Here is a 227,511-nt window from a genome sequence, read left to right on the forward strand (position 1 = left end):
GGCACAGATACCTTTCAGAAGCAGCTACTGTGTGCCACACGGCCCTGTCCCAAGGTGAGTCAATCTCCAGAGAGAATGGAGGGCCGACTTGGCTTTGAGGTGAACAGACTTTACAGGGACCAAGGTGCTCAGTTCAGAAGCCACTAAGGGCTGGAGGATGGAAATAAAACTGTGAGTGTTCTCACGGTTCTCAAAGAGTCACAGCAGGGTCTCCGCACCTTCTGGCAAAGATAAATTTAACATCCTGACGACAAGCACATAGGTGAGCTGGCAGAATCTGCGATAGATGTAACACAGAGGCCCCATCCAGCTGCCTCCAGGTGGGCTTGGGCCGCCATCCCCTCAGCCCTTCACATCTGCCTCACAGGGCCTCTCTCAACCGTGGCCAGAGCCTGCTGGTGGTAAGGAGCTATCTATGGGGGGAGGGGCTGGGGCCCAGGCTGTTCAGGGCCGAGAAGACTGTCCTGGGACAGAGGCAGGCCTGTGACAAAGATCAGAGCCTGTGACAGGGCCTGAGGCAAGTGGACTTGAATGTTCACCTCACCTCCTTCATCTCATTGTCCCAGAAGGACGCTTGTTCAGGACACTCTCCCCTCAGCCTCTGGCAGGCGCTGGTTGCTGCCTGTGGGGGACAAGCAAGCAGGAAAACGGAAGAGGCAGAAAAGAAGCCCATGCAGAACCATCTGGAGGCTTCACCAGCCCGGCAGTCAGAGCTGACCCCACCCCAATAGCGCTAGACTGTGCAAGAACGAATGGGCAGGTGTCCCCAGCAAGGAAGGAGGAAGCTTGGCCTGAGTGAAACCATGGCAGAAAGTCAAGAGAAAAGGAGAGACGGAGATAAAGAGGGATGGGTGCAGGTGGGGATTCCAGAGAAAGTAAAACTCCAAAGCCTGGGGTAAGTGGCAGACTAGGTGCCGGGGAACCAGGTCAAGCTTGGTGACCAGTGGCCTGGATTGGAGGGAAAAGCGAGACGGTCAGGGAGGAGACACATCTCACGCAGACGAGGACTGGAGCTGTTTTTGAAGAATAAACCAAAACAATTCAAATGGAAGAGAAAATAACCGAAGACACCTGGGAATACTCTCCCTGGACTGAGAAAGGATCTGTTTACGCAGGTGGAATGATCCTGAGTGGCCCTAAAGTGTCAAAGCAGAGAAACCCAGATGTGTGTAGGGAATGAGGTTGAATTATGGCAGTTCTGAAAGCACCCTGTGCGTGTTTGATGGAAAAATAACAGCTAGAGCTGGACACCAAAGAGCAGGTCAACAAGATAAAGCCCTCCTGGCAGGCGCCGCCCTGTGTGTGGGCTATGTGTGGGTTCATGGTTGACCTCTGACCTCTGACATAGCCCCATGCTCTCTAGCAGACTTACTTGGTTTCCCTGGAAGCAAAGCTGCAGGGCTACCAGAGTGTCCAGCCTTGTACATCACAGAAAATTAGTGCCTTTCCCTTTCCAACTTCATAAAAGCGCCGGTCCGAGCACAGAGAGCCCTGGAATGTTGTTCCACCAGAGGGAGCTCTCACCTGCTGAGGTGAAGGCAGGGCCTGGAGAGAATCTATTCGCTTCTCAAGGTCGGATGGCACAGAGTTCATCTCACCAGAAACGAATTTGTCTGCGCAGCCTGGAAAACGGCGTTTCCAGAGTTAAGGGCACCCGCACACCCATCCTTCTCAAATTCAGGTGCAGGAGGAAATGTGTGCTTTCAGAGCGCAGCGCGTCTGGACATCTGCGCGTTCCTTTCGCAGAAACGTGGCAGGACTGGGAACCCCTGCGGGGTGGGGTGGGGGGGCCGGGGGCGGCGGGCTGTCCTCGGAGACCTGTGGGCCTAGTTTCTCAGCGGAGGTGGCAGCTGGAGCACAGGGCTTGGTCTCGCACCGAAGTCCATCCGCCTCCTGGGGACGCGCGCCAGTTCTAGCTTTGGCAGCCGAGCTCACCTGGCAACCGGAGCAGCAGAAGCCCATTTGACAAATTAAAGATGTGACGAAGGGAAAAAAAAAGTCTCTGGAAATTTCCACTCGAGTGCTGGGGACCGAAGCTGGTCATCCTCCATCAGGACAACTGGGACCTTCCTGCCAAGAAGCCCAGCAGGCTGTTCCCGCTCGGGGGCCAAGGGAACAGTGCTCTTACACGGACTCCTTTTTAAACATGAGGCATGGTCAGAGGCAGAAGTCAGAGGACAGGTTTGTCTTAAAATTTATGACCGACTCTCTCCAAGCTGTGTGCTGTGTAATGAGAGTGGATGAAATGTAATCTGGCCCAATGACACAGCTTTCTTTTCTTGGCGTGTGCCCGTTTAAATTATTTGTGTGGTGGATTAGGGCCTTTTCAAAGTACACTTCTGAACCACTTTAAAATCCAGACAGAACTCCACGACCCTTGGAGGTAAATGCAAGAGGCAGAGCTGTGGTCGCTGGCTCCCCACCCAGTCCCCTTGCCCGTAAGGCCAATCCAGATTTTACCAAAGCCTACAACTCCAGTTTCTTGGATTGCTGTGAGTTTTTTCCCTGCAGCTTTCTTGGGAACACGGATAAGGTGAGCGGTTGGTTTGCACACACGTGTGAAGCAGTCATTACAACTGTGATTCTGAACGTACTCACGCAAATTCCTTTCTGCTCCTTGCCTTCTTCGCCTGCCCCCGGGCCACTGCTGATCTGCCCCCTCCCCCCACTATCAACTGATCCGCTGCTCCCAGGATGCCATACAAATGGAGTCATAAGCATGTACACCTGTTAGCTGGGTGTCACACGTGACCACCCCAACGCTTCCGTGATGCCATGTAGGCAGCGGTTCCTTCCTTCCCCTGCTGCGCAGTCTCCCCAGCGTCCCCAGCGTCGATGCACAATGATGACACACCTGTAGTGACAGACACTGGGTTGGTGCTCCTTCTGGCAAGTACAAATGCTATGTTTCTCTTGGGTAAGTGCCAGGAGTGGTATGGCTGGGCCACGCGGAGGCTGCGTCTCTAACCACTTACGACAACGTTCACCTGCTCCCCAAAGTGGTCATGTTCCTTATCTCCCCGCCACAGTGGACGGCAGTGCCAGTCGCTCTACCTCCGTGCCAACACCACAAATGTCACTTTTCAGTTCTCGCTGTCCTGGTGGGTGTGCATGTCCATAACGAGTGACGACGCTTTTTCACATGCTTACTTGCCATGCGTAAAACCTTCACTGATTTTTCCTCCCTCAATGTAGTTTTTTTCTAAACAAACAAACAAACTGCCCTGGCTGGTGCGGCTCAGTGGATTGAGTGCCGGCCTGTGAACAAAAGGGACACTGGTTCAATTCCCAGTCGGGGCACATGCCTGGGTTTGGGGGCCTGGTCTCCAGCTGGGGGCCAGGCAACCCCACATCCATGTTTCTCTCTCTTTCTCCCTCCCTTCCCCTCTCTCTGAAAATAAAGAAATAAAGTCTAATAAATAAACATTCTTTTTATTACAGTTTTAGATTTATTGAGAAATTATAAAGATAATACAGAGCTTTTCCACATGGCACACTCCCAGGTCCCCACTTTATAAACTTCTTCCATTAGTGTGGTACATTTGTTACAGTTAATGAGCCAATATTGATATGTTAGTACCAACTAAAGTCCAGGCATTATTCAGACATAATTAGTTTTTATATAATGTCCTTTTTCTGCCCAGGATCCCATCCAGGACACCACATGATGTTTGGTCACCATGTCCCCTTAGAGCTCCTCTGGGCTGTGACAGTTTCTGACTTTCCCTGGTGACCTTGGCAGTTTTGAGGAGGGCTGGTCAGGCATTTCGCAGGATGGCCCTCCATCGGGATTAGCATGACGATTTCTCACGATGGACTGGGGACACGGAGTGTTGGGGGGAACCACAGAGGTGCAGTGCCCTGTTCATCACATCTCATCTAGATGCCTGCCGTCAACGTGACCTGTCACCACTGGTGCAGACCACAGTCCCCTGGCGGAGGTGTGTCTGTCAGGCTTCTCCTCTCCACGTTATTCTTTCTTCCCACACTGTCCTCTGTTGGGAGTCTGAGTTGCTAGTGCTGGCAGACACTGCTCTATGCTCTCCTCTCTGTCCTGGGCCACATTTACGGCCCCAGGAACCCTGGCAGGCCAGGGTCATGGAGGGCCACAGCCTGTCCCCAGGCTCCAGAGTCCCAACACTGATCCTGTAATCTCATGGCTCAAGATGGCCCATGTCACAGCCCTCATCGAGGTGCGGATTTGGGGACCACTGTGATGACGGCATGGGAGTTCATCACTCTTTAACCACGAAGACAGGGCTGGGAGCAAGGGTGTGGCAGCTATTTATAGAAATTGTTAGAATGGCTGTTATCGAAAAGACAAGAGAGACCGGGTCCTGGTCAGGGTGTGGAGGAAAGGGAACGCAAGGAACCCAAGGAAATGTAAATTGGTGCAGCCACTGTAGAAAGCAGTGTGGAGTTTCCTCAAAAATTAAAACCAGAACCATAAGGTGATCCAGCAGTTCCATTTCTGGGTATTTATGTGGAGAAGACAAACCACTCATTTGAAAAGCTACACGCACCCCTCAGTTTTTTGCAGCATTATTGACTATAGTCAATGTATGGAAGCAACCAAGTGTCCACTGATAGACAAGTAGATAAAGATGTCACACATATATATATATATACAGGGTGGGGCCAAACACAGTTTCCTCTTATATTAGTATTTATTAATTGTTGTATTATTTTCCATACAAGCAACTTTAAATCTCCTTTTGCCCACCCTGTACAATGGAATATTACTCAGCCATTAAAAAAGAGTGGAAACTTCCCATTTACAACAACATGGATGGACCTAGAGGTTATGACTCTAAGTGAATCAGCCAGACGGAGAAAGACAAACGCTGTGGGGTCTCATATGTGACATCTTAAAAAAAAATCAATAAACAAAACAGAAACAGACCCACAGATACAGAGAACAAGTTGATGGTTGCCAAAGGGGAGAGGGTATGGGGTGAGAACAAACTTTTAAAAAATTATGAAGGGTAGAGTGAAGCTTGAAAAAGAAAAATAATGAAACTTATAGTAAGAAAACAGTAAAAGATAAATACACAAATCACATATTGAGCCGCTTGACAGCCTAATTTTGAAAATATGACCCTTAAAGGATCCCCATGGAGGTGACCTTGGTTTTACCCTCTAAGGGAGAGAGCAAGTGTGGAAACAGCAACCTCTCCACTAAACACGGGAGACTCACCCTAACGCCCCCTCCTGGCCGAGCACTGTGAGTGCAGTCAGCACACACCCATTTTTCCTGGGCAGTTTCTGGTGGTGCTGACAGCGTCTGTGTCGTTAACTGAGCCACGTGCCCCTGTCCTGAGCTGTGATAAACTCTTCCCTCCTGTCACCCCGAGGATCCTCAAGTTCCCCCAGGAAAGGAGGGGGTCAGAGGCCAGTGAGAATGACTAACTCCTCCTGGGGTGGACAGTGCCATGCTGTGTCTGGTTGTTCACCCCATGCCAGCATGTCCCCTGACTTGCCCCAGGTGAGTCAAGATTTAAACACTAAAGGGAAAAGGCACTCTCTCAGCCCCACCCTGTCACCAGCCAGAGGTGCACGGAGGCACTAAGGGGCAGTGGCCCCTGGATGGCAGCTGTAGGCTTGGCATTAGAGCCTTCACAGAGGTCCTGGCCTTGGGGGGACGCTGTCCCAAAGAGCCTACAGTGTGCACAGGTGGCCAGGTGTAGGGACTGCCACACATCTGCAGGTCTCCCCCTGGTTCCCACCTGCCCACACGACTCCAAGATGACCTGATTCTGTACAAGACAACGGGTGGTATCCATTTAAACCTGCTGGTGAGGTCGAGAGGCATCAGTGCCTACTCTGAGCCCTTTCTCACTCTGTCCTGGGCGCTCAGGATGGTCCTGCCTCAGGCCCTCAGGTCCCCCACATGCCCGCCTGCCGCCTGCCAGCTCGCGTGGTATTGGGTGGTTTAGTCAGCATGATGTTTTGAAAAGAATTCAATTAGTTTTAATTAGTACAAATTTAATCAATTTTAATTAGTTTTAACTAATTTAACATTTTCAATTAGTTAAAAATCAGGCCTTTCAAATAAAAGTGTCAGATTTCAGATCTCCCTGGAGAAGTCAGTGGCACCAACACCTTGGGGGAGGGGGTGGTCAGCTGAGTGAGCAGCTTCAGGGAGCCTAGCTGCCAGTCGGCGTGGCCCTGGTTCCTGGCCCCATCCAGCCTCCTGCCTCCTTCCTGTCCCTATAACCCCTGTAGCCGGGGACCTTGCAGTCTTGAGTGGTGCCCAACAGTTCCACCTGGGCTGAGTCACCACCACAGAGAGAGGATTGTGATAGATGCCATCCAAGTGACAATTTGTGTGGTAGGAGGCACCTCTTTTGGGAGACACCTAGCAAACGCTCCCTCTCTTCAGGGGAGCTTGAGTGTGGCCTGAAGGCATACCGCAGGTGGCTGCCCAGGTCCCCAGGCTCCTTTGTCCCCCTCTCTGTGTCACCACCCCAGCTTCTTTGAGCTTCGAAGCTCTGACCTCTGACCTGGCTGACCTCTGACCTGGCTGCCCTTGGGCAGAGGCTCATGCCCACACAGAGTGGCAGTGCCATACGCAGTTCACCGATTCACTCTGCCATGCACACCCTTCCACCCCACAAAACAATCCAAACCCAGGACTGAGGGGCAGCCCCGCCTGGGGCCAGACAAGCAGCGAGGTGCTTCCCTTGGGGAAAGGGGCAGCTGGGCCAGCACTTGCAACTGTACTCCTGCCTGGCTTCCCCCTCATTCCTGCCTTTCTCCCTTGTCCCTGACACCTTGGACCTGGCCCTGGCCCTGCCAGTTCAAGGGACACAGTGACTGCTCAAACTCATCAAACTCAGGTGGAGCCCTGGCCACTCTTGGGGCCACCACTGCCCAGCCTGGCCCCTGCCAGCTCTGAGGGCACCAGGGCAGTGAAGGCCAGTAAAGGGGGTGAGGTCTGAGAAGGGCAGGTGAGGGTAGATGAGAGCAGATGAGAATAGGGAGGGCCGGTGAGGTCCAGTGAGGATAGGCAAGGGCTGTGTGGGACTCCTGGTCTCCTCCAATGCCATGTCTTCCTGCAGAACTTGCTTCCACTGCTGTGGCTGATACCTCCTCACAGACATATTTTTAAAACACTTGCCAGGTATGGCATCTCCACCACTGAGCACTGTTATTATCCACTGACCCCTCTGCTATAGGGTCTGGCCAGTGACCAGTAACACAGGGCTCCAGCCTGAAGGTCTGTGGCCTGTCCTCAGACACCCATGACCACCAGACCAGCCTGCAGGGACCTCTATGACAGCGCTGTGTTCCGGTGCAGCCCAGCTGTCAACTCTCCTTCCTGCATGCAAACCAGGTTCTTTGCTTAGCCCTTCAGGTCCTGGGGAAATCCTTGTACGTCACTTTGTGCCATGCTTCCTGGCCTTGAGCTGAGCCTACCATGAAATGTGGGTTTGTGGTTACGTGGCCCAAGCCCCCACACCCTGCCTGACATTGATGGGCGGTCTTTGAACCTGCCTGCATGGAGCCAGGCCTGGGTACATGTCCTGAGTGACCTCAGCCTGCAGCCCATGGGGCCCTGCCAACCCTCCTCCTCCTGTAGCCACACTCCTCCCACCCCAACCCCTCAGGCCACACCCGTACCTGCCCACGGCTAGGCATATCTGATGGTCGGGGTGAGCCTGCCTGGCACCTGCATCCAGCCAGACTCTTAGGCTCCAAAGTGCAGCTGCTGAGCCCCGTCATCCACAGAGCAGGAGCCAGGGCCAGACAATGCCAGGAGCCACCTGCCACCTGGTGGCCACATCTCTAGCCCCACATACAGTAAAAGGAGTAAAAGAAAGGAATTCCAGAGCCACAGTGCAGCATGATGTCACTTAAAACTTTTAAACTGGTCCAACAACAGAAAACATTTTGAAAACAGAACCGTAGAATAGCCCTGTGATCCCCAAATTCTTGGCATGTCCTCCTGGGGAGAAGAAGGATGAGTGAGAGCAAGGGGTGCTGGCTCCCTGGGTTTTTTATTTAGAAATGGAGACGAGGCAGAATGTTAGGGTTTGATCGATCTGGATGGTAGGTTAAAAGTGAAATAAAATTTATAGGACGAAAACACAGACACTACAAACAATTTTCTTATCAATTTGTTAACAGCAATGACACCAGCAAAAGCAGTTGCACAGCAGCCTGGTGCCCAATAACCATGTTGATCCTCGGATGGATGGATAAACACCATGTGGTCCATCTGTTCAATGGAATATTATTTTGCCCTAAAAGGAAGGAAGTTCTGATGCCTCCTATAACGTGGACGAGGCTGGAGGACATCGTGCTCAGTGAAATAGGCCAGTCACAAAAGGACAAATACTGCACAGTTCCACTTACATGTGGTCCCTGGAGTCGTCAGATTCCCAGAGGCAGAAAGTGGATGGTGGTGCCAGGGCCTGGGCCTGGGGGGTGGGGAGTGAGTTAAACACCCACAATAAAATGTGGGCGGGGTTTCAGTTTGGGAGGATGAAAAGTTCTGGAGATGGACAGCGGTGACGGGCGTGCAACAGTGTGACCGCGCTCAGTGCCCCTGATCTGTGCACTTAGACGTGGTTAAAATGGTGAGTTCTATATTACGTATGTTTACCACAATATTTTAAAATAATTATAGCGATGCCCATGGTTGGTGTTTCGATGGGGACCTGCCTTCAGGGGTGGGAGGGAGACGACAGGAGGTAGGTACGAGCACATCCTCAGGGCTGGCAGAGAGTTTTGCCTCAAATACCTTTATTATAACCTGATACGGTACCCTATCTCTTGTCCCCTTAGACAGCTGGATGAACAGTGGACACCCACAGAAGGAGGGACCGACTGACTCGCTGACCACAGGTGTGTGCCGCCCACCGCCCACTCCTTCGGTGGGAAACAGGGCCCCACTCCCCTTCAGCCCCATCCCATGCCGTTCCCAGTCCAGGGCTGGGTTCTGATCTGCCTGTCCTGGACCTGGTCGCCCAGCCAAGTGGACGCCGCCCCACCCCACAGGCTGGTCAGTATGTGTCCCCAGTGCTGTGCCTGTCCTGCCTCTGGGGCAAGGTGGGCTGTGGCAACACCCATACCCATCTTTCTAGTTGGAGAGAACCTGTCCACTTGGTTTTTCTGGAGGGAAAGATTTTTTTCTGTCCTACATCTTGTGTTAAAAATGAACAAGCAGCCCTGGCTGGTGTGGCTCAGTGGATTGAGTGCTGACTTGTAAACCAAAGGGTTGCTGGTTCCATTCCCAGTCAGGGCACATGCGTGGCTTGCAGCCCAGGTCCCCAGTAGAGGGCGTGTGAGAGGCAAGCACACGTTGGTGTTTCTCTCCCTCTCCTCCCCCTTCCCTTCCCCTCTCTCTAAAAATAAATAAATAAAATTTAAAAAATGAACAAGCCGTTGTACGTTGTGTGAGGCGTCCTCCTACCACTCAGATGCAGGGGCAGGGCGAGCAGCTAGCCAGAACGTCATGGCTGGACATGCTCAGCCCAGGCCTGCCTGCCGGGACAGCGGTGGGACCCAGGCAGAGCCTGTCTTGGGGGCTGAGGAGCAGTGCCCACTGCTCAGGCTCAGGCAGGCTCTGCCTCCAGGCACCCTGCTCTGGGCAAGGCACATGCTCCTATCCCGGGGATGATGGGGTTTAATTGTTCTTTCACCAGGACCCTAAGGAGGTCCTGGGCCCTGGGGCCAGGTCTCTGCACCCTTGGGAGCTGCCCAGCACTGATCCTGGGCCAGATACCGAGTGGGTGGCCTGTCCTCCCCAGCTGTGCTCCCTGAGCAGCCCTGACCAGCCTGGTTCCCAGTGCTCCCCTGAGAGCCCCGGGACCAGCAGCAGAGCCACACCTCCCCCAAGTGTTGGCCATTCACCCCCACACCTGAGGCTCTCGCCAACACGGGTTCATTCTGGTCCCTTGTTCACTGTACAGATTCGCAAACAGCAGAAGACCCATAACACAGGATCCAGAGTCACTTGTCATGAGAAGAGAGCATCCCCGCAGAGAGCCACTCACACAGTTGTGTGTCTTTCCACAATGCCGCGTTTATTAGAGGAGACCTCCCAGTAAGCCAGTAGAGTAACACGCAGGTCACACACACACACAGAGGGGAGCTCACGCAGTAGAAGTGAGCAGAGCAAGAGTCCAGTGTGAAGTTCCAGCCCCTGGTGACACCCATAACTGCTTTGCTCTCAAGCCAGGCAGCTGCAATGGTGGCACGTGTCCCCTGGAGTGGACGTCTGCTCCAAGTGTGACCCGTGGTACGGCCAAACCGGAGGGTTGGGTGGTCGGAGTTCTGAGCTCTTATGGCCCACCAGGCATGGAGGTCCTGCTCCTACAGGTACCCAGATGGCATCCTTATCCAAGTGTCCAACTTGTGGTTTGGGGCATTCCAGGCCCCTTCTAAGGGCATTCCTGTTGCACTTCATTGCTTCCGTCTTGACACAGCACCTGACATAATGGGCACAGCCAACAGTGACTCCATATTGGAGTGTCAAGCATCCAAAAAGTCCGTCCAGCCCTTGCTCTGTATGACACTCCACCTTTCACTCGTCACCTCGCCAGCACCTGCTCAGTTATTTGCATGCGTCCCTCTTTTGAGTCCAAGGACCTGGTGAGGGAGCAGTCCCTGCCCTTGTAGGGCTGCAGAGGGCTGGTAGGGGTCAACAGGGGACACAGAGGTCAGCCCGTGAGAGAAGCAGAGTCAGCACCTGGGAGGAGGGAGGGAGGGAGGGAAGGAGGGAGTGAGCACTGCCGACCTATGGGCTGGACCTTCAGCTCTCAAGCTCCCTTAATCGCTTTACACATGCACACACACACACTTGTGGGCACCTCACACACTCACATATGCGCACAGTGGGGCAGAAAAGTAATTTTCTACCCTTCTGAGTTCTTCTGGCTGGACTAATAATCACACTAACATTATGCAGATTAATGAGAGAAAAATGCCCAAGTTTATTCTGTAGAGACACATAGGGGTCCCAAAGAATGTGGGACCTCAGGACAAATAGGGACAATTGAGGCTTGTGTGCCACCTGCAGGAGAAGGAGTAGTGGGAGGCAATGATCAGGCAGACGGAAAAGCCAGCGTTTGGTGGGCACATGTTTGCTGGGCCACCTTTAACAATGGGACACAGAGGGGCTCTGCTCAAAGGGGCCTTGCTGGGTTCCTCCCTGTCTGTGACGCACCTCTTGTCCTTCAGTGGGCCTTTCGTCTGAATCCCTTCAGGCAGTTAGGGAGAAGGTCAGAGTTTCTTCCTAAGTCTTTTGTTTCTTAAAAATAACCAGTTTACCCCTGGCTGGTGTAGCTCAGTGGACTGAGCGCTGGCTTGCCAATCAAAGGGCCGAGGGTTTGATACCCAGTCAGGACACAGGCCTGGGTTGCAGGCCAGGTCCTCAGTTGGGGGCACGCAGGAGGCAACCAATTGATGTTTCTCTCCCTTCCCCTCTCTCTAAAATAAGTAAACAAATACAATCTTTTAAAAAATAACCAGCTTAAAATAATCAATACCCCAAATGGCACGTTTGGGGTGGCACACTCTGGCCCCCCTCAGCACACACACTCGCACACAGAAAGGACATCACAGAAGGGTATCCTGCAGCCCTACTGTGTGTCGTACACTCATTCTCGACCTTTCCAGACACAGACACATCAGGTCCTGCTCACCTGTTCTGGGCACAGTTCCAGAGCCTCTGGCATTTCCCTGTGCTGGGTGCCACCACCCAGGGAGTTGGGGACCCTCCTGAGCCACACCTGAGTGGCTGCCAGGCTTCCCTTTTAAACAGCACCATGCTTCTCTCCCAGCGAGAGACGCCTCTGTCCAGCTCGATGGGACGTGCATCACCCCAGTGGTCCAGTCTTTAATTTTTAACATGAGCAGACAATCAGGTTCCTGCCTGTTCACCCTATCAGCATTGAGACGTGTCTCTCTTTTGACCCTGATGCCCAGTCCCTGAGCTCTACAGAGGTGATGTCTGGGCCTCGCGCCCCAAAGCAGCCCTCTCTGTCCTGAGGGTTCAGATGCTTTGGAAATGGCAGAGAGAGCTGCCCGGCCCGGTCAGTGAAGACCCTGGCCTCCCAGCTCGTGTGAGCTGTCTGACAGGTGAGTGGGCAGCAGGGAGTCCCGTGAGTCCCAAAGGTCTGGAGGGAGGAGAAAGTCACATGGGTTGTTGAGGAAAGAATGTTCAGCCTGAGAAAAAGTCTTGTAAGAGTGCGTTTGAACCCAGCTGACACAAACACTGAGCAGCAAAACCTCAACAGGTTGAGGAAGTGCCCCACAGAACGGCAGTCTGTAGTTTATTTTATACATCGGAATCAAAGGAGGAGGGAAGGAGGGCGACATGAAATCTGCAGGCACGGCGGCAGGTCAGAGAGGCAGGAGAGAGCAAAGCAGGGAAACCTCCGGGATGGACAGAGAGTAAAATGGAGAGACATTTACGTCTTTCACAGTGGTGGGTGCAGAATCATAACAACTAACATTCACAGCACGGAGACAGGACTCAAGGGAACTGATAGCAAGGTGGGTGGGGTGTGGTGCTGTGGTTTCCTGCTCTGGTTGGGACTGTGCCCCAGGGGTCTGGGTGGGGTGATTATTCAATATTCCAAAGTGTGTTACTTTAGATGCTCAGAAACAATGGACAATTTCAAAGGTTTCCATGTAAGAAACGTCCAAACCTATAGATAAGTTGTATGAGTTTATTTGAGCCAAACTAACAATGGCCAAGAAGCAAAAATCTCAATGAATTGAGAAAATGCTCTGGAAAATGAAATATTTAACACCTATTTTATACATTGGAATCGAAGGGGAAGGTGTAAGGTGGGCCACACCAAGTTCACTGGTGATTAGGGATGTAGGAGAAAGCAAGCAGGGAAATCGCTAAGTTTGGATACAAAGTAAAGCAGATTGATGCATACTTCTTTTCCATTGGTGAGTATAGGTCAGTTAACAATGAACATACACAGCACATAGAGACCGTGTCTGGGAGATCATGCCATCAGGGGTCTGGAAAAAGGGGATCACTCTGACATTCCAAAGGTATGTTATTGTAGTGGCAAAAAGACAATAGACAGGCTTGGTTATGGTAAAGACTGACCTTTGTCAAGGACGATACCAGCCCAGGACATGACTCCTCGTCAGGATTCGCTTTTGGTTAGGAAGTGCTCATGTCAGACCACCCTGTCACCGGACCGGGCCCGGGCCCAGAGCGGGGTCTGCCTTGGGCTGGCCCATGCTGTGTAGGTTCTTGAGATCATGCAGCAAGTATATCACAGCATGAGGCCTGGTGATTTTGAGAGGGTGTCTGTTAAAGCTGGGGACAGTGAAACAGGAAAGGGCCTAGGACAGAAGAAGCGACAGGAGAAAGACTAGGTGGGGCTGCTTTGGCTCTAGAAACGCTGTGGCAAAGAAGTGAGCCATGGTGGGGTTACTGTCAGCTCACTGGAGAGCCAGAGAAAGGGGGGCTTTGGGTCAGGTTCAGGGCTTTAGCCCGGGATGAGTTGCCTCCACCCATTGCTACCTGGGGTCCCTTAGAGTTTTGGAGATGCTGGCCTGTGGGGGAAGAAAAGAGGGAGGGGAAAGGTGGGGACGTGCTCCCAGGACGGGGAGTGCGTGCTGGGTTCTTCATCTTGAGCATTTTCAAGCCTGGGGTTTTAAGGGAGTTCTTAGGGAAGGATTTCAATAGAATAGTCAATTAACTTTTCCAGGTGTGTCCTTTCAGGGTTGTGGTCTCCACTGATTGGTCAGTGCCCGGACAGGGGTCATTAGTCATTACAGCTGGTCCTGACTTTGCCTGGTTTCACTGCCTCTCTGGGGGTGGAACTGAAATACGGCTAGATGAGAACTAGATGTTATCTGCAGGGAGGAAAGATCAGAGGGGTCCAAACTGCATGACCAGCATCTGCCGGCGACGAAAGGCCACCCTGAGGGGGAGGTCTGGCGCCAGTCTTGCCTGTTGCTAGGCCCATGGGCCTTCTGCCCCGGTGACTTTCTGTATCTGGCTATACTACACTCAGCCAGTTTGTTCAGTTGCCTGTCTGTTTTCTCATTCCACTTGCCAAGGAATTTTCCCAGCTATTTACTATCCTGCCTCAATCCTATGTGGTAGCTTCAGGTCACTGCGTTTGCAAGGCTGCCATAGAGGCCTCCCCGAGCTTATCAGGTTTATATATATGGCCTCTTTCTCATCCACAAAGGCAAAGACCGACCTTTTTCAAGGAAGCCATGGGCCCGGGATGTGACTGCCCACCCTGTCTGGGACACTGTAAAGTTAGTCCCTCTCTCTGTCACCTGCTTCTTCCCTCTCATCAGAATTTTAGTTGTATAATTCTCCTCATTTTGGACTATGCCTTGTTAATCTCCTTGTCACCTCTAGAACGCAAAGACACCAGCTTGTCCAGCAGTGCCATCCTCTGGACGTCGTGCGGGCCACCTCCCAGGAACGGTGCCAGGCCGACCTGGACCTTGCGCCACCACTCTGTCTCGTGTGAAGACTCCCTCCTCTTTTGATGCCCTTCTTCCTTTGGCAGCAAGGATCTGGGGATGGGCAAGCCTGTACCTCTTGACAGCAGGAAGAAGCTACAGAAGATGAAACCTTCATCCATTTACCCTTAGAAGGGTAAGGGCCCAAGTCTCTTCAGGGGGAAAATGTTAGCACAGGCAGCTCGAGATGAGCAGAAGAGAAGAAAGCAAAACTGGCTAAGCTTAATTAGGTGGGAAGCCACAGCTTCGTACACTTCAGGGGATAGCAGCATTGCCCCATAAAGGGGACTGACACCCCTCCATCCCCTCCCACCACGCAGGGAGGCAGGATCTCCCCAGAAACCAGCCAGCTCTCCAGTACTGGGATTACTGGGTGGGAGGAGAGGGGGGAATTCCTCTGCTGGGAACACGCCCACAAGAAGCCAAGATAGCACAGAGGGAGGTCCTCCCACTTTGAGGCATGGGCAGTAGGAGCCATGATGGTGACCATAAAGGGGAGGTGTCTAACCTGGGAGAAGGATCGGATTGGATAAGGGACACAGAACCCCAGAAGATCTAGGAAATGATTGGTTAGAGGAAGGGCCTAGCACAAGCCTGAGAAGGATTGGGAGAGATTGTTGTTTGAAAGCCCAAGATAACAAGATCAAAGCTTAGCAAAGGCCTCTCAGTAACACGCATTCGTTTGCTTGTTTGTTGGTGTGCTCTTGTGCTCGCGTGCTCCCATGTTCTCTCTTCATACCAGCCATGCGGGCTGTGGGCTAAGTGGAGGCAGTCTGGCTTCCTCACCCAGGTGTCTGGGTAACTAAGGGAAGCAGTGTTCCCACAGCCTTGGAGGAGCCTGATAACCAGTGTTCTCATAGCCTTGAGACTGGGTCTAATAAACTGTTCCCATAACATGAGCAGAATTATGTTGTTATATAATTTCTGGCATCTTGCCAGCCTTGTTCCCCTCTAGTGCTTAAACAGGTAGGGACTCCCTGCTGGGGGTGATGATGATGAGAGACATGAAAGAGAACAGGTGCCACCATGGGTGCCACACTGGGGAGCAGGGGCCACGACATAAGACATGTGGATAGACACACAGCTTGCAGCGTGTGTGGCTTGCCCACGCATGAATAAAGGCACACCAGACATCCCAATGGCTCTGTGAATGTTTTCCCATCTGCACAAATACCATGAACCCGTCAGGCCTTGAAGGGTGGTAACACATGGGCCTAGCAGCCACATGGCCCCAAGCGTGGGCCCTAAGCACGGGCCTGGGTACAGCTGCACAGCGCCGGCTGGAGCACAGCCAGGAATGGAGACGAAGCTGGCCGCATGGGGATGGGCTGAACTGGACTGAACTTTGGCATGGACTGAGCCAATGGCACAGCATTTCCGCTGAGTCATTCTTTGGGGCTTGATGAAGATAAGGCCTGACTTCTTTCACAGCGGGGACAGATGAGATGAAACACCAGTCACCTGGGAGCAGTCTTTTATTTCTGGTCCAATAAATCTTACCACTACATCTCATCCTCCCATATGTGGGTCCTGAAAATGCTTTTCTTGCAACTTCGTGGAAGGTCCCCATTTCAACTGGCAACAACAGGCCCAGGGGAATCCTCAGGAGAAACCTGGGAGGTACAAGGGAAGTTCATGAGGTTGAACAAGTGTCCCATCAGCCTTCTCACCCCAACCTGAAGCTCCTGAGCCAGTCATTGATCCTCTCAGCAAGCGAGCCCATGAGCTCAGTGTCATCCTTGGCCCTCTCCCCCTGGCATATAAGCAGGACCTTCAGCTCAAGGCCCGACCTCCCACCTTGGCCTGTCCCCTGCCTCTGCTCCCTTCCCTGACCCAGAGCAGAGCCCTGACTACAGCATGCTTATAGTGTCTGTCCCCTGTCCCCTTCCCTCCTGGCAAACACCAGCCTCTATCAACACCCCTGTCCCAGCAGCAGCATGGACCTGGGTGGACCCTAGGCCCCTTCCCCAAGTCTCCCAAGAGGCCACAGTTACAAACCGATGGTTGAATAGCCCACCTAACGAGAGAAAAATGTCATTTAAATTTCTTTGGAATCACAATGAAGCTATTTAAAACAATAATACTACTACTACCGAATAACAATAGAAAAATGTTTAAAAGACGTTCAAATAACCAGCAGAAAAAGGCCCCTAGGAATGGAGTTTCTATTTGCCCATTTCTGAAGCCTGACCTGCCTGGTTTTCATTTCCAGAACAGAGAAATAAGAGCACTCCCCACCCTGCAGAAGTGTTGGCATCCTAGCCTTTGTCCCCACATGCAGTGACATTCTGGCTATGTGAAGTCCCTGGGGGCGAGAGAGGGTTTTTATCCAGCTCCCAAGTCACTGGCAGTGGATGCTGGCTACAAACAAACTATTTAAAAAGAAACATATACATAACATTACCCTTAGTGGCAAAAGACTAGAGGCATTGCCTCTTAGGTTGGGAATAGGGTAAGGATGTTGGCTTTGTGAGAGCCAATGCTATAAGGCAAGAAAAAGAAATAGAAGGCATAACAATAGGAAAGAAAGGAAGACATGAGTCTCTATCATAGATGGCATGACTGTTAGTGCAGGAAATACTAAAAATATCTATCAAAAATAACTGAATTAATAAGTGAATTTAGCAAGGTTACACTATACAAAGTTCATATACAGAAATCAACAGTGTTTCTTATTTATTTATTTATTTATTAAAGTTTTTTAAAAATATTTTATTTTATTTATTTTTTAGAGGGGAAAGGAAGGAGAGAGGGAGAGAAATATCAATGTATGGTTCCCCTGCCAGGAACTGGCCTGCAACCCAGGCATGTGCCCTGACTTGGAATCGAACTGCAATCCTCTGATTCGCAGGCCCGTGCTCAATCCACTGAGCTACACCAGCCAGGGCTCAACAGTGTTTCTAATAGTAGGAACAAGTAATTGGCAAATAAAAAGTTTAAAATACCATTTACAGTAACATTAAAATGATAAGATCTCTAAGAATTTAATGAAGGATGTGTGTGTTATTTACACTGAAAACCACAAAATATTGCTGAAAGAAATTAAAGGTCAGCTAAAGAAACAGGGAGATATGCCATGTTCATAGAGCAAAAGTCTCATTTTTAGGGTGAAAATTCTCCCCAAATTGACCTATATGTAGATTCAATGCAATCCAATCACAATCTCAACAGCCTTTTTATTTTGTAGAAACTGAGAAGCTGATTCAAAATTTATATGAAACCTTGGCTGGTGTGGCTCAGCTGCTTGACCATGAACCAACAGGTTGCTGCACCTAGGGTGGGCAAATATTTCTCGGGATACAGCAAGCAAGGAGAGGAAAAATGGATAGCCTGCACTTCATCAAAATCAAATCCTTCTGCTCTTCAAAGGATACCACTAAGCAAACAAGACAAGCCACAGCTAAGAGAAAATATTCATATTCCATGCATCTAATATAGGACTCATATCCAGAATACATAAATAACATTTACAAGTCACTACCCAGTATTTAAATTATGCAAAATGTTCAAACAGACTCACAATAAAGACATACAAATGACTAAGCACGTGAAAAAAAGCTCAGTATCGTAATCATTTGTCATCGAGGAGAGAGCACGTCACCCCCATTAGAAAGGCTAACACTTAAAAAGTTGACAGTACTAATTGTTGGTGACGATGTGGGATGTGGGATGTGCAATGGGACAATTGCCTTGGAAAACATTTGGGCAGCTTCTTCCAAAGTGAAACATGCATCTACAATGAGACCTCACAGTCCACTCCAGGCATCTACTCAAGAAGTGAGAACTTACGTTCACACAAAAACCTGTGCGTAGGTGTGCGTAGCATTCTCATTTGTAATCACTAAAACTGGCAACAGCCCAAATGTCCATCAAGGAATGGAGGGTAGATCACATAATGAAGACCACTCAGAACCACAAGGGAAGAACTGCTGGCCGCGTCCCAGAAACACTGCTGAGTCCCCCTGCTGGTAGAACTGTCCAGGAGGCAGCTCCGTGCCGGGGCTCGGGGTGGGTGGGTGGGAAGGGGCTGGGCTCTCGGAAGATGGAAGTGGTCTGTGTGCGGACACATGTAGAGGTGAAACGTATGTCCTCAGAAAGCATCAAACCGCATACTCACATGGGTGCAATTTATTGCATGTGAATTGCACCTCAGTAAATTGATGTGTTGTGAGCCTGCACTGCTTGCTATAAGTGGGTGAAGTCCTGGGACAGGCTGAGAGCATGGAGCTCCCCTCCCCATCTCCCTCCCTCATCTCCTGGGAGTCCAGCCTCAGCTTGTGAAAATGCTTGGAAGAAGGTAGTGAGCCAGGAAGTCCTAAAAGAACAAGAGGCTGGGGCCCAGGGAGAGGCCATGGGGCATGGGAAGAGGCTGCTGCCTGGGTCCCCCATGGCCCAGAAGGGGTAGAGTGGCGAAGTGGTGAAGTGACAAGGGTCCAGTCACATTTGACACAGTGTCCTGGAGCCTTGAGATGTGTGTGTGTGTGTGTGTGTGTGTGTGTGCTCTCAGGGAGAGTTAAGTGTGCTCTGGGCAGGGGCACACTAATGGCCACACAACTTGTCTTCTCCCACGAAGACCCCACCCTCTGGCCCAGGGGCCACCCTAAAAGGCCAAAGCCCCTTGCATCCCTGCTGCACTGTGGGATCTCTCTCCAACCCCAGGTTGATTCACTGAAACATTCCGGAAATGGCAACGAGTGGTCCGTGCATAACACAGGCCCTCCAGTCCCCACCTCCCTGTCCTCCTGGTTCTGGAGTTCCCCCACATTCTGTCAATGTTCTCAGAGGTCCCTGCCTGTCTGCCTGGCCAAGGGCAGTGTCTCCCCTTGGGTAGAATCCTTTCCCTGGTTTGGGGCTCCCCCTGGGGAAGCATGCCTCCCACTACCCTGAGACACTTTGTGCCCCACAGGGCAGGCAGGGCTGGCCTGGCTCTCTGGCCCCGGCAGTGACAGCCAGTGGTCCTCACTGGTTGTTCCTGCTAGTGCCTTGTGGAAGTGAGGCATGAAGGGTAGGTTCTTGTCGGAATGTTCTGGGCTACTTTACCTTACTCAGTTTGAGAATAAATTTGAATTTATTCGCCAAGTTTCAAAAAAAAAAAAAGACCCTCCTGGGCTCTGGAGTAGAGCTCATTGAGGAGGCAGATGGGACAGCCCTGACCTCTTACAACTGAGGTCTGAGCTTTCATAGCCCAGGGCTGAGCAGGAGGCTCTGAGGGTGAAGGGTGGGGGTGGAGCAGCCTGGAGCCCTGGGGCAGCCTCAGGCGGTCCTGGGCGCCTGTCTTCTGTCCTGGAGCCTGTCCTGTGTGCAGGTGCCAGGCACTACTAGTGCTTTTCTCAGCGTGGGCGGGGGGCGGGGTAGGGGGCTGTTGTTTCCTAGCTGATTCCACACGGCAGTCCTTCCTCTGTCCTGTGACATTCGTGTTACTGTAATTCTTGGTCTAGTTGCCCAGAGCATTCCCTATGCCATGTTCTTTTTTTTTTTTTACTTTATTCATATGTATTTCATGCTGAATTTGCTCCCAGGCCATGAGTTTTGTTTCTTTGGTTTCTTCTGGGATGTCTTTCTCTCCTGTGCAGCTTCCTCAGCTGGTTTAGGGATGACCTGCTCTTTTTCAGCAGGGTCATCTCAGTGTGGCGAGCAGAGCTCATGTGCAGGCAGACGCTCCCAGGAGCTCTGTAAGTTCTGTGCTGCATCTTGGGCGCTTTGCTCACCTGGATGTGCTCAATAGCCAGAGAACCTACATTTAAACCCTTAAGTTTAGCATTACTCTCTAGATTTTTAAGCATGTGCAGCAAAAATTCGGCACTCTTTTTGGGCCACCGACCCCGTGTCCAGCACCTCTGTTTGGCCTGGGCACACCTACCAACTCCACCATTGTATCGATGGAATGGGACATGCTGCTTCTTTAAAGTGACATCTTTCAGACACTTGGTGGCTTTACTTGTTGGCTTTTCGAATATGCATACCCTTGATGGCCTAAGCAGTTTCATGAGTGTTCTTAAAGTGAACACGTAGATTGGACTCTTGATTTGCATGATTTTGTGGGGTTTTCTGGGTCAAGTGAATAGCAAACCATCTTCAGAGGCCACCTCAGGACAGTGTAATAGTGTGCGGAAAGGAGGCCCCCAAATAGGGATTTGTAAGGGGGTCCAGAACTCAGGGTGTCCAGGCAATATTAAAAAAAGGGTGTCCTCACCCCCACAAGTCTGAACTGGGTGATGGGACACATGGAGCAGGGCCATTGAGAATTGTTTTGCATAGCAACAGTTTTGCAACTGACCTCAGGCATGGCCATTTAACATGGCTATAATTTTGAACTGGTTTTGTGGGTATGTTAAACAGCTGTAGCCATTTAACTGGGAGGCAACTCTCTGGTTACATTGGTTACATTGCCTCAGTGAGACCTTGGAGATGATTTGCTCCTCGCCACAGGCCCTCGCCTGCCCGGACTTATTACGGCAGCCCAGAAACGCTGGGAAAATACGGGAATGCTGGCCGGTGTAGCCGACTGCGGGAAGAATCAGAAATGGGGCTGCAGAGGAAGGTTGGTGCTGGGATTTAAACCCAGGCGCGGCAGCCACACTAGAGGGGACCACATGGTCTCAGAGTAAGGGGAGAACCATATGGCTTGGGGGCTCCCCTTGCCATGAAGCTTAGGAAGCCAGAAAGCAAGATGCAGCAGCCATGCAGAGCTCCCTCTCAGCAGTTTGGAAGAATGCAGGAGAGATGCTGTGGGAAGGAAAGGGGTGGGAGGACTCTTGCTGGTGGGCAGGAGAAGGTGCCCTGTTTGGATTAAGAACTGGAGATGCCCGTGATGCAGCTGATGGTGCTGGGAACCATGGGAGGCCTGCCAGCTGAGCACGGATGGCTGGGAACCGAGGGGCTGCCTGAGCCACGGACCTCTGTTTCCTTTCCTGAGATACAGTATCCCTGACTGGCCAGCGTGGGCAGAGTGGGGAAGGACTGTGTGTTTGTGGGTATTTTAAGGGACTTTGGGATTTTAATGAAGACATTAAGTCATTACTCTTAAGTCTGTATAACTTGAATAAATAATTCCTTTCCTTTTCACCAATCTCTGACATTGAGAGCTGGAATTCCCTGGCCATGGGCAAGGCTAACCTAGTACCAGGGGACCAAGGGAGAAGAGGGGGTTCATTTGGCAATAGTATCTTGTCTGCCCCCCAACCCCACACACACCGGTCCATTTTGTAACAACAGTTTTAGGAAGAGGAAGCTTTTATTTTTTTAAAGGAACTATCTTTTGGTTTAAAAAGATCAAGTTTATTTGCTTTCCACTTTCTGCTTTTCTTGTCATTTCATCCTTTTTTATTTTCTCTTATTGACTTTGATCTTTTTCTGTTCCAGTTTCTGAGTTAACTGCTATGTTTTTTTAATTTGAGAAATAAAACTAGGAAATAATATAAACATCACTGTGCAATGAATTCTCCTCCAAAACCAGGTCAGTTTCCACTTCCTCTTTGACTCAGGACTCATTTCCAAAAATAACTGAAAAATTTCAACAAGTTAAGCTTTACTGTATCTTTTTGTCTCGTTAATATTTTCTTTTATAAAGTTAAGTTCAGAAAATGTGGCCTAACCAAATTTTTATTTTTATTTTACTTTATTGTAGTTCAATTACAGTTGCCTGCATTTCCCCCTACCACTCTGCCCCAATTTTTAATTTTTCTGAAATTGAGCTTTGATTTGCAGCTTGGTTTGGGGGCTTTTAAACTTTTTCATGAGACTTTGGAAAAAAGTGTGTATTCTCTGTATGCGTACTGCATTTTATATGAAAAAATAAAGTCACCAATAGAATTTGGTTTTTACGCCCTCATGTTGCACTTCCTCTGAGATCTATGTGTGCCCCGGAGCCCAGGTTCTCGGTGGCTGGGTGCGGCTGCGCTCTCCCCTGGTCCCACAGACTTCACTCCCGCATCCCCATGCGTGTGGACGTGTTTCATCCGGGTAACGTGCACTCCGCACCCACTTCACTCTTTACCTTGAACGCCACTTTCTCTGGTGTTAACACCAGATCACGCCTTTTCCCGGGCTGCGCTTTTCAGCCTGTCACTTGCACACTTTTCTCTGTGGTCGCTGGTGTGTCCCTCACAGGTTTTGTGTCTCTGCATAAAGGTTGTCCACCCTGAGCTCCTGACCTTGGTCCCAGGTCACTCCATGAGGCAGGCCATGCTGGGCACTAGGGGATTTGGAAGGAGGAGCCTTAATGACCCTCAAGGGTAGGGCCACCATGAGTTGGAGGAGCCAGGCCCAAGATGAGAAGTCTGATCACTGTGTCAGCCCCACACAGCAGCACCTCCCAACTGCTGGCTAGAACCAGCACCCAGCCTGTGGCTGCTGGCCTGAGCCCGCCTTGTGGGGGGTGCCAGGCCAATGCTGAGGAGACCCAAGGGCCCTCCCGGAGGAAGGCCACCCAACCAGCTGACCTGCTAAAGGCAGGAACACGCCGTCAGAGAAGCCTGGTGGGCTGCACCGAAGGGCTGACCCACACCCATCGCTCAAGTTCAGAGGGGACTACTATAGGTTCATTTCCTTCTCAGCAGGTTTTCCCTTTCCCTTTAGATTCAAGGCTGATGACGTCCCAGCTGAGTACCTTTGCAAGAAGTCAATTTGGGAAAACTGGGCGAAGGGTACATGGTTTCCTCTGTGGCGTTTATTACAACTCCATATGGATCTACAATTATTTCCAAATTTAAAAAGTAATTAAAAGACCTATAAGGCTGATAGATTATATAATTTAAAAATAATAGCTACCCAGATGTAAAAGGTCCAACTGTGCAAAGCTGTTCGTTCCGCATTATTGCTGTACCCAGGGGAACGGCTCAGTGAAATTCTCAAAACTTTTATGGATTGGTTGGTCTCTACTTCTTCCCCACGACACAGCCGGCTGTTGTCACAACAACGCCGTGTCACAGACAGTCCAAACGCAGTAACTGTCAGAAGAAAGCATGCTTCCCCACCCATGGGCCAGTGGGTGGCTAGGGGATTGGCCTGTCCAGGTGGGGGCTCTGGGCTGCAGGGGTTCCCTCCTCTCAAGGTTCTCGTCCTCCTTGGATCAGCAGCCACCAGGTCACCTTTAGAGTCTCTCACTGGAGTGGACAAAGCAAGTTCCGCCTCAAGATACATTTCAGCTCCACACCCCCCTCATCTGCTCACATCCACTGGCCAAAGCCAAGCAGGGGGTGACTCTGCCACCCTGAGGTCATGGTGGGGGGTGGGCTTTAGCCCAGGACATAGTGGGGTGGGGAGGGCTGTGGGACTGGGTGCTCAGTGGGCTGCACCTCCCAAGTGGACCCTGCTCCCAATGGCTCTGGGTACCCCACCTTAGCTTACAAAGAAGGTATCCCTTCTTTGTTTCTGCCCTGATCCTGGCTGAGGGCTCCTGGGCCTTGGGGGAAGAAGCTAAGAGCTCTTGAAGTGAACTTGCCTTTGGGTATCAGTGGGCACTGAGGTCAGGGGCTTGGCTGAAGGGCAGCAAGAGCGGGGGCGTCCATCCCAACCCCAACCCCAACCAGGTGTGCACAGAGCAGCCTGAGCACAGTGAAACAGAAGGGTCCTGGGGGTGACACAGTCACCTGAGGGCTGAGGGCACGGGTCCTGCATATCCCCAGCCAAGCCCTCAAAGCCCAAAACGTGGCCTTCCCTGACCACGGATGATGGACAGAAGGGGGCACGGCTCTCAAACATGCCTTTCATCTTCGTGGAAGGAAAAAGCACCCTCCCTGAATTCCTGGCTCTGTCTGCCTTCAGCACTTAGTGGAACAGCGAGGCACAGGCTGCTGTGGGCCTCGCTGGGGGCACTTAGCCTCCGAAGGGCCAGATCCAGAGGTCCCTCTTCCTGGTGGCTGCCTGGACCCTTCAAACATCCTCACCAGCCTTCCAGGCACCAGAGAGGCCAGAATGCACTTCATGGTGAAGGGTGAACCAAGATGTGGGACGGAAGGACTGTCAGGTCCCCTCTACTCTGAGGACCATTGCCAAGGCGAGAGCTGGTGGCTGGATAGTTTTCTTGGGGGAGGCAGTTCCTGGGCCAGACACTGTGGGGTAGGTCCTTGGGTGCCTTGGTGGGAACCTTTTCCAGAGGTGCTTTTGGGGTGCCTGAAGTACTCATGTGTTAGCATTTGGTCTCAGCCCTGCTTCTGCAGCTGACAAATGTCAGCAGAATCCAAGACTGTGGGAAAGGCACAGTCCATCCCACCCACTTTCAGGCCAGAGGCTGCTTGGCTGTGTGACAGCCAGGGTATGTTAGGTCAGTGACCTTCTGTCCTTGCAGTGCTGAACACAGGCCCACATGTCCTGTCCCTCCCTTCTGTCTGCCTCTCCCTCTTTCTCTGTTTCCCTGCCTCCTTCTCTCTATCCCTAGCCTCTAAGTTCAGTATTACTCAGCAGAAGTCAGAGGTCAGCTAGACTCTTGCCCTCAGCAGGCCCCCACTGGGCATCTCATAAGAAGATAGTTGGCTCCTCAGCTTCCTGAGATAGTCACGTTCCTCTCTGGTCTCTCCTAAGTGCAGCTCAAGACCATCCCCCCACACTCCATCTCTTGGTTCCTCCTTCTGTGGGTTGGGGAGTAGGCTGTCTCCCTGGGTTAGAGGCCAGCACTCCTGGCAGCGTCTGAGGGGCCTGGGCAGCAGCTGGCTGCCAGGAGGGGGTGTCTACCTCTAACTGCCCTGGAGCCTGGGAGAACTGGGGGGTGGGTGACCTGCATGAGACTCCTGTGAGGCTGGGGAGCAAGGACAGCTGTGTTCAAATCGGGTAGTTTGTCTTCCCACATTTCTGGCTTTGAGAGGTGGACTGGGTTGGGGATGAGCAGGATCTCGTTGGGGACAAGCCCTCAGAAAACCATGGCCCACCCCCGGGACCCTTCTGTTTCACTGCTCAGGCTGCTCTGTGCACACAGATGAGGCCGAGCTGGATGCCCCCACTCTTGCTGCCCCACAGTCAAGCCTCGAACCTTGGTGTCTACTAACACTCAAGGACAAGGTCCTCTTGAAGTCCTGCCGGGAGGAGGGCCAAGAGAGCCCAGACTGGAGGGTTGGCCCCTCATTGTCTTGACCTGGACTATGAGTTGTCAGTCTCTACCTAGTGTTGGGGAAGGAAGGGGCATTGGGAGCATGGGGGACATTCTGGGAGGAGTGCTAGGAGGCAGTGAGCTGGGGGCATCTCTTCAGGGTGGGGGAAAGAAGGGCTGGGTGGTCCAGGGCTGGTCGGGCCGGGTGCTGCCCCACAGTACGACTCCAGAGTCTGTCTGAGCTCCTTCGGGACGGGATGGGGTTTCTGTGGGCCTGTAGACAGACCCTGGGCACCCTCTGAGCAGGCGTGATGAAGCCCACGGGTGGGGAAGCCAGGGATCAAGAATGCTGGGCCATTCCAACCATGGACGCCCCCTCAGGGACAAGCTCTTGCTCCCTCTGTGACCCTTGCAGCACCTACCCCCACCCTGAAGCCAGTCCTTACATGTCTGAAGGATGAATTATTAAGCACAGAGAAACACTTAAAGCTACAGTGACTAAAACACAGGGTCCATTCTTGAGAGTGACACCCGAAAACATTGGTTTTTGTACATCTCTCAGTTTGGTGATTACACTTTCCACCAGCTGCATCCGTGGAGCCTCTGAAGCCAATGCTCTGGCTCCTATGGCTGCTCCTGGCATCACAGCAAAAATTCTCGAAGCTCTTCACCCCCCAGGAGCTGCCCAAGGCCAGCCATTCTTCCCTCGGAGCACTGCTTGCAGGTTACATCTCCCATGGGGCACTGTCACTGAGGCCCTGCCACACCCTACAGCCCTGGCCGGCTCTTCTAGGAGCAGGGGTGATCGAGGCCCCTCCACCTGTGCCCCCCACGCCCACCCCCAGGCACACAGCTCCTGTAGGAACCCTGGGCTTTGTGTGGCCAGGAGACTTCTAGAAGCCCTGGCTGGCATGGCAGCTAGTCACCCAGGGGATCGGGGAAAGGTCCAACCAGCATTTCATCTGCCTCCACATATGCCAGAGAGATACCACCAGGGGAGGAACTGGAGAGAGGAAGCAATGGGTCCTCGGGTTGCTGGGGGGTGGGGAGAGGTGTGGACAGACTGCTCTCTGGGCATGTGCCTGCTCGTGCTTGCTGTGGGTGCCACCGCTTCTGTCCCCAAGCCAGATCGTAGAGCTCATCAACCTGCTCCCATGGACAGGGTTCTTCTCACTGAGCCCTCATGAGGGTCGGTGACTCGTGCTATCCCTTGTGCCAGCTGTCTCGCTTTCCACTCCTCTCTTTCTAGTAGCAGTGCCGTCCTGCTCTCGGAGGGGCTGCACTGCTGGTCTGCCCACCCCCGAGCCGGTCCCCACGTCCATAGGCAGGGCCCCTCGGGTGGGGCCCATACACAGGCATGGAGAGAGGAGGACAGATGCCCTTTTGCTTTACCCCTTCAGTTTGCTGAGTAAGGCCTGTGGGTGGTGGGACTCCCACACACCCATGGAGAAGGCCTGTGTGGAAGAGCCAGCATGGACGGAGGGGAACCTGCCAGGGAACGTGCTCCCTCTTTGCTCTCCTTACCTCCCAAGACCCACCCCAGGCCCCACTTAGAAGCCCTTTCGAAGGCCTCACATCAATCCAAGGCTGAGGCAGCAGGTGGCCACCCATTCACGTATTCGCAGGGGTGCCCAACCTTTTGGCATCTCTGCACCACACTGGAAGAATTGTCTTGGGCCACGTATTAAATACACTGTGACACATAATCTCACACACACACACACACACACACACACACACACAAACTCATTTTAAGTAAATTTACAACTTTCTGTTGGGCTGTATACGGTCCACGAGCCACAGGTTGGACACCCCTGAACAGGGTCCATGGCCAAGTTCTTGTGGGGTGTGGACAGGCACCCGCACCCTAGGAGACCCAGCAGCCCTCACATAGCCCTGGTGGGTCTGCTGAGCAGGCACTCCCACCATCATCCTGTGGCCAGAAGATGACCCAAACCCCAGTTCCTTGCTGTGGCCAGACCTTGGGCAGAAATGACTCTCTGGCACTGAGGGCCTGGGGGCCAAACCCTTTTGTGCCTGTACTTTGGGTGGCATGAGGGCATAGTGGATGCTTCTGAGGTTGTGAGGCCAGGCTCCTGATTCTTCCCTTCCCAGCAGAGAGAAGGGGAGAGTAGTGGGGGGCATTTGAGGGCTCCCCACGATGCCTAAAGCCGGAGTGTCAGTCACAGCCTGGGTAACCCCAGCCTCCCCAGTCATGCCCCAACCTGTAGGCAGCCTGGAGAGTGCAGCTCATTGTCAGTGACCCAGAGGCCAGTGCCAATCATGCATTAGGCCCTCACTGCACGGTGGACAGGCCCAGTGCAGAGAGGTGAGCCGGCATGGGCGTCCGGGCTGCTAGCTAGTCCTGGGTCACAACCCAACACGCCACCCTCACCCCTCCCCTCCCTCAGCCCAGGCATTGGGCACATGTGGAGTGTGTGTGTGTGTGTGGGGGGGGGCTTGCTGTCTGTGACCCCATGGTCAGGTATCTGTGCCTGGTTGTAGTCCTGGGGCAGCCACCAAGCCAAATGTGGGTCAGGGTGAACCGCACAGGCTGCGTTGGGGGAGGGAGAACTCCACCAAACCCCAACAGTCCTGCCTGGCACAGTGACCAGTGTCTGGCTGGAGCTTGTGGGTAAGCCAGGATTGGAACGTTTTAAAATGAGCCTAAAAGAAAAAGCACACGAACTTCTTGCTCAGGAAAGCAGGCGGGGCCGCGACAGGGGTCAGGGGGCCGGCACTCTTCCAAGGGGCGGTCACAGCTGGGGTGAGGGCGGGGAGGGCCTCCCTTCAGATCGGTAGGAGACGGCCTCTAGAACATCCTCGAGCTGTGACCTGGGCGCCGTGTAGGTAGGCGAGAGGGGGCTCCGGGAGGGCTGCGGCCTCCAGGGTCGAGCTGGGAGGTGGAGGTTTAGTGGAGGCTGCAGCCGGGTGAGGGGGCTTCTGAAGGGGGCTGTCTTAGGGCCTGTACAGTGGGCACTCGGGCGCTCTGGGAGGGGTGGTCCAGTGGGGGCTGCAGCCGCGGTCCAAAGGACATACGGGGGGTGGGCCGTGTACCCTATTTGGCGCCCAAGCATGCTCCACGAGGGAACCGCGTGACCCGGGGAAGTGACGTGGGTGGGTCAGGTAACTGCGATCCAAGATGCGAAATGCATGCGTGTGTAGTCCCAAGAGGTGACTCTCCGCTTGCACGAACGCTCGTGAGTGAGGCCTCCGACTGCGGGGCCGGAGATGTAGGGACGCGGGCAGGGGACTGGTCGGGGGCACGGGTTCTGGGCCTCAGAAGTGAATGTAGAGGGCGCCAGTTCTGGATCTTTGGGGTGAACGCAGAGGGATGCAGGCCGCGGACGCCGCGATCCTGGTAAGGCGCGGGTGGAGGGCTGTGGGTGCCTGGGGGTCCCTGAAGTGAGTGCGGCGGTGGGGTGGGGCACAGGCCAGAATCTCACAGATGAATGCCGGAGGTGCGGACCGGAGTCTGCGCGCAGGGCACCGTGAGCGCAGGGTTACACAAACCCATTCCGGGCGTGGGCAACCCATCTGGCGGCCGTGGGCAACCACACGCGGCCCCACCGCAGCCACTGCCCGCATGTATGGACCCCAAGTTAAGCCGCTGGAAGACGTCTGGCGCCGCGGCATTTCTGCCACGTGGTCGCGGCGCGCAGATTCGCGGCCGGGAGGGCTCACCTCCGGTCATCTCCCCAGCGGTCCGACTACTTGGTGCTGTGAATGCCGCCCCTACCCTCTTCTAGTCTGGCGGACCCTAGGCGCCCACCCGGGGGACCACAGCCGCTTGGACCGGAAACGTTGAGGCGGGAGCCCCGCCCTCCGTAGAGCGCGCAAATTCCGTGACCCGCCACCTTCCGGTCTCCGACTCCTGATGCCTCCTGAGCCTCTTGGCGCGCTAGGCACTGAGTGCGCTGGATGTTGCTTCAGAACCTGGGCAGTGTGTCCTTAGCCCATTCCTGAGTGGATCCGTCCTACACCTGAGCTAGCGGAAAACTGTTCCCCAGGGTCCTGGCTACTACCCTGTCTGAAACGATTGTCCTGGGTCCAGGTGCAAACTGTGTGGTCATATTACAGGGTGCGCATCTTGCTGGTCTCAGGATGCAGAGTAGAATCTGGGTGGGTTCAGCAATCAGAAGGCATCAGGGATGTCCACCCTGCCGCTTGTGGATCATGAATGTGGCCCAACAAAAAATCGTAGCTGTACTCGAAACATTGTGAGCTATTTGGGGGATTACATGTTACATGCATTTAACGTGTGGCCCAAAACAACTCTTCTTCCAGTATGGCCCAGAGATGCCAAAAGGTTGGACCCCCCTGATTAGAGGAAGCTGTTTACGTGGCTGCCCAAAGTGCAGAGGGGGTAAAGCCCTTGCAGCTGCGTGCTTCCTGCCCCTAAGGGAGACTGGAGGGCCCTCTGCAGACCAAACTGAATCTGCAGAACCAGGACCCTCTGGCGCAGCAGAATTGCATCCCTCTGTAGGTCTGGGAGCCCAGTACCCAGGCCCTGGATTTCCAGATGGTGCTGCCTCTGTTGGACTGCATCCCTTCATCTTCGTCCTCTTGTTGTCCCCTAACTAACCCCAAATATTAGTTATCTGTGCTGGGCAAAGATGACCAATACCTCCAGGGTGTTTTAAAGTTCTGAGTTGGGTGTCTGTAGCATGGGTGGCCAGGGGGGCTAATTTTACAACTGTATCATGTGATGTGGGGCAAGGGTGCAAAGATTTTTTTTTTATCAGCAGTTGTTTTTAAAATGTAAGAAACCTCCCTGGTAACGTGGGAGAGTAGTAGCTGGTTTGAAATATGACACGGGAGAGGTGGTGTTTGCTTGGGTCTCCTAGGTGCTGGGAGGACAGAGCCAGGGGAAACTGCTGGTGCTCTCCCCCAGTGCAGGTGCAGGAAGGGTCTGAGGGGGAACTGTAGGAGCCTTCTGAAGCAGATGAACAGATCTTGGGGGGAGGCCACCCCATGATTACCCAGCTAGCCCTAAAGAGGAGAGGCCTGAAGTTGCATGGGGCTGGGCTGGGGTCCGCACACATAGGGTCCAGGCCTGGCCCTGGCCTGCTGCCCACTGATCCCGAGCTCGGGCACCTCACTTGCCTTCTGTGCTGTGTCCCTCCCCCTCATCTTCCTAGAGCCCAAGATTGGGCCAGGGCAGTGTGGAAAAGAGAAGCCTGTGCCTTCCAGGCCAAGGACTTTGAGTCTTACCTGGGATGCTGGCTGCCTGCCACCATTGGTGATCACACGCTAACATGAGCTGAGTAAATGGACAGAATGAGACTTCAGGCAGGCAGACCCCACCCCGGATGGCAGGGCCCAGCCTTGGTAGCTGAGAGCCCTGGCTTCTGAGTCAGCTCTTTCTTTTGAACCTCAAGTGGCCTTCCCTCCTGGGTGTACTGAGTAATGGCCAAGCTGCCTGCTGGGCCCTGGACTGGGAATCTGCTTTGTAAACATGTTCAGGCCCAGCGGTGCTCCACATTTTTTCCGTCGCTAAGAATGGATTTCAGATAAGACCCTGGATTTTTGGCCTCTGCTCCTTCTCATGACCCCGTCCAGCCCAGCTCTCTTTGAAGTTGCCCAGTCATCCAGCCCTCATCTTTTTCATAAGTTTTTGACAGTGTGTGCACAGCAGTGCAGAGTATAGTGTGGGAAATGCACAGGAGAGAGGCACATTCCATAGGGGACACAAGCCTCAGTTCCTGGGCAGGCCTTTAGTTCAAAGAAATGTAATCACTAACTGCCCCACACACGGAGTCCCCGGGACATCCCTTTAGTTCGCCTTGCCTCAGCCTGGAGGCAAGGCAGCTTGCACTGCATAACAGTGCCGGCACCTGTTATGCACCTCAGGAGCAAGGTGAGGGACTGTGGCAGTTATGAGGCTCAGCAGGTTGAGCTCTGCCCTGGGCAGTGTGCCCAGATTGCAGGGGTGGAGCTGGGGGGAAGCCTGTGAGGCCAGGTTGCTTGGTGGGTCGGCCCTGAGACAGAGCCTGTGGGATGAGGAGGCAGCCTTGGGTGCCACCAGGAGAGGCCCATGTGAACCCTGTCTCCTGCCCTGGACTCCAGGTATCTGTAGACACTTTCCCACTCCATGACCTCCATCCATGTTGGGGGCTCCCTGGCCATCACCTGGCATGGTGCCTTGCATGTTCATCCTTCCGGGGAGTGCGGCTGGTTCACTTGTGTTGTGACCCTGGAGAACTGGGTGGTTGAGGATGGGTTTGCCCTGAAGCCTGGATACTGGATGCCCACGGGGTGAGCTTGTCTAGACCAGCCAGGAGTCCTGGCCCAGTGTCCCCTGGGCTTGCTCACTTCGTTGCCTGTGGGCATGCCCGTGGCACATGTTAAGGTGCAGAGTCCTGGGCCAGGCTTGGACTTCCAGATGGCCCCATGGGGTGGGACCCAGAGCTTGTTTTATGATGTGCTCTTCTGTGGTTTGAGAAGCACTGCCTGGTGGTTTCAGAAGCTGTAGGCATGCAGGAAATGAAACCACGAGCGCTGGGCACTGGTGTCTGAGACCACTGCCATTGCCCCAGGACCCGGGTACCCCAGGTAGCAAGGTTCCCGTTGCTTCTGGAAATGACAGGATGGCCATGTACAGGGCTCCTGAAGACCCTGGGGGATAGGAAAGGTGGGGACCCTGGGCTTACTTAATTTCTTGGCTGTTTGTCCTATGCCCGATGATTGGGTAGGTGAGTTGGTTGCTCTGGTTTCCAGGGAGCAGAGCACTAGGAGTGGGAAAGGGAACCGAGGGGTGTCCTTTAGCTGGAATGGGGTCCCTGGTGGTATGTGTACCCCAAGGTGGACAGCTCAGCCTGTGGTACACCTCCTGGTCTGGGGCTGCCCCGTCTGTTGAAGGGGCCAAGCACCGCCCCCCCCCCAGCTGTTTGTGTGCAAGCTCCAGGGGGGGTGGAAAAGCAGCCTGTATGGCCCGTGTGCTCTTTCCAGAAGTTGCAGGTGCCAAATCTGGGCTGACGGGGGAGGAGGCCAAATTCACTGTGCTCCCTCGCCTGGCTGATTGTTTCATTTGGCTCCTTGAAATGGTGGGGGGCCGTCCCAGGACCCTGTAACTCTCAGGCCACTGCTACCCCCATCGCCACCTCCCTTTGAAATTTTCTGGAATTCCCGAAGCTGCCCCTTTTCCCCGCCCTGCCTTACCTTGTGGCCCCCAAAATAAACCCACCAGGCCTGGCTTCTGGAGACATTTCATTACTGTCCCCTGAACTCATTTTCCTGAGACACAGAAATAAATATGGGGGCTGAGAAGGTGGAGGAATCGCATGCATCCAACCATGGTTCCCTTTGCAGAGGCCCTAGGCCTGTGCAGAATGATCAGAGGTCTGGCACGAGGTCTCTCTCTGCCCTTGGTGGCCCCTGGGGGGTCTCTGAGCTCATCTGGTTGTCCTGAGCCTCATCCAGGGAGGTGTGTGGGAACGTTTGCTTCTTGGATGGTCTCTGAGCAACAAGCTGGATTGAGTGCCCAGAAGCTGGTGGCTTTTCCAGAGCACCAGCTCCCACATCTTGGGAATTTTTAGTGTCTACTGCTTGGGAATCGGCAGGGATTTCTCCCCAAGTCCAGACCCTCTACAGTCACCGTCTGAGAGGCTGTGCAGTAAGGTGCACAGAGCTGTCCTGACATCTCAGCCCCGCCCCCCTCTCCGCCCAGTGTGTCCCCACCTGACATGGTTTTCAGGGCAGCTTGGTTTTTGAACCTCTCTTAAAAGTGAACTTTGTATCCATGCCTTCATGGAAAACCAATAACATGTAGCATATACAGAAGTAGTAATAAAAACAAACAGCAGATTACTTTGCATTCCGATAACTAGACATGATTATTTGTCCCTCTCTATTAGAAAGGGCAATTGGTGGGCATAGAAGTAGTACTGTCACCCCCACACTAAACAGAGGCACCACCCAAAGTGCCCCTGGCTGAGGCCACCTACCCTCAGCTCATGATGCAGTCTGGAGCCCTGTCTGTCCCCTTTTCCTAGTCACACCACTCTCTGGCTCCTGCATCTCCCTTGGCCTCCCCCTCCTGCTCTGGGTTCTTCCTACAAACCCCAGCTGCCCATCCCCCAGTTTTTGTGCACAGATTCCCCCCAGAGGCCAATGGGACAGCAAGGGTAGGCTGTCCCTGAGACCTCTCCTGGGAAGGATGTTTGCCCAGCCCACCTGTTATGAGTAGTTGAAATGGGTGGTGCACTTGGGAAACTGGATTTTAAATTGCATCTAGTTTTAGTTAACACCAAAGGAGCCCCACTAGGCTGGTGGTTACTGTACGGGACCAGGAAGCCCTGGATATTCCTTGGAGGTGGTGATAGCGCAGTCTGGGTGAATATGGTGTCTGCATTGTCACAAGCTGTGGGTGGGGCTGAGACCTGTGGGCTCCCCTCCCCAGCTCCATGTGAGTGTGGAGTCCTGACTGAGTGAGATACGGTTCAGCCGAGCTCTAGGGAGGATGGGAGGTATCCCTGGGCTGCCAATCTGCCCTGACTCTCTGTTCTTCCCTCCAGGGGCAGCATCACCTCCGGTCTCTCCCTCCAGGGCCACGTGGGGCCTGGGCAGCATGGCAACCTCCAGCCAGTCCGTGGAGAAGCCGGAGCCCCTGGAGCCCCAGCCAGAGCCCGGGCCGGAGCCTGGGCTGGGCCACAAGCTTCAGTCCTGGCAGTGCCTGGTGTCCTTCCTCTGCTTCTACGGCTTCATGGCGCAGATGCGGCCTGGGGAGAGCTTCATCACCCCCTACCTCCTGGGCCCTGACAAGAACTTCACACAGAAGCAGGCACGTGGGCTGGGTAGGGGTGGGATGGGCCTGGCCTGTAAACGAGGGGCACCCCGTGGGTGGGGAAGCAGCTGGGGCTGTTGAAGTTACTTGACCATGTGGTATCCCGGGTCCTGTCCCCAGTCCCTTATGGGGCACTGAGGGGCCGGCCTCTCACTTTTAACCAGACCATTTGAAGAGCGATACTAGCCCCAGGAGGTCCAGGGCTGCTGCCGGTCTCGCCAGGGGGTGAGTGGCCCACCTGCTTCCAGCAGGGACTCTGCAGCCATTTGCCTAAAGAGATTACTGAAGGAATTTTTCTTCACTCAGCAAGGAGGACAAAGGGTCTCCTTGAAACCTGACTAGGAATCTTATACCAGAGGGTGTCGCGGTGGTAGGGAATGAGGGGGGGACAGGCTCCAGCCCTAATGCTCTCCTCCCACTGTTGCTGTTTCCATCGCCGTAAAATAAAAGGAAGAAACTCAGGCTGTTGGTGGGGGAAGCGCACAGCCAGGGCCCCTGTCCAAGCTCTGGCCATCACCCCACTCATCCGCCTGAAGACCCCCAGCTGGTCCCAAGCTGCCCCCCTGCTCCCCCTAGCCTCTGCTGCCCTCCTGGTGTGGCCACCATCCTCCCTGCCCTCCTGGACTCTCCTGGGTCCCAGGGTGCCCTTCATTTCTTCAGGAAGCCCCTGCCTCTCCCTGGCCTGGAGCTCCACCTCTACCCCTTGCAGACCCTCAAATAGTTTAAGTCAAATATGGTGGCTGTGCAAATGTGGCCTCTCTCCTCCAAGAAGCCATCTTGGACAGATAGAAATGACCACATACTGGCCCACACAAACTGGGAGCCCTGCTTGTCTGTCACTGTGTCTGATCCCATGGCCAGTGCTCACTGCTGGAGCTGGTCACTTCCCCGGTGAGGCTGGGCAGAGAGGCTGGGTCTGGGGCCCGTGCCTCCCAGACCCTCAGTGCCCCGCTCATGGGTCAGCCGGAGGGCTCTCCTTCCTCAGAACACTGATCTGATCTTGGGGGGGCGGGTGGCATTGTCTGCTGTGGTGATTACAGGAACCATGTGTGTGAAGCTCTGTTAACAGGAAAAGTCTCTATAGCAAAAACGTTGTAAGTCCCATTCACCTGCTCTCTCAGGTTGCACATGAACTGAGTATATAGCAGCTTCCAGAAATGAAGCCATTCCACTGAGCTTGGGTGTCATCAGAGAGGCTTCTATCTGGGGGGGCACGCGTGAGCTGGGGCTGCCGGGCCCGTGTGGGTCAAAGACGGTCTTACCCAAGTCACACCCAAGGGGATTCAACCACAGAGTGACCTGGTGCCTCTGTGCTCAGTTTGTCATCCCTGAGGGACTGTGCTTTATTGTCCCCGACACTGACACCTGCCCCTTCTGTCTGTGGCTGCAGCTTTCAGTTTCCCTCTTGCCTCATTGACCCTCTGCCCATCTGATAGCTGCTGGACGTGTTCCTTCAGTTTCTGCCGAGGTGTGTTTCCTGGCCGTCTGCCTTTCCTCTGGGAACGCATCTGGGAAACTTAGCTCAGGCCGGTAGGAGGCTGATCTCTTGCGGGTGCTGGGTCTCTTGAGAGACACCAGCTGCCCCAGGGACTTTTTGGACTTCCGGGCACATGGCCCCTTGGTGGACACTATCACCTGCAGGAGGTGGGGAGTGGGGAGGCGACGAGAAAGACCAGCAGGTCCTCTTCTCTGACCCCACCTCGCCCCTGGGGCTAGGACAGCAAGCTGCTCCCCGGCCTGACCAAGTAAGTCATCTGCCACAGGTCTCATCGAGGAGAGACTGTTTGATGTTCCCAGGATTTTCCATAAACTTGGCCTGGATAGCTGTAACTGGGCTGTGGCTGTCAGTGACCAAACACCAGCTATTCAGCTTCCCTTAGGGACTGCCTTGCACCAGGAATGTCTAGAGGGGCCTTCATTTCTCAGTGTTTTAGGGACCACAGTCTTCAGGGTCAGCCTTGGCGTCCCATGGGCATGTGGGTTCAGGAGGCTGCCAGGCACGGAGCTTCAGTCAGGGTCTCCTGACAGCATCCCTCTGAGCCCCTGGAGGCTTGTCAGCATGCCTGTGCATTCCGGGGTCCTGAGCCCAGGCTCGGATGCGCTGCTCCTGCTGGCTCAGCAGCACGTCTGGGTGGGCAGACCCAGGGCTGTAGAAACTGGGTAAAGGAGCTGGAGGGGGTGGGTCCAACCAGCCTCCAGGAGAGCCCTGCTCTGGCTCTCCCTGCTCTGGAAACCGGGGCCCTACTCTGGCCCTTGGTTTCCATCTGTAAAAGGGCCAGAGTAGGGCCAACAGTGGGTCCTCGGAGCACACTAGCCTCGGGGCTGAGGGCCACCTGTGCTGGTGTTAGCAGACAGTCGTGCTCACACTGCGGTCCGGAGTGGGGAGGCGCTACCAAAGGGCCCGGTTGGCGGATGTAGTGCCGAGCCGCGTGGGGTCACGAGCCTGCCATCCTGCAGGTCACCAACGAGATCACACCGGTGCTGTCCTACTCCTACCTGGCAGTGCTGGTGCCCGTCTTCCTACTGACGGACTACCTGCGCTACAAGCCGGTGCTGCTCCTGCAGAGCCTGAGCTACATTTCTGTGTGGCTGCTGCTGCTGTTCGGCCGCTCCGTGCTGCACATGCAGTTCATGGAGTTCTTCTTCAGCCTCACCATGGCTGCCCGCATTGCCTACTCCTCCTACATCTTCTCACTCGTGCACCCTGCCCATTATCAGCGCATGGCCGGCTACTCGAGGGCTGCGGTGCTGCTGGGCGTCTTCGCCAGCTCCGTGCTGGGCCAGCTGCTTGTCACCGTGGGCAGAGTCTCCTTCACCAGGCTCAACTACCTCTCACTGGCCTTCCTCACCTTCACCCTGGTCCTCACGATCTTCCTGAAGCGTCCCAAACGCAGCCTGTTTTTCAACCACAGCGAGGCCACACACGGTGGGGCCTCACCCTCGGAGCTGGACCAGATGCACCCGGGCCTCGATGGGCCCGAGGGCAGAAAGCTGGGCAGAACGCCGCTAGAGGCCTGGTGGGACTGGACCCTCGTGCGCATGCTCCGGGAGCTGGGGAACAGCCTGCGGCTGCCACAGCTGCGCCTCTGGTCCCTCTGGTGGGTCTTTAACTCAGCTGGTTACTACCTAATTGTCTACTATGTGCACATCCTGTGGAATGTTATTGAGCCCACTACAGACAGCACCAAGGTCTACAACGGTGGGGTGGACGCCGCCTCTACTCTGCTAGGTATGTGCAGCTGGCCCTACCTGCCCCACCTGCCCCATCCACCCCAGGAGGATGACAATGGCTGTCCTGTCTCCCCAGGTGCCATCACCTCCTTTGCAGCAGGCTTTGTGAAGATCCGCTGGGCCCTGTGGGCAAAGCTGGTCATCGGAGTCGTGACGGCATTGCAGGCCGGGCTGGTCTTCCTCATGTACCGCACAAACAGCATCAGCCTGTGCTACGTGGCCTTCGTGCTCTTCCGAGGCTCCTACCAGTTCCTGGTGCCTATCGCCACGTGAGTTGGGCTGTGTGGGGTGGACGAGTGGCCATTGGCCCAGGCAGCCACTAAAGGCCCTGGGGGCCAGGTGGGCAGATGGCTGCTGGAGGGCCATGCACCATCTGCCTTCAGGGTGGGGACCCAGGGGCTGTCTGTGTGTATTGACAGGCCTCCCTTCCAGAATGATCTGTGAGGAGTAGAAGGGCTATGTGCCCAGCAGTGTGAAGCCAGTTTGATGGTAGGAGGAGTGGTGAACCCTGGACAGCTTTAGCCAGGGGCCCAATTGTCCCCAGCATGTCAGTTCCAGCTGCCTGCTATGACCCTGAAGCTCAGCAAGGAGCCTTCCTAAGTGACATATTCTCTGCTCCTCTCGCTGAGGCCACTTGAGGACAGGGACTGGTCCTTGTGAAGATTTTCCTCCCAGCCTCCCTGCCCTGTTTCCTGGGCCCTAAGTGCTGCTGTGGTCCCATCTTGTATAGCCCTGGGGCCTGTCCCATGCCCCTTTCCTCACTGTGGGGAATGGCAGCTCCTGGCCGGGAGTGAACGAGGGTCCAGCTCACCTTCTGCCCAGGGTTCCCCTGATGCTCCCCTGTTTCTTACACCCCTACAGACTTTCCTGCGCCTGCCCAGGGACATCCTGAGAACTGTTGCCCATCTTGCCTGTGCTTTCCAGAACCTTTCCCCACCTGTGTTCTGCTTGTGTCTAAGACCCTTGGTGCTCCTTTGAACTGACCTTTCGCAAAGTGGCACACGGGCTCACACCCGACAGGTACACAGGAGCCTACCTCCCTGCACCTCCTGCATCTGGCAGTTGTGTCTGTCACCATAGTCCCTCTCTCACCAGTCCCGCCCAACTCCCCATGTGGGGCACCTCCAGTCCTCTCCTCCTTCCAGTCACGCCCACGTTAGAACACCTGTCCTTACCCTCTCCTGAGCCAAGACAGTGGCCCCCAGCAGTGCTCCTCCCTGCCAGTGCTGTGGTGGCCTGACTGCCCTGGGCCATCACCCACACATTCAGCCTGCACCTGCCCTGGGCTCTGAGAGCCTGGACCAAACCCAGTGTCTTTCCTGCCCTGCTCCTCGAGGCCGAATGCTGACAGACACCCTGACCGCACTCTTACGAGAAGACAACTTTCTCGTTTAGCTGTCCAGAATGCAGGTATTTTTGTCTTCTTGGTGACAAGTGATGTCACATGGCTAGTCCCCAGCTGATGGGGATGCTGTCTCCAATACTTTGCTATGACAGCCAACACTGAGCTCAATATCCTCTCAACCTGCATTTTTCTTTCCAATTCTGATGATGGCGTCAGATGTTCTCAGAAAGAGCCTGGCTAGGTCAAAGGGCATGAGCGCTAACAAGGGGGTGTTGGTCGATACCGCAGATGCTGGGGGCAAGCACGCGGCCCCCTCCCTGGTGTTAGCGGCCACTTTCTGCTGGACTCTTTCTGCTGGGATTTCTCTTGTCCTTATTTACCCATAGTGCACTTGTATCTTCCAAATGATGGGAGCCTTTAATCACGTGTGTTATGCTTTGCCTTTAACCCTACTTACGGAGTTTACAGCGCACCATGTGAAACACTCGTGCGGGTGGCGTGGCATTAGCTGTGCTGGCGGGGCCTGACTCAGCTCCAGTTTGCCAGGAGTCAGGCTGTCCTCCAGATGTTTGACTGACATGGCCTCGTCTCCGTCTGTGTGTAGTCCTCATCATGCGGTTGCTCGTTCTGGTGTTTCGCACATTTCTTGCTCCCGGACCCCAGTACAGGGGAACGCCCTTGGCTTCGGGCGTTCTCTTTAAGGGCTTCTTGGGTATTTTTGTTTGTTATCTCTTCCAGAGTTTAGAATTGTTCTTATTTAGTCATTATTATTATTATTATTTTTATCCTCACCCGAAGGCATTTTTAAAAATTTATTTTAGAGACAGAGGAAGGGGGAGAGAGAGAAACATCTATCGGCTGCCTTCTCATATGTGCCCAGCTGGGGAGCGAACCCTGACCTTTTCGGTCTGTGGGGTCACACTCCAACCAACCGAGCCACGCTGGCCGGGGCTAGTCCTTGTTTTTAAAGGCACTTCGGGGTTTCTGACTGGAAGTGCGTTCACACGTTGACTTCTTTGCAAAGGGCCAGCAGCTCTGAGCACAGTACCTCCTCTGCTCCCCTTATTTGTCTACCTGTTCTTCCTGAATCATTTAATGACTTTAAAATCGCTGAAGACTTTAATTCCAGAATTTCCCTCACGACGCTCTGGCCATTCTCCCGAGGACGATTTTCTGAGCATGCCGTAGTGAACATGGCTCGCTCTGCATCAGGGTTACTAGGAGACCATGCCTTCCCATGTTGCATTTGGCACTGTGTCGCATTCACTCTGAGTCCCTGAGGGAGGATGTGGTGGGTGGCCTGGGTTCCGGGCTGGTCTCGCTGGTCTCCAGTGGGCAAGGCCAGTCAGCAGACCACACGGCTGTTTCTGGCAGCCCCTGGCAGCCCAGGGTTTCCTCTTTGTATTGCGGGCACTTCTTGTCCCTGCTCGCTGAGGCTGATCTGCGCCTGCTTTCCTGTTAAGTTTTCAGATCGCGTCTTCTCTTTCTAAGGAGCTCTGTGCCCTGGTCTTTGGAGTCAACACATTCTTCGCCACCATTCTCAAGACCATCATCACCTTCATCGTTTCTGACAAGCGGGGCCTGGGTTTCCCAGTCTGCTTACAGGTGAGCCCCCATTTGGGCTTGCTTCCTTGGGGAGTGGGGACTTTGAAGGGATGTCTGGACCAGGGCCTCCTGGTGCCCACCCAACCAGCAGCACTGTCCCCTCCATGGGACCCAGCCCAGAGATCCAAGCGCAGGGAGCGTGCACAGTGTGGGTTGGGCATTTCTAGCTGGACACTCTGGGCTTGCTGAGTTGTGTCAGGACCACGAAGCGAGGGGCCCAGATCAAGGAGGGAGGGGTCAGAGGCCCAGTGCCAGGGGGCCAGGATCTGGTACCTGCTGTGCTGGCATGCGCTGCTCCCTCAGGGAGCCCAGGTTGGGGCCGTCATGCCGCCCGTGTCTGGGTGGGGCACGGCCAGCTCCAGTTGGAACTGTGGGGCCTCTGATTTGGGCCTGGGTGCAGGTCATCCGTGGAGGTCTTCCAGGCCCTGGGCACCACCTACAATGGCCGATGGCCCAGCAAGGATGGAGGCACGCTGTGGGCCATTTCCCTATGTTGCCAGGGGTTACCACCCTCATTTCAGGTCTCGGCCTGTGATGTCAAGGCCTCTTAGACCCAGGCCCTCACCCACGTGACAGCTCTTTTGTCTTCTTTACAAAGGATGGATGGAAGTAGAGCAGGTGGGCGGCCACGGGAGCCTGCCAGCCCCTCTTCACTCTCCCTTCGTCCGACCCTAGGCCAGTTCTCGGTGCTTCTGGGAAGAGCTTAGGAATGCCTGTCCTCTGTGAGGTGGGGGACACTTGCACATGTGACTCTCACATCTGCTGTGAGGGGGAGAACACTCACACGTGACTCCTGGTGTCCTCAGCCAAGGCGGGGCCTCTCTGAGTGAGCTGGGATCAGCCGGAGGATGGGCCGGCGGGAGGGCTGAAACTGGGGTCTTCAGTAACTGGCCTGTGGGGACGCAGCCTCCTCCTGTGTGCAGCCAGGGCCTCACTGGTGGGGGGTCTGTTGGGCTTGGTGGGCTCCGTGAGATGTCTTGACACTGTGTGAGTGTGCTGGGTCATTATTGCCTCACAGGCTGCATAGCTGGCCAGGAAGGCGATGCAGGAGGGACAGACCCTCCTGTGGAAACGGGCTTTTTGGGTGGGGTTTGGAAGTGCCCTTTAGGTGAAGACCATCAGAGTTTCTCATGCTTCATGTCCACACAGGCAGTTCAGTCTCGACCCTGCTTCTGTAGGGCTTCCAGGCACACTGCCCACCTCCCAGTTCCCCCAGGCTGAACACTGTGCACTGTCCACCCTGAGCAGGCTTGGCAAAGCCCCCCATGACCCGGCAGGACTCTGGTCCACAGGTGCCTGTGCCCAGGGATGGGTGGGTCGAGAGCCTCCTTTGCTGATGCTGTCTCTCACCACCCAGGGGAAGCCTCCCCTGGTGAGGCTGTCTCTGCGGGGACAGCACCCTCGGTCCTGGGCCCTTTCATGGAGCCTTGCCTGGCAGCTGTCCAGCTGGCCTGTGGGGAGCCCCTCCCCGTCCCCGGAGCCCTCAGCTGTCCCTGCTCTGTAGTGCGGTCTCGGAGGGTCCTGAGACTGGATAGGAAGGGCCTGAAGAGTCTTCCCAAGGGTGGGGCCGTCCCCAGTGGTCCTTGTCCCAGCCCCTCCCACTTGGCTTCTCTCCATTGGGTCAAATCAAGAGTAATACATTGATTTAACTATTTCTGAATTAAAAAGTAACTCTAGAAGGGGGGCAGTTTGTTCATAATTGGAAATGCTGATGGGGTTCCTGAGGACAGTCCTTGCAGCTGACCCTTCTCTCCTGTGTGTTCACCGCTCTACCTCTCACTTCATCCTGAGCCGTGACAACAGGCAGATGTTCAGGCCCAGAAAAGACACAGCAACTCGGGCCAGTGGGGCCACCGGCCTGGAACTGGCCTGGGTGTGCTTGTTTATTGAAAGTAAACTTTCAACTTTCAGATAACTGTTCATTCACACGTGCAGTGTGCCAGGTAATGCTGAGACCCACGGACTTCGCTTCCTGTTTCCCCACTGGTCACATGCTGCGGTTCTCAAGAAACAGAAGGTTCCCTCAGGCTGCCCCTTCACGGCCCCGCCCCCTGACCTCTGCCCCTCCTCCCCTACACCTGACAACCACAATCAACACCCACAACACAATTTTGCTCACTGTGTTCTTTCTCCTTCCTGTTGTACAAGGGCCTGTCTTCTCCATTCCCGTCCAGTTAAGAAAACATCCTTTAGCCACTGTTTTAGGGCGGGTCTGCTCATGACAAATTCCTCACTTAGGTTTTTTTTTTCCCAATCTGAGAATGTCTTGATTTCCCTTTTATTCCTAAAGACAGATATTGCTGAAGACCAAGGCTTCTGGGCTGACACTTTTCTTTAACATGTGAAAAATGTGCTGCTTCCTTGTGGCCTTCCTCACTTTTTCCCCTAAGGTGTCGTTTTTTAAAATGGCTACATTCAAGGTTTTTTTGTTTTTGTCTTCAGCTTTCAGAGGTCTGAATATGGGGTGTGTTGTTCTTGCTACTGCTGGGTGGGGGGTGAAATTCCTGAGTCCACAGGGGTGGAGTCAAGGGTCATTACCACCTGGTAGGAGTAAAGGTCCACACTTTCCAGTTGGTTTGTGTGGGGTGAATGTTGCAGCCCCCCACTGGGCCTTGAGCAGTGCCACCCGTGGGGCAGGCCTGGGTAATGAGGGTGGGTCTAGCTGCGCAGGGCTGTTTCACCTGTCACTTCCTGTCTTGCTGGGCTGTCCCTGTCCTGGTCCTCTGGCAGAGAGAGCAACTTTCTGGGGACTCTTTCTACATATGTTGCCATTTCTGGATTGCAGGCTTCTTTGATTTCAAAACACCTGCAGCAAAAAGTAAACAAAGCCCATTGTATGTCACTGTGCTGGGCCTCAGGCCCTGGGGTCCCTACTGGGCTGTCCCTGGTCTTCCAGTCACTGTCTTATGTGTCCCAGGGTTGCAGCCACTGGGGAAGAATATGGGAAACACGCGACGCCATCCTCCCAGGAGCAAAGTCCTCCACAGTGTCCCTCCTGCTTTACTTCTGCAATGAGCAGGTTTCCTGCGAGGGCTGGGGTGCTGGGGCCATGAGGGGCTCCAGGAGGGGCTTGGGCCTGGTCTGGCCCCCATTCGCCTGGAGACCACCCATCTCCCTGGTGGTGGTGAGAACCAGGAGGGGCATCTTTGTGGGCTGCCTGTGCCTCCCTCTGTGTCACTGCCGTGCAGCTTTTCCTGTCACCAGGGCGGCCACTGGCTCACCTGGGGCTGCCCAGGGCTCAGGCTGCCTGTCCTGGGCCCCACTGCTGGCAGGGCTGTGTGCAAACCCTCCAGTGTGGGAACGCTCCCCGTGGGGCCAAGTGCACGTGTGTGGTCCCCTAAAATGAGCAAAGCACCTGGGAGTAGATCACAGAGGCAGCAAAAGTGCCGAGGTTCTGCAAAAAAGTGGTGGGAGCCACCCCCACTTTCTGGTGGGAGCCAGCCCCCACAGTGCTGTGCATGGCATGGTCAGGAGGACTTTCACACTGTGGGTCCTGCACCTGAATTGGCCTCTGCCCCCTGGGTGCCCATCCCACCCTAGCAGGGTTCCCGTGGCCTCTGAGCAGGAGGAGGGAGAGGGAGGACCCCTGACTGCCCCTCCGTCTCCCCTCTTTCTCTTCCCCTCACCAAAGCCCCCTCCCCTCCCAGGCTGCTCCTTACCTCCTTGCATGTCTCTCTGTTCCAGTTCCTCGTCTACTTTGTGTACTTCGTGCTGCTGTCCGTTGCCTACTTCTTGGCGGCTGCACTGGGGATCCTGTGGCACTTCCAGCGGGACCGCCACCAGCCCGTGCCCCTGGCCCAGGAGCTAAGTAGCCCCTTGAAGGAGAAGGACCTCCAGGCGTTGAACATGCAGGATGGGGCCCTCGGCAACCTGCAGCCCGAAGCCACTACCCTGGCCCAGGAGGACAGCACATGGGCCAAAGGGCCAGTCTCGAGGGAACTGCCTGACTCAAGGGCACTGCCTGAGGCCAAGGCCTGAGCTGGCCTGCTCTGTCTGCCCAGCCCAGTGAGAGGCTGGATTCCTGATACCAGAGGCCACCTGCTCTGCATCTTCCAACATTCTCACTGAGCCTGGAGCCTTGACATTTCAGAACTGTCACACCCCTGGCAGGCTGCCCATCCTCTTGGATCCAGGAAGAGTTTCTGACGTTTGAATTCCATTATTCAGACTATGCAACCAATGACTGATGGGGGCCCTGGGTGCTCTGCCTGTGACGCACACCTTGAGGGCTACCTGCCTCAGCCAGAGGCTCCTTCACTTGTCCTGCAGTGTCCCTGAGTCCTGTGCCCCTCGGGCTTCGCAGTCTGACTGTGCTGCATAGCCTGCTGAGGACTGGTCGTGCCCCTGCCTACACAGGGCTGCGGGTATGGTTCCATGTGCCCGCCAGGCCTCCCCACCTTCACCCCCTCGGAGGCAGGGTCCCATGAAGTGGTCCCAGGTGCCAGTCCAGGGGACATAAGCCCCTGTAGAATGTTGTGGGCCCTGTAGGATGAGGGTGGTAGCCCAGATTCTCAGAGCTCATGGCTAGGCTGTGACATTTCTAGATGTCCAGGTGATTGAATGGTAAACAATGCTGTGTTCTTTTTTTTTTAAACTGGCACAAAACAAGAAACCTCACTGGGCTTGTTTCTGTGGGCCAAGCTGGGTGTGGGGCAGGCAGGCATTTCCCTGTTAGAGGGAAGCGGGGGGTGCCGGCGCCTTTGGGAGCTAGCTCTTCCTTTGCCCCAGGCCCTTTGTCATCTTCTCCCTTCCTGAGGTGGGCGACAGAGGGCCACTGGGGCTGCTTGCACACCAGCCTGGAGGACACACCACCTGGGGCTCTGGTAACCAGCGGTGCTGCTGGAGGTGTGAGACCTGAAACACATTAAACAAACCACATGGCTTGAGTGTGAGGGGTTCCCAATTACAAGCTGGCCTGGGGGTGTGTGGTACTGATGTCCATTGGGAGACCAAGCAGGGCCCAGTCCCTGCCACCAGGCAGGAAGAGACCTACCCGGGGCCCACCGTGTCCTTGATGCTGCCCTTCCCATGTGCCTCTGCCCTCAGGCAAGGCAGGGCAGCTCAGCACGGAGAGTCCGGAACACACCGCTGGCTGAGTGGGGCACTTTGGGGGCCCTGAGCACTGAGGAGGAGGGTGCACACGGGTTGGCCCAAGCCACAGCTGACGGTGTGGATCAGGCTGGTAGATTGGTACCCAGGCATGTCCACACAGGCTGCCCCCCCACCCCAACCCTGCTGGGAAGGGACAGCATTGTTTCGCTTTTATGTTTGGAGATGGAGTGGGACTTTATGGGTTGGTTGGGGGTGTGACGTCTTACCTCTGGTCACTGACCCCATGATTCAGGCTCTGTGCCCTTGTTCTGGGATGCACTCCCTCTGCCTGCTGCCCACAAAACATCCTCAGCAGCTGGCCCAACTGCTCCCTCTGCAGCCTCCCCAGGTGCACTGCATGGCTCAGACCCCGCCTCCAAGCTCCCAGAACCACCTTTGCTGATCCTAAACCCCTTGGCCACCAGAGCAGGGTGGCATTTGCTCCTGGGGCACAAGTGAGGCCCTGCTCTGTGAAGTGTGTACAGCCCCCCGGAGTCAGACACCTCCTGGAACCTGGCCAGCTGCAGCAGCTGTGGAGAGAGTAGAGTGCCAGGGATGGGAGCCCAGGGAAGAGCTCCCCCGACCCCCACACAAGCCCGGGAAGGCTGCTGCCCCAGGGAGACCTGAGAGGAGAATGGTCATGTACACCCAGCACCTCTGTACACTTGGGGACTTCCATGCACACCCATGTGCAGCTGTGTGTACCTGCACACTGCACTCTCGGGCTCCCTCAGGGTCTGCCTGCTGGGTGTGTGGGGACGAAGGACCCTGAGAGCTGGTCTCAGGACAGTGAAGGCTGCCTGCAAACCAGTGTCCGTGCACGTGGTCGTTCTTATTTGGAGTTTGTTCAGAACCACACAGGACCAGTGGTTCTGACTAGTCATCAGGACCAGCTCGTTTTATGGCTGCGGTACACGGACAGCAGACCTCGAGGGTGCTCTGGCCTGCCACCCCTCCCAGGATGGCCACCAGAGGGCCACCCACCAGCTCCCCGAGACCCATGTGCACTCCAGAATACCCCCTGAAGCCCTCCCACAAGAACTGACATGAACTTGGAGATGCGTTGCTGCGAATAGTGGGGAGCAGGGCAAAGCATGTGGCCTCACACCACAGCTGGTTTGTGGACATGGTCCAGTCCTATCCTGCCCCAACCATGATCCCCTCCAGGCTCCATTCAGGGTTCAGCAGCCAGCAGTCTGGCCAGGGACGGGAAGCAGTGTCCTAGTACACACTCCCAGGCAGAGCGGGGCCTGTGTGGGTGTCAGGAATTCTCACTCCGGAAAGGGGGTGCTGGGTGTGGGACTGGGCTGGGCCAGGGGGTCTGTCATACCCTGGTTTGTGGAACCCTCAAAACGTCCAGCACAGCCATGGCTGGGTCAAGCTCTGTACTCTGTGACCTCACAGGTCACTTTGGAAGCCAGCATGGGACAGACACCCCAAGATGCAAGGCTGGCTCCAGTGAAAAAGGGATGCACAGACCACTGTACATACAACAGGAGCCAGGAGCCAGGACCCAGGGCCAGCAAGGGGACACAGAGTTTGGAAACTGCTCCAGTGGAAGTGGGGTATTGCTGCAAGAGGCCAAGGGGAGATGGTCACCCCTGGCAGCCGAGGCCCGAGTTGTCCCGTTGGCCAGCTGGGAGTGCCCTCCTCTGGAGCTGGCACAGCGACTGCGCCAGGTAGAGAAGGGATGAGGGAGGCCGTGGCTGGTCTGCAGGCAGATCTGGGTTTTGCACACCAGAAAGGGCTCTAGGTGGGAACTGAGTGAGCACCTGTATGGGGCAACTGAAGAACCCACTGGGAGCCTGGGTCACATACACCTTCCCAGGGCAGTGAGTGCTGGAGGTGGCAAGAGAACAGAGGCCGGGGGTTGGGGAGGGGGCCCTGGTCTGATCTGAGGACAGCGCCCTGCATGACCGGGCCATCCAGCTGGGGCATGGGAGGGGGCAGGGCAGGAGAAAGAGTTGGCACCAGTCTTTCTGTTTTAAACTTTTTAAAAAATACACTCTTTGGCTTTCTTTTATTTCTGGAGGATTATATGAAATGTGAACCACACAGGAAAGTGTCCCAGCCAGGTCCCCTCTCTGGGGTACTGGCTGCCGCTCCCTGTCTGACACTGGGGGCTTCTCCACCTGCCCCGCCATCTGTCCATCCATCCGTGTGAGCTGGCAGAAGCCCTAATTGGAGGAGGTCATGAAGCTGTTCTCGATGCAGAGGACGATGAAGGCATTGTGGCAGCTTGCGGCTTTCTGCTCCAAGAGCCTGCCTGCCAGCAACGAGGAGGCCTGGCCCGTGGCTGTCGTGGCCTCAGTCCGCCAGGTCTCGCAGTAGCTCTCCGTCAGCCGGCGCCCACTGGGGTCCGAGCCGTGCCACACACTCTTCTGTGGCCTGCAGGACACATGGGCTGTCAATGTCACCTGGCCCTGCTACCCCTGGGATGGAGGCCACCCCCAGGCAGGAGAGGGCCGAGGTTGTGGTTGGATGTGGGGGCAGGGAGTCAGGCCATCCCTAGTCACTGGGGATGCCTTGGACTGCATCCCATGCTGCTACTGCTTCTGGGGGCAGAGCCTGGGGAGCAGGCTCTGTGACCCTGAAGACTGGTCCCTTGGGGCTGGGTGCTTTTCAGTGAGGGTAGGGCACACACTTGTCCTACTCACGAGCCACATTTTAAGAGCATGTGCTGAGGGAACAGGTACCCTCACACTGGGCTAGCACAGGGACGCTGGGTGTGAGGGCAAACAGACAGCTGTCACCAGTATTTGAAGTGCACATGTCCTACGACTGGGAAATTCCACTTTGGGGAATTTGCAGGAGAAATCGCTCACTGTGGAATGGACATGACAGATAGTGGGAGCTGGGTAGTCCTGGCAGGCCTCTGGGGCGCTGGCCATCGGCTGTCTCTGGGACAGCAGCGGTGGGGTGCCTGCCCAGGGGGCAGGCTGGTGACTTTTGTTTTGTACAGAAAATGCTTTGTGGCCTTAATGCTCTTCTGGATCTCGTGAGTTTTAAACAGTGAGCACGTACTCGGTGTAGGTGCAAACTGGAGACAGAGGTGCGGAGTCGGGGCCCATACCTGGTCAGGCCTGCATTCTGTAAGATTCAGAGCCCCTCCACCTCCAGCTGCTGCACTCACGAGGGCACCTACCAGGCGGGGTGTTGTAGCACGTCTCTGCCGTCAAAGGAGAGGATGCGGGCACCGGGCTTTAGCTGGCCCCGGGCGCCTGAGAACAAGGCCTCCCAGCTGGGAAACAGCTCCTCATCCTGCAAAGGGAAGTGAGGCTGGTTTGCCCATCTCTAGTTACCCCTCTGCCAGAGGACCAGTGGCCAGGTGCCTTAGCAGACCAGGCCTGGGCCCCAGGTCTGGGGGGAGTCCACCCGTGGCCCTGAAATACTGGTGCTCCAGAGCACCCAAAAAGCACATGATGATGGGTGAAGAGCCATGAAATAAAGCTACTCAAAGGGCACTGTGGCACAAGGGTCTTGCTGGGTTCTCGGGGTGTGACCAGCCCAGTGAGCCCGGAGCCCCAGGTCCTTCATCCCAGCTCCGTAAGTGCCATGCACAGGGCAGTGCACTCACCCAGAGGTTGACAATAGGCACAGTGGCACGGTCAGCACGACGCACGATGCTGTAGAGGTCCTGTAGGCGCGAGGACAAGAAGGCGCGGAAGGTGCCCGCCAGCCCTGCGGCACGCGCCTGCTGGAAGCACTGGAGGTCGGCGCCACGGATGCCACGTAGGCCACCAGGCTGTGGCCCGTTGAGTGCAACCAGGTGTAGCTGCAGGAGAGCCGTGGTCAGCTGTGGTCAGCTGCGGTCAGCAGTCCCGGCCACTCTGCCCACCCCTGTGCCTGCCCTCTTCCTGTCCGGCTCTGAATAGGCAATAGCAATGAGTTCGAGCACAGGCTGGTCCTGTGAGGACTGAGTATAGCCACCAGGATCCTGGAGAACCAGCCTGGGGTCCCTCAGCCCAGAGCGGCAACAATGTCTGGTGTGCTGGGGTCAACACCAAACCCCTATACCTCCTAAGCAAGTCCCTGTCCTCAAGCCTCGCCAGCCACCTCTGCAGAAGCAGCTCTGGGGGCCTCCACCCTCAATGCTGTCATATGTACCAGGCCCGCTTCTCCACAACACAGAAAGGACTGCCTTCAAAGGTGGACACCACAGAGGGCAGTCCCAGGCCCGGAGAACCCTTTCTGGGGTCACTCACCACCGGATGGAAGTCCTGATGGGTGTGGGCAGGAACGCCAGTGGGGCGGGCTGGCCGGGGGTGCACGTAGGAGCCGTGGTGTGGGACTCCAGGGTAGGGCTGGGGGTCCAGCAGCCGAGGGGGCCTGGCCAAGATGTCATCTGCCCGCCAGGGTCGTGCAGTGGAGGGGGGCAATTCCCACCGGGGGTGGGGGTTACCCTCGTGTAGTTGCACCAGGGGTGGCCGCAAGGCGGCCACTTCGTTGTCCTGCAGACCGAGGGGCGGACAGTATGTGGGGTGGGGCTCCCATGCCTGTCAGCCCCACAACAAGGCCGTGTGGTGCCCCTTGGGCTCTGCTCTCCTGCCTGGGCCCCGGCTTCTGGCTGCCGCACCAGAGCACCCTGTTCATCCACACCCTTGCTTGTGCTCTTGCTTGGGAGAGTGGTGAGCTGGGGCGCCCAGCCATCCTGCTTACACCTAAATACAGTTGATGGCCCTCTGCTCACACACCCTTGGCCCCATTACACTCAAGCCACCTCCTTGCTGCGGCTCAGACACTGGGCTGTGGCATCAACGGACCCCTATTCTCAACTCCTCAAGCCTTTGCTCCATTCCCACCAGAGAGAGGGGGCAACCCCCACCTTAAAATCCCAACCTCTGCATCCCCCATCCGATTTTCAATTCTTTTCTCCCACAGCACCATATAGCTTATTACTGTTACCTATATACCTATTATTAGGTACTTATTACCTGTTAATAGTATTTCAGCCCAGGCATCCACCCATCTCCTTTTCCCGTTTCCCCTCCATCTACCCTTTGTCCACCCCGGAAGGGTCTGCCCCCATGCCTGGCACTTTGGATAAGGGACGGCAAAGACTCGAATGGACACTGGAGTTGGGCCCCAGGAGCCTGGGGAAGACAATGGGTGTGGACTAAAGGGAGGCCCTCTTGGTGTGTGCACTCTCTCTGTCCCCAGCAGAGGTGACCTCAGGGTCCTGAAGCACCAAGTGTTGCTCCAGAAATGTGAGACAGTCCACAGACCACACGTCCTGGCCATCCATCTGCCAGGCTCCAAGAATTGCACCCCTAAACTCACAGCTGGGAAAGAGCAGCGTTCCTTACCGTTCCACGTGGGAGTGGTGTCCGGGCCTCCAGCTGGAAGAAGACACGGGGGTCACTCCAGTGACCTTATAAAGCAGCATCCACAGCCAGCAACCCTCCTGAATCCACATGCCCAGCCTGGACCTCCCTCCCCGTGGAGGTTGCCACAGCTGCGCCCGGTGCTTGCGCAGTGCCCGGCACAATGCACATTTAATACTTCCATTCTCTTTAAAGAGTGTGAGGGCTACTTCCCTGTAAACCTCAAAAGGATTCTACTAATTTAAAAAAAAAAGTACAGTGAGGAGCGCTGGCTGTCACTTATTTCTGGGGAGGGCCACCCTAAGGATGGGCCTGAGGGTCCTGACCATGGCAGGGAGAAGGGCTTGCTGTGGGTGCCGGCTGTGGCCTGGGTCCCTGTGCCCCCTGCCCAGGGGCCTAGGGCTTTCCTCCTCCATGCATAGCTTCCCACCTTGCATCTTCTCCCTTGTCCTACTTGCCATGAGTGAGGGTAGGAGGTCAGTGCCCCTTCTATAGCCCATATACAGGGACAAGACCATGCTGAGAACTCACCAGGACCTTCCGGAACCCATTTCGGACACGGACGTACAGCTCCTCCCTCTCAGCCACGAACATGAGCCAGCCCTCTGGTACCTCGGGCACCTTGTCCAGCATGGTCTGGTACGTGGGCCAGATCCTCACCTGCTGGATGCCCGACCCAATGGGTTCCCACTGCGCACAGAGGCAGCATTGGGCTCACAGCAAGAGAGTTGGGGTGGGAATAGGGAGGCAACACTGTCCCAATGGGTGGGGTGTTTGGTGGACTACATTTGGACATTTCAGGGCGCTGGTGTGGGGCCATGGATGCCCCCAACAAGGAACAGTCCTTAAGACTTAACTAGGTGCTTTCTCTTCGAGATGGCTCCTGAGAATACCCGTGAAGGCGGAGTAGCAGAGGCTGCCCTCGGAAAGGAGGGAGAAGGGGACCTGGCATGTCCCCCAGCTATCCATGAACACTGCGGCGAGTCCCCGGAGCCCCTCTCTGAACCCTAGACCTGCCCACTGGCACCTACTCCACGCTGTCCTCTCCCCTCTGCCCACCTCAGTCCTGGCCTCCTGGCACCCACTTCTGCTTCAGAAACCACATTTCAGGGCTTCTGTGATGCCCTGGGGCAAAGCCAGCCTCAGCACTGGGGTCCCCGTGGGGCAGGGGCTGTGGGATGCTTACCCCTGAGGAGGTGCCCATAGTTCCAGGGGGCCCTGGGGGCCCAGGTGGGCCTGGGGGTCCAGGAACGCTGATAGCTGTGAGAGAGAAACCAGATGTGGAAACCTGCCAGCCCCGGCTGCACCAGGCTGGGGTCTAGGCCCCTCCCGCCCGACTTACGCTGCCGGTAAGGGCCTGGGAAGGAAGGGGGCCCTGGAGGCCCTGGGGGGCCAGGGGGCCCAGGAGGCCCCTGGCGCCCTTCATAAGCAACGCCGGGGGGCCCCTGAGGTCCAGGTGGGCCAGGCTGACCCCTGATGCTCTCTCCTTTGGGACCCTAGGGTGGACAAGACAACATGTGGCATTGTCAGCTAGGTCCCCAGGCCAAGAACACTCATGTTGGAGAGGCTAGGCTGCCTCTGAGCCACGTCACCTCCCTCCCCAGGACCTGGGAGAACCCTACCGCCCACCTCGTGTGTCCCTTTTGCTGGGGTCTGATCCCAGCACGTGGACTAGAGCAGCCCCTGAACAAAAATGTAATCCCTGAGGGCCCTTAACCCTCTCCATTCCCCAGGCAGAAGCCGGGCCCACTGTTCCCTGGAATCTTTCAGGGCAGTCTCCCTGAGGGGTCCTGATTGGGAGGAGCAGTGCCAGGAGGAGAGTGGGCATCAGGGCTGGGTGAGGGCCCCACCCTGTGCCCCCCTTCCTGGCTGGAGACACCCCCAGGTCAGTGTGACACCCTGGGGAAGGAGGAACTGTGCACCCACGTGGCCTGCCCCCCCACCCCCATAATAAGGGCAGAATCAGGACAGGAATGCCTAGGGCCAAGCATGCAGGGTGCAGCCTGAGGGACTCATCATAATTTCATGGCCAGGTTGGTCCTGCCCTCAGCTCCCTGGGGCCTCTGGGGAATGCAGGCCTCTGGGTCTGGGTGTCGGCACCTACTGGGTGTCCTGGGGCCCAGACTTACCGGAGCCCCAGGGTAGCCTGGCGGCCCGGGAGGTCCAGGCACACTGGAGCCGAAGAAGCCACCACCTCCAGGCTGGCCCTTTTCTCCTTTCTGCCCACTGTCCCCTCGGTCACCCTTCTCCCCCTGTGGATAGAAAGGCTTGTTTGGGATAGGCCAGCGCCCCTTGCTGGTGTCAGCAAGGGCAGGTGCTGACCCTCACAAGCCTGGCAGGTTTTTCACTGCACCCAAGTGGGTCCCCGCAAAACCAAGCCAGGGCGGAAGGAAGCACGTGGTGGGACAGTGGCCTGAGGACGCTCGGCAAAGGGAGGAAGGGTGTCACCCACCTTCATTTCAGCCTCCAGCTGGAAGAGGTCAAAGGGGAACTGCCCTATAGGAGAGATTGTTGGCGGGGCCTCAGTGAGCCGTCTGCGCAGAATCTTTCCCTTACAGCCCTCCCCCGACACATCCAGCTATGTCTTTTTCCATTCCTTTTTGTATTTTTGTGTAGAGACCCTCTGCCTATTTTGTTACACTTATTCCCAGTTACTTGGTTTTCGGGACATTTTTGTTCACAGTGCTGTTTTTTCCTTTCAGTTTTATTGACGTAACTGATAAACAACTTGCGTAAGTTTGAGGTGTAGCACAGAATGACTTGACTGATGTATACGCTGAATTGATTTATCTAACATCCATCTTGTCTTACAAACACACACGGGGGAAAAAAAGCTCTTTCCCCTGTGATGAGAATTTTGGGGATCTAGGCTCTTAGCAACTTTCAGAGACACCACAGAACAGGTTGGCCATAGTCACACACTATCTGTTACAGCCCCAGGACCTACCTTCCTCGGAACTGGGAGCTGGTACATTTTGACCCCCTTCATCCCATTCTCCACCCACCACCCCTCCTCTGGCAATGAGCAAGCCCAATCCCTCTCTAACAGGAGCCTTTTAAAATTTTCATTTTGTTTACAACTGGTCACTGATTTTGTTAACTGCCCTAACAGCCGAGGTAAATTTACTCACTAATTCTAATGGTTTGTCTGTGGCTCCTTTTGGGTTGTCGAACTTTGAAAACGTGTTGTCTGAGCAAGCGGCGGGTTTCCTTCCTTCTTCCCAAAACCATGCACGGGGTGGCGGAGCCAGTTCCCGCCAGCAGATGGCAGAGCGGCCCCTCTCCTCCACCAGTCGTGGGAGGGGCCCATTAGCGTTATCAATCTTTTCCGAGAAGTAGCTTGCTGTTTTGACTTTCTTGATGCTTCCTAGTATATATACTTTTTTCATTCACTTCTGACTTTTACTATTTTTCCCCATTTATTGGCTTCAAGTTAAATTTGCTATTTGTTTTCTAACTTCTTGGGCTCGATGCTTAGAAGTATGTACAACCTAAAGCTGGGTTTCGTAAGTTAGTAAAACCCCTTCTCCTTCCAGGTGGGAAAGTCACCTTGGGTTAACCTTCTCCCATGACCTTTACTCTGGAAACCTGACAAAGCTGGAAGGTGGGCTTACTGGGGTGATACCCCGGACTGGTGGGAGTCCAAGGTGGCCCAGCTGACACGCTGTCACCACCGGGGTTCCTGTCCTGAGTCCTTCTCATCGAGTGGGGTCCCGCTGCTCCAGGGCCATGGTGGGGGCAGAGGGAGGGTGCAGATGGGCCTCAGTGCACCCACCACCTTCAGTACCGGCATCAGCATCCATCAGCTCTGGGAGTTTCGTCACCTCTGTTGGGGTTTCTCTGGACATGGGTACTTTTCCAGCTACGACTTCAGTGTAGGTTGCCCACTTGCTTCCACTGTCATCAGAAGACAGACTGCATGATATCACCCCTTCCCAACCTGCAGACTTGCTTTTGCCTGGCATGGTTCCCTGCAGTGAACAGGCTCCATCTTCTGCGCTGGTGCCAGGGCCTTGGGGTCCAGGTTGTCACCTGTTCAGATCCTCCAGTCTCCCGACTGACCTGCCCTTTCTCTGCAGCTCCCATCCCTTAGTGAAAGCCAGCTTAAAACTTCCTGTGATGACTGGTTTTCACGTCTTTCCTTTTAGTTCTGCTGGTTTTTGCTTTTTGTGTCTTGAAGCTACACTGTTAGGCGCAGGCAGATTTGGACTTGCTGTGTTTTCCTTTTGTTTGGTGGGTTTTTTCTAATTGTCATGAATGTTTTATTTCTGGCGACGTTTCTGCCTTGAGACACACCTGTCTGGTTTCTCACATGTGCTTTCACGTCTTTACATTTAGGGAGTGTCTCCTGTAAGCAGCACACAATTTTGTTTTTATCTCACTGAGAATTTTCTGTTTTTATAGGATTATTTAGCCTATTCAGGTTTAATGCACTTCATGTTAGAGTTGGGTTTTAATGAACTATTTTGCTCCCTATTTTCTATTTGTTCTGCCTGTTCTGTGCTCCTTTTCCTCTCCTTTCTGTCCATCTTTTAGATTAAGTTTTCTTGGTTGTTTTTCCTTTCTGTTGGTTATTAGCTGCACATTTCTTTTTCACTCTTGGCTCCTCCCTTAGGGATGGTTCGCCCTCGATACTTGGCGTCTCACAGGCACGAGGCCTTCCCTGGCCAGGGCCGGGTCTCAGAGCCTTGGACTCTGCCGCACTGCCGTCGACTCGGCCCACACAGTCCCACTGTCCTCCGTCCCCTGTCTCGGCAGCATCACTTCCTTCTCCCCTCAGGGGCCTCACCGTCCCCATCAGAGGTGCCAGGTCCTCTCCTGGAAGCACATGCTAGGGCCCTGCCCTGCTCCTCAGCAGGTGGGGTGACAGGACACCCTGTCTGGCCACTGTCTTGGCCCCACTGTCTTTGCTGGGCCCTGTGAGTGTTATGGGGCCAAGCAGATGTCCCCGAGTCCAGCCCAGCCCCACATGTCCGGTCAGGGCCCTGTGAGCTGGGAAGGGGCTTCCTTGCCCTGGGAGGTCAGAGCGGGTAGCCACAAGCCCAGTCCTCAGCCCAGGGCTGCCCAGAGCACTCTCACCTGGTGGTCCGGGCGGGCCCACTTCTCCTTTGTCACCCTTTGGTCCAGAAGGCCCCTGGTGCCCTGGAAGGACAGAGACCCCAGTGCCCATTATCGAATGTGTAAGAGGAGTATGCCCTTTGAAGCCGAATCTAAATTGTGGATAGTAAGTAGGTGGCCACCTCTGTCTACTCCCATCCACAGTTAGATCCCCCCAAAATTCGTGTTGTCCCAGAGCCAGGTGGGCAGGCAGGCCAAGTCCTGAGGCATCCAGTACCCTGTAAAGGGCTGCTCATCCCCAGATCTCCCGGGGGCCCCAGGAGCCCTCACCTGGCAATCCCCGAGGTCCTGCAGGGCCAGACTCCAGAAATGCCTGCAAAGAACAGGCCAAAGTTGGCTTTTGAGAGAGATGCCCTGAAACCCAAGGTTACCACCCACCCAAGGGCCTCTGAGTCCAAAAGCCCCAGTACCCTCTTTGAGGCCACATAGGCACCCTCCACCCGAGTCATCCCCATCCCCCGACACAGGGGTGCATGAAGCAGGAGGGAGAGGACACAGGGTTTGAAATAGGGAGCTCTGGTCCCGACATGGAGACCCCTCAATGAGTTTACCTCATGCGTCCGAGCCTTGTGAAATGAGGATGTCCACCCTCCCAAGGACCATGGGGCTTGGTGCTCAGTACCCAGACTTCCAGAGAGCCCTTGCTGTCCCTGGCCTGTACTTCCCTTGGGGGCTTGTGTTCTAACTGACCGTGGCCCCCAAGGCAGGCAGCCCAAGCCCCACTACCTGGCTCCCTCCCAGAAGGGCCCCATCTCCCCTACACAGAGGCAGTAGCTTGGGCTGCCTCTCGCTGGGACTGGGGGTAGGAGGTTAGTGACCAGAGGTGGCAACAACTGAGGACTCCTCCTAAGGACTCGGGAGGGGAGACTGGGTGCCGGAGGACTTACATTGCTGTCATAGACAGGGGTCCGGGGAAGAGATGGGGGCCCTGGAAGCCCTGGGGGCCCTGGAGGCCCTGGGGGGCCAGGTGGACACTGTGTAGGAGAAACAGAAAGCCCTGGTCAGTCATGTTCACAGTGTGGCCATTGACCCTGGCCAGGGCAGCATTTTGGCAAGTCCCAGTGGTCACACCCCAAGCCACTGTCCAAGTGTGACCAAGGACGGAGGGACTAGAAGCAGAACCAGAGGTGGGATGCACCCGACCGGGGGCATGTGTGCCGCCCTTTCCTATCGGCCTTTAAACCGCAACGGCACGAAAAGAATTCAAGAGCCTCTCTTCCTTACCAACAAATGTGACCAACTGTTTCGTCTCTGCATCGGAACCCTACAAATTATTGCCTTGTGTTCCTGATTTTTCCCGGCAGCCCAGTGTTAGTCTACGGAAGGGAAGGAAGCCTCCATGAAGAACCAGCAGCAAAGAAAGTATCAGAAGAGCAGATTGCCTGGACGGTGGGCTCAGGACCACTGCCCCCACTGGGCTGGGCTCACAGGGGTTCTGGGCAGGGACCAGGGAGGGGTGGCAGGGCCCTGGGCTGAGATTCAGGGGGGAGAGGGGACATGACTGGGGTGGGACCTCTAGGAGAGACCACAGGAGAGTGGCAGGTGGGGCACTGGGTGCCGGGCATGTCAGAAGCAAGCACGGAGTCTCAGGCACAAATGGCTACAAGTGCCTTACCGTGCTGACATTACTGAAATAAAACCCTTGGTTCAGAAGGTGGCAGAGTTACTGAAAGTTATAATGTGGCATGGAGTGAAGAGAACCCTGCAGCTCAGAACCCTTGCCAACCTGGATGCCTGTTCCTGGGGGGCTGGGGCTGTGTGTGTGAGCACATGTGTGCAGTCCACATACGTGTATGTGTGCAAGGCCTCGGCATCAAGGACCAGCACAGAGTGGGGACCGAGGCTGTTCCAGCCAGGCCATTCCAGGTGCCTGGTGTCCCAGCTGTGCCTGGTCCACCCCCTAGAGGCCACTCACCCTTGTACCAATTCCGACGGCATCTCCCGGCTCCCCTTTCTCCCCTTTGAATCCATTCATCCCAGGACGACCCTAGGGAGAGAGTGGAAGGGGGAACTGCTGGCTGCTGGCTGCCGGCCAAGACCGCCAGCTTCATGCCACTGTGTCCCCACCAGGGTGGACCCAGCCCACCTCTGGCCTCACACCACCAGCAGCTCCCATCCCCTCCCCCACCCAGGGCCTCCTGAGGGTGCGAGCTGCCCACAAGCAGGGCCAGGACTCCTTGCCTACGTGCCAAAGAAAGATGTGTTCAGTCAGGGCTCCCCACAGGGAGGACAGTGGGAAGGATGGTAGGCTGCTCTCCCCGGAGCCCACAGCCCCCATGGGCCCGGGGCACTCTCTGCCTGCCCCCTCACATAGCGAGGAAGCCCCGATCCTTACCGGTCTTCCGGGGAAGCCAATCTCTCCCTTGTGCCCGGGCCGCCCATACGGACCCTGTGGAGAGGAGCCACGTTTCAGGTGAGCAGACAGACCCTGCTGTGGTCTCCCACCAACACTCGTCCTGAGCTTTACACACGCGGCTGGGGTGTAAACTCCGGCTACTCAGGCCACTTGCTCAGTAGCTGGGTGGTGGCAGGTGCTTTCAGGGTGCGGCACATGCACAGGTACATTGCGGGGGTGTGGGCCTACTCACCGGGGGTCCTCGGAAGCCGGGCTCCCCCTGAACGGAAACCAGAAGCACTGTTAGGTGGCCACAGGTCATCTTTCCCCCCCACCAGCGTATCCCCCCAAAGGGTCCCTGTGCCCATCTGCATGGCCTCTGGATGTGCACCAAAGCACTGACAACCAGGAGGGAAGGAAACAGCATCAGAGAGAGGGTGCGGGATGGAGGACAGTATCAATCCCGGGCAGCATGGAGGGGCGCACCCTGGGGCCCTGAAGCTTGAGGGGCTGTCCTGCAGTGTCCTGGTGAGAGTTACCATGGCCTGACTTTAGGTATGATGCCAGGTGAGGCTGGCAGAGTTTTCTCTGGGTCTGGGGTCCAAGGTCCCGTGGCCTGTCCCCAACAACCCTGAGGGCTTCACGGCTTCCTATAGGCCTGTACCCAGAGCCACCTGATCTGGGTCCAGCTACTACTCCCCAGGACCCACCCAGGGGCCCATCTGGAGGGTTACCTGCTGGGGGCAGGCCCTTCAAGGAGCCCACTCTTGACCCCAGCCCCTGCCGCAGCCTGAGGCCAAGGGGCAGCCAGACAGCAGGATGTGGAAGCTCCCGCTGGGCAAAGCTGGGGGCTCTATTTCCTGCAGTTGAGCCCAAAGCCATGACCTTGAGTGCCCTCCACAGGGCACTGGCCACCACGGACCAGCCGGGCTGTGGCCCATCTGAGCGTTCAGATTTGGGGCCCTTGAGAAGCCTCTCAATGTAGTTGTAAAAGAGAAAAAGACACGGAAGGGGCAGGGGTTGAGGCTGTGGAAGGTTCTGGAACCCTGCTCAGGGCTCTCATGCATGACCAGGAGCTGGACAACCCCCCACCCACGCTGACTCCATGGCCCTGGGAAATCATGCTTCCGAAGCTTGTGCGAGGGGCGGAAAGCAGGCCCCTTGCCTCACCTTGGCTCCTTTCTGGGCCGGGGCCAGCACTCTGCCGTCAGGGCCGGAGACTGTGCCCGGCTCACCCTTCTCACCCTGGAACACCAGACAGCGCGTCAGGGAGGCCAGCTCCAGGGGAGAGGGCCCTCGCACCCACCGCAGCCGAGGCCTCACTGGGCGCCTGCACAAGCACCCCAGAATGGCACATGAGCAGGCCTGCTCTTCTGGGGGCTCTGTAGCTGGACGTCTTGGGGGGTCCCCCATGGGCCACAGTCAAGTGACTGAGAGGAGAATCCATGTCAGAATCTGTCACAGGCTTTGGGTGGGCTGAGGGGGCTCCCAGGTCCCCCTGCAGAGAGTGGTCAGCGGGTGGACTGGGACGGCCTCTCTGGGTCACAGAGGGGGTTGTCCCTGAGCAGATGGCACCAAGCCCCTCACCTTGGGTCCTGGGGGGCCCTGCTGGCCTCTGGAGCCCAGGTCTCCCTTTGGCCCGGCTGGCCCCTGCAGGGAGACAGGCAGGAATGAGGGCCCACGTTAGTGACCCAGGGCCACGATGGCCGCCCACGATCTCCTCCAGCATGGCTGCCCGGGATGCGCCTGCCTCACAGTCCTGACCAATGACAGGCAGAGAAGAGCTTGCTCCACCCTGCCTGAGACACCCCTGCCAGACCCTGGGGGCTTCTGCTAAGGGGTCCGAAGGCTCCTCTGCCTCGCAGGCACCCACCCAGCACCGGGCTCCCTCACAATGTGGAAATCTCACTCCCTGCCCAGGCAGGGGTGGGGTTGAGGCTACTTACAGGGAGGCCCGCGTACCCCGGCTGACCCTGTGGGAGAGAGCAACAGTGTCACCTCAGGGACACCGACCGGCACTGCACAGCCAGACCGTGTTCCGGACAGGACGGCACGTACCTTGACTCCGTGGGTCATGGCCACTGCTCTCTGTCACCGAGGTGGCAGAAACACACAAATCACAAAAAGAAAAGAAAACCACGTTTACAACTATAATTTCACTCTCATTTTATCACGGTCACAAAGACTAACGGAACACCATCAGAAATTAAACATGGGACAAAATTTTGCTTTCAATAGTCCTGGCTTGTGCCTCAGGGTCCCTCAGATGAGAAGTGAAGCCGCTCCTTGGATCCTGCCTCCTGAACCACAGGACCATCTGTGACCTGGGACCAGGAGACCAGGGCCCCCACCTCCCCGTGCTATGCAAAATGGCCGGAGGGGACACCTCAGCCTCTGGGGGAGTTGACACTCAGACAAACGGGATGCGCTGCCAATAGGCAGCTCTGGAAGGACTTGCTTTGACAGTGAGAAACCCCGCAGAACAGACTGGAAACCTTGATATATTTGGGGGTCTCTGCATTGGAATCAGAGCGTAGCCCCTGGCCTTTGGGAGTCAACTCTGCACTGGCTGCAATCAGCACTGGGGGTCCAGGCAGAACATGTGCCCACCCATGCAGTGTCCTTACGTCCTGCTCCGACACGTAGACGACAGGCCCCGGAGGTCCGGGGGGCCCGGGGGGCCCCGGCTGCCCCACTCCGTCCTTCCCTGCATCTCCCTGGAAGAAAAAGCCCAGATCCATTGCTGGGGTTGCTTGTGGGGGAAGAATTGTCACAGTGGCTCTGGCTGGGACCCACCAAGGACTTGGGAGGGGTTCCCAGTGCCCACAGGACACAAGGATGTGCCCTGAGAATCCCCACCCCAGCCTGAGAGCCCCCAGACTTGCGGGTCTTCACCCCAAGTCTCTGCAATCATGTGGGGCAGAGAGCAGCAACCCCCCCAAGGTGGCCATGCACCCACCAACCCACCTGTGCACCCAAGACCCCTCCCCTACCCACTCACTTTCTCTCCCTGGGTCCCTTTTTCTCCTTTTGGTCCCTGTAGAGACAGGAAGGAAACATTTCATCATAAACAGAGCACGAGCCCCTCCCATCCTCAGGACAACCCGGACTGCTGAGATGCCCTTGGAGTGGAGAGAGATGGAGAGTTCTTCATTCACTGACTGAACGGAGTAGAGGGGTCTATGAGCCAGGCAACTGCAGGAAATGCCTGGACCCCAGAGTCAGTCCACGGAGTGGGGTCTCCAGGCTGCTCGGGATACCGAGAACTAAGCTGGAGGACCTCCCGAGGGACACACCGGAGTGCCAGCTCTCAACTTCAGGGTGTTGTTGCCCCTTGCGCCAGTAGCCCTGGGCAGTCACCTACCTGGGCTCCATCCACGCCCTCTCTGCCGGGGAGGCCGGGAAACCCGGGGGGTCCGCCTGCACCAACTTCTCCCTGCAAAGGGCACGAGGAGAGGGCTGTGTGTCAGACAGCCCAGCGAGCCAGTGTTGGGGAGGTGGCAGGCCAGGGCTCACACCCAAGAACGATTCAGCTTTCTCAAAGCCCTGAGCAGGCGAGGAGGGCAGGTTGAGGCTGGGGGCCAGGGGTTGGGGGAGGGTCAAAGGACTCGTGTGGCTCCTGTGATTTCTGGGGCACAACCAGGAGGAAGCAGAGCCAGGAAGAAGCAAAAAAACCTGGGCAGGGGGGCTGTGCCCTCAGAATGAGTGCACTCGGGATAAGTGGGTCTAAGTTCTAAGGAATTAAGTCAGGGCTGAGACAGCCCAAGGACAAACCAGGGAGAGTGGAGCAATGATACCTTGCCTGGCCTGGGGGGTGGCTGGGAGCAGGCTCACGCATTACTGAGGCCCTGAGGGGACAATGGACCAATGGGCCAATGGGGCTAATGGGCACAGCCCAGGCAAGGCTTCTGGCCTCAGCCCAAGGACCCCTCCCTGCTCCACACTAGCACTAATAAGGATTGCCAATTTTCTGGACTCAAGAAAAGGTTCTTACCTTGGTCCCTGGTAGCCCAGGTATTCCAGGATCCCCCTGAAGTGGGCAAAAGGGCTCTGTGAGTGCAGTGTCAGGCTGGCCCAGCCCACGGCAGTGCCCACCGGTCCCCAGAGAAGGGCAGGAAGGGGTTACTCAGGTGGACTCTCACACCGCTCCCCTCCACCAGCTCAGAGCTGAGTGTCCTGGGGACACTGAGGAATGTGTGCAGGGACTCTGTGGCCCGTGTGACCGGGGGCTGGCCACATGATAAGGACGCACGTCCAGGGCTGTTCTGGAGGCCATGCCATCATGTCATTCTATGAGATGACTTCATTTTTTACAATTCAGGAAAGCTAATAATTATGTACTTTTAAAAACTCAACTTTTGAAATGTCCCAAAGTTTTGGAAATCAAAGCAAACCATGCTAAAAGAAGAGGTCACAACAGCGGGCTGATCCCACTGTGGGCCCCGCACAGCCTGGAACTCGTGAGGGGGAAGCAGAAGCCCAGAGTGGCCCCAGGGGACCTTTGCTGGAGGTTCCTCCTGCCCTCACCACCCACAGGGAGGGGACCCGCTCAGGGGGTGAGTGGCCCAGGATTAGCCCCCAGGGCTCTGGGGCACCCTCTGCTGTCAGAGAGTGTAGGGGTCCCTTCTGGAAGACCCTCTCTTCCCTCAAGTCAGCACACACTTCAGGGATGCGAGGCCATGGATCGTAGGCCATTGGGCTTTGGAAAAATGGGCCAGACACTGCCACCCCACAGGCAGACTCTGGGTCAGAGTGCGTGGCTGCTGTCCCCACATTCCCCAGGATGAACGGGGTGTGTGAAGCAGTAACTAACTCTTGGCTCCAGGGAGTGAGGCAGGGGCAGCTGCTAACTAATCTTGTACTGACCTTGACTCCAGGCCTGCCAGGCGGTCCCTGTCGGAGCAGAGAGGGAAGAGGCCCTTAGAGCCTGGTCCTGCCGGGGAAGAGAGCCCCTCCCTCCCAGAGCAGCACACGATGCAAATTCGAAGCAGTGGATGCGCTGGTCCCCAAGGCAGCGCCACCTGGGCCCTTGGCCCGGATCACCCCAACACAAACACACTTGCCTTTTATTTAACTAAAAGTGGGTGCATTTGAACAAGATGCAATGCCGCCGTCTGGCTGGCTTGGGCTCGCTCTGACCTGCGAGGGTCTCCATCACCTGACCGGAGGCCTGAAATAGTCCCACCGACCCCTCCAGAGGGCAGGGGCATTGAAGCTGTGGGCATGGAACCCTGAAAGAAGGGACCTGTGCCCCCAGATCTCNAGGCCTGCCAGGCGGTCCCTGTCGGGGCAGAGAGGGAAGAGGCCCTTAGAGCCTGGTCCTGCCGGGGGAGAGAGCCCCTCCCTCCCAGAGCAGCACACGATGCAAATTCGCAGCAGTGGATGCGCTGGTCCCCAAGGTAGCGCCACCTGGGCCCTTGGCCCAGATCACCCCAACACAAACACACTTGCCTTTTATTTAACTAAAAGTGGGTGCATTTGAACAAGATGCAATGCCGCCGTCTGGCTGGCTTGGGCTCGCTCTGACCTGCGAGGGTCTCCATCACCTGACCGGAGGCCTGAAATAGTCCCACCGACCCCTCCAGAGGGCAGGGGCATTGAAGCTGTGGGCATGGAACCCTGAAAGAAGGGACCTGTGCCCCCAGATCTCGCTATCTCTGCTCATGGGATCCTCCCAACCTTTGAGTCACAGCTGACGATTTTTGTCACCTGTTGGCTCTCTCACCTCACCTGACGCCAGGGAAGCTAACTGCTACTGACAAGGGCTGAGGTATCGAACACAGAAAAGAGAAGGTGCTGAGTGGAGATGGCACAGCCGTCCTAGCTGACTACGGACTTGGTTTTGTCCAAGTGCAAATCCTTGTTGACGTTGCTCAAAATGGAAACCTTGTTCGGTCACTCCCTCTGGCTAGCTGAGACTTCCAAGGTGCCCAACGGAACCCAGACACCGAGATTTCCCAGAAAGACGCAGCTTTTAGGGCTCATTCCACCCCCATATTCATTCACCTTGACCACCAGGGGCATTTTCCCGTGTGGGGGACCCCCAGGGTAGATGGCACCCTGGACTCAGGTGGCCCCACTGGCTCTGCCGCACTGCTCCTGGTCCCCACTCGGGGCCTGTCCCAAAGACTACCCCTGCCCTAGGCACCTCCACCCCTACCCCCCAAGAGCTGACACCAAGCCGCTTACGGGCAGTACCTGCAGCCCATCAGCACTTCGGGCTCCCGGCCAGAAGGGTCCCCCGGAGCCCTCCGTGTCATCCTGGATTCTGGATCCCCCAGAGCCTTCCATGTCATCCTGGAGAGCACAGGACTCAGGTCTGTGTCTCGTATAGAAAGAGACCTTCTCTGAGGCCAGCAACTGGCCCAAGGTGGAACTCTGGCCATGGCTGAGCAGGGTGGACTCTAAGGGCCCAGTCACTGGGCACTGGCCAAACTTGACCCTCAAATAAGAAGCATCTGCCTAGAGGCAGGGACATGCTGGGTGGGCGCCCTCAGTCTCTCTGAAGTTTAGGCCACTTACTCTTATTTCGAGCACATGCCAGGGGCCTGGCTGTGTGACAGTGTTCAGGTTCTACTTTCATGTCCCCAGACCAGCCCTTCAGCAACACTCCCAAGACAGAGTCCCTGAGCAGTGACCTTCTGTGGAACTGGGCACCTGTTCCCTCCCACTGCCCAGGGCTCCACCATGAGGCACTGTCCAGGCACTGATGTGGCTCAGGAGACACACCCACACGCACTGTGCCCCAATCCAACCAGCCTATCCTGCTGAGCCCACCCAGCCACTCATGGCTCACACGTGGGGACTCTACCACGGGGCCGTCAGTGTGGGATCCTGAGATGGAGGCATGGGGCTCAGACTCGGCTTTTGGGGGATCAGGTGCAGCTGACACTCACAAATCCTGCAGGAAGTCCTGGTCCTGGAGGCCCGGGGGGCCCGGGAGGCCCAGGGGGCCCTTGCGGTCCTGCTGGTCCAGGCGGTCCTGCCAAGCCACTCTCCCCAGGAGTGCCGATGGGACCAGGGTCTCCCTTGCTTCCCTGCACAGGTGGAGAGAGAATGTCATCACTCTCGGCCATCAGGGTGGGTGTCAGCTGAACCCGGAGACAGCCACCATGTCCCCAACACACCTACATTCCCTTACAAAGCTTTTTACAAATCTGTAAAGCCACAGGGATAAATAACACTCTGCAAAGCAAGCAAACCCAATTGTACCTCTTCTTCTGAACTTACGAGAGGATTTCACCCAGTTTAAAATGAAACAACTGAGCAAGAACCAGCCATCCACGCCTGAAGCATTCATTCTAGGGGAGCGAAGTGCTCGCGGTTTGGGGTGCACCGTGCAGAGTATGCTGCACTCTTGGGGCTGGGGTGGATAGGGCTGGAGAGCCTGAGGTGTTGTGGCCAGTGAGGGGGCAGGGTGCTGCTGGAAGGAGCCAGGGGAAGGAGGCTGGGGGGCTTAGAGTGAGTCTGGGAGGCTTGGAACCCCCTCACCCCACAGATTGGGGTTGTGGGGACATGAGGCACAGCTTCGGGGAGCGAGAGCCAGGAGGCAGGTGCAATATGGGGCTCCAGTCTCAGAGGCAGACCTACTGCTGGGAGCTTGAGGGTCCCAAGAGCCAGGCAGGAGCCCGGTGCAAGGGAGCAGGGGACACAGGGACCCAAGACATGGAGGCCCTCATGCTGAGTCCACACCTGGGCACAGCCCCACCTCCTTGTGACCACTTAACACCTGAACCTCAGTTTCCTCATCTTTACCACTGGCCCACAGCAAGGGTACAAGTGTGACCACTGTCCCATGCTGGCAGGAAGGCCACCTTTCTATGGCCTTGACAATGCTGACCACAGCCTCTCTTCCCAGGGCCCTCCTGAAAGCACTGTGGTCTGACCTGGGCCAGTTCCACTTCCTCCAGTGGCCTCCCCAGTAACAGGGGGATCCACTCACCACCGCTCCCTCTGCAGGTACCCACGGGTCAGGACCGGACCCCCAGCTCTCACCTGCTGCTCTGCCACCCGACCCTCACCATCTCCACTTGTCTTTTATCACCAATGCCCGGGGGGTGGGGGTGGGGGACTTGTCTTGTTACATCTTAGGTGTGCTCACTGTTTTTATTTCAATAGATATGTAACTTAAAAAAAAAATTACCACCTACTTTACCAAAGGGCTGATTTTCTTGGAAACTTTTACTTCAGTTTCTTGATTTTAATCTTAGGGTCTTTCATCTTTTTATATTTAAAAATCTCATCTAATTTTTGATCTTTGAAATGTCCCTATTCAAGTCTGTTCTTTGAAATCTCTATCTAGTTTCATCCTCTCCCCTCCGCCCCCGTTTCCTACACGGGTTTTAATTACATTGTAGGGATCTAGAATTTTCATTCACATGACCTGAGGTTTTTAAAAAGTCTGAGTTACCTTATCTGAGTATCTGACTGTGGTGTTCCGTTGCTCCACGAGCTAGAATCTGGGCACATGCTGGGACTAACTGTATCCTGCATTTGTGCCGGGAGCACCCCTATCCCAGTTTCCTCACCCAGCCCCGGGCCTGTGTTCTGTGCGGACACAAGTTTATACACACACGTGTCTGCTCTGAGCTCATCCCTTCCTTAGGCTCCTCCTAGCTGGTGCTGACATCACCTTCACCCTCCTCCTCACATCCCCTGCAAGTTTCCTAGCGGACCCCAGGCCTGGAGCTTTGCCACATCCAGGCAGTTTCTTTGGGTATTGCTCCTTGGACATGCTGGGGAAGTTCCCAGTTAGGCCCACCCTGTCCAGCCAGAAGATGGAGTGGATCCTCATGGAGACCTGGGGGCCAGTTGTAGTGGGGGGTGGGTAGCACAGATGCAGCAGTGAGGTCCCACATCTGGGTGGCCTCCCCTTGTGTGAGAGCATCAGGGACACACTCAGGATCCCAAGGGGCAAACAGGATGGCCGCTGCCTGGGCAACTCCTGGCAGGACAGACAGAGCCAGGGCATGCAGGCCAGACCCCATAATCAGCACCAAGGACAGCTCACTGGCTCCTGGCCTGCCCGCCCACTCCTGTGCCCTTGGGCAGTGCAGGGATCACTTCCACCCAGCAGCCAATCTAGAGCCAGAAGTATGCCCTACCTTAGGTCCCGGGGTGCCCGCTTTGCCCTGCAGGAAAGAGAATGGTTACCACAAAAACAGACCAATGAGCAGCCAACCAGAGAAAAGCACACAGGGTTTCACTCATTCTTCCCGGCCCACAGGCCCCTGTTTTCTCATTTATGCTGATTTCATCGTTTCTGATTCTCCTCTCTCCTGGCCCTGGGATCTGGGCGCTGCTCCCAGAAGACCTGTGTCTAAGACTCCAAGTGCCTCTCCTGGCCCTGTCATCCCTTTGGCTGTTCCCACCATTGCTCCTGTTTCAGGTGGGGACAGAGGCCCCAGGGGAGACTTGGCCTTAGGGGAACAGAACTGACCGTGCTGCTGAGAGCACATCCCCACCACACTGTGTGCCCAATGGTGAAAACCCCAGGACAGCGCTTCCAGCCCGGTCGAGCAAAGCAATAGCTCTGAGCGCAGAACGGTTCCCTGATAATGCACCCCCTTGGCTAAGCCCAAAGCAGCCCAGTGCTCAAGGAAGGTGCCACATGGAAATGTCTCCAAATGGCTGCAGGCTGGCACCCCTGTTCATTCAGTGAAAACCAGGAGGAAACCATGGCCCCAGTTAGAGGTCACTGCAACCTCGAAAACATTTCCATTATTGATGCAACCAAAGTCAAGACTTGAAATGAGAACACCCAAATCAAATAAAGTGTCAATATTGTTCAAAAGGCATTAGTCAAGTTGTCATAAAAGAACTGTGATAATGAGTCCTGAATTTTTCCTTGAGCCCCAGCTGGCTGTGACTCTAAGCGAACTGCAGGAAGCCCTAGGCCCCCAGCTGTGGCTCTGTGATGACGGTGATGACGGTGGTGACGGTGGCTGCCTGCTGGGGTAAAGCCCCCCACAACCCCTGGTTTTGCCAGCCTGTGGCATTTCTCCTCCCTGAGGTCACCAGAACCAAACCCCACATCCAGGGTTTGGTCACCCTGTGGCCACACTATGCGGCTCTGAGTCATACCCACCCTGGACACCTGGAGAAGTGACTTACAAGGCTGCCTTTCGGGCCAGTCTCTCCTGGTCGCCCATCTTTCCCTGGAATACCTGGAGATCCCTGGGGGACAGAAAGCAGAGTGTGGGGCCAAAGAAAACTCAGAGGCTGAGAAAGTGGTGAGTCAGCAGATGATCTGGGTGTCCACAGATTTCTTGAGAATCAAGGACACGCTGGAATCCCAGGGCTCATAGGAGGACCGCCCCCCCCCCCCCGCCCACAGTAACACAGGTCAGAATGCTCATGCTACTCTGCTCAGTTTTTAAACTTCTTTCCCATTTTTTTGAGTTGCTGATCAAACTGAGGAGCAGCAGACGCATGGCGAGGGGCTGCCTCACCCACGATGTTGGGGCGGACTCTCACTGAAGTGGGACGCATGCCATCCACAGGATGACTTCACACTCTGGTGAACTACAAGTCCAGAGCACACTATCAGGGGAAAACCTGGTTCCTGTGACCCAATTACAATAGTGACGTCTGCGGGCACCACTGAGACACTGTGTCCCCAGTGCCAGGAGCAGGGGTGTAGTTGGGCTCCTCACAGCCCCCCAGTCTTGGGCAGCGAGGCCCACCCGACCCCATGAGAGTCACTCCTGGAGACGGCCACCGTGAGGACCAAGAAGTGAATGGCATTGCATGTGGCCACCCAGTGGGCCAGTGCCCAGACAGGAAGAGGCCTGCATACTTGGTGTTCCCCCCATGCCCAGCTGACCCTCATGGGGGAGGGCAGCAGAGGGGAGGCAAGTCTTACCGGGGGGCCAGGGGGCCCAGGGTGTCCATCCCGCCCAGGCACACCGGGAAGGCCGGCGGGACCCGGGATGACCGAGCTGTTCACCCCGAAGCGGCCTGGCTCCCCAGGCAGGCCTGGGACACCAGGGGGCCCTGGGGGGCCAGGGAGACCTCTTGGGCCCTGAACAGAGAAAAACACAGAACAGTCACGCACGACACACCTGCTAAGGGCCAGCCCTCCCCCCCCACCTGATCTGTCCCCACCCCGCCCCCATGGTTCGCTTGCGCATGAACATAGTGGGGCAGCAGCCACCAGGGCCAAGGGTCACTCACTCGAAGGCTTTCCAGGTCACCACTGAAGCCGGACCCCTCCATGTCAATGAAGGTCTGTGGGAAAGAGCCCAGACACCCATCACCCAGAGCCCAGTGCAGTCCCTCCATCCCTGTTCACGTCAGTGGGCAAGCCTGCCTGGCATGAACTGCGCTGCACCCTGAGCACTGCCCCGTCTCACACCGGGTCAAGACGTTTACAGTGGGAAGCAAAGAGAGTGAACACGGGATTCCTGCACAGAGTGAGAGAAGCCTGCAGGGAAGCCTGTCTGAGGCGCCACCCAGAGGACTCCTGCTCTGCCCCAGGCCCCACAGCCCGGCCCTGGCCCTGCAGGCAGGAGCTGCCTCCCCTGGTGAAAGAGGCTGCAGGTGGGACTTACCAGCTTGTCGTGCCTGAAAGAAGGTCCTGGTGGCCCTGGGGGCCCTTGGGGTCCTGGGGGTCCTCTGGGCCCAACCCCAGGATCCCCCTGGGAATAGAAGATGCCACGTCACACGAGGGAACCTGGCCCCACTGCCAGTTGGGAGTCCAGATGACAATGCGACCCACCCACATCTCAGCAAGGCGGGACTCACCTTCTCACCCTTGGGGCCCACGTCTCCTGGGGTTCCCGGGAAGCCCTGTGGTCCAATATCACCCTGAAAGACAGGCAGGCAGCTCAGTCATGGAGGAGGTTTCTCTGTCCCATCACCATCTGAGCCACCAGACATGCAGCTTTGTGGCTTTGTGCCCTGAATGTCTGCTCCTGTGCAGAGCATTGAGGAGCAGACAGCGCTGAGGCTGAGTTGGGGCCGGAGGTGGACACCTCGGGTTCCTGAGGCGCTGCACGGCACCCCATCTTGCAGACAGTGCTTGGGAGGACCTGCACAGAGCTGACTAACACCCCGTGGAAGTCCTCACTAGAGAGCAGCGCAGGTGCGTGCCACGTGAGTGCTCTCCAGGTAAAGAGGGTCTGAATGACCGTCAAGTGCTTGCACGTCCACGTGCGCTCGGAAGACTGTGCAGGGTCTGTGGGACTAGCAGCTGCGAGATGCTAATGCGCTCCGTTAGAGCAAGCTCATTAACTGAATCCTGAATCACCCACCTTCCCCACCCCCCACCACATCCCGGCTCTGCAGAAGCCCCCACTACCACGGAGCACACGTTACTTTCCTCGTGCCCCTTAGTAGTCGGGTTGCAAAGTTTTGTCATCAGTTGTGAAGTGAGAAGGTTAACTAGGGATCATTCAGGCATCCACATGAAACACCCCCTTCTCGTTTGGAATGTTATCTTGAGTTGTTTGTGTCCAGGGTTTGTCATCTGACACTCCCTCTTGCCTGTAGCTTCCTAAATTTTTATTGGTGACCTTCTTGTGTCATTTTATCATGTTTCTTAGAAGTAGTATTTGTTGATTTTCAAAAATTCAAACTCAAGTGTTTTAAAGCAAAAATTCTCACATCTGTTGAGACCACGGACGAGTCTGCACTAATGCATGCAAACGCATCTTCTGCTCCATGCGTTGTGCTGCCTCCCAACCGTGGGCGGCCTTCTGTTTCTCCATTATGCATCTTTTTTCTTCTAAAATTTGGAAACTAGCCCTGTCTGATGTGGCTCTGTGGATTGAGCACTGCCCTGAGAACCAAAGGGTCGCTGGTTTGATTCCCAGTCAGGGCACAAGCCTGGGTAGAGGGCCAGGCCAGGTCCCCAGCAGGGGGTGTGTGAGAGGCAACCACACATTAATGTTTTTCTCCCTCTATTTCTCCCTTCCTTCCCCTCAGTCTAAAATAAATAAATAAAATACTAAAAATAAAAAAAAGAATTTGGAAGATATACCTTTCCCCGCCCTTCTCCCCTTGGTAGCCTAAATGTCCCAATACATATGCATAACTTTATTTTTCTACCAACGGTCAGACTTGTATTTTCCTAACAAAGTTAAGTTGCATTCCCCAAACGGCCTCATTTTAAAATCTCTTCACAATGTTAAGCTTAAAGAGAGTCACAGGATAAAAAGCTCTGAGGGTCTCACACAAATGTCAAACATAGTATCTGGCTCTGAGACAAGCAAACTTACGGGTTTTCCATCTTCCCCAGGGTCGCCCTGGAACATGAGAAAGGAATGGTTAGCAGTGGACTCATGGCTCCTGGCCCCATCCCATCCAACATGGAACGGGCCCCGGGCTCCACGCCCTCCACAGGCCTGACTCCTGCGGGAAGGCTGTCCGAGTGGAGATGAACCTTCCACCCAATGTCTGACCACCTTCGTCCGTGGTGGGCTGGCCTCAGCTGCCTGCCCACAGCCTCCCCAGCACTGACCTCCCTGGGGTCTCTGGGGTTTCCAGGGTCCCCCTGTCCAGCTGCCCTGCCATATCAGCAGCACCCTTTCCTTTTCCCCTCCTGCCCTAACCCCACCCCAGCTGGACTAAGAGGAAACATGTACTCACGGGCTCCCCATCCCTTCCAGGAGCACCATCCTTCCCTGGTGGCCCTGGGAACCCAGGGGGTCCCTGTGGTCCAGGGATAGCCTGTGCATCGGGGCTCTGCACCACTGGGCCTGGGAGACCCTGGGAAGAAAGGGCACGTGTTGGTGGGCCACACACATCCTTACCTGCCCACCCACCAGCACACTCTCCTGCATCCTGGGCTGGGCTCTGCACCACACAGACACATGCAGGGTGGACAGACATAGGGGACACGAGTGGACACACACAGGGTTCAGGCTGGTGACACTGACATGAACAGGGGTCTGTCCAGTTATCCTCCTGTCCCTGCCCACATGCTCCGCATGCTCAGGCCAGTCTCCCAGGCAGGCCCACCTGGTACCAGGAACAGGGACCCAGAGGAAGTGAGTGGGCCCAGGGCTTGGTCGGGTCACCAGTGAGCGAACCAGAGGCACTGACTGCCCTGAAGCCTCCGTGGTTCTGGGTCAGGGAGGGGGCCTCACCTCTTTCCGGATGTCCTCAGCGCTCTGGACACCCCTGTCCCAGGTGGTGACTGTATTCGAGCCAGGAAGGGTGTGAGCTGCTGAGTGGAAGTAAGGGGCAGAGGTCAGACTCCTGAATGGTGGCCCAGTCTCTACTCTCAGCTCGAGCTCCCCTCCAGGGCTGCCCGCCCCCTTGGTCACACCCCAGCTCTCACACTCTCACACTCACATATACACACACACTCCACTTCTTTTGCTGAGTCACTTGAGGGTCCCCTGCATTATCGCGAACCTCCCCCCTGAATGCCACATCTCCCAAAATCGAGTACATTTTCTGACAACCCGATGGTCACACCTGGGAAACCCAGCACTGCCACATACAGTGACCTGACATGCAGCCCAATTCAGGTTTCCATGCTGCCCAGCCATGTCCTGTGTGGCTTCTTTTTGGGGAATAGTGACAGTGGGGTAACAAGGGCCCCATCAAGGATCCTGTCTAGGGCCCAACTCTGGCCACATCTGTCCCCTGCCTGAGCTGTGCGTGTCCCCAGAACTGTGCAAACACCACCGAGCAGAGAAGGGCAGGGCCAGGCCCCTGCGGTTTCTGTGTGCAGCCCCGCCCCCATCGCCCCTGCTCTTTGCTTCTCCCACTTGTCGGTTCCCTCACTGGGTGCAGGATGGCACCTCCCCCTCTCTGCCTGACACACAACCTGTGCGTAAATTTCGAAGCTGTTTCCTAACACCTTTCACCCAGTCACTCCAGCATCACTGGGGCAGTCAGATGACACAGGACTCATGCGACATCGGCATGTCACATGTACGTGGTGGCTTGCAGAGGCCCCATCTTCCGAGGGAAGTTCAGGGGCATGTCTGACCCTGGCTAGGGTTTGATCGGTGCTCTGGGGACACCACAGCAGCAGAGCTTGGGGACTGGATGGGAGCTGAGGCCCTTTAGCCCGACCTGGATCGGGAGGCTTTTGAGTGAGATCGCACTGCAAGGCATCACCCGTGTGCACAGCTCTGGGGGATGCCTGTGATCCCTGCACAGTGGGGCAAACCACCCCCCACCTTCTGCTCTGCTCAGAGCCCCGCCTCCTGCAGGGGCCCCATAGATGACGCCCAAGCAGCCCTGACCCTGCCCCCACCCCAGGACCCACTGAGAATCACAAGTGAGCCACAGGAGGGCAGCCCAGCCTCTTCCCTTGATGGTGTGCAGTGGAAACCTCCAAGGACGCATTTGAAGCATGAGTGTGACTTAAGGCAAATGTAAAACCCCTGCCTCTGCAAACCTCGACAACAGAAAAGCCATCACTAGGAGAAGAACAGAAAGTGAAGCACTCAAGGAGATGATTTGTGTTCAATATTCTTGAGATGTCCAAGCCCCTCCCTCAACACTGATTTACTGATTCAATGTCATTCCAACCAAAACCCCAGCAGGCCGTTCTTATAGGAAATGACAAACTAATTCTGAAATTCCTAAGAAAATGCGAAGGATGGAGAACAGCGAGGCAGTCTGGTCAGTGATGGGCAGATCCGGAGGATGCACGGACCTGCTCTCTGCCCTCAGCATGAGGGCTGCAGAAACTATGGGCCGTGTGTCCTGTCACGACAGACGGATCTACGGACCCGAGCAGAGGTGGGGAGAGACCCACACAGATGGACAACTGGTCCTCAACAAAGACTCCAAGGCAACTCAGTGCGAGCAAGGGCAGGCTTTTTGATAAGTGGAGCTGGAGAGACTGGACATGGAAACAGAAACAAGAGAACTGAGACCCACACTTTACACCTGGATGGCCCCGGACTGGGAGCCCAGGCCCCAGATCACTGCGAGGTGGGGGCTGGGCCGCCTGGTGGTCCAGGTGGGTGCGTGCCCCTCGCTCGGAACTCGGAGGGACTGGACGCATCACCCTGTCCATTCCGGCTGTGCCCTTGGGAAGCACGTCCCTGGCAAAAGCCACAGGCACCACGCCCTTAGCTCACTGAAGGGAGAACGTGAACAGTGGGACCCGGAGGCCCAACAGTCAGTTCTCACTCCTTTGTTCTTTTCTGTTTCTAATTTGGCTGCATTGATCATATGTTACTATTTCAGTCATTTAAAAAGCAACCAATTTTTTCCAAATAAAAGATGTCTACATAATTTTCTAAAACATACTGGTGAAGAGAGAACTAACCCCACAGACGTCCCCCAGAGATCCCTGCCCCTGGTTACTCAGCCAACACTAACCCAGGCACTGCTGCGAAAGGGCTGGGCAGGTGCACCAGACAGGTTATTGACTCGCTGACTTTAACAGAGGGGGATTATTCTGGGAATTCAGGGTACAACCCCATCATCACCTGAGGCCCCAAAATGGAAGAGGGAGGCAGGAAGGGAGTCCCAAGAAGGAAAAGCTGAGGAATGTGAGTGACCTCTAGGACCTAAGAGCGGTCCCTGGCCCACAGCAGTAAGGAGCCTGGACCCTCAACCCCACAGCCACAGGGAACAGACCCCTGCTGAGCCTCCGGCAGGCAGGGAAGCAGCCCTGCATACCCTGCCCTCAGCTCTCGGCTCCGAGTAGGACTCCGACCTGCAGAGCCAAGAGGCAAGACGTGGTGCCGCTGTAAGCAGCTAAATCGGTGGCAGTGGCTGTGATGCAGCAGCGGACTAGGGCACACTTCACTTTCTGTGCCTCCTGGGCACCCTGGCCTTTCCTGTGGCAGGTGTGCACCTATGCACTCTCCAGGCCAGCGCCCCTCTAAGGCCACCCGGAGAAGTCCCCAACCCCAACTGCTGACCACAGGGCAGGCCCATTTCACAAACATTCTGGGCGGCGATGTCTGCCTTCACCATCAACTCTCATATCCTCCTAGCGGGCCCCTGGCCCCCAGACCGAGTGGTGGCACATCGCTCTGGCAGCACACGCGAGACAGTCCCACAGATTTCCCCAGAAATAAGAAAACAAGAAACAAACCCTGGGAAAGAGAGGTATATGGCCAAGCAGCTGCTCTGCCCTGACTTCTGGGGTAGCTTCTTCCCACAGATGATCCCAAACGTGACAAGGTGGCGAGGGGGCAGCGCAGGTACCAGCTGACCAACTGATACCCTGTGGTGGGGCTAGTGTTTGCCAAGGACAGGAGCCCCTCACCTGGCCACACACACACATGCCTGTGCACAGCACCAACACACACATACCCCACTGACATGCATACACCCCTGCAAGAGCCTTACCTTCTAATACAGACACAGTGGATTGCGCCTCGATTTCTTCTGTTCTGGAATCTTCTGAGATGTTGTCTCCAGCCAGTGGAGGAGAAGTGACCGGGGGAGCCTCGGGGAAGCTGGGTTTTAGGGATGTGCCCTGGCAAGGTGAGGGTGGGAAAGCAGGCCCGTTATCCAGCAAACTCAGGCACCCTGTGAATGCTCATGCTGGCAAATGGCAGGTTCAGATTTATTTGGTTTGGACTTCCGCCAAGATGGAGGCATAGGTGGAAACACTGTGCCTTCTCCCACAACCAAGTTTGGATACAACAAAAGTTTTGGAGAACTAAGACACACCCAGAGACCAGAAAACCGAATTATACGGAAGTCCGACAGCTACGAACCGTTCAACAAGGATGGTAAGAGGTGGAGCCAGCAGCGGAGCTGGGTCGGGCAGGACAGACCTAGGAGCACAGGCAGCCCAGAACTAGTCGGGGTGCGGAACAGACTGACCAAGGTTGCACATTCGAGCGCAGTGAGACGGACCACACAGGCCCCAGGGGGTGAACCCAGTGGTGGAGGGCTGACAGCGGTGGCACACTCGCGTGCTGTGGAGCGAGGCACGTGGGCCTGGTGACAGTGGTGGCTGCGGTGCTGGTGGGGGTCGGGGCAGTAGGCGGCAGAGGGAAGCCATTGTCCCTCTTTGACCCCGCCCCCACATACAGCGTCACAACCCAGCGACTGAGTTGCCCTGCTCTGGTGAAAACCTAGGGCTCTGATCCGGCTACTTAACAGGCACGAACAGCCCAAAAGATGGTGCAAGAACTCAAAGTCCCAGAGCCAATAACTCTAAGCGACCAACAGATTGCCAGGCTCTCAGAAGCCCAATTTCAGATTTATTTGGTTTGTAAAATAAGACCTTTGTAGACTTTGAGAAAGATGAGGTAAGAAGCCATCAGGACTTCATGTCAGGCAGGAGGAAGTTCGGGGCCCTCCACGGCTGTTTTCTTCTGAACAGCCCGTGGGGTGGGGGCCCCTCGAGTGGCTGCCCCACCTGGGGAACCCAACAAGTCACCAGAACCCCCATGCCCACCAACTTCCCCCATGTGAGGGAGGGACCAGAGCCCACTCCCCGGGCTCAGGGCGGCCCCTCGGCGACACTCCAGAGCCCTGGCTCCCTCCTGTCATCCCAACAGAGGACAAGTGGTTGGTGCTGTCACAGACGCCTCACATGGAGGGATCTTTGATGGTTCCTGCACACACTGGGTGTGGCTGTAACGAGGACCCTGACCAGGCACTCCACGGCTGGGTGACGGGCACCCACCCCCACCCAGAGGGGATGAGGTTGCTCTTCTCTGAAAACTGGTCTTCCCTGTTCCCAGAGGCACCATGGAGCTGAGGACATGGGTGCAAGCCGATGTTCAAATACACAGGCGAAATACTTCCTGCATCTGGCCACTCCATATTTGGCAAACACTCCCTGGGGACATCGTGGGGTGGAAGGGCAACAGTCATCCTGTGAGTCTTGCCTGGGGGCTTCTCCCACAGCCAGGTGGGTGAGCGGCAGCCAGAGCTGGACACCAGGCCTTCCCCTGTAGCTGGGGACCCCCACCTGGACCAGACTTGTCCATCCCTAGAGGCTTCCACCCAGTTCCCCTGACACTCAGAAGCCAAGCTCAGTACTACCAGCGTCCTGCTAGTGCCTTCCTGACCCCCTGGGAGCCAGGCCAGGGCCAGGCTATGGGTTCAGGGTGAGACTGTCTAAATAGGGATGCTTTTTTTGTTTTTGATCCTCCAGGCTACGCAGGGAGGCGCCAAGCTGTGGCATTTCATGCTTTGGTTCCGACGCAGCTCAAACACCACAGGATTGTGGGGTCCCTGCGTCCCCAGTGGCTGGCGTGTGTCCCACAGCAGCCTGGTGGGTGAAAGTGCACGTTCTCGAGTCTGGCCCACGTCTGTGACGAGGAAACTCAGAGGGCAAGAAACACATAAGCCATCCGACACCTGGGGGACTGTTTTGGGCAACTACATGCTGACCCATGTCCAAGAGCCCACCAGGTACCTCAGCCTGCAAGCAGGTGGGCAAGCCCCCTGGCCCTGCTTCCCTAAGAGCCACTGGCCCCTCCTCCACCCTGGCAAGGCCAGGGGTCCCCATGACCCACCTGGGGGAGGGTGCCAACTGTCCCTCCCAGGGCAGCTCAGCACTCTGCCTGTCACTCCCTGGGTGGAGACACCATGAGGCAGAGAGCAGAGAGGAGGGGCCCAGAGCATGTCGCTCACATCCGTGAGACACACTCCCGCCTGCGTGTTGTTTCAGGCGGTGTGAGCTGGGAAACTCACTGAGTTGGCCTTGGGCTGCCCTGCTCAGCCCTCAGTCCTTCACTGACCCCCAGACCGTCTAGTCCCTTAGGGCCCTACCAGCTAATGGCAGGACAATCAGAATGTCAAGGTCACCTCAGGGACCAACGGAACGAGAAGAATTAGAAAAACAGTTCTAAGTAGTCCCAAGAGACAAGAGGGAGAATAGCCCAGGCCGGGACGAACGGGGCCCTGGCCAGAGACCCTGTTGCTACTCACCACTTCCTTCCGGAGAAGCTCCCGGGCCTCCTCCTGCCCACTTCCGAAGTCTCCTGATGCCTGGAGGGTTCACAGGAAACGAGGAAGAAGCTGGTGACAGAACCCCCGGCACCAGCCGGCCCTGGAGAGTCCCACCTGTCCCACGCCCATCCCAGGCCGGGGCAGGAGGGAGAAGGCAGAAAGAAGGGTGGGGGGGCATTTTGTGTGGCCTCCAAGAGGGAAGCGGCCTTGCTGTGAGCACTGGCCGCTGGTCGCCAATGAAGCACATCTGGTCAGGCCAATTAGAATGACCCATTGGAAATCAGTTTGGCTGTAGTTTTGGCTGTGTTGGGGTCATTAGAATGACCCATTGGCTGAGCATAGTTTTGGCTGTTCTCAGCCAGACATACAGAGAACCACAAAGAAACACATTCCTTTCTTTCCACCTGTCACCTTGCTCCTGGGCCACTGTCCTGGGCAATGGCCAGGTTTATCAGCACACTTGCCACACGGTGGACACAGAGCAGAATGGAAGGCAGCTGAGGGGACAGGACTAGGTGACCTCACTCTATTCACAACTGTGGCCACTCGGGGCAGGTTTTGTCATCTGGAGCACTACCCACTGCCCCCAACACATGTCTGTCCACACCCAAGTACAGATGGATCTGTCTCCTCAGGTCCCCTGTGAGAGTGTGCACACACACTCACTCACACTTACAAATACACACACATTTTTGCCCCTCTGACTATGATCGACTGTGTTACCCACTGGCTGCCCCGAGGGCAGTTTCCACCCAGCATTCACTTTACATTTTATGTGTGTTTTGAACAAAGAGTTCCAGGGAAAGGAAGGCTCTTTTTTATGCTACAGGGTAACCGAAAATGTTCCCAGGTTCCTGGTCCCCAAATGGCATCTTCCTAGTCTCGTCAATCTGGGGTTCTTGGGGGAAGGCCAGCCCCCCCTGACTCGGACTGTCCTCCCACAGGGTGGGGATGGGGTGGGGAGGGAGACTCACCCCGTCATCATCGTCATCGTCCTCCAGGCAGTGCGTGGGGCTCACTTGGGGGTCCCTGCGCACCCTCAGCTCTGCGATCATCCCCTAAGTACAGCGGGAGAGAAACGTCACCGGAGGTTCCGAGGCAGGTGGCAGGGACACAGAGAGACCCTGCCTCACAGATCCTGGCACTGTCTGAGGTCAGGATTTCAGCGGGTGACACAAACCAAGATGAGAGGGGCCCCTGCCCTGGGCCAGGCAAGGGTTTCTGCTGGTGAAACCTCAGACGTGGCAGGACACGGCATTGGATTAACCAGGTGGGATTTAGGTCTTATTCTCTTTGCAATGTCACCTTTCCATAAAGCAAGCAAGAAGCCGAGGAAGAAACAGACCACAGTGCTTGGAGTGGGCTCTTGGTTCTCCGTGCACATGGGTACTCAGCCCAGAGTCAGTTTCATCCATTCATTCACTCACCACTCACCACCCCCTCCACACACGTTCACCCACGTGCTCTCAGTCCTGCACTGGGCACCAGGGCACGGCACTGAACAGGGGCCTGCCACCTCGGATCTTGGTGTCTAAAAGAGGGGACAGGACTGTAAGACAAAGATGAGGTGTGTCACTGAAAGTGGTATCCCCAAGAAACACGAGGCAGACGGCACTGCAAGTGGGGCAATGTCCTGAACTGTGAGTGCAGAGGGCCCACCGTGTGGAGGGGACAGGACCCCCACTTCAACAGGAGGCCCTAAGCCTGAGGCAGGGAGCGGGGGATGGCTGCCAGCTTGGGGACAGTACATGCTTACAAGGACCTCAACCAGGGCTGCCATGGGGCCTTCTCCACAAGGAGAAGGTGGGGGGTGGGTGCCACATGCTCAGAGCCAAGTGTGTGAACCTGGGGATCCAGGGCCTCCCAGTGCCAACAGGGCCCCCACAAACCCAGAAGGACCCTGTGCCTGGGACATGGGATGCCTGCAGGACACCGAACAAGCAGGCTCTGCTCTGCACTGTGACTTCTGTCTTTGGTGCCACTTTCTAAAAGGTTCTTCACCAGATTAGGAGCATTCTCAGTGCTTTCTCTAGTGCTTTCTGTTTTCTACTTAACATCTTAATCCACTGGGATTTACTTCAATCCATTTTTTTCCCCTCAATAAAGACCACGTTTCATGTTTCATCAATTCCGAGCGAGGCACACACTTTATCTATCTTTCAACAGAAAGGAGTAGGGCAGAGGTCAGCAAACATTCTCAGAAAAGGGCCGATTGATCCACTTGCCCAGGCCTTTGGAATGAGGGCTGTGTTGTACCAGGACATCGACCAGACAACATGGAAGAGATGGGGTGTGGCTGTGTAACTAAACTTTAGGAGCACCGGCATTTTTATGTCACAAGATTTTCACGTCACAAAACACTCTTCCCTTTTTCCAATGATTTAAGCATGGGAAGCCTTTCTAGTTTGTAGGCCATATAAAAACAGGTGGCAGGTGGGACGTGTCCCAGGGCCATGCGATGACTGTGGCCTAGGCCGTTCTGTTTATTCCTCCAAATGCCCTTTGGATTCCCCCTTATCAGCTGCCCCTTGATCTCATGACCTTCTTGTTCCACACCAACAAGGAGCACGTGACCACAAATCATCAAACACCCACCTGAGCCCTTGCCTAGGGCTCCACTCATCTTTCAAGGCTTGGCTCAGGCCTCCTCCTCCCTGGACTCCCTCCTCAGAAGGGTTAGCCTCTCCGGGGGCCAGTTCTACCTGACTCCATGTTCCCCCTATACCCCCACCCACTGCTGACAGTGAGGCCTGTGGGGCAGTGTCCCATCCCCCTGTGTGCCTGTGGGGACAGGTGTAGGGGAGGCACATACACTGGTATCCTCCACCATCCAGGCTCCAGGGGCACCAACACCCAGAGAAAGCACAGGCCATTCTGGACTTAAAAATGCAGGTATCAGCAGCAGTCTCATGTTCAAAATGCAAATTCCTGGCCCACCAGCCCTGAGGAAGGAGGGATAGGGAGGACCCCAGGTGACAGTGAGTCACCAAGATTGAGAACTCCCAGGGACAGCAGGAGGGGCAGATGTTAAAAGACTGGAATGCCCCCAGGCAGCACTCTGTGTGTGGGGGTCGGGCAGCAGAGCTTCCAGCAGGCAGGGGTCAGGGTGCTGGTTCCCTCCACGACCATCCACACGACCATCCACACGCTGACACCGCCTGTGAGGCCCTGGGCTTCCAGGCCCACTGCGGGCCCGAACAGAGAAAGCAGAAGAGCTCAGAGGCTGGCCGCCTGCCTGGGGCTGGCGCTTTTCCAAGGACACAGTTACTTGGGGTTAGACAGACATCACTAACGCAAAAGCCACGAGACCCACTGCCAACACTGAACAGATGCAGAACCGAGCGTTGTGAAATCCAGGCATTTTGTTAATAAAGCCCATGTGAAATGCATCCTGCCACTGCTTGCCACAGGCTGCATGTCTTGAAGTTGTATGTAGGTGATCAAGACTCTACACTGGGAAAGCATGTCACTGAAGTCACTGACGTTGGGGCTGCCTCCCTGGGATTCTACCCCTGCCTGGCAGGGCATGTCCTAGCTGGGCAGTGGGCGGATAAGCCCAGGGACACAGCGCTTCCAGCCCTACCTCACCCCCACCTCCTGGCCCCTCCTCCCTAAGTTGCCCTGGTCCCTTGTCACCTACCCCAGCCATGGCTGTGATGGGCCCCGCCCCACCGCCCATTTTCTTGTACTTCAGTCCATCTCACTGGCACCCCGCCAGACTCCTTGACTAACTGTGAGAGAGCACCTGGCTGCCTTGAGGCTTCTTCCCGTGGGGTCACGCAGGGCAAGTCCCTCCACCACAAACACCTTTCCTCTCCTCCATCCCACGGGGCCAGGGGGGCCAGGACGGCACCTGGAGGCTACAGCCCTGCTTCTGGGTTGTATCTGAACATATCAGTCTCCATGAGTGGCAGGGCTCTGAGTGTCTGTGGTGAAGAGGGGTGTTGGGTGGGGCAGGGTCAGCGTGACCTCAGAGGCCCCAAAGCCCCTCAGTCAGGAGTTGTGGGTCTGGTGCCACCGGTCTGGGGGGCATGGTAGGAGGCGGACTGTGGGGGTCGAGGATGCGCACATCTTCCCTGCCTGCTCCACCCGGTCCTCAGCATCGAGCCTGTCCCAGTGACCCAAGCCTAGAGGGCCGGTGGGCAAGCTCTTGACTCCGGTGGGCCAAACACTTATTTATGTAATGCAGCCACCAAAGCTGCATGTGAGGAGCGGTGACAATGTCTGCATTCCCCACTGAACACAAGGAGAGAATGTGGGATGTACCAGGAACAGGACAGGCCCAGCCCTGCCTGCCCGTGGGCTACAGACAAGGGTCCAAGGGGCTTGTGGGTGGTTGGTCTGCGGCACAGACACTGGGGCCGAGAGAGAACCACGAACGGAAACCCTGGGCTGAGAGGAGGTAGCTTCACAAACAGAGAAGCAAACAGGGAATGAGAAAATGAGGAAATGGGGACACTTTCCACAAGGAGAAAGGACATCAAGACAGCGTGACCACAGAGTACTTGAAATGATAAATAAGGAGAGGTACAATAAACACTGAACAAGAGTCGGCAGTAAATGTTAATAATCAAAACCCTGTAACATATATCATTGGAATAAACAATTTCCCAGGGATATTTATGACCAGTCTGACAAGAAGAATAAACCGGAAAAGACCAATGAAGTTCCAGAAGTTTTCACAGGAGGAAACAATAAGTGCTCTCTCTGTAAGGACCCTGGGGGGCGGGGGGCAGTCTGGGGGCCCCCCTTGTTTCCTCCCTGCACCCCGAGCTTTGGTTTCTGCCAAATCATGTAAATAACGTGACCTAAGTGAGTCTTTCTCAAGAATCTCAACTCAGAAAGTCTGAAAAGCCTTGTGCTAAACCAATCTGCACCAGACAACAAACAGGCTGCCCCTCACACCTAGCTGGAATCTGACCAAACACCCACACAGAAAACTCCTTAAACTTCTCGTCCGCGGGGCGGAGGCGCCAACTGCGCTGCATGGGACAGTGAGGTCAGCAGGAAGCAGGGCCCACAGCCCGGGCCAAACGGCAGCCTTGAGCTGCCTGCTGCTGCCTCCCTAACCTCGGGACGTCACTGGGATGGCCAATGCTCTGGGTGTCTTCTCCAGGCCAGATTTACCTGCATAAACACTTTAAATACCCCAATGTTTTTTTAAAAATGCAAGGTAAAAAGGCAAGTGACACACCTGGAAATAAAATTTGCGGCGCACAAAACAAAGGCTCACTTTCTTTCACAGGTAAAGGGTTTGTGAAAACTAAAGGAAATGTCTGAATCCACCAAAACCAAAATGGGAAGAACAAGTCCGTCACAAAAGAAGAAATACAAACAGCCTATAAAAACCGTGAAGTCTGTCTTCACCAGCAACCACGACATGCCAACTAGAGCACCCAGCCCCAGTGTGCCTGGTAGTTTTGTTTAGCAACAATGCACACTCAGCCTGGAGAGGCCTGGGGGCGGAGCCTCTGGTGCCCTCACTGCGGGTTGATGGCCTCCCGCAGCCCCCGGAGCTCTGAGCAACCCCTCCGTCCCCATCTGCGCAGGGGCAGCTTTTCCGTTACACTGTTGAAGACGTATGGAACAATGGCATACTTTTCCAGCTAGAAATGCCGGGGAGGTCACAGGACAAAACTGCCAGTAAACACAGCCCCTCCCTCTATGCGAGGGCCCTCCGTGACTCCTTCCAGTGAATCATGTTTGAGGATCAAAATGAAAACACAAAGAGGCCCAGTGTGCGACCAAAGTCCTGCGGGCGAAAGTTTCTGCCAAAGGTGAAAGGGCAGCTTTCAGAACCCGAATCTCAGGACTTAGAACAACTCTAATCCCGCGGGTTTTGTCTGGGCAATAATCAACTTTCTGCCCCCCGAAGACACATCCCGCATCAGCACACACAGGGACCCCTGTCTGGGGCGTGCCAGCTGCAGACCGGCTGTAACGTTAGAATTAAATCAGGGCCCACAGAGGGTGCCCATGAGGTGTTTCCAGGAGGCGGGTTCCACCTAAAAGGTTCCAAGTATAGGGGCTGAGGGCCCAGGAGAAAGACCCCCACTCAGGCTCTGGAGTCTGCCCCCCACTGCAATGAAGACCAGGGTCAGGCTCAGAGGGAGGAGGCTCCCCTGGGGGGGGGGGACACGGCGGAGACAGCCATCCGCCCGGGACTGCTGGGGATGTCTCGCCCCCACTGCTCTGAGTGGGCAGCTAGCAGTTTGGTAAAACAGTAATAACAGCGTGCGGGTGATGGTAACACTGGGTGTGGAGCCCGGGCCCAGCCCAGGGGTGTGCAGCCTACCCCGCAGAGGGCCCCTGCCCACTTCTACCCTTCGCTGCCGCCATCCAGAAATTCTTAATTATGAATCAGAGGCCCATTGCTTGCATCGCGCACAGATGGTGGCAGAGGCTGGCACCCAGTCGGAAAGGAGGTCCCAAGGAGGCCTCGGAGAAACCACTGCAGTCTGGGGAGCCCCCTCTCGGTGGTGGCCAAGGGGCCAGAGTGCCAGGGAATGAAAGACATGCTGGGTCTGAAGGGATGCTGGGGCCTGAGTTAGGTGGCGACTGATGGACACGGCTCCTTGTCCAAGTGGACCCCAAAGACGGTCCAGCCCTTAAGCAGCAGCCATGGGGTTACCTGGAACTTGTCAGGGTCGGCGTCTCCGCCCTGAGCCACAAAGAGGCCGGAGCCGGGCTCCAGCTCCAGGCCTCGTGGAGATCGCACCAAAGGCACCGACTGGACCTCCTCACAGTCCACGAAAAGTGTCACAGTGTCACCATCCACACTGAGTGCAAAGCGTGTCCACTGGCCGGTGAAGGCAGGTAGGCGAAAGCTGGCAGCCGTGTGCGTCTGGGCCGCCCCAGGCTCGGTGTACAGGAGCTGGATGTGCTGGTGGCCGTCGCTCACGCCCGACAGCTTCACGCCCACTGAGATCACTGCCTGGGCTGTGTCCGTGATGGCGAAGAGCACCCCTGCACCGTCAGTGGCTGGCCGCACGTGGAAGAGCAGAGAGAAGTCACGGAAGAACGGGCTGGGGAAATGGTACTGGGCCGCCTGGCCGCTGTTGGCATCAGAGCCAAAGATGTAGGCTGGTCCCACGTCCGGGTCATCAGTCTGGGTGATCTCTGGGGGCAGGGGCTCCCCGAGCAGCTGGAGGAGCCCCACCTCTGCGCCTACTTTCTCTGTGAAGAGGAGAAAGACACCTCATGAGGCTGCGTGTAGAGCACAAAGGGGAAACTGAGTCATGCACCTGGCACCTGCCATGCCCCTCTTGGCCCTGCTGGCCAGGGATGTGGACGGACACTCTGTCTTATCCAGATGCATGTCAGGTCAGGACATGGTGGCCACAAGCCACTACACCATCCTCTCAACAAGCTTACAGGCCCAAGGGAGACGGGGCACGGCAGGGAGCATCCCAAACCAGCGTGGCAGGAGAGAAGCGAGGCCACAGCGAGGTGAGGGGTGGATTGGGGGTAGTATGTATGAGGGGTTGCCAAGGAGCCTAATGCAAAGGGCTGGGGGTTCTGAGTCCACCTGCAACTCCCCTCTGCACCCTGTCCTCCCCCCCATCACCACCTCCCAAGCTCAGACTGCACCCCAACTCATCACCCCCACCCCACCCTGGGATCCACAGGAACAATGCAGGGTACAGGCAATAACATCACTCATTCCTTCATAAACAGGGAGGAGAAAGCTGCACAATGGGGTGTACCCTGCAGCTGTATCCTCATCAGGAACCATCCTGGAGACAAACTCCTAGGAAGGCAGAACACAAGGGGGGCGGGGCGTGCCTCCTAGAGGCCGTGGCTTAGCTTGATCGGGTCCTGTGGTTCCCCGTCTCCATCGCCTTCGATACAGCAAGTCACACCAGCCCCCAGGTTGGTCGGGGTGTACGGGGTGTGATGGCCTGGTTGAGGCTGTTGCATGGGGCTTCTGGGAAGTGGGGATTTTCCTCCCCTTACCCCATGTCCACACTGGGGTGACGGGGGTGACCACCAGTGGGAGTTCCACTCTCTCAACCCACCAGTGTTCACACTGCTACGGCCCCACTGGCCTCACCTGCCTCTGGACCACCCAGAAGAGGCTCATCAAACCCTTTTATTCACTCTCCTCAGGAGCCCACAATCAGAACAGCCCACGTGTGTCCTCCACCTCGGGCCACCAGTGTCACGGAGCTTGAGTTCTAAATGACAGCCCACCATTTGGAGGCCCCTCAGCAGCATGAACCCAGGTTGGGACGCAGTCACGGTGCCGGGTTCTCTCCCCTCATTTCTTGTTTGTCCAGAAGGGGCCAGAGGCCCTGCTGTTCACAATGCTGACCCTGGGTCTGAGCAGGACCTGACCTGACCGTGCACCTGGACCTGCCCAAGTCACTGGGTGCAGCGTAGAAAAGGCTGCTTCCTGGGAGTGTGGGGCCACTAGTAGCTGGGACCAATGCCCTAGGGGCCAGGAGTGCTGAGCGCTGGGGGTAGTGGGGGGGCAGGGCTACCTCCCCATGCAGCAAGTGTGGTCACTGCTGGACACAGGAGAGGGGCAGATACCAACTCAAGGAGAGACTGGTGCCTCTGTATCTTCCCTGTAGATGCACTTTGCCAGGGGGAGCCTAGACTCCGGGGAGAAGTTGTCCAAGGGCCCTGACCCCGAGGCCTTTCCTCTCGAGTCCATCTCACCTACAGTATGGGTGGGGTCTACCTCCAAAGTGGGAGTCACACAGGGCAGATGGGCTTCTGGGAGGGGGCTGTGATGTGTGGGTGCCCTGAGGAAGGCTGTAGTGAACAAGCGTGTGGGAGTGTGGGAGTGAAACAGCATGAGTGTGTGTGTGTGTGTCTGTTTCTGTGTAAGGGGCACTTGGTTTTCCAGCCCCTCAGCAGGGCCAGGCTGGCCTGGGGCTCCCTGGAGCAGGTGGAAGGAAGAAATGCTGAACCCCCAACTTTCTAAGGCAAGTTGGCTTTCAAGAGTCCCTGAGAACAAAAATGAAGACAAGAGAAAGAGCCATCACAATGACACAAGCACTGGGGTGCCTGCCGGGGGTGGTTCCCAGGGTCAGTGGCGTGGCTCTGCACAGTCCTGACTGCCTGCCAGGTGGGCAGCACCACCAGCCGTCCAGGGCCCCCTTTGGCCTCCCCCACATCCCTTGCAGGTAAGACTCCCCACGCAGACAGAAAGTGAGGGACAGCCAGGTGCGACATAGCCAGCAGCCTCGGTGGCCTGGCTTCCGTGCCTCCTGAGGGCAAAGGGCCCCCAAAGATAGTAGGGGACCTCATAGGAAGGCCCCACCCTTGGGAGGTGAGCAGTCTCTTCATGCTCAAGGACAGACCGCTGTCCACCAGGGCAGCAATTGCTATGATGGTCCCTTTGTTTCAGAAGTACCCAGGGCCTAAGTGTCCACTCAGGAAGATGTTTAAGATTGGGAAACAGGACTGTGACCAGCGTGGGTTCCAGAGGTCATGGAGTCCTGACTCAGCTGTTTCCAAAGTTAAGCACGGGTATGCTCCACCACCACCCTGCCTCACACAGAGCTAGGACATTTCCAAATTAATTAAGAGCAAGATGCAGCAGCTGTCGACTTTCTGGGCTGGAATACAGCAGCATGTTACACAGGCGACCCTAGGGAGCCCAGAGATTCATGAGCAGTTCCTTCCCGAAGTTCTTCCATTTCCTCTCTGTAAAATTCCTTGGGTTCCCATTGGGAGCAAGACTTGAATGCCAAGGCCCTCAGATCACTGACCAGTCCCAGGCCCTGTGAGCATGAACGGAGGATGTAGTCACCTCCCTGCATAGCTTTTGGCAGCTGCCGTGTGGGAGGCGTGGCCCAAGGCACTGAGTCTGTCTCGGGCAGGAACCCAAGAAAGCGAAATGTCCATTCCATGCTGCTCTCTGAAAGCTCCGAGGAATGCCTTCCCAGAACGCAGTGTCCCGGAATGTGGTGGGCGACACCTTTAGCAAGCTGGGGCCCATCTGGTGGCCTACCCCACCACACTCCCCTCAGATCAAGAAACTGGGGGACTTGCCTCGTTGAAGAAGGTTTCCCTTTCAGCAAATAGGCCAGCCACAGCCAAGTTTATCCCAGGTATGGTCCAACATTTGAAATCAATTACCATAATCCATCACATTAAGGCTAATAAAGAAAAATCACAAGATCATATCGAAATTGCAGAAAAAGCATTCAACAAAATCTAATACCCATTCCTAATAAAAAACTGTCAGAGAACTGGGAAAGTAGAATTTCCTCCACTTGATGAAGAATATCTACAAAACCCCTACAGCTAATGTCACACTTAATGGTGAAAAACTAGAACCTTCCCCACTAGGACCAGTTACAAGTCAAGAATGTGCCCTGGCTCCACTTCTTCCCAACATCACACCTGAAGTCCTAGCTAACGAAATAAGACGAGAAAAGGACATGAAATTACAGAAGTTGGAAGGAAAAAAAGAAGTCTCTGTCTGCAGAAAATATAATTGTCTATGTAGAAAATTTAAAATAATTAACAACAACAGCAAAGCTGCCTCCTGGGGCTAGTAAGTGATACAGCAAGGTTTCAGGGTACAAGAGTAATATACAAAAGACAATCACTTTTCCACACACCAGCAGTGAACAAGTGGGATTTAAAATAAAAAACGGGATACACTATTTACAGAATACCAAAATTAAATGCTCAGATAGGAATCAAAATATGTAAGGACCTATACAAGGAAAACTATATAACTCTGATGAAAGAAATGAAAGAAGCACTAAATAAATGTTGAGACACCCACATTCATGGTTAGGAAGACTCAACGTGGTCCAGATGTCAGTTCTCCCCAAGCTGGTCCACAGGTTCACTGCCATCTCAGTCAAAGCCCCAGCCAGTTACTCTGTGAATATCAACAAACTGATTCTAACGTAAACACGGAGAGGCAAAGACCCAGAATAACCAACACAATACTGAAGGAGAAGGACAAAGGTGGGGGGCTGACACGCCCTGACTTCAAGACTTCCTCTAAATCTGCAGTAATCAAGACAGTGTGGAATTCTTGAACTGAGAAAGTGGTCAGTGGAACAGAACAGAGAACCCAGGAGCAGACCCCCGTACATGTGGTTAACGGATGTTTGGCAAAGGAGCAGAGAGACAACACGACGTAGTGAAGATCTTTTGCAACAAGGGATGCTGGAAATGCTGATGATCGACCTGCCAAAAATTAAATCCAGACACAGAACTGAAATCTGTTACAGAAGTTAACCAAAGTGGATCACAGGCCTAAATGTAAAATGCAAAACTATAAAACTCCTAGAAGATAACACGGAAAAAACCTCTTACTGGCCTTGGATAAAGCCATGACTTTGTAGATACAACACCAAAGGCACAATTCAAGAAAAAAATATCATTGATAAGCTGGACTTCACTTCATTTCTTTGAGACTAGAAACTTCAGTTTTGCAAAAGGCACATCAAGAGAATGGCAATACAAGCTGCAGACTGGAAGAAAATATTTTTAAAACACATATCTGATAAAAGAAGGTATATCCAAAATATACAAGAATACTCAAAACTCAACCAACAATAAGAAAACAACTCAATTAAAAAACGGGCGAAGGATCCGAACAGACACCTCCCCAAAGAAAATGTAAATATGGCAAACAAGCATACGAAAAGATGCTCGGCACACACTCAACAGGGAAATGCAAATTAAAACAACAATGAGATACCACCTCCCATCTACTGGAATGGCCACAGTCCCCACCACTGACAACCAGGTGCGGGCAGGCACGTGGGGGGCCAGGGAGACGGGGTCAGTGCTGACGAAGTACAACACGGCGCAGCCGCAGCAGCTGCTTACAAAACTAAGCCACTCTTACCCTACAATCCTGCAGTCACACCCTCTGGTATTTACCCAAAGGACTTGAAAGCTTATTTCCACACAAAAACCTGCACACAGATGTTTACAGAAGCTCTGTTCATAATTATCCAAACTTGGGAGCAACCAAGATGTCTTTCCATAGGTGAGTGAATAAATAAACTGTGGAACATTTAGACAGTGGAATATTATTCAATGATAAAAATAAATGAGCTTTGAAGCCATAAAACAACATAGAAGAAACATTAGTGGATATTAAGTGGGAAAAAACAGTTTAAAAAAGCTACATAATATATTATTCCAATTCGATGACATTCTGGAAAAGGTAAAACTGGAAGACGGTAAAAAGTTTGGTGCTTCGCCCTTAGTATGTGAAATGTTAACGGGACTTGTCTAAGAAAAGGAAGATAATCAGAAATGTGTACAGTACAATGACAACAAACTCACAACTATCAACGACTGAACCTAAAACAAAAACAAACTAAGCAAACAACTAGAATAGGAACAGAATCACAGAAATGGAGATCACAGGGAGGGTTATCAGCGGGGAGTGGGAGGGAAAGGATGGGAGAAAAGGTAGAGGGAATAAGAAGCATAAATGGTAGGTATGAAGTAGACGGGGGTGGATAAGAACAGTATGGGAAATGGAGAAGCCAAAGAACTACATGTACGACCCATGAACATGAACTAGGGGGGAGGGGTCCCTGCCACCGAGGGAAACATTCTCCAATACCAGAGAGGAGCTGGGGCCTTCCTGGTCCTTCCCCTCCCCACCAGGTTGTGGATGGTTCCCTACTAAAAACCCTAAGGAAGGCCCTGGTCACTGTGGCTCAGTAGGCTGGGCATCCTCTGGCAAAGCAAAAGGTTGCTGGTTCGATTCCCAGTCAGGGCCCATGCCTGGGTTGTGGGCCAGGTCCCCAGTAAAGGGTGTGTGGGAGACACCAACCCATGTTTCTTCTCTCTCTTTCTCCCCCCTCACCCTCTCTAAAAATTAAATAAACAAAGGAGGGAGAAAATACCTGTGAGACCCTCCCCAGCCAGGCAACACCCAGGAGGGGCCCTGGAGAGATGGGTGTCTGAGGCCGGGCTGCAAGTGCAGTGAACAGGGTGAGTGCGGATGGGAAAGTCCCCAGACCCTGCTCAGGCCACAGCCTCCCTCACAGGCCCGGGGCCCTGCCAATGGTGTAGATGTCCAGTGAGAAGTCCCCTCTGGGCCACTCAGCTGACCAGGCCAGCTGCAGTTAGAGAGATTCCCACAACCCATCCCCCACCCCCGCCCCCATCCCCTCTCCCAGCAACGGCAACAGAGACCCAGGGCCCTGTCTGAGGCTGGGCAGCAGGTCTGCTGAATTCAGGCCCCGCCCCAGCCCCAAGGAGGAAGAGATGGGCTGTGAAGAGTGGCCAAGCTCCTTTACATGGAACTGGGCCCCCTGGAAGGACACCCCCTGTGGCGCAGCCCCAGCCACACACACTGAAGTAGCCCAGGTTTCGGATGTCCAGGCACCAAGTGTGGGTGGGGCGTGGGAACACGCAGCTCACTGTGGGGCCTGACTCCCACCCCAAGCCCCATCAGCTCACGGGGCAGCCACAGGCCTTCAGCTCTGCACATACCACATGCCGGGCCTCCCAGAGTGGGCCCTGTGTGGCTGTCCCTTTGCCGGACACCCTCCGGGCCACTCCTGCTCGGGCCAGGGCCCGGCCTCCCTGTCTGCAGCCCTCATCCTCCCTTGGACCAGCCCCTGGTGCACCCCTTCCTCGGAGATGGGCACCACCCATCATCAGCACTTGTTCCTGCCCCAGCTTCAGCCTGTGCGCCAACACCCCCCTTGCTTCACCCCAGGCCTGGCACAGCAGTGCCAGGAAGTCACCCACACATTCCTCAGGGGCTCAGCCACGGAACAGCCTCCTCCAGGTCCAGTGCAGCCGCCCCACCCCCACCAGCAGTGACTGCAGGGATGGATGAGTGGTCAAGGCTGCTCCCCACAGGGAGGGGAGGGGCGGGGCCACACACAGCCCAGCCTGACACAGATGGGCGGGGCCAGGCCCCACTGTGGACACACAGGGAGCAGGGACCTAGAGGCTGCAGCTGCCCTCCCCCTCCTGGACCAGAGGAGCAGGGAGACCGTGCTCTGGAGCCTATGGGCCCAGGCTGGGTGGCCTCATGTGAGCTCCACAGGCTCACTGACCGCTGGCATGGCTGCGGCCACTCAACCTTCAGAAAAGCACCCACCCGCAGCACCCACCCCCGCGGGCCCTCTGCCCAATCAGCTGGGGCTACAGAGAGGACATCAGACACCAGAAGGAGGAGGGAGTCCCGGCTCCCTTGGCATATCCTGTCGCCGCTCTGTGCCTCAGTTTCCCCTCTGTGGCTGGGGGTGTCTCAGAGAACTAAATAAACTACAGTGCTTGGGCCGGGGCTGCTCCCCACGCATCTGCCCTTGTCATGCACAGAACCTAGGGTTGGGTGCAGGCCTCTCCTGACTTCAGTCTGCCCCGTGCAAAGGAGGCATTGCACTTCCCCTCCCTCCTGAGGGTTTGACGGGCACCTGACCATAAAGGCCAACACCGGGGGCGAGGGTGGCAGGTGCTGCGCAAGGTTCACACCGGCCCTGGCCAGGCTCGTAGGAAAGGGCAAAAGGGAACCGGTGGGGTGGGTGGGCCGGCCGTTACCTGCAGCCGGCCCAATGAACACACAGTACCCGTCTTCCTGGGCTGGGAGCGAGGCACAGGTGACCGGCAGCCTGCCCCCGTCCAAGTGGCTCCAGCACGCATCCTCCAGGACCTCGCAGAACTGGCGGCAGGGTGGCAGGGCGGGCAGGGGGCCAGTGCCACAGGGTGGGGCCAACAGCAGGCAGAAGAACCAGGCGAGGAAGTGGTGGCAGTGCGACCGGAGGAGGCCCTCCCAGGCCTGGGCGGCCACCAGCACCTCCTCTCTGCTCAAGTGGTGGAGGTGGTTGGGCAGCCAGGAGCGCCTGATGCCCAGGCTGCCGCAGACCGGCAGGGCGGGCGGCAGGGGCAGGCAGCGGCTGGAGGCGTGGCGGACAGGCGGCACTGCAGGGGTCGGTCGGTGGGACCCGAGCAGTGCGAAGACATTAGGAAGACCAGGCCCCACAGAATTAGCCACGTGAGAAACCCAAGCACCACTGTCCCCAGGTAAAGCTGAGAGTGAGATCTGAGACAGATTGGCAGGAGGGTCAGGGGAGAGAGCCGAGGGGGCAGTGTGAGTGCCCAGGGAACCCGTCACCAGAGGAAGCAGAAGTGGCGTGTGCTTGAGGCTGTCAGGGTGTTGGTGCCGCTGGCCGGGATGGGCTGCCTCGGGCAAGAGTCCTTTGCCATCCAGGTCTGGGGGCCAACCTGAGGACTGCAGACTCCCCCAGGGAAGGGCCCCGCCCAGCACGGAGGAGAGAGTTCTACCTGAGGACTTCGGTGGCACCGAGGGCACGCTGAGCACTGCCCAGGGCCTGTCCAGGGAGGGTGGTGGCTGGGTGGGCACTGGCAGGCTACCAGCCTCAGTCTTCTTGGTGTCTGGTGAGTTCAGGGCCCCACTGGTCAGCCAGAGAGTGGTCCCATTCTCCTGGGGGGTGCTGGATGGCCCAGGGAGAGTGAGGGGGTCTGTGGAGGTTGCAGGTGCCAGGGTCTCCACCTTGAAAGCATTCTCGGTGGGGGTGGTCTCATCCCACAGCCGGACGAAGCTCCGGATGCCCATAGCCACGTTCAGGATCTTGGCACCGACGCCAGCAATGTTCTCCTCCTTCGTGTCTGGGCTCGCAGTGGAGGCAATAGAGGCAGGAGGGGAAGTGGAGGCCTTGCCCTGGCCATCTTCCAGCCTCTCCAGGGGTGGCTCAGGGCTGGCAGAAGCTGTCGGCTGCTCCGTGGGGCTGTCCTGTGGGCCCACATGTGCAGTGATACCTTCCGTGGGCTGTACAGGTGGGCTGCCCAGGGGCATGGAGACCAACGAGGCTGTGTTCTCATTCGTCTTGTTGGACGGCCACAGCCAGGTCAGCAGATCAGCCCAGGCGGCAGTGAAGCAGCAAGTGAGCAGCAGCAGCTGCAGCGGCAAGCCGAGGCGGCCGCTGGGGTCGGGAGCCATCAGGGCTGTGTGCACCACGGAGAGGAGGGAGGGCGGGAGTCTGCTGTCCGGGAGGTGGGGCCAGCCCAGATCTGGTCCAGCCCGCCCACGGCTTATAGCCAGCTACCCCATTCATGTCTCCAACCGTTCTGTCTTCTGGCTTTTCACTCTCACAGAACAAAAAAAGGCAAACTCCTAAATCAAGGTGACAGGCCCTCTTGGGAACTTCTCACTCCTCCTTAGAGCAGCCACAGACTCCAAGAGGCCAACTGGACATCTAAGCACATTCAGAGAGTTCCCAGCTTCCTGGGCCGTGAGCTGGAGAGGCCTCGCTGCCTCTCACCAGACCACTGCTGACCCCTGCGCTGGCTTGCCTCCAGGCCGGCACCCTGACCCCCAGGGCAGCTTTGGAGAGGACCCTCTTCCTGGCCCTGTAGCCTGGGTGCCCTCCACAGAGCCCAGCTCCAAAGAAGACGCCTGGCACAGCCCCCTTGGGGTATCTGCTCTGGATAGGGCTGGGACCCGCAGGAGGCCGAGGCAGTGCGGCTTGCCCCCCACCCTCTGCACTCAGAGCCACTTCGGGCCCCAGCCCTGCTTGTCCACCATGCTCAGGGCCGCTGCTGCTGAGAACGGTCGGGAAGCCTGGCCTGGGGCCACCTCCCTGCTGCAAAACTGAAACTTGTTGTGAGTCCAATTCTTCTCCTGGAACTGTCACTTCTGAGATACTCCACATGAAGGAAGACCTGTGAGGCACCTGCGCTCCCACCTGCTTAGGGATGCTGCTCCTCAGCTTGCTGGCCCTCCCACCCCTCTCGCTGACATTGGGCTGCTCTCGCCCCATCTCACCCGAGACCACACCCTGGCCCCAAGCACTGGTGACACACGGCCTTCAGTAACACCCCAGACTCCTTTCTCATTGGTTAGACAGTCTCAGAGGCTGATCCTGCTTGTACCACTGTGATCAGCCTCTCAGAGTCTGGCAGGGATTTGTGAGTTAACCCTTGAGAACTACTCGAAGGAAAGCACAGCGGCATTGGGGTATAGACACTGAGGGAAAGCAGGGAGTCATGGGATGTACAGAGATGGATGTTGCCATGACAGCAGGTCCCATGAAGACGTCCTCTCCCACCACCCCCATCCCCTAGGTCTCAGTCCGTTTGGTGGAGCGGGGACTGTGAGCTCACCCAAGGCCATGAGATGGGGCTGGCGAGGGAGCCCTGCCCACAGCCCAGATGCCAGCCCGGTGTGGGGCCCGGTCCTGTCTTCTCACAGCTCTGGCTTCAGCAGGTGCCTCTTCCGAGGCACATCCTAGGCAGAGATGGGACCTGCACGCTGACTGGCACTGCTCCAGAGGCGAGAGCCAGGCCAGTGTGCAGCTGGACAGTCCCCACTGTGTCCTGACTCCTTCCCTTGATACAACCTCAGACAACACTTTGTCCAAGACACTAAAAGGATGTCACCCTGTGGCTGTAAGTCCTGCCAGTGCCTGCGATGGGGCTGCTTCGATACTGTGTGTGCTGGCATCTGTCTTTGATTGCGGTCAACACCCTTCCTACGCCACCAGGTTGACCCCGGTGCCCAGCACCTATGCTCTGTGCTGCCCAGCCGGAGTGGGGGCCCCAGCCCTGGGCAGCAGCAGGGGTACAGAAGCCGTCCTGGGGGTCAGGGTGCTGGCCCAGAGCCCTATCCTCACACTCATCAGCACAGAGGGGTGGTAAGGCCTCTCCAGCTCACAGCCCAGGGACCTCTGGTTGGACAAAAACTCCTCCAAGCTCTTTCCCAACAGGGCTCTCTGTACAGAGCAGACATGCCACAACCCACCAGGTACGGTGCCAAGCGCTCCACCATCATTCCGGGAGACTGCGCCTAGCATGGTCTGCAAGAAAGAAACTGAGGCACGGAGACCAGATGCCTGGCTCCAGGTTACAGAGCCCAAGAGAGGAGAGCCAGAACAGGATTACACACACACACACATTCGCACTCACACAGTTTCAACCTCCACACTAGTCCACACTAGATCCCACGTGCGCTCGGCATGCCTGCTGTCCATCCTCTTCCCGAGTCCCTCCCTCACCCCGTCTTCTCCAGGTTGTGCTGGGGGTCTCAGCTCACTCCCGCCCCCCCCCCCCCCGGGGCAGAGTTCAGCAGTGACAGCAGCTCTGTTGAAACAGCCTGGAAGTCGCCAGCTGAAAACACAGAGGATCCGATCGATGCGTGCCAACCAAAGGGCAGGGCTCGGCGGCTCGGAGTCAGCACTCATGTTTCAGGGCAGCCAAACGCCGCGCTCCCTCTCGACAGGTGGGGGACAACCCACAGGCGAACATCTGTGTCTCAGCGAGGCTGCGTTGCCCGCACTGATCCTCGTGATGTGCAGAATTCTTAGAAATGCCCAGAGAACAGTCTCCTTGAAAACTCACTGCCACTAATGTGATTTTACGCCTGAAGTGTCTTTGGCAAATCTCAGGATGGAACTTCCAGTGGCCCTCCCCCTTCTCCTCCTGCCTGGATGGGGGAGGGGGCTCTGGGCTCATCTGGGGCAGAGCCAGACTCCCCATTGCAGGGCTGCCCCCTTATCGGTCCAGTGGCCCCGGGCACTGGGGCACTCCCCAGGGTCACTGGCTCAACTCCGTTTCCAGATGGAGCCAGGACGAGGAACTAAGGAGCCGTGCTGTGCAGGAGGGACAGCAGCTGCTGCCCGGTGGGGAGCAGGCTACCCAGGAGGGCAGCCACGGCCCTGCCACCCTGAGCCAACCCTGCGACCCAACAGGGCATCCCTCCACACAAATACTCCAGACCACGCCCCTCCTGCCTACCTCTGGGGTCACCACCACCTCTAGCCACTAGCAGAGTATCACATGCCTGCAGAGCTGCCTGGTGACTGTCACGAGCAGCTGGAGGAGCACACCCAACAGCTGCCCGAGGGCCCTGGGATATTATCGAACAGTAAGGGGGATTTGAATGTTAGAGGAACGTTCTGGGACGGGGGGGAGACAACGTAAATGGTACCGTGAATCATCAGGAGTCACAGGGTGGCTGCCACTTTCATGGGGTTCTGAGAACATCCTTGAAAGGACCCAATCAAACACCCACTGTGCCTGGTGGGGGCCACTGACCCCAGCAAAGCGCCTGCCTGCCCCTCACACAGAGACCTCCTGACATGCCCGAAATGCCTTCTCCTCCACAGCTCCCGGCCCCAGCCCACCGACACCGTCCACCTGATAACCCACCCCAGGGTTCACCATGTGTGCACACTCGTGTGTCTATGTGGGGACATGGGCATCTATGTTTGGGTGTGTCTCTGTGTGTACACACACGTGTCTGCTGCTGTGTGCGTACACACACATGTACACATGTGTGGTGTATTTGTGTGAATACATGTGTGTTGCCTGTGCCTGCACACTCCCATTCATTTCCATGCAGACAGTTTTCTTGGGATTCCCGGAGGCCTGGGAGGTTCCAGGTCCAACACGGGAAGTCCAGCCAGGCCAGGTTTGATGTCACCCCTGGGCCTCCACAGCTGCACATGTGTTGGGATGAGGCAGGAGGACTCTGTACTCGGAATGCGAGCACACACCTCCATCGCGGGGCTCTCACTGAATGACTCCCAAATCCGCAACCTCCTAAGTGCTTCTGAGCCCTCTTGGCCCCCTCAGGCCCAGTGTGCTGACCCTGGTCTTCCACATGACCATCCTGGTCCTGTGTCCAGGGCACAGGGCACCATCCTCACTAGTCCCCAGAAGCGGCACTGTTTAAAAAGCCGGCAAAAAATCTGAACACACATTTCTCTCCAAGAAAGACATACAAATAGCCAACAAATGCATGAAAAAATGCCCCTCATCACTAGTCGTTAGGGAGGTGCAAATGAAAACCACGCTGAGACACACCTCACGCCCGCTAGGACAGGCCAGAATCAAAAGGCCGGATAACAGCAAGTGCTGATGAGGATGTGAAGACATCGGAACCCTCACACCCAGCTGGTGGGAGGGCAAAATGGGCAGCTAGTTAGGAAAACAGCCTGGCTGTTCCTCAAACTGTCTCACACCCCAGAAATTCCACTCTCGGTGTATACATACCTTGAGATGTAGACATGCCCCCCCACACACAACTGTACATGAGCGTTCAGAGCGGCATCATTCACATCAGCCGAAAGGCGGACACAACGCAAGTGTGTGCCAGCCGCTGAATGGGTACATAAAATGTGGCCCACCAGGCAGCGGAGTTATCGATCGGCCACAAATGGGAGTGAGGCACTGACCCACGACAGCGTCGACGCACCTTGAAAATGCTGTGCTCGGTGAAATAAGCCAGATAAAAAAGGCCACATAGAATATGGTTCCACGTACATAAAACGTGCAGAATAGAGACCCACATGGAGAACGCTAGTGCTCGTTCAGGGCTGGGGGTGACGACTAAAGGTTGGGTTTTTTTTCAAGAGATAAAGATTTTCTAGAATGGTCTGTGACGGTGGCTCTGCATGTGTCTTTGATTATACAAAACCCACGAAACTGTCGGCTCCGAGTTAGCGTGAATTGCACAGTGTGTAAATTGTCTCTCAAGAGCTGTTTAAATAAAGACCCAAGGGAGACCACGTCAGATCTCAAACCACGAGATACTAAATGCTACTTAATTGGCATGTATTTGATTGGCAGTGCAATTGATTTTTAAAATCTATTCGATGAGAGCATTTCTTTCCCTTATTGATTCCTGTTCACCACTATTCATTTTCTAAGGGAGTGCTGCCATTCTTTAAAGACCAGGGATTCGGTCCCTGGTCACCTCTGCTGTCAGTAAAGATTTTGGAGCTCACCCCTGGCCTCCTCGTTCAGGAAGCACAGGGCCTCCTTCCTGACTCGCAGCCTCCACGGCCGCCGCATCTGCTCCTCTGCTCATAGCTGATGTTCGCTGGGCGAGTACCATATGCACGGCACGTGGGAGCCGCACTCCTCGGCCCAGAGAACGTAACCCTCGGCCCAGAGAATGTAAACCTCCCGCCCTGCCCTTGTCCCGTGCACTTCAGTCAGGAGGACAGGAGCTCAGGGTGGGAGGTAGCTGGCCCCGCAGCGGTTGTAGGGCAGTGAGGACCCCCGACTCGGGTCCCGCACTAAACCCCATCCCTGTGTGTTAATTCTTTACCTTGCAGGGCCATACTTTCCTTCATTCATTCCACAAATTTGTATTGAGCTCGTACTGTGTGCCCAACTCTGCTCTGGGCACTGAACTGCACCAGCTACAGTGCAGGGAAAGCCTCCACGAAGTGGACGTGAAGGAGAGAAATCAGGCGGGAGAGGGCTGAGGACACAAGGGATGGCTGCCCCGGTCTGGGATGCGGGACCAGGGGGAGGGAGCCTCTCGGAAGATGATGAGAAATAGCAGCAACGCATCCTCCCATCCCCCTGGGAAGCAGGTTCCCCACCAAGGGACACCACATTCCTATGTGGTGACGTGACCTTGCCCTTGGAAGGGCCAGACACCCACTTGGCCACCCAAGAGGGGCACAGACAGCCCTGCAAGCCAGCAGAAAAGAAGGTCCCTTTTCCAGGACCAGTGTCTTTCCAGTGTCCCCATGAGACCCGCTTCACAGATTCTTTACTAGGTACAGAGTCCCGGTGTCCTGTCCGTGAACAAGGCCACACGATGGGGCACACAGGGGACGGCATTTCTTTCAAATAAAGGTGCTTGACCCAGGCAGTTAATATTTGACCAGTGTTTTCACTTGGAGCGTCCCAAAACCTGGCACCGGAGGGCCACAGCATTGCTTCACCCTCCATAGAAAAAGCGAACCCTAAATGTGGGTTCACCTCAGGACCCTCAAATATGGGCACAGCCCTACCCTGCCCCGTGGCCTTCTAGAACCCACAAGAGCTTGTTGGGAGGATGACAGACCTTGGCCAAGGGTCCCAGTACCATGCAGGACCCCCCCACTCCACCCCAAAACTCGGCTCCACTACAGAGCCAAGCCCCTGAGGGTGGGGGCTGCAGAGCGACAAACAGGGAAGACGAGGACCGGCTGAGACACTGTGCAGTGAGCCGTCTGGTTAGGTTTTAAGAGTTTGGCAGGTTGCTCATTAACTGGATTTTACTGAGGGCTGCTAGTCCGGCTCCCACGCCGGGCTCCCACAGGGATGGGGTAAGGATCAGCTGTCCTGCTCAGCTCCCACCTGGGACAACATCGCTTCAGTCTGGCTGGGGTCGTAAGTCAAGCACCTCCCACATGTGGACACCCCAAGCCCACCCACACCCCCGGGTCCCACACCATGGCCCCTGGGCCTGGCCCGGGCTACACAGATGACAAGGGCAGGCTGGACCCGGGAGCAGCTGGGTGACCCCGGACCCTGCTCTGGTCACGGACTGCCACTGGGGCATCGCCCAGGCCTGCTCCTCTGTCACCTCATTTCCAGCCGCACGGCCAGCTGCAATTGAGAAATAGCTGTTAACAGCAGGAACACAAAAGGTGGAGGTCACCCAGCACACAACACCCGTCTCCTTCATGGATACAGAGGGAGGGGACCCACAGCGCCTTCCCCACAAAGCCCGGGCAGCTACTGGTACCTGACCTGCACAGATGGAGGCCGCTGCTGCCTCCATGGGTTCCATGTGGCACCTGCAGGGGGCACACTCTGGGGCTGACACCACACCCTCCCCTGGAGAAAAATAAAACTATTTGTTCCATCGAATAAACCAGGAGGGCGATAAGAAGAGAAATGGGTCCAAGGGACACAGAAGGGGATGGGCACTTAAGGGTCCTCCGGACTCCCAGAAAATGACAAAGCTCAAGTCTGCTGCGGACGGGCCTATTCTGCCAAGAGCAGCACGGGGAAGTGGGCTCCCTCAAGGATGGTCTGGGCAACCCCAGGGCCTGGCCTGCAGGAGGATGGCAGGAGGGGCCGGTGGCCGTCCTGGAGACACAGTGAGGCCCCCCACTACAATCCAGGAGAACAGCCGTATCTTGTCCAAAGGCACATGTCCTCATTTTTCCCACACATGAATTCAGGGGAAGCTGTGTCCTCACCCAGCTCCAGCCCTGCTCCCACCTTCCAGTCATCTGAGGGTTTAGAAGCCCCTCCAGCCTGGGCCTGGCCAGAGGTCCCAGTGTGCTGGGCAGGCAGGGCAGTCCGACCTTAGCATTTTGAAAAGCTCCTGGGTGACTCCTACAGGCGGGTGGGTGTAAAAGAAATCATGCAGACCCAAGCCCGTGGGACAGACACCCAAGCCCGTGGAACAAGAGGTTGGCCCTGGTCGCAAGCTTTGGAGCCACCCACCCCTGCGTGGCCACACACAGGCCTGAAGCTGCCACTGTCCTCAGAGCAAGGGACCCTGTCCAAGGCCACCCACTTGGGGGCCATCTCTGGAGCCAAAAAGTCAGGGGGAAATTGCAGCCTCTGGATCCTTCCATGACCACCCCCCCAACCCCAAGTGCTGGTGTGGAGAAGGCAGTCAACTCCGCCCAGAGCCCAGGGAATGCAATCAGGACGGCAAGTGGTGCCAGAACCACCATGGAACGGACAGCTGCGGCTCGAGCTCTGCCTCCCACACATCCAGAGAACCGGGAACTGCCGTCCGCCAGCACCACGCCACACGCATCCCTGCTCCCTGCTCTTTTACCTGCTGGCCACACGGAGGGGAGGAAAGAATGAGGGAGCAGGGCTCCTGGCCGGCCTGGGATTTCCCACGTTGCTTTCATGGGAAGTCAGCCAGACCCACTTCAGTCTACCCCCCTCCAGTTTTCACTTCTGGCTGAACACACAACTGGGGGCCGTGACTCAGCCTGGGGTATTCGTTTTACATGCATGGAGGGTCCTGCAAATGCCAGGCTCTGTGCCCCACCTTCAAATTGTGAGCCACACTCACTTCATGCATCCAAAAGTGTCCAAAGTGCAGCAACTCGAGGAAGACCATGCTGCGTGTGACCAGGTTTTGCAAACTGTGACCAGGCTGTTGCCATCTGTGTTGTGTGGGTGGGTGGAAGACACCCTGGGTCCCACGGGGACCAAAGGCTGTTATGCTGGCATCTGATCAGCAGGGGGAGCCACGCACCTGGGATTTCTCATCTAGGCTCAGCTCCTCGGTAGGAAACCCAGAGCTCACTTTTGTTCTTCACTTGGTCAGATTCTTCTTACATATAAAAGAAATGTACATGTTGTAATACATAAAGGCATAGGAAGTGAGGCTAACAACCCCTGGGTTCCATGGCCAGACGACCTTTGCATACTCCAAGCCTCTGTCACTCAGACTCCCCGGGTGGGGGAGGGCTGCCTCAGGTGCGGTGAGCGGACCCCACCTCTGCCCTGTGCCCGAGGTCCTGGCAGAGTGAATGCGTTTCCTCCCCTGGATTTTGTTTGGCTGGGTCACTCTGAGTGACGCTGAGCTGATGTCCTGACAGGCGGGGGCTTTGATTTCTGGAGCACAGACTCCCAAAACAGGGTCACCTGGTCAGCGGGACGAAAATGCCAGACTCGAAGTAACAGAGGGTGGGCTCCCTCCAACAAGGAGCACTTGTCTCAGGGCAAAAGCAGCCCCTTGGCACTGGCAGCTGCCGGTAGGAAACGGAGTTTTACACGTCCTCCATGTGGGCGTTGGGCGGGATGGGTGTGCTGCCGGTGGGTGAGACAGGCATCTCTGGGGAGGAGAGGGGAGTGTTGGGCAGAGATAGCATCTCCTCAGCCAAAGGTCTACATCCTACTACCCCCTGGGCCCATGGGAAGGTTCTGCCACCTGACAAGGGAAGATGAAGGTGCAGGTGGACGAAGGTTGCTGTTAACCAGCGGACCTTAAATAAAGAGATTATCCTGGATTATCCGCTGGGCCCACCATACTCACAGGGGTCCCAGAACAGGGATGAGGGAGGCAGAAAAACCAGAACCAAGAGTGAACTGGTCACTGCCGGCTGTGAAGATGGGGGAAGGGCCACTAGCCAAGGGGAGCAGGGGGCCTCTTGAGGCTGGAAAAGGCCAGGAAACAGACTCTTCCTCCAGAACCCCCAGGGGAAACCAGCGCTGCAGACTCGCAGATTTCAGCCCAAGGAGACCCCCTTCGGAATTCTGGCCTCCAGGCTGTAAGAGGATCCACCTGGGCTGTAACTTTGTTACCGAAGCCGAAGGACACGCCTCCACCCTGCACTTCCTGCCTTTTCCCAGGCGGAGCCCTCGGAGCTGTGGCAGGCACCACCTCTCCTCATTCATGAGGCCCCTTCTCCGTTCCTCCATCCTCGCCCCGGTATCCCAGGGGCTTCTCTGGCGGCTCCTGTCAAGGTGCCCGTTTTCTGAGCACAGGCTTCCTCCCGGCCTGCCCTCGTTTTTCTGCCGCACTTACGTGTTCACTCTGCAGCCAACCCCTCTGTCCCTCCTCGTGTTCTGAGGATCCTGTCCTGTCCCCTCAAAGCCACTGGACGGTCCCCTAAACAGCAGCCTAGTGTGTCCAGTTTCCTTTGAACACCTGGACCTTCAGGCCACTGCCTGTCAAACTGCGGGCCAGGACCAGTGTACTCCCTGACGCATGGTGTCACATGCCTCTGTAAAACACAATAAAAACATCACAGGTCTGAGGCTGAATGGCTGGAAACGGTCTGACCCAGCGCTGCCCCTCCCTGTGCCCACCTCAGCACAGAGAGGAGCACTGCCACGTGGACACCTGCCTGGCCCCCCGCTGATCTCTGGGGCACTGGGTCAGTCAGTGTCCGGAATTCACTTTTATGTCCTGCTGCAGCAGGGCGTCTGGCCTGTGTCCTTCCAGCTGCACAGACAGCCCCGCGAGCTCCAGTGGACAAGGAGACGCCTTCCCAGAGAACGATGACACTCTGGCACCCCTGGTGACACATGTTGTCCTATGGCAGGTGGGCCAGGCGCACACCGTCCTGGGTGGACAGTAATCAAAGGGCCATCGGGGGCCCAGTGAGAACATGGCCTTGGGAAGGTTCCAAACCTGAGGGCCCCCTCCCCTTCCTGGGGAAAAGCTGTCCAGCAAACCAGCCCCACCTGCCCCACAGACGGGCCCAAGCCCTGGACAAAGCCGAGCGCTGCCTGGCAAGGCTGGCAGAAGAGGAAGGAGACATTGGCGAGGGAGCTCGGAAAGTAGGAGACTGGAGAAGGTGCGCCCTCGGCTGTTTACCGAGCCAGTAACCGCTCTGGGAGCCCCACCTGGGTGCGTGTGAGTGTGAGTTCCGTGTGAGTGTGAGAGGGAGTGGGTGTGAGAGTGGACGGCATCCCCCACCACCAGAACTTAGGCACCCGAACCAGTTCGGACCTCAGCGGGGGCAGTGACACCCACTGATGGGAGCCATGGGGGCTGGACACTCCAGGAACAGTCCATCCATCCTCACGGCCCCGTCCTGCCTGCAGCCCAGGCAGCTCTGTCCTCAGCCTCGGCCCAGCCAGCTTCCAACAAAGCCGACCTTTCCACCTAATTAAAAGCCCATCTTGTTCCAGATAAAAGCTGGACATGGATATTCCATTAGGCTTTAAAATCACAAGAAATGTGGTCTGCAGGAAGTTATAAATGGGAGCACTGATTCATCCGAAGACAGGCTGGTTTATGGGGGTGCCAGGCACAGTCCCTCTTCACACTGACCCAGCCCCTGAGGGCTGTTCCCCCTCAGCACAGCTGGACGGTCCAGGATGGAGGCAGCTGCTTCCCAGCCACGGCCCATAGGCAGAGGAAGGCACGGCGCAGTGGGCATGTTCCCTCATCTCCCAGAGGGCCGGCTGCTTCCCAAATGAAGTCCCCACCTCATGGCCCAAGGAAATGACTGTTCAAGTCAGTGTCAACCATGCAGGTGTTTCACCAAAGAGACGGAGAGGGAAAGGGCATCAAGGCAGGATTTTAGATGGATTCCCTCGGAAACTGCTCCTTCTCGGAGAAGACAGACTGAGCCGCAAATCACCCCAGCCCCAGGCCAGACCTGACCCCTTCACCCCAGAGGAGCCTCCTCAGTGGCCTCTGCCCCTTTCTGCTCTTGGTCGGCTCCAGGGTAGACGCTCGCACCTGCCAGAGCTGCTGGCCGGGACGAAGCGGTGCCCCTTCTCCCCGGCAGCCTGCGCCCTCGCGCTCACCCCAAACCACCTGGCAGGGGGCCCGAGCTGCAAACCCAGCCTCCCACTCCCTCTGGGTTTCTTCTCCCTGTTGATCGCACGTGCAGTCAGAACCGCCTACAGATGGCTCAGAATCTAGAGCTGCTGTGAGTTAGGCAAGGGCCGACCCAGGCAAAGCCCTCTGTCTGCAGCGCAGGCCGAGCAGGAGGGGCAAACTGCCCACTGGGCCACGCCCACCACGGCCAGGCTTCCGAGTGGAGAGCCTCGGTCTCAGGGCCCCCACATCTGTCCTCGCAGGAGTCGCCCTGCCACCCTGCTCTTGGGCTGACGTCAGCAGGCAGAGATGCTGTTGCACCCCCAGTCCTCCTGCAGAGGTGCCACTGTCACCCACCCACCGGCCGCTACTCCATGAAGCCACTGCCTCTAGGTTTCCAGGGAGCTTGTCTGTGGGCCTGGGGGTCCCTAAAAGGCTCACGTCACTTGGCACCTGTCCCCCAGCTAAATGTGACATCCCCCCGCCCCGCCCCGTGCCTTCTGCAGCTGGCTCTCTCATGGGCCCAATTGCAGGAGAGGAAAACTGAGGCGCAGCAAAGGCACGGCTGGCCAGCGCACTGGCAGTCAGGGTAAAGTGCCACGTCCAATGCTAACCAGGTCGGCTGACACAGTCACGGCTTGGGGACAAAGGCTTCACAGAAGCGTTTTCTAACCATGTCGGTTGACACAGTCACGACTTGGAGATGACGGCTTCACAGAAGCGTTTTCCAGCAGGACGGACGTGGCATTAGTGGATATATGGTGTTGCTTTTATTCTTACTGTTTCTTAGTATTCTAACCTTTGCACTTCTGATCATTTGGAATCTCCTAGAATTAATGACCACTCTCAGAGAAAAAACAACACTTGGCTCAAGTCCTAAGCAATATCACCCTGGCTGAATTAAGGCATCGTACTTTACTTATTTGTTCCTGTGAAAGCCACCCAATAAAGAACAGTTCAGGGAAAAATATGTATTCCCACAGAACTGCCTCATAGAATAGCAAAAACCCCTTTAGAAAATAGCCCCTGATTGTTAAAGAGTTGTTAGAGTAACAGCCCCTCCTTTACCTTGAATAGGAATATATATCAATTAGAATTAGACAGGCATAAAAACAGAAGAAGCTGGTTAGCTATTACAAACTAAGCACATAGAAACAACTACCAAGCAGTTAGAGTCACAGTATACAAAAAACATTTTAGACAGCAAGATAGATAGCTAAGTTAGATATTACAAAGGCTTATAATGAACTTCCTAACCTCTACTCGGTCTAAGCATACCTGTTGCCCATGACAATTTCTGAGAACTTTAATAAATAATAAGACATTCAAACTGTATACATAGAACTATTTCAAATTGTCTGATTAATGGTTTTCCTGGTTAAAATAATTTTTGTTTAACATAATTGAAACTATGGGAACTTTCGTACTTTTCCTGGTTACCTTTGTATTGATTTTTTCTGCTTAACTGATCATGCTATGCACCTGTAATGTTAATAACTACCAGAAATGAAAATATAAAAACCTGCTTGTACTTGCAATAAATGGAACAGTGCTTCACCTGCCTTTGAGCTGTGTAGTTGCCTGTTACCCAGCGCCGACGCCTACTCTCACCTGAGGGACCCTTAGATAAGCTGCGGCAGGACCTCGGCAGTAAAGCAAGCAGCCATCGCAGCGGACGGGGAGCCAGGACGCAGAAATGCATCCTGTTCGGGCCCCTGAACATGGGGCCCCCAACCTGTTCTTGCAGATGGTGCTTTGGTCAGGACAAGCCTGACAGAGGCCGGGAGGGCTTCGCTGGAAGGACTCTGCTCGGGACCCGCCCAGCCCACTAACTTCCCAGGGCTTCAGAGCCTCGGGCGCCACCCAGGGCGGCCCCCAGCCCAGCTCAGACCCTTCATCTCCAACGGGACCAGGATGGTCCCACCCACACATGTGGCGGGGAGCAAGGACCTCATACTTGAAAGTCTTTTAAGAATGTACCTATTAAAAATAAAGATTTTTCTCTTTAATTTTAAAAGCTTGACCTATATGTTCCATCCTATCATCCAAACTTCTCCTGACATCTGAACAAATGACAGTCTCTCCTTCTGTAGTACTTACAGGTCAAAAGAAATTAAACATTAAAGACAGTCTGTGACCCCTTTCAAAATGAACCCATTGTGATTATTTTCTTTGGCTAAACTATTAAGTTGTCTCAGAGAGGATTAACATCTGTGCAGTCGCTGTGTCTCTCTGGAACCTGTTTGGAGTTTCCAGTCATGGAGGGAAAGGGGGGGACGGTGGGGTGCTCTGGAGGAGGCATGTCTCGGGGTCGATGTAGCAGTGCACCGGGCCGGGGGTCTGCTGGGCAGACAAGGGGGGGTCGTTCTGACACATGAAGCAGTGAGCGAGCTTCGGGCAGGAGGGGACTAGGTGGCCTCCTTCCCAGCAGGCGCCTTGAGTGGGTCCCAAGTCCTCTCTTCACAGCAAGGAGCCCCCGGGGGCCTGAGAGATGTCACCCGGGTGACCTGCTCTAGAGCCTCCAGGATAATGTGGGAGAGCAGAGACATCCCAAGTAAAGAAGGACCTAAGGAGGCTGTTGAGGGAACCCACCAACGGTCTTTGGGGGTGCTCCTCCCCAGGGTCCCAGCCTGAGGGGATCCACCTGCCTCCGATGCCCTCCTAGTCACACGCAGGCTGCGGCCCTCCGTGCACAGCAGGTCAAAGGAGGCACCGGGCTTGTGATGAGTCTTTGTTCCCTTCACACCTGACCGCCACTGACGGGACCGAGTTGCCAGAGGACTTGAAGGCTGGGGTCCCCAAGACTGTCTGTAAATGCCTCCCACCAAGGACTGCTGGGGCATGGCTTGGGATGCTCTCTTGCCTCCCCTCCCTCTGCAGCTCACTCCTGGCCCAGCTGGCGTGGTCCTCACCCACTCCAGTCCCCTCACCTGTCCCCTGTACTAGCCCGGGGCCCGGGTCTGAAATTGCCTCAAGGACAGATATTGAAAGCCACAGAGGGCAGCTGGGGGTCTTCCTGGGGCCTGCGGAGAACTCTCCAGGGTTTGGAAAAGTACCCAGTACAAGGACTGGGGCCTTGACAACGTCACCATCTTCTGGGGACATCAAGAACATCCATTGGAACAAGTGCCCCTCCCCTATGCCATCAGGGTCTGGCCTCCCCCACACCCTACAGGGCTGTTTTGTGGGGTGGGTCCTACCCACCTAACCCCCCACTGTGAACAATGGGAGGGGGGTGGACACAGGGCTCCTGCACCAACCCCACACACAGTAGGGGCTTAAGGGAGGTCTCTGCAAACATCTCCCATCCCCCGCTGCCCTTAGATCCCACTGAAAGGAACAAGGATAAACCAGCTAGAGCCCTGCTCTGTCTCAGGCCCCCTCCTGGGCCAGCCTGACAGCCCAGATAAGATGTTATGATTGGAATGTGACCTCCTGGGATGTCAGCCCCCAGCCCTGCAAATAAATCACCTGCAAGACAAATGACTAGGCGCCTGCTGGACAGCAGACTGTGCGGGCGTGCCTGCTCCCCACACGCTCCTGCTGGTTCCTTCAGATCTCCCCGCCATGCCTCGGTCCCCTGCCACCCGCAGAGGTGCCATGTGTGCGAGGTGACCGTGGGGTGGCCATGATGGTGGGGCCTCATGACCCCAGTGTCCTGGGCTGGCCTGCCCCTGCAGAGGGCCTGCTGATGAAAGGGCCGGGGCTGGGGGCTCCTGCCAGCAGTCTGCCGGCCATAAAGGCCTCCCAGTGTGGTCTTTGCCCAACAATGAAAGCAAACTCCCCCAGGGAACCGCAAGCCCTGAGGCCAGGACCAGCCCTCTCCACGTTCTTGGGTTTTCCGATGCTTAAGCAGCCACCCACATTATCTAGCCGCCTCTGTAACCAGAGCCAGGGTCACCGAGAGTGACCCTGAGCCTGCCCTGGGTGGGCCCAGCCCCTCCTAGGGGCAGAGGCCAAGGTGCCCCACCTGGAAGACCCTCCCCAGCAACCAGACAGGTGGCTGAGGGCCTTGGGGTGGTGGGGAGGCCCCCCTTCCTTCCATGTTAACCCTTTCAAGCAGCCTTCCCTGCTGGAGGGCAAAGGGACCCACCACTGAGAGTCACAGCACATGCAGGGACGCCACCAAAACCCCCCAGGTCCCAATCCCCACTTCAGAGACACACACTCCCAGCCCCGCACAAGTATAGGAAGACCAGCAAGGCCACCGGGCATGGTCGGCCTGGAGACCTGCAGCTGAGGGTCACTCAACAGCTGTGACCGACTCGCAAGGGGCGAGGTAGCCGGCGAGGTAGCCGACTCGCAGCTGAGACGGGTAGCCGGACATGGCAGGAATGTGTCTGTGCAGAACCCTCAGTGAGACGGCCACTGACGGTGACCCACAGAGCGACCTGCCGCCCATGGAGCGCCTGCTTCCTGCCCCACCTGCCCAGGGTCCTGGGACAACCACTGGAAAGCCACAGCCTCCATCTAAAGATACTCCCGTTAGATAAACATTATTTTAGAAGTTCAAGAGTTTACCATGGAGCATTACTCAGCCAGGAAAAGAGTGAGGGGCTGACACAGGCTACGGCGTGGAGGGGCCCAGGACATACAGTGCTCAGTGACAGAGGCCAGACCCTGAAGGGACATACGGTGTAGGCTTCCACTATGTAAAATGTCCCCAGCAGGCAAATCCACAGGGACAGAAGCAAGTCAGTGGCTGCCAGACACTGGGGGAGGGGAGGGAGGGGAAGGAGGGGAGGGAGGGGTGGATGATAACGGGCAGTTTCGGAGCTGAGAAAGTTCTGGAACCAGACAGAGGTGGGGATGGGTAGATAACACTGCAAATGTTTAAATGGTTAATGATTTGATGTGTGAATCCTACCCCAGTGAAAATGAACCCCGCTGTTCCCCACCCACAGAAAGGGAGCACAGCATGCACGTGGAAACTGCCCCCTCGGGCCCTGGAGTCTCCTGACCTCCAGTCCCCCACCCCCCGCCACACCTAGCCAGTCACCACCTACACCCCGTGGACTGAGGGTGGTTGCCCACCATGCAGCACATTCAAGGAACAGACTCCCTCACCTACTCACTTCTCAAGCCCTGAGGGAACCTGGGCCCTGCCTCCACGGAGCATGACAAGGGATGCATGACAAGGGGTGAGCAGCAAGGGACAGGAAGGGGTCACTCAGGAGGGGTTCAAGGGGGAGGTGAGATGAGCACATCCAACCACCTCAGGACAGCCTGAGTCCCAGCTCCTTGGAGGATTTGGAGAAGCAGCCAGAAGCAGCTGGGAACCAGCCTTCACTCTGGAGGAGCTGGAGCCACAGTGGAGGCCCCTGGGGCTGTGAGTCACGGCTCCTCCACTCCTCCTCGCCCCCTTAGTCAGAGCTGTGAGTCAGCCCTGAGCTCACGGCCCAGGTGCCAACCTGAATTCCTGAGTCCACTCCTCAAGGCCTCGCCTCCCTGTTCCATCAGCCCCAAAGCAGCAGCAGCAGCAGCAGCAGCAGCAGCAGGCCCGGCACTCACCGAGCTGACTGCCAAGGAGTCAGAGCCAACTGCTTTTTGAGCACGAAATCAGAACCCAGAGGCTGGTGGGATTCCGGACGGTCACCAGCACTGGGTGCTCAGGGCTGCTGGGATCCCATCGTCCAGCAGTCCAGCAGAGGGGCTGACACACTAAACCCCAGGTCCAGAGGACAAAAGCCAATGTCACCCACATGTCCATAACAAAGCCTACCCTCAGCACAGAGACCCTGCAGGCCAGGTGGCCTCCCTGAGCCTCCCTCCCTTTTGAGGACGGCGCTGTCCTGACATGCAGGTGGTGAGGTCAGGCTGATGGGCCAGGGGCAGGAGGGAGCCTGCCTGGGAGGAGGCGGTGTCCAACCCACGGGCCGGCACCCTCGCCAAGCATGTCCCAGACAGTGCCTGGGGGTGGGGGCGGGAGACGGGATGCCTCGTGGGGCCCCCAGTGAGTGGAGGGGGGCCCTGCACCTGCCTCCTGGGGTCTGCATCCAGAAGTGACTGGGGTGCCAGCAGGGAGGGAGGGGCCCAGGACATGAGTCCTCTCTGGGAACTCAGGGCTCACAGGGGAAAGAGGGGCAAGAGGAGGGAAGACACAAGTGATGCACAGCTATGAGTAGCTGGTACAGGGAAGAAACACCCACACGGAAGCAGCAGCGTGGCTGTCCCCAGCTCAGGCCACCCCACAGCCACACCAGTGCATGTGCTACACAGTGCATGTGACCTGACCCCGTATAAATGCTCTAGGGGAGGCCCAGTTTAACGTGCACCCCACACACCCACCACACACATGTACACACACACACACACACACACAGTCTTTGCAAGGAGGGTTGCTCCGTTCTCTCAGGATCCTTGGTAACAAGGGCTGTGAGTCACCACCGGTGTGGTCAGAGACCTGGTTCAGAGCGGCCACCCCCCACACCTCTGCTCAGCCTCGTGCTGCTCACAGCCACTCAATGCTCCTTCCACCACTGGGATCCCGAGCGGGTCTCAGCAACTCCTGAGGTCTGGGGTCCTGACATGCCCCAGCAGCCAACAGCCCTGGGACCACCTGATGCTGTGGGGAGGCTGTCAACAATCATTGGAATGAAAATGAAGTCATCCTTCCCGAAAGGGGGGAGGGGGTTGATCTGGCTGCTTAATGGTTGGCCAAGCCTGAGCTAACTAACGCAGCATGAACCTGGCTGACTCATGGCCAGGGCCCTGCAGGAAGGACAGGAAGAAGGCACTGACCTGGGCTGGCCCCACAGAGAGAAGGACTCAGAAAACCAGGGTGACCCCCTGTCCTGAAGTCAAATGACCACACTCACCCTAGCAGAGTTGGTGGCCCAAGCTGGTCTGTGCACTTGCACTTGACCTCCTATGGTCCCACCCCGACCTAGGAAACTCCCAAGGGGTGGCAGCCCCCTCATCTTTCTCTCTTCAAGTCCATTGGCCACATTCAGAGAGGAAAAGGGGAGGCGACAGAAACTCTCAAGGAGACCACACTAGCAAGCGTAACTAATAAAGTTTCCAGGACCTGAGGACGCCCAGACAGAAGCCCTCATTCTCGGTACCCCAAGCTCAGTGAGGCAATGTCCAAACTAAAGGTCCCTGCAGACAAGGGAGAGACAGTGTAACAGCCGGTCACAAGTCCGGAGGCCTCGAGTCTCTTCAACCTTCTGGGAGCTGCCCACCAGGCTGGAGGAGGCTCCCCTGCAGAACAGCCGTCTCCTGGGGAGGAAGCTGGCTCTCGTTTGGCCCATGGGCATTCACTCACTGGGCCTAGGGACGGCCATGCCAGCCCTTCCCGCTCACACCTGGCCTCCGGCCTCATGACCATCACAACCAGCTGATGACCAGCATCCCCTTGGCAGCTGTCGAGGGGGCCTGGCCAGACTGTGAAGGAGGTCTGTCTGTCCAGATCCCCACATCGGCTTTGAATTCCTGCAGCTCCACTCCAACCACCCTCAGACCCCGCCCAGGGGACCCTCATGACCTGGCAGTGCAGGAACGCCTCTGCCTCCTGACTACCTGCCACTAAAGCTGGTGGCCTGGGCCACTCAGACTGTCACTTGAAGCAGAGGACCAATGACGCCTTGGCCTAACTCATGAGCCTTTCATAAAAGACTCCCTCACTCAAAAGTCCCTCCATCCACCTGCCGGAAGCGTTACTGAGCATCTGTCGCAGGCCTGGCACACTGGGTACCAGGAGGCTGCAGTCCCTGCCTAAGCAGGTGGCCCAACCCTGGTGGGAGGACCAAGCCAGGGCACCAGGACGCCAGGGGAAAGGTCAGCACCTGAAGCAGAGGGTGCAGGCGTCCAGCCCAGGGGATGGAGGAGTTTGCCAGGCAGGGCAGAGGTACATGAAGAAAGTACAACCTCAAGTCAGAGTGTCAAACAGCAGGGGTCCCCTAGGGATGGGCCCGCTCATTGTCCCTTGGACCACCACCCACTGTCCCTTTCCACAGACAGGCCACTGACAGGGAGTTCAGGGAGGGGCCTGGGAAGGGCCTGCGGCCTCTTCCCTCTGGGTTGGACCATTGACCAGCAAAGGAACTCCTGCCTGGGCTCCCTAGAGGGGCCTGGAGCCTGAGACCCCATCTTCAGCAGAACCTCCAAGGACGGGCATGGGAAGTCAGGGGCTAAGGGTGCAAATGGTGGCTGGAGAACACAGGAGGGAGACGGGGGCAGGAGGGAGGGGGACATGCAGTGGGTGGACAGGTGCCCAGGGGCTGCTGAGTCAGTTCCTGGGTGCAGGTTCCCCTCCAGTTACACCTCAGGATGGGCTTATGTGAGTGTGTCTGTGTGTGAGGCACATGTATGTATGTCCACATGTGTGAGCATGGCCACGTCTGTGAGTGTGCGTGAGCCTGTCAGGATGGGGGTGGGGGCACTACCAACAAACTGGGGGAATAAAGGAAGCAGTGCCCCCGTTGGATGGCAGGGCCCGGCAGTGCACGCCGGCACGCATGCCAGTGCTCAGAGGCCCCGAAGGCGCAGTGGTCCCCAGAGGATCTGCGGGACGCACTCAGGCGGTGCGCTGGCCGTCTCCTATTAATGGTCCCTGAGCCTCGGTGCCAAGATCTTAAAGGACCCTCAGCTCCATCATTATCCCCAATTCCTGGGAGCTGGCAGCAGTGAGCATCTCCCTGTGAGGAAGGCACCCCGAGTATGGGGATGACCTTGAAATAGCCCGAGCTTCGTGAGCTGCTGACCCCCCCAGTGCCTTGAGCAGGCCAGGGGCAGAGAAGGGCCTGTGGGAGCACAGCAAAGGCTGAAGTTTCCCCAATCAGATGAAAAGCAGGACGAGTGAGGAGAGAAGAGCCCGGCTTCACGTTCTGAGTGATTTTCACTTTGCTGACTGCCGGTGATTTCGCCTCCAAGGGCAGGGGTCTGCAGGCAGGCCGAGCTGCAGCCCAAACCTTGCGTGGCACAGGGGCACCAGCTCTGATTTTCAGGAGGCAGGGGGGGGCTGTGTGCCCAGCTACATCCTGCACCTCTACCTCAGGCCTCCCCAGGGTTGCATGGGGGGGCATGTGACAAAGCCAGGACACATGGGAGTATGAGGGGAACCTGATGATGACCCCCAAACAGTCATCAGAGGGGCGCTGCGGACCCCCTGGAGCTTGTCTGTTAGGCTAGTAGGAAGTTGGGAGCACTTGTTACTGATGAGCCCCCAGCTCCCACTCACTGGGGCCTCCTCCCCCCCTCCAATGGCTACAACCCCTGTGACCATCACTGTGACTGCCCCACCCTGCCAGATGGCTGCGTGGCCTCCAGGACCCCTTTGCAGGGACACTGAGTGCTTGGCACGAGAGTTAACATCTCAGCAAGGCCTGCGAATGCTTTCTGGAACACCGCCTGTCTGTCTGTCCTCTGGGAGCCGAGAGGGTACCGAGTGGGATACCCACAGGCAGCTACTGCCCTAAGAGTAGGAGCCAGTGTACATGCCACTGGGGAGCCTGTGGGGAGCCCATCTGCAGCCGCAGGGAGGGGTGTCTTCCAGCTTGGGGGGTGCGTGGGTAAGGAGCTCAGATGGGGTGTTGGCCAAGTGTCCTTCCTGCCCTTCAGGTAAAAGGCAGGAACATGTGGCAGGGCTGATGGAAGTGGGCTGTGGAGAAGGGCCTGCACTCAGCCTCACATAGCTTCCGACAGCGGCTGAGGCTCCCCCCGCCCCCCCCCACCACTGCACCCCATGCACCCCACATCCCACCCCACTCCAGTCCAGGGCCCTAGGAGCTCCTCTACTTGATTCTGCACCACCGTCTCCTGGCGGCCGGTCTGAGGGCAGTTGGCCTTCTCCAGGCAGCCTTCCCTGCCCACAACCCACTGCTGGCCCCTGAAGGTTCCGGAGAGCAGGAGGACTGGGGCCCCAACTCTCACAGGGCCTGGGGAATGCCAGCCCCCTGCCAGCCATAATCCCGTTGCCAGGATACAGGCCCAGGAAGAAACGAAATCATGCTGGATTAGTGTCTAGACAGCATGACCTTTCCCCTCCTTCTCTAGATATAATTGGGACCCAATCGTCAGGCATCACGAGCTGATAGCGCGAATAAAGGAGGAGGTTGTTTGCGGTGCCTCGTGGGGACATTCCTGCAGCGAGAGGGCCATCCACTACCTGCTTGGGGGCTGCCGAGTGAGCAGAGCCCAGGACTTCGGGCTGGGCCCAGGCCGGGCACAAAGGGGCTTTCATCCCAGGGGACCTCCCGACTTCAACTGGCGATGAAAGGACTCCCCAATCCTGGCTCCCCAGTGCCCCTCGCACAGGCAGGGAGGCGCCCGTTAACTCTGTGCTGCCCATGCTCCCTGCAGAAAAGGTCCCCACACCAAAAACAGGTTTAACATGTCCAACTGATGGAGGCAAACGGCAGACATAACTTAAAGTCTGGCGAGCACAGTCCCCGCATGTGGCCGGCTTGGCCATTCTCATCAGTGAGCCCAGTCCGGGGCCCGGTTCCCACACACTGTCCCAGACAAGCCCAACGCAGCTCCGGGTGACCGAGGTCTTGCACACATATCTCTGTGGCAAGCGCCGCGCGCCCCGCACACCCGGTCAGCTTTACTTTATAATCTCTTTCTACAACACGCTGGGGCGGTCTGGCACTTTATGGGAGCCTGCTTTTGCACCATGTACCTCATTCTCCAAAAATAGAACAGGGCAGGTCACCGTCTGACCTCGTGGAGGATAATGCTCACCTGCCGCCCTATGAAGGCCCACAGGCAGCCCCCCACTCCAGCAGGGCCCCGTCCTGTCCAGTCGTTCTTGCTCATGCCACCCCTGCTGACCAGGCCCTCCGCCCATCTGTGCTCAGTCTGACCACCTTCCTTCCTGGTCAAGCCCCCCACCCTCCACACTCACTGTGGCCCCGGAAGGCCCCCCGGTCTTCAGTTCCCAAGGTCTTACTGGGGCCTGAGAACAGGAGGTCGTGCTGAGCTCTGACAGGTCCTGAGGCCGGGGCCCCATCTTTCACTTCTCCTAGCCCACAGCCCGGGGAGCTTGCATGCAGAACAGAAAGGAGCGCTATCCAGGCCTCAGGGGTCCTGCACAGGTGAGCGGGGAGGGGTCAAGGCCTTAGAACGTATCAGAGGTTCGTGTGGGCCAGAAGCAGCCTTTACAATGAGAGGTTTTACAGTTACCATCACTCTTCCCACTCCAGTGGCCTTGTGACATGCTGTCTAGTATCGGTGGCTCCAAACGACAGAAATCTGCTCTCATACAGGGCTGGAGCCAGAAGCCTAAAACCAAGCTGTCGGCAAGACTGAGCTCCCTCCAGGAGGCTCCAGGTTCCAGAAGCTGCCTGCGCTCTGGGCTCAAGGCCCCGCCCGCATCTTCAAAGCCAGCAGCGTTGCACCGTCCAGACTCTCCCTCTGACCTCTGCCATCATGGTGTCTCCCTCTCCTGGCTGACTCCCCTGCCCCCACCTTCCCACTTGTTAGGACCCTGGATGACAGGTAGGGCCCTCCGGGCTAATTTGTTCCAGGATGGTCTCCCCCCCTCAGGAGTCTTAATTGCATTTGCAGAGCGCTTTTGGCTGCCCTGATGGCTGGGTTCAAGCAGATCCCATGTGGTGTCCTAGGAGCCTAGTAAGCGGTACAGGATGCACCCCAGGAAGCCAGCATGTGATGTGGGCTCCCTGCTGTTCTGCCCACTAGAAACGACCTTCCTCCCCGCTTCACAGTTCAGAGACAGAGGCGCAGACAGGGTAAGGAACCCGCCCAAGGTCAGGGGCAGAGCTGGAGTGAACACGCATCCAGTCCACGAACACAAGTGAAGGGCCAGGTGCACAGCAGCTGACATTGTCCACAGTTCAGCCACTTTGGTGTTGTTTCTTACAAGGACCGGCCCCACTCCACACCCACAGAGACAGAGTAGAGATCACAGCTAACACATACGTGTGCCCCCATGCCCCCCCCCACACACACACACTGCTTACCAGCCTGGCACACCTTCACTCACGAAATCCTCACTACCCCTCACCACCCCCACAATACAAAAAGCCTAGCCGCGGTCCCTGAGCCGCACTCGTCACCCGTGTCCCCGTCTAGAGGAACAGGCCACAAAAACAGGAGGGAAAAAACAACTCCATGCTTCAAGAAATGCCACATCCCCAGTCAAAGGCTGAACACAAACTGGAAAACATGCAAAATCGGCCACCGCAGAGACGACCCCAGGAGCAACAGAAATCTGCGAGGACAGACAGAACACCCAGAGTAGATGTCAGGACCAGCCAACACATTAGAACATCACCCTTGCTAGGGGGTGAATACTCACAAAATGAAACAGTTTGAATGGCATTTTTCAGCAGTCAAATGAGCAAGATATGCAAAGGGATAGTGCTCGGACCACTAGGGAAAGCTGAGTGTAAATTAAAGATGCCCAAATAGAGGGAAGCCCCCCAGAGGTCCCTGCCACAGCCCCCCACACTCAGCCCCAACACTGGCTGATGGGGCTCTCAAGGTCAGGAGCGTGAGGACTCGGAGTGCTCAGTGAAACTCAGGCCCCACAGTGGACGTGCTCTGCCCACTCGGGAGGTAACAGTCTACAATGCCTTCATTCATCACAGTCCCCCTACGGGGACACCCTGGCAGTCCCCTTTCTGTCCTTCGGGCACACGGAAGGTGCTCAATCACACATGCAGGCCACAGGAAGGCAGCTGCCAGGTGGATGCAGAGGCCCCGTGACTGGACTCACCTTGCAGGACCCAGCAGGGAAACCAGCCAGGCCTCCCCCACCACGGCCCAACCCTGGACCAGCAAGGGGTGAGGGTGAGGCCCTCCAGGAATGCAGGCCCCACACCGGGCCACTTCAGCCCTGGCCTGTAAGAGGACAGTGCCTCCGTGGAGTCAACAGGACAAAGGGACCTCAAAGGAAGGTAAGACCACCTGGGATGATCTGCTCCCTCCCCCAAGTCCATACTGCATCAGGCCCACTGGGTGAGCAGGGTCTCTGCTGGCTGGCCTGCTGAGGCTTGAGAGCCCAGGGTCGTCACCCCCTCTCCTCTGATGCCACCGCCTCCCCCCCACCAACCCCCCACAACAGTGCAGGGCGGGACCACTCTTGCCTTCAGTGTTAAAGCAGCAGCGTCCACGTGAACTGCATAATTCCTCCCAATGTGCAGGCCCCTGTGTCTAGATATAGTGTGCAGAGAAGCTCTCCCTTCAGCCTGGAGCCTGAGGAGCGTCTGGGTCCCGGCCCTTGCAGAGGCCGCTGTCCAGCCTCGTCCAGCTTCCGCTGCCGAGCAGCTGAATCAGCTGCTCCTCTGGAGCCCTCACTTTCCCAGAAGCCACAGTGGGCACCACGGCGGGTCCAGGGACACGGAGGTGTGCCCTCCCAGCACTGCTTTCACTGCAGTTCCGGCCACCCCCCAAGAGAGAGGCACCTCTCCTGTTCACAGACAACAGCCCACACTAGCAGGTTCTCTCTGTAGACAGGAGCCTCGGCTGCCGATGTCCAGTACCCCAAAGGTTTCTAACCATGGATTCAAAACAGAGGCGGCTTAACTGAAGCTAATTCCGAATCTACTCTAAGGTACTGTGCAAATTGTAAAAATGAGCGCTCGGGCCAAGACTGAATGACAGAGTGAATGAATAAAAAAGTTAAAAAACAGCACATGAGCCCTGGCTGGTGTAGCTCAGTGGACTGAGCGCAGGCCTGCGAACCACACGATCACAGTTCGATTCCCAGTCAGGGCACATGCCTGGGTTGCAGGCCAGTTCCCAGCAGGGGACTCACGAGAAGCAACCACACATTGATATTTCTCTCCCTCTCTCCTTCCCTTCCCCTCTAAAGATAAATAAGTAAATAATCTTAAAAAAAATAGCACACAGTATCTGCAGACTTCCAGTCCCTGCTCCACCAAAAGCAGTCAATCCATCCACCGGAAGTACAGCACATGGTGCCTGCAGTTCAGGCCCAGGCTCTGCCACAACCGCTGCTGAGCTGGCTCACAGTCCCCAGCCTCTGGCTATGGTCCGATGTCCCTTCCCAGGAAATACCCTATGAAGCTCAACCTGGACCCATGGCCAGTGCCTGGGCCACTGGACTCAGCACTGACTCATGGCCACCACAGAGCCCTCTGGTATTCCAGAAGGGGCGGCCGGAGCTCCCCTAGGCACCCCAGTCCAGGGCTGGGTGGCCCGGCTCTAGCCCACCTCACCGCAGACTAGCCCAAGAGTGACCTCGTCTGCCAGCAAGGAATTCCAGAGAGATGAACGAGCGGGCCTGCAAACAGGTTCTCCTTCCTGGAGCTCTGGCTGAGGACAGCCAGCGCAGCCATGCTGGGGCCTGCCTGTGCTGGAGGAGCCCGGCGGGACGCGCTCCTGCAGGCGCAGCGGGTGGAGCAGACGCTCTGCCCTGCGGCCTCCACATTCAGTCTGACTCAGCGCATCTGTGATCAAAAGCTCCTTCTGACAGCCCTTCTGCAGCGGCCCAGACGGCCAACCTTAAAGCTTTCCGCCACTGACCGGCCAGCCAGCATCCCTCTTCCACCCCTTGCAGGCACAGGGCAGGGCTGCAGAACAAACAGAAAAGCACCCTGCCGGCCAGGGGCTTCTTGTCTCTTCGAGGTCCACTGATGGTGTACTTGGACACAATGTGTGGTACAAAGATACCTTGTGTGATGTAGAAGTAATGATGCGTGGTATAGAATACAAGACACATTAGCATATATACTGTGTGGTTTTACAAAGTGACCACCTGCTGCTCACAGCAGGGGGTGGCAAGGAGGAGCCCCAGGTTAGGGGTGGGAGCCCAAGCGGCCCGGCTGCCTCCGGAGGGTCCAGACCTGTGCTGAAATGCCGGCTCCTTCTTGAACTGAAGGAGGGCACGAAGGGGCTCAGGGGCCCCTGGACCTGGCAGAAAGCTGGCCCCAGACTTAAACCATCAGTGATGACAGGTCCAGAGAAGCCATGTGGCCAGGCCAGAGCACCCAGCACCCTTCCCATCTGTTCTCATTGTCTTTCTGGGCCACTGCTGTCAAAATGTATCCAAGTTAATAGTGTTATAAGCATGCCAAATGTATTTTAATTCTCTCAATATTTTATCCCTGCCCACACCGACTGCATCAAGCTTCAAGGAGTTTTATGTGACAGGGCCTGTGACGTCCACCTTCAGCCAGGCTGGTGCCCCAACCTTTGAACAGCTGCTGCTTAGCCAGCTGTTTGCTAGTGGGAGGGGCTGCTGTCTGGGGTGGTATCTGGTCCTCACAAATGACAGCCCACCCAGAGCCTCGTAGGGGAAGAGTGATATCTGTGATGGAGCTTCCAAGGCACCTGGGTGGCCACACCTCCACCAGGGCTGCAGGTGGGTCTTGCAGGAGGGGGTCACTGCAGACGGAACTTGCCCCAGGGGGCCCATCAGTCAAGAGGGCAGCAGCAAGACCAGCTTGCTCCAAGCCACATCCTCGTCTGATCCCTGAGCCCCCAACCTGGGGGCCAACCCTTCAGCTGGCTGGCCCTTCCTAGCAGCCTTCACACCATGAGGGATGAGGAGGCTGGCTGAATGTTGAATTACAACCCTGGGCTTCGCTCCATTTCCGTCATCACCTCACCAAAAAAGTGTCAGGGACCTGGGTCACAGACACATGGTTCAATGACAGGCCCTGCAGGGCCCCTGTGTGCCTTGACCTCAGCAGCGTGGAGAGCCTGAGAGAGCCCCCTTTGGGGCTGGGTGGGCAGCACCTTCCTGCGAAGCAGCTGGGCCACTCCAGCCTTGGACAGACAGCCAGGCAGTGGGGTGTCATCTCCCTCAGCTGCACAGGGGCCTTAGAGTTATTCTGGGGCAGTGCCTCTGCCCACTCCAGAGAAGGGGCTGACACCCCACAGTGGGGCTCTCCAGCTCTCCCCAGGAGCCCAGAGAACCAAGCCTTCCAACAGTCTGAATGAAGAGCGAACCAGGCACTCGGGTGGAGAGAGAGCAAGTATGTGTGTGCATGCATACTTATGTATGTGCCGGCATATGCGTGTGCATGTGTGCACACATATGCATGCACACGCCCATGTGTATTTTTTAAGGCGAGGTGAGGGCAGGAGGGTCAGCGCTGTCCCAGGGCTGCTGTGCACTCTGCTTGGAGTCAGTTTCTGGATGGAGTCGGTTTTGCTCCTTCTAGGTTTTCTTGCCCAGGATTTCCCCCCTTCTCTTTCTTTTAAACGAAAACAGGAGTACCCTGAAAAACAAGTTCTGCTGAAATTCAAAACTATCTTAGAGGTCCCACATCTGAACCCTGAAGACTCCCCAGCGGGTGAGCTCTGGTGACAGCTTTACAATACCTAGAAACAGGCCAGCCTGGGACAAGACCTCTTTCCCATCAGCCCAGGCACCAACAGCACGGGGCTACGGAGGCTTGGCTGTGTCCTACAAACCCAACCCAGCAGCTCCCCCAAGAAACGGGGGGTGGGGGAGGGACCTGTGTTTTGTCGTGGGTGGCCCAGAGACCAAGAGCCTGTGGGTAGGAGGGGCTGACAAAGCCTGATGGGGTGCCGAGGTCATGTGTAGGAGAGGCCAGAGACGACATGCCTCAGCCCTAACTCTGACTCACAGACACCTCCCAGGGTGGAAGGCCGGTGAGTCCACCACACATTCCCACCAGGAATGGGGCTGCAGGTAGCGCTGAGCCTTCCTGGCCAGCAACGCTGTTCAGCCCCTGCTTCAGCCCAGCTTCCAGCCGTGGGGGAAATGCACAAAATGCCACTGAGAGCATCAGAATCACAGTGATCAGTCCTTGCACAAAACAGCAAGACATTCTTTTTTTGGTCAAGTGCAGCACAAAGACATGGAAAAATGCATCATTTTTGATCAGAGAAAAAAGTGCACAAATCAGCAAACTAGGCCTCAAGCCTTTTGGCCCCTGGGGTGATTGTTAAGGGTTTCTAGGACAAATTGAGCCCGTTAAGTGGAGATTTCACACAGGCTAGTTTTTCTTGGGTTACACCCACAGGGAACAATTATCATCCCATTTCAAGGGACTTGGTCCCAGCAGGGTATGGACCCTGTGTCCTCTCCCAGCAAGGAGGGGAGGGCTAGGTGGGGTGAGGTGGGGGATGGGCAGCACACAGCCCCCACCAGGCCTGCTTCCTGCTTTAACCTCCAGGTTCAGAAAGAGCCACATCCCATTAGCCACGCCACCACGTCAGAAGAGGCATTCCTTCCCTTTCCAACAGCCCCCCAGTGGTGCAACAGAAGGTAAAACACACACCGTTTTCCGAACCGTCACTCCCCAATTCCAAGCTCTGCATTGTCCTGAGCACCCTGCCCTTGGACCTCAGGGTTTCTTCCCAGTGGAGCTCACTGACATGACAGGTTATAATACTTCTTCCGCTGAGGCTGAAAGTCCTCCGCCTTGATTTCAGAAGCTGGGGTTGGACCCTCCAGTGTCTTTACTTTTCTCCCTGTCACCTGATTATAAATGAGGGTTTTAGGCTTACAAATTTCTGCTCCATCACTGGGAGCCTGGGCCTGTAAGGGGACGGCCCCTGAAGCCATGATCAGCCACCCCAGGTGGCCCTGGGCAATCCCTACGCACTCAGGGTCCCAACTGTGAAAAGACAAACATGAGCCCCAGGCACCCCCTGGAATGAATGAGAAATTACCCGCTACCCACAAGCAGGTGCTTTTGGCAGATGTTTTTAGAAGTGAAGTACTACTTCTAAAAAGGCCTGGGCTACTATTTAACCTGGTAACTAAACCGACTGGACACAATGAAACAAATTATTACTTCTCTCTCCACAGAACAACTCCCCCCAGTCAGGTGCCGCCTCCCTCACCAGCTGGGTCAAGCAGGTGTGTTGGTTCCCCTGCTTTCACTGGAGCCAGGAGGCGAGAGCTGATGAATGTCTCAGCACAGCATCCTAGTCCTACAAGTGACAAAACACAGGACTCCGCGGTGGGGGGCTCCCCCTCCCCCCACCGATCCCCCCCCCGCCCCCTCCTCCTCCCCGACCCGTCGTTGGGCGTGTCGGGAGGAAGACCCACAGGCCACGTGGTCAGGAACAGGCTCCCAGACGCAGGTGGTGGAGGGAGTTTTAGCGCAGCTGGAACGGCGCCCGCGGCACAGTTTGCGGAGCACGTGGGAAAAGTAGCGGGTGCGGCCAAACAACGGACTTCTGCGCATTGTTCTCCCGAGGCTCTGCGACATCAAAGGGGACCGGGCGCAACCCGACACCTCGACGACAGCGGGGACTGAGGCCTGGCCGCCCCAGCGGCGCACAAAGGCTGGCCCTGGGGAACCCGAGTAGTTTTGCCTCAACAGGTTGAAAACTAAGTATCTTCGCTCCTAACTGCACCATCTTTCGCAAAGACCCACCAGCATCCGCGCGCGGTCACTCCCGGGGCTCGGGGGCACAACCCATTGAGGCCGCTCTGGAGCCGGGAGGGGCGAGGCTAGTGACGGCGACAAAGCCCCAGCGGGCGGGCGGTGAATGCTCCGGCGTCTCTGGAGCCACCGCGAGTGGAAAACATCACCAGCACAATCACAGGATCGGCCCCTCGCTGGCCCACAGCCGGCAGAAGGGGCCGCCGAACGCACCAACTTCCCAGCACAGTCGCCCAAGTTTGGTCAGGACGCCAGAAGCTCAGGGCGCGGGCATCCCGCACCATTCCTGGCCCAGCCCACTCCCCGGATCCTGCGGTGCGCAGAGGTGGCGCGAACACAGGTAGCCGGAAAATGAATGGCCGTCGAGGGACACCCAGAACCTAGGGCCTCGGTCCCACTCCGTCCCTCCTCCGCCTGCCGCCCGCGGGCCACCCATGTGCGTGGGCAGAGCCGGGTCCGCTTCTTGGGACCGAAGCCCAGACGGGCTGGCGGTGGGGAGGCCATCACCACGGGGACCTATGGAGATGCGCACAAAGCGCCTGAGTGCTGGCGGCCTGGCGAGCGTAGTTTCGCGTCCCCGCGGCTCTTACCTGGCTCCGAAGAAGCCGCGTGAACCCCGAGCAGCAGGACCAGGAGCGCGAGCATGTCCAGCAGGCGCCGCCGCAGCGGCCGCAGCCAGAGCCACCTGCGGGCGACACGCCACAGGTTAGTTCGCCGCGCGCGGCGCCGCCCGCCCGTGCGACCCCCTTCCCTGCGTGGGAGCGACCCCTCTGCCCCAGCCCGCCTCTCGGCCCTCGCGGCCCGCACCTCGGCTCCATGCTCAGCCAGCTGGACGGTCTGCGCCGCGGATGCTGCACCCTCCGCGGCTGCTGCACCCTCCGCGGCTGTGCGCCCACTCGGCCCCGGTGCTGCGGCCGCCGCTGGACGGGCTGGGGGCGGGGTGGGGACCGGGCGCTAGGCGGGGCGGACGGCGGGGACGGGCCGGGGGCGGGGCGCGAGACACAGACCGAGGGGGCGGGGCTCAGTGGAGCCGGGAGGCGGGGCCTTGGCATCAGGCTGGACCAGGAGGTGCGCGGTCTGGGCTGAGCCGGGGCTAGGGTACAGGGGGACGAACCCGCGCGCAAGAGGTGACGGGCCGCTCCCTTGGGCCCGAGCACCCCCTCGCGGCAATGTAGGGTGCTTCCTCCCCAGCTCCCAACCCCAGCGCGAGTAGTCTGCCAGCGCCCCCACCCCCGGAGAGAGCTTCTCTCCGCAGCTGCCTTTGGCGGCAAGTGGGGTCCAGGCTCCAGGGCCTGAGCAAGGTCCAGGCAGACGCAACGTGTCCGGCCCGGAGTTTATTCCGGAAGATGTCTTCAGCGGCCCCCAGGAGAGTGGTCCTCAAGCCCCGAGATTCGCGGAAGCAGCAAGAAGGCGGGCGATTGGAACAAAGACGTTTTATTGCCAGGGGACAATGGATGGCGGGAGAGGAAGCTGGGCTCCTCCTGCCCAGTCTCGTGGGCGTATTAGCCGCGTGGTGATGTGCGCCATCACCACCTCGTAGCCTCGGCGGGCTCGGCCTAGGACGATAGCCCTTCCCCTGCCTCGCTCCCCACGCCACACCACCGCCACCTCCAGCAACTCCTGGGGAAGGATGGCCCTATCCCCCACGAAGCCTCAGGTGGCCGTTCCCACGAGCTCATACCTGCGCCCCCGGAGGGGTCCTGTCCCCACTTTAGAAAGGGTTGAAGGGCTCCTGGAGGAGCTATGAGAAGGCCCCCTCCGCCAGGCTCACCCCTGCCCCAGCACCTGACAGGCCCCTGTCCCTCCTGGAGGTCCAGCTGCCCCTCACCGGTGAATAATCAGCCCCCCACCCCCAGTTGTGTCCACTCCGTTTCTATCGCCTTAGGCAGGTGCACCTGGCCCAGGTCTCAGCTCCTTCCTGGGGGCAGCTGTGCGTGAGGTCCTGCCCTCAAACCCACCTGACAGGCTTCTCCACACGGAGACCTGACCTCTTACAGTAACTCGCATTTGCCTGGATCTGATCCCCATCCCCTGCAGGAAACAGAGGCCCCCACACCATGGCCCTTGGCTTCTGACTTCCTGTGAAACCCCCTGGATCGCTACTAAAAGCCCTCCTCAGTCCCCACTGCCCTTCCTGGCACAGTCATCTCCCGCCCGGACCGCTACACGCGACACTTGCTTGCCCCTCCCCCTCTAAGCCTCCCTCCACCTCTCTTGCTCCTCTACCCCAGCACATCCTGCTGGACACTTCCTGACTTCACTCTTCAGCCATCCTGGAGACCTTGTTCCTAGCCAGGCCCCAGCCACATACCCTCCCTGCTGGAAGTAGCCTTGCTTGTGTGCCCCTCCCCCACTGCCTTTCTGGGCCCGCGCGACCTGACAGCTGCTCTCAGCTCCTCCCTCCTGCCGCTGCCCCGCACACTGCCTCGGAGAGGTCTGCCTGGCTTCTCATCCAGCCCATCATTACCTCCACCAGCAGCCGCATCCTGCCCCGGATCCCTGGCCCTGTTCACCAGCCCACACCTCCATCATCGTCCACCCTGAAGCCTGGAGTCCTCTGGATTGTGTGACAAGGACACTCGTGGTACTTGGTAGGGAGAGAAATCAACAGAAGTCTGGCCACGGTTTTTAAAAATGAAGAGATGTCACAGAGCAGAGGATTAGCGTACATACACTCCTTTGCACAACTTTTGTTTCTTGTGTGGATGGAAGGGCAGGGTGGGGCCCTGTGGCGAATACTCCTGTGTCCCACAGGTGTTTGTGCAGTGGGGGTGGGTGAGTCTGTGGGTGCTGTTTGTGCATGTGTTTGGTGTTTCCATGGCTTCGAGTGGTGTGTGGACATGCATGTGTGTGGTGTGTTCACGTGTGTGGTGAGCATGTCCCGATCCTAACAGTGCCCCTTCCTGTAGCTCCATCCTACTATCTGCCTGACCATCAGCCCCTCCCTCTGCTGAGTCCTGCTCCAGGGCAGGGGCTGTTCTGTCCCTTCCACCTCACCTGCCCTCAGGCCCATCCTGCTGCCACCAGCCCCACCCACCTTCAAACAGCAGTCCTGGGACTTGCCCTTGCTGGTGAGACTGATCCGCAGCTCCTGGAGGGTGTGGCTGGGAGGGGAGGGCAGTGCTTGCAGGGCCTGGGGCTCACCACCCCTCTCCTGTCCTCTCCCAGTCACCACCTTGGGGTCAGCACCTCTCCTCTCCCTGGTTAGAGACCCCAGGGCAGGGTGAGCCCACTTTTGTGAGCTTTGGGGGGAGGGCTAGCTTAAAAGAGCCTTTGCGTAATGAAAAGTGCTATCAACCAAAAAGACTAAAATAAGGCTTTCTTACGATTGCCCAACTCACAGCTGTAAAAAATAAGTTTGGGGCTCACTTTTTTCACTTTATATCCTAGCGTCGAGTCATCGCTGTGTGTCTCCACAGTTCCCATGCATTCACATCATGTTCTTATCAGAGTTTTTTTTTTAATTTACTGAAGGGGTTCAGAACTAGTTACCCCAAGACATGCTTGTGTGGTATGAGGATCATTTTGAGCTAAAGGCAACCCAGACCCTTTGGAAACTTTGACACCCTCCCCCTACTACCTAGCATTTAAATGAGGGACCTCGACCATAGTAAGAATTATCATCAGAAATGACTTTTTTAAACCTGTCTGCAGGGCGGGGCAAACTTGTGAGGACTGGATGGATATCTGCCCTTCTTCTCACCCCACAATGGCCCTGCTCCCTTCTGCACCCCAGGTGCCTTCCCCCATTTCCCACATCTGTCCCTGATCCTCGCACATATCTGGGTTCCCCTAAGCACATAGGTGTGCATCAAATTTTGTTGTTTTCTCTCCCTAATCTGTCTCGTGTCCACTTAATTACTAGACCGGCCAGAAGAACCTGGGACAGGAGAGGACAGTTTCTGCCTCCCCCACGGTACACGAGGAACACAGGACCACTGCAGAAAAAGTGGAAAATACAGACGTGCACAGAGTGAGAGAAGGCCTCAGATCTCCCTCAGCTGACACTGCTGTGCCTCCTTCTGCCCCCACCCGCAGAGACGCCCCCCCTTGCCTTGGGAGGGGTGCACAGGGTCAGCTCACCCCAAGGTGAGTCCCAGCGGTGCCAAGTGCACGGGGCGTGGGACCACAGCAAGTCTGGGCAGTAGAGGCCTCAGGCCAGGGGCTCCTCGGCTGGGCTGAAGAGGCAGGTGGAGATGCCAAGGGTGGGGGCACCTGGAGCAGAGGCCCCCCGAGAGGGCCAGCCCCTGTGTGTGTGTGCAGAAACTCGTTGTGTTGGGGGGCGGGGAGTGGGAGGGAGTCCTGGGGTGGGAGGGCCTGAACCCCGGGTCCAGCCACATTCTTGTCTGTCCCTTGGGTTGATTTCCTGTTTCCGCTGATGCTGTGTGTCTCATGTGTCCTCATGTGTAGGAGGACGGACAGAAATGGCTGAAATGCTGTGCTTGCCCTCAGCTTGGCCTGCAAATCAGACACTGGCCTGGCAGTGGCCAGCCAGCACTGCCCATGAGGCGTGACTGATGGTCCCCCTGTGGTTGGAAATAGAGGCTCCCTGTCCACTCACACCCCGTGCTGAGCTTTTTTTTTTAATTGGTTTTTGTTTTAAATTGACAGGGTTTTCCAAAACTGTAGTGGATTCCCTCAGTGGAGTCTGGGGCCTGTGTGTGATGGGCATTTGCCCTGCCCCATGGGCAGTGGGCCTGGGGCGGGGGGGACTGTAGGTGTGTGCAGAGAGAAATGTGGGACAGGCCGGGAAGGTGCCTCGGGGCCAGCCAAGCAAGGCCAAGGACATGAAAAGGGCAATACATGTGACCTCTGCCCAGGTCGTCCCCTCTCTCTGTGCCCAAAGAGGCACCAGGGAGCTTGCCAAGTGCAACAAAAGTAAGTTTTATCAGGAGAGGAGAAGTTACGCACGGGCAGAGGTGACTGTGAAAAGCACAGTATATCCAAAAAGCATATCTGGTTCCACAGCAGGTCACACCCTTCAGTTCTCAGGCCCTGGTCTCACGGTCCGAGATGCAACTGGGGCCCCTCACATCCTGGCCACATTTCCAAAGGTTCATAACAAACATTTTTACTAATATCAGAGCCATTTCTTCATTTCACTGCTGCAGGGAAACACCTGAACTCACAGTGAGTCATCGGGGACAGGGGATGTCCTTGAATTCTCAAGTTCATCATCTAAGGACCGGGACCTGGACCATCCCATTTCTCAGGATGGCCTGACCCCCACGGAGACAACACTGAAGTGCTTCAACCCCAGAGGAAACAGCAGGGTTTGCACAATGGGCTGCATGGTGCTGCCAACGCACACGGGCGGGAGCAAGAAGTCCAGGTGATTCCTTCCTGCCACCCTGGCAGCTTTCTGCCAGCAGCACCACCTGGCCCCTTTCCTTCCTTCCAGGCGGCCACGTCACAGCCTCCCTCAGACGAGTGAATCAGTGTGGCTCACTCCACGCCTGCTCACCCCCGGGAAATGGGACGACTTCCCAACTATGTGTACACCACACACTCACACACACAGAACCTGGGTCTGTTCACACTCCACATCAGTATTGAAACAATTCCACCCCTACTCAATTCCCAACCCCACTGAATGAGGGGTGCAGGCTCTGGCCTTCATTCCCAGCCCCCATCCTCACTGTGGGCCTCACCCGTGGTTCTCAGAGCTCACTCTGACTGCCTGGCTCTCCCCAGGAGCCCAGCACTTGCCGCCTCTCAGCCCACTAGTTTACTTTCTTGCAGGGCCCCCACCCCTGTCTAGTATTCTTGTTCCTTTATTTGTTCATTTGCTCATTTATTTGCTTATGGGCTTCCCACTTCCCTGCACTGGAATTCAGGCATGGACACACAGCTGCTTTGCTTTGTCCACCAGTGAACAAAAGGAAGAAAGGAAGGAAGGGAGGGGGGAAAGAAAAGGAAAAGGAAGGAGGGAGAGAAGGAGGCAGCACACTATGGCTGAGCCAGGCGTTTGCATATCAAAGTGCCCCTTCTCAGGATGGCAGGGGAGGCTCAGTATGAAACCTTCAGGGCAGAAGGTTTGTAGCTGCAACAACCCCCAGCCTCCTTTACCTGGGACCTTATATGTGAGCAGTGTGGGCACCTCTCCCCACTGTCCCTCACCAGCAGTCAAAGCCGGAGCCATTTAAAAATGCACAACTGACATGATTATAACTCACTGTAAAAACTCCAAATGTTAGTCATAAAACGAAATTCCCACTCGACCTGCCTCCACATCTCAGTCTCCTGCCAAGTGTAGTCCCTGTTATTAGTCTTCTGCTGGTTTTTATAACATGCGTTTTATAGTATATTTTACTCCAGAAACGTAGAAGGTTGTTTTGTGAAGTTTTGAAAGCATGCATGAGATGAAACCATGGTTCTAAAACTTGCTTAATTAATGCAATACCTGCCGTTGCTCCTTCCGTGGTACCATATGTACATTTACTCAAACGATCTATGTCTATTCCATGCCACGGAAATAGCATGCTTAGTGAGTGAGCCTCCCATAATGAGACGTGGGCTGTTTTCAGTGTTTTGCTGAAAGTAATCGACGGCCTAGAAAAGAGATGGAAACAGGGAGAAAGAATGAAGCGGAAATGCTAAAGAGGAAAACGCACAGTAAAAGGGATGAAGAACAGTTTCGACAGACTCATCCGCAAACAACTCAGCCAAGGAAACACCCAGTGCATTTGAAAATACTGCTACACAAGTTATCCAAATTAAAACAGAAAGAAAAAAAAACAGAGTGGAAGAAACCAAGCAGAAGTGTGCATGGAACCGCCGTGCGACAATACCTAACAGCCTAACATACACATCACTGGATCACAGGAGGGGAAAAGAGAGGGGAGGGGGTAGAGGACATTTCTGAAGAAAAATGGCTGAAGACTTTTCAAGATGAATGACAGACACCAAACCATGGATCAAAGAAGCACAAAGAACCTACAGCGGGATAAATGTGGCCAGAAGGCTGTGGAGGGATGGGGGGCACATAGGAAACCTGAGAACTCGGGGGGGCCTGTATGGCAGACTTACAAACTCAGAGATGTGAAGGAACCACACAGGAGGGTCCGAGATGAGAACTTCCTGACGAAGAGTGAGTCATGGCAGATAGTCCCACCCTAGGCTGGTATTTTTCCCTTACAGGGATCAATCTTGACCTTAACAGAGCCTGTCTGGGATAGCCGACATCTACCATAACAACCCTGATAGCATACCTTTAGAACATCGTAGTCGTGTCTCTTTTTTTCCAAAACACAACCACCCACACCAGAGAGAGACCACGGTCCCTTCATTGTTAGTATTGTCTGTTCATTGTTAACTGTTATCTATCCTGCACCCGGCTGTGTAACAGAAGTATTTGTCTGATCCTCTTACCGTATTTTGCCATGTATAGTGTGCACTTTTGGGGGCCAATATTTTTGAGGGAAAAATAAGGATTCGCATTACACATGGGTAGTGCCTGAAATACCTTGTATCTGTTCTTGTGTTTTGTAATTACGTGTTATATAAAATTTCTTGTACATAATATGTTCAAAAGTAAACGCTAAATTTTCTTTATAATACAAAAAAACAAGTATCTGAATATAAATTAGTCAAAATTGAATTAAAAAATCAAAATGAAAGATTTTTTTCCCTGTAAGTTTGGGCCAAAAACGTGGGCGCACATTATACATCACAAAATATGGTGCTTCCTATCCAATCCCAGAGACTCCACCCCCCACCTTGGCTTTCTCCCACCTCCCTAATTTATCACCAATGGATTTCCTGTCACATACCTTCCCCTTTGATTCTCATATATAAAATAAGGTGCAAACTGCCATCTGGGGAGTATTTTCTCAATCAGTTGAGATTTTGCTTCCTGGCAATTTTCAGTTTGACTCAAGTAAACTCATAAAACATTCTCTACAGGTTTGAACGTTTCCTGAGTTGACCAGGTAAAACACACAAGCAAACGAAACCACACACAAACCTGCATATGCCTAACATATTTAAACTGAAGGGGGAAGAGAGAAAAACCTCTAAGGTGAGGTTTTAGAGTGAAAACGTAGACACACTATGTGCAGAGAAACAAAGAGAAGAATTACAGCAGAATTCGCTTCAGAAACCATCCATGCTAGATGACCACAAAGGGGTATCGTTATTGCTCTGAAACAAAAAAAAGTATTGATTCAGAGTTCTACACCAGTGAAAATGTCTTAAAATTTAGGGTTTATTTATTTTTAAGAGTTTATTTTTTAGAAGGGAAGAGAGGGAGACAAATGTCGATGTGTTAGAGATACACTGAACAGTTTCCTCTTAATGTGTCCCCAGCTGAGAACCCAGCTAAGGATGAAAAAATGATATGCCAATCACTAGCCCAAAGAAAGCCAGAGTAGCTGTTTTGATACCAAACAGACTTCATAAAAGAGAAATATTACAGGTAATGATGAATGAGTCAGTTCTCAAAGAGGACAGAACAATCATGAATCAGCATGTTTGTTTCTAAACAATAGACTTCAAAATATGTGAAGCTAAAACTGATTGGACAAGAGGGATAAATAAACAGATCCCCAATGATAGTTGAAGTTGTCAACACTCTCAGCAATCGCTAGAGCAAGTAGACAGGAAAAATCAATAAAGGTGTAGAAGATGTGAGCTATGCTACCAACTACCTAGACCTCGTTGATATTTNTCAGCCTCACAGGCTGGTGCTCTATCCACTGAGCCACACCAGCCTCAGCTAAAACTTGGGATGTAGGAAAAGACTGTGTCTCAGAGAAACGAGAACTATGGGAGTGTACTGCCGGAGCGCCGCCTCCTCCTCAGGGAGAGTTAAATGACAACCAGCCATCAGGAAGAAAGCGAAATGAGTCGCATCTTCACCGAGGAGTGGAATCACAGAAATGGAAGAAATGAAGAGAAGATAAAATCTTTCCCCCTTATTTCTAATTGCTATAAAGGATAGCTTCTTTCCAAAGCACAGGTGGCAAACACAAGGCCCTCGGGCCGAATCCCACCCCCCACCTTGTTTTATCTGCCCGGCACCTTGTTTCTACCCGGTGGCAGCCCTGAGCTCTGGCTTAACTGTTAAGGAGCAGTTACATGTACACAGTCCTACAGTTACATTCGGCCCTTTGAAGGCAACCTCGAAGCAGATGTAGCCCCCGGTGAAAATGAGTATGACACCCCTGTTCTAAAGGAAAAATAGTAGCATCATATTGCATTGAGTGATATATAAAAGTAAATTGTATTCCAACAGGAAGGATGGCAGGTTGGAATTGGGAAAATATTGTCATAAGGTCCTTATACTACATGTGAAGTGGTCTGGTTCTATCTGTATATAAATTCTGACTATGATTTATATTTTAAATCCTAGGGCGGCCCATTAGAGTTTTTTTGGAAGAGGTATAAGTAATAAGTCAAGAGGACATACCACAGAACTATAAAAATTGTTCAACAAAGAGAAAACAGAAAAGAGTGAAAGGAAAACAAATAACAGATGAAACAAAAGACACCCAGCAAAATTATCATTTTAATCTAATCAATAATCACTTGAAGTGTGAATGTTCTAAACACACCTGTTAAAAGGTAGAGATGGTCAGATCGAACGAAAAATCCAACTAAGTTGTGTCTACAAGAAATCCATGTTAAATATAAAGACATATGTATATTTAATGCATAAGGATGAAAAAATGATATGCCAATCACTAGCCCAAAGAAAGCCAGAGTAGCTGTTTTGATACCAAACAGACTTCATAAAAAAGAAATATTACAGGTAATGATGAATGAGTCAGTTCTCAAAGAGGACAGAACAATCATGAATCAGCATGTTTGTTTCTAAACAATAGACTTCAAAATATGTGAAGCTAAAACTGATTGGACAAGAGGGATAAATAAACAGATCCCCAATGATAGTTGAAGTTGTCAACACTCTCAGCAATCGCTAGAGCAAGTAGACAGGAAAAATCAATAAAGGTGTAGAAGATGTGAGCTATGCTACCAACTACCTAGACCTCGTTGATATTTATAGGATACTCCACCCAACAATACTTATTGAGAAGAAGAACATATTCTTCTTAAGTGCACATTGACATTCACCAAGATAGACCATATTCTGGGCAATAAAATGCACCTTAACAAATTTAAAAGAATATAAATCACATAAAATATGCTTCCGGGGTGTAACAGAACAAGAAATCAGAATTAGGTATCTATACAGTCCCAAACTATTTGGAAATTTTAAACATTTCTAAATAAGCCACAGGTCAGAATGGACTCTCAAAGAAATAAAAAATATTTTGAATTAATTAAAAATGAAAATACAATATATCAAAATGGGGGGAAGAGGCTGAAACAGTGCTTTGTGGGGGTTTTATGGCGCTGAATGCTCACGTTAGGCAAGAAGAAGGGCCTCAAAATGACCTTGGCTTCTATCTTATAAATCTGGGAAGAAGAGAACCAATTGAGCACAGAAAATGTAGAAGAAAGAAAATAATACAGATCAGGACAGAAACCAATGGAACAGAAAACAGACCAAAAATAGAGAAAGTTACTGAAATCAAAAGCTGGCTGTTTTTTGTTTCTCTTGTTTTCTTAGAGTTCCGGCATAAATTGCCAATATCAAGAGTGGGAGAGTAGCCCTGGCTGGTGTAGCTCAGTGGATTGAGCGCGGGCCTGTGAACCACACGATCACAGTTCGATTCCCAGTCAGGGCACATGCCTGGGTTGCAGGCCAGTTCCCAGCAGGGGACACACCAGAGGCAACCATACATTGGTGTTTCTCTCCCTCTCTCCTTCCCTTCTCCTCTAAAGGTAAATAAATAAAATCTTAAAAAAGAGTGGAAGAGTAGGCATGACTGTAGACCCCAGGTAATACTCCTGTATTAGCTTTTCAACAGCTCATACAGGAATATTATCAACCATTTTATTCTATGCTAATATATTCCATAGCTCAGATGAAATACACAAATTCATTGAGAGACAGATTATCCATACTGATACAAAAAGAAATTTTAAAAATCCAAATAGTTCTATATCTGTTGAAGAGGTTGAGACATAATAAAAAACCTTCTCAGAAAGAACCCCCCCCCCCCAGCCAAAGAGCTTCACACTGAATGCTATAAAATGTTTGTTGAAAAAATAATGGCAAACCTGTATGAACTCTTTCAGAAAATAAAAGAGAGGACACTTTCCCACCCACTCCATGAGGCCTGGATTACCCCAGTATCCCACAGACACTAAAGAAAACTGTAAACCAATATCCTTCATGAACATGTACACAAAATTCATTAACAGAATGTTAACAAATAAAACCCAATTATATGTAAAAAAGATAGTACATCTCAACCGTGTAGGATTTATTCCAAAAATACAAGGTTGGCTTAATGTTAAAAAACCAATGTAATTTACTATATATTAGTGAATTATGATAGTAATGATTATTATTACAGATAACATCATATACTTCATGTTGGAAAAAATGAATGTGTAGGACGAAGAACAAAATAAAATGCTACTCTCATAATTTCCAGCCAATATTGTTCCCGATTCTTAGACAAGAAAGGTCTTTAGTCAACAAAAGACAAAAAGGAAGGAAGGAAGAAGAGGAAAGAAAGAAGGAGAGAGAGAGAAAGAGAGGGAAAGGAAAGAACAAATGAGTGGGTTGGATGGAAGGAAATAAAAGTGCTCATTCACACGTGAAATACATCACATGTAGGAAATCCTAAGGAATCTACATATTAGCTTATTAGAGTTAATAGGCGAGTTCAGCAAGGTTGCAGAATATAAAGGCAATTAACAAATTGATTCTATTTCTATACACCAGCAATAAACAATTGGAAATTGAAATTTAAAATAAAACAATCTCGAAAACATGTACTATCTAGGGATGAATTTAATAATGTGAGGTTTGCATATTAAAAACTATAAAACATCACTGAGAGATGTTGATGGGGTCCTAGGTAGAACAATGGTTACCCCATGTATTTGGATCAGAAGGCTCCACACTGTGAACAGGTCAACCCTCCCTAAATGGATCTGTAGATGTTACATGACACCAAGCTAAATTCCACAGTTGTTTCTGTTAATACTTGTAATCTAATTATAAAATTTATATAAAAATACAAAGAACCAAGAATAATCAAAACGTTGAAACAAGAAAAACAAGTGGAAAAATGAGGCTGACTTCGACAATTTATTGGGAAGCTACAGCAATCGAAACTGTGCAGTGTTGGCGAAAGGATAGATCTGAGGATCAGCAGAACCGAATGGAGAATCAAGAAGCACATCCACATGTGTATGGTCCATTGATTTTCAGCAAAAGTGCCTATCCTCCTTCTATGTCCCCCTCTCTCACCAGGTAACAGCTCAGATATGACAAAGCAAGGCCCACGTGAATGGATAAAGCCAGCTGGCTTGGAAGCCTCATGTCTCAAACATGGTTCAGGAGGAATAGCACAACTTCCATCGAGAAGTTGTGCTCAGTGAGAGGGCTTTAAATCAATGGCAAACCCACCAGGTGTCCCTGCACAGGTGGAGACCTGCAAGTCCAGGTGAAATGTGCCAGTTGGGGGTCACTTTTACTATCAACATTGTTCCATTGTTTCACTTCCATCAAATTTCCAGGTTATCGGACCCATCCATGGAGATGATAAAGGTTATGCTAACCCTTAACTCACTCGCCAGAATTGGCTAAACAGACAACAGCAAGTTTCAGAGAGGATATGAAGTCTGGGTTACCTTCCTCTCTCCACTGTATCCCTCCAGCTCTATTGATTTTGCCTCCTGCGCTTCTTCTGAAACCACCACATCTACCACTACCACTCTAGTCTAAACTAGGATACTCACAAAGCCACTCCAGGCTCTCTTCCTTGATCCAATCCATCCCCTCCCTCCCCGAGCAAGGGACAATCTCAGTGCTGCTGAATGTCTGATGGTGGCTGTCACTCTTACAGCTTGCTGCCATGGCCTGCAGACCATGACTGCTGGCCCTGCTCTCTCTTCAGCTCATCTTGAACCTCCTTCCATCTACCTCCCACCTGCTTCCCACCCCGCATTCTGGCCAGGCTCCCTCTTCTGAGACTTTGCTCATGCTGTTCCCTGTGCCAGAATGCCCATCTGCCCCTTTCCACGAGGTTACCATGCAGGCTCCTCGGGTCCCCTCCCAGGAACCCTCTTTGTCTCCCTTGTGACACTGTAATCCCAACCCGACCAGATCGTGGACTTCCGTGTTGCCAGCACCTGCACACGCTGGCCTTCTCGGCTGCCCTCTGGGGAGGTCATTCTTGTCTTCTCTCTCTGCACCTTCTTCAGACACATTTCTATTGACTAAATTTTATTCCTGAGTTGTAGACTCTGGAAAACCTCACAGATGGTTGTTTTCCCAAGGTTCTTTCATGTTTGACAACATATGCCAGTTGCCTTAGTGTCTGAGTGACCACCTGGCTTAGTGCCGGGTGTGGGCCGAGTGCAGTGTCTCCATAACCTGGCTTTGCTGGTGTGTTGGCTCCTTAGGGAATGCATCTCGACGTGCCAGTGTCCGGAGGCTCCTGGAGAGTCCCAGAAGCACAGCCTCTGGTGGAGCTTCACTGCGGAGATGGGCACCAGTGCATTCCTGCGTGCCTGCTGGCTCCTTTTCTCTTTAGATGGTGCAGATGGTTCACAGCTTAACACTCTCACTGCGGCTTTTCATCCTCTTCCAGCAGCGCCCTCTGCTTGGCAGTGTGCTGGTTCAGAGGCATCCACACCCGTGCACGCTAAATCACAGTCTGGGCTCAGAGGCAGGGTGTGTCGGGGGGAAGGCACCGCCCGGGTTCAGGAAAGATGGGTGCTGACTCACCCTGGACTGCGGGTCTGGCCATCTGGCTGACAGGTTTGTGCGACAAGTGATAACCAAGGAGCCTGTGCACAAAGGGAGGCAACACAAGCCAGGAGCAGGGGCCCACGTTCTTCCAATTTACTCTTGTGTTTGAACACCATGTGCCCTGGACCGCATGGGCTCCTGGCCGCAGGAACGGAACCCAAAGCGAGCACAGCTCCTCTTCCCTGTTGGCAGAGCTGGGCGAAGCCCTGTCATGAGGACGAGCAGCAGGATGTTTCATGCAACTCAGGACTGGGGCCACAGCCCCTCCCTCTCCCCTGAGCCTCCCCTCTATTGCAGAGGACACAGGGGCACTGGCCCCTCAGGGACAGCTCAGATGTCACAGCTGATGTGGGCACATCTGTTCAGCAAGGGTGGGCAGGCAGCAGCTTCTGGGAAAACCTCGTAGGTCCTGGGGAAGTTGCTGTTGAGGCCACAAACGCATCCCCACCAACACAGGTGGGCTGAGGTTCACTGGCCGAGCATCCGTCTCAGAGGACCTCCGGCTCTAGCACTTACCAGGTCTGCGACTTGGGAGTTTCTTAACCTCTCTGTGCCTGAGTTTCTTTGCACCAGGGCTCTGGAGAAGAGGAGTGACACTGTGGGATGAGTGGTCACGTGTGCCAATGCCGAGATGGTGACTGTGCCGTCTGAGACTGAGAAGATGCTCCACATCACTAGTCACTAGGGAGATGCAACTAAGACCCCAGTGAGATCCCTGACATACCAGTTAGAAAGGCCGAAGTTAAAGAGCAACCATGTCAAGCATCAGTGGGGGTGTGGAGGAAGCAGGACCCTCAGCACTAACCATGCAACACGAAGTGCAACAACCACTTTGGAAAACAGTTTACAGTTTCTTAAAAAGGTAAACGCACACCTACTCCTGTCTCTGGAGCACATGCAGGCTGGGGGCCCCTCCTGCTGTGTGACCACAGAAGGCCCAGGTCTGCCCCTAGCTCGGCCCCACATGGTAATGAAGACAAGTCAGCCCAGACAAGGCACAGCCAGCCCAGGCGTGTGAGTGCCTCACAGTCTGGAGGCCAGACGTACAAGATCAACATGTGAGCAGGGCTGGTTCCTTCTGAGGCTGCGAGAGGCATCCACACCAGGCCTCTCCCAGCTTCCGGTGGCTGCTGGCAACCCCTGTGTGCACTGGCTTGTACAGGAATTACTCCAATTTCTGCTCCATCTGTGTCTCCTCCCCCTTTTTATAAGGACACCAGTCACATTGGACTGAGGGCCCACCCCACTGCAGTCTGACCTCATTGTACTTAGCTAATTATATCTGCAGTGACCCTATTTCCAAATAAGGCCACATACTGAGATGCTGGAAAGGACATTGGTTTTGTGGGCACCTTATTCAACTCGACCCAGCAAGCACCAAAGTGGCACAGTGACCGTGAAGCACACGAGAAGACTACTATTTCCTAGAAGGCTACTCTGAGATGTGACAGATGACATGTTTGATTTGCATCTCCGTGTGAATATGGTACGAGCTCATTGCAGCGAACCATGGGCTTGGACAAGTGGAGTTTTCTTGCAGTTCCAGGAAGGCATCTCAAAAATCCCATTCCTCGCAGGTGCTGCCCACCACCCAGAGGCTCAGCACAGGCCACTTCAATTCAATGCCAGAGTCTGTGTTTCTTGGCCCCAGGCATTCTCTAGCCAGAAACAGACTGGAAGTCTGAATTTTTTTTTCTGTCAAAAAAATTCCCAAAAAGGTATTAAAAGAACAAAGTTTATTCGGGGGAACCAGGGAGACGTAGCCTTCAGTGGAAACTGAACGTGTGCTCAGCTGTGACACAGGAGAGGCAGGCTTTTGTAGAGAAAGTCCCCACCCAGGTTCCCATGCAGGTCCATTTTTGCAAATGCGGACCTCCAGTCTGATCTGATCCGTTCTGGTAGGCTGCTATAGATGCAAATGAGAGGTGACATTTGTGCAGTTTTGATTGGTCAGGGCTGGTCACAGTCTATTGGTTAAGTAGTGTTATGGGGCTTCCCTGCATGGTTGACTCAGGTGGTGCAAACAGGCAGGGCATAGTGCAGGAGGCTAAAATCCAGGCTGTGGTTCTTCCCAGAACATAGAGGACAGGAGAGTCCTGTCAGCGAATGCTGCAAGACTCTAGTTTGGAATTTAGGCCCAGCTAACCACAGAGTCCATTGGTAGATAAATTCCTTCTCAGGGTTCACAAGAGGGATTCATACCACCCTCACCCCACCCTACAAGCAGCTCTCCATTGAATACATATGGCTTGATGCCTTTCCCCTGGACCTTCATTGAAGAAGACAGACAGGCCATGTTCATGAATAGCAAGATCAAATCTCTGTAAAGACATCCAGTGTCTCTAAACCGATGTTCAGACTCCATGCACTTCAAACGAAACAACTTCACAAATCGAATCTGAGAATCTTATGAAAGGACAAAAGACCAAGAGTTGTTGAGGTGTTTTAAAGGAAGAACCGGTGAGGAGTTTGACCTGCCGGGTGTTAAGATGTCTTCAAATGCACAGTAATCAGGACAGTGTAGTCAGTAGAGGAGTAGCCAGAGAGATTAACCAGACAAGGCAGAGAGCCTCCAAACACTGCCGCACGAATGTGGAAGCAAACCAGGCACTTAGGGCTCAGCAGACAAGAACAGGCATAGGAGGCTGAGTAACCACGTGCCATAGAAAGAGACTGAGTCTCTTTCTCAGGTTATGACTCAAGGACAGTAATAAATTCCAAAAAGATTAAAGAAATGTAGACGGAAAGGGAAAGATATTTAAAGTGAATATCTAGAAGGGTATTTTAGGATCACAAGAGGAAGACGGATTTCTTATACAAAACACAAAACCATCTATCGACGACAAGGTGAAGGTTGGGGACATTCAACTACATTAAAACAAAGAACTGACCATAAAGAGACACAAAAATGGAAGTAAAAAGGCCAGCCAAAAACTGAGAAGAGATATTTGCCACAAAGGATTCAGATCCCGAATCTATAAAGAATATCTACAAATTAAAAAGGGAAGAAATAAAACCACACAAAAGGAAGACGGGCTTAGGAACAATGTCACAGAAAAGATGTAAGAAAGACTTGTAAACAAATGGACAATTGCTCACCCTCTCCAGGAAACGAAGCAAATCAGAAGCAGCTCCTGTGTACCTACCCACGTCAGTGAGGACGGGGAACATCAGGCACTCGTCTGCAGGGCTGATGGGGCCGTGCAGTGGCGCTGCCTTTACAAACGACTTGACGTTGCCTGGTGACCTGAAAGCTGTGCATCCCCAATGACTGTACAGTGCTGTTTTTAGCTCTGCTCCCGGAGCGGTGGTTTTCAGACTGCAGACCCACTAGTGAATGATGAAACCAACTTAGTAGGACTCAAGCAGTGATGACGATGATGATGGTGACGATGATGGTGGTGAGGTGGTGATGATGGTGGTGGAGATGATATAATGAGAAACAAGAGCAATCGTAAAAATAGAACAGAAAGTGTTAGCTTAGAGAAATGCTTCCACACGTGTACCAGGTGACGTGCACCAAAGGGGTTTACGAGAGAAAAAAAACCGGAACCAACCAAGTGTCCTGCGGGCATGGAGTACTCTACGGACATCGCCACAAACTACAGACGTGACCCTGCTGTGCTCACACCCACTCCCCCTCTTCCCTCTCTGCACTCTGCTCGGTGCCCAGACCACATTTCCCTTGTCAACCGGCCGTCATTGAGTGGCAGCCATGGGGAGGGTAGGAGCCTGAAAGGCGGAGGGAGAAGCCAGGGAGCCTCTCCTTTCCGTCTTGCTTCAGGGCGCCTGTGTCAGTCAATGGTGCCTCCCTCGCAGAGTCCCCACTCCCACCCGGTGGTCTGCCGCGGTTCCCAGCAGGGGCCCGGCTCTGGGCTCCGGTAACACGGCCCCCTCGGTTCCTCCCTCTACCTCGGGGACAGTAGTCACCCTGTGGTTGCTCATCTCCAGCTGCCTCACTACACCCACTTCATACTCCAGCCCTTCCCAGGCCTCTGTGTCCAGCTCCCCACGTTAAGCCACCTCTGTTGAACTATTTGATGTAGATGGTCTTCCTGACCTTCCACAGCCTGAGCAACACAGGGAATGTGCACCAACAGGAATGGGCCTCAGAAATATAACCTCATGGGGGAAAGTTAGTAGATGAAGACATACATTCTTCTGCTAAGGCATAAAGAGCACCATTTTTTATGAAGCTCAAAAACCAGAACCGAATCATTTAGAAGTGTCCATGCTCATGGCGTAAAACTGTAATGAAAAGTCCTGGGAAGGGGCTCCTGGGGAACTGGGACGTCCTAGTCAAGTCACATGAGCGGCGCAGCCAACACCTTTGGGTCCTCACCGGAGCCCCCAGGGCCTCACCAGTACAAGGCACCCTCTAATGGGCACACGACCGGCACCTGCCCTCTCCTGGGGCTTCCTGGGCTGCACACGGCCAGCCAGAGTGTCCACTCCCTCTCCCACCAGGCGGGCCAACAGGGCCACAGGGTCCACCAGGTGTCCGCTGACTTGATCACATGCTCCCGGGTGGCTGATTGCCTTTCGTCTCCCTGCCCCGCCCCCTGGCGTGTCTCCCAGGACCACCTTCTCATCTGGAAACCCTTGTGTTGGCTTCTGGCACAACCTGAAAATACAGTGGTGTGTTGGGGGGGGGGGCGGATTTTTATGTTATTATTCTTTTTAAAAGTTTTGAATATGTTGATTGATCTTAGAGAGAGAGGAAGGGAGAGAAAGAGGCACCACGATGTGGGAGAGAAACGTTGATTGGTCACCTCCCACGTGCACTCCGACTGGGGACCAAACCCCCAACCTTTGGTGCATGGCACAGCGCTCCAACCAACCAAGACACACCGGCCAAGGCTATATTATAATTCTTTAAATTCCGCAAGTGTATTATGAACAAACTTCCTGAGATATGGTGTCTCTTACAGTAAGAAATGTAAATAAAAAACAGTAAGACCAGAATGGCCCACGTGAATAGATATTTATGACAAATGTAAGCTCTCCAGGAAAGTGCTCGGCTGGGGAAGGGACATTGATGGGAACAGGTGAGCCCTCCTGGTCCTGAATCCTGGGAGAGCGGGAGGTGCCGGCAGCAGCTGCGGAGAATAACCAGGGGCTGTGAAATCCAGGGGGGAGGGGCTGGTGGGCAAGAGAGGGAGCCCACATGCCCTTGCCAGCTACCTCCTCTCCCCTTCCCCCGCCTCTCCTCCATTGTCCCCTCTTCCTCTGAGCTCAGGCAGGCTTTCCCATCTGCTTCCCCTTTTCCTGTTTTCTGTCTGCCTTCTCTGCTCTTGCCTCAGCCTCCCTCCAGGGGCTTGTCTAGGAAGGAAAAGGAAAGGGCAAGGCCAGGGCCTGGGGTGGAGGAGAGGCTGATGGACGCCTGGGCTTGGCACTTCCTTCCAGCGGCTTTGCTTGGGACCTGCTGGGGTGTTAGGGTGCCGCCTGCGTCAGAATAGCGGTTCTAGAAGAGTTCCTAGCTCCTGCTGAGGCTCCCGCTGTGCCCTGAGGCTCTTCCAGCAGCAGAGCTTGTTCCCTGCACAGCCCCAAGTCAAGTCCATGCAAAGATCCCTGTAGAGATGCCTTTAGCTTGTCTTCACTTTATTTATGGCAAAAGGAAACGCCAGCCAGCCTGGGAAGCCAGCCAGCTCTAAGTCACAGGCTTTGAGCTGTAGAAACATGGTGACAGGGAACCACCCTTGGTGATGCATATACCTACCTGCCCCTCGGCCCTGCCTGGCCCCTCGGCCTGGCCGATTGGGTTTGGACGTTCTGAGCTCTGAGTCTGACTTCCAGGCTGTTCCCATGTTTGGGCGCCACTCCTTGTGCTGGTGACACTATTTACACTTATAAGAAACTTAAATGAGCAGCTGTTGAAAATTACTTGGATAAGTTAGGGTAGATCAACAAATGGAATATCATGCAGTGTTGAAAATGACGACAGTAAGGCCTGTAAGAATGTACGAAACATGTCTTCTGCATTAATTAAAAGGCAAAAAAGTGAACACGTGGTGTGGCTGATGCTATAGAAAGTGAAGATACAGAGAAGTAGAGGAGGGCAAAGGAAAGCACTTGAACCAGAGAACTACAGCGCTGAAGCAGGCGGGTCTCCCTGCTGCCCTCCCTCCCTGTTTCCGGTCTCCATCCCTCCTCTCCGTGCTGCAACCCCCTCCCCTCCCCTCCCCTCCCCTGCCCCCCTTCCTGTACCCTCTCCTCCTCCCTCTTCTCAAGGAACTACGTCTGACATTGTAGCTGTATTTTACAGGTGTTTATTGATTCTTGAAATATTCACACCACCGTAGTCAGGGTAAAGCAGTAGAAAATGAACCTCCGTCTCCAGGAATTTATATTCTTTCAGGAGAGACTCATACATAATTTCAATATGGAATGATAAGTGTGATGACGAAGGTAATTAGGTAGGGTGACCATGTCATTACTGTCTAAACTGAGACACTTGTGAGAGTGAAGAGGTCGCTGTTAAAAGCTATACCAGAAAAAAAATGCATGACTGTCCCTGGAAAAGGACACGGGCATTGCAATGTCCATACATGGAGGGCCAGCGCCTAACCCACAGGAGAACTTCCTTAAGCCCACAGATATGGAGACCCCGCCCCACCCCCACCCCCAGCCTTGGGGCCCTACAGCAGCGTCTGAGAGGAGGGCAGAGGAGTGAGTCAGCTGATACCCAGGACTGAGTCGCCTCCCTACGTTCCCTAGGGAGCCAGCCTGGATTCCTCTCCAGCTCTCCAGAAATCTCTCAGCTGGTGGTGGGGGCAGGGGTGGGGACATTTTGACCATCAGCCCAATGTAACAAATTCTCATTAATGCAGTCTGTGTGGGAGGTTGGCCCAGAGCCAACCACAGGTGGTCCCACAGGTGGTCCCACAGGATGGTCCCCAGCAGGGGGCCTAATCCTGATGGTCAGAATCACTTGTGAGAGCTGCTTTAGAAGCAGACTCCAGGGCTCTATCCAAGACCCTGTGGGGTCAGAATCTGCAGAGACCAGACCCAGCCAGGGCTCCCACGTGGTTCTGAGGATAGGTCAGCCTGGGGAACTGCCCAAGGGCAGGGCAGGTAGGCCTGGGACACTCCAAGTGCCCAGCCTCCAGCCTGAGATTACAAGATGGGAGAGAGGTGTAAATGCCACCAGCCCTGGGGGTGTGCCTCCAGCTAGGCCACCGTGCTCTGGCTGTGGAGAAGGATGTTAGTTAGAGCCTCTACCACAGTCTTTGGGAAGACAGGGAACTCGTGAGCCAGACAGGAAGGCAGGCTGCCCAAACACTTCTGGTTTCTGGATTCTGGACTGTGAGAACCACTGCTGCCAGGCCCCAGGGAGAAGGACATGAACCGATATCTCAAAATACAGGAGTCAGAAGGCATTTTGGCGTCCTCTAGACCTGCCTCACCTTGTGCACCAACCAGCCTTCTTCCTGCTTCCTGAGAGACGCCGTGCCCAGTATCGCTTGTGCACCCAGCAGGAAGAGCACAGCTGAACGAGGCAGGCCTTGCTCCATGCTGCTGTCATTGCTGGAAGTGCTCTCCAGGAGTTCAAAACCCGGCCCCGCCCCCTCCGCCCCATAACCCACCCCAGCTGATGGTCGGTGCGGCACCGTCAAGGATGGAAAAGGAGTAACTGGAGCTATTCCTTTCAGTTGCTGTGATTGTTTACATTAAAACTCCAAGGAGTCCACAAGCATACTGTAATAGGTAATCGGAGAGCTTAGTGAAGTCACTAGATACAAGGTTAATATGTGAAAGTCAGCTGGGTTTCTGAGCACCAGCAGCAATCAAGGCATTGGCAAGTCACCCCAGGAAGCAGGAAGGTCCTTTGCCTGAGCCCAGAGAGAGCTCCGGGGAGTGGACCTTCAGGAGCTGTGGCCTTTGGTAGAGGGACTTGCTGACCCTTGGTGATCAGCGGAGAACTTGGGGAGTCTGTCCCTGACTTTGTCCGGCTCCCAGTCTCTGCTCCTGTTGCCTCCCTGAAGCCTAATCCACCAGAAGCCCAAGGGCAGGGGCCAGAGTGCAAGCCCTTCTCAGGCCTCTGGCAGGAGCAGGTGCAGGAGGAGGTGAGAGCTGGAGAGGGAGCTGGATGTCACACGCACACCTGGCGAGGGACGTTCAGCATGCTCGGCTGTGTTACAGTGAAGAGCTCTGTCAGTCAGAGGAAACCTAAGGAAAGTGGGAAGACAAGTCGTAACTGGGACGTGTTTACAATGCACGTGACGTAAGAAGGGTGACTTGGGGATGCAGAGAGAACGTCCGCAGATCAACGGTGAGATCACAGGCGTCCGATAAGGAAGCAGGAAATTCACACACAGCCCAGAGCGGGAAGCTCGGGCAGGGATCCTGAGATGCTCAGCAGTGTGAGTGTACTATCTGCCCTGATACACCCATTTGTTTGGAGAAAACTTAAAAATCTCATCATACCAGGAGCTAGAGAGAATAAAAGTCTCCAGCATCTCATCCCTGCTGCTGATGGTGGTGGCTGGTTTAGGTTGGTGCAGCCACTATGGGAAATATTCCCACACTGCCCGGAGTCTGAGCGCATGGCCCCTCACCTCCACTCCCAGGAGTAACAGGCGTGTGAAAGTGTGTGCGGAGCAGCGAAGCCCCAGAACAACTGGGCAAGAAGGCCTGGAGGCGTCCACACATGAAGCAGCTACCAGAACAAGTGAACGCAGAGGCGCCAGCCACACGGTGCGTCGCAGCTGCATACACAGCATGAACAGGAAGCTCAGTGGAATCGAGCGGCTTGATCCCCTTTCCAGTTGGTGGGAAGCTACTAGACCAGGAAAAACTTTAAAAACCACGAGATGCACTGTTACCGAGAAGGAAGGCAAAGGAGTGGGCCCTGTGGGTCACGATGGTCTCCCTCTCTGATGGCGGCAGGAATGGAGGGGACCTAGGGGTTGGAGGGAGGCCCTGCAAGGTCCCTGCTGTGGCTTTGGGTGGACAACTTGTTCTGTTGCTTAAGGTGACAACGTGACACAGGGGTCCCGCAGCGGCCTGGTGTTCCAGTGGGGAGGGAGTGTCCCAGAGTAAGGGCCATGATGAGCCCACTCTGTGCACTGTGGCCCGAGGAGAAGGGCAGGCGGGGGCTCCCTTACGCCTTCCTCGCTCCGGTGCCCACTCCTGTCTGCAGAGCAGGACTTCAGAGCACGCCAGTGTGCTGGAGCAATCCTGTTGTTTCAGCCGCCCCCCCGGGGAGCATCCAGAATTCCTCAGAGCCGGAGAGCCGTGACCTTTGGGGACAGAACGGAAGTTCCTAGGGCCTGGACTTTTGCCTCCAGCTGCAGCTTGGGATTCCTAAGATGCAGCCCCAGAGGAGCTCCTTTTGGGGACAGAAGTGCCAGGGGCCAGCTGAGCCCTTCTTGGAGGAGGGATGTGTTCGGCCACGAGCAGAAGGCTGGGAGCCGGCACACACGGGAAGGGCAGAAGTGGGCGGAAGTGGGCGGTCGCCAGCCTCTGGCCCCACCCATGCCTGCCTCTCTCAGCATGGTTTTCAGGAAACACCCCAGATTCCTGAGAGTCACACTGAATGTGTAAACTTTCAGTGTGACCGGAGTAACGTTCATGCCTCCCCTTCCCCTTTGTGCTCAGTTTGATTTGATGAGCGTGGCATGAGTTTTGCTCTAGAATCTTCCAGCACAGGCAGGAGCCCACGTGTGCTTAGAGGGGCCTGTGGCTGCCACCACACACCTTCCCAGGATGTTTGTGTCCCAATAGAAACACCCCTACTCCCTCACTCACCCACGTTCACACATTTGCACTCTTGCACACAGCACGCCCTACACTGAATGCCCTTGTCTGTCCGCCCAGCCTAGTCGCTGGGCCGTCCCTGCAGAGGGCCAGGCCCACAGCCCAGGGAGGGGCTCCCAGTCTGGTCCCAGGCTTCAGGATACCATGGCATTGAAAGTGACATAGAACAGCCCTGGCTGGTGTGGCTCAGTGGGTTGGTCGTCATTCTGCAAACTGAAAGGTCACCTGTTTGATTCCCAGTCAGGGCACGTGCCTGCCTGGATTGTAGGCCAGGTCCCCAGTTGGGGCATGTGAGAGGCAACCAATCAATGTTTCTCTTGAATGCCGATGTTTCTTTCCCTCTCTTCCCCTCTCTAAAAATAAATAAAACCTTAAAAAAACGAAAGTGAAATGGAACAACAAAGAGACTGAAGTCTGTGGGTATCACAGACGCTCTCAGCACAGCCAACTCCACTACCTAAGGGGGTCACCTCAAAGGCCAAATTAGTGAACACTGGACTGTCACTTCGGGGAAATACAGGGTGAGCCTCTGGTCACATTTCTATCACCCACCAAGAGATAACCTGCTTAGTGTGAATTTCTGCTTAAAGACACCTTAACTTAATTAATCCCTACGATACTCTACTCACGGGGATGGCAGTCACCCAGTCTGACGGAGGCCCGTCTGACCTCGCTGCCTCGGGGGAGGCACATCTGCGGCCTCTGAGCACTTTGGATCCTAGAGGCATTTGGGCACTTGCCGGGGCCACTGAAAAAGATGGAGCCGCCGATGAGAAAAACACGTGGTGGTACCCAGACCACGAAAGGACACGGTTGCAGTCTGAGCCCTGGAGCAAGCCTCAGACTGTCCACGGCTCTGCATGGGTCCACAGCAGCCATGAAAGCCCACAGAACAGATTCTGTGGTTTCACATAACCTTTAATGAGCAGGCGAGGTTCAAAAATGGAACATGTGACTAATGAGGTTTGATTGAATTTTCCTTGAAGAAATCTTAAATCAGAAGAAATATGGTTAGAAGAAATACGTTCCGCAAAGGCATCAGACGTTTCTTCTGAATTTACACTGCCTGCGAACCCAGGGGCCTGGAGGCTGGGCTGCAGCCGAGGCAGCAGGTCTCAGCCGCTGGAGGTGCATTTCTGGCACGTTCCACGTGAGGATGCTGCTGCCTCCTGTCCGCATCTCCAGACGCCGGGCTCTAGTCTCCTCGTGCAGGAAGCCCAGTTTGAGTCCTGGCACAGCCCCGAGGGGCAGGCAGGGAGTCAGGCTGGGCCACAGCCCTTGCAGGTGTCTTCTTCTGGGACAATCTTTTTATGCCAATTATGAAACGCGTTCTCCTCCCGCCCTGTTCAAAACCTAGTTTGCAGCCCTGGGCTGGAGCCCAGTGGGGCCTCCCCGTGAGGTGGTAGGACCTTGGGATGGCGGGTTGGAAAGGAACATGAAGGAAAGATTTGTCACGGATGATTCATCTGCCGCTGTCCCTTGGGAGAGCTGATGTAAAAATAGTTGGGACTTTTACAAGGGCACAGCGACTCTCGTGGTCTATTTTCGTGCAAACTTAGATCTGAGAGACAGAGAGCAGATGGGCCCTCCGCAAGGCAGGCCATGAGGAAGGAGGCCGGCTCTCCACCTGGGCTGAGCTGGTGCTTCCTTTGGGTCCTGTCTTTCCTGCCCTCAGAACTACATCTTCTGTCGGCAGAGCACCCAGTGGAGCTGCCTCGGGGAAACAAGACAGTTTAAAGTGCTTCCTGTAAATACGCCTGTGAAGGAAGCCCAGGTGTGTGCCCCCACCATCGCCCACAGACCTGACACAGCCGGCAGCTGTGAGCCAGCAGGTGAGGGCCAGCTCAGGTGGCCGCCCCGGGCCGCCCGGGCCTGCCCGGAAGCCCTGACCTTCTGGCCCAGGAATTCCTAATGAAAGGGATGTGCCTGACCCCGCCGTGCTGTTCCCAGGGACGGCCACGCCGATGCATGTGGGGGCTGCACAGGATGGAATTCCTCACATAGCTCAGGATCCCCAGGGGGGTGGGAGCCCAGAGCAGAACCGTGCCTGGAATTTGGCTTCCATGGAATGAATGGCTCCTTGGAAAACACTTCTGTGCCCTTGAAAATGGCTACTGTGCCTTGGGTCCCAGGCTCCTCCCCACCTCAGGGTCAGTGCCGAGGTCCATAGGAAATGAGACAAAGAAAGTGATCAAATCTGGGGGAACTGGCTTTTATGTAGGGAAGTAGTGCCTCAACGTTTGGTTTTGGTTTTGTTTAAATACAATTGTCCCTTCCCATTGGTGGAGAAAGCGTGGTCCAAGCAGACACACGTCTGATGAAGGCAGCTCTGATGCTCGATGGCCCCTCCCCAGCAGGTACCACGGCGCAGCTGTAGATACCTCTGGAGGAGCCATTGCACGTGGGCTGGGGGTGCCTCAGGAGCACGGCCCGAGTGGCTCTGCACCCACACTGGGTTTTAATGCAGCTACTGGATAGCAAGGGCCCATAGCCTGCTCCCTCCAATCCAGGTGGGCTCCTCACCCACAGGGATTGGGTGAGATGGTGGGCTCTGCCTCCGCCTCTGCTCTAACCCAATCTCTCCCCTTATTTCTGTCTCCAGCTCCATCTCTGCTCCTGCACCCATCCCTCCATCCCTCCATCTCTCCATCTCTACCAGCATTCCCATCTCTTTCCATCTCATCTCATCTCATCTTATCTCATCTCATCTCATCTCATCTCTTTCTCCATCTCATCTCTGACTTCACCTCCACCTCCCTCTCTGTCCCTATTTCTACTACCTTTAAAGCAATGAGTGGCCTCAGAGGTGGTCACACACCCTTTGGGACTGGCTGATCCCGGAAATGGTCTGTATAGCCAACTGGGGCTGCACCCAGGGGAACTGAGGGCCTGCCCCCACGAGTTGGGCGCAGTCACCGAAAACCCAAAGGGGGCAGAGCCCAGGCCACTCCCAGTTCCCCTGACTACTGAGCCTTCCTTGCATGCTGACTTTGTGGCGGCATCCTTGACTCGGGTGGTAGAGGGCAGGGGGCAGGGGATTGGTAGGTGGAGCCTGTGAAAGCCTTCAGTGAGGAAGAGATGAATATGGGGCTGGAGCTTCCTGCAGGAGTCGAAGATACTGCTGATGGGTTGACGGCAAGCGTGTCTGCCTGGCTTGCTGGTCTGACCCCAGTGCAGGGCTCCTCCGGCCCAGCTGGAGGGACCCCCTGGAAAATGCGGCCACTTTCCACTCCTTCTAGGAGGCGTCTATGTCTCAGAACATAAGTCTCCTCTCGTCGTTACTGAGAAAGCACATACTGTTACAGAAAAATGAAACCAAAGGTTTCATTCAACCAGGAGCTGTGGGCAGATAAACGAAACACAGAAGCTCTTCGTAGGCAGCAAGGCAGCGCCTCACCTCCCTGAACACACTCGCCAGGTGTGCCCACACCTGCACCTGCTTTTATCTAAGATGACCAGCACCCCTGAAAGTGAGGTAGGGCCCCAAACCACGCTTTCATCACCACTCAGCACTTCTGGGCTTTCTTGTTTTTATAGCACTAACCCCGTTTCTAATGGTGTTGCTCTTCACTGTCTTAGAGAAATCGGACACCTCAGTTTCAGTGGCGGAGATTTCTGATCCCTGTCTGGTTTTGTTGTTTTAGTTCATCTAAAAAACTTGCCTCTTAGGCATGAAGAGAGCTGCTTTGATTCTTGGAAATTCTATCGTGGGCTGGGCGTGGACTGCCCCTCACAGACCCTCCTGGGAGGGTCCCTCCTGGGCGCGTCCAGCCAGTGATGTTTCGGGCTGTGCTCTCTTTGCCATTGTGTCCCCACCGCACCAGGATTCTCAACTGATTGCTGCGGACAGATTCCCTCTCCACTGAAGCGGAGAGCCAGCTTGGCCGTGTGCTCAGGCCTGGTGGCACATGGAAAGTCGCCTGGGAACCAAATCCTTCTCCCTGCCCCAACTACTGGGCCCCACCCAGAGGGACCAGGGCAGGTCAGGGCATCGGTGTGCTGGACAATCTCCTGGTGACGCCGCTGTGCAGCCAGGACCCTGGACCAGCGGCCGTGTGTCCAAAGATGACCCAGGGCAAGGTGAGAGCATCTCGCCTGACGCTGAGCCGTCCACACCCGGTGTGGGCGCCGTGAGGACGAGGGGAGGGACCACTGTGAGCTTCAGCTGCTCTATCATCGCCCTCCACCAACTGCTCCAGGGCTCACGGGCCCCTGAGGAGCCAGATGCCCCACTCTCCCTGCGTGAGTGTCCTGGGCGGCCAAGCAAATCGCCACGAACAGAGATCGGTGGTGTCGTGGATCTGAGGGCTGTGGTCCAAACTCAAGACGCAGGCAGCGCACCCTCCTCAGGCCCCGGACAGGAAGGCTCCTTCCTGCCTCTCCCAGCAGCTGGCGCCGCTGGTGCCCAGGCTGAGGCTGCGTCTTCCCATCTCTCTGCCTCCTTGGCACAGCCCGTCTGTGTCGGGTCTCCCTCTGCCTCCCTCTGGTGAGGACACATGATGGAATTTGGGGTCCCCTGCAAAGTCCAGGGTAGTCTCCCCCCTCAGGGACCTTAACTCACTCCCCTCGGCAAAGACTCCTTTTCCACGTGCAGTTGCGTTCACATGTCTTCTACAGGGCGCAGCCTTGGTATCTGTGGGGGGCACTGTTTTCCGACCAGGCCCGTTCCCCCTCAATGGGACTTCCAGGGCGCTCCCTGCAGGGCTGGCCCCTTCCCTGTCGTCCCCCTGGCAGGAAAGACGCCAGTTCAGGTCCCCCTCATTCTCCACTGACCGGAGCCTGCCTTCAGGGTCCTCACAGTCCACACAGCCTAGCTCTGACCGGTGGTGACTCACCGGTCCCTTCCTCGGGGCACAGGGAGGGCAGCCAGCCCTGGCCCCGCAGGAAAAGAGGCTCTGTCGGGCAGTTGGTGAGGGGTGAGGACCCCTGATGTCCCCCAGGTCCGTGTATCTCCTGGCAGAGGAATGCTTTGGTTCCTGCATTTGTCACTTCTCCCCACTCTTTGCTCCTTCTCCAAAAACTGAGGAAGTTTCTGTAAAATTTCATTCTTAGTCCCAGAGTCCCAGAGCGTAAACTGCCTGTCTCCATCAAAGACTTGGTCCCTGGTCACGGCTGGCATGCTCCTTCTCAGCAGGAAGCCACCCCACACCCGCCCGTGTCTGTATTTCCCAGTCCATTGTTTGGCTACAGTGGTCCGGGCATCTACTGGCCACAGAGCATCCATGTTCCATGTCGGTGAAGGCAACAGAGCACCTCATTTCTGAGGAGTGAGACCAGGGGCCTCCCCTCTGCGGGGCCCCAACGTGAGAACAATAGGCGAAGGCCAGTGTGTCCGAGGTGTGGGTGTCACGTTGCCCATTGGGCCTCCTGACACACCCGAGACCACGAGGGACACTTCCGGAGATCCTGAGGAAGCTCCGGGTTGGGACCCAGCCACGTGGACTGCAGCATCCTGACGGGAACGGGGTGGGCTGCCTGGTCGGGGGCTGCAGGGCACCCTGTTGTCTCGGCTTCCCTGAGTTTTGTTTCACACCTGCCGGTTCCACTTCCCATTTTCTCAGTCTCCTTCCCACAGGACTGCGCCCCAATGAAGCATCCACACTTAGGCCCCGCCTCAAGTGTTATGGGCACCCGGGAGAAGGTAGCAGAGGTAGGTGCAGAGGAGGGACAGGGGCTGGACCGTCTGATGGAGGAGGAGAGGGAGAGAGGAGGGCAGGGGTGGGGACGCGGAGGGGTTTGGGGCCGGGAGGGCACGGAGCAGTTCCTGAGACTGAGGGAGGAGACTGGCTCGTCTTGGCCACAATTGCTCGTTCCGCTTGTTCCTGTCACATGTGTTCCTCAGGACAGCCAGAGCCTGTGTGTTCAGGAGAAAATGCAGGGAGAGCCCGCCTGCTTCTCGTGTTGCAGCAGAGCAACCCAGGAAGAGAGAAAGTGACTGTGCATGTGTGCATGTGTGTGTGTGTGTGTGTGTGCGTGTGTGGATGGGGTGGTAGGTGAATGGTGACGCTGGGTGACAGACAGAGGAGAGGTGTCGGGAGACGTGGAGGCTGGGACGAGGTCTGGGGTCTGTGGAGCTCAGGGACATGTTTGTCCGGGACAGGCACCATGGTGTGGAGTTAACAGGCCGAAAGGAGAAATTGAGGCAGACAGCATGGAGAGCGAGTGGGGCTCTTCAGGAAGAACACCCACTGTGGCAGACATCGGCGGTGCTTGTTGAGGGGCTCTGAGCAAGCTCACCTGGCTCGGACCCTGGCTCCACACGGCTTGTCTGCGTGGCCTCCCTGCCTGCTTCTCACCTCCCTGGCGGGATGCGAGGGGAGGGTGCTTCTGCTCCGGTCAGGTCAGCGTGCCCAGATGCCAGTGTAGGGCAGAGGAGGGGTTCAGTTGCAGTCTGCTGGTCTGAGGGCTGGGTGGATGGGCCCGGAGAAGGGGTGTGGGGACCTGCGAGCAGAGGTGGGGCCCAGGCTGCAGCCCCACTGGTGTCCCAGGTGGGGAGACACCCCTGCGGCCAACAGGCTAGAGTCAGCTCTGATCCAAGGCTAGACTTAACGGGAATCAGGTATTCTCCCCACCCCCCAGGACCCAGTGGAGGGTCTGGTGGGGGTCTCCTCTTAAGGACCTGGGAGGGCTTGGGAAGAGTCAAGGGTTGGTGTGATCTGTTGGAACTCAGATCGCAGCCCAGTTATCAAGCCAAGAGGGGCTGGGAGGAAACTGGCAGCCTTTGCCCACTGTCCCTGTGAACTGGGGTGACACAGTGGAGACTCTAGACCTGAAATCTCAGAGGGCCCAGGAATGGCCCAGGGTTGTGAACTTAAACAGCTTGGGATCCCCCACGAGATGCGTTTTCATTTCAGTGAGAGCGCAGCTTTGGGGTGTATGGTTGGTTTGTTGGTGAAGCTCCCTTTCTTTCGGGGGGAGGAGCTGGTGACTGGGGCCACCAGCACTCTCTTCCCTGCAGGGGCGGCCAAGGCTGCGCTCACAGGGGCCGGCCTCTATTGTCTCTGGGGTTCTTAAAACCCTTGTCTGCTTCCTGGAATGTAGCTTTTACTTGTAACAAAGCAAATGTTTTAATGTTTGTTTTCCTTTAGCAAATAAATATCAGCCCCAACAAATGTCAGAGAGGAAACAATAATAAACCTAGGGATTTGTGATGAATAGAGATCCTCCCCCTTTTCCCCAGCAACATAGGTCCCCCAGACGGGATTTTCCAGGGAAGTCACACGCCCCAGGACTTCCCTCCTTGCCCAGGCCCTTCGAGATCTGGGCAAGTTCCCGCACTTCGGGGTGTCAGCTTTCCTCTGGACCTGGGCAGCCCTGCGCAGAGGCCTTTGTTCCCACTGGTGCTGATGTCACAGCTGTGTCCTAGGAAGTACAGTACTGACTTTTTAACCCTCAGCTGCTGGGGCTCCGTGGGGCTGGGGTGGCCCTTCTGAGTAGCCCCCTCCACTGAAGTAGGAGGTCCAGCCTTTAGATAGGTCCACCCATTTCCCCACTGACCAATCACTTCTGCCCAGGGTGGGTGGCAGCCACCAACACTCCCACAGCCCCACCATGGAGGCCTCTTAGGTGGTCCCAGGGCCTGCAGAGCCTGTGCCTAAATACAGTCCTGATGTCATCCTTCAGCTAGCGTGTCCCCTCCTCTGAGTCTCCAACACAGAAGAAACTGCATAAAAGTGGAGTGTGTCCAAGAAGAATTGACTTCTGGTCTGATTACGCTCACTCACACTCATTCCTATTCACGCACACATCACTCCCTCTCACTAACACACATACACACACTTGCATCACACCCTCACACACATGCATGCACATCACACCCTCGCATGCACCCTGGCCCCGGAGCTGGGCCCTTTGTCTGCCAGCTTTCCCAGCTCTCGCTCCCTGCTGTCACGAGAAGCTGAGGCCGGGGTGGAAACTCAGGGCTGTGATAGGGAAAGAATGACACAGACCCCAGACTCATAACCACTCCCACGTGTTCAGGGCTCTGCAACAATAAACACAGCGAACAATTCCAGGAGGTTGCTCCTTCCCTCCGTGCCAAGATGATATAATAGGGGACGGAAAACAGAAACCGTTCCGACAGCCCCGGGCCAACAACGGACACGCAACTGTGACCACAGCAGATGCAGCTACAGCTCGGGCAGCTCACGTGCACACTGGTGCCCCTGAGGCCAGGCACCCTCTGCACAGCCTGCTCTCTCCTCCTCAAAAGAGACACAGCAGTAAAAATGCCTGCATCCCACCCTGGCTGGGTGGCTCAGTTGGTTGGAGCATCGTCCTGTGCACCAAAGGGTTGCTGGTTCGATCCCCAGTCAGGGCACATATCCAGGTTGTAGGATGGACTCTACAAGAGGCAACCAATCAATGCTTCTCTTTCTCTCTTCCTTCCTCTCTCTCTAAAGTTAGCAAACATATCCTTAGATGAGAATTAAAAACGGAAATGAAATAAATACCTGTGTGTGCCCTGTGTATGCCTGCACCTGGGTGCCGGTAGACCACCCAGTTAGATGGAGTCTCCGGGACCCTCAGAGACTTCTGCTCTTATCACTGATTCCGGGGGCATTCCATAGGGGTCCTTCCAGAAGCTGGCAGGGGCAGAGCTGTGAGCCAGGCTCCCTTGGCGGAAGGAGGGGGTGACACCCACAGTGGGTGGGTGCTCTGTGTCTGGGTCACTGTTTCTTTTTCCCTTGGGCAGAGCTGTCTCTGGACAGTGCCTACCTCCAGGGTGTTCTTCTGCTCTGGCCAGTGCTGGACCCTCATGGTGGGCCCATGTGTGTTCTCTGGGCCCCACACCAGCCTGGAGACTGAGGTGATTTGCTCCAAGATAGTGCTAGCCTCTTGGATTCCTCCAATTTCCCCAAAGCTGCCCAGCACCCGCCCCCTGCCCCATCTCATTTAAGGCTGATTCTACCTAATGCACCAAGGAGCTGAGTCCCACCCTGGTTGGACCCTCCACAAGCTCAGGAGCCTGGAGCCGTATATAACATAATGTGCATAGTGAGCTGACGGATGCCTTTACCTTCAGGAGGCCATGCTTCAGGCTCTGGAACACTGGCCCTGGCTTGGTCCAACCTTTCGGAATCTGCAAGCTTCTCTGGTTTCTGTTCATGGGGGCTGCAGCCACTCACTCAGCACATAGCCTGCCAGGCCCCTCCCCAAGTTGCTCACCCATTAGAAAGATTCTCATGGGGAGGTCTCCACAGCCAAACCCAGCTTTGAGGGCTGTGCCCCAGGAATGGTTCAGGTCAGGTGGGAGGCAATGAACTGAAGGGGGTCAAGAGGAGCCTTGTCCCGTCTCAGACCTGCTGACCCTGATCTTCACTGCAAATTGTGGACTCACGGTCAGCTGAGGGGGTGGTTCCTTCAGGGGAATCCCCCAGAAGTTTTGCATATTATTTTCAGTGTCTGAATTTGAAAGTGAATGGGGGAAATAGGGGTGACAGAGGTATCACCCTGGACTTGCATGAGGCAAAGTAGCCCTTCTCAATTGGCCATCTTGGGGGAGACCCACGCAGACAGCCATGAGGCAGGAGCACTTGTTTGCTAAGTGTCCAGAAGACTGGGGTGGCCAAGGGAGCAGCCCTGGGGCTGGACTGTCCAAACTGGTGTGTGCAATCGGCAAGCACCTAACATCTCTGTAAAATGGGGGTGTTTAATAACCCTGCCTCACGGAGGTGCTATGAGGATGAAGCACACAGAGCAATCCTTCCCTGGTCAGTCCAAATGAGTGTGTGCCACTTGTGTGTTCCCTGACACCCCTCAGCCCATGGAAGGCAGCAGGGACCGGCCTCTCACTGGCTGCAGTCAGGTGCATAAATCGAAGTGTTGGCCAACACTCACCTGCCCCAGGTTCCCACCTTTTCAGTGTGACTTGGAAATACTTGCCATGTGACTCTCTAGCCAACAGGTGTCAGCAAACATGGTAATAGCAGAGGCTTGGGGAGCACATACACAGCTGGATGTGTTCATGTGGTGCCTCCGACACCACTGTTAGACCACACCCGGGCTAGTGTAATAGAAGAGGGGGAGATGGAGCAGCAGCCCTCAGTCCTCAGCCAGCAAGCCCCTGCACATAAGCGAGCCCAGACAAGATCAGAGTAAACACAGAAAAATAAAGCTGTGCACATTCAGAGCCAGTCTACTGGAAACTAAAGACAAGGAGAGAATCTTCAAAGGAGGAGAAAAGGCAATTTTTCAAAAGGAAATCAAGAGTCTCAGCTAACTCCCCTAAGGAAACAATGGATGTCAGCGGATGATGGAACAAATCTTTAAAGGGCCAAAAAGAAAAGTTCCAACCACAGATTTTATGAGGTTTCGATTAATTTAACTAACTTCTTATTTTGAGATGGCTGTGGCTTTATTTGTAAGAAGAGTTACAGGGTTCCTGCATTCCCTTCCTGGAGCATCCCCTAATGTTAACATATCACATAACCTCAGCACAATGGTTGAAACTGATCCCTGATACTTAATGGTACACGATGGTTGAAGTGACCCCTGATACAACACTATTAACTAGACAACAGCCTGTATCGACATTCCACCAATTCCCACTAGTGTCCTTTCTCTGCTCTAGGATGCCACATAGCATGTGTTCTCAGATCTCAGTCTTCTCCAATCTGGACAGTCTCTCAGCTTTTCCTTGTCTTTCATGACCTTGACATTCTCGAAAAGTTCTGACTAGGCACTTTGTAGAATGACCCTTGATTTGAGTTTGTCTGATGTTTTCTCATAACTACAAGGGGGGGTTGGGTTTTTGGAAAAACTACCACAGAGAAAAGTGCCCTTCCCAACACATCATATATGGGGACAGAATATCAAGGTGCCTCGTTAGTGGTGAGGTTAGCTTTGATCACTGGAGTAAGGCAGAGGCTGCAGTTTCCTGCAACACAAAGTTATGCATTTCCTCTTTGATGGTTTGTTCATTGGACGGGCATCACTCCATACAGGTCACGTAGGAGGAGAAGACAGGACTGAGATCCCTCCTGAAGAGGGCAGAACACATGAACTTGGGGCCTCCTGCTACAACCACCATGATACTTAATATTTTGAACTCTGAAAATATCCTCTTCCTTTAAAGTTTTTTCTCCCAATTTTAGTATTTATCAGTGGATCTTGGCTATAGCAAACAGTACTGTAATATCATAACAATGATTTTTCTGTTTCCTCATTCCTCCTACATTTACTAATTGTAATTTACTGTAAAAAATAGTTACCCTTTCTTCCGCCTGTAACTCAGTTACTATTTAGATCAATATGGGATCATAGATATTTATGTCATTCTTTGGGCTCTAAGTCAATAATATTTTTATCTATGTTGTTGATCAATAACCAAGAATATTATATCCAGCAAAAATATCTTCAAAGACAAACACAAAATGAAAGCATTTTCAGACAAACAAGAACAGAGAGACCAGAGAGAACTGTCTCCAACAATGCAGCACTACAGAAAATCCCAAACGGAGTCATTCTGATGAGGGAGGACAGCCATGTCTAGATGTGACACAAGGGACAGGGGCAAGTGAGGTCGACAGTGACTGAAGATATGGAGTAAGGACATCTGCTGGGGTTAAATGTGTGAGAAATTGACCGTTGTAGCTATAGACAAAGCAGGAGAGGAAGGTGTTTGTGTTCCATTGATACATGAGAGACTGCCACAGATTTAGTGGCTTAAACTAACATGTATTAGCTCACAGCTCTGTAGGACTCGAGGTCTGGGTGCCTAGACTGGGTTCTCTGCTGGGGGTCTTGCAGTGCCAGGCCAGGCATTGGCAGGCCAGCTTCTGTCTGCAGGCACAGGGCAAAATCCAAGGCAGAGGTGTGCTTCATTGTTGGCAGAACTCCGGTCCTCCCTCTGGTAGGGCTGACGTCCCCTTTCCTTTGTGGCTGTCCCCTGGGTTTCTGCTTCTGAAGCTGCACTCCTTGTCACTGTCCCTTTCATTGCAAACCAGCAACACATGAGAATCCTTCTGCTGCTCTGAATCTTTCTGACTAAAGCCAGAGAAAGTATTTTGCTCCTGAGGGCTCCTGTGTTTAGATTGGGCCACTGGATAAACTGGGACAATCTTTGTGTTTAAAGGTCTATAACCTAATTACGCCCATTCAGTCTCTTTTCTCTGTGACAACATATTCCCTGGTCCTGAGCATTAGTACATGGACATCTTTAGGGGTCATTTATCTCCCATGGGGAGTAAAAGGACTTCAATGGCTCAAAGGCCCTGGCATTTTCTAGGAACAGATAAAAGTACAAACTTCTGTTAGACTCTTAGCATTCAAAGATGTATATTGTGATTTCTAAAGTACCCACTGGTAGAACAATGAAAATATGAAATAATTAGGTAGTTGATAACATTTAAAAAGAAGAGAATTCAGGAGAGAAGGAGCAGAGAACAGGTGGGTATGGAGGGAATGAATTATAAGGCGAGAATTGTGACCTCCCAAGTGTATTGGAAATTACACTGATGGCAAATGAGCTAAATATTCTTGAACACTGTAAGACTGGATTGAAAAGAAAATCACTCTAGCACTTCTGGCCAAGATGGAGGCATAGGTAGACACACTCTGTTTCCTTCCACAGCCAAAAGAAGGATAACAATAAATTTAAAAATAAAAAACAACCAGAACTGACAGAAAATTGAACTGTATGGAAGTCCAACAACCAAGGAGTTAAAGAAGAAACACTCACCCAAACTGGTAGAAGGGGTGGAAATGGGCAGCTGAGTAGAGAGGACTCACACCAAGGTGGCAGCTGGTGGTCCAGGCAGTGGCCGGAGGGCCCAGGCTGGCACAGTGGTGGCTGGCAGACCAGGCAGTCCAACATCCACCTGCGGGTACACGAAGAGGAACAACTGGGGAGCAAGACAGACCATACAACCCCAGATTCCAGTGCAGAGGAAATAAAGCCTCAAAACCTCTGACTAAAAACACCTGCGGGGATTGCAGCGGCGGAAGTGGTGGGACAAACTCCCAGCCTCACAGCAGGAGAGTTTGTTGTAGAGATCCACAGGATCTTAGAACATACACAGCCCACCCACCTGAGAATCAGCACCAGAAGGGCCCAGTTTGCTTGTGAGAAGTGGGGGAAGTGACTGAAAACCAGCTGAGAGCCCAGCAAGCAGCACTGTTCCTTCTTGGACCCCTCCCGGACAGACAGTGTCACAACGCAGTGACATGGGTTGCCCTGCCCTGGTGAACACCCAAGGCTCTGCTCCTTACTAGTTAACAGGCCCACCTAGACAAAACAAAAACAAAAACAAAAATGGCCCAAGTAAAAGAACAGATCAAAGCTCCAGAAAAAATACAACTAAGCAAAGAAGAGATAGACAGCCCATCAGATGCACAGTTCAAAACACTGGTAATCAGGATGCTCACAGAATTTGTTGAATATGGTCACAAATTAGAGGAAAACATGAAGGCTATGCTAAGTTAAATAAAAGAGAATGTACAAGGAATCAAGAGTGACAGGAAGGAAATGGGGGCTCAAATCAATGAAGTAGACCAGAAGGAAGAAACATTTAACCAGAAAAGAATGAAGAAACAAGAATTCAAAAAAATGAGGAGAGGCTTAGGAACATCCAGGACATCTTTAAATGTTCCAACATCTGAATTATAGGGGTACCAGAAGGTGAAGAGGAACAGCAACAAGTGGAAAACTTACTGGAACAAATAATGAAGGAGAACATCCCTAATCTGGCAAAGGAAATAGACTTCTAGAAAGTCTAGGAAGTTCAGAGAGTCCCAAATAAGTTGGACCCAAGGAGGAACACACCAAGGCACATTATAATTACATTACCCAAGATTAAAATGAAGGAGAGAATCCTAGAAAGAGCAAGAGAAAAGGAGACGATTACTAACAAAGGAGTTCCTATAAGACTGTCAGCTGATTTATCGAAAGAGACTTTATAGGCAATAAAGGGCTAGAACAAAGTATTCCAAGTCATGAAAGGCAAGGACCTACAGCCAAGACTGCTCTATCCAGCAAAGCTTTCATTTAGAATGGAAGGGCAGATAAAGCGCTTCTCAGATAAGGTCAAGTTAAAGGAATTCATCATCACCAAGCCCTTATTTTATGAAATGTTAAAGAGACTTATCAAAGAAAAAGAAGATAAAAAACATGTATATTAAAATGACAGCAAACTCTCAATTATTAAAAATCACAGCTAAAACAAAACAAACTAAACAAACAACTAGAACAGGAACAAAACCACAGAAATGGAGATCACATGGAGAGTTAGCAACAGGGGAGTGGGAGGAGGAGAGAGGAGAAAAAGGTACAGAGAATAAGTAGCATAAATGGTAAGTAGAAAATAGACAGGGGGAGGGTAAGAATGGTATAGGAAATGTAGAAGCCAAAGAACTTTACATGTATGACCCGTGGACATGAACTAAAGCGGGAGAATGTGGGGGGGTGGTGCAGAGTAGAGGGAAATAAAGAGGGGGAAGTGGGACGACTATAATAGCATAATCAATAAAACATATTAAAAACCCAAAACAAAAGAAGATATACAGTTATTCATACAGAAAATAATGCAACAATTAATAAATAATAATACAAGAATAAAAAGAGAAAGAAAATCACTCTAATAATATTCTGCTTATAGGGAAAACGTCTAAAGAAAACATGCAGAATGAAGGAGAGTAGGAGAAGCAAACACACGCCATTCCAGCCTAATGAAAGGAAGCTGGTGCAGCTGCACCAGTAGTGAGGATGGACCACGAGCAACCGCAGTGCCTAACACGTCCCAGAATCACTAAGTGCTTTGTCTAGAGAATTATAAAGACCTCTTACAAGTCAAGAGCAATGAAGGGCAAAGCCCACTGGACACAGGGTCATATAGTTAGTCACCTCAGAGTGGAGGACACCCGGGAAATACATGGAACATAGCTCAGCGTCATCACTCATTACTCAGCGTCATTACTCATCAGGGCAGTGAGATCCCATCCCAGTGCAATAGCTCAAGTTGAAGATCAACAGTTCCAGGGGTGGGCAAGGGCAGGAGAAGCTGGTGCCCCACACAGTGCTGGCAGACGGTCTTATTTACTGCAGCAGGTGCTGACACTCCGAATTGGAACAAGCCCGGGTGGGATGGCCCGGGCATATCCATACAAGAGAACACCATGCAGCCATGAAACCAAGTACTGCTACAGACAGCAGTGAGGCATGTCTCACAGACATACAGATGGACGTGAAGAGTTGACGCAAAGAGGTGCCCTGTCAGATGGTGCAGGGGCAGCAGGGATCTGGGTGGGAGCGCCCCTGAAATGCTGCACTTTGCTCCCCCTCGCTGGTCCTGCCAGGCCCCAGGCACAGCTCCACTTTTGTGACAACTGTCCAGCTTGTTCCCTCACTGCACTATGAGCTCCTGGGTGTGGGGACTGTGGGAGCTGGTCCCATGGTGCCTGATACAGAGCAGTGGCCTGGCGAGGATTCACTGAGTGAATTAGAAAAGGAAGACTGGGCCAGATTCACTCAGTGCTGGTAACTCGGGGATTCCGCTGACTCATTGGTTCCTTCGGGGTTGGATGTTTCTTGACTGTATGTTTTGAACAGATGGAAATTTTCTGGCCTCTGGGCCTGAAACAGTGGGTATTTGGTAAATGCATCCAGAGGGAAGCAGCCAGACTATGAGTCACACAGGTCATTGGAACTCTGATGGGGTAAACAGCCTTCAACAACTTCTGCTCATTTAGGACCAAAGGAAGTTGGGAGCTGGAGCGTGACCAGTGAGGTGGAGGCCAGCCAAGTCGGAACAGCCTGATTCGAGCTTTCCCCCCGTTATATGGGAACCCTGGCACGGGCAGGTCCTGGGGAGATGGGCTGACAAAATCACCCTGTCAGCATTTTCATTAACAATCAATGAGATGCTCCCAGGCTGTCCGTGCCCAGGGGAGGGGAGCCAGGCCTGGACCTTCTACAGAGAAAGCCCGGGGCTCCAGGGAGATTGGTCACGTAGAGGGAGCAGGAGGGGCTAGCCCACTGCACGACCTCCTTCCAACTGATTAGGGTACCTCCTCCCCCAGGTCCAGGGAAGATTAGATGTCAACAGGGATCTTGGAGGTGTTAGCAGCACGTTCAGAGAGAGCTCACAAGACAGAAGGGAGAAGTCAAGTCCGACTCTCTAGCCCAGCCCAGGTCCTTGGGGGTACCAGTCATCTAGGGCCCCTGTGGGGTGGGGGAGAGAGGAAGGCAGAAGGCGCTGCAGAGAGGGCTGGAGATCAGGGGAGGGAGGATGGTGGCCTTGGCAGACCTCCAGCCTCAGAGCAGCTTCAGCAGGCGGGTCAGGGGGCCTGGGAACGGGAGCACCCAAGGAGGTAATTGGGTGAGCCTGGAGGGGGAGGGCGAAGCACAGGCCCTTTCTGTACTGGGTGGGAGCTGTCACCCAGATGGCAGCATCATCCTGGCCTTGGAGATGGAGAACCAGTCTGGCTCTCTGCCCACATCCCAGCTCTGTGGGATTCCCAGGCCCACCTGAGACATCTGCTAAATCTCCAGTCTGTTCTCACTGCACTTCCGGCCAAGGTGGGTGCCACGGTGTCCTCCTCCCACGGCCAGCTCCTCCCAGACTTCTGGGCCAGTTGCCAAGGCACCTGGCCCGGTGGGCATTCTGCCCCAGTTACTCACTCCAGACCACATGCATGTGTGAGTGTGTGCATGTGTGAGCATGTGAGTGAGCATGCATGGGTGTGCATGAGTGTGCATGTTGTATGCATAGGTGTGTACAGGTGTGAGCGCATATGGGAGCATGTGTGTGCATGTGTGAAGCTGGTTACACCCACTGGCTGCTCCTTCTGCCACTGGAGATCCCCCTCCCTGTCTTGTGTCCCATAAGCCCCTTCATAACCAGAAACCTGGAGAAGTGAGAGGGGCCCTCGGGCAAGCATTCCTGACGGCGGTCCCTGAGGGGGAGGGCAGTGTGGAGAAGTTGGGAAGATGGGGCTGAGATGCAGACGACTGGCTTCATGTCAGTGAAGGGAATCTGGCTGGTGACCAGAGTGGCCTGGGTGTCCACTCCACAGTGGGGACAGCTAGTCTGAACTGACCCACCAGCATGTGGAAAGAGCACTTGGACAGAAAAGCAGATGTTCTCGCTTTTTGTGCCCTGGCCAAGTGGCTCAGTGGTTGGAGCACCGTCCTGTACACTGAAAGGTTGCTGGTTTGGTCCCTGGTCAGGGTGTGTACAGGACAACCAACCAATGTCTCTTTCTCTCTCTCTTTCCCTCCTCATTTTTCTCTTACAAAACATTAAAAAAGCATACCCTCAGGTGAGGATTAAAAAAAGAAGTTTATACCCTTAGTGAGAGAAAGGCACAAGGCAGAGTCCTGGTCCCTGGCCTTCCTGCCACCTGGGCATAGCGTGTGGGCCAAGCAGGGAGGGGTGGGTCAGTGTGAGGTCCAGCCTTGGAACCCAAGACGCTCTGTGTGGCCTTCCATCTGCTAGGATGGTCCTGACAGGGGGACCAAATCAGCCCACACAACAGCCACCTCTGAAAAGCAGCCCCTGTAGGGGGAGGGCTGGCCAAGAACACACACAGGGGAAGCGGGGGTGGGGGGAGAGTTCCACAAAAGGCTATGAACCAGGGCGTTGCAGGACCCAGGGTCAGCAACGCAGAAGCATGTGGGGCGAGGCCGTGAGCAGCCAGCGAGGGAGGGGCCTTGATTCTCCTTCCACACCATCTCCTGTCAGGGCTGTACTGGGGAAACAGAACTAAAAACAAACCCCCTTGCAACTCAGAAAACCTCTAGGAGAGAAAGAGCACAATTCCATTACTGAACAGGCACGTCAACCAGAATGGGGTGCCCATCACAGGCACCAGCTGAAGCAGCTGTGGGGACAGAGGAATCCCGGCTCTTCCATGGGTTCTGGGTTGGGTGACGGAGTCAGGTGACAGGGTCAGCCGGTCCTGCCCTCCCAGGAAATGGGGAGGTTCATCTTCCTGGGTGATGACAGTTCAAAGACCTGGCTCCCGGCCTTGAGGAAGCATTCCTGAGCCCGAGACTGGCCAGAGGCTCACGGAGCCATTGAGAAGATTTGCGCACAAAGAACAGAGAGAAAGTCGGAAAGAAGAAGGGGCGGGGAGGACCTTCTCTTATTTTTAACAGGGGGGGAATTTGTACTTTCCCAGAGCAACCCATTGGCTTGCTTGGTGGGGCCCCGGCCAGGCGGAGGGTGAGAGGTCATAGCTGACAGGGAAAGTTTGTAGGATGAGCAGAGGGAAGAGCCTGGAGCCAGCGTGGGGTGTGAGCACAGCTGGCTGCTGTGGGGACCCCCACCCTGAGAGGATGGAGCCAAGAGCTCCCCACGCTCCGCCCTCCCCCCCCCCCGCCCCCATTGTGTGAGAAGGTTGGTCCAGCACTCAGGTGCAGCCACTGTCCAAATACTCTCCCAGCCTGTGCCCTCTGCAAGAAAATAAGACGAATTAGCTTCCTTGTTAACAATGTGCCGTGAACTCTATTTCCCTGAGCACAGTCTCGGGTGTGGAGTGCCTTCATCAAACCACAGGACGCAGCCAGTGTGACTTGGGCGGGGGCTGCAGGGAGGTTGTGGACAGGGGGCTGCGGCAGATGGCAGACGTGGGGGAAGTGGCCTCTCACACGTTGCACTCCCAGCTCAACTGGATCTTGTCCTGTGGACGTGAACTTCCAGGCACAAGGCATGATGTACTTGGGTTTTTTGAGTGAGGACAACCCTGCAGGCAACCCTGGGTCCAGTGGGACCTCCTTATTACCGTATCCATCAGCAGGCTGCCTGGCCTGGGGGGCTGCTGCACTGAATTTAATTAATTTACTTTTTAAATATTTTAGTTATTTATTTTTAGAGAGGGGAAGGGAGGAAGAGAGAGAGAGAGAGAAACATCAATGTGCAGACACCCCCCAACTAGGGACCCGGCCCACAACCCAGGCATGTGCCCTTCATGTGGGTACCTGGGAGCTAAAAGAGGGCCAGAAGGTAGCTTCTCCTGTAAGCATCCCATAGGGGAGGGGACCCTTCCCCTCCCCTCTTATAGGCGGCAACTTAGAGCCTGTGAATTAAATGGGCAAAAGCCAGATTAACAGCAGAAAAGGCTACTGCATGTGCACATGGGGACCTCACAGAAAGGAAGTGAACACTCCAGCACTGGCTGGTGGGGCTCAGTGGACTGAGCGCTGGCCTGTGAACCGAAAGACCGCCAGTTCGATTCCCAGTCAGGGTACGTGCCTAGGTTGGGGGCCAGGTCCCCAGTTGGGGGCGTGTGAGAAGCAACCGATTGATGTATCTCTTGGGCATCGATGTTTCTCTCCCTCTTTTTTCCCTCTCTTCCCCTCTCTAAAAATAAATAAATGAAATCTTTTTTTAAAGCAAGAAAATTCCAAAGAGATGGTCGGACCCAGGAAGGGGGTGATACACCGTTTTAACAAAGGGTGAGACTGGTGGAGAAGAGACAGAACCAGGAGAGGAGTTGGGGGGAGGGGCGATTACAGGAAATGTGTCGTCAGCAGGGGTTGCTCAGCAATGTCCTTGTGCTGCCTCCTGAGGCCACCTGTGCAAATGGAGACTGCCTTTACCAAAGGGACCCTAGGCCCTGCTCTAAAGTGGGGGGCGGGGCAGAGAGCTCCTCCTGTGTTTGCTCTGTCTTAATCACCTTCAGTTCAAAATAATCCTCACACCAAAGTGACCTATTGTGGGGTGGCATGTTCTGATCCTCCTTAATCCAATATCAGGTCAGGAAATTTGAGGAAAAATAAGTTTAAAGAAACGTTGTTGAACGGAAACCGTGCAGCGTCACTCTCAGCTGCTCCCTGTCCCTGCGAGATCGCCACCCCCTTCCACCCAGCAGGCCGTCCCTCTGGCTCCCAGGGCACAATGACCCAGCTGGGGCTGTTCCCAGGGACCTCTTGTCCCAGAGCACAGTCACCCAGGTTCTCCTGCTCGTCCTCACACAGAAGAGTCCCATAGGAGTCCCCCCTCTGACTCCCCTCTGTTCCCAAAGCCTGACCCTCCCCCACTGCAATCTCTGAGAGCCCAGCCCAGGAGCTGAGTGTTTCCGAAGCCAGCCCAGCAGATGCAGGATTCCTGGGGTGCATACACTGGGGAGTTCCATGAACCCTCCAAGCAGTGCCTGGTGGTGATCCAGCCCCACCACCTCCGCCTTCACCATCCTCACACCTCATCAGGCTGAACTGCCACTGAGCACTGTGATTGGCCATCCGCTTCCCCATGACTCCCTGAGCCTGTCAGGCGAGGGCTTGCTGGGGTCAGACGGGCAGCTCGCTGGGAGCCTAGGACTGGGTGACATCTTCGAAGGACTTACTCTGTTTTCACTGCCCCAGGCCCACAAGAAAGAAACCAGGGCTTGCCAGGCTCCCTGCCTGGGTGTCCCCCACCTGGCCTTGTTTGTGACTGTCATGCAGGAGTGCCAGGGTCCAGGGACCAGGGTGCAGAAGACAGAAGGAGGCACAGGGGTCTCACAGAAGCAGTGAAACCCAGAGGCTGGGTTTCCCCTCCAGTGCCCCTGCGTGGCTCTCTGTTCAAGTGGCCCAGGGAACCGGGGAGACCTGTGCAGAGCTCTGGGGACGAAGTGGGGATCCCTGCCCTTGCTGTAGGGTGAAAGGGGGCACCCTGCTCCAGGAGCAGTGAGTGCCTCTTTCAGCCAGGGTAGTGGGCAGGGCACTTCCCCCAAAGGGGGCTCTGATGCCACCCAGCCTCCTACCCTGCTCTGAAGGGAAAGGAGACCCTCTCCTGATCTGAGGCCCCATTTGGATGGGGAGAGGGGAGGGGACACAGCACACGATAAAGTCACAGCTCAGGTGATGCTGAGTTAAATGCCCACTTGAAGGGCTGCCCATTCAATCAAATAAAGCCTGTTGTAATTCAGATGACAGGGTGGCTGAGATGAGCAGTCAGGTCGGCTTCAGGGAGGAGGTGGCCCGGTACCTACAACCCACATTTGCAGGGTGGAGGTCTCAGGGCACGAGCAGAAGTGGCCTGTGCACAGCTTGGACACTTTACCTCCCACCAAGACCCCTGAGTCTCATTAAGTGTCCCCTTGCTGTCCATATGTCCAGTGCTAGAGGTCCTCCCAGGTTGCCCAGGCTTTCTTGGCTAGATTCCTTGTGGGTGACCCAGCCACACAGAAGCAGCCTGTTCGGGAAGCCCTCCCCTGGGCTTCCTGCTTTTCACACTCAGGCCTCCATGCTGGGTCCCCGTGATTATTCTTGTACCCTCCTCTGGCCTGTGATCCCCTCGCACCATCCTGTCTCTATGAGGAGCATCCCTGGTCCCTGGGGTGCAAGTTTCAGCTCTGGCAGAGAATGTCACCTGGGCCCCCAGCCAGTGCGGAAACTTGGCTTCCTCCCTGCCCAGCTCCAGATCAGACACCAGTGTGGAAGCTCAAGGCCCCTGTCCCTTGGCCCATCACTGCTGCCCGTCCCAGCCCTCACTGCTCCTCGGAAGGTGCCTGTCACAGTCTCCACTCCACTCTCCTGGCCAGCTCAGCCTCTGGGCACAGCTCCCTGCCCATCTTCCAGCCAAGGGCAGTTGGACCCTGATGCCCACCATGGGGCCCTGAGAGCCACCTGTGTCCTCAGGCTCCTCAGCGGGCACTCAACCTCTGCAGCACAGAGCAGTGACCTCCCATTGGACATTAGAGCCTCAGGCCCCCACCCCCAGACACACCTAGAAGTCCCCTGCACTGGCCCAAGTCACGCCTCCTGCCCTGTGGGGACACCAGATGCCCCCTGTGGCTCATGGAGCCGCTGCTGCTCGTGGTTTCCAGAGGGTGAGCCCACCTACGCCACACTCATCGAATTAAAGCCGTTGCTCCTGCCAGTTTCCTTTTTGTAATTTACTTTCTGTTCCTCCCAAGTGGTTTGCTTCCAATGTTTGTATTAGTTTTCTGTGGCCGCCATAGCAAATGACCACCCATGCAGGGCTTGAAACAACACAGTTATTATCTGACAGTCCTAGAGGCCACAAGTCCCGAACCAGTGTCAGAGGGTGTGATCAGAGAGCAAGCGGACTCCTCTGGAGGTGCGGGGGGAGCCCCTTCTTTTGTCCTCTCCAGCTCTGAGAGGCTGCTGCCCCAGTGCCTGCTCCCCCTGGCTCTGCGATCTGGACTACTTCTGGGTTTGACAGGAGGTAAATCAGGCCTCTCTGCCCAGCAGCCTAGAGCTGCCGAGAAGCCCCAGATCTCTTCCGTCCCCCTCACAATGAGCCCGTGCCCAGTGCCAAGCCAGGGCCTTAAGCAAGCAAGTGATCTTAATTCCGTGAGCAGAACCGGGTGGCGGGTGTGAGGCGTGCTCGTCAGGAAAGCATCACTAACAGTGGGAGCAAAATGAAAACTAAACACTCTTGTTCCGTGAGAACATCTGATTGGAAAAAATGCAACTGCAGGGGGCGAAGGCCAGCTTTGAAATGTGCAGCACCAGCATGTTTGACGGCAGAACAGCTCCATAAACTTGGAGTCAGAGCCTCCTTGTGATTACGAACATGTGGCCACTTCCTCTTGAAACAAACAGCTGATTTTGTTCCGACTGAACTGTTCTTATTTGTTTTGGTGTTTCATTTTGCAATAAGTTCAAACTTAAAGTAAATTCATGAAAATTTGCAAAAGTAAAGAGGAAACCTTCTGTATAGCCTGTACTCTGACTTACTATTTCTCTGCATTTTGGGCCATTTGTCTCTCTCCCTCTCCCTCTCTCTGAAGTGTTTTTAGAACCAATGGAAAGTGGGGAGAGATACCACGTCCCTTCATCCCTAAATACTTCAGGGTGCATGTCCTAGGGGCACATTCTCCGACAAAACCTTGTACAATTGTCAAATGATATAATACAATAATCTAATTGACAGTTCATATTCCAATTTTGTCAACTGTTTCAGTGATGTTCCCTCCCATCAAAGGTGCTGTCCAAGAACACACACTAAATATAATTGTCACATCTCTTCAAGTGCTTGCCCTTTTTGCCCCTTTGCAACAGTCTCTCTCTAGCACCCTCTAGAAAGTGTGAGCATGTGGAGTGTTACAGGGAGCCAAGGTGGCAAAGTAGAAATGTTTGTTATCCCAGTGCCCCCAACCCAGAGCCGAAAACAGAGTGTGGGTCTGGGTGAATGGCATTTCTTAGTACCAGGTATACTTTGCACCTTGTATGCCTCTGGTTTACTGGTCTTGCCTTATTGCTTTGGCTACAGTCGCCAGTATTGTGCTAAGCAGATGTAGCCAGAGCAGACAGCTTACCTTGTTCCCCAAAATAGGAGGTAAATTCTCCCTACCTTACTATGAAATGTGACTTTGGCTGTAGACAGTTCATGGAAAGCCCATGTCAGAAGATGAAGTCGTGTTTTATTCTTAGTCTGTTTAAAGTTTTTTTTTCATAAATGAATGTTGATTTTTTGTTCAATGACTTTTCTACATTTATTGAGGTGATTGCATGCTTTATTTCCTTAGTCTACTAATATGATGAATTACACTGATTGATTTTCAAGCACTAAACAAATCTTGCATTCTTGGGCTACACAGTGTTTGGTTGCACCATATAACTTACCCTCTTGATATATTGCTGAGTTTAATGGGCTAATACTTTGTTAGGTGTTTTGTGTCTGTGCTCAAGCTGTACTACTGTCTACATTTCTTTTGTTACAGTGTCTTTGGTCAGTTGTGTCATGGTTGTGCCAGCCTCACAAAATGAATCAGGAATTGTTACCTCTCTATCTTCTGAATGAGTTTGTATAAGATTGGTAATAATATTTCTTTCCTAAGTCTTTGATACAACTCAGCAGTAAAATCATCTAGGCACTTTTTGTTTGGGTTTTTTTTTTTTGTAGAAAGAGTTTTGATGTTGACTTCAATTTTAAAAAGTAGACATAGAGCTATTCAGATTTTATATTTAATATTTTTTGGTTTTCAGGAATTTATGTCACCAAGTTGTTGAATTTATTGACATCAAATTGTTCATATTATTTCTTCATTCTCCTTTAATTATCTGAAGAATCTATATTAACATTCTTTCTTTCCATCTTGATTACTTGATTTCTTTCTTTTTTTGTCCATCTTGCCAGAAAATTATCCATTTTTATAATTTTCAAAAGAATTTACTAGGCTTTGTTCATGTTTCCTATTGTTTGTTTTCTATTTCATTAATTTCTCTTATTAATTTTATTTCTTTTTACTTTTTTGAATTTAATTTGCCTGTCTTTTTCTAGCTTTTTACTGTGAAAACTTAGATAATTGGTAAGACTTTGGGGGTTTTGAATGGAATCATTTAAAGCTGTGGATTTCTCTCAAAGCACTTCTTTGGTGGCATTCCTTAATGTGTGGGCATGTGTGGGCATGCACGTACATGTGAATGTGCATGTGTCCACCTGTGTGTGCACATGTGTGTCTCTCTGTGTACATCCATGTGCCTGTGCCCCTGTGCATGTGTGTGCTCGTGTGTGAGTATATGTGCATCCGTTTGCTAGAGCCGCTGCAGCGAAGTACTACCCACAGGGCGGCTTAAACGACAGAGTCTATTCTCTCCGATTCTGGAGGCCAGGTCTGTGGTGCTGGCAGGGTTGGGCCTTTCTCAGGTTTGAGGGACACCCCAATATGGCCTTGCTTATAGCTTCTGGTAAATCTCTGGGTTCCCTGGCTTGCCAAAGCATCACCCCGACCTCTGTGCCATGTTCCCAAGGGCTTTTCCCTGTGTACATGTCTGTGTCCAAATGTCCTCTCTTTATGAAGACATGAGTCACACTGGGTTTGGGCTCACCCTAATGACCTCACAGTCACTAGACTCTCCCCATGTCATGGGCCGAGTTGTGTCCCCCAAAATTTGCACTGGAGTCCTAGCCCCCAGCACCTCGGAATGTGACTATATGTGGAGATAGGGCCTTAATGAGGTGATTAAGGTACAAATGAGGTTGTTGCGGTGGGCCCTCACCAAACCTGACTGAGGTCCTTATAAGACGAGGAGATCAGGACACAGACAGACAGAGGGAAATGGCCGTGTGAGGACATGGAGAGGAGATGGCATCCACACACTGTGGAGACTGGTCTCAGAAGGAGCCAGCCCTGTGACTCCGAGGTCCCGGACTCCCAGCCTGGCATTTGTCACACCCACTCCAGGACACGGACACACTCTATAAAGGTCCTTCGTCTAAATAGGGTCACATCCTGAAGTGCTGGGGGTCTGGACTTCAACATATGAACTTGGGGGGATGCAGTTCAGCCTATGACGATGTGTGTGCATGTGCAGGCCTGTGTACACGTGTGCAAACTGCATGACTCTGTGTATAAAGGATGCAGGTGACGAAACAGCTCCAGGAGGGGCAATTCAGGAGGCTGGGCAAGTGGCCTCACCTCGCGTTGCCCTTGTCCACCCCTCCTGGGGGTGGCTTTCCCTTGGGCCACCCTGGCTGTGGGTCGCCCACCAGCAGCTCCCCCAGCTGCCAACGAGGAGGCCCACGGGCTGGAGCATGTTGGAGACATGTGGTCAGGTGGAGTTCTCCCTGTCACCAGGACAGAGCTGTGAAACCGAGAGCCAGAAGCTGGTGAGTGGGGCCAAGTAACGGGGGGAACAATGAGGGGACAGAGAGCAGGACAGCAGAGCTGGGGTGCAAGGTCTGGATGGCTGTCCAGTCTCAGGGTCCGACCCCTTCTCCCACAAGGCCCTCCGTGCAGCGGGAGACTCTGGTGTGTTCATTTCTGGCATCTCCCTTACACAGCCCCTTCTCCTTTGCCCCACCCGCTGTGTTCCGGGGCCCCAGCACGGTGTTGGCCACTTTGGGGAGAAAGCAGTATGGAGCTTCGGGGGCTTTCTGTGTGGGCTGAGACCAAGGGGCTCCCAGACCAGACCAGCCTCCTGGCCCCAGTCCAGGAGGACTGTGTACTCTGGGACTCGCAGGAAATGGGTCCCAGATGCTGGTGAGCAGGCCAGGCGTGAGCCTCCCGCCCTATGGAAAGAGGTGGGCCATGGGAGCTGCCAGACTTTCCAGGCTTTGCCCTGGGTCACCGGTGTGGGAGGAAGGAAGCCGTCCTGGGAGGGGCAGATGAGCTGTCCTGCCCCCACAGGAAGGGTGGGCCACACTGCTCCCTCTGAGCCCTTTCCCCCCCCAGAAACCACAGTCCCAGGTTGACTCTACACACCTGTGGGGCGGGATGCACAAAGGTGACTGCCCATCAAGCTCACACACAAACAAAACACACCCGGAAAGCAGGGACTCCTCACTCAGGGCCCTGGTCCAGGGAAGAGAATGGGGATCCCCTCTGTGTCCCCAGCACTGTCTCCCAGCTGTGCTGCAGGCAGGGAGGCTGTCCCTGAACAGGAGCTGGATGCACATCCGGAATCAGGTTTCGGCACCCCAACCTCAGCCTGGAGGCCTTCAACCCTCACTCAGAGAGGTTTGCAGAGTTACTTTTATTTTTTAGCTGCAAAGCCTTCCTCAAAGTTTAAAAGGCCTGGTGCAGAGCTGCCCTGAGATGCGGGCTCCTGCCAGACTGGGCCACCCGTCCTGGTCCCCCAGTGGCGACATTGTCTCAGTTATGCCTGCCCTTTTTTGCATCCTATGTAAACTTCACGATCAGCTGGGCCATCTCCCTGCCATGTGTACCCACACACGCATGTCTGTGGGGATTACCTTACATCTAAGATTAATGTTTATGTCTCTATAACATTTGTCTTTTAATCCACAAATGTGCATCTCTCTGCATTTAGTTAGGTTTTCCTTTATATATCTTAATAAACATTTTGTAGTGGTCAGAATTTTCTGTTAAATTCATATAACTGGGCAGTTGAGATTTCTGATGCTCTTGAAATGCTGTCATTTTTAAATTCTCATTTTCTAATTATTTGTCGCAGGCCTATGTAAATACAATTCACTTTTGATTATACTATTGTGTATCCAGTATCCCTGCTAAATTCGCGTTTTAAAAGTAGTGATTTTATTGCCTTGGCTGGTGTGGCTCAGTGGCTTGAGTGCTGACCTGTGAAACCAAGTGCCGCTGGTTCGATTCCCAGTCAGGGCACATGCCTGGGTTGCCTACTGAGATGCCTATAGGTCCCCAGTAGGGAGCATGTGAGTAGGAAACCACACACCAACATTTCTCTCCCTCTGTCTCTCCCCTCCCCTTCCCTCTCTTTAAAAATAAATAAATAAAATATTTTAAAGTAATAATTTGATTGAGATATACTTAACAAGCTATATAATTCACCTATTTAAGGTATAAAATTCAGTGTTTTTTACCATATTCACAGAATTCTGCAGCCATCATCACAATCAATTACAGAGCATTTGTCTCACCCCCGAGGCCTGCCTGCACTGACTGCACTTTTAATCTTTTTTGTCTGTCTGTGGATTCTTCAGGATGTTCCATGCACACAACCAAACTCCTACTACGCTTGCTGTTGTGAAACCTGCAAGAACGCACAAATGAGGAAGTTGGAAAAAACACGCATCTCCGGGTGACTGAAAACAAACTGAGCTTAAAGGCTGGAAGAGGGACAGGCTGAGTCTGCATGCGGGCCCTGAGAGACTATACGGCCAGATGGAAGTGAGTGACACAGCACGTATGCACTCGTGCAAGTGTGCAAGTGTGGGTGTGCTGCAGAGCGGCTCTCTGGAGTGTGCGTTCTGACCTGAGGTATGGGTCAGGAATCTGTCCGATGTCAACAGCACTGGGAGGTGTGGGGAATCCCAGCATAGGCTCCCGAGGACCCCACCTGCACAGGCATCTTCAAGTGCATTTCCTTCCCTCCCTGAAGGTTAAATATGCCAGGTCCCTGGGAGCAGATTGAGAGGCAGAGTGAGTGTGACCAGGCCTGTCCCCTCATCTATGCTGCTGGCAGGTCAAGTGTCCCCGGGCAAACCTTAGCACCTAGTGGCTGTGCTCTGAGGAAATGCTACCGGGGAAAACCCTGGACCAGACACGCGCCTCCTCTGGGGAAGGCACTGGTGAGGGCCAGCCTGATGTTGCTACCAGGAGTCCTGAGATAGCAAGAGCATCTGTCCCACGCCCCCACCCCCCAGCACAGAGGCTGCTCCAGGTGAACAATTATGAAGAAAACAAATTATTTTTGTGATCAACTATTTCCCACCCCCCCAACTGCCGGTATGCTGGGAGCATAGGATGGAGAATTTCTGCATGAGTGACACGCACAAGCATGTCACCCAGCTTGTGATTTTCACAGGGGAAATATTGTCAATAGCAATGTAGGAATTTGCACTTACCCAAGTTTGCACATTTTATAATTTTGGTATTCGTAATCATAAAATGTCAGCTTCTAAGAGCTAAAATTAAATTTCCAGGGACAACTGAGCAATCAATCCCTCCAATGAAAGGGAACTTCTGAGTTGGTTTCTCCCTCTCCCTCCTCCTCCCCTTCTCTGTCCTGGGGCTTCGCAAACCACAGGCGGTGGGGCCGAGGGCAACCAGGGGGCTGAGAGGTGCGCTGAGCTCATCTCGACTTCGGTTTGTTTCCATAAAGTGGGCGCTTTGTAAGCGGAAGAAATCATGCTGAAACTCAGTTTGAGAGATTGATGGACTCCTGGCAGAAAAACATGAATAACCGAGCAAACAAATGGATAAATGGCTGCCTGAATGTTTATAAAAAATGAGATTGTAAGTTTCATCAGCTTCCATGTGAGTTCCGACAAGTGAAACCAAAATAGTCTCATGAAACTGAACTGTGTTTTGAATCAAAGATTCTGTTTGGGTAAAAACGTACACACAGAAGAAAAAAACGGCTTTGGAGTGCCTCGCCTGGAAGTTGGCAGCTCACCAGGAGACAGATAAGATAGCGTGCTTCTGGACCTGAGCCCAAATGCTGAACAGTGGCTAGTGATTAAGACATTGTCTTCCAAGGCCAATATTTTCAGAAGGAAAAAATGTGAGAAAAGTGATTACCGCCACATTTAGATCTCTGGAAGAACCCATTTATCTTTAACCTAGTAAGAAGGAGCCAAACTAGTGGGCGCGTGTCGTTGCACATTCGTCAAAACTCACAGAATGCTTGACATGGACTTTAGCTTATGAGAATGTATCGGTGTGCCTCTCAGTGGTTACAACGTAGTGCATGAATGCACCGTGTTAGCGTGGAAGCGAATGTGTGGGGTGGGGGCACGTGGGAACACCACACTTTGCCCTCAGCTTTTCGGTAAACCTAAAACTTCTCAGAAAAATAAAGTCTACTAGTTAAAAGGTATTTTAAAGGAAGCCAAACTATAGTCTCCTTCTTTACTAAACTCTACATGTTTTTCCTAACAATGTTAATCAATTTAGATGTCCAATTTGGAGTCTCACCAGCTTTTGAAGTGTATGGTATTAGAAGACTGTTAGTAATCTTCTGTTTGGTCATTTCATTAACTGGTGTTGGAAGTTAAACACCAGTCAATGACTTGTAACATACATAACTGCTCTCTTTTATTTAGTTTATAAATAGGACTTTATAGGAACACAGATGATATTGTAATAGTATAAAGACCTCCAACATTGTTTCACCTGAATCCTCTCGCTCTGTTTGGGTTGCTACAGTGAAATGCCACACACGGGGCTGCATGAAGCAGACAGTCACTGCTCACAGCCCTGGAGACTGGGAGTCTGGGGTCAGGGGCCAGCACTATTGGGGAGGCCCCTCCCACTGGGTCCTCAAGTGGTGGAGGGGAGGAGAGCTCACTGGGGTGCCTGATTTGGGCACTGATCCAATTCTGGGGTCACCTCCCAAAGACTCCTCCCCAACGCCATACCCTTGGGGGATTGGAATTCAACATAGGAATTTTTTTTGGTGGGGACACAGACTTTCGGTCCATAACACGAACGTTCAGGGTAAAACTTAAAGGTCAATTCTCTAACAATATTTTTATATCATTTTATAACGTTTTTATATCTCTGTTTTTTTAATCTAATTTCCGTGTGGCTCTTCTCATCCTCAGGTAGCCTTTGCACAAATACAACATTAAGAAACAAATACTCGAGTTTCTTTAAAGAATTAGAACTTAACACCAGATTTTTCAAAATCAAAGACAAATCCCAGGCCACTCTTGGGCTGTGTTGATCCTTCACATCCGGGAGATACAGGCGCCTTCTATCTTCTCAGACGGCTGCGCTGTTTGAAGTCACGCTCGCAGGGATAACCATCTCCCACTGTCTACTATGACTCCAATCCCCAGCTCTTTGGGCAAAATGCAGGGCTGAGCTGGGAGCCACGGCAGGGTCAGAGGGGACCGCTCCTCATTCTTCCGGTCTGTGCGTCAGCCACAGGCCCTTTTCCTGAACTCGGACCAAAGTGGCAGCAGGATGGGTGTCTAGGTTGTTCTCCATAAATGTGTTTAAAATGTGGTTACGTTTCAAACTGAGGTGTATCGACCACTTTCTAGTATCATTTAAATGTACAACGGGACCAAGTGTGTGTAATGTAACTTATAAGCATTAGTAAGAAAACAGCTCAAGGGGGCTGAGGAGGAGAAGGCTGATGCATGAGAAACATCAGAGCAGCAAAAACTAAAAGGCTTCGATGTTAAAACAAAAAAGAGGAAAGAATACACACAGTTCCTCAGCCCCTGCTTGCTGCGCCCCCAGCATTGGGAACCCCCATCACGGCACCTCCTTTTTCGAGTTAGAAAAACACGTGTGCATTCCCACAATACTACTAAACTTTCAATGTAAACTTCATACGTGTGGACCACATACATGTGCACAAGTGGGGGCCATCCCAGGTGTCCCCCGAGGCCCTGGGAGTCCCACCAGGACTCTGAAGGCCCAGGGAGCCTCTTGGACCCCAGTGGGGTGAGTGGAGCCCGTCCCAGAATGCAGGGAGGGCTCGGGAAGGAAAGCTGCTCCTCGAGGAGGCTCTCGTTACTAAAACGCTGGCGCCTTCAAAGGCAATGTTTAACAATGGGACAGACGCTCCAGCCACCGAAGGGCTGATCCAGTCAGAACCATATAAATCTCATGCACGTGCAAAGCAATCTGTGTGTTATTAAAGAAATCTACTCAACAGCAGGCAACACAGCGCACACCTGTCATATCAAGTCTCACTATCTATCTGCTACGTTCGTGTCGGCACTAATGTTTATATTGTCTTAGTCCTTTGTGCTGTTGATGACACAACCCACAGGCCATCATGCTCACCTGGATTGAGATTTTGGGTTGGAAAAATACTTGCAGGACCGTGAAATTGCTCATCAGTAAAGGGACACCCCCCCCCCCCCCCCGCCTTTTCAGGCCTCTTTCCCAGAGCTGGCTGGACCCAGGAAGCATGACTGAGGCTGACTGTTTTAGGAGCCTCTATGCTCAGGACTAGAAAGTCCCTGGGAGCTCGCTGAAGGCCCAGGGGATCCGGGAACTTTCGAAACAGGACATGCCAGCCCACAGCGACCCCTTACCCTGCACCCAAAGACACCGACAAACAAGCTTCGGCCTGTGCACGATGAACTGAAACTTCCTGCTCTGCAACAGCCCCTTACCTGGTAAAGGTCAAAGTCCGAAGCCCTCAGGGCTGGTGCATCCATCCCACACTAAGTGCCTCTCCCCTCTTGCAGAGTGAGTAAAAAAAATTGACTCTCCGCACTTTCTTCCCTTTGTGAACTCCAGCGTGGGTCACCGGAGAATTTGAATTCAAATCCCTGTAACCTTTGATGCTGTGGCTACATCCAGACATCTGGGGGTGCACTCATGAGTTCAGAGTCATGTTCATGATCTGTCCCTGGTGTGCTGGGACCGGAGCCGTCGAGGGGACCTGGGACTGTGCTTGGCACAGAGTCCCCCTGGGCTCGAGCACGCGGGAGGTGGCACCGTGCAAGGCACTCACACTGCTCAGGTGGCGACACTCTGAAGGCTGAATGAGAACAGACCGTTGTCACCTAAAAGATGCTCAGTCCCCAAAAGCCGCAAGCTTCTAACCAACTCAAAGAGACTCTTTTTCCTCTTGTCCAATTACTAAGTCCAGGTTCCTTTAGTCAGCGAAAGTGCTGCTTATTTAAGTAGGCTTTGATTTCATATTACTCTCAAGAGGCATAGAAAAAGTCTATAATATTCTGGAGTGACTGCAACCAAGTACCACTAACTTGGGGGCTTAAAACTGCAGAGATTGACCCTCCCGCACGTCTGATGGCGAGAAGTCTGAGATCCAGGCATCCGCAGGACCACACTCTTTGGGAGGGACTCTGGGACCAGATCCTTGTGGCCTCTTCTGGGGCTCCTGGTGGCCCCAGGCATGCTTAGGCTGAGGTCACATCCCTCTAATCTTCACCTGTGCACCTCAGTGTCTAGGGCTGTCCTTTTACAAGGACACAGTCACCTTTGATTAGGGCCTACCCTCAGGACCTCATCTTTTCTGGTAACAGCTGTGAGGCTCGATGTCAGGGAAGACCACGCTCCCAGGTGCAGGGGCTGGGACTTGCGCACGGCTCCCTGAGCAGCCATGGCGCAGCCCACCACAACCTGTGGGCAGGGTCGATGACAGGACCTGTGCCTGGACCAGGGAGACCTCATCCACCCGCGGTGTACTGGTTACCTTTTGCAGCAGAAAACGTGGCCCCCGTTATGATACCTGCAGTCACCTGGCCTAGACTGAAGCCACTTGAGCCTGGTTCTTGGCTCAGGAGCCTCTGAGGTCGCCGTAGGTTGTCCCTGGGTACGTCACCCCAGGGTTAACGGGGTTGCAGGATACCGGGAGACTCACTCACGGGGCTGGCAGGTTGGGGCTGGTGGTTGGTGGGAGGCCACGTCCCCCGGCCCACGGCCCCGAGGCTCTGGGCCTGGCCCCTGTCTGCCTTCTGGCTGAGTTTCCGCCCCCGGCGGGTGATCTCGGCTCTGGCTCTCCCACAGCCTCTGGGGAGAGCAGGGCTCCTCCTCTGGCCCTGCGGAGCATTCCTGGCGAATTCCACAGAAGGTCTGTAAAGAAGCAGGGTTTCCAGACATACCTGTGGCCGGGGAGCTCTCCTTTTTTGGAATAAGGAAAACACCTGGAGATCTCGCTCTTCCTCCCAGGTGTGAAAACCACAAAACCTTCTAAACCTCGTACCTCAAAGGGAGGCAAGCAGTTACTCAGGGCAACTTGTCAGAAAACCGTGATGGTGTCCTTGTAGATTTTAAAGCTGACCAGAGGACATGTGATGTCCTGTGATGGGGGGCGGATCTTTGCTAAGATTCCAGGTTCTCCCTTTGTGTTTCAAGGACACGAAGGTCTGAGGCAGGGCCTGACAGCACCCGGGGGGTGAGCCTGCCTCCTAGGTGCCCCCACAATGCCACACGGTCCTGCAGAGACCCACCGAGATCCACCCCCCAGGGCCTGAGGGCAAGGCTCCACCATGGGCCGCTCACCTCCCTTCCCAGACCCCCTGGGGTGGGACTCCCACGCACTCGCTGTGTGCCCTCCCTTCACAGGTCAGGGGCACACTCACAATCCCGGATCTGAGTCCCGGACCCATCTCTGTAGGGCACCTTTGGGAAAACACTGGCCCTGGGAGGGGTGCTGTCCTGGCCATGCACCCGGAAAAGCTGGTGTTCCTGCTGCCTGTCACCTACCAGACCCAATAAGCAGAGACAGGGACAGAATCTTGGTGGGCAATTTTTTCAGCTGGGCAGTGGTCTGGGAAGATGGCGGGTATGTACCCTAACCGACCATCTTATGTTTCCTTTCACACCAGCCTTTTTCAAGGGGAAAAGTGTAGGTAAGGGATTTGGAATTCAGGAAAGACATTAATCATATAAAAGCAGTTTCCCTGACATCCTTTCATTCATTAACCAGTGGGTTCCTATCTGTGTCCTGTGTCCTGTGTCCCGGGCAGCTTTCTGTATCTGTGTCCTGGGCAGCTGACTGTCTCTCCCTGGAACAGAGTGGCTCAGACACCACCCTGACTGCTCTCGGTCTCCTCTGGGGCGCAAAGGTCAATCGCTTGCGGTCTCCTGGAGTCCTGTCTCCGGTTCCTGGAACAATAGTTTTTCACATGCATTAACTACTAGGCTTATTAACTATTACCTAAAACTAAAACGTTGCAACCCTCGAGTCCTCCATCAGCTGCACAGACCTAATGGGACCTTGGCCCCCATCGTGATTTCTGGGAGGGTTTTTCCTGTGAAAATGCCGTGCTGTGTTGGCTCTTCCACACCCCCACCCCCTTAGCCTGGGGCATCATTCCCTGAGAGAGTGTCCCCATCCCGCAGCCACACCCACCAGGGGAGGGGAGGGACATTCCGGATGTTTGGATCCGCCTCAGCCTGGGGCACCTGGAACCTGGTCTAAGCGGTGGCCTTTCCGAGCCCTGCTGCCATCTTCAGGTGTCCCTGCCCCTCCTGCAGCTCTCCCAGCCCCCCAGGGGATGACAGGAAAGTGGGCTGCACATCCCCTCCCAGCCGGCACCAGGATGAAAGCCCCCGGGAGCCTCCTCCCCATCTCCCTGGCCGGTGGGTGCCCCCAATCTGCATTCACCCCCACCTCCCCACCACCCAGCTTTGGCAGCTGGTTAACAGTCTCTAGCGGACACTTCTTACCACCTACTGAGGGTCCAGAAGCACCTCCCCAGGGCGACAACTGCTCGGGTCCCACCAGCAGGAACCTTTTCCAGATATCAGGGACTTTGGTGAGTTCAAAAAGCTGCTAATTTGCAGTTTTTCCACCTTGTTTTCTGTTCGATGGGTGGGGACCTAGGGCCTAAAGGTCAGAGGTCAGTGAGCCTCAGGCTGTATTCCTGCCAGAGTCACACCTCCATCTGCTCCAAACTACAAAAGTGACCAGGACCTAAAAGCCACATTGGTTGTGAACCTAGGCCCCCTAGGGGACGCCTTCTTGCCTTCAGACCCCCCCCCCAGACCTCCCGGCTCCCCAGCCCAAGCTGTTCTGGTGGGCGCTGCTCCACACACATCGCAGCCCCAGTAGCTGCTGAATGGTGGCTTGGCTCCACTCGGAACGGCATCGGGGGTGGGCGAGCTTCGCTAAGAAATCATTAAACGGGGAGGTGGGAGCACTGTCTAGAGCCCTAACTGTCTAAGGCTCTGTGGGGAGGCAGCTCTGTGTCCCTGGTGGACACCGGTCTGGCCCAAGCACTTCAAGGAGCATGCAGAGGTCAGAGGTTAGAGGTCAGCCTGGCACCTTCACATAATCCAGGGAGCTTTCAATGAGGGAACTGCCAGTGTGGGCTGGCCGAGGCCAGCACACATTCACGGTCAAAGGGCTGGTTTCAGGGATCCAGAGTCCAGTGCTCTGCGGAGGCCTTCACCCATGCTGCGCTGGCCCTCCGCCCTCAGCTCACTCTGCCTGTCCTCTGCTTTCCAGCCTGACCCCGACCAAGCCGGAGGGTGCAGGACCTCGGGGTGAGGATGCTGGCTCAGGAGGCATCCAGCACTTCTTCTCACAACCATTCTCCTTCGATTAATCCGACACAACCCAGGAAAGGTCTATGCAGAAGGCGGCTCCTCACCCAAACGTCTGATGTCCCCCGGTGTCCCCACCTTCCCAGCCGCAGTGGGGAAGGACCCTCAGGGAGGGGAACTTGGGCTAAGCTGGCCTCTTGGAGGAGCTCAGGCATGCCAGGGATGGGCAGAAACACCCCATCTGTGAAAGCAATTTGTGACCCGCACCCGAGGTCCAGATCGGCTGTCCACTCATTTACGCATGGCCACCAAGAGGGCGTGGTAGGGAGGGGCTGCTGCCTGGCTGGTTTGCAGTCCCCACACCTCCACTCGGTCACCATCCCTGTCAGGGGTGTCAGTGCAGTGAAAGCAAGGAGATGGCTTAGTTTGTGATCATTTCTGCCTGCTCCTTGTGGGGCCATTTCCCTACTTTTGTGGGATAGCCCGACAGCAGGGGTCTAAAGTGGAAACAACCGGCTCCTGATGGGATCAGCACCCCCACAGTGGGAGGGGCCCCCCTGTAAGCACAGGAGTTGTAAACTTGCCAGTGGGGGAAATGTACCAGGGTGCAGCCGCCCCAGGAAACAGTTTGGTAGTTTCTTATAGAACTACACATGCAACTCCCATGCGACCCACAGCTGCACTGCTGGGCGCCTACCCCAGAGAGAGATGGAGACTTGGCTCACACTCACGTCTGCACACACGAACCGTGAACAGGAGGTTCACAGCGGCTTTGTTGCTAGTAGCCTGGGACTGAAAACCCAAGTCCTCCTGCAGTTAGGGATTAAACAAACTGTGGTCTGTCTGCATCGTGGATACTGCTCAGCAATAAAAAGGAACAAACTGCCAACACACATGGATGGGTGCCCATTTTGCTGAATGAAAAACGCAAAAGTAGCCCTGGCTGGTGTAGCTCAGTGGGTTGAGCTCCAGCCTGCAAACCAAAGGGTCTCCGTTTTGATTCCCAGTCAGGGCACGTGCCTGGGTCGTAGGGCCAGGACCCCAGTAGGGGGTGTGTGAGAGGCAACCACACCACACGTTGTTGTTTCTTTCCCTTTCTCCTTCCCTTCCCCTCTCTCTAAAAATAAATAAATAAAGTCTTTTTTATAAAAGAAAACCACAAAATTACATGCTGTCTGATTTTCATCCCTGAGAAGATAGCATTCCAGTGAGGAAGCTGATCAGCAGTCACCAGGGCTATGAGTGGGGGGAGGAGGTGACTGTGAAGGAAAGCAAGAGGGAGTGTTTTGGGGTGACGCAGTGGTTCTGGGTCCCGACTGTGCTGGTGCTTGTGCAAATCTACACTGTGCTGACTTTGTGGAACACCAGAAGAAACACGATGAAGTTACTCATAAGGTCAAATAAACTATTGCACGGTAACTCAAAGAATACAATGAATACCCACAAGTACATTCTGGTATGAGCAATGATGGAATAAATGACTATCGAAGAAAGGAGAAATTCTTTGTTCTTATAGAAGAAACCCAAATATAAACATACAAAGACAGAGAAACAGAAAACCGGTATCGAAACCCCTCAGCAGTAACCGCTGCTGGCCCGAGCCAGGGCAGGCAAAAACCAGCGGTGAGGCCTTCAGGGAAAACAGGGCCGTTGCGTAGCCTCAGTGTGTCTTCCCCACACATTTAATTGCAGTTCTCTTGTAGGTTGGACATACATGGATACGTCTGTTGATATTCTCCCTTCAGGAGCTGGAGCCAGTTTCTGCCCCCAGGAGAGTGGGCTAGGCTTAGTGACAGCTTCCAGTGAATAAAGTGAGGAAAGGGGGAAATGGTCACTTTGTGGAGGAACCAGCAGGCGCCTCCTACCGCCAGCGATCGAGGCCATGGCACCCGCAGGAGCGCCTGCAATGAGCTGATGGGAAGGGCACCTCCCCTCCTCACCTCTGCGGTGCTCTCGATAAATACCCACGAGTCCACTCTAACTGAGAGATGATGTCAGACAGTCTACGGTGTGGACACGCCACACGGCACCTGACCAGGGCTGCCGGATCTCGGGAGGCACCGAAAGACCAGGAGAGATGGAGGGGCTGTGGCCACACAGGGGAGGAGCCTCAGGGGACCCACCAGCACGTGCAGTGTGGGGTCTTGGGGGGGGTCCTGGGCCAGGAAACAGCACTGGGGGAAGACTTGTGAAATCTTAGTGGAGGCTGTGGTTAATTCGTAGCAACGCACAGGTGACGGTTTTCTACTTTCCACCACTGTGCTGCGGCAGGTAGATGTCCCTGTGTGGGGAAGGTGGTGGCGCGGGCAGGAGCTCTGCTATCCTCACGGTTCTTCTGTAAAGCTAAAACTGAATTCAGAGTGAAAAGACTTAAAAAAAATCTTTCATGCAACACATGTTTAGGGAGACCATCTCTTTGCGAGGGCAGTTGGCTTGTTCTTGCCTCATGGGGCCAGTAACTTTGCAGTGACCTCCATGGCTCCTGCATGAGCTGGGGCGATTTCAAACGGACCCCCAAGGATGTCGTATTTCAAAGGGCTGCCAGTAGTTCGGCCAATTGTACCTGAAAATATTTCCTACTCCCTGGCATTTCATAACAACGAGATGATGTCCCCGCATCCCAGAGTAAGTTTTTTCTCTAACGTCAGGACAGGCCTTCTAGGAGCAAAGTGCCCCATTAGGTCCTACACGTTACCACAGATCCTTTCGATCTAAGAGGGCTTTGTATTTTGGCAAGATGTGGTTTGCTTGATTTCGTGTTTCTTGAAGACTCACCATGTGTCCAAAGTCACCTCTCCTGGACGATGGCCACACCCAGGTGGCCTGCACTGCTCGCTGGGGCCAATGGCCATTTGACGGTATCAGTGCCCAAAGCGCAGGGAGCCTCGCTGGGGCTGGCGTCTCAGGACACGGGTGCTGCTGCAGCCTTGAGGGGCTCTTGGGCTCTGCACAAATGCAGATGCGATGTGCTGTGGCCTGTGGACAGGGCCGGGGAAGGCGCTAATACGGGTTAAGCTTCTGCCGTGAGCCTCAGCCTTTCAGAGACTGTGTCTCACAACATGTTTAACCACATCAGCCTCAGGGAAAGTTAGTGAGCTCGGCGGTACTACCTGCATTTCACAGATGAAGAAACTGAGGCCACGGTTGTCTCCCCTGCCGGCACCCCCTCAGAGCCCCAGGCTCAGAGGTCAGCTCAGGCCAGAACCCCCACCACTAGATGCGCATAAAACAAACACCCCATGTTTCCCCAGACCCTCTTTCTGGAGTGTCCTGAATTCCCACGTGCCCAGAGCCCCCAGGCATACTAGACACCCCCTTTCCCCTCCTTACATCCAGTTCCATCCTGGGGGCTCAGCCTCCGAGCCTGGCCATCCACTGTGCTGTCTGCACCCCCAGCTGGGCCCTTACACCATCTTGCCCCCCCCATGCCAGCAAGGCACATCCCCACCAGCATCCCCGGGCTTGGATCTTCCCACGGACTCCCCGCATGTTGAGGACACATCCCAGGGTCTCTGGGCCTCCCTGTGTTTCTGCCTCAAAGCATGCCTTCTAACCACAGACATTTCGTGCTGCCTTGGGATATTTCCTGGTCTGGCCCCAGGGACTGACCTGAACATTCCCACACTGACCCATCACCCAGTCCCCCACCTCATCTCCCACAGTGCCCCAGGGAGCACCCTCATGGTCTCACTGAGTAGCTCCCTGGGTCTCTCAGTTGGGTAGCATCTGCCCCCTCTGTGTGGCATTTTGGAGAGGGAAGCTCCACGTGTTCCCCACTCCATCCTTACTCATGGGATGTTGGGGGAAAATGGTGGGGCAAGGCTCACAGCTGGCTGTTTGACTCCTAAACCCTCCATCTCTCGTTGTGCCTAGATGAGGAGGATTAATATTATTCCAGAAAGTCAGGGGCGGCTTCCTGGAAGAAGTGACATGCAAACTGGGTTTTGAAGGATGAGCTGATTCGCCAGGCAGCAAAGTGTAAGGAAACCCTCTGTAAACACAATCCACACATTCTTTGGCCAACAACTGCCAGGGGGTTGGGGTGGGGGAAGAAAAAGAAGAGAGGGGGCAAGAAGGACCCACAGGACCCACAGGGACCTCGGTGTCCAGCCACAGAGTGTGGGACTGTCCCACAGCAATAGCAGTCACCAGAGATGGCTAAGAGAGAGGACGTGACCTGTGTTTGGGGGAAAGCTCTGAATGAGGCCAGTGTGGGCTGTGGGGCGGGGTCTCAGCGGTCCTGGCACCCTGACGGCAGCAGCAGCAGCAGCGGTGGTGTTTCTGAGCAGAACTGGGGGAGAAATGGAATGGGGGTCGGGGGAGATGGGGGGCAGCAGATGCTTGTGACCTGGGGTCCCAGCACGGGAAATGAAACCGCCTACCCGTTTCAGCGCTGCATATTGCAAAGCGCAGCAAGCATCTTGAAGAAAATTTAGAAACACTGAGCACTGGGAAGTGAAAGAGGCCCGGGAGAAAGAAATTGAAGCCCTAGCAAACACTGCCCCCTCCCTGGGGCGTGCGGGGGGGATTGCAGGTGGTTGGGGGGCAGCCTTTGACCCCTTCCAGCGGGTATTTGGAGCCGCCCATGCCCATGTCCTGTGCAATGTCTTGTCAGAGGGTGCTGTCTTCACTGCGGGTTCTGGGGAGAGAGGGAGGCGGGCAAACCGACCTTCTGGCAGTGACTTTGGGAGGGGCTTCATCAGCCTGCACTTTGTCTTGGAGAGACATGTCCTGTCCTGCCAGACAGCCCTGTGGGCCCCCAGATAAAGGAGGGGGTCTTCCTGGGCCCTGGGCTGGAGAACAAAAGCCCCTTGTGTGCCAGTCTGGGGCCAAGGCCCCCGTGGAGGACAGAGTCCCTTTCAACACCAACCCAGTCCTTCCAAGTTCAAGGCCAACTTAACCTCCTGGCTCCTGGGGGCAAGCTGACGTGGTAGCCGCAGCCCAGTCATTCAAAAATACCCCAAAAGGACAGCCATGACCAGTGGCCATCTTAGGGGCAGTCTCAGCTTTATCTAATCTTAGCTCTGTCTCCTGCTACCTGCCCCATCCTCTCCCCCTCCCCCCACCTCTCTGCTCTTCCCACACGCATTCAACCCACCAGCAATCCATGTACTGGATCTCCCAAATCTTTCCAGAATCCAACTGCCTCACTCCCACCCCCACTGCCTGGTCTAAGCCCCCAGCAGCTCTCTCCAGAGCCAGTCTCCCAGCACCATCTTCATGCTCACCCTCCCCATCCCCGTCTCCCCACTGGGCCCGCCCAGTGAGCTCTCACCTACATGGGTTAAGGCAGAGAGCTGCTGAAGGCAGGAGACATCTCAGCCCCGCTCACACCCTCCACAGCGCCCCCCCGCCCCAGAGGAAACCTGTAAAGCCCTCAGGGTCATCTTCCAGGGCCCCTGCCAGGGTCTGTACCTTCCCTGTCCTGACTGAGCTGTGTCTCCAGGTCTGTGAGGGTGCTCCCCACTCATCCTTCCAGGGTCTGCCCTCACGTCACCTTATCTGAGTGTCCCTGGTTAGGACAGTGCCCTGGATCCACGCTCTCCCTGCCTGACTCCCTGCCCCCGCCATTATTAGCACTTTGCCCATTAGTCCTGGGGCTGTCGGATCCCTGCATCGGGGGCCCCTGGGCAGGGTCGGCCTGCAGGTCGGAGCTCAGTGATGGTGGTGAGGCAACGAGTCCAGTGTGGTGAGAGCAGGGTTGGGGGACGGGGTGAGAAGGGCTTGTTTCTGATGAGTGGAGGGTGGGGGGACAGGGAGGACCTGACAGAGGTAGATGAAGGAGCCCCCAGGAGCCTCAGCACCCCGGAAACTGGCAGGATGGGGGTGGGAAAAAGGCAGGCCCCGCACCAGTACCCAAAGCCATGTTCATGGAAAGCACAAGGAGAATGTTCCTGCAAAGAGCAGGTGAGAAGGCACTGTAGCCCCATGGACCCCACCAAAGCTGGCCTCTGGGGGATGAAGCTTGGGCAGCCTGAGACGCGGAAACGGAGGCCACAGCATACTCCTGAGGGCTCCTGGCCCTGCTGCCTCGGGCCAGGCCACTGGCCCTGTTGGGACGCCCTCAGGTGGCCTGGGGATCCTCCAGGGCAGAAACTCAGGATGTCAGCTTGCAGGTACCTCCCGGAGATGGGGGCTGCTCTTCCAGGTGCTCAGGGAGTGCTCATCCTGCCTCTTCCCCCTGGTCCTGGAAAGAAGGGAACACGTGCCAGGCCAGCCTGTCACCGAGGCTGCCTCCAGCCGCTGCTGTCATCCTGGCTGGGCTCCCACCATGTGCCAGGACTGTAGACTGGGACGCTGCCACCTGGAGCCCGAAGGCTGAGGACTTCCTGGGACGGCAGGCTGGGGCTGGTCTGCTCCGGGAGAGACACAACGCGGCAGGAATGTGCAGTAGCCGAAAGGCTATCTCACAGGCCAAGACCTTTGGAACATCATTTATTAAGCTGAGGGGGTTTGACACGGTGAGGGCCCAGGGTAGGAGGGAGGGTGAGACGCGGCAGCAGGAGCTGCCGCTGGGATTCCCGGTGATAGGAACCTGCCCTGTCAGTCCGAGAAGTCAGGTGGGGTGAAGTTAGTGCTTGACGTCACGTCAAAGACGTCATCGCCATGGCATTCTCTCACCCACGAGGGTGTGCCTGGCGCTGGGGACACATCAGGGGCCAAGCAGACACAGATCCCTGGCACACTGGCACTCGTTCCACAGGGGAGCAAAGGAGGAGTGACGCATTGTAAGGAGGTGACGCCTGTCCCGTGTTCGAGGTGACATGTGCTGTAAAAAAAGAGAACCGCAGATAGGGGATCAGAGCGTGCAGGGACCAAGGGGGCTAGGGTGGGCCTGGTCAAGAGGGTGGCAGCTGGGCAGAAGGGAGCCGAGCAGGCACCTGGAGGGAGAGCGTTCCTGGCAGGGGTACCCTGGGCGAAGGCGGAAAGATGGCTGGCCATGGACGGAGAGGAAGGGGGAGTTGGAAGTGCGTCAGCTTAGGCAGGTGGGACATAAATGAGGGCAGAGAGCTGGACCCCAAGGAACTTGGGGTAACTCCAGGTGCACAGGAATGTTCCCAGGGGTTCCCAAGAGCAACCGTCTACTGGAAAGCAGGTACTGGGTGTGTCACAGGCACTGACTGAAAGGGAGCTTTAGCAGAAGGTGAGTGAGGACCAGCCTGCAGAAGGGGGCTGGGCAGGCGGCAAAGGGCCCGAGCTGGCTTGCTGCAGGGCCCAGCCAGGTCTTCAAGGGCAGAGCCGGTAGGAGGAGCAAGCTCTGTGCAGTCCAGAGGCAGCGTTTCTGACAAGCTCCTGGGATGCACTGCGAGGTCAGCCAGGTGCCGCCATCGTAATGTCCAGAGGACTCAGCCTAAAATTGGGGTCCAGTGCTTTTCACAGTGGCAAAGGGCAGGGTGGGGGTGTCTAACTGTTCCTTGTCACTGACCATCCTGGGGATCTCCTAGCCATGCCTGCTTCGTTCAGTCCTTGTGGAAACATGAAGGAGGCAACTGGGGAGGTGGTATGACCCTCTCTTCAAGAGGTCAAGGTTTGGGCTGGTCAAGTCATACACCTTGGCCACCGAAGGACCACTTTGGGGGCCGCCCTGGAGTGACATGGGATGGCTGGTTTGCAGAGCTGCTTTGCAGCTGGTAAGGGCTTTGAACACAGCCTGCTTGATCGTTCACTTGTTCATTCCATGTCCAGTGCCATCAGCCCACCCTTGGGTGCCAGGTCTAATGCCAGGCAGGGGCCAGGCATCCCAACTATAAATCCTCTTGGAGAAGACAATTAAAATATGCTCCCAGTTTCACATCTGCTCATTCCCCTGATTCCTGTGAAAAGGAGAACAGCAATGATCGGGTGGCTCAGTACAGGCAGGCGTGTGTCCTCCTGGGGACATTTCTGGGAGGAGCTGCATCCACTCAGTCCTGGGACGGCTGGGTGAGGAGAGCGCACAGGCCCGTCAGTCTCAGGAAATGCCTCGTTGAGCTCACTGATTGTCTCCCCCTTGAACCACTTGGAACCAAGTTCTTTTTTTGAATGGCTAAAATGCTTGCACTGTTTGGGCCCAACCCAGGTGTTCCGGTAAGAGCCTCTAAAAATAAGCCCAATCGCTGGCTCCCACGACCCAGCGTCCCAACACGAGTGACTCAGCCAGGACTGGGTGCCTCATCATATAAGGATATAGAAGGCCAGCCTGGAGCTCTGGCTCCCACTTCATCCAAAGTCCCACCGAGGCCAAGAGGTCGGTTAATTTTTTTAAATCTCAGGATAACATCACGAGGCACAGGAGGGAACCCTGGGGCGAGGTGGGCTGAGGGCAGGGTGGGCCCTCTGCAGCCCCCAGGTCCAGGGCAGGCCGTGGCGGGGCACACTTCGGGCTCAGACGGCACTGTGCTGCTGGATGGGGAGCCTTATAAGGAGCTCCCTGGGCCTTGGCACGGGTTCCCAGAATAGCCTTCCGGGTTGGCCGTAGGACGGGCCGAGGCAGGGTCCCGAGCAGGGCGCCAGGGCAGCCAGGCCAGAGGCTGGTCAGGCCCACTGGGCTGGCTTCCTTCCTCTTGGCAGCTGTGGGGAGGAGGAAGATGGGGAGGCCCGGCGGTTTGTAGGTGCCAACCTGGGCTATTGTCCTAGCCTGACCTGGGCCTGTAGGGCCTGCAGGTCACTGGCCACCAGGCCACATCAGGGTTTCTCAGCCTGTTTATGTACTACGGTCCCTCTGGCCATCTGATGAAGCCTGTTTATTATCAGAATGCTGTTTTAAAATGTGTAAAATAAAAAAAAATTATAACCCAATTGCATTGGCAATTAGGAATAAAATTTCTTGGTATGTAATGGAATGGAGATGTTCACTACCAGCACCAGAGTTGAGTCCAGTGGCCGCCATTTTCTCCTCCCCTCCAGGGTCACAAAATGCTGAATTCCCTCAAGGCCCACGTGCAGGACTCTGGGCGAGATGGTGCCTTGTGGGGGAGGTTTCAGGTCTGGCACCTCTCAGGGTTTTGTTGCCAGTAAGATTCAAACCCATTTCCTGTCTCTTCTTTTCTGTACCTATTTTTCCTTCTGCACCCACACACTCACACACCCACATGCTCACTCACACATGCTCACACATTTACACTGACATGCTCATTCACTCCCGCTCACACACTTACACCGAAACACACACACTCACACTTACTCTGATTCACTCACACACTCACACGCTCACACACTCACACAGTTATACTGACATGTACATGCACCTATTTGCACTGACATTTGAACACAGGCTCTTACGTCAACACTGACACACTCACCCATGTCCATCATTTACGCCAATGTGCTCTCCACCCTCCCCTACCCTGGGCACCCACAACTCTGAGCCAGCAGCACAGGGCTCGGCCTCTGTCCTCCTCTCCGCATCTCAGGGTGTTCTCATTTCCCCCATAGCCGGGCATGGTGAGATCAGAGTGGGTGGTGTGGACCCTGCTGGCATCAGCAGAGGCACCAGGCTAAATCCTGTTCCCCTGGACTCGCAGAAGTCCAGGCAAGGGAAAGGAGGGGAATTTCAGGACAAAAACTGCTGCTTATATCTGTGGTGAGGGCAGTGTGGTGGTGGTTGGGGTTGGGAGGGGGGCATCCTCTTCCCAGAATGGTTTCCTGCTGCCTCTGCGAAATTAGGTTCTCTGATGTCCAGGTGAGAGAGGAGGGGGCCCTCCTGGGAAAGAACAAGCACCCCCCCCACTGCCATTCCGCACACGTGCAGCACACGGGAGCTGTGGTACAAGGGTCGCTCTGGCCGTGCATCTTTTCAAGGTCCTAAATGGTGGTGAAAGCGAGGTCTTCCAGGGCTAGCCGGGGCATCCCTGATGCCCGGTGGGAATGCAGCATCTCAGGCCTCACGGAGGCCTGCTGACCCAGAATCTGCTTTTGCTCCAGGGCCCGGGGACTCGGGGATGGACACCACGAGGTTTCCATAGTGCGTGCCAGTGTCTTCCCCAGACTGCCTTCTCTGGAGCTTGTCGGAACCCTGAGGGCGCTTTGGGTAGGAGTGTGGCCCCACCCATTCCCCTGCCCTGTCCGAATTTTCAGAGGTGCAAGGACTGCTCAGAGCAGTGCTGGGGAGAGGACACAGACCCAGCCCATGGGCTAGCCCAGCTCCACAGCTGCCCCCCAAGGCCAAGTACGGTTTTACAGTGAAAATGAAAAGAGGACGGATGCTGCAGAGCTGATGGCTGAGAGCCCTCGAGCGTGGAGGTGGAACCCTCATGGCCTGCCCTGCTCTGGGAGACAGAGGAGGGAGGAGGCCCCGAGGGTGGGTCATTACCACGCATGGTCACCTGCCCACCCCTGCCTGTGCGCCAGGAGGTCCACTTCCCTTCTGGCTGGTATTTTTCCTGCTTATTTGGGCTGGAGGCACACCTTTGTGTTTATCAGCCTCCGGTTGGTCAGCCACATTTAATTTTTTAATTTTTATTTATTTAATTTTTTATTCATTTATTTATTCATTCAAGAAAGCTCACTGAGGATTTGTGTTTTCCTGGACACTGCACACAGGCCTGGGAAATAAAAACTGAGTAGACGTAACCCTGGATCCAGCTTATCCTTTTTAAAAAATTCTCATTTATTCTATTACAGTTGTCCCAACTTTTGCCCCTTTGCCCTCCTCCACCCAGCCCACCTGCTGCTCCCACAGCCAATCCCCACACCATCGTCCATGTCCGTGGGTCACTCATACATGCTCTTTAAAGACTAGCCCCTTCTCCTTCTTTCCACCATTCACCCCTCCCCCCTGGCAGCTGTCAGTCTGTTCTACATTCCCCTGTCTCGGGTTTGGTTTTGCTCACTAGTACATGTTGTTCATTAGATTCCTCTTATGACTTCCGGCCAAGATGGAGGCGTAGGTAGACAGACTGTGCCTCCTCGCACAACCAAAACAAGAACAACAACAAATTTAAAAACGAAAAACAACAAGAGCTGACAGAAAATTGAACTGTATGAAAGTCTGACAACTAAGGAGTTAAAGAAGAAACATTCATGCAGACGGGTAGGAGCGTTAGAGACGGGCACTTGGGTGGAGAGGACTCGCGGCTGGCAGACCAGTGGTCCACATTCGTGCACAACTAAACCAAGAGGAACAACCGGGGAGTGAGACAGACCGTGCAACCCAGGGTTCTAGTGCAGGGAAATAAAGCCCTCAAACCACCAATTGAAAACACCTGTGGGGGCTGAGGCAGCAGGAGAAAATGCCAGTCTCACAGGGGAGTTGGTTGGAGAGACCCACAGGTCCTAGAATGCACATAAACTGCCCACCCAGGAATCAGCACCAGAAGGGCCTAATTTGCTTGTGGGAAGAGCGGGGAGTGACTGAAATCCGGCAGAGAGCAGAGCAAGTGACATTGTTCCCTCTTGAACCCCTCCCCCACATATAGTGTCACAGTGCAGCCCCATGGGTTGTCCTGCCCTGGTGAACACCTAAGGCTCTGCCCCTTACTACATAACTGGCACGCAATTACAAAAAAAATGGTCCAAATGAAAGAACAGTTCAAAGCTCCAGAAAAAATACAGCCAAGCGAAGGAGAGATAGACAACCTATCAGATGCACAGTTCAAAACACTGGTTATCAGGATGCTCCAGGAACTCACTGGGTACTTCAACAACATAAAAAAGACCCAGGCATCAGTGAAAGTTGCATTATGCGAAATAAAGAAGAATCTACAGGGAACCAACAGTGATGGGAAGGAAACCAGGACTCAGGTCAATGGTTTGGAGCAGAAAGAAGAAAGAAACATTCAACCAGAACAGAATGAAGAAACAAGAATTCAAAAAAATGAGAAGAGGCTTAGAAACATCCAGGACATCTTTAAACGTTCCAACATCCAAATCATAGAGGTACCAGAAGGAAAAGAGAAAGACCAAGATGTTGAAAACATATTTGAATAAATAATGAAGGAGAATAATTTCCCCATTCTGGCAAAGGAATAGATTTCCAGGAAGTCCGGGAAGCTCAGAGAGTCCCAAAGAAGTTGGACCCAAGGAAGAACACACCAAGGCACATAATTAAGCAGCAAGAGAAAAGAAGACAGTCACCTACAAAGGAGTTCCCATAAGACTATCAGCTGATTTCTCAAAAGAGACCTTGCAGGTAAGAGTGGGCTGAAAAGAAGTATTCCAAGCCACGAAAGGCAAGGACCTACATCCAGGATTGCTCTATCCAGCAAAGCTTTCATTTAGAATAGAAGGGCAGATAAAGTGCTTCCCAGATAAGGTCAAGTTAAAGGATTTCATCATCACCAAGCTCTTATTATATGAAATTTTAAAGGGATTTATCTAAGAAAAAGAAGATAAAAAATATGAACACACCAAGGCACATCATAATTACATTAACCAAGATTAAAATGGAGAGAATCCTAGAAGCAGCAAGAGATAAGGGGACAGTCACCTACAAAGGAGTTCCCATCAGACTGTCAGTGGATTTCTCAAAAGAGACCTTACAGGCAAGAAGGGGCTGGAAAGAAGTATTCCAAGACATGAAATCCAAAGACCTACAGCCAAGATTGCTCTATCTAGCAAAGTTTTCATTTAGAATGGAAGGGCAGATAAAGTGCTTCTCAGATAAGGTCAAATTCAAGGAGTTCATTACCACCAAGCCCTTGTTATATGAAATGTTAAAGGGACTTATCTAAGATAAAGAAGATCAAAATATGAACAGTGAAAGGACAGCAAACTCACACTTAACAACCACACCTAAAACAAAAGCAAACTAAGAGGACAGCTAGACCAGGAGCAGAACCACAGAAATGGAGATCACATGGAGGGTTAGCAACAGGGGAGTGGGAGGAGGAGAAGGGGGAAGAAGGTACAGAGAATAAGTAGCATAGACAGTAGGTAGGAAATAGACAGGGGGGAGGGCAAGAATAGTATGGGAAATATAGAATCTAAGGAACTTGTGACACATGGACATAAACTAAAGGGGGGAAGGGGTGGGGGGAGGGGATGTGCAGAGTGGAAGGGAATGAAGGGGGGAAATAGGACAACTGTAATGGCATAATCAATAAAATATATTAAAAATATGAACAGTAAAATGACAACAAACTCTGTTATTAATAACTGAACCTAAACAAAAACAAAAACAAACTAAGCCAACAACTAGAACAGGAACAGATTCACAGAAATGGAGATCATGTGAAGGGTTATCAGTGGGGGAGTGGGAGGGGGAGAGAGAGGGAGAAGGTACAGAGAATAAGTAGCATAAATGGTAGGTAGAAAATAGACAGGGGGAGGGTAAGAATAGTATAGGAAATGTAGAAGCCAAAGAACTTATATGTACAACCCATGGACATGAACTAAAGAGGGAGAATGTGGGTGGGATGGGGTGTGCAGGGCAGAGGGGAATGAAAGGGGGTCAATGGGACAACTGTAATAGCATAATCAATAAAATATACTTTAAAAAAGATTCCTCTTGTAAGTGAAATCATATCATGTTTGTTTTTCATCAACTGGCTTGTTTCACTTAGCAATAGTCTCCAGTTCCAAGCATGCTGTTGCAAGAGGTAAGAATTCCTTCTTTTTTCCTGCTATGTAGTATTCCATTGTGTAAATGTACCACGGTTTTTTAATCCAGTCATCTACTGATGGGCACTTATGCTGTTTCCAGCACCTGGCTATTGTAAATAGGGCTGCTATGAACACTGGGGTACGTAAGTTCTTTTGAATTAGTGTTTCAGGATTTTTAGGGTGTAGTCCCAGGATTCTTAGGGTGTAGTCCCAGCAATGAAATCCCTGGGTCAAAAGGCAGTTCCATTTTTAGTTTTCTGAGGAAATTCCATGCTGTTCCCCATAGTGGCTGTACCAGTCTGCATTCCCACCAACAGTGCACTAGGGTTCTCCTTTCTCCACATCTTTGCCAACTGTTGTAGTTCCTTGATTTATTGATGATGGCCATTCTGACAGGTGTGAGGTGATATCTTATTGTGATTTTAATTTGCATTTCTCTGAAGGCTAGTGATGTTGGACATTTGTTTTATGTCTATGGGCCCTCTGTACGTCCTCCTTGGAGAAGGATCTATTTAGGTCCTTTGCCCATTTTTTAATTAGATTGTTTGTCTTCCTGGTGTTGAGTCATATGAATTCTTTATATATTTTGGAGATTAAACCCTTGTCCAACATATCATTAGCAAATACCGAAGTCTGTCTGGAAAAAGTCCAGCCATTTTTAATATAATGAGAATGGTTTGCACAACATCAGTGTAACCTGGCAGCCAAGTAGAGTGAACTGGAATGCACATGTGTGAACAATGATGACTTCACTGCTAGTCAATGCAGGCAGTAGACGCTGTTGAGCGAGCATGTGTACTGTGTGCTTGTCACATTCAAAATGATGAGTGAGTAGAGCAATGAATCCGCATCAGATTTTACGTTAAGCTGGACTATTCCTCCACGGAAACTATTCGGATGATTCAGAAGGCTGCAGCTATGTGGTGACTGGCAACTTCGTGCATACCCACTCATGCCCACTACAGCATGCCCACTCATTCATCACGTCTCATGCAGAGTTTTTTAGTGAAACATCAAATCGCCCAGGTGACTCCGACCCCCTACAGCCCAGATTTGGCACCCTGCAACTTCTGGCTTTTCCCAAAACTAAAATCGCCTTTGGAAGGAAAGAGATTTCAGACCGGCAATGAGATTCAGGAAAATATGATGGGTCAGCTGATGGCGATTGGGAGGACTGTGTGAAGTCCCAAGGTGACTACTTTGAAGGGCACTGAGGCATCATTGTCCTGTGTACAATGTTTCTTGTATCTTCTTCAATAAATGTCTCTATTCTTCATGTTACATGGCTGGATACTTTCTGGACAGACCTTGTAGGCTCTCCCATACAGTTGGTTCCCTTTCCATTTTGTTGATAGTTTCCTTAGCCACGCAGAAGATTTTTAATTTGAGGTAGTCTCATTTGTTTATTTTTTGCTTTATTTCCCTTGCCTAGGAGATGTATCAGCAATAATATTGCCACATGGGATATCTGAAATTTTACTGCCTACGTTTTCCACTAGGACTTTTATGGTATCATGACTTACATTTGAGTCATTTATCCATTTTGAGTTTATTCTGGTGTATGGTGTAAGTTAGTGATCTAGTTTCTTTCTTTCTTTCTTTTTTGCATGTAACTGTCCAGATCTCCCAACACCATTTGTTGAAGAGGCTATTTTTACTCCACTGTGTGCTCTTGCCTGCTTTGTCATTAACTGACCACAGATACATGGGTTTATTTCTGGGTTCTCTATTCTGTTCCATTGATCTACATGTCTGTTCTTATGCAGTAGCAGGCTGTTTTGGTTACAGTAGCCTTGTAGTATAGTAGAGATATCAGGTATTGTGATCCCTCCAACTTAGTTCTTTCTCAGGATTGCTGAGGCTATTCAGTGTCTTTTTTTGCTCCATATAAAGTTTTGAAATGCTTGTTCTAGGTCTTTGAAATATGCCACTGGTATTTTAATAGGGATTGTGTTGAATTTCTAGATTGCTTTGGGTAGTGCGGACATTTTAACGATGTTAGTTCTTCCAATCCATGAACACAGTATGTGCTTCCATTTGTTTGTGTCTTCTTCCGTTTCTTTCTTCAGTGTTCTAGAGTTTTCCAAGTATAGTTCTTTCACTTCTTTGGCTGAATGTATTCCTAGGCATTTTATTTATTTATTTATTTTTGCTATAGTAAATGGGATTTTTTTCTTAGTTTCTCTTTCTGATAGTTCATTGTTGGGTATGAAAATGCCTTCGATTTCTGAATATTGACTTTGTATCCTGCTACTTTGCTAAATTCACTCTTAGGTCAAGAAGGGTTTTTTTTGGTGGAACCTATAGGATTTTCTGTGTACACTATCATGTCATTGGCAAATAATGATAGTCACCCGCCTTTTTACTTGCTTATGGGGACTTTTGTCATAAAAAGTTTAACTTCTGGTCCTGGCTGGTGTAGCTCAGTGGATTGAGTGTGGGCCTGTGAACCAAACAACCTCAGTTCGATTCCCAGTCAGGGCACATGCCTGGGTTGCAGGCCAGTTCCCAGTGGGGGACGCACAAGAGGCAACCATACATTGATGTTTCTCTCCCTCTCTCCTTCCCTTCCTCTCTAAAGATAAATAAATAAAATATTTTTAAAAATAAAAATAAATAAACAAAAAGTTTAACTTCTGTTGTCAGCCCGTTTATTCATCTGTTCCTTTGGATCCTATGCGAGTGTGTTCTGGCTTTGGTCGGCCAATCCTATTCCAGGGTCAGAACCAAGGTCATCCAGCTTCTCTTCTGCTGGTCTTAGGGTGTTATTTTTCATATTTTGTGAACAAAGCAAGAAGTGGATCTGACCGCACACATGTTATTCCATCCTCCCTCCTTATTCGAGATGCCCCCCTGCCGTGGATGGAGCTCTGATAGGTGTTGGGGGCTGCTTCTGCACCCACTGATTTTTCCCCATTTCTGTGGCCAGGAAACTCTCTTTAATTTACTCTGCTTTTCTTACATGTCTAGGTATCTATTAAGGCACATTCTTGGTTATTTTTTAAATAGACTTTTAGGGAAGTTTTAGGTTTACAGCAAAGTTGAGTAGAAGGTACAGAGAGTTCCCATGTGAGCCCTGTCTCCCCACACACACTCAGCCTCCCTCACTATCAACAGTCGGCCAGAGTGGCATATTTGTTACAAATGACAGACCTACATCGACACTTGGGATCACCCAGTTTACACTGGGATTCACGCTCAGTGTTGCACGCTCTGTGGGTCTGGACGGATGTATGATGACATATGTCTCCCATTATAGTTCATGCAGAACAGTTTTCCTGCCCCCCCATCCTCTGTGCTCCACCCATTCATCGTGGCTTCCCCATCCCCAGCCCCACCCTGCCGCCAGCCACTGGCCATCACTGATCTTTTTACTGTCTCCGTGGTGCTGTCTTTTCCAGTGTCACTGAGTTGGAATCACACAGTGTGTACACTATTCAGAGTGGCTTCTTTCACTTCGTAACATGCACTTAAGTCTCCTCCATGTCTTTTCATGGCTCAATAGCTCATTTCTTTTCATCACTAAATAACATTCCATTGTCTGGATGGACCATGGTTCACTTATCCACCTACTGAAGAACACCTTGGTCTGGCAATTATGAACAAAGCTGCTATAAACACCCATGTGTAGGTTTCTGTGTGCAAGCACATTTTGGACTCTTTTGGGTAAACACCAAGCAGTGTGATTGCTGGATAATGCAGGGTAGGGCCAAAGCAGGTTAACAGTTGTTCATATCAAAAATAATACAATGTTAGTAAATAACACAAGAATAAACTCTGTGTTTTGCATACTCACTACTGCTGACCTGCTTTGGCCCCACCCTGTACGACATGAGTAGTTTCGGTTCTGTAAGAAACCGCCAAACTGTCTTCCACGGCGGCTGCACCGCTGTGTATTTCACCGGCCATCAGTTAGAGGCCCTGATGCTCTGCATCCTCGCCAGCGTGTGGTGGTGTCCATGGGCTGTGGCCATTCTAATAGGTGTGCAGTGGAATCTCGTGTTGTTTTGATTTTCATTTCCCTGAGGGTATACGATGGGGAGCGTGTTTTCATGTGCTTATTTGCCATCTGCACCTCTTCTTTGGTGGGGCATCCATTGAGGTCTTTGGTCCATTTTATGAATTGGGTTGTCCATTTTCTCACTGAGTTTTGAAGCATTCTTGTATATTTTGGATATGGTCCTTTATCAGATACATGTTTTACAAATATTTTCTCCCAGTCCATGGCTTATCTTCTCATTCTCTTGACAGTATGTTTTTACAGCATGGACGTTTTTTGTTTTTAAATGATACAAATAAGTTCATTTTTTAATAAACTATTATAGTTGTACTACAATTGTCCCACATTATCCCCCTTTGCGTCCCTCTGCCCATCCCACCCCCTGCTCCCATAGACAGTTCCCACCCTGCTGTCCGCGTCCATGTGCCATTCTAGTAAGTCTACTTCCACGGTCCTTCACACCAGCGACTATGAGCCGCGCTCCGTCGGTAGGGCTGTGAGCTGCCTGTACCTGTCTGCATCCTGAAGTCCTGTTTCCCATCTCCACGAGGTTCCGAGTCTGGAGAAACTGAAGGTGTGTTTAGAAAGGTATGTTTCCAGGAAGAGCGAGAGGGATTTGAAGTCGAGGTCAATTATGTCAAATACCCTGATTTGTCTCCTCATTTATCCCGCTCTGGCTGCAGAGAAATAAGACAATTGCTAATGAGACTGGTGCCCTTGTATGTAGTTTCTGCTCTAAAGGCTCATGAGGTTGCTTTGTTTCTGTTTTTTAGGGAGGAAGAGAAGGAGAGAAACACTGATGTGAGAGAGATACATGGATTGGTTGCCTCTTTCAGGCCCCCACCCAGGGGTACACTGCAGGCATGTACCCTGACTGGGAATCGAACCAGCAACCTTTCAGTTTGCAGGCCCACACTCAAGCCACTGAGCCACACCAGCCAGGGCAATCATGAGGTTCTTTTTTCCTCTGGACATGGAATCTAGACCTTTGATTTTGAAACCAAATTTGAACTTTTTATTCTGGAGCCCCAATTGCCTTAGCAATTGGAATAGATGTGTGGAATCGATCCCAGAGTATGGGCTGTCTGCAGGCTGTGGTGCAGTGACGATGTGTACTTGGAGGGAGTGTAGCTGGTACAACACCGTCAGTCTTCTCTAGTTTGAATCTTCTCTACAGGGTGACCTTGGTCTTGGCTTGCTTCTAAGTCCTCCTCAGGTTGTGGCCTTTTCTGGACTCAGTGCCTCGCTCTTCAGTGCTGAAACCAAATTGAGATTCTAGGCTCTTCGGTGTCCATTTCTGAAGCAAACTTTTGCTTGGTAGCATAACCTGGGGAAGGTGTTTGGTTGAAGGCTTCAATGAGGATTCTCTATTGGTCTTTCGTGAATTTGGTGTGGCTTCTTCATCCGTGCTTCGTTGGGTCTGGAGCCATGTTGGAAGACAGAAGCCCTAACCTTCAACCAGGAGATGAGAAGTTTTTTAATTGTAATGGAATTAAATGAAGTCCAGTTTATCAATTCTTCCATGGACTGTGCCTTTGGGTTGTATCTAGAAAAGTCATCATATCCCGGGTGACATAGATTTCACCCTACATCATCCTCTAGAGGTTTTGTAGGTTGACATCTGACATTTAGGTCTGTGGTCCACTTGGAGCTATTCCTGTGGAGCTATGAGGTCTGTGTCTAGCTGTTTTTCTCGCATGTGGATGCCTGGGGCTCCAGCGCCATTCGTTGGAGGGACCGTCTCTGCTCCACTGAGCGGCCTTTGCTCCCCTGCCACAGGGCAGTTACGCATCTGTGTGGGTCTGTTCTGCTGATCTCGGTCTCTCCCACTGACACCGCACTGTCCGGGTCCTGTTGCTCCGCGGCAGGTCAGTGTCGGGCAGCGTCTGCCCTGCAACCCTGCTCTCCTTCAGGACCCTGCTGGCCTCTAGTTATTTCTCAGAACCGTCATCTTCTTCTCATCACTTGCTGCTTCCTAGTGTCAGGCGCCATCAAAAGTCTTCGGGGGTTTGGCTGAGATCGCGCCCACGTGTGTAGCAGTGTGGGGAGAACAGGCACGGCCACACTCGTGTGTCGGGACGTGTGTCTGCGTCCCGGGCTGCAACCTGCCCCTCACTGTAGGAAACAGCCGTGCAGGCGGCCGGCACCCCCAAGCCATCGGGACTCTTCCACCACTTGGCCGCTCTGCCTCTGAGCTGACCAGTGTTTCTACGGGCGACTGAGCAGCTGATCAACATCTATTTATTTTGGCCAAGAGGAAGTTTTGGAAAATGAGAAGTGGATGACACTGTTTAGTCTTCCGTCTTTCTGCTGACTCTGGGAAAAGCCGGGGCCCCACGCACGACCCGGGAGTCAGTGGGCTGCCGGGAAGGGAGCTCCCAGCACGTGGGTCCGTCAGCTGGACTCGGGGTTGATCTTTTCCCTCCAGTCACTTAGCCAGATCCACGTCAGCGGCAGCACCAGGGTGTCAGAGATCAGGGCGGCATCCAGGGTCATCTTGAATCCAAGCAACGCGTGCCATCCCAGCTGCCCAGTTGTCCCCTGGCAAACCTATGCTCTTCACACTCAGCCTGGAACGTCCTTCCCACTCACGCACTTTTGTCTGCGGGTACACTGACTGTGTGTGTGTCAGCAGGTATGTGAGGGTGTGTGTGAGTGTCAGCAGGTGTGCAGCTATGTAGGTGTACAGGTGAGGCTGTGTGGGCACGTGGGCAGGTGTGTGCATGTGCACGTGTGCAGGTGTGTTTCTGGAGTTACTCTGTCACTGGGGACAGTGCTGGGCATGGCAGTCCAGTCCTATCTCTGACTAGGGGCAGCCTTGCCAGCCTGTGCCCAAGGCCAACGTCACTGGCAGGCCTGGACCTTTCTGGAAGGCAGGCTGCGCTAGGCACTAGAAGGGTCTGGTTCCCCTGGAGCAGCCCTTTGACCAGGTCATAGCACATTTTGAAACCCATTTCTCTCCCATCATAAGGACAAGCAGGCGCAGGGTGAGGTGCCAGCCAGGGCAGGGACTCAGTGAACCCCAAGTTTACAGTGAATTTGCAGCAAGGTGGGGCTCCCTGGCCCAGCCCCCACCCCGGTCTGCAAAGTGGCCTGTCCATGGAAGTCAGGCAACTGTCCCGGGGCAGTCCTGGCACCTGAGGGCCTGGGTCCCCATCCCCAGGCCCTCCTCCGGAGCCAGCCGGACCAGAACAGAGTAGTGGCCGCTGGCTGCTCACACATCAGTTTTCATTTTCCGGTCAGTGTACAGAGGACTAAAGTCCAGGAAAAACAAATATTTTTGGAAATTTCAAAAGTCATGACTCATTATCTGCAATTAATTTTCTTGCAAAAGAGGTGAGCCATGCTCTGAGCAGCCTAAATGTCCCCTGTCCTGTCACCCTTCATTTCAGAGGAACTTGAACAAAGTGCCCCTGCAGTTCTGAGGTGCCCATCTGTGTCCCGAGGTGGCCGCAACAAAGGGCCACAGGCTGGGGGCTGAAACAACAGAAACTCCCCACAGTCTGTGGCTGAGAGGCCCGGCTCAGGGAGTCCCAGGGCCATGCTCCCTCTGAGAATCCTGGGGAGCGTCCCCCCGACACCCAGCTCCTGGTGGCTTTGAGCATCCCTGGGCTTGTGGCCACACCGCTCCATTCCGTGTTTGTGGTCACACAACCTCTCTCCGCCCTGCGTGTCTGTCCTCCTCTCTTCCCTAGGCCTGTAGGGCCCTCCTAGACAGTCCTGGGTGACCTCCTCATCCCAGAGCCGTAACCCAACCAGATTTGCAGGCGTCCTTGCCTTATTAAAGTCCCATTCACTGTTTCAGGGATTGAACGTGCATTTTGAGGGTCAGGGGTACTCCCATATCCATGTGACCTTGCTGCCAATTGGTCTTGAGCCCCTCATGCAGAGGGGAAGGAGAGGCCTGGCCAAGGCCACCTGAGGGAGGGGCCCAGCTAGGGGGATGCTAGCCTATCAGCCACCTCAACCCACTAGGCTTCTCTCATTTACCAGTCTGGCTTTGAGGCGGTGGGCGCAGGTATCTGTGGATGACACGCCTAGCCAGGGTCCTAAGGGCTGCCCCCCAGCCTGTCTGTAGAGATGTTGCCCCAAAAGGCGCAGGCCCCCTGGCATGGCCTGTAACACCCACTCCACATTCGGGATTCAAAATGGACTGGTGTCGCAATTCTGCAATGTTTACAAGAGACTCTGTCCGTTACCCCAGGCGCTGTAAACAGACTGGCCAGCTCCAGGCTGCGTCATTGCTCACTGCGGTTTGGGTGGGCAGTTCCAACAACGTGCTCCATCTCCCCGGTTATCCCTGAGTGAGCCAGAATCCTCAAGGAAGGGAGTATGGCCCTTTACCCAGCACCATCTCCCCAGCCTCTTCCTGAGCCTCCTCCTGTGGGACACTTCTGCCTGGCCTGGGGGCCATCTGCAGGGGGAAGGGACAGGGACATCAAGCTCCCTGATTTCACTGAGACTGCAGCGTTGTTGGGCTGAGCGTGTGCATGCATGTATGCAGATGTGTGTGTGCCAATGTCCTTAGGGGTGTGTGCCCCTAGACTGTGTGCCCCTAACCACTCTGCACAGAACAATCTTTTTGTATATATGTCCACATGTTTGTATGTATGTGTTCCTGGTGTGCACATACATGTGTCCCTGCTGTTACTGCATGCATGCATGTGTGAACTCATGCCTCTGGCTCCCTCTTCCTCCTGTTGCTCACACCCCACCCCCAGCCAGCCTTGCCCGTTGTGATATGGAAGACACTGCTGACCCACAGCCTGTGCCTGGTTAGCAGGGGCACCTGGGCCGCCTGCTCTTGATCCCGCTGGGGCGAGCCAGTGGGGGGAGGTTGGGGAGACCCCTTTGGTCCAGACGCCTCCTCTGAGATGAATGGCAAATGTCAAAGGCAGCCCCAGGGAAAATAGTTCCCACACCTAGTCATGCCCACAGAGAGGTCGGGAGCGGGCCAGGAGCATGTGATGGGGGCAGACAAGGCCCCTTTGTGTGCCGGGGCAGCTGTGCCCAAGCAGCGAGGCTAAATGGACGGGCCGTCTGGCCGCCTGTCCTACCCTCTGGGGATGATAGTTCTCCGTCTGTCGCATCAGTGTCTGAGGCTGCCTGTCAGGCCGAGGCCAGTCCCTGGACCTTCAGGGGAGCCCGGGACACTGGTGGCAGTCAAGAGCTACCTTCTCCCCCACAGAAAAATGTTCAGGCCAAACTATTCATAAATATGGTAATGCTGATGGTTGCTCAGAGCCACGAGAACAGTTGGAAGTGGGTAATTTAAATTCGCTTTGGCTGAGGCTGAGTCCCAGGGTCTGAGTCAAAATGAAATGTGAGGAAATGCAGACCAGCGGGGCCCTGCGTGGGGCCCTGCTGTGGCCTCGTGGAGGTCAGTAGCCGCAGCCGTGAGGACATGGCTCTGTGCCGCCCACCCCACTATAGTGCAGCCCTGCTGTCCCCACCACCCCATGTGCCCCAGAGTGGGGCAAATCTTGAAGCCTCCAGCCTCCCCCCCTTTTGCTGCTGAGCCTGACCCTGGGGCTTCCCTGCGACCAGCAGAACTTGCCTGGGGATGGTGCAGGCCACCTTCCATGCAAGGGATTTTCACACTTGGGTCCCAGGTGCCGTTAGAAGACACGCCTCCCTCCTTCCCCGCGAGCAGATGGGGGAAAGGGGTGTTGCTGAGTAAACAGCAAATGCTTGAGGGCTGCAGGCCACCCAGTGGCCCAGGGTCTCGCTGGCGAGGTGGGAAGTCTGCCCACCAAAGAGGGACCCAGAGCAGAGCCTGACGGTTGAGGGTGGAGGCGCCGTAGGGGGGGGGGGCATGGTTATGAAATGCTTAAAAACATTTGTACAATTTAAAGATTTATTTATTTATTTTTAGAGAGAGGGGAAGGGAGGGAGAAAGAGGGAGAGAAACGTCAATGTGAGGTTGCCTCTCACACGCCCCCAACCAGGGACCTGGCCCCCAACCCAGGCATGTGCCTTGACCTTCCTGATCGCCGCCGATGCTCGTCCCGCTGCGCCGCACCAGCCAGGACAGACGTAAAATACACAGGAACCAGCCAGAAGGGGCTCCCGCTGGGACAAATTCGAGCATCAAAATAGAGTAAAGAAGGGCAGTAGCTGCACGAAATGGGACTCTGAAGCTCGGTTGACATAAACACCTCCATTACTAGATGGGAGAAGAGAAAGCTCGCCCTTACCGTAGAGTTTCAGCTGATAAATGATGGACATAGGAAGTCACCATGCACTTGTCACCATAACAATTTGGGTGATGAGAACAACCGGAAACAACAGCTCGTGGTGCAAATGGCTCAAACTCCTGCATGCCCCCCCAAAACGTGTACAAACTACAACTGGAGCTCACTTTCCAATGGAGACCCCCGCACACAGGCAGAGTAGCTCCTCCAGTAGTGGACACGGGGACACATCCACCGCCCAATGGGGCGCATGCAGATGAGCGGCACTCCAGGGACATCTGGGTCTAATAGACAACCGAAATGGGGGACATTTCATCTTCAATGAGGTTGTAGTCACAACAGTCAGGAAAGGCTGAGGAATGCTCCAGACTGAGGGGGATGTGGGGACACGGCAACCGGGCTGCACATGACCCTGGACTGGATAGTTTGCTATAAAGGACATTACTGGAACCACTGGCAAAACTTGAACAGGCCTCTGGCTGAGGAATATATGGGTATTCTCCATTCTCTGCTCTTGGAACTTTTCAATACATTTGAAATTGGTTTGAAGTAAAAAGCACATTAAAAAAATAAAGTAATTCCTCATGTGGCTGGTTCCCACTCTGTCCCCAAGGCTGCCGTCACCTGGAGGTGCTGGCAGGCACCTGCCTTCTGCAGACCTGGAGGAGGGGGAGGAAGCCGTTCCCCGGCCGAGACCCACAGAGAGGTTCTTGCTCCCAGGACCACGCCCTGAGGTCCAGCTAGATACACAGGCCACAGTCCGCAGGCCAACTGTACTGACCTTCACCTCACAGCTGAGCGGGGCCAGGCGGTGGAGGAGGCCCAGGGTCACTGGCCCCACAGCCTGTAGGACACAGGGGCTCACTGGCCTTGGGGTGGCCCCAGAGCTCCAGGAGGGCCCCTAACCCACTCTCACTAGGTTCCCGTTTCCCTGGTGGTCGGATTCCCACAAGGTTCTTCTTAAACACCCACATTCCCAGGCTTCCTCCTAGAGCCCTGACCCAGAATCTCTGTGGGGGTGGGCAGGAGGCTGGGGACCTCCACCTGGGGCAGTGGGACCCAAGTGGATACCACCTCTTCCTCCTCCATCAGGAAGTTCTGGTTGTATTTGTCTGGCAGGCCCACCGGCTCACCTCCTGAAGCACCATCCCCCACCCCGCAGGGCCAGGCCTTGCCTCAGCTCTGCTTACTCTCTGCCTCCTGAAGCTGGTGCTTCTCCTGGCCCGGGCCCACCTCCAAGTGTGGGGCTTTGGCCGTCAGGCCTCTGCATCCACTCCTTCCTCCACTCACCCTGTAGCTGCTGGGTGTGTGTGCTTTCAGGGGATGTGCTTTCTAGTGGGCCCAAGAGGAATGCCTGACCACAGCTCACGCCCAGCCCTCCCTAGGCCCAGGCGGATGGCCAGCACGGGCCCCACATCTTCCCCAGAACCCTAAGTCTGCCCATGCGTGGATGAGAACACAACCTGTGACCGCCCATGGAGACACCAGCTGAGCAAACGTGGTTTACAAAGAGCCCATCTCTGCCAGTTATCGAGTTAGTCCCACGAGGAGTCAATATGGAACGATTTCAAACCAACGACTCAGAATCATAACGGGCGTGAAATAGGAGGTTGATACTGTGGCCCAGACACTGTCAGGAGCCCCCAGGCCACAGAGACGCTGCCTTCTGGTGCTGAGACAGACCACAAGGATAACCTTCCTGTCACGATGGTGGACTGGGGCGGCGACTGAAACAGGGCACCTGTCTGCAGGAAGCTCCTTGCCGGGGACCCGTCAGCCTCACTCAGATCTTATCCTATCATTTTAAGGTGCTGGAGGGAAAAGATGCCCTTGGTTGTGTGATGGGAGAGTCCACATGGCCTGACTTCCCAGGTTTCTGGGATCAGGTCACTCAAACTGGCCCTGAAGGCTGCTTGGGGGTGGGGTGTGCCGAAGGGAACTGGGTGCACTTGAGGAGAAAGAGTGCTCCCAAGGACTTGAGGCATCTCCAAGAGTCCCAAGCACTGTCTTTGGGTGAGCTCAGTGGTGACCTGGCTCTGGAAACCAGCACCATCCACTGTGGCAGCATCCAGAGCTTCGGAGATCCCGGGGAAGGCTTTGCAGAGGTGGGGCTGTGGGATGAAAGTTCCTTTGCACCTCCCAGGGGGAGCTGGAAGGAAGGGCTCTAAGCCCCAGCACAAAGCAGCAGCTTGTGAAGCCAGCAGGAACTGCAGGCAGGGAGGATGGAAGTGCCAGTCCCACTGGGCCATCGGTGCTCCAAGAGGCTGCCATGGGGTCTGGCCTGGGCTGGAGGCCCAGGAAGGAGGAGTGGGGAGCTGGTGGGCCGCTCGTCACTCCTCTCCCCTTTGGTAAATATCACAGTAAAGGTCCCCAGGCACATTTCATAGGGTGCATGTGCCAATTTTACCGGGCCCTCTGATTTCTATAACCCAGGTGATAATTTTGCCCAATTTTATTTTGTCCTTATTTCAACAAAATAAGCACCTGTCGGGTGAGGGCATGGCAGGCCCTCTCTGTGGGCCCTGTTCCTGTGAGCCTGTGGCGCTGGCATGGGGCGGGGCGCCCAGCACTCCACAAACAGCACCCCGCCCCCCAGTAACTCCTGGCCAGGACCATGAACATGAGCTTCAGGGAACAGCAGGAAAAGCCATCCAGCCTCCTGACAGCACACAGACGCTGATGGGTTCCCCACACGGTTGCTGGGGGCCCCAGAGGCCGCAGCTGGCTTTGTCATGGGCCTGTCCTGATCAGAGCAGTGATAATGGTTCCCTCCAGATGCTGGAGGGGCCTGACCACACTCCAGGGAGTGAGGCCAGTGTTTGGGGACAGTCCCTGGGGCCACATTATGGCACCAGGGCGAGGCTCGGGGGACAGTTCCCCTGTCAACCTGCCAAGGGCTAGGCCATTTCCTCTGAGTGGGAGGGTAGTGGCTTCAAAGAATATTTTTGGGATAAAACCACCTACAAAAGCTTCCTTGCCTGGCCCCACCCCTCCACCCCTTCTTCTGGCTGTTGGGAAGCTGAGCTTCAGGCTCCAGCATCTCTAGGGAAATATTTTAACTGCTAAGGGCAGCAGTGCTGCTGGGACTCATTATGAAGCCACTCATCTGACTTCATGTCAGCATCCCAGTTCCCACCCCTCACAGCCCATTGGCTGCATTCCCCCAACCCAGGCCCTGCCCCGCACCAGGCATGTCTGACCCTTCTCCATGGCAAACGCCCGCTGCCAGATGAGGCCCCAATGGCCAGTCATACCAGTGAGGCAGCGCTTGAAGTGCCAGGCGCACGCTGGCTGACCACTGGAAGGTCGCGGCCCCGAGGGCTGGTCAGAGAAGCCTCCTTCCTCTGGGTAGAGCCAGTGTCGTGGCCCCGGGGCACTTGGCTGACACCGTGACCCAGAATGTCACAGCCAGCCCTGGGCAGCCACTGCTGGGCAACTACTGGGTTGGGGTGGGTGAAGCCACAGCTTCGCCCAGATTTGAAATGTGGAGGTGGCCGCTGGCCTCATCCAGGGCAGCACTGGTGGGCCGGTGGGACATGAGGGGCAGCAGAGAGAGGGGTGCATGCAGCCCCCACCCACCTGCAAACTTCGCCTCAGGTAGGCTGTTTTGGTTTAGGATGGAAAGTGCTTGTGCTGGGGATGAGCCAGCGCAAGGGAAGGGTTAGTCAATGAAGAAGTGGCAGAGGGACCAGGACCTGGTCTGTGGGGGTGTCTGAGACAGATGGGGGTGCAGGACAGGCCCAGAGAAGCATCCTTGCCAGTTATCCCGAGATTCCCCAGGGCTGGGGAAGCAAGGTGGCAAGGATGAGGATGAATTTAGGCCGAGGAAAGCAGGGTGCCTGCAGGAGAGCCCCATGAGCGGGGCAGGGGCAGGGTAGATGCCTGGGCTGCGGTGAATTCTGGGACAGAGGAGCTTCCCAGGAGTCTGACTGTCCTTTGCAGGCAGCCCAGTGCCTGTCAGTGTTCAGAGGAATTTGTCTGACGGTCTTATGATCCAAGCTTTCCCAGTCCTATGGGATTAAGATAGAAAGTCGTGGTTTGCAGTGAGCTGCCCAGTTAGAGATGGACATTCCATCCTTCACTTTGATGGGACAATTCCCACATGCCCCCAGGGGTTTGGATGAACTGGTCAACCCTGGGAAATCTCTCCCAGACCTGGACCGTCATCGTTCTGGGACTGGCTGGGGGCTGGGTGGTGACAGTGCAGGCTCAAATGCTAAGCCTGCACTTCTGAGGAGTCCAGGGTCCAGCCCTTTCCTCCAGAAGCTTGTGTTTGGAAAACATGCACCTTGCTCAGTGGCCTGGTATTCGGGGACATGACGGGTATCAGGACTAGACGTGTCTGATTACTTTATAGTTTTGTGTATCTGTTAAAGCAGGTGATTTCTATCCAATGCCCACCTACTTCCCGTATCTCTGCCACCTGTCGTCAAGGGCAGCCCCACACGTCTGGCTCCAGGGCTTCCCCAGGGCAGCGTGCTCTGGGTCCAGCCCATCTTTCTGGAAGTGTGTTCTGCCAGCTTCTCTGTGGCTGCCCTCTTGGGCAGTGAGTGCCCACAGCGGAGGGGAGGGGGAGAGGTGGATGGAGACACGCAGATGAGAGAGATGGGAGAAGGTGGGGGGAGGGGAGGGAGACGGAGCAATCGAGGTACCGAGGGCTGGGGCATACCTGGGGCACCCCGTTCATTGGCTTCTCCCTCTGGCTATTTACCTCTAAATTCCAGAACATCCATCTCTTAGCTCAGGCCCCTGGGAGCTCAGTTCTGTCCTCGCAGCCCAAGGGTCCCCACCAACACGTGGGGGGTGCCCACCTCCAAGCGGCCCAAAGAGGCTCCGAGGAGGCACTGGGCGAGCCTTCAGCACGTGCTGGCCTTCCTCCATGTGCCTTGGCAGTCAGTGTTTGACACCAAACCCACGCGATTGTGAAATCGCCCAGCATGCCATGTCCTCGGCACTACCGTGGGCTCTGATTCTAAGTACCTTTGGAGCCACTTGCCCAGATGTGACCATCTGGTCCGGAAGATTCCCAGGCAGACGGCTGAGATAAGAGCCCGGCCTGCCTTCTCCAGCTCCGACTCTGGTATGGCGCCTCCAGCCAGAAGCCTGTTATCTCTCCCACAGAAAAGGAGCTGAGCCATACAGTCTGCAAACCTGCATCAGCCCCGGCACCGTGGCTGTACTGACCACACGCTCATGATGCTCTTGCCGTGTTTGTAATAAGGTTTTGTAGCAGGTTTATATTGCCACTTAGTTGGGTGTTTCCCAGATTCTGAATGGGGACTGGCAGATGTCACATGATCATTTGTCTCTTATGATATGAACCTTTCTCAGCACATGCCCCCGGGGTGGGATAATGCACACACGCTGATAGGAACGTGTGATTTGTAACAGGGACATAATTACCCTAAATAAATGCATGAACAAACAGCACCCAATACATCAGGGGCAAGTAAAGCTCCTCTCAGGAATGCAAGGATGAGTTGCTACATTAAGAGATTAAAAAGAGGAAAATCCTTGAGCATCTCAAAAGATAGTTAGTCCCCCAAAAGCATTTGGCAAAATGTAACTCTTATTACTAAGTTCCAAGCACACACAAGCAGAAACCTTCAGGAAGCTGAGAATGGGAGGAAAACTCATCAACCTCTGACAAACATTATTCTCAATACATTAGAATGGGGGTCAGCAAACTTCTCCAAAAGGTCGGAGAGCAAATATTTTAGGTTTTTCAGGTCAAATGGCCTCTGTCCCAACTACTTAACATGCCACAGTATGAAAGCGCCCATTAGACAACATGTAAATGAATGGGCCTGGCAGTGTGCTTCATTTACAAAGAGAGACCACCGTGGGCAGGATCTGGTCCCCTGCCACGGTTTGCAGACCCCCACACTAGAACCACTCACACTATAGCCAGAAACAAGAAAAAGTTGACTGATCATATGTTTGCATCCTAGCAAATGCAATGATACAAGAAAACAGGTGAAGTACAAATACTAAAAAGACAGATAAAAATGCAATCATTTGCATAATTATATGACTATTTGTCTAGAAAACCTAAAACAACCAACCGGCAAATCATTAGAATTACAAGTGGCAAATTCTAAAGTCAACATACAAAAACAATGACATTTATTAAAACAACAACATATAAAATTATGATGATTCATGAGCAAGTGTCCCATTCATGACAGCAATAACACTCAGGAATAGAGAAAGAACCAAGTGAATCTGACATAAGAGAAAACTAGAAAACTTCAAAACTTCACTGAAGTTTAAACGAGTCAAGACTCACCCTGGAGCCAGATTCCAGATCACCTGCTCATCAGCTTCCAAAGTGTGCCCACCGCTCCGTGTGATCCTGAAAAACTCCCGACTGGAGTGGGTAGAAACAGTCAGTCCTACACTTCATAAGAAAGAGAAAGTGTGTGAGATTAGCTCAGAAGTGTTTTTATGAGGGTGTGGACAAGGAATCTGCTGGGGAGTCGTCACAGCAGATGCATGGCTGTTGTGTGGAAATGGACCATCAGGCGCACAGGGCAGGATCTGAAGACCTGGGTTGGCACCATACAGTTCAGGGAGCTCAATTTATGATGAAGGTAGCATTTCATGTCGGTGAGGAAAGGGTACCTTTTCCAATAAATGACAATGTGACAACTGGCTGTGCATTTGAAAAATAAAATGTTGCACCCTCCAGCACAGTGCCCTCGCTCACACTCTCGTTTCCACACGGCTGCAGCTTCTCTCCGGGCCCCAGAGATGGGCAGGCTGCTCCCCACCGGCAGATGAGGACAGAGTCCTCAGCCACACCTGCTCTGGGGGTCCCTCAGGGTGCAGGAGTTTGCGACTCAAAATACAGTGCACTAGGCCCAGGAGACCCTGGATAAGGGCCCCTCCACCCCTTTCTGGGTTCTCATGGGCTGGGTCTAAATGTAACCCCCCATGATCCACCCTCAGCAGTTTGGGGGACCCTACTGGAAGAATTTGCAATCCTGGTCACATGCAGAGCCCCAGAGCAAAAAGGGCAAGATCCATGCCCTGGCTGGTGTAGCTCAGTGGATTGAGCGTGGGCCTGCGAACCATATGATTGCGGTTCGATTCCCAGTCAGGGCACATGCCTGGGTTGCAGGCCAGTTCCCAGCAGGGGACTCATGAGAGGCAACCACACATCGATATTTCTCTCCTTCTCTCCTTCCCTTCCCCTCTAAAGATAAATAAATAAAAAATCTTTAAAAGAAAAAAAAGGGCAAGGTCCTATGGAGTTGGTCCCCGTTCGGGGTCTCCTTTCGAATCACCAGAAGTCCCCACGCTGTGCTTCCTTCCATGGAGGAGCACCCAGACGCCCTCTGCGCCGCCCCATCTGTTTGCGGCTCTGTTGATGTTATCATCTGAGGGAGCTGAGACGAGTCCTTGAAACCGGCTCCCAAACATAAATAAGCAGTCTGTGTAAGGAAACAATGTATGCGCTCTTTGACATTTGCCAGAGTTGACCTCAGAGAGCGTGGAACAGATTCTCAGCCTGTCCTCCTCCTTGCCCCAAACCCCCACTCCATCCCTGCCATTGTGACTGCTGACCAGGCCTCCCCCTAAGGTCTCCCCTTCCATCTCCTCCTCTGCCCCACCCAGGGCCTCCCCCTCATGGGCTGGGAGGTGACTGTGAATGTGGCTGCAGCCTGGGGACATGACTGGGCCAAGCCGAGCAGCAGGAGCACTGGGCTCCCCTGGGACACACTGTCTGCTCCCCTCTCTGAAGAGGACACACATACCCCTTAGCCTGGCAGGTGTCTGTCCCGCCTCCCTCCCTTCACCCTGCTTCCTTCTGTGGAATCCCAGCTTCCAGAAGAGTTTCTTTGTCCTTTTTCAGAGACTCCAGGGTTCAGAGTTCTACCCATGTCTCTCTCACTCCAGGGCTGGGGTTCAGGTGTCCAGCACTGGAACTTCTAAGAATTGTGGGAAAAGATGAGACCCCAGGGCCCAAAGGGGATCAAAGCAATGGGCCCAGGACTCACAAGCCACAGCAGCCTGAACCTCAGGCCACATGGGGGGGGGGGGGTGGTGGTCCTTTCCCTATCTTAGGTGAGGGTCCTGAGGCTTGTCTTTGGGGTAGCTGGGCCAATCGGGGGAGTGGTAGCTCTGGGTGTTTCCAGGGCAGAAAGATGTGGGCCCCGGTCTGAGACACCCGGCTCCTTCGTCCTATCTGGAGGCTCCTCATATGCTCCTGTTTCCTTCCGCCTCTTTCCCCTCCTTCCCTCCGGAGCCGTGAGGCTTGGGAAGAAAGGGCTCTCCTGCCCTCTGGTGGCCAAGTGGGTGCGGATGGATGCTGCTGGGAGTCGCCTGTGAGCCAGCCCTTTCTCCAAACTGCACACCCAGACAATAAATCAACTATCAGAGACTGTTGTGCAGAAGGAAGCCAGTTCCAGTTATTTGTATAAACGTTTCTTTTTTCTCTTAATGAAACACGCATAAAACTTCTCCCAGTCACTCCTGGTAAAGACCATAATCCAGGAGTCTATCAGCAGAGGCGGAAGGGTGGGGGAGTTCTACCCATGGAAAGTTCTACCCACTTCCCTCGGGTGACGGGTGATGAACTGGGGGGTGGGTGCCCGGCGTGGACAGTCCCGGGCCTCTTTCTCCGTGAGGTGTTCCCGGAAGAAATAATGGTGCAAGGGCCGCAATAGGCACCTCGATCTCCTGGAATGGGCAGGGGTAGAGTCACGACTTGGAGCCCGGGGGCCGGAGCAAGGCCGGGCACCTGCCAGCAAGGGCCGAGTGCTGCCCCAGCGCCGCCTCACTGGCCAGCTGAGCGACGCAGAGCTCAGGCCGAGACCCTCCCCAGCCCGCAGGAGGCGACATTCTTGCACCTGAACGCGCGTCCCCGCTCAGTCCTAGGCGCATACCACGTCCCGGGACTCAGGAGAAGTCCAGACTCCGGAAGACGCTGGACGCACGTGTGGGGCGGGACAAGCGGCGTTGCCGTGGCTACAGGAGACGCTATCCGAGGGGACTCCGGGCGGACGCTTCCGGGGCGGGGCGTGCTCCCCGGAAGTGCGTGGCCGCCCGGGGCCATGGCGGGGCTGTGTGTTGTCTGTTTGCTTCTTGGGGCAGTGTCCTGGCAGTCGGTCTGGGCCTCGGGCGAGGAGTTCTGGCCCGGCCAGTCGGCGGCCGACATCCTGTCGGGGGCAGCGTCCCGCAGGAGGTAAACGCGCTTCCATGCGATGGGCGGGAATCGTGGGTTGGTGGGGGCGGGGCTAGTAACCCGGGGCTTGGAGAGGTGGACGCGAGCCTGGGTCACTCTGGGCGGTCGCGACCCCAGGAGACCCCAGGAAGGCCTGGCTGAGGGTCAGGGTTAAGGGGCTGGCCCGAGGACGCTGTTAGATAGTGCGGGTTCTTGCCGGGGTTTCGCGGAGTCTCAGGATCACGTGTTTGAAGGGGGTGGTTCTTAAGAAAGCGCAGCCTTGTTTTTATCTGCACCTCTTGAGTCTTCGAGTCTCCATCCATATGTTCACGTCTCAGGCATAATAAAATAGGGATCAGTGCAGGTCATCTTGTACAAAACAGTCCTTGTGCTGGGTGAGATGGTGCAGAGATGGGTCCTTCCTTTGGGTGTTTGCAGGCCCAAGCCAGGGATTACACCCAGCTTCATCAGTAGTAACAGAAGTTCGGGGGAAAACTAAAGTGGAGATGAGAGGAGTTGAGGCTGGCGGTAACTATCGTGGTAGAAGCTGAACACCCCTGCCTGCGTGTTCCTAGCGGTAGCGTTGCTTTGGATGGGGCAGCAGTTCTCAAAAGTGTGTCCAGGGACCCCCTGAGGTGTCATGACTCATTTGTGGTAATACCAGGTGGTCCTTGCCTTTTTCACTCTCTTTCTCCCACGCGTTTACTGGGAGGTTTTCCCAGAGACCACCTGTGATACCACAGCACATTGAACGCAGCAGCAGATGTGAGAATCCGGCTCTCACCACACCAGACTTGCAGAAATTACAAACATCACCACTGTTTTCACTAATTATTTTTGTTTTGAAAATACACTTTCTTTTCCTTTTAAAATGTTAATGATAGCATGTAATAGGCTTATTCTTTTTTTTATTTTCACAGTATTTTTTAAAATTAAATTTATTTATTTATCTTTAGAGGGGAAGGGAAGGAAAGAAGGAGAGGAATACCAATGTATGGTTGCCTCTCGTGAGTCCCCTGCTGGGAACTGGCCTGCAACCCAGGAATGCCCGGACTGGGAATCGAGGTTTATTCTTTTTAACATGCTTACGTTAACTTTTAACACAGGAATTATCTATAGCATTAACACATGTGAACAGCAGTCTTTTGGGGTCCTCAGTAATTGTTAGGAGTGTGATGTCGGCTGTAGACTGCTGGGCTTAGTTGTGGATTATTGCTAGTTGTTAGGCAGATGCTGCTTCTGCTTGTGGGTCAGATGGAAGTGGGTGAGCAGCTGCCTCCACTGCACAGACTAGGAGGCCCCACGGTGGGCGATCAGCTGTGGATCACGGGTGCATCTGGATTTTCTGTCCAGAAGCCTCCTCGCTAAAGCATCACTGTCCTGCTCCTCCCTGCCAGGTACCTTCTGTACGATGTCAACCCCCCAGAGGGTTTCAACCTCCGCCGGGATGTCTACATCCGCATCGCCTCCCTCCTGAAGACCCTGCTGAAGACTGAGGAGTGGGTGCTGGTGCTGCCCCCATGGGGCCGTCTCTACCACTGGCAGAGCCCCGACATTCACCAGATCCGAATTCCCTGGTCCGACTTTTTTGATCTTCCGAGTCTCAACAGAAACATCCCTGTCATTGAATACGAGCAGTTCATTGCAGGTGAGGTGGTGGCTCTGCTGTGCGTGGTAGGCCTGGCTGGGAGCTCGGCCAGTGGGCTTTCTCACTGCGCCCATCGTCGTCACCTTAGCTCTATGGAGGGGCCCTATATCCTTCCACTTCCCACACTACACAGTGGGCTTGGTCTTGCCTTGGTTTTTCTAAAAAAGCAGATCCGAGAGTGCAAGCCCTGTGCCCCCTCACCTCTTGATAACCGTGGGAGCCTGGTGGGTCAGGGAAGGGCAGTTAGAGCTGCCTGGAGAACGCCGCTGCCGCAGAGGGGCTGTCCCAGTGGGACTCGGCTCCCTGTGCAGGAGAGGTCATTTCGCCTGAAGGGAAACACGACGCGTGCGTGGCACTGACCTGTGATGTCCACTGCAGTGCTGGTGAAGACTTGCAACAGTACATTGTTTTGTTTAGTCCTGCTTAGTCTTCCCTTTTTAACTTTTTAGAGAGAGAAGGGCTGAAGGTTTTTTAAGAATAAAGGTGTTGAGAACTTATTGTTGCTTTGTTTAGAAGACATAAAAAGTCACTGATCTCTCTTTTCCCCTTCCCTGGAGAGGCCTAGGAGAGCCAGTCAGTGTTCAGGCCACTGATACAGTGTAACATTTGTTGATGAGCCACAGTCTCCAAGCTGCCGATACTCTGTAACAGTCACTGGTGGATCAGGTCTCTGTGTTGCCCATGCTGTGGAAGGCTGAGTGGGTTCCTAGTCTGCTGGGACCTGGACAGCTTAGAATCACTGCTCACACTGCGGATGGTGACTCACATCTCCATTTTTCAAGTTCTGTTCTCACTGCACCATAGGCCCTGTCACTTTGATAGGGTTTTGTGGTGGAGTCAGCCCTGTGAGTGCAGCAGGCCCAGAACGACATGGGGAGTATCTGCTCCGAAGAGGCAAACTCTGAGGCTGTACAAAGCATTCTTGGAACACTTTCTCCCCAATCCAAGGTGAAAGATGTAGCTGGGTATGTAATCCGACTTGATTTAGCCTAGGAAACCATCTGCCCTTGGTCTGAACCTGGGTTATGGAGCCTCTCAGAGAACCTGCCCTTCACCTTCCTGCAGGGTGGGGTGGCAGGTGTCCTGAGAGGTGGGCACAGGGACTGGGCTGGGCCTTAGCCATTTGAGATTGTGCCTAGTGACTGGAAACTGTGCGTAGGTCGGGACGGGAGGCAGGTGTCCTCTCTCCTGCTCCCCAGACTCCATCCCCGCAGCTGGAGCTACCAGGGGGAGGGAGGACAGAGTACCCTGAGTGACGTGCTTGGAAGCAGTCCACCCTGTCCGACTAGCTGACTCTGCTTAGCTGTTTCCTTCCTTTCAGAGGGAGACAGGCCTGGGTTCCCATCCTGGGATGGGGCGCTGGGGCACGTGCAGCAGAGCAGCCAGCCATGCACCGGCCTCGTGGTGTTGCATCACTTCCCCCTCGCTTAAGAGGAGCCCCTGGAGCTCTGGCATCAGGTGCCACTGCCATGCAGATGTTAGTGCCCGAGCAAGAGTGAGTGTGCAAGACACCAGGATTTCACTTGCTGTTGCTCTCTGGTCACTTGGTTTGTTCATCTCGTATTTGAACAAATCTTTGACAGCCACAGATGTGGCACACACGTTCTAGGTGTGGGTGTGAGTGGTGGGTAAGGGGGACCTAGGCCCCTCTGCTCTCCTGGAGCTCCTGTGGGGAGCAAAGAGCAGCAGGTGAAGACGTAAATGAGTCACTGCAGCGGGCGGCATTTGAGATGCCGAGGAGTGCACAGAGAGAAGGAAAGGGACCCCCCCCCCCCGGCCCTGCCCCCCGCAGTGTCGGAGAGGCAGGTGGCTATGCTGGGGAAGGTGTCCTGGGAGGTGTAGTTTGAATGGTCTCACTGGTCGACAGCAAGCTGTGGAGGCCGGGGGGGCGGTGGTCCAGGTGGGAATTGCTGTTCAGAGGTTCCGGGTGAGGGGGGAGCATGCTGATGCCTTGGAGGCACAGTGGGGAGGCCAGCCAAGGAGGAGCTCCGGAGAGCAGGGTGAGGGAGGGAGTGGGGTCTGTGGCTGGGGTGGGGGAAGTGGGGGTGCAGGAGTGAGGAGAAGCCCGAGGGCAAGCCCAGGTGCTGCGAGAGGTCAGGGTGGTGAAGAGCCCGTGGGAGCAGCGGAGGCCTGGATGGGCTCCAGCAGCCCGAGCCGAACCCTCACCCCTGTAGGGACCCTGTGCCCTGAGGTCATTTGTTCTGTGGTGGCGCGGAAGAGTTGGGGAAGCTTCCCCCAGTCCTAGGAAAGAAGGGGGCCATAAGTAAAGTGATGATTCTCTGTCAATGGCAGTCTGACGTGGGCCACATGTGTGCTTAGGTTACTGCTTACTGTCAGTGGTTGGTCCCCTCCAGAGTCCGGTGGGCCCTTCATCGACCAGGTGTACGTCCTGCAAGGTTACGCAGAAGGGTGGAAAGAGGGGACCTGGGAAGAGAAGGTTGACGACCGGCCCTGCCTCGACCCGCTGCTGTATTCGCAGGACAAGCACGAGTACTACAGGTAGGACATGGCCAGCCTTCCCGTGCCCAGTGACGGGTCTGAGGTTGTCACCCGGCCTCCAGAGCGGCACGTGTGGCCACATGACCACACTCTCCACCCGCCAGCTGCTCACTGCTTCCTAAAGGGAGGGTCTCCTTTCAGCCTCCCAGCAGTGCCCGGGCCTCCTTGACCCCTGTTCACAGAGGCCTTGGGCCACTTTAAAAACACCTGACTGAGACACGTTTACCTTTCCCAGTGTTCGTTGTTTGCACCAGGTCCTGGAAACAGTGGTCTTGTCACCGCAGTTGTAAGTTGCCATCAGAAGACCTCTTGGTGGGAGGGCTGCCACCTCTAACACTCTGAGCCACACAGCAGCTCTTTGGAAGAGCAGTGTTTTAGGGACCGTCACTGTCACAACTCTGGCACTGAAGTGTGAAGGGTCACTTCCATCCGGTTCCTTCTGGGCTACCCCTGCCTTTCCATCCCTGTACCCAGTTCCTGGAAGGAACTTCAGTGGTCTCATGGGGTCAGGTGAAATTGATGGTTTCTTCAGAAATTTTCACACGGACGTCCCTACTGCTAATCAGGCCCAATGAGCTGTCACCATGGGAAACACTGAGCATATTGAGGTCAAGGTGACACATGTGCATCCAGGTGTTGCTCACTGCCTGTGGGAACAAGCTGAACTGAGGGCTCCTGTGGCTCTTCTTTTCCAGAGGATGGTTTTGGGGTTACGAAGAAACAAGGGGTCTAAACGTGTCCTGTCTGTCTGTTCAAGGATCAGCATCCATCATTGCGCCTGTGCTTTTGAGAAACACGTCAGCACGGTAGGTGACAGGCCAGTACGTGAGGGTGTGCATGCGTGCGCATGCACTCGTGAACTTGTGCATGAGTGTATTCGTGCATGTGTGAGTGTGCATGGGTGCATCTATGCATGTGTGTCTGCATGTGTGTGCATGGGTGGGTCTGTGTGAGCACATGAATGTGTGTGGTGGTGTGCACATGTGTGTGCATGTGTGTGCTCTGTCCTGGTGGCATCAGAATTCCTTCTGACCGTGACCTGTGTGGGGTCACTGGAGAGTTAGACCTTGTGCCCTCCCCCACACTCACCTCGCAGCCAGGTGGGACAGGCGTTGGCTTCCAGGAGGAGGCTGCATGTGTCCTTGGGGAAAGGCCGGGAAAAGGCCCCCAGTTTGGCTCAGTGGCACTGAGACTGTGCTGCAGGTGCCTCCTGTGGTCCCCATGGGTGGGTGCCCCTTGGAGCTGCCCCTCCTTTGAACTGCATGGCGGGGTCACACCGCCAGTTCTATGGCTGGTGGCTAGTGGGGTCACTCACACCTGTTTCAGTCGGGGTCCCTGGTTGAGGTGATGGAGACTGGCTGAGGCCCCACTGGGTGCAGTGGGGGTGAAAGGGGTCCTTGGGGGAGGGGCAGTGAAGAGGGGGGACAGGAGAAGGTGGTGGGCTGGACTGGGAGTGGCACCCATTTTATTTTCTTCATCCATCCTGGTGATGGCCAAGTGTTCCCGTAGCAGTGGGAACATGTGGCTGAGGCAGGTGAGGGCAGAGACAGAGCTGGAAGGGCAGGGCTGGGAGGGTTCTGAAATGACCCACTGTGATGCTGGGGCGCTGGGGCGCTGGGGCAGTTAGCCAGAGCTGGCCTTGAGTGCTTGGTGGTGCAGGGGCCCGATGCTTCCCATCTGGGTCACTTCTGAAATGAGGCTTTCCCATGCAACCCCTTGAACCTGACCTTGGTGAGGTCAGAGAAGTGTCTGGAGCCTCTCCCAGAAATGCTCCTCTGGGCAGCTGCTTCTGGCCACTCCTGTTGGAAGTGTATTAGGCCCCCCAACCCCCTCCCCCTGCTCTGTCCTATCCCTGGTGGCCTGGTGCCTCTCGGACTGCAGCAGCCCTCACTCACCACTGGGTGGCGCTGAGAGGTGCCTGCGAAGGCCCGAGTCCACCAGTTTGGTTTGTGAAACAGACTGACTAGGGAGCGGGACAGGGTCTTGGCAGCCAGGCCGTCATGTTCTTAGAAATCTCCTGCAGGTTGAGTTGCTGGGAGACATGGAACTCTGAAATAAGGAGCCCCTTCTGAGCTGCCTTTAGTGCAAAGCAGGCACATGAGGGCAGGCCTCCCGTGACAGCTGCACTGATGCTGTTGAGCCCTGGGGAGCTCAGCGCCCAGGGGAGCCTCTGGGCATCTCCGAAGCCTGGCTGATTCGGATTCTCCACGGGTCACAGCAGGGTCACAGTCCTGCCCCTATGTGCCAGTACGCCAGGCAGGGCCCTGCCTCGTCCCTTTCAGCCCATTTTCTCTGCGTTAGGACCACCAGGGGGCATGCTAGGTGGGCCTTGGAAGGCAGAATGCAAGTGGGTCTGTCATAGGCCAGCAGACCTCTGCTGAAGGAACCAGGTTTTCACTTATGGAAAAGCTGGATCGTGGGCCCAGCCGTGAGCTCTGGCTTTGCTGGTTCCTAAACCAGCCTCGTCACTAAAAATGCTTGGGTTTCAAAAGCAGATCCTGCTGAAGTTTGGACCTGAGGGACGTGTAAGCTCACTAGTCACTTTTCTCTGCATCTCACAGGTAAGAATACAGCCAGCACAAAAGGAGACACGTGCCCAGAGTGCAGGCCCCTGGATCTAGGCGCGAGGGCAGTGGGGAAAGGCAGCTCTTGGCATATCGTGCCTGGACAGCTAGGGGCAGAGCCACAGTTTAACGGCACACATGACGGAACGTGCGTTTCTGTGGGCAGTGCTGTTTCATTGTGACACGGGCCCTTCTCCCGCCGACCCTGGGTGCTGCCACTGTGTCCAGCCACTCCGTTTCTTCCCAGGGCTTTTCTGCCTCTGTTGAATGTTTGGGTGTGTGCACCCCCTCGTTTAGACACGAATGGAGTCGTGCTCTGTGTTTCTTCTGCGAGTTTGATGTCCCTCAGTGTGGAAGACCTAGGGGGTCACAGCATTTTTCTGCGGTGGTCTCTGCCCAGATGTACGGGACTTAGCTGAACCAGCCCAAGGAGGTGGTCTTTGGTTGGTTGGTTGGTTTTTGGTGTTACAAACAGGAAACATTTTTGTCCACAAGTGGGGGAGGAGAGCCGGAGGCTCGAACCCAGAGTAGAAGTGACTGGGGCTGTGGGGTGTGCATGTTAATGTGCGGCACTGGTGGGCTTGTCCCCACACACGGCCACCCAGGTGGGGAGCCAAGGTCCTGAGCTGGCAAGTGAAAAGTGGGTCCCTGTGTTAGTTTGTGTTTCTTTGATTTCAGAGTTTTTCCCAAGTTTTTCTGAACCTGCTGAAGTCTTGCCAGTTTCTGTGCCTGTTCTTCAATGGTTTCTGGGGTTTTTTCCCCAACCTTTACCATCCCAATATTCTTAGCAATTCTTCCAAGTTCCACTTTCATAGTCTGAGTTTCCACGTTGCACTTCGACCACGGAGGCCTGGTTCTGTTGCAGTGCAGCCCCCGGCCACCTCCCCCTTCTCCCCAGCACAGCCTTCTCTCCACATCTGTCCTGCCCCCGCGTCACCCATCCCCAGTGGGTGTGGACCTCTTTCTGGAGTGTCCCCTCTGTGCGTGCTGATGCTGCAGGTGGTTTGGTGACCTAAAACACAGCCTCTCTTGGCCCTCGCTCTGCAGGGCAGGAACAGACGGTCGTCACTGAAGACGGTACCAGCTTTGGCTTGAGAAACATAAACAGCGTAAGGAGTTCCTCGTCCCTGTTTTACTGGTGCCATTTTTTAAAGCGAGGAGTAAACACCCCCATGCCTCTGTGGAAGCCCCCATTACGTGGCTTTGCCCTTTACCTGCTGACATGTGGAGTTAAAGGATTTTCTATTGTTGAACCGTCTTTTATTCCTGGTGTGAACTGTATTGGTTACATGGGTCACTTCCTCAGTAGACTGCCGGTTTCTGTTTGCTAGTTTTGTTCAATTGGTTTGTTTTATTTTTTGCATTGATAGTCACAAGTAGGCTCTCGACCTCTGGTGCAGTGGCTGGGACAGGAGCGACCCCGTGAATGCTTCGAGCCACTTAGAAATAAGAACCCTCTCAGAACTGTGGTGTGGGGGCCCAGGCAGCTGCTGCTTAGAGGGTCAGCAGTAGCTCCCCACTTGCGCCCTGATGACCCACGAAGTCAGCGCCCTCTGAATTCACCCCAGTGACCCTGGCCCGAGGCCCCCATGCTGGTGGTGCTGTCTGGCACATGTGAGGTTCAGTAACCATTTTTAAAGCTAAACTTTCCTCTCTCTTTTCCTGCTGTTCAAAAATAGGTCCGTGATGTTAGACAGAGCCGAGAACCTCCTGCACGACCACTACGGAGGGAAGGAGTACTGGGACGTGAGTGCTGCCCGGGCGTTGGCCTGTAGTGCCATACAGTTTTAGTTTGTTCGGTTTTTGAAAATCTAAGGCTGTCAGCCGCTCTTGTTTTCAACCTTGCTGACTGAAACCATGAGGCTCTGATTAGTACTGAGTGTGGGTATGGCCGTGAATTCCCCCACTACACTCGGGGTGCCCCAGGGTGAGGGTGAGCGTGAGGGTGAGGGTGTGGCCAGGTCTCGGAGTGGGGGCCCGGGTAACTGTCAGCTGCCACCTGCTCCCACATCTGCAGCAGCCTGTCCTTTCCTGCCACCTCATCCTTCAGTATCTGCGTCTAGGGCTTTTTCTGCTCCTCTCTCTTCAGCTTTGACCAGTAGGGTATTTTCTGCCACTTTGACAAGTAGGGTATTTTCCGCCACGGGGGCTCCATCTCTGCTTTTTTTTTTTTTTAAACATTTTATTTATTTATCTTTAGAAGGGAAGGGAAGGAGAGAAGTATCAATGTTTGGTTGCCTCTCATGAGTCCTGCTGGGAACTGGCCTGCAACCCAGGCATGTGACCTGACTGGGAATCGAACCTCGATCCCATCTCTGCTTTGATGGGCCACTGGCTCTGGCTGACTTGATGCCACGGCCATCGTGCATGAAGGGTGGTGGAGCTCAGAGAGCGGCTTCTCCTCTGGCAGCAGCGTGCCGCTGACATGGTGGCATGGGTGGCGGCTGGCTTGTCAGGCCACTGGTTCGGAAACAAGGCACAGGCAGGGACAGGCAGGACAGGAGAAGGACAGGCAGGAAGCGCGTCCGGAGAAGAGCCTGTGGCTGCGAGGGGTCGCTGTTCCAGCCTCTCTGGGACCTGGCCTGGGGGCTCTGCTGGGCAAGGAGTGGCTCTCCTCACGGGGGCTGTGTGCAGGCGTCCTAAAGGATTGGGGGCGGGCGGGGGGAGGGGGGGACACCTGCCCCTGCCGGGTCGGCTCCGCTGCCTCGGCTTCCAGCATCACCCAGATCTCAGCATGTGAGGAGAGATTGCTTCTTGGGAGATGTTGGTGCTGGAAAAAAAAATACACGTTTTTAGGTAAATTCCAGCTGTATTAAAGAAAAAACACCAAGCTCACCTTCAAGGCAGACGTTTTCTCCCCCTTGTGGGCTTTGGTGCCCTCTGCCTGTTCACCCCCTAGAGGCCCTGTATAAGGCCAGTTTGTGGGACCCTCTGCGCTCTGGCGCCCCCTGGCTGCCGTGGCGGTGCCCTTGGGGGCAGCCCAGCCATGCAGTTGGCTTGATTTTGTCATCTTCCCGGTTTCCCAGGTTTGTTCATTGAGGAGCTGCAGGTTTGTTATTTGTGGCAGCCAATTTCTTTAAAGGAGAAACACAGCAATTTGGGTCCTGTCATCTGTACACCTGGCGTGCGATAAAGGGCAGCGCCCATGCTGCCTCTCAGCCATGAAGTAACTGGCTCGCCCCTCCTGCTGGGGGCGCCCACACCCTGTTGCTGTGGGTCAGGAGGCTGAAGAAATGGGAGTCACGTCCCCTGTGCAGCCACAGACCTCCTCTGTGGTCAGGGTCTGCCCTGTCCAGGGCTGTGGGGCCTCCCATGGGTGGGCTGGGCTGGGCAGAGGACAGGTGAGACCTGACCACATGTCCTGGGCACCTCCTGGACAGGTCGTTTCAGAAGCATGAATTGCCATTGTTGTCACTGTCGATGTAACAGTCCTGTGCCTTCAGCGTCATGGGCCCCCCACTAGCTTTTCAGGTCCCCCTACAAGAGCTCCCCCACAGTGCCAGTCACAGTCAGGGCTTGGCCCTGCCGGGCAGGGCATGGGCTCATGGCTGTCGGCCTACAGAGCTCGTCGTGGGTCAGTGTCCTCGTGAGCTCTCTCCTCACTGACTGGCTAACGGTTGCTGCCTTGTCACCCTGCTGGACGGCCCCGTGGCTGAGCAGGGACCCTGCATGGCTCGGCCCTCCCGAGTGCCAGCTTGGTGTCCTTGGTGTTTCTGTTAGATTTTGGGACTGGTCTCTGGATTTGGCAGGACCCCAGGGGCTTGTTGCGGGGGTCAGGGTGGGGGCCAAGCGGGCACCCATCTGCAGGCACACGGGCTGGGGTGCTCAGCTGGGCCGTGTCCACACCCTAGACGCGGCGGAGCATGGTGTTTGCCGAGCGCCTGCGGGCGGCGGGCGACGAGTTCCGAAGTAAACACCTTAACTCCACGGACGAGGCCGACAGGATCCCCTACGAGGAGGACTGGACCAAGATGAAGGTAGTTTCTGTCTGTTTCCAGTTTGGGGAAATGTGAACTGTCCTTTTAGATGCAAAATAATGAATCCCTTACTTTACAACAGGTGGGGGTGGCATGATTGTCACCTTCGGTGTCACCGCCCTTAACACAGTCCACACTCATTGCTGTAATTCCCGTGGATGCCACTTACCGGGGACCCTGCCCCACCCACCTGGCCCACGCACATGCACACACTGGCTGGTGCAAGTTCAGGGCTGTTGCTAGGACTGTGTCCCTGCAGGGAAGGGAAGGGGAGTTACTGCAGCTTCTGGCAGCCACGAGGGTCACTCTGGGAGTGAGACAGCGGCGACAGGAGGTCACGCTGCGTTCTGTGTCGCCTGTTCTACAAGACGAGCAGTAAAGGGGAAGAAGGCAGGACACCCCCACACCCCCAAAAGCACCGCTTAGCCTCTTGGTCTGTCATCATCCTTTTTAAGGATTGTTTTTCTGAAATGTTGGGTTTTCCTGTAATTTTAACAAATCGTATGTCGCTTTTTCCAAATTGTGGTTTTTAGCAGCAAACTGTTTCATAGAGAGGAACGCTGTTTGACCGGTTTGCTCTCCTACGGGGCATTTGGCCATTTTCACGTGGGATGGCGTTGTTCAGGCACTCATTAGTAGGTATGTGGGTGGTCTCCCCCAGAAAAACACTAGGTGGAAGGCTTTTGTCCCTTATCCAGTTTGTATTATTTTTTCTAGCATTTTATTTGCTCTTTTACGTTCAGATCAAAGGGTATGATAATTAGTGACTCCGGCCTTAGAAAGACACCCTGTCTGCCTGAGAGCCTCAGGGAGACGCACAGAGGAGGATGCTGAGTGTGGACCCCGCATCCACCCTGCACCCCCGCATGCCAGCACCTGGACGCTGACACAGCTCGTGGGTCTGCCTCATCGTGTCTCCGTCTTGCTCTGCCAGGTCAGGCTGGGTTCCTCACTGGGGGGCCCGTACCTCGGCGTCCACCTGAGAAGGAAAGACTTCATCTGGGGCCACAGGGAGGACGTGCCCAGTCTGGACGGCGCTGTGAAGAGAATCCGCAGCCTCATGGAGAGCCACGGGCTGGACAGAGTGTTTGTGGCCACAGACGCTGTCAGGACAGGTGAGCAGTGCTGGCCTCTGCCTTTCTCTTCCTGCCCTGGGTGCGTTCTGGGTGGACCTGGGCATGGACACTGACCTGTGGCGCTGGGAGGTGAACCTGGCGTTTTGTGGTTTTGTCCTCTTTGTGTCTTTAGCCAGTTCCTGAGGAATTAGCCTGTCATCCTGGTGGGCAGACGCCTGTTGGCACCTGCATATCCCTGCTCAGTGTCTCCTTTTAATTTGCAGAATACGAGGAGCTGAAAAAGCTGTTACCGGAGATGGTGAGGTTCGAGCCCACGTGGGAGGAGCTGGAGCTCTACAAAGACGGGGGCGTGGCCATCATCGACCAGTGGATCTGCTCGCACGCCAGGTGCCCCGGCTGAGGGCGCACGTGTTGGGTTTCCTGAGGCTCACAAGTCCGGAGTACCTGACGCTTGGCACAGGCAGAGTTTTGGGCCTGCGTTGGTCACTGCCGCATGTCTGCTCCACTGTTAAGTCCCTTGTCACGTTGGGTTCAGTGGGCCTTGGGTGGTCTCAGGGTCTCATTCCTTTGACCCGTGGTGCACTGTCCCCC

The 227,511-nt window shown here is 54.6% G+C and overlaps 3 protein-coding genes, 1 long non-coding RNA gene and 1 pseudogene across 16 annotated transcripts in view; 3 read left to right on the top strand and 2 right to left on the bottom strand.

Annotated features, from left to right (window-relative positions):
- Positions 1-19,950: 19,950 nt before the first annotated feature.
- LOC119000070 (60S ribosomal protein L17-like) lies at positions 19,951-20,475 on the bottom strand (annotated as a pseudogene).
- A 7,759-nt stretch (positions 20,476-28,234) lies between these two features.
- On the top strand, positions 28,235-45,074 carry SLC19A1 (solute carrier family 19 member 1). Of its 6 annotated transcripts, none has more exons than XM_037065217.1 (6): positions 28,235-28,332; positions 34,003-34,268; positions 36,729-37,500; positions 37,579-37,771; positions 40,311-40,452; positions 44,137-45,074. In XM_037065217.1, exons 2-6 carry the CDS (start codon positions 34,056-34,058, stop codon positions 44,428-44,430), a joined length of 1,614 nt encoding a protein of 537 aa, XP_036921112.1. In that variant the 5' UTR covers positions 28,235-28,332; positions 34,003-34,055; the 3' UTR covers positions 44,431-45,074. The 6 variants fall into 6 exon arrangements, with proteins under 6 accessions (XP_036921112.1, XP_036921109.1, XP_036921110.1 ...); XM_037065214.1 differs by having other exon boundaries at positions 28,258-28,332; positions 40,339-40,452; positions 44,137-44,357; XM_037065212.1 differs by having other exon boundaries at positions 28,264-28,336.
- A 2,459-nt stretch (positions 45,075-47,533) lies between these two features.
- COL18A1 (collagen type XVIII alpha 1 chain) lies at positions 47,534-124,348 on the bottom strand. 8 transcript variants are annotated; one of them, XM_037065210.1, is made up of 42 exons: positions 124,225-124,348; positions 124,008-124,102; positions 84,794-85,338; positions 79,137-79,220; positions 78,142-78,201; positions 75,595-75,724; positions 72,411-72,487; positions 71,911-72,030; positions 71,541-71,567; positions 70,066-70,128; positions 69,873-69,959; positions 69,496-69,549; positions 69,185-69,343; positions 68,434-68,496; positions 67,425-67,451; positions 65,217-65,357; positions 64,519-64,617; positions 63,187-63,213; positions 62,315-62,350; positions 61,685-61,756; positions 61,322-61,357; positions 60,948-61,037; positions 60,379-60,408; positions 60,267-60,293; positions 59,908-59,970; positions 59,491-59,565; positions 58,574-58,600; positions 58,321-58,374; positions 57,901-57,972; positions 56,873-56,959; positions 56,256-56,298; positions 55,947-56,009; positions 53,320-53,363; positions 52,997-53,119; positions 52,210-52,363; positions 52,054-52,127; positions 51,399-51,527; positions 50,850-50,882; positions 49,749-49,994; positions 49,121-49,318; positions 48,689-48,804; positions 47,534-47,931 (listed from the first exon to the last, which is right to left on the bottom strand). In XM_037065210.1, exons 1-42 carry the CDS (start codon positions 124,233-124,235, stop codon positions 47,721-47,723), a joined length of 3,972 nt encoding a protein of 1,323 aa, XP_036921105.1. In that variant the 5' UTR covers positions 124,236-124,348; the 3' UTR covers positions 47,534-47,720. The 8 variants fall into 8 exon arrangements, with proteins under 8 accessions (XP_036921105.1, XP_036921102.1, XP_036921104.1 ...); XM_037065207.1 differs by having other exon boundaries at positions 51,399-51,530; XM_037065209.1 differs by lacking the exons at positions 124,008-124,102; positions 124,225-124,348 and adding an exon at positions 93,406-94,092.
- Positions 94,646-113,432, top strand: LOC119000249 (uncharacterized). The gene is made up of 3 exons (XR_005069269.1): positions 94,646-95,884; positions 96,697-97,362; positions 113,421-113,432. It is a non-coding gene; the product is annotated as an uncharacterized LOC119000249 (long non-coding RNA).
- A 90,678-nt stretch (positions 124,349-215,026) lies between the features above and the next one.
- Positions 215,027-227,511, top strand: part of POFUT2 (protein O-fucosyltransferase 2) — a 14,684-nt gene continuing 2,199 nt past the window's right edge. Inside the window, exons 1-8 of the mRNA XM_037065218.1 lie at positions 215,027-215,177; positions 216,554-216,804; positions 219,159-219,303; positions 219,999-220,109; positions 223,547-223,613; positions 225,719-225,844; positions 226,779-226,959; positions 227,184-227,307. Of these exons, the coding sequence (XP_036921113.1) occupies positions 215,047-215,177; positions 216,554-216,804; positions 219,159-219,303; positions 219,999-220,109; positions 223,547-223,613; positions 225,719-225,844; positions 226,779-226,959; positions 227,184-227,307 (1,136 nt within the window). The 5' untranslated portion in view covers positions 215,027-215,046. The remainder of the gene's footprint in view (positions 215,178-216,553; positions 216,805-219,158; positions 219,304-219,998; positions 220,110-223,546; positions 223,614-225,718; positions 225,845-226,778; positions 226,960-227,183; positions 227,308-227,511) is intronic.

Source organism: Sturnira hondurensis, unplaced genomic scaffold, assembly GCF_014824575.4.
Source record: "Sturnira hondurensis isolate 20B ecotype Veracruz unplaced genomic scaffold, ASM1482457v3 Scaffold0015596, whole genome shotgun sequence".
Lineage (NCBI taxonomy): Eukaryota > Metazoa > Chordata > Mammalia > Chiroptera > Phyllostomidae > Sturnira > Sturnira hondurensis.

Bases quoted from the DNA above. Each gene is read 5' to 3' on its own strand.
- COL18A1 (XM_037065202.1), bottom strand. From the start codon at position 94,081: ATGGCTCCCGACCCCAGCGGCCGCCTCGGCTTGCCGCTGCAGCTGCTG. The intron at 72,488-75,594 runs GTAAGGCTCTTG...TCCACTCAGCAG, and splicing joins CACTGTGTCTGTATTAGAAG to CTCACACCCTTCCTGGCTCG. The intron at 69,550-69,872 runs GTAAGTCCCACC...TCTTTCCCACAG, and splicing joins CTTTCAGGCACGACAAGCTG to ACCTTCATTGACATGGAGGG.
- SLC19A1 (XM_037065217.1), top strand. From the start codon at position 34,056: ATGGCAACCTCCAGCCAGTCCGTGGAGAAGCCGGAGCCCCTGGAGCCC. The intron at 34,269-36,728 runs GCACGTGGGCTG...GCCATCCTGCAG, and splicing joins AGAACTTCACACAGAAGCAG to GTCACCAACGAGATCACACC. The intron at 37,772-40,310 runs GTGAGTTGGGCT...TTTCCTGTTAAG, and splicing joins TTCCTGGTGCCTATCGCCAC to TTTTCAGATCGCGTCTTCTC.